This window comes from Callospermophilus lateralis, unplaced genomic scaffold (assembly GCF_048772815.1).
Source record: "Callospermophilus lateralis isolate mCalLat2 unplaced genomic scaffold, mCalLat2.hap1 Scaffold_190, whole genome shotgun sequence".
NCBI lineage: Eukaryota > Metazoa > Chordata > Mammalia > Rodentia > Sciuridae > Callospermophilus > Callospermophilus lateralis.
Window position 1 is genome coordinate 537633 of NW_027512918.1, and position 288358 is coordinate 825990.

At 38.6% G+C, this 288358-nt stretch overlaps 1 non-coding gene and 4 pseudogenes across 1 annotated transcript; 2 read left to right on the top strand and 3 right to left on the bottom strand.

Annotated features, from left to right (window-relative positions):
- Nucleotides 1–25946: 25946 nt before the first annotated feature.
- On the top strand, nt 25947–171664 carry LOC143390013 (F-BAR and double SH3 domains protein 2-like; annotated as a pseudogene).
- On the top strand, nt 44575–45397 carry LOC143390026 (S-formylglutathione hydrolase pseudogene; annotated as a pseudogene).
- Nucleotides 133034–133414, bottom strand: LOC143390027 (transcription initiation factor TFIID subunit 13 pseudogene; annotated as a pseudogene).
- Nucleotides 171665–178713: 7049 nt separating the features above from the next.
- On the bottom strand, nt 178714–190672 carry LOC143390012 (protein Atg16l2-like; annotated as a pseudogene).
- A 10195-nt stretch (nt 190673–200867) lies between these two features.
- On the bottom strand, nt 200868–200971 carry LOC143390037 (U6 spliceosomal RNA). Its single transcript, XR_013090202.1, has one exon. It is a non-coding gene; the product is annotated as a U6 spliceosomal RNA (small nuclear RNA).
- Nucleotides 200972–288358: the final 87387 nt, after the last annotated feature.

Consider the following 288358-nt stretch of genomic DNA (forward strand, 5'->3'; position numbering starts at 1 on the left):
AGGAGCATGTATCCAAAAGTTGTTTTTACTAATGAATTATATAGTCACAAGGATTTGGAGATCTATATTCTAAACTGTATTAGTACTGTTTTGAAAAGTTTCATGCCAACTTAACTGAGTTATTTCAATGTTGTATCTTTTCTTTCCCTTTTACATTTATGTAGATATATGTTACCTTCCCTTCCTTTAGTGAAAGACTCATTCATCTTTCTAACTAAGAACAGGCCTTCTGCCTTTGTGATTTTGACCCTAACACTTTCCAGTTTTGTTGACTTTGTTTTTATTACTCTCACCCATTTTCTTCTGGATTTCAGTCCCTCTTTTGCCACTAGCTTCTCCTCAGCCTATAAGTTTTTCTTCCATTTTTTAAATTAACCAATAAATGCTTTCCTTAAACATATATCTTTTAAATCTTCTGCCTTCCCTTATTTTATTTCCACTTGAAAATTTATACACAGGGCTCAGTGGTAACGCACTTGTCTGGCATGTGTGAGGCACTGGGTTCGATTCTCAGCACCGTGTATAAATAAATAAAATAAAGGTCTATCAACAACTAAAAAAAAATTCTATACTCACTGAACTTTTTGAGGGCTGACAATACACAAGAATCACCTCTGTTCTTTCCAGAGTTCAGTAGGTTCTGTGGTATGGGGTAAATATTTTCTAAATGTTTACCTAATGATGAATATTACATTATGAGTAACTCACAGTTCTAGTCACAAAGTCTCAGACCTGGCCCTGCAGAAAGTTAGGTTCCATTAGGGAGGTAAGACCTGCTTATGAGGAATCAGCAGGAGACCAAGTCCAAGTAAAGGAGTTATTTCTTCCCAGTGAGCCAGCTGCAAACTAGATTGTGAGAAATAGATAGGATTTGGAGAAGAATGGTATTACAGCTTGAAAGTGATTGTGGATAAAAATAAAGTGTTTCTGAAATTATTATGAGGACAGATAACATTGGAAAGAAGTAAGAAGATCCATTTGGGATATGTCAAGTTGATATAACTTGATAGAGGTAATGAGGTGAGTGTTATTTTTGGTACTGGGAATTGAACCCAGGACGACTTAACCACTGAGCCATATCCCCAGCCCTTTTTTGTATTTTATTAGAGATAGAGTCTCTCTGAGTTGCTTTGGGCCTTGCTAAGTTGTTGAGGCTGGCTTTGAACTCATGATCCTCCTGTCTCAGCCTCCCCAGCCACTGGGTTTACAGGTATGCACCACCATGCCCTGCAAGCCAAAAAAATTATGTGTTGGAAAAAGAACTTTGAAGTAGAAGTCATTGTCATAATGTATACGAGTGCTGTCCCTCTTCCTTAGTAGTGGTCTTGTGTAAGTAATTTGTTTCCTTAGTCCAAGAAAGTTCAACTGGATAAATTCTAAGTCCCTTTTAGAATCAGCCATCAAAATTTCTTTGTGATACATGGTATTGTATATGATGTTTCACCTGGAAAGGTGACTGTCACTATTTCTGAGGGTCTGCACTGTGCATAACAAGTTTTGTAAAGCTAGAAGGAAATTAGGACTCATATTCAGAATATAAATTCTAATTGATAAGATAGATATACATAATAGTTAAAAATTATATAATGTCATTAGAGCTAATCAGATTTATATAACTAAATGCCACATTCACGACATAATGTGTAAGGGCCCTAAATTTGTAGGAAGATATGAAATGTGGAATTAGAATAGGTAGAAAACATAGGTATATTGAATAGATATGGAGTAGGAGTACATTCTTTTTGACCAGTGAAAGGGTTTTATCAAAAATGCAGAGTTAAAAATTATAGCCAAAACTATGGAATAATTACAAAGTCAGTGGTTGCCAGGGGATAGGAGAAGAAGGAACAAGTGCATAGAGCATAGATGACTTTTTTTTAGGGCATTGGTAATACTCTGTATGATAATACATCTGTTTCCAGTTGTGTTAATGTTTACCTTTAAAGCCTGCCCGTACTCAGTTCCAGGAAGCTTGGAAGACCCTTGTTTTGATCCCAGTTGTGCTCTTGGCTCACTTTCTTCCCTCTCCAAGCTGGTTCACTGTTAGCCTTTGGTTTCTTCATCTAACTCAGCAACACTGAAGTAGATACTATTGTTGCCTTTATTTTTGTGATAAAGAAATGCAAGATAAAGGCAAGCAAATTAACTTACTAAGGTCCAGGAATTAAACTCAAGTATGTGTTCTTCACCACTGTACCAGTGATTTCTCAATAATGCTTGCCCATCAAAATCACTTGTGAAGTATGTTAAAATAATAATGTCTTAACCCTATTTCTGGAGTCTCATTCAGCAGGTGACATTTATTCTTAGCGGCCCTGTGAGTTATTTTTTAAATTTTGCTTCAAAAGTTCTTGTAGTACTTTGTACCCAAAGGATTTTCATTGGTATTTGTGTTGTCGACAGATCAGAAGTCTTGCTTGTTCTGATTTTCAGTCCTAGTGTATAGGTATTCTCTTTTGTTACTTAGAAGTTCTGTGTCAAAGTTTACCTGATCTTTGATAAATGAATTAAAATACTTAATTTTACTTGAAAATTTGCAAATAATTCATTTTTTTGCAAATCACTTTATTGAAGTTGAAAAGAAAGGAAAAACTTTGGCACTGTAAGGAATGTAGTATCAAAATAGTTGAAACTTACTTTGACCTTTTCATTGAGTGCAATTTATCCACCAATAGAGATTTTGTTTTTCTCCCCCTTTGTACTGGGATTGAACCCAGGGACTTGCATACAATAGCAGGTGTTCTACCACTGAACTACATCCACAGCCATTTTAAAATTTATATTTTAAGACAGGCTCTCACTGTGTTGTCCAGGGTGATTCTCCTAGGTGTCCTTGTGATTCTCCTGCCTCAGCCTCCTGACTGTAGGATGCTATGTTTTGTTGATGTAGTCCTAAATTGAGATTTTTTTTTAAGAGTTGGGAACTGAAAGCCTGTATCTTATTAATACAAGCTTAGCCTCTGGTACCTAATTTTAAGATTGGTAGTAGTTTTTGGAGGATACTCATTTATGCTATAAGCTTAGATAGCTGGAAATTACTTTAGGAAGAGTAATATTTGAATCTTTGGTGCCGTTAAAGTCACCTTAGCTACTTGACAAATTTTAGCTTTGTGTTTTGAAGTAGGTACAGGCAGTTCTTAAAAGGCTTTAAAATTTTTTAGATTTAACTTATCTGTAAGTGTAGTTAAAGAAAACTTTAAAAGGAAGCAATAACTCTTTAAAAAGGCAAGATATTTGCTAATAATGATCAATTGTGTTTTTTTGAAAAAATGTTTATTTTTTGGTTATAAATGGACACAATACCTTAAATAGAGTATTTTATGTGGTGCTGAGGATTGAATCCAGGGCCTCAGACGTGCTAGGCAAGTGCTCTCCAACTGAGTCACAACCCCAGCCCCTGATAATTGCTTTTTTAATTTCAGTCATTTCTATTTTTTTGCAATAGTTATATGCAGGAGCATCACAAGTTTGCAACCAGCTTCAGCAAATTAATGAGACAGTGTCTCAAGATAAGAAGTAAAAAAGGGCTGGAGATATAGCACCCTGAATGGGAGAGCATCCCTCAGTTTAATTCCCAGTACTATAAAAATAAAAAAAATTAAATGACTAACAGTGCTGAATGTTCATGTCATAAGCAGTGCTCAACATTCTGTGTAAACCTGTGTACGCTTTTTTCAGTCTGATCACTAAAGACTCCTTCACCTTAATTAATGAGATATGTTTAAAAAAAAAGATGTAAAATGAAAACTTCTGCCAAGAGGAAGATACTGTTTAAGTATGAAAAAAGCCCACAGACGGAGAAAATATTTGCAAATATGTATCTGATAAATTTATATCACCAAAACATAAAGAAGTCTTAAAAATCACCAGTGACAAAACAAACAACCCAATTTAAAAGTGGGTAAAGACCTGAACAAACAGCAAAGATACACAGATGACAAAAAAGCATTTGAAAGATGCTGGGTATCATCTTACGAAATTGACGGTGAGATACCAGTACATACCTGTTTGAATGGCTAGATTTCAAAATAATGACACCACCAATATAAGCTAGAATATTGAACAACAAGATGTCTTCATTGCTAGTAGAAATGCAAAATGACACAGCCATTTTTGGAAGCTAAACACATTCTTATCATATGATCAAGCAGTTGTGTTCCTGGACATTTTCCCAAATGTGTTAAAAACTTATGTTCACACAAAAATCTGCCCACAAATGTTTGTAAGCCACTTTATTTCTAATTACCAAAACATGGACACAACCAAAATGTCCTTTAGTAGGGTGAATGGCAGATAATGTATCAAGCCACTAAAAAGAAATAAAGGGACCTTAAAATGCATATTACCAAGTGAGAAAAGCCAATATGAAAAGACTATATAGTGTATGATTCCAAATATGTGCGGGAAAAAGCAGAACTATAGAGATAGTGAAAATATCAGTGATTATCAGAGATTGTGGGGAGGAGGTAGAGAAGGAAAGGTTGAGTATATGGAATATTGGAGAATTTCAGTACAGTGATATGTTATAATAACTCAATGGTGAGATGTGACATTGAGCATTTGTCAAAACTTATAAAACAGGGATGGGGTTGTAGCTCAGTGGTAGAGGACTTGCCTAGCATATGTGAGGCAATGGGTTCAATTCTCAGCACTGCAAATAAATAAATAAATAAATAAATAAATAGATGTCCATCAATAACTAAAAAAAATATATATTAGAAAAACCTTATAGAACAGCACAGAATGAATCTTAATGTGCCAATTAACAATGTGCCAATATTTTTTCATCAATTGTAACAAACATATCACACTAATTATAATAAATGTATCATACTAGTAAAAAATATTAGTATTTAGGGAAACTGGTAGGAGGGACTAGTCAATTGTATTGTGTAATTGTTACATACGATAGTGTATTGTATGATTGTTCACCGAAATGGAAAATGGGTCAGCTCAGCAATTATTTACTAAATACTGAAATGGGAAATGGGTCAGTTTAGAAATTATTTACTAAACAAAGACTGTGAACGACTAGGTTTTTATAGCCCCATTCTTTAAAGAACTTATAGACAGCTTTTTAAAAAAGTTTTTTTTTTAGTTGTAGATTAACATAATACCCTTATTTTATTTTAATGTAGTGCTGAGGATTGAACCCAATGCCTTACATGTGCTAACTGGGGTTGTGGCTCAGTGGTAGAGTGCTTATACACAGCTCTTAGTCAAAACAAATAGTGATTTGAGATAGCATATAATTATATCTGAGTAAGTTGAGTGGTCTGAAATTATTTTAATCTTTGAAAGACCTGGGATTTAGATGTAGGCTTAACTAGTTAGGTGATCTTATTCCAGTTACTTAACCTTTCAAAATTTCCTGTGTATCTGCTATATAACGTGGTAGTCATAAAAAGTTCATTAAGAAATGTGAACCATCTGATACAAAGTAAGCACTCAAATATTATTTTCAATGATTAGTTATATATTTTTTTCATCTGAATGTTTACCTTGAATGTTCAATCCCATTTTGGCTATTTTTTTCCTGGATTTCCACCTCCACTTCCAGATCACTACAGTCAAGCATGTGGGATTATTATTTGCTTGCTGATTTAATGCATTCTAGTTTCTACATTGGAGAAGGAATTGCTTTTACAGCTGTCTTCAGACCAAGCAGGCAGCCCAATTATGATAATATAACACTTTTTAAAAAAATAATTTTAAAACAACAGAAACCAGCTCATGTCTATAAAAATGTACATGTCAGGGACCTGAAGAATAGGTCTCAGATAATCTTTTCCTTGAAATATAAGTTTAATGAAAAAACTTTTTTCAAAAATTACAATTTTAAGGATGTTTTCTGACTCATTAATGTTCTAAATAAACCAAAACTATGGACATTTTACTCTAAAAATCCAGAAGTTATTTTTCTGTTTTCTAATGTTGTAATAGACTCCCCTAAATTCAGTCTTTAACACCTAATAATTTGATTATTTATAGAAAGATGACTGTAACTGTGTATCTTTTTCTTTTTCCCAAAATATAGGGAGAAGGAAACAAGAAATAGTTACAAAAGTGTAACTATCACTTTTAGGTTAGACAATCTACAGAAAAATAGAAAACAAATTTAAAATTATTGAAATTATAGAATGAGCCTAAGTCAGTACATTCTATTTTGTCTCTAACGGGAAATTGCTTTAAGAATAAATGGAGGAACTCTACAGGACAAAAAAAAATTTTTTTTCCCTGGGGGAGATGGTTTAAAAACTTTAAAATAAACCAAGTATTTATTATTTAACATTGGGTAGATTTGGCCTTGCTCCTCCTTAAAAGGAGAATACCTTTTTTAAAAATATTTATTTTATAGTTGTAGTTGTCAATACCATTATTTTATTTATTTATTTATTTTTGAGGTGCTGAGGATCGAACCCAGGGCCTTGCACATGCTAAGCAAGCTCTCTACTGCTGAGCCACAACCCCAGCCCCCACCCCAGGAGGACACCTTTTATTAAATAAATTTCCAAGTTCTATACTCATATTGATAACAGCATTATGTAAACAGGACAGTTAACATGTTCTCAGACTGATGCCAATGTAACCCGTTTATGTATGTATGTATGTATGTATGTATGTGGTGCTGGGGATTGAACCCAACATTTTGTGCATGTGAGGCAAGCACTCTACCAACTGAGCTATATCCCCAGTCCTAACACATACTTTCATGAAGTTGTCAGAATGATACCAGCATTCGGTAAAGCTGAGCATATGTTAGACAGATGACTTCTGTGTCTTTTCTGTATATTAAAGGCAATGCTATGAGTTTTGCGTAAACAGAGTAAGTTGAGATGATACATCTGAGTTATTATTAGAACTGTAACTTTCTGAGGAAATGTCTTCTAAAATTTTTTTATGATTCTACTTTAAAAATGATAATAGTAATGTTGCTGTTAATCTGAATTCAATAAAAGAAATACATTAGGCTTTTTAAAATTTAAAAAAAAAACAATTTTTATGGAAAACTACTTTAAGGACAGAGATTTCCTGGGCACTAAAGAAGAATTCATTATGTAAGTAAAAAAAGCTTCAAAGAACAAATTGGATGTGTACAAGTTAAAATTTGTTCCAATAACTCAATCCCACTTTCTCCTATTTTTTTATATCACCATTTTTTTCAGTTATGCCAAATTATTACTCAAATAAGTACTTGATTCTTTTTTTAAGAAAAATCTTTTTATTTTTATAGATGGACACAATATATTTATTTTGTTTTATTTTTATGTGGTGCTGAGGATCAAACCCAGTGCCTCACATGTGCGAGATAAACACTCTGCCACTGAGCCACAACCCCAACCCATGCACTTGTTTCTGAACATCCTAATCTTGAATGTCCAGCTCCCAAAAGGAGCAAAAACTAAAGAGAGAAAAAGGGAACTGGTCCATTGAGCACCTTGGAAATGACTCCAGCCTGAGCCTGATGTGCTTGAAACAGTTGGGGGAGAGGTGCAACAATGGCTTCCTACTTTATGTCTGTGCCTTCATGATCATAATGAGTAATCAGTGATTGTAGCACAACATAGGATACTATTTGCTCACTCTGGTTCTCCCTAACTGTATGGAAACGTTACAAGAGCGTATGTATGACTACTTGCTACTGGGCTGGGGATAGAAAATGAATAGCCACTCCTAAGCTAAGACTGCAGTTGACCAAAATTGTCCACCATTTACTGTTCAGATCTTCTGTGGAAGTTGGAAACTGTGTTAGTCAGCTTTTCATTGCTGTGACCAAAGTACCTGGCAAGCACAAACTAGAGGAGGAAAAGTTTATTTTGGCTCACAGTTTCAGACCATGGTTGGCCAACTTCATTGCTCTGGGCCAGAGGTGAGGCTGACTATCTTGGTGGGAGGGCATGGCAAAGGAAAACTACTCAGCTCATTTGGCAGTCAGGAAAGAGTGGGGAGAAAGGGCTTTGAGAAGTTAAACCCTTCCAGGACATGCCCCCAGTGATCTGTTTCCTCAAACTAGATCCCACCTCCGAGCAAATTAATCAATGGATTAATTCACTAATGAAATCAGAATCCTCATCCTTAAAAGCCCCACCTCTGAATTTTGCTGCATTGGGGACCATGCTTTTAATACTTGACCTTTTGAGGGGACATTCATATCCAAACCCTGACAGAAGCCTTCAGTAGTCTTCAAAGTTCCAAAATAATTGCATCTGACACATTCTGCCAGTGTCTGTATTGGGAGACCTACTGTGTCTTCTATTCTGCTTGTTTCCCCAAATCCTCTCCTGTGATGTTCTAAGTGGTTTCTATAATTTTTGCTTAATCCCAATTTTTATTTCCACTTAACTATGAAAATGATGTTTCAAAAATACAAATTGAAGGGGCTAGGGATATAGATAAAGTAGATAAAAGTGCATGCCTTGCAATGCACAAGGCCCGGCACCATACACACAAACAAAAACTGATTTCTAGCCTCTTATATACATACCTGTAATCCTAATAGTTCTTGAGGCTGAGGCAGGAGGATTATGAATTCAGAGCCATCCTCAGCAACTTAATGAGGCTCTATCTCAAAATATAAAAAGGGCTGGGATGTGGCTCAGTGATTAAGCACCCCTGTGTTCAATCCTAGCAATCAGAGAAATGCAAATCAAAACTACTCTAAGATATCATCTCACTCCATTCAGAATGGCAGCTACTATGAAGACAAACAGCAATAAGTGTTGGCAAGGATGTGATGAGTCCCACTCATACATTGCTGATGAGGCTGCAAATTGGTACAGCCAATTTGGAAAGCTGTATAGAGATTCCTTGGAAAAGTGGGAATGGAACCACCATTTGATCCAGCTATTCCTCTCCTCAGACTATACCCAAAGGACTTAAAAGCAGCATTCTACAGGAACACAGCCACATCAATGTTCATAGCAGCACAATTCACAATAGCTATACTGTGGAGCCAACCTAGATATCCTTCAGTGGATGAATGGATAAAAAAAAAAATGTGACATATATACACAATGGAATTACTCAGCATTAAAAAAGAACAAAATCATTGTATTTGCAGGTAAATGGATGGCATTGGAGAAGATAATGCTAAATGAAGTCAGCCAATCCCCCAAAAAACAAATGCTGAATGTTTTCTCTGATATAAGGAGGTTGACTCATAGTGGGGTAGGGAGGGAGAGCATGGGATAGATGAATTCTAGATAGGGAAGAGGGGTGGAAAGAAAAGGGAGGGGACAGGGGATTAGCAAGGATGGCAGAATGTGATGGACATCATTATACAAAGTACAAGTATGAAGACTTGAATTGGGTGTCAGCATACTTTATATACAAACAGAGATACAAAAATTGTGGTATATATGTGTATTGAGAATTGTAATGCAAAAAAAAACCCAAAACAAAAACAACAAAGTACATATATAAAGGCATAAAAAATAATTAGCATGATGAGTTACTCTATAAATAATGTAATAATTTGTGCCAAAAAATTAAATAATGGTTTCTATGGAAATAAAAATAAATTATCTCTAGATTACTCAAAAACAAAAACAAACCCAAACAAACAAAAGACCTTTTAATAGCATTCTGTTGTTTTTAGTATATCCTCTTATACTTGAGGTGTCTGTTATAATTTAGACATGAGGTGTCCTCCAAAACCTCATGTGTGAGACAATGCAAGAAAGTTTAGAGGTGAAATGATTGGGTTATGAGAGCCTTAACCTAGTAAGTGCATTAATCCACTGATATGGATTAACTGAGTACTAACTGTAGGCAGATAGTGTGTGGTTGGAGGAAGAAGGCCGCTGGGGGCTTGTCTATATTATTTTGTCTCTGGTGAGAGCAACTCTTCTCTCTTCCTGTCTCCTGTTCCCTCCCCCTTCCTTCTTGGTAGCTTTGTTATGAGCTGCTTTCCTCCATCACATTCTACCAGGAAGTTCTGCCTTCACCTTGGGCCCAGAGCACTGGAGCCAGCCATCTGTGGACTGAGACTTCTGAAACCATGAGCCCCAATAAACTTTTCCTCTTTTTCGTTGCTGTTGTTGGTTGTTTGGGTACAGTGTTCTTCCTGGTGTTCCTAGTGTATCCCTTGACTGACTCTCTACTTTTATTGCTGCATGCCCTGCTTCTCTTAGCCAGTTAACTCTGATCTGTCTTTTTGAACTTTAATTATGTACACATTTGTCAACTAAGTCTCTCTGGATATGCAACCCATTTCCCCTTACTCATAGGTCCTTTTTCCATTCTTTCTTAGAGCACTGCATATCTACTTTTCATATGACTCTGCACTATTATTGTATTTATCTATTTAATTTTTTTTTTACTGAGAACACAGCTTGTAGAATGATTTTGAGACAGCTGAAGATTGTTACTCAATTGGTATATCATTTAGCAGAACACATTTAGATGTGGTCTGGGACTATTTAGCTTTTTAAAAAATTCTTAATCGTAAGGATATACTGATAGAGATAAACTTTAATCACAATAAAAATTATAATTCTGTAAACTAATTCCAGATGATCTGTGTTTGATTCTTAAGTATTATTTATTGAAATTATTATCTAAACAAAACCAAATATGTTGCCAGGTGCAGTAGTGCATGCTTGTAATCCCAGAGACTCAGGAGGCTGAGGCCGGAGGATTGCCAGTTCAAAGCCAGCCTCAAGCAATGTTGAGGCCCTAATCAACTCAGACCCTGTCTCCAAATAAAATACAAAATAGTGTTGGGGATGTGGCTCAGTGGCCGAGTGTCACTGAGTTCAATCCCTGATACCCCCCAATGCTCCCCAAAACAACCAAAAACTAAATATGTTACCTTGTTAACCATTGCCTCCAGGCACTGCACATGTAAATATTTATTTTTCTTTCTTTAAATTTTTATACATTTAAATTTTTTTTATTAGAAAAGGGGGCAAAAATCCTGCTTAGCCTATCAAAGTGTCTTAAAGTACATTTAAAAAATATGGTAGCTATTAAATTCAGTTTGCCTTTTTACTTAGTAGCAGTAAATCTGCACGTATCCATATGTTTTGAAGTTTTCTCATATTGTTTAAAGTCAACAAAAATTACAAAATATTTTCCTAAGTGTTAAATTAGAAAATTCTAAAATAAGATTCAAAAACTGTTTTATTTCCATTTTTTAAGAATAGCTTTTAATTTACAGACAAATTTCAAAGATAATACAGGGTTTCCATATGTCCCTCTCCTGATTTCCCTTATTACTATTACTATATTAACATCATTTTAGTGCATTTCTCACAACCAAGGTATTAACATTGGTACATTTCTATTAATGAACATGTGTACTTTTCTTACTTGGATTTCACTAGTTTTCCCCTCTGTCTTCCCTTTCTCCTTCCCTGATTATCTATTATACCACATTATATTTAGTTCTTGGTCTCCTTAGGTTCTACTAGTCTGTGATTATCTTTTTTTTTTTTTTTTTTTGGACCAGAGTTTAAACCCGAGAGCACTTAACCACTGAATGACGTCCCCAGCCCTTTTTATTTTTTTATTTTGAGATAGGGTCTTGCTAAGTTGCTGACACTGGCTTTGAACTTGTAATCCTCCTGCCTCTGTCTCCTGAGCCACTGGGATTACAGCCTGCACCACCACACCTGGCTGTCTGTGATCATCTTGTTTTTGATGATCATGATAATTTTGAGGGGGTATCAGTCAGGTTTTTTTTTTTGTACAGTGTTCCTCAACTTGCATCTTTCTTAGGTTTTTCTCATGATTACATTATAATTATAGGTTTTAGGGAAGAACACCTCAGAGGTGAAGTACAATTTTCAACATATTACTTGAAGGGTACATGCTGTTATGGAGATTACTCAGAAAACTTGGAATGGAACCACCATTTGACCCAGCTATCCCATACCTTGGTTTATACATCAAAATCAGCATACTACAGTGATGCAGCTACATTGATGTTTATGAAAGCTCAATTCACAACAACTAAACTATGGAACCAATCTAGATTCTTTCAACAGATGAATAGATAAAGAAAATGTGGCACACACACACAATAAATATTACTCAGCCTTAAAGAACAATGAAATTATGGCATTTGCAGGTAAATGGATGGAACTAGAGAATATCAGGCTAAGCAAAATAAGCCACTGCTAAAAAAACAAAAGCCAAATGCTTTCTCTGATACAAGGAGCTGTGGTGATGCGAAGGATGGTAGAATGAGACAGACATTATTACCCTATATACATGTATGATTTTACTAGTGGAATGACTCTGAATCATGTACAACCAGAAGAATGAGAAGTTATGCTCCATTTGTGTACAAAGTGTCAAAGAGCATTCTACTGACATGTATAATTAATTAGAACAAATTTAAAACTTTTTTTTAGAAAGGGTACATGTTGTCAGTATGATTTATTACTGATGATTTATTATTATTTATAACTTTTATCACTTGGCCAAAGTAGTATTTGACAAGTTTCTAAGTTACTTTCTTTCCTCCTTATTAATGTACTCAGTGAAGCCATCTTCAGGGGGTGGGGATTTAAGCTCTATTTCTTTGAGTGGCAAATGTCTATTCAAGTTATTTGGAATTCTATATGGGAGATTTGTCTCTTTTCCCCTTTTATTTACTCAATCATTTTTTAATATGAGAATGAACTTGTGAGTATTCATTTCATACTTTTTAAATATTTTTTTAGTTGTAGATGAACACAATATCTTTATTTTTATTTATTTGTTTTTATGTGGTGCTGAGGATCGAACCCAGGTCCTTGTGCATGCAAGGCAAGCGCTCTACCACTGAGCCATAACCCCAGCCCTCATTTCATACTTTAGGTTGATCATAATCCTATACTACTTTATTTTGTGGTTTAAATTGTTCCATTCTTGGCCTTTGGGAGATCTTTTAGGTTGATTCCTTGATCCCTTTGACAGGGTCCCCATTTGCAGGGAGGGTACACTTTCTTACCTTCTGGCATATTCCCTACCCTAGCCCTTGAATCAGACTTTTCTGTAAGGAATCTTGCTTCCTTTTAGTAGAGAATGGAATTTGACACCAAGATCTGGGCACTACTTTGGGTAGTGCAGTTTTGTGGGATTTTGACAAATGCAGTCATGTATCGTCAACTGCAATACCATATAAATAAAAAAATTGGAAACAACTGACAGTAATATGAAGTCTTCCAGCCCGTTAACATCATATCTCTCTGTTCATTTTTGATTTCTTAACTGTATTTTGGAGTTTTCCACATACAGATCATGTTCATATTTGTCAAATTATACCTGAAATATAATGATCATAATTTTTAAAAAATACCAATTTCTCACTGAAATTATATAGGAGAACAGTTAATTTTGGTATAATGACTTTGTATCTTGCAATCTTGCAAATAACTCAGTTATTAGTACCAGGAGTTTTTTTAAGATAAAAAATCATGCTATGTGAAAAATTATAGCTTTATAGCTTTATTTCTTCCTTTTAAATCTGTAAGTCTTTTATTTCTTTTTCTTGCCTTATCATACTAGGTAAATAGGACTTCCGGGAAAATGTCAAAAAGAATTAGTAAGAGAGGACATCTATACCTTATTCCGAAAGTATGTTAGCAGCAGAGTTTTGGTGGATTTTTAAATTTAGATTAAGGAGGTTTCCATCCACTTGAAGTTTTTTGAGTTTTTATTATAAATTAGAGTTAAATTTCATACATTTCTTATTCTATATTTGATCTTTAAATCAAGACAAGTTATTTAAAATGTCTATAGCTCTTATTTTTTACATAATTAAATAAAATTAATCTTTATTTTTCATGAAAGCAAAAAAACTAAAATATATATTTAGTGTTTAAGCAAATAACAACATTAGATTAATATTTCATTTCATCCTGAAATTAATAGAAAAGTAATTAAAGGTAATTTATTATGTTATTTAAAAGATATACTGCTTAACTTTTTTTCCCAATTATGTATTATACAAAACCATGAAAGATATTTCATAACTTAAGGAATAAAGTTCTTAATCTTTTACTGTAAATGTGATTTAAGAATATAGCAAAGACAATTATTTGATCATTCCATCAGTTTGAAAGTATTTAGCTTATGTAGTGAACCTAATTTTTAAATGATACTTTGCCTGATGTTGGGAAATTCATGATTAAAAAAGTGTAGTATGGGGCTGGGGATGTGGCTCAAGCAGTAACACGCTTGCCTGGCATGTGCGGGGCGCTGGGTTCGATCCTCAGCACACATAAAAAAAAATAAAATAAGATGTTGTGTCCACCAAAAACTAAAAAATAAATATTAAAAAAAATTCTCTCTCTCTCTCTCTCTCTCTCTCTCTCTCTCTCTCTCTCTCTCTTAAAAAATAAAAGTGTAGTATGTCAAGACTATGGTTCCTAATATTCCTAAACATAGTATTAAAGAATATGGTTTCCTAATATTTTAAAGAGTCATATGATGGTAAACCTTTATTTTAAGTTTTATTTAAAACATTAAGTTTCAGTATATGCTGGGTCAAGAACAGTATACAAAATAACCTGTGCCAGAGCCATGGAGGATCCTCCTGCTTAGCTTGCTTTCGTGAATGGGCCAAAGGTTAAACCATCAGTACATTTCCCAGTGTCTACTCAACAGTGGCTTTCTTTGTATTTCTTCATTTGTTAAAGCAATACAGCAAGAGTTATTGAGAGGTAAAACAAAGCAAGTCTCACATCAGACACTAATGGCTTTTTAAAAAGTTGGAATGGGATGTCACTGAATGTTCTAAAGGGCATATTGATAGAACTACATCTTTATGGAAGTCACTGCTCCAGAATGAACTATAGTAGAAATCAACATTATGCATCAGTGATACTCCTGTCAATATAAATAAACGTATGTCACGTCTAGTGGACAAATTTCAGAGAGTAATGCTATAGGCTGGGAGAGTGAATTTTATTTTTTATTGTAAGCCATAGTTTATTTTCCTTAGCAAATTAATTAGGGTAGATAATTTTCTATATAAATAAACCTTTCATTCATCACATGTAACTTTAAGCATGATGTAAGAGAAAAACTATTTAATTTAAGTGTAGAATGCTACTAGAGGCATGAAATATTGTTTAGGGCCTTTCCTATAGTGGCCCCAGTGTATTTCTTAGCTTCCATGCAGATTAGGTTTTGAACAGCTGCGCAGAGCACACAGAAATTGTGATTCCTGCCTCTGTGAACTAACTTGAATAAAGTCTTTCATCTAGAGATCGCACTGTTTTTGTCTGATTCATGAATCCCTCATCTTATCTTTGAAGGGCCCATTCAGTTTAATACAGTTCAACTTTGTGGTTTAGAGTTCTAGAAACTGATGTTGTAATTTATAATGCACAAAAAATTTTAACATAATTTCATGCTTTCTTGAAAATTAGATAAAATCCACTTTAAAATTATGTCTTTTGTAAAGATTTTTTGATAACTTGCAATTCTAGCTTAAACTTAACTAGGCGCCATCTTTATGACTTTAAGAATCTTAGCAAATGTCCTATTTTTCTGTATTTATAAGAAGGTAAAAGAAATGTATGTGTGAAAGGACTTGGTAATTTAGTTCATTTGTTCTGTATGGCGAGTACTGTCACTATGCACAGTGTTCTGGTCCTGCTCATGAGTGAGAAGAGGTCCATGTCACATCTATGTTCTGTGTGAAGTGTTCTGCAAATACCTAAAGAGCCATTTGATAGTTGTTCAAGACCTAATCTGCTAAATAATTTGTTAGCAGCAATCAAACAGAAAATGTAACTTATATGTAATTTGTAAAGAAAATGCCACCTGATCTTTTCCTTATTTGGGTACTTTACCACATTGTACCACTTATGTGGTAGTAACCAAGCCTAACATTTTATTTTGTATACTTATTCCTCTCTAACAGATGAGTTCTTGTAATGAATTCTTGTTATTCAGGGAGCTTGACTTATTTCAGCTTTCATAAAAATTAACATGCGATACCTTCTCGGCATACGTGTGGAACATACTGTGGATATTCCATTTCAATAGTGATAATGGTCAAATTTGATTATAATTTTATTGATCAATTTATTTATTATATTAAAGCACCTACTCATAATTTCAAAAATCTAGTGCAGCATGTTTTTTCCTTTGAGTATACAGAAATTAGGAATCAGAGAAGTTTTTTGTTTTTTGTTTTGGCAGTACAGGGGATTTCACCCAGGGGTACACAACCACTGAGCTACATCCTCAGTCATTTTTATTTTTTGTTTTGAGACAGGGTCTCATTAAGTTGCTACAGCTGGTCTTGAACTTGCAATCCTCTGGCCTTAGTCTCCCGAGTCCCTGGAATTACAGACAGGCACCACTGTATCCAGCAGGAACCAGAAAAGTTTTAATCAAGTATTTCTAACTCACAATGTCAAAAATGCAAAAGGAGATTACTGTTATATATTAGAAACAGTAATGTAGGAGGCATTAATTTATACAATCAGTGAATGTTATTAGTAATTAAATGCTAGTCTCTGTACCATAACCTACGGCTATAGTGATTTAAATAAATAAGAGAAAATCTTTACCCGATGGAGCTTGTAATCAACCAGACAACTATAATTTAATCAGAAACTAACCATCTATAAGAATTATGAATGAGTAGTGTTGTATGAGAGAAAATAACTGGATAGAGGGTGAACTATTTTATGTAGGGTGGTTAGAAAAGTCATTTTAGAGAAAGATACAAAAACCTGAAGTATGAAAGTGTGCCTGGATTGTGTGCTCTAAATATGGTTTCTTACTGAAAGGAGTCAGGTATTACAGAGAGAAGCAGGTCTGTGAAAGGATCTGTTAGAGAAAACAAAGAAGCAAACAAATTCTTGGGGTACAATATAGAAGCCAACTTGAAAGGCACAATTTGAGGACAATTTGAGCATCTAAAGAAAAATAACTGCAATTAATTGGAACATATCATTGTTTAAAATACATGAGTTTACATGAGTTTAAAATGTTACTTTTAAAATTCATTACTCATCTGTGGAACAAAATTGAACAATCAAATATTTATCCCATCTTTTCTCGCATCTTTTCTCTTAAGAACTGCACCTCAAAGCAATAAAATAGTTCAGGGATGGATATTCTTTGTAGAATTATAGCTAATAAATGCAGGAAGAATGATAAATTGTTACGCTGGATTGAAATGAAATTAAATACCTATGCAATGAAACTTTTCACATTTTACTGTATGTACTTTTGAGTGTTTTGTGTTAGGAAATATATGTATCAGTTTAAAAAGCAGTGAGACAGAGTTCAGCAAGTAGGAATGGGAGTGATGAGAAGATATTTCATGCCATGGGAATTGTAGGAATAAGGTACAGAAGTGACAAAATACTGCATATATTCAGGGAAACCTTAGTAATTGGGTTTCCCAAAGTATGAGATAGGTTAAGTGAAAGTATTATATATTGTAGAATACAATTCCTGGAAATAGTGGAACCAAACTATTGCCAAGTTCAGGAGGAACTTGAGATTCTAAGATGCATCAGTTCCTGCTACACTTTGGAATAAAATGATGCTATTTCAACAAAGGCTCTCAATAATGAATTTAATTAAGCCAAATTGATTTGCCAGCAGATCTTATTAGAAAGTTACCTTGTATAGAGTGAAACATTGATTTTTTAGTCAAACAACGTTTGCTTAAAGTAGATGGTCTATGAATTTCTGTGATTGTTCTTCATTTCAGCATAGTATTCTTCTTATTATTTTTTTTTACACCTACAGGGTAGAAGTCAATATCCCAAAATTAATGATTTCTTTAAAAATCCAATTATGTTGGCCCTGCTATAATATTAGAGGACCATGGCTGTTATTATCTAAAAGTAATATGTTACATAATTGGAATGAGTATTTTAACTTCATTTCCCAACAAAAAAATCTTCAAGAGTCCCATAGCTCCTCCATATTATAGATATTGTTTTGTCCAGATTTATATTACATAGATAATAGTAAGTGGGTTTATTTTTTGGTAGAACTAATTTATTTGATTTGAAATGATTTGTGTTATTATTTTTTGTTTTGTTTTTTGTTTTTTAAAGAAAAAAAAATCTCGAATCTGTCTGGAGAATTACTAGTATGATACACCACCAAAGTCTGCTCATTAATCCTTAAGCCATTGTTTGTCTGTTTGCTCCAAATTAAATGCAGTCTTCCTTCTCTTGAATGTGAGAATTTGTTGCTAGCACTTAGAAATGTGCCCACACCTCAGCTAAGGAATGGTGGGAAACTGAGATGTCAAACTGTGTGATCCAAGCTCTGGAGTTGGACAACTGTGTTCCCTGTTTCATACCAGAGATAGTTTGTTCTATGGTTAGTCAAATGGTATGGTGAAGTGAAATGCATATCACTTAAGTTTCAGTGTCTTCATCCTCAGGCTCATCTTTTTCCTAAAAATGGAGACGAGAGGACTGAACAATAACAAGAGAAGTTTGTGATGTTATGTCATTGGCTCTTTACTTCTGAATTAAATTTTCATTTGGAACAATGGGATTTTCTAACTAATATGTTTTAATGGAAAGAGCTTCCTTTATGACACAATACTTATTTTAGAAAAAAAAATATATATTTTTTTTAACAGGGTATCCAGAAGTTGGCTAGTCAGTACCTGAAGAGAGATTGGCCTGGAATAAAAGCTGATGATCAGAATGATTACAGGTAACTTAACTAAGTGGTTTTTTCTTGTTTTCTTTAAAAATGGTTTTACTCAGAGCCTTATTACATACAGCTAACATAACAGTCTAATTTTTGAAAGAATTGTTTCTTTGCTATGTTTTTAGACACAATTTCAGAATTATAAATTTTTTTATTTTCATTTTTTACATTTTTAACATATGTAGATACTCTGTATAAATTAGGTCATTTTCCTATGTCTTACACTGAGGTTGCATATAATTTTTTTAATATTCACATATGAGATATAAAGAATCTAGATGGCAGTGGAACACAAATTTGTTTTCTTGCTGACCTATGATAAAACATATTATTGCAACAATAATGAGGCAGATTGTACTATACTGTGATGATCATGGATTGTTTATTTCTGAAGTAAATTCTGAATTTGGAAAGATGAGATTTTGGGGTACTAGGGGGAAAAATTTCTAATATGTTTTAAGGGAAAGAGCTTCCTTTGTATAACACAATATTTATTTTAGAAATGTGTGTATGTGTATATAAACAGGGTATCCAGAACCTGGCTTGGTAATATCCTATATAATTAATAATAATATTAATTAATAATTTTAAAGAAGATATGTTGTGATGAGATATAAATTGTCCTTAGTAACCTATCAATATTGAATGTGTAATTTTGTTTAGAATTCGATGTCTTTTGGGGGGTTAATTTGGTAGTATGTGTTGCTTTTTGTGCTCAAGGCTGTTCTTAATATTGGAGGACCCAGAAGTCAAAGATCTTAGAACTGGCTATATGGTTGGAATTAAGAAACAATAATAGAGAACCCGTGGTAATGAAGAACTCAGTATTGAAGTGTATGGTTTAGAGTCTGAATGTGAAATCAAGCTTTTGAATTGTCAGTAAAGACTGGCAACTATCAGAATTTCTGAAGTATGTGATAATGGGGCTAGAAAGCTCAAGCATATACAAGAAACCCTAATAGTTCCTCCCAGTGACTAACTTAAAAAGTAGCATGATAGCTTTAAATAATAGAATGGTATAATTCCAACTTAGAGTATTAAAACAGAAAATAAAATTCTAGGCAAAAAAGACAATTAGAACAAAATCTTGATGTGAGGCTGAGCATGCTTAGAATTACTGATATGAAGAATTCATCCTGACCCAGAAAAGGATTGCTTGTTAGGGAATAAAGGAGTCCAACTTACAGATGAGCTATATTCCAACTTAGTTTGAAATTCAGTATTAAAGTTACCAAAGAAATAGGGAATTAAGGTGGTAACTCAGTGGTAGAGCACTTTTCCTCGTATGTGTGAGGCCCTTGATTTGATCTCCAAACCACACAAACACACACACACACACACACACACACACACACACACACCAAGAGAGAGAGAGAGAGAGAGAGAGAGAGAGAGAGAGAGAGAGAGAGAGAAAAGCTGTACTTAAGGCAAGCTTAAGCAAACATTTATTAAATATTCAGTATACATCAGACACTGCTAGGACCTTTCACTTGTGTCCCATGATTATTAAAATAACCTTGAGGCAGATTTAATTATTCTTGTTTTATACACTAGGACCCTGGGTCTTGGGTTATATACCTTACTCAAGGTCTATTAAAACGGACTCTTTATACACTCATGCATTCATTCTTTTTTTTTCTTTAATTCAAGATGTACATATGTAATACCTACTAATGTCAGCTACTAAAGGAGATTTCAGGATTAGAGACACTAAAAGATATGATGTTTGTCCTTTAAGAGCTTACAGGAGTTAGCCACTATAAATGGTTGTCCTATCAGGTCGCAGTAGTAGAGGTGTATTGAGACCATCAAGGAAAACTTAAGCTTGAATAGTTTAGTCTTGAGCTCTGGAAAGAGTTTACCAGTTTGGTAAATGAAATTCTAAGTAGAAGTAACATCTTTAAGGCATAGAATATGGGAAAATATGAATATTAGGTAGCAGTGAGCAGTTCAGTATGTGAAGTATACAGCTTGGGGGATAGACAGAGTGGTGGATATGGAGAACATCTAAGGTGGCATCATAAAGGACTTTGTGTATTATATTATGGAGTGTCTCTTTTTATTCAAAAGATAATGATGACACTGAAAAATTTCTACAACAGGAATGATATGATCAACTTCCGTTAATCACAGTATGAAGGTGGATTAGAGGGGTGTGTAAGGAATTCAGGGAGCATAGACTCAAATGAATTTAATCCCTTCTCATCTCTTATTTAAACTATGGAAATAATAGTAAAAATTAGAATGTGGGGGGGGATTTCAGAGTTATTTTAGGAGACTAACGCTAGAGGACTTGCAGTTGATTTGGCAGTTTTGTTTTTTTTAAGTTCGTTAAATTTGTTCTGGGTCAAACTATAAACAGTTGTCTTTGTATCTAAAATAACTCTTGGCATATAAAAGGCACTTGATAAATATTTGCTGACTGGATGACTGAAAAGAAGTAAGTGGAGGGGAGGAAGGGATTGTACAATGACTCCCAGGTTTTTTTATTGTAATCATTACATATTTAGGCATCTGGGTTCTGAAATAGAAATAGAAAGATCAATAGAAAGACAATAGAAAGATCAGTACTGAGTGTGAGCATGGGAAGTGTGGTGTTCTTCATAGTTTTTTGGGGGATGTGGTGCTCTTCATAGTTTACATGGTTTTAGTCATTTTAAATTGTTGAATTTTTAAGTTTATATTTGTGTTGGCAGTTTAAAAATTCTTATCCAAGTTATTCATGCTTTTCATTAAGGAGGTAAATAGTACAAAACGGTTGTGTGGCATCTCCTTTCCCAAGCCTCTCTATTCTCATTCCTACTCCATGGAGTTATTGCTATAAAAAGCCTATGGTATTTTCTTTCCCTTAATTATTTTCTGTGTGATTTATTCATGAACATACACAGTTTTGCCCTTTTTGACAGAACTGGAATTATTGTGTGCATATGTTTCTGTAAACAGTGTTTCAGAGAAACACCCTTTCATAGCAGTACGTTTTGGTGTCACGATATGGATGAGTTATAGTTTCGTATCCATTTCCCTATTTGGTAGTTACTTAGTTTATGACTATTACAAATAATGCTGCAGTGAATAATTTCCTTTTGCACATATCTTCATACACTGTGAAAGTATATTCTTAGGGTAAATTCTTAGAGAGGACACTTTAGGTGAAGGGTTTATATGTTCAAAATCTTGATTGTAGAAATTGTCCTGAATTTTAATATATTTTACATTTCTTCTAATACTATTTAAAAATCATCCAATTTATTTACTTACCAACAGTACATGTGATCAGTCTTTTATATTGTTTGCAAATCTGTTGATACATGTATTATTTAATGCCATGAAATCCCATTTTCCTGGAAACTAGACTTTAATGACACTAGTTTCTCTCCCCCTTGCTTTTTCCTTAAATGTTTGAGAAAATATTTTCAGACTTTTCTCTGTAAATGTTTCTAAAAGTTCCCTTAGCTCTCTAGTGACTCTTCTCAGTAATCTTATCTATATTCCTGGCTTTAACTATTGTCTATAAACTGACAATGATCATATACTTTTATTGACTTTCAGCTTAGAGAATAAAAAATCAAGTGCCTGCAACTTGACCTTCTTTCTAGATCTCATCTTCTCCTATCTGGAATGCTAAGTAGCTGTTGCTCTGTCTGGGATCTTTCCTTTTCACATTTTTGTTGTTGTTATTGTTTGTTTGTTTGCTACAAGGTAATAAACTGTCTTTGCCTTTTATCATAATTGTCTGTATGTGTTTGTAAAATTGGCCTCCTCCCACTCCCCTGGTTGAAAATCTTGTTTCTTCTTGCCAATCGGGTGAAGTTTAAATTTCTTTTTGTGATTTTCAAATCCATGAAAAATCTGTCTCTCCTTATCTCTGGGCATTTCTTCTCCTTGATCCTCAGTCCTCCTGCCTTTGGCAATAGTTTACAGGTATAAGTGGGTGAATGTATTTATATTTTACTAGTTATAACTTAATTATGGCAAGTATTGTTTTTCAGTTGTAAAAAGTGATATAAAAGTGTAACGTATATATTTTAGTTTAAAAGGTAAAGTCAGTTACAAAAAAGATGAGTAATTATGTAGAAGGTATGCACCCAAAATAGTGTAGGACATATGCAAAAGATTTCAGACACATAGATCTCAGTATAGCTTCATTGGAATGAAAAGGTCCTCTTTAATATTAGCCTTGTTACTAAGATTAAAGAGTCTTATGTCAGCAGAATAGTGAGGTTTGGGAGTCAGACAAATGTGGGTTTTAATCTAGGACCCTTCATTCCCTCCTCTCCTCCTCCAGTGACTGCAACACCATACCCATTTTAGGTGCTGAGAATATAAAGGTGACTTAAACAACCCTTCTGCCAGCTGGAGCCCATGTTCTAGTGAGGGAAGACAGTAAAACAAGTGTATAATTAAATACATATATCAGTTGGTGATAAGGACGTACGTTTAGTGAGGTGGATAGAGTGCCAGGGAGCTGTGGCTCTGCAGTCACTGCACTGTGTAGAACACTGGTGGTTAGGGGAAGGGGCAGAGGCAGAAACTGCTGCAGTAATCCATGCACAAAATGATGGTGACTTGAGGATGGTCACAGTGGAAGAGATAAACTGTAATTAATTTCTATTATGTTTTGTGAGTCTAAGCAAACAAAATTTCTTGATGGAAGCAGATGTGCAATGTGAGAGAAAAGTGAAGAATCATTGACAATTCTGTGGATTGAGTTTGAGCAACTAAGTCTGAGTAGCTGTCAATGAGATGAAGTATTTTGCTACAATAGAGTCTAGGGACATTAATAATTTGGTTTTGGACATGTTAGTATTAATATATAATAAATGTGGGTATGTTAAATAGGCAATTGAAGGTTAGGGAAGATGGGTGGGCAGGAATTAAAAGTTCAGGACAGGTCAGCATGGTGATAGTATGTAAAGCCATGAGCTAGATGAGCTCATCCAAGAGTCTGTGAGAAGACGAGAAGCTGGAGACTGACTCTGGAGCACTCCAGCATTATAGGGCCAGGAGATGAAGAAGAACCCCCAGAACATACCAATAACCAGTGAGTTAAAAGTAGACTGAGAGAGAAAAATGTCCTGGAACTCAAGCATTTTTTTTCCTCATTTGCATTTTAAGGAAATGAAAGTATAGTGAGGTGAGCTACATATGATTGTATTGGTTAAACTAAAACTTGATTTCAGGTCTTATGCCTGGTAACTGAATTCCATGCTTTTCATGGTACTGCATTGTTACAGATATGTTTACTTGCTAGTAATCTGCTAATCTCTAGAGGTCTTTTTTTAAACTCCCTTTATGATGAAAGGATTTCTCTTATTATTGTATAATCTTCATGATTCAGACATTCATCTCTTCATTCCTTTATTCATTCAACACATTATTGTAATCATTCCATATTTACTGGGCCCTAGAAATACCATAGTCAGCAAAACATACACTTGGCCTTCATGGAGTTTTCACTTTAGTGAGAGGGAAGGACATTAACTGAACATTTACATAACAAATTTTTATAATTATAGGAAAAGTGCTTCTACCTATGAGCACTTTGCTTTGAGTCTGGGGGGTGGCCTGGTGGTGATTATGAAAGACTTCTCAGAGGAAGGTATAATTAAACTAAGATTTGAAGAGTGAACAGCAGTTTCCCAAGTGAAAGGGTGAAGGGAAGAAGGTGCTACACTGAGGGAAGAATTCCTTCCCTTTGCCAAGACCTCCCTTCCTCTGTTAGAATTCATAATGTTAGCTTTTCATTTTTATTTTGATTTTAAAATGCATTACACACACACACACACACACACACACACACACTAGTTGTAGAAGGACACATACCTTTTGTTTATTTATTTTTGTGTGGTCCTGAGGCTCGAACCCAGTGCCTCACTCATGCTAGGCAAGCACTCTACCACTGAGCTATAGTCCCAGCCCCAAAAATATATTTTTAAGTATAGATTAATAGTTGCTGAACTTTTCATAGTATTGAACTTTTCTTTCACTTCACTCTCTGGGAAAAATCAATTATTTGGACTGTTTAGGAGTTCACCTCAAAAGTCATTTGCTGTGAAAGGCCAAGGAGGACACCAGTTTTGCTGTTGTTAATTCATTAATGCTTTTATACTGATGTTTTGTTTTGTTTTGCTAATGCAACATATTGAGTTTTTCCAAAGGGATGGTGATATATCTGCCAAAATAAACAAATATTTTATTCTCTATTGATTTGGTGTATTACATGCACAGATCCCTAAGACTCCTTGGTTAAAAAACTATAGTTTATCAAGTTTTTTTTAAGTTCTAACTAGTATAGGGACCAGGCAACTTTTCTTTTTCTTTTTTTACACTGTCTTCTATTGACCCATAGCTAGCATATTTTGTAGTATATGGTCCCACACATTGCTATAGTAGAAAATCCATTTGAACACTAGGAGGGAAATCTCAGGAGATGAATATTAAAATTACTAAAATTTCACTACACATAGGTGTCACATTTTAAAATACAAAGTATCATCCATTATTATGGTGAGTTATAAGATACATTATGGCTAATGGAGGAAAATAAGAGGATTGGCTAGGCATTTAACAAATTAGGAGAGAAGGTTTGAAAAGGAAATTGATAGAAAAAAGCAAAAGATGAATTAATTTTTTGACTTTACCAAGAGATTGCTGAGCACATTTATCAAGCACGGTGGTGGGACTTGCTTGGAATGACTTCAAAGCACAGTGTGATGCTGAGCACATTACATCGGAGACTGATGTAGAGCAACAATATCAGAGATTCCTTTTGTTTGACAAAATGGACTTTCTCAAGCATATAAGCAGTTAGTTGTTCATGACATTCATTTTTTCTAGCCAAATGGGTTTATGTAAGACAGTTTAGTTGAAAGAGAATGTAATTTAGAGTTAACCAATCTTCATCTTTATTTCTATACTACCATGTTGTATGACCAAGAGTTACTCTCTAAATCTGAGTCTATAAAATAGAATACCATGATGAAGTAATAAAATCTGATATTCATAATGATGACCCTGTGACAGTGAAAGTCCTGAAAAGTCTAAATTATTCACTATTTTTATAGTGTTAGCTTTGTCTCAAATTGTAATCTTTTTATTCCTTTACTCCCCATTGCTGAATAATAGTGGGGTAGAGTATATGCCATGCTTTTCTGTATGCTGAAATATTGCCTTGAAGCCAATATAAATACACATTTATGGTTCTGAAGAAGATATTTATTCTGTCAGTGTTTGACAGTGAGCAAAAGATTAGATTTTCTTGCATTTTCCTGCCTAATACTTCTCTGTCCCTCTTTGAATTTAGGAGCATGTATCCTGTTTGGAAATCCTTTCTCGAGGGAACAATGCAGGTAGCCCAGTCTCGGATCAATATATATGAAAATTATAAAAACTTCATTTCTGAGCCTGCCAGGACTGTGAGAAGCTTAAAAGAACAGCAACTAAAAAGGGTATGTTCCCACTTTTTTTGTGTCTTTTATACATTTTAATACCTCACTGCTACATTTGCAGTCTGTAAAATTATGCTAAATTGCTTTTAAAAATTTGAATGTTTTAAAAATATGGTCACAGATGTTTTTGGGTGGCATTTTACTAGAATTTCTCAACCATGTTTTATTAACTGATAAAGCTGAGTGTAATTTGAATTCATGGAAATTGGGAAAGTTCAGTAAATACTCCTTAGAAATATAACTCAAGTAAATACACCTGTATAGTTTCACAGTATGGTACAGTTGGATGTATATTAAAATAATTGTTATTAAGTCCACTATATCTTGAGAACAGTTTGTATTAATTAGCCTCAGTTTCAACTTGTGCCATTTTGCATAATTAATCTTATTTTTAAAAGTCTAGTGTACTCTAAAGTTGAATTGTGTAGGATATACATAAGTAAAGTTTTTTTTCAAAAGGACCTATTTATTTGATTATCCAGAAATTTAAAATTCATAGGAAAAATATCATTATCTTATGTGATTGTTATAGTATGCTGTTGAAAGTATATGTTTGAATTGTGTCCTTTTTGGAAAGAGACTAATAAAAATGGAGATTATCATGATACTTAATAAGAAATTAAAGTTTTTTTTAAGAAGGTCTTAAATCAATAACTTTTTTTTAAGTTATAGGTGGACAAAACATCTTTATTTTTATTTTTATGTGGTGCTGAGGATCGAACCCAATGCCTCATACATGGTAGGCAAGTGCTGCACCTCTGAGCCACAACCCCAGTCCCAGTTATTGAAGTTTTTTAATAGAGATATTAATACTTCAGAATAGTAAAGCAATTATTTAAGGAAATAATATTTCAGAATCCATCCATTGTTCCAATTCTGATTGTCATTTGTAAAAATACTAATTTTCTTGTTTGCCAAAGATGATTTCAGTTGCATAAAATAAGTGTGTTAAATGCATATATGTGTATATATAAAATTTTAACCTCTTAAAAAAGAGCACTTTTTTCATAGTTCTTTTTTTTAATTGATTTTAAAAAATAAATAAATGACAGCGGAATGCATTACAATTCTTACTACACATATATACCACAATTTTTCATATCTCTGTTTGAATATAAACTATTTGACACCCAATTCGTGTCTTCATACGTGTACTTTGGACAATGATGTCTATCACATTCCACCATCTTTCTAATCCCCTGCCCACTCCTTTTCCCTCCCACCCCTCTTCCCCATCTAGAATTCATCTATTCCTCCCATGTAGAGTACTTTTAACACATTTGTATAAAAATGTTTATGCTTATCTTTGCCCAAAATTATCTTGTTCATTGTAGACTATGTGATTAAACTATGTGACCACTCATCAATGATCTTAAGTTGGAAGAAAATGTACATTCATGTATGTGTATGTATCTGATTATGCAGAAAAAGGAATAGAAGGGAAGAACAGAGAAATAATACAATTTAACTTGCTAATCAGGCAGAAATATTGTGGTTCAAGTTGCCATTGTATTTATCAAATCTAACTGAATTACTGAAAAGTTCTACTTTTTTCAAAATCTGAATCTTTTTTTTTCCCCCTGAGGGGTGTATATTTTATTGGAAACCTTAAATATTCTTCAAACAGAACCATAATCTTCAATCAGGCTCTGTGTGGCCTACACAGAAAACTGTGGTTTTTAGGATTAAAGGCAAGGAGAGGGGAAAATACACTGGATGAGTGCTTAAATTTGGCAAGAGGATCTCTCAGGATGAATGCTCTTCAGCCAGTTTATCAGCTTTTGGCACAACTTCTTCAATGGGTCCCAATTTTTATGTGGTGCTGAGCATCCAACCCAGGGCCTCGCACTTGCTAGGAGAGCGCTCTGCCGCTGAGCCACAAACCCAGCCCCCAAAATCTGAATATCTTGAAAAAAATTTAGCTACTTCTTTGCTTTTCCACTGGTGGATAGATTCAGACCTGAATTATACAACATTCCTGGGGGGGAAAATATTTGAGATTTGATAGGAATTAACTTGTATCATGATATAGATGATAATAATGGCATTTGTGTTTACAAAGCAGTTGTTGAATGTTATACAATGGGCTTAACTATCATGAACCTGGGATTGCACATAACAAAACCTATTTCAAACTGGTTTAAGCCAAAATGAGATTGTATTATTTTATATATCTGAATACTGCAAGACTTATTCAGGCATTGGCAAATCCAAGGCGGGCTCAGATGATGGTAGTAGAACTCACTCTTTCTTTCCATTAGCTCTGCATTCTCCAATGGTTTCATCTTTTAGTAACTCCTTCCACTTGTTGGTCCCCAGAATGCCACATTTAGAAATCTTCTGGATAGCAATCCCAGATTTTCAATTTCTCCAAAAGTTGTAGTAAAACTAGTAGAATGATTCTTCATGTTGGCTACATCATTTTGCATTCCTACTAACAATGTATGACGAAGCTTCCAGTTTCTCCACAACCCTGCCGATACTTGTCTTGTTTTTTTTTTTTAGTTGTAGTTGGTCACAATACCTTTATTTTATTTACATTTTATTTTTTTAATGTGGTGCTAAGGATTGAACCCAGGACCTCACATGTGCTAGGGAAGCGCTCTACTGCTGAGCCACAAATCCAGCCCCCCACTTTTTTTTTAATCACCATCACAGTTGTGAGGTACTATTTCATTGATTATAATTTTGATAATGGTTAATGATGTTGAGTGTTCTTATATTTTTATCATAAATTTTTCCTCCACCGTTAGCTTCCTAATTTTATAATACTATAATTCTTTTAGTAATTACCTTAGAGATTTCAATATGCTAATTTATTAGATTACCTTGATTTAGTAATTTTACTGTTCCCCAAACTTAGTCCCAAATTAACTTTTATAATCTACCTTGAATTAATATTTTACTACCTCATGAACAATACAAAAATCCTCTAGCCCAGTGCAGTGGCACACACCTACAATCTCAGAGGCTTGGGAGGCTGAGGCAGGAGGATTGCAAGTTCAAAACCAGTCTCAGCAACTTAGCGAGGTGCTAAACAACAGTGAGACACTGTCTTTAAAAAAAATACAAAAAGGGCTGGGGATGTGGCTTAGAGTTCAATCCTCGGTACCAAAAAAAAAAAAAAAAAAAAAAAAAAATCTTTCAGCCTGTTGTTCTTTTTATCTTCCTATTATGACTTTTGTTTTGTTAGACCTTTTGACTCTGTCCATATTTCTTTTATACTTTTTCTACTTTGTATTTCTACCCTTTTTTCTATATATACTTCTATTGGTCTATTTGGCTATTTATTAATTCTCGGTTCTTCTATTCCTAATATTTTAAAAACTTATCTTTTGGAATCTTAATGTATTTTTTCAGTTACAGAGTTTTAATGTGACTTTTTGGAGGTTAGATTCCATTTTTCAGTTGTAATTCTCCCTGTTTTCCATGTGCTCCTAATCTGTTTCATAATTCCACTAAATGAATCACTATGTGTTTTTTTTTTATTGTATGCTGATCTTCTTGGTTTTCATTATTTGGTCTATGGCTTTAGTGTGCCTCACCATGCTGAACATTGTGGATCAAACATGTGAAGGTTCTTGAAGATGTTATTTCCAAATATGGTGATATTTAGCAGGCAGATAGAATGCTAGACCTTTGTCCTGTTAAGGTCTGGTTTTGGGGGTCTTTTTAGGGGTGATCTATTTTACTTCTTTGGTCTTAACTGAAAGTGCGGGATGCTTACTCCAAGACTTTTCTACTCTGACAAAACTTGAACTCTAGCTTTTCTTCTCAGCATCATACAGCAACTCTGATCTTCTGATCTCTGACCAGTCATTAGCTACTTTTATCTGCTGGATTTCTTGGCGTTTCATTCTCCATATACCTATTAGAAATCAACAGATGACTCAAGGGAAAATCACATGTAGTGTTTTGAACTTGCTCCTCTCTGTAATATCCTTCTTTCTAGATCTTTGCCTTACAAAGATGCCTTCCTGATGTTTTCATCATCCCCTGAACTACAGACTATCTCCACAGAACAGAGTAAGAATACTATTTTCTGTTTATATCCTATTTCTGTGCCATGATTCAACAGATGTCCTAAAAGGAGGGAAAGTCAGGTTGAGTGGAGAGTTATATAGGTGTGGTCCTCTTCTAGGTCTCAATTCTGTAAGACCTGGGTATGCTTTGTCCAATTTTCACACTTTCCAGACTATAGGAAGATAGGCTAATTCAAATTCTGTCACCATGAGAACCAGTTTCAACTTAATATTCTCCCTCTATAACATTAAAGTTAATGTTCTTTTTATAATGTTCTTTATTTTGGCAGTTTTCTTTTGTATACTTGGGAATAAACAGACACATTATAATTATGAAGGACTTAAGATTATAATGAAAATTACAATGAGAATAATACCATAATCTTTTCTGGATCATTTTTTAAAAATATTTATTTTTAGGTGTAGTTGGACACAATTGCTTTTATTTTATTTATTTTTATATGGTACTGAGGATCGAAACCAGGGCCTTGCATGTGCTAGGTGAGTGCTCTACCACTGACTTACAACCCCAGCCCCTTCTGGATCATTTTTTATATGTGAATATTTGCTTTTAAATCAGAACAAGATCCACAGTAACATAAGGCTTTTTGCCATTCTTCTGTTTACTTAGTAGTGCCTTTGTCCATATTTTTCTCATTTATACTAGAGTTTATCTACCCTCCTTGAAATAACTGTGATTTGGGGGTTTGGGTTTTAGCTCAGTGGTACAGCACATCATTAGCATCTACAAATCTCTGTTTGGCCCCCAGTGCCACAAAAATAAAAGAAAGAATTGTGGCTATTATTTGTCTAATAATTTAGAATTTGTAAACTGCCACCATATCCATTATAGTGTTATCAGATTTAAAGAGATTTAGATTTGAACCTAGAATTTCAAAAATAAATAAGTAAAAATAACAAAAAACTGTTGAAATTCAATATTTAAACAGTTTTACAGAAAAATACATATAATTCATTTACCTTAGTAGACTACTTAAGCTCTTAATCATTTTATCTTCTTAGAACTTAGAAAAAGGAGACTATTGATTATGAAGAAATAACAGAATTGGTTTATTCTTTTTTTTTCTTTATTGCCATGATATCTGCAACAGCAAGCCTTTTATGGTTGCTCTTCTTATGCCTTACCTAAATGTCAGTCATGATTGTTCGGCAAACTGTGACACTATTTGACACAGTACTTGAGATGGAGGTACCAGCTGTGCATGGAATTCTAATTTGCAATTTGAAAGTCATTAAAAGTGCTGATTTTTCTCCTGGGTTTCCATCCTGAAGGAATAATGCATGGTCCTTCAGACAAACTCATTTCTGTCAGCCTGAAAACTAAAAATTGTAATAATTGCACTTTTGTATTTTACAGTGTATGGACCAGTTGACAAAGATCCAAACTGAATTACAAGAGACAGTGAAAGATTTGGCTAAAGGCAAAAAGAAGTACTTTGAGACTGAGCAGATGGCTCATGCAGTGCGAGAGAAAGCTGACATTGAGGCAAAGTATGTATTTTAATATTTCTGAGAAAATTATTATGCAGTTAAATGTTATTTTTGCTAATTAATACTTTGTTTTTTGTTTATATAGCATATAGATTTGTTCTTAGGTTGTGTTGGTTTCATTTGTTCTACATATGTTATGTACTTTAGGTCCCATTTTCATTTTATATTGACTGGTTTTTATCTGTTAAAGTGGCAAAGTAGGAATCTCTGACCTTTAAATTGAATATTTAGACAAGATAAATGAACATTGCACTTACAGACTTGAAAACTTATGGAGAGTCTAGTAAAAGCCATGATGATATCAGAAAGTAGGGTTTAAGAGCCTCATTTTATCATGCTAGACTCTAAAATTCAGTTATAGTTGAAATCCCTATGATATCTCAAGGTGTCATTGAAGGAACAAGGGCACATCAAGTGAACAAGAGCACTGACCTCCTTTTAAAACCCTATCCCAAGCACTGTTTTTTATTGTACATGTAATTCTCATATTTCTACTTTTTAAAGTATGCTTTAACAATTTTGTCAATATTACTTTCAATATATGTGAATTATAGTCCTTTATTTTGAGACTTTTTTTTAAATTTTATTTTTATGTGGTGCTGAGGATTGAACCCAGTGCCTCATGCACACTAGGCAATTGGTCTACCTTAGAGCCACCACCCTAGCCTGAGCCTATTAAGGAAAGGAAGGAACTGGCAATTGGTAATAGGATATACCAATCAAGCGATAGAGATTTTTGCAATGACACTTTGAGGAAGTGTGATAAATATTGGTGGGGGGGGTGGGAAACCTGTGTTATAGAACTGAACTTAGGAGGCTTGTGATCAGGAGAGCTAAGACTTCTGTTCACAGTGCTGATTGTTGCAAAATCTAGGAGTCCAAACTCGTAGGCATAAAATCAGAAAGGTTTGGACAATTGTACAAATAGTCCAGCAAGGAGGGGGTTACCTCTAACATGTTGTTTTGTTGTCATTGTTGAGACAGGGTCTCTCTATGTTGCCCAGGCTGGGATCGAACTATTTATCCTCCTGACTCAGCTTCCTGAGTAGCTATTATTTATAGGTGTGTGCTAACACATCTAGCTTCCTAAAATGGCTTTTATCTGCAAGAAATTTAAGCAACTTCGTCAGCAACTTAGGAAAATTCAGGGGTTCCTGGGAAGTTTATTTAGTATGATGGGTTGATGAATGAATACTCACTGAATACTTGATATTACAGTGTAACATTTAATATTTTTCTAATTTAAGTTTATTGTTTTTATTTTATTTTTTGAGCATTCAAATATTTCCCATGCATTCATGGAGTCACTAAATCCATCTTTCCAATAAGATCTGGAGGTTAGCAGATCTCAGTTGGGATTATTGTACCATTCTGGCTTTTAGGAACTTGTCTTTTAAACTCTCTGGGATTCTAGAACAGAGAATTGACAGATTTGTAGAGCATCTACAAATGCCTAATTTAGCCATGGGTGGACTGTTCCTGAGAAGTGTGTATTTGACTAGGTCTATTTCACGGAACTGATCACGAGGAACTGCCTTCTCATGTGGCCAAATTCAAAGTGAGACATCTTACTTCAGTGTATAACTTCTCTGGAAAATTAATTCAACTACAGAGTAAAAAAATGGCTCTATGTCTTAATTCAGTTAATATTTATTTAGTCATTATATTGGGCACTATGGGTCACAGATAAGTTAGGTGCGCTTTTGTGCCTTCAAGGAATTTAGAGCATATGATTTAAAAAAGTAACTTCATCATTTGTCTATTCATAGTAAACTCAAAGAAATTATCTACCTAAAGACACTCACCTAGTCACTAATTGCTTAGAGTAGTAATCTGAAAACACTGTTTTGAAAGCATAGAAAATGGAGAGATTACTATTGCCTGTTGATAAAGGAACCTTTATAGAAGAAGTGATGCTTGGGCAGATTCTTGGAAGAAGAATGAGTATGTTTTTTTCTAAGCAGGGATAGGAAAATCAGGAAGGGGACTAAGCACTGAAGTAAATATAGTTTTGATGGATGCTATGATAGGCCCATTAGGAGAGACTACAGGAGGAAGAGGGTTAGTCTGAAGTAGATGGTAAGTTCCATTTTGGATATGTAAATTCTGAAGAGCCTGGGAGACACTGACATGGATATATTTGGGAGGTGATCAAATATCTGTTCTTATGTGAGAATCTGGCACTGAGAATTGAATTCTGAAGGTTATAGGATGTCCATCAGTTATAGGGATGCAGTCATATATACAGTGAGATATGAATTTGAATTTGGAGACCCAAGGAACATTAACATTTGAAGGATAGATGGTAAAGACTAGTACACAGTATAGTTTTTTATTTGTATAGTGTGTGATTTTTAAAAATCCTTATTTTTTTTAGATTGTCATCTTCAAGGACATTTTATGCTATTGTTAATGCCTACCTAAATACCATACAAGAAGTGTATGCAGATTAGCAAATGAAGCAGATGCCATAAATTTAAATCTATAATTTTATGTTGGACTATCCATGTGCAGGTCAGCCTATTTGGATAATGACTATTTAAAAAGGAGAAATGACAGTGCTTCAAGCACAGTCTTTCTTACCCTGACAGGTACTTTCAAATCTTAATATAGGTAATCTTAGCTTTCCTACATCAAAATGAATAGAAATATGATTAATAAAAACAAAAAATTCTCATAAAATAGGAATACAACTAGGCAGGAAATAACAGAAATATCTTAGACCCAATTTTTTTTAAAGCAGTGCGGAGGAGTTAGGAAACTGTATATTCATCCCTGAATGTTTTCTCTCTTGTTAGAAATGCAAGAGGCAACTTTTGCTGTCCTCTTCACAGTGTCTGTACACAGACTGGCTGCTTCACCTTCTAGTCCCAAATGGTCTGCAATTCTGCTTCATACTAAGAGGCATAGCTGCCAGTGCATGCATTGAACTCTCCCATGGCAATCACCATGACACTGCAGTTAAGACAAACATTTCAGCTTCAAAAAAATCATGGCTGTGGGACTGTTGCTTGTTCCTTAGCATCTGTCTGTTGATTTTGTCTATGTACTTATCTCTAGCCTTTAAGTAAAAGCAGCATACTACTGCTGACTGACAGGTTATAGTTCCACCCCCAAAAAACTTAGGCATCAAGGGAGATAAGTAAGAACACCAGAGTGGGAGAAGATTAAATAGAACAAAAGTTTACAGGACAGAGAGTCTTAAGGGCCTTCTTAGTTCAGATTACCTTTAGGAGGGAGGGGGCACACAGGCAGGCAAGAACCCAAACACAAATCATTTTTAATGAGGGGAGTAACAAAAGCAAGGACTTTCTAGAGCCTATAGATTGCATTCTGGTGTTGTACCACCTGACACACATAGCTCTGAGAACCTTGGTCTCCCCAGGTTGGTTGCAATGGGGTTTCTCTGACCTTTTGTAAAAGAACTGAAGTGTGTGGAATTATATGATACTAGGAATAACATATAGTTTGATGACTCTTTTTTATTAGAATATACTAATATATTTTTATTTTTTTCTTGGTCAAATTGTATTTTTAAGGGTATTTTAAATATGTTAATCCCAGTATTTTTATTTTCCTATAATATTAAATATATATAACTTATAAATAAAGGCAAATAAGCATCACTTTTGACCTTTGTAAATTCACTTTAGAACAGTGTCTTGGAAAAGGGTTATTAATTTTTTTTAGTAATTATAACATTTGGTAATCTTATTATGATATAATTTTATTAAACATTCTTTTCTATTTTTATATAGGTCTAAACTTAGTCTTTTTCAATCAAGAATCAGTTTACAAAAAGCAAGTGTAAAGGTGAGTTTTTGAAAGGTATATTTCACAATTGAGAAACCTTACCTTATATTTTAAAAGTTTGGGGTCTTTTGAGAATGGAAGTGGGGTTTTTCTACTTTAGAGAAGCATTTCAAAGTCAATAACCCAGTGAGGAACTTTCCTTCCCAGTGATTTGATTTTTCACCCAGGTGTGGACACTGGACATAGCTTGCTTCCCAAGACTGCTTGAGGGGTAGGTTTGGATGTGTTACAACTCATGTAGTCTGTGTATTTAACTCTTAGTCCAAGAGACAAAGTGCAGGGGCTTTCAGAAGCGCTGTAGAATCATTTCACTCAGACTTAATACCTTAAGACCAGGTCTTCTGGGCTGGTGCAAGTGAGTTTTTCTGAGGGGCCCTCAAACTGGAGTACCTGTCAAGTAAGCTTACAGACCAGAGTTTGTTGCCAGACTCCCCACCAACAGGAAGTTTTTCTGACACATTTGGATTGTTGATTTTTAAAATAATAGTATCTAAAACCTCCAGATTTACCCATGTCTTCAAAAATAAGGAACCTTTATTTAGAACCTTTATTTTCCCATCTCAATAAACTCAAAAAAATATTTTTCAGTTCTGTAGCAAACTTTGGAATTATGTTAAGTATAAATAACAAAGGTTTAAAATGTTCTCCCCATGTTTTCAGGTACTATTTCATTTCTTAATAGTGAAGTATAATTTTTACATACATGTAAATGTTTTCTCCACATTGTTATTTTTACTCTTGGTGGGGAGCCATTAATTGCTGTTTTTCCATACAGTATCAGTTTGCACTGATTTTTTGCCTTTTATTATTATGTTTTAGTTAAAAGCCCGGCGATCTGAGTGTAATTCCAAAGCTACCCACGCAAGGAATGATTATCTTCTTACACTAGCAGCAGCAAATGCACATCAGGATCGCTACTATCAAACAGATTTAGTTAACATTATGAAGGTAATACAGTTTTAATATCTGTGATAATTTTGTTTCATTAAAAACAAACAACCCATGAGCTGGGTGTTGTGTACATAGGATTGAGTATAGAATACTAACAAGGCTACTTTCTATTTCATTAGAATGTGCTCAATATTGGTGACCGACCTTTGTTTTCAAGTAATTTGGAATTAATTTTTAATGTTTAAAGCCAATTCACAGTAAAGGATTGCATTATTCCTTAGACATAGAAGATATTTGCTAAATAGTGATTATTGATATATAAAAGATAAGATTGATATATAAAGTGTGACATAATTCTTAAGCTGGGAAACTGCTTCTGAGCTATTTCCTGAGATATTGAAGCTAGATAGAATCTTCAAGTACCTTCTGAATTATCAGAGAAAGGCTGGTATTTCAGCATAGTTTTATTTTTTGTTAGGTTGTACTGTTATTTGTTATTTTCTGCAAAATATTTTTTTAAAACAGGTTTTACAAAAAAAGTATATAGTATGAAAATATTTTTATAAAAAGGTGTGTTTTTTATATTTTTATAGTGTATTGCTTAAGAAAGTCTGAATTACTTATTAACCAGAATTTTGGCTATTTTTTGTTTTTAAAAAAACTTGGATTTTTTCCAAGTGCCATGATTTTATCTTTAGTAGGTGAAATTATGCATTAATATTTGATGATTTTTGAGTTGAACAAACAAAAAACGCTGGTGGTTATATGAAGATGTCATCTACTCTGGGTTTTACTCTGAAATACTGAAGATTGCATTACAATTTGTATATCCTGGTCTTTCCTCATCTATACTACCTGTATTTATTTTGAACTTTCACAGAAGTAAAGGAAAGGGGGAAGGGGAGAGGAAGAAAACCATTTTAACCCACTGCCAGGCTGCCTCTACTTGCAGGCAGACAGACTCCACTTTGAATTGCATCTCCTTCTTTCCTGTTTTCTTAAGAACCCAAACATTGGATTATTCTATCTTTCTCTTATATTTTCAACACAGCACTCTCAAATGGGTAGTTCTTAATGACTCTTCAACACATATATTGCTATAGTTAAATTGCTTGTTTTAGGAAATCAGCAATTAAAAATGGGGTTACAACTGGCGCAGGCAGTCTTTTTACTGAGGCTCTGGGAAAAGAGATCAGCTTTATCCAGAAATTACAAGTTCCTTGTTTGAAAGTAAAGATGGAACATTTCCTGAGACCTCTAGCAAAAGGCAGGAATGTTGGAGGATGTCAAACTGGACTAAGAAGTAATTTATTGCAAAATTTCTTCTTTCTGGGCCTGAGGTTGTAGTTCAGTGGTAGAGTGCTTGCCAAATACTTGTGAGGCACTGGGTTCGATAAAAATAAATAAACAAAGTAAAGGTATTATATCCATCTCAAACAAACAAACAAAATATATATATATATATATATATATATATATATATATATATATATATATATATATATATATATATTTTTTTTTTTAAATTTCTTCTTTCCTTTTTGTTTATTGCCTGAAATCCCCTTTTCTGCCATTTGTCCTGTTGCAACTTCTGCTGGTTAGAACATAGGTTAGAATAATGAGACAGGAAATTATTTTATATCCAGATGAGAACTCTATGTGCCTTTCCCCAAAGAGTATTTGACATAGAGGTTAAATGTTTTAGCATCTTATTATAGTGCTTCAGACTTACCTGAGAATTGGCCTTTCATTCATTCTAGCATGACTGCTTTAGGAAAATGTATTGTTTCAAACAATACATTTACTGAAGATGATTTTTTGCACAGCATTTGATTCCTTATATCCTGTATATGTCTACCATTAGATCAAAGCTGATAATCTACAAATTAAGTATCCCTTATCTGAAATGCTTGGGACCAGAAGTGTTTCAGATTTTAGATTTTTGGATTAGAGATGCTCAGTCCGTATAATGATTTTTTTGTCCCTGTGAATATTTATTTTTAGAGCAGCAAGGGCTATATTCAAAGAACAAAATGGGCCCCTGTAACATTTTTCTTCTGTCAATTTCTACTTTCCATTTCTGTGGAAAAAAATGGACAAGATATCTCCAACTGCTTCTTTCTGAGAGAGAAAGAAGTTGGTGGGGAGTGACCTGAAATCTTTATTCTCTATCAGGTGGGGCATGGACAGTTAAGGGTATTCAGCATCAGGGTAGTCCAGAGGTCCGTGGTTGCCATTGGTGGGTAACTGGACAAGGTACACATAGGGTAGGATCATGCTAGGATAATAGTAAACAAGATAGCAAAGCATTACTTTTTTGTAAACAATTAGCACAAAAGCAGTTAGTATTTCTGCCAATCTCTGAAAACCATGAAGACAGTAACTCATTAAACCTTAAGGTGTATTGAGGTGTCTTACACCCAGACAAAGCAGGTTCCTGCTCAGGAGATGTGAGCCACCTGGGAAAATAAAATGTCTGAAATAATCAGTAAGAAATACAGAGCTAAAGGTTAGAGTTTAAAAAGTGGATTGTCTGATGGGTCTTCCAGTCTTGATAGGAGCTGGAACTGGACAACTGAAAAAGGGGGAATATATCAAGGACAGGGATAAGGTTTTAATGGGAGGAGTCTTATTTGGTGCTTCTTTCTTGGTGTGGTAGGTCTTGCAGTAAACAGATTGATTGGTATTTGACAATCTGCACCTATCTTCCAGAGGCTGTCTGGTTCCAGCAAGTCACTCCCCTCTCCAGAGCTGAGTTAGAACTTGAGCAGTAGGTTAGGCAGGGGGCCATGTAATCAAGCATTCTCAAAACAGTGTATTCCTATTGGGAGTTCCTGATACCAGGCTTCCCTGCCTAATGGCTCCACCACTGCTCAGTTTACCCATGGCTCATAGATGGCTCTTGGCAAAGATGGGATCTAATGTTCCGTTGATTTGTAAGTGGAGGCTGTTTAAGGCTTTAGAAACATTAGCAAAGTTGTTAGAAACATAGACAGCATTTAGTTGCTAAACTCTGTCACATTTAATATGCTTAATGCCAGTTTTGATTTTTCATCCAGCAAGAAGCCATGACTTCATAAATGATAAAACAGTACAAATTTCAAACCAAGATGTAGTTACCCTTTTGAAACACCAGAAAAAGGTTCTGGCTTTCAGATATATACATTGTTAATTTATTGTAGCATTTCCTTACTTATAATATTCTTAACTGTTATTCTCCAGGGCTCAGACCGCATTTTCTCTTAACACATTTGCTTGTGACATGACCAATTCTGTATCCTTAGCTTCCTTACTTGTTTCATTAACTTCTTCCTCTTCACTCTTTTCTTGTACCAGTTGGAGTCTGTGTGTTTTCTTCAGTGTTTGAGAAAGCTTCACCTTGAACTGTGAATTTCTCAGCAGCTGCTAAATGTGCTTGCCGAGGTAAAACTTCAATCTTGGCTTTCCCAAAAACTATATAGGTATCTGGATCTGGACTCTTACAGACATCTGGTTTTGTGATGACAAAGAGGATATTCTTAGATATTTTTGGATATTCATTCTAATAACCCAGCCTATCAAAGACCCAGTTTGGACATAAATTTCTGTGCCTTCTTTTCACTTTCTGTTTTACTTTACTGACTGATTCTTCATCGATAGCATTTAGTTTTTATAATGGCACAGGTGTCCCCTACCATGCATATTTTAAAATGAGCTAATATTAGCTTAAACAGCAGCAAAACTAAAATCTTAGTCTGAGGGTAGCTTCAGTGATAAGAATGTGCACCAAGAATGTAGAAAGCCCTGGATTGAATCCTAGCACCTCTTAAGCAAACAGACAACCCATTTTGTTTTGTGGTATAGGGAATCAAACCCATGGTCGCATGCATGCTAGGTAAGTGCTTTACTACTGAGCTATATCTCTAACCCAAACCCTATGTTTTCAAAATTGAATCTACACCAAAAGATGATGTCCTTCAATAAACCAGGAAAAAATACCTTATTTGTGGGACCTGTGCTCTGCCAAAAACAAAGAGAAAATTAATGAACCTGACCAACTGTCAGATTGTTAGGTGTTCTTGAACTTCCTTTGAAGTCCCCATGCTTGTTTTTAATCAGCATTAGGTAGATTATGCTTCTAATTTTTCGTTTCATGAAACATTTTAGAATATTGATTTAATATAGAGGCAGAAGATCCTTAAAAATGTAGTGTGACTAACTTATTTCTTCCTCAGGCTAATTCTGTGGATCTGCAGTATTGGAAAACTCCCATCCATCACTCTATTGGCTTCCCTCACTGAATTGACCACAGTTTTGTACCTTATTTAGAAATGCTTATTGTTCTGAGTAGATGTTAAGGTGATAATGCCCTAGTTAGAATCTTTTTTCTTAAATTATATGGACAGTTTAGAAGCAGAGGATTTTGTATTGAAGACTTAAGTACCAGAGTTTTTTTTTCTATTGCAAAGCTGATCTTTGGTCTTGGCTTTGGAACATATTTCATCCCTTCTGCCTTCTTTGGCACCAAAACAATTGATTATTCTATTTTCTCCATATAGTTCTTAAATTCTGCTGCTATATTGACAATTGTTGGGATCTTGGTGATGATACCTCATCATGTCTGTCTTGGAGTTACACGCCACTAGTTGCCCTCTGTCTGATGCTAGCAAGTTGTCCTGAGATCTCCTTTTGCTGTCTCCTCTCTGGATCTTCAGCTTTTTGTATCATATGTCTTCTTTTTTCTTAGTACCTTCTTGAGAAAGGTATAGAAAGTAAGTTTTTTTGAGGTGCTGTATCTATGAAAATGTCATTATTCTGTGCTTATAGTTGGGTATACAGTTAAAGGTTGAAAACTGTTTTTGCAAATGTCGGAATCCATAATCCATTGTTTTCCTGTTTCCTATATGGCTTGAGAACTCAGAGCCATCCTGGTTCTTGGATTCTTGTGTCTGATTTCATTTTTTGCTTTTCGTTTTTAGAAATTATGGACTATTCTTAGTATACCCTTGGATTTCTTGGATTACTTCTTCCCTTTGTTTTTCTCTTTCTGGAACTCCTTCTATTAATGTGTTGAGTCTCCTGGTCTGGTTTTTAAAATTTATTTTCTCTCTTATTTTCCATTTTTGTTATTATGCTCTATTCCTGAGAGAATTCTTCAACTATTTTATTGAACGTTTAACTTTTCAAAAATAGTTTTATTGTCTAATTATTCCTTTTGTTCCCTAAATCTTCCTTTTTTATACAAGGTTTCTAAGGAATATGACTATATATTGACTTTTTTTAACTCCAGTGCTATCAGTAATACAGTTAACTTTCAAGTTACTTCTGCTTGTATATGCTTATATGGTATCTGTCTTAGTTTGAGGTAGGATTTGTCAAATTGGAGCTTCACTGTAGGTAATCTGGTAGAACATTTATGGGGGAAGCCCCAGTATTGATATTCTTAGCTGGTTCCTCTTGAATTTGTCAAACCCCACCCCACCCCCTCACCCCCCCTTCACCCCCCTCACCCCCCTCACCCCCCTCATTCCCCTCATCCCCCCTCCCCTCACCCCACCCCATTCCATCCCACCCCGCCCCACTCCCACTTCACCCTACCCCCCTGCCCAATATACACACCCTCCCTTTGCTGTCTTCTGAAGTCACTTCTTCAGATCTCTTTCCTTGGGTTGTTTTCTGAAGAACACTTCCCTGACCTGGTCACTCCTCCCAACCATGAAAATGGTTTATCTCATCTTTGTAGCACATAGTATAGTTGCAGTTTACTTAGATCTATGACTACGTGATGAGTACCTTGTCTCCCATTTACCTATACTTTCCATAAGGATAGTGGTTGGTTGTTTTATTAGAGATTTTATCCTTTCTACCTAGTTCAGTATATTTTTAATGCATGAGAAATGTTTGTGAACATTTGAACATACTGAACAAATGAATGAATAACCAATCTTGTTTTAATCCTCACGTGATAAATCATTTACTTGGTAAATGAAGAAATTAGATAAAGCTTGAATTCAAATCTGGCACGTCTAATAGAAGGGCTGGTATCACTAATTCTTTACATGATTCTGTTTCTTTGGACTTCTTTTTTCTTTTTTTTGTTAAATGGAGCATTGTCTTTTTCTTTTGGCTTCCATAAGGAGCCATGAGATGATGAAAGTGTTTTTGTTCATTTTGAAGCGTGGTATACAAGTTACATTATTTTTTTAAATAACAGAAGTTCTAGCTGGGCCTTGTGGCACATGCCTGAATCTCAGTGACTTAGGAGGCTGAGGCAGAAGGGTTGCCAAGTTTGAGGCCAGTCTTGGCAATTTAGACCCTGCATCAAAATAAAAGGGCTGGGGATATGGTTTAGTGGTAGAGTACCATGGGTTTGATCCCCAGTATGCAAAATAAATAAAAGAAATTCTAGTATATTGTAGATAACTCTTGTTTTGTTTATGGGAAGGAGAGTGTAAAAGAGACTTCAGTGCTTGGGAGTGAGAATGGAGCAACTATTTAGGTGCCTTGCATTATAAGATACTACAAGTGCTTTAAAAACCATTATTTATTTAGTTTTTATAATAATTTCCTAATAAATTTATTTATTAAACTTATTTAACAGATCAACCTCAGAGACTCAGTGACATCCAGTTATTATATTATAGCCAGGACTTAAGGTCTCGGTGTTCTTTCCTGGACACTCTGGTGTTTTCTTACCACCATACCATTCCTTGTTAGTAAAAAATAATATAATAAGCAGTAGTATATAGTGAATATAGTAGTATATAGTGAATATCATGAATTCTGAGAGAATTATAGTATAAAATTATTTGTTAAACATTGCACATTCTCTTCTGTTCTAATAATTCTTAAAATGATGATCATGTCTCTATCAAAATATAAATATTTGGACAGCTTCCCCAAGGCATACTTTTTATTCCTTAAGCAAGTATTGATTAGAACAAATACTAAATATATATTGCTCTGTGTCTGTATGTTGTCAGGCTAGTGGTTTTTTTTTTTTTTTTTAATCTTCAAACTAAAAATCTATTGCTAAACCGTGGACCTGAGATAACCAGTTTAATCAGATCTATAGAGAGCAACTTAACTGGCTGCTGGAAAATGAGATAGTTGTTCCTTAAATGATCTTTTGAATAACATGATCTTGTAAAATATTTTTCTTTTTAAGAGTTCATACAATATTTTCTTTGTGGTTTGGATGAAGAAAAATAAGGCACAGTACATCAGAGTAGAAAAGATAGCATTAGTCAATCTAATGAAAGACTTTAAAAGCTTAATAATATTGGGCGCTTATTTCTAGACAAATGTTTTTTGTTCTCATTGAAAGTTAAACATGTCTGGACTAGTTGATAATTGGGCAAACTAATTAAAAACTTTATCTGACATATAATATCTAGAAAATATGATAATTTGGTGTATCTTTTGCAGACTCTTTTTGGGGGGAGTAGTCAATAAAGAGAAAAATATTATTGGTGTTCAGGTCCCATTTCTGGCTCTTCTAGCTAAGCATTAATTATTCCAAAAAGTCTTCCTCATTCATATTTAGATTGTATAGCTCTCATCTTTTTTATTTTGAGTTCTGGCTTTTCTGGTATCTCTGCCATCTCTAGCTGGTATACTTCTCTTTCATGTAGTAATACTATTTCACTTAATGAATAAGCATGGAAGTCCCCAGATTTCAAACTTGACTTTCTGCTTCTCTTGTTTTACATCCTTTTTGAAAGTCCCTTTTCTTAGGGAGAATAATCATTTGCCCAGTTTCTGCTAATATTATACAGTTCTTAAATATGCCTGCAATCTTGTCCTTAACATTATCCATATTTATTATGCTTTATCCATCTGTGGCAGAAACTTTTCTAAATTAGAAGCAGTTCATTTTCTCCCCCCCTCTCCCCATGGTTTCCACCAGTAATCACCCCATCCTAGGGATCAGGTGATGATCAGGGCTTAGAAACTGTAATGTCCAATATGGCAGTCCTTAGGTACATTGTGACTATGTAAATTAGTTAAAAATGAATAAATTTTGGGCCCAAGGAGGGTGAAGCCGTGGGATTATGTTGAGGGGGCAGGCCCAAGTGAGGATGAGCCAGGTGGCTGTTTTGAGGCCCTACTGTCTCTTGGCATTTGCCTCTTCAGTCCTGCCATCTCTACAGCTATCACTACCAGAGGATCATCTGCCCTTTGCTGCAGACAGACATACAGACACACACACACACACACACACACACACACACACACACACACACAGCAAGTAGTAGTTGAATAGGAGAAGAATGGCGTTGAAACAGATTTTCAGCAACAAGTGCTTTGGGGTATTGCAGAACATTTTGAACATGACAGTGTTGATCTGAACTGCAAAATGAAATTTTCTGTCTACTTACCACCAAAGGCAGAAAGTGGAAAGTGCCCTGTACTACATTGGTTGCCTGGTTTAATTTGCACAGAACAATTTTAAATCAAAATCTAGTTATTATCAGGCTGCCTCAGAACACAGCCTTATCATTTGCTCCCAGATACCAGCCCTCATAGCTGTAATACTAAAGGAGAAGGTGGAGAGCTGGGGTGTCCGCACTGTTGCCTGGGTTTTATGTGAATATCACTGAAGATTCTTGGAAAAGTAACTACAGAATGTACTCTTAGGTAACAAAGAAGCTTCCCAACTCATAAATACGTTTTTCAGTGGACCCCCAGTGGATGTCTATTTCTGGCCACTTTATGGGAGGTCAAGGAGCTCTAATTTGTCCTTTGAAAAATCCCAGAAAATACAAAACTGTGTCAGCATTTGCTCCAGTTTGCAACCCAGTGCTGTGTCCATGGAGCACAAAACCTTTAGTAAATAATTGGGAACAGATCAAAATAAAGAAAAGGAATATGATGCAACCCATCTTGTGAAGTCCTGTCCAGGTTCTCAGTTGGACAAGGGAAAATGACCAGTTTCTTCTAGATGGACATGTACTCCCTGATAATTTCATAGCTGCCTATATAGAAAAGAAAATTTCTATTGTTTGTAGATGATAGGAGGGCTATGATCATAGCTACTACTTCATTGCAACCTTTATAATCAATCATTATGCAAAATACCTGAATGCATGAAAAACTTCTGATAAGAAAATCTCTTCAGGATTATAAAAGTTATAATAAACAGAATCGCTGAGGAAAAAATTTTGAAACATTGGATTTCATGTTGCCAAAAGAACTTCATTCTACACTTGAGTCTCCTGAATAAATATATAAAATCTGAAAAAAAGAATAAATTTTAAAATTCTTTTTATTGTCACAGTAGCCATAGTTTAAGTGTTCAGAAACCCATGTGGCTAGTGACTACCATATTGGACTGTGCAGATGTATTTTTATTGTCTCAGAGCGCTACTGGACAACAGTACTCTGGAGCTTAGTTTTTACTTGTTTTTCTTCCATTGTGACTTCTTCTGTCCACTATCAACCCTACTGACCATTTTTCTTGATAACAACAGCTATAATTACATTCTGTTATTTCAGGAGTAATTCCATTTTCACTTGTACTCTAGACCTTTATTTATACCTTATAATAGAACAGAAGTTGGAAAACATTTTCTATAGAGGGCCAGATAATATATATTTTAGGTTTCTGTGTAGTAACCACTCAACTCTGCACTTGAGTTTTTACTTGGTGATAGGCGCTTGATGATACAAAAATGAATTGGATAGGATCCATGCCATCAGTGAGCCACAAATAAGAAGGTTATGATTCTCTGGAGCAGCTCTCCAGGGGCTTATGGAATATGACACAGTAGATCCTTTTCCTGCTATATTGATCATATTATGCTTGGCTCCCTGTGACACAAAGAGAGTCTTTTGCCAGTCTTATCAAACTTCAAAAACAGTTGTTTTAAAATATTTTTAGGAGTCAAATATTTTCAGACTCCTATATGGAATCTTTATACATAAAGCAGATGAAGGGGAAAGCTATTTGGTTGTAAAACTTGAGAGCGTGTTCCTCTTTGTGTGTGTTTCCCACTCCTCTCACCTGCCTGTGCCACTTCCCTTACTTCTTTCTGTGGTTCCTGAGGTGTTGTGCTGAATACTACAGTTCCTTGAAATATAGTTTGGAAACAAATGTTCTAAAAAAGGATATTCCAACTAACAAATTTCTTGTAAATTTTAAGTTTTATCTAGATGATCTTCATTCTAGAATTTACCAATTAATCTTTCAAAAATGTAAATTAGAACCTAGTAATCTATACCCTGCAGTGGCCAGTTCATCACAACGGGCTTAGACATTGTAGCTTGACTCTGAGTTGAGTATCTTTGCTGGAGAATCAACAGTGAGTGAGGGATACTGAAGCTGAGCATTCATAGAACTATTTAAGAGAAGCATATAGAGCTGGAGTTGTAGTTCAGTGTCAGAGCACTTGACTACATGTGAGGCACTGGGTTCAATGCTTAGCATGGCATAAAAATAATTAAAGGTATTGTATCCATCAAAAAGAGTAATATATAGGGTGACAAGAGTAAGAACTTAGAAGAAATTAACTTGTTTTTAAAAAATCTGTTTTGGAGAAGTATAGTTAACATACAATAAAATGCAATGGTATGCCAAATCCATTTCATGCATTCCCACTTTGAATCTCTTACTTCCTGTGTTACTGCCAGCTAGAGAAAACGCTCTGCTCTTAAAGGGCTAGTGTGATTATGTTAAACCTACCCAGATAATCTCTTTTTTCTTGCCATTTATGATAACACAATCCCAAGAATGATATCTCATCATATTCACTGTTTTTTTGTGTGAATCTGACTACTCTAAGTATCTCATATAAGTAGAATTATGATTTATCCTTTTGTGTCTGGCTTATTTCACTTAGCGTAATGTTTTCAAGGTTCATCCATGTTGTAGTATATGTCAGAATTTCATTATTTTATAAGGCCAAATAATATTCCATTGTATTTACATACTATATGTTGTTTATTTATCCACTGATAAATGTGCGTTCCTTCTGCCTTTTAGCTATTGTGAAAAATGCTGTATGAACATGGAATACATATTTTGAGTTCCAATTTTCAGTTCTTTATACATACACACACACACACACACACACACACACACACACACACACACACGTATTTTTTGGTAATGGGAATTGAACCCAAGAGTTCATATTGTAGCATGTATTACTATTTATTCCTTTTTATGATTGAATAATGATATATCACGTTTTATTTACCCATTCATTAGTTGGTTAACATTTGGATTATTTTCACTTATTAACTATTACCTGTCTGACTCTTTATTCTCCTCTCAGATCTCTCCCTTTACTCTTTACCCTTCAATGAGTGATTCTCTTTAGTTTCTCAACCATACCAATCTCCTTCCTATACCAGTGCCTCCTCACTATCACATTCACTTTTTTTTAATTAACTTTTATTTGTTCTAATTAGTCATACATAACATTATAATGCATTTTGATGCATCATACATAAATGGAGTATAACTTCTCATTCGTCTGTTGTGCATGATGTAGAGTCACACATCTATATCAGGTCATGTAATTACATTAGGTCATGTAATCATATGTGCACATAGGGTAATAATGTCCAATTCATTCTACTGTCATTCACATTCACTTTCTTAACTTCTGCATTTTCCTGTAGTGCTAGGAATCTAACCCAGGGCCTTACATACACTAGGCACACTTTCTTAAGTCTTAGGGTTCACACATAGTTCTAACCTATTTCTGTAGGAAAGCCTTCCTCAAACTATATTACATTCCTCTATTTTATATTCTCCTAGCATCGTTTTTTAATACTCTTCTTAACTTTAATTGTATACTTGATTATATTTTTTTTGTTTTACCTCCTGCCCTTAGTATGCTACAAATTCTTAAAAACAAAATTATGTGTTTTCTGCTCACAGCTGTATTGCTTGAGCTTAGCATAGTACCAACATATGTATCTGTTAAGTATATTAATGCATGAAATCTATTTGTGGTGAAACCTATCAACAGTACAGAGTTTTCATCTAATCCAATTTCTGTTAAATCTTGTTCACAATCAAATATAACATACTGCCTAAAGAAGAAAAGTTTTAAAGCAAGGCAAGTTTTGTTTGATTCCTGATTTTATCACTTAAATAGTTTTGTGAACATAGGCAAATTATTTCCCTTCTGAAAGCCTCTGATAACTAGTATATAATATGAAGCTGCTAGTAAGTATCCTAGTTGCTTTGGGAGTATTCAGGGAGGTAAAGTATAGTAAGCATTTCTACCTTGACCCGGTATACAGTAAGCACACAATAAATGTAAAAGTTATTATTATCATATTATTATTATAAGGTGCTTAGACATTTATGAATTCAGAAAATTCGTTGAGAGTCTACTAGTACCTGGTACTCTTTTGAATATTTAAGATATACCAGTTAAACAAAGACAGACTTAATAAAAAGTACACATGGATCACTCTGTATATGTCAGTTGCTCATCTAAACTATTTACTTTCACTAACCTACCAATTTTCTGTGAATAGATACTATTATCATTATCCCTATTTTTATCAAAGAAGTAATTGAAACAAAAAAAGATAAGTATCTTGCCCAGGTTACACAGGCAGGCAGGCAGTGACACAGCTGAACCATGGATTACACCAGCCTACCTCCCATGTACTTTCTTCTAACCACTTTGCAGTACTACATTTTGTCCAGGGTCATTTCCACTAATTCCTGATGAACGAGGATATTTCATTTCTTTGGCAGATCTACAGTCTAGTAACTTTAAATATTTAAAAAATAAATGAAGTCAGGCATAGTGCACACGTTTGTCATATTAGAGACTCTGGAGGCTGAGGCTGAAGGATTGCAAGTTCAAGGCCAGCCTCAGCAACTCCATGAGACCCCCAGCAACTTAGCAAGACCCTGTCTCAAAATAAAAGTTAAAAATAATTGTGGAATTATGGATGTGGCTCAGTGGTTAAGTGCCCCTGAGTTTAGGCCCCAGCACAAAGATAGATAGATAGATAGATAGATAGATAGATAGATAGATGATAGATAGATAGGGTCCAATATGGTCTCATTTTTTTTGACTTTTATTTAATCTATGATGACTCCTGATGATTATCTCTACCTTTTTACATTGTGAAGGTATTTGTTCAATCATCTTTTCCAGAAGTTGATAGGAAGTCATGTTATCTCTGTCATTTTTATGTAAGGCACATTTTTACTAAAAAATGTAAGGGGAAAACCTTAAAGTTTATGTCCTTATTTGACAATGATTGAAGGAAGAAAATCTCAAAGTATAAATAGAGTCATCACTTAACTTATATAAAATATATTCTGTACATTTTCCCAATTTTTCATTTACTGTCAACAGCCTATACCAGTGATTATTAAGTTTTTTTTTTGTCTCAGACCTCTTTATACTCCTAAAAATCATTGAGAACCCAAGGAACTTTTATAGATGTGGGTTTGCTTAATGATACTTACTGTGTTTGACATTTAAATTGAGAAATCTTTTAGACACAAGAATGCCTAGGTACAGATTTCACTAGCTGTCAGAGTGTCTGTGTCCTCATCTATTTTCTTTTTTTTTTTTTAAAGAGAGAGTGGAGAGAGAGAGAGAGAGAGAGAGAGAGAGAGAGAGAGAGAGAATGAAATTTTTTTAATATTTATTTTTTAGTTTTTCGGCAGGCACAACATCAACATCTTTGCTTGTATGTGGTGCTGAGGATCGAACCCGGGCCGCACGCATGCCAGGCGAGCGCGCTACTACTTGAGCCACATCCCCAGCCCCCTCATCTATTTTCTAACCTCTGTAAAACTCCACTATGTGCTTGTGAGAGGATGAAAGTGGAAAATGCAGATGATGTCTTAGTATTATTATGAAAATAATTCTGATCTTGCAAATTCTCCCAGCTGCCCCTTGTTCTCACCTTGGGTAACTTCTGCCATATACTAAATAATGTTATTACTGTCTTCAGCTGGAAGAAACTACTAACACTAAAATTGAAGATCTGATTGAATGTTTCAATAATAGTACTTGTTAAGGACTACCTAAATGCTTTAGATGCTTTTAGAGATGGAACAGAATCAGCCTCTTATTGCAGAGAGTTTAGTATTTACACATTGAATTGAAATGCAGAGGACAAAGTGTTAAGTGACATGCTCTTACCTTAGTACCACTTGCAATTTATAAACTGAGTTGCATAATACCATAAGATATATTTGACTGCTTATAATTCTCTTAACATATGATTAAACAAAAACAACAGCATATTTAGAGATATCAACTTTGCATTTTGTTTAGGGTAGCTTACTTAGTAACTTGCTGGAAAGATTTGGGTAAATAGAGAGCAGAGAATATTGCTATGCTCAAGTCACTTAATATTCAGTTCTCAAAAGTGTTTATTTCTCAACTACACATACTTCCTGTACTTAAAACAGGACTAAATGCACAGTTCAAAATGACTGGAAACACCTAGATATGATATACCCATAGAGCAGCTAAGAATTGGAAAGGCAGAAGCTTTGTATTTAAACTGGACATTAAAGAAGAAAAAAAGGGTCCAAAGTTATTGTATTGAAGATGAGAAGCACCAAGTGAGCAGTGCTAAGTTACCTTCTTTATGTGTGTAGTACCTCCCCATTCCTAGGTCATCTTGTATCCACTGTGCGACCAGCCAAAAGTGCTTTAGATCAAAGGCAGGAAAAAATGATGACAGAAGTGCTTGCACCTCCCTCCCTAAGCACACTTTACTCTGCTTTGACCCCTATGTTTCTGATTGGCCTTCATATAACTTGGGAATTCTTATTATCAGAGTATATTTCAAAAGCAGGGATTCTTTATTATCCTCTTCTTTATATTATGCTCTTCTCCCACACCTACCCCAATATTATCAGGACAGAACTTTTTTGGTGGTTACAGAATGGGGGATAATATTTTTATTGGAAATCTTTGCAGCTTTAAAGGAATAGGGATGGCAAATTGATTTTAGTTTATGTGCCTGTTGTAATATGTGCTTGTTAGTATACTGGGCCAAGAATTATTCTGAGATTCCCAGGCCAGCCCCATTAGCAATCGTGGTCTTAGCTTCTGTTGATCATCATGCGATTTACATAATCTGTAGATCTCAGTTGAAACAGGGACTCACTTGGATTGCTCCTTTCAGGAAACACAGAAAGTTACTGGGAGCAGTTTCTTTGAAATGGCTATGTGCAGTTTATTGCAAGCAAGCCCATGTTTAGTGTGCCCCTGACTGTGACCATGGGAGCAAATCTAAATTAACAGTCTTGATTGTTAATCTCAGAATGTGCTGCATCTCTCTGATGTATAAAGACTGTAGAATATATGAAATGGAAGAATAACAATTAAAATAAGATTAAGATTTCAAAAATAAGTGAAGAGTAGTGATAGAATTTTACAGACTACAAGTGGCTGGAGCCTCCCATCTTCTAATAGTAGAAAGATTCACAACTCATGTACATACATGCAAAGGGTTACTATGAGCCTGCATCATATCCTATAGAAGTGCTGAAGCAGAAAAATAACTGGACTAATCAAGTCCAGTACTCTTACTTTCATAGATGGCATCCAGGCTAGTTGTTTCAGTAGGCTAGAATGTTCTTTTATAAAAATAAGATTCTGAATTGCTTTTTAAAAATCAACTAAAAAATTTATTCCTTAGGGATATTTGGTTGAAGATAGTTTTACTTAAATTTTATCACTTTTAAGTGATTATACATAAAACATGGAAGATTTAAGAGACCATTCTCTGAATGGTGGGAGTTTTGTTTTATATTGATTTTTTTTTTGGGGGGGGGCATTACTGGGGATTGAATGCCAGGCCCCTATACCACTGAAATACATCCCTAGCCCTTTTTATTTTGTATTTTGAGACAAGACAGGGTCTTGTTAAATTTCTGAAGTTGACCTTGAACTTGTGATCCTCCTGCCTCATCCTCTCAAGTCACTGGGATTACAGGCATGTGCTGTCTGAGAGCAAATTGCAGACTTGATGCCTCATCATCTCTAAATACTCTAGATGTTATCGCCTCCAAACAAGGCTATTCTACCTAACCATCCACATTAGGAAATCAGCATCATTATATAAATATCATCCAGTTTACATATCAAATCCAAATTCTACCAAATGTTCAAAAATATCTCTTTCTGGTTAATTCAATTGCATATCTCTTTAGATTCCTTCGATTTGGAAGAGGTTTTTTTTTTTTAAGTTTTTTAGTTTTTATCCTGTCTTTCATAACTTTGACAGTTTTAAAATATACAGCCTCCAATTCTGTTGGGTGCCTCTCAGGCCATGCATTCTTGGCAAAAATATCTCAGAAAAAATGCTGTGTCTTCTCAGTATACCATATCTAGAGGTGTATGAATGATATAATCACCTGTCTCATTCCTGGTGATGTTACTCTTGATCACCTAGTCAATTTGGTATCTGCTGTGTTTTCTTCCACTGTAAAATCATCTTTTTTCCTCTGTAATCATGTTATTTCTGAATGTGTTTCCCCAAAATACATATGTAATGGTATTCGAAGGTAGTCTTGGGGAGGTGAGTAAGTCATGAGGGCACAGCCTTCATGGTGGCTTTCATGCCTTTGTAAGGCCTGAGAGAGAGACCCCTTGCTCTTTCTACCATGTGAGGACACAATGAAAAGGTGTTGTCTGTGAACCTGGGAGTGGACCCTCACTAGACACTGAGTCTGCTAATGCCTCCATCTTGGACTTCCCAGCATCCAGTAAGGTGAGAAGTAAATTTCTGTTGTCTATAAATCTTCTAGTTAATGATATTGGTTACACAATCCAAACAGACCAAGAAATAATATTTTGTGAGAAAACTATGCCAATTGTATTCCTCATCAGACCTCTACCTACCAGCCCTGGAATGCTTAAGTGAAACCTCCTGAACTCAACCACTTTTATGATGGTTACCAAATAGTAATTTTCTATTTTTCATCATTCCTTCTACAATTTTTAGTTGAAACTCTACTATAAGGGAGAAGTTTCTTATTTTCCCCCTCTCATCCCTTCATGCATTCATTCATTTCTTAATCATTGTGTTCATGGATTTCTATTTTCTTTCATGGATTGAAATTTGTTGGTCTTATTATTTATATTTATGTTCATAGTGTCCCATACACAACCAACAGGAATCTCTTTAAGCTGACTCCTGTCCTTTACTGTGTTCCCTTCATTCTTTCTTTCTGGTCTAAATGTTCCAGACTTATTGTGTACATTTCTTGTACCATTTCTGGGAAATTATTTATGTACACACTGTGATGTTATGATATAAAATATATATTTGATCTCTGCACACATGCCACCCAGGTGTTTAAAACCCTTGAGACAAGGGGACTAGCACAATCTTTTATTCTTGTATTTGGTCTTTTCCCCAGTTCCTGACACAGAACTTCTAAATCTTTTTCTTAGGTAACGGGAGCATCATTTGTTCCAATGAGACCATTCTTGGTGGGCTCCTGGATGGCCTCAGAATAGGAGATGGTTGCCCAGGGAACTGACCATAATTAGAAAGTTGAAACTTCTAGCCCAACTTCCCTGGAGGGGAGAGGAGCTAAAGATGATTTGATCACCAGTGGCTAATGATGTAATAAATCTTGCCTATATAATGAAGCCTCTATAAAAATCCAAAGGAGGAATGGGGGTGTAGCTCAGTTGGTAGAGTGCTTGCCTCACATGCATGAGGCCCTGGGTTCAGTCCCCAGCAACACACACATACACACAAGAAAGAAAAAAAAGGAGAGAGTTCAGTGAGCTTCTGGATAGGTGAACACATGGATGTTCCTGGCAGGTGGTGTGCCTAGAAAGGACATGGAAGTTCTACCCCTTCTCCCACACTTCATCATATACATCTCTTTCATCTAGCTATTCATCTGTATCTTTTGTAATAACTTTTCTAATAAATGCATAAATGTATGTAAAAGTATTTCCCCAAGTTCCGTGAGCCACTATAGCAAACTAATCAAACCCAAGGAGGGTTCCACGAAACTGTTACAAATTTTTGTGTGTTTGATCAAAAATACAAGTCACAACCTGGGATTTGTGATTGGCATTTGAAAGTGGGCAGTACTCTTGTAGGACTGAGGTCTTAACATGTGACATTGATGCTGTCCAGAAGGGCAGTGTCAGAATGGAATTGAATTAGAGTATCCTCAGCAGGTGTCTGTTGGAGGATTGTCACATACATATCTAATGTCAGAAGTGTTAATAATACTGACTGGTAAGGGAGACTAGGAAAAGCACTTTGTTTTTTCCTGTCTTTTGCACACACATACAGCTGTATCTGTTTTTATATCTGTCCGTGTATGTGTATGTTTTTGTGTGCTCAATTTACATTGAGCTGTCCAGTTCAAATCCTGTACTTTTAAGATCCTTTCCTGCCTCCCTCCTTCCCTTTCTTCCCAGGGCCTTGTGCATGCTCAGCAAGTGTTCTGCCACTGAGCTACATTCCCAGCCCTTTCTTATTTTTGTTTTGAAACATGGTCTCCCTAAATTGCCCAAGTTGGCCTTGAACTTGTGATCCTCCTGCCTCAGTCTCCCAAGTAACTGGAATTTCAGGAATGTGCCTTCACACCTGTTTTACCTCCCTGCCTTTCTATTTGTATATAGATGCTATGTTGAACAGTGAGAAACTTGACTTCCACAACCTAAATACATTGACTTATTTTCTGTTTCTGTTTCAGTCCTCTCCTGACCACTGGTCACCTATTCAACCTTTGATTTTCTCTTCACAAACTTGCTCGTCTTATTCTTTTCTTAATAGAGGCAGCTATATCTTCGCAGTTGCTTAGGCTAGAAATCATCCTGCTGCCCCCCTCCAAACTCCACATTATACCATTGGTAATTCTTCTAAGTAGAACCATTTTTCCCTCACCTCTACTACCACTATTTTAATTCAAGCCACCATTATTACATCTGCAAATACTTAAAGTCTTCTCTTTGATTCTCTGCTTCCACCCCTTACTTCAATATGTATTCTTTCCACATTAGCCAAAGTGATCATTTTAAAACCTAAACTAGATTTTGTCAATCCTTTGCTCAAAACCTGCTAATAGCTTCTCTTCTCTTCAGTTTAAAATTAAAAATTTTATGGGGTCCTATGTTGTCAACCACTCTTTGTTTCAGTGTAATTCAATATTGGCTTTCTGACTATTTCACACCAAGTGCCTCTCACTTCAGGACCTTTGAACTTGCTGTTTTCTTAAGCAAGCTCTTCTTTTAGATACCACTTCTCCCTTACTCCACTCAGCTCCATTTCTCAGATGTGACTTTATTAGTAAGATCTCCCCTGACTAATCAGTATAAGATAGCATCTTATCTTCATGCTTTATCCCTTCACTGTGTTTATTACATTATGGCAACCTCTGACGTAATATGCAGAGAAGGACTTTTTGTCTTTTTCTCTCTGCACAGTATTTCTAGCACCTAGGATAATGTGACAAATAGTAGGCTCTTGACAGTCAAGTACCATATGATCTCACTGATGTGGAATCTAAGAGTTGATTTCATAGAAGTTGATAGTACAGTGGAGGTTATCAGAGGCTGGAGAAGGGGACAGGGTTGGGGAAAGTTGTTGCCTGGGCACAAAACTGTAGTTAGATAAGAGTTAAGAATTTCTGGTGCTGTTGCACGGGAGGGTGACTATAGATAACAAGACTGTACTGTACATTTCAAAAAAAATAGAAGAAAGGAATGGGCTTCCAGTGCTTTATTATGCTTCTTAATCTGTGAAACCATGTATTCATCTGTGGAAATGTGGCTAATGACATCCTTCTCATGAGTTGTAAATATGTGTAAGTGCCTCCTGCATAGTAGGGATTCTTTATTCATTTCTCTTTCTACCTTCCCTCATCTTCCACCATCTTCTTAATCAACATAACTTCATGTCTTATCTATATCAAAAAGCTCTTATGTATATTAACCAAATTTTCTTACCAAAATAGTGTAAGGTGAACAGAATTAAACAAAAAAAAAATATAGAATTATTTTTGCCCTAAAAGTGCTAAAGGCTAATATTAGATAAGTATTTTCCCTCTATTTATTTCTGGCATTAAAATAGAGAAGAGAGAGTTGCCTCATTTGAGTGACCAAGTAAAACCAGTACAAGTTGACAGTTCATGGGGAGTTTCCAGCAATAGACTCATGGATGCTCTTCCTTCCTATCTTTGTCTTCATATAGACATAATGGAAAGCTTTGGGGATTTTTTTGGTTCTTGCCTGAAATAAAAATGCTCTAAAGTGTACATATTGAGAATATCAACAACATGTGGACCCTGAAAACTTATTGTTTAAGTGAAAGAAGCCTGTGGCTTTTAGTATTCTTATCAGCTAGTGTTTTCCCTCAGCTTTATGAAAATAAGACCTTTATCTGCTGTTCTGAACTTTCACCTCATTTCCACAGCAAACATGATCAACTGCTGTAAGATATAGAATTTATATGAATCCCAATATTGTAACTATAATGCAATAATAAAAAATTTAAAACCTTTTTAAAAAGAATTTATTAGAGACTGTGAAAAGGTAGATTTCAAATCACTGGAATAATAACAGATTATGAAAGAAATGATGTCAAGACTCTATAGAAAAAGAAAAATCTTCATCTTTTTATCATACCAGGCTAAAGTAAGTGATAAGATTGTTGAAGATAAATTTAATAGAGAAAAACATGCATGAATGTTTACTTGGTCTTGGTGTGGAGATGATATTTTTAAGAATTCTAGCAAAGGGTAGATTATGTGGGAAAATGGTAATAGATTTGACATCCTGAATCATAAAAATGTGTCACAATAGTAACAACAACATCTAACATATACTGAAGTAAGGGCTAAGCATTGCAATAAGTACATCCAAGTTAAAGTTCCAAGGTTGAGAAACCTGGCCTATTGTGCCACTCTATATCCCTTTTTATTTTCCCCTGTAATCATAGACAACACTGTGACAGATGTTTTGCATTGGTATAACAAGTATTACTAGTTTCTCAATCTTTTTTGCACCTGTGTACCACTTGCTATTCTGCCGCTTAGCAGATGTCTTCTATGTTAGTTTTTTGTTACAGCAACATCCTACTGCAAGATACTACTTCTCTTTTAATTAGGATCAGCTAAAACATGGAGATGCAAACTGCAGTGGCTCACACACCATAGATATTCATTATTTTTCATGCAGTAGCTTAGGTGATTAGCAGTTCATATGATTAGGTTCTTCCTCCTGAAGCTATTCAAGAACCCAGATAGCAGAGTGGCTCTTCCACTTTCCCTCATCACTACCCTGACTAAATATTGGTCACTGACTTATTTGGGTTCTAGCCAGTTGACAGAGGAAAAGATAAACAAATATCTATTCTCTGAAGATCTAGTCTGGAAAGTGGCATATATTACTCTGCTCACATTGTATTGGAGAACTTAGAATGCTGTACCTGACAGCAAGGGAGGCTAGGAAATGCAGTCCCACCATGTACCAGGAAGAAAGAAAGAACAGATTTTGGTGGACAACAACAAAGAGATTCTGTACATCCACTATGTATGTTCTCAATCTGATAAACCACATGATAATATGGGAATTAAAATATTCCTATAAATCAATAAGAAAAATTAAAATATTCTAAAACAAAGAAAAGCTACAAATTCAGGTTTAAAAACAAATTCAAAAGACTAATGATTATATATCAATGGTGGGTTGATTTTTAACAGAGGCATTTAATGAGGGAAAGGATATTCTTTCAACAGAAATTAGACCTTTATCTCATACCATACATAAAAATTAATTCAAGATGAAAGACTTAAATATAATGTTAAAACTATAAAATTCAATAAAGTGTAAGTCCATGTGATCTTAGAATGTACTTTCTCAGATATCACCAAAAGCTCAATCAAACAAAGAAGAAATAAACAGTTTATAGAATTAAAAACTTTGGTGCATCAAAGCTCTGTAAAGAAAGGGAAAAGAAAATCCACAGAACAGAAAAAAACTATTAGAAAATTACTCTTATCTGATAAGAGTCTAATGTCAGAATATATAACAGAGCCTTACAACTAAACAATGAAAGGATGACCCAGTTGTTAAAATGGACAAAGAATTTCAATAGATTTTTTTCCCAAAAAAGATATGAAAAGATGTTTAACAACATTAGTCATTAGGAAAAGGCAAACCCAACTATAATGAAATACCACTTCACTCTCACTAGAATGGATAGAATTAAAATAGAACAACAATGTTGATAACAAGATGAAGATGGCACACACCTGTAATCTCAGGAGGTTGAGATAGGAGAATTGCAAGTTTGAGGCCAGCCTCAGCAACTTAGCAAGACCCTGTCTCAAAAATAAAAAGGGCCAGGGATGAAGTTCAGTGGTAAAGCGCCCTTGGGTTCAATCCCTAATACCACACCTCCAAAAAAGTAGAAACAACCAAAATATTCATTAACTGATAAATGTGTTATATAACTGATAAACAAAATGTGTTACATCCATATAATTTGATATTACTTAGCCATAAAATGGAATGCAGTACTGATTTATTCTGAAAGATAGATGACATTAAAATCACAAGGTTAAATAAAAGCAACCAGGTACAAAAGGTCACATGTTGCCTCATTTTATGTATATGAAATGTTCAGAGTGGGCTAATTTATAAAGTGAGAAAGTAGATTAGTGATTGCCAGGAGCTTCGGGGAAGGGGAAATAACAGTCACTACCTAATGGGTGTGAGTTTTCTTTTGGGGATGATAGAACATTCTGAAATTAGATACTGGCAGTAGTTGTACAACTTAAGATACTAAAATGAAGAAGTGATAAATGGGACATCTCAATAAAAAACAATTTTTAAAAACTAATGACTGAAAATCTTCTATCCCAAGAATCAAAGAAATGGAAATTATGATAATGTTAGTATCAATTCTATTAAAAAGCTAAGTTAAAAATTTGTTAATACCATCTCACTCCAGTAAGATTGGCAGCTATTATGAAGTCAAACAACAACAAGTGCTGGCGAGTATGTGGGAAAAAGGGTACTCTTTTTTTTTTTTTTTTTTTTACTTGTTGTGCACAATTTATTTTTTTTTTAATTTTTTTAAATTAATTTTTATTGTAGGTTGTTCAAAACATTACATAGTTCTTGATATATCATATTTCACACTTTGATTCAAGTGGGATATGAACTCCCATTTTTACCCCATATACAGATTGCAGAATCACATCAGTTGCACAACCATTGATTTACATATTGCCATTCTGGTGTCTGTTGTATTCTGCTGCCTTTCCTATCCTCTACTATCACCCCTTCCCCCTCCCCTCCCCTCTTCTCTCTCTACCCCCTCTACTGTAATTCAATTCTCCCCCTTAAATTTTACCTCCTTTCCCCTCACTTCCTCTTGTATGTAATTTTGTATACCCCTGAGGGTCTCCTTCCATTTACATGCAATTTCCCTTCTCTCTCTCTTTTCCTCCCACCTCTCATCCCTGTTTAATGTTAATCTTCTTCTCATGCTCTTCGTCCCTACTCTGTTCTTAGTTACTCTCCTTATTATCAAAGAAGACATTTGGCATTTGTTTTTAAGGGATTGGCTAGCTTCACTTAGCATAATCTGCTCTAATGCCATCCATTTAAAAGGGTACTCTTGTACATTGCTGGTGGGACTGCAAATTGGTGCGGCCAATATGGAAAGCAGTATGGAGATTCCTGGGAAAGCTGGGAATGGAACCACCATTTGACCCAGCTATTGCCCTTCTCAGACTATTCCCTGAAGACCTTAAAAGAGCGTACTACAGGGATACTGCCACGTCGATGTTCATAGCAGCACAGTTCACAATAGCTAGACTGTGGAACCAATCCTGATGCCCCTCAATAGATGAATGGATAAAAAAATGTGGCATTTATACACAATGGAGTACTACGCAGCACTAAGAAATGACAAAATCATGGAATTTGCAGGGAAATGGATGGCATTAGAGCAGATTATGCTAAGTGAAGCTAGCCAATCCCTAAAAAACAAATGCCAAATGTCTTCTTTGATATAATGAGAGCAACTAAGAACAGAGCAGGGAGGAAGAACAGGAGGAAAAGATTAACATTAAACAGAGTCATGAGGTCGGAGGGAAAGGGAGAGAAAAAGGAAATTGCATGGAAATGGAAGGAGACCCTCATTGTTATACAAAATTACATATAAGAGGTTGTGAGGGGAATGGGAAAAAAATAAGGAGAGAAATGAATTACAGTAGATGGGGTAGAGAGAGAAGTTGGGAGGGGAGGGGAGGGGGGATAGTAGAGGATAGGAAAGGTAGCAGAATACAACAGTTACTATTATGGCATGATGTAAAAATGTGGATGTGTAACCGATGTGATTCTGCAATCTTTGTAATGTTTTGAATAACCAATAAAAAAAAAGCTGGATTAAAGATTAAAAAAAAAATTTGTTAATATGGGGCTGGGGATGTGACTCAAGTGGTAGCGCGCTCGCCTGGCATGCGTGCAACCTGGGTTCAATTCTCAGCACCACATGCAAACAAAGATGTTGTATCCACTGATAACTAAAAAATAAATATCAAAAAAAATTCTCTCTCTCTCTCTCTCTCTCTCTCTCTCTCTCTCTCTCTCTCTCTCCCTCTCTCCCTCTCCCTCTCCCTCCCTCTCCCTCCCTCCCTCCCTCCCCCCATCACTCTCTCTTTAAAAAAAATTTGTTAAAACATTCATATTCTGTTGTTGAGAGTATAAATTGATACAGCATTTCGGGGGCGCTGTTGGTACTGTATGTCACATGCCTTAAAATGGATCCTATTTTTCTGAGGGGAACAGAGGAAATGGAACGGGGAGTGGTTTGGTCAACAGATATTGTGTTATCATTAGATAGGAAGAAGTTTTGGTGTGCTCTTGCATAGTAGGATGACCATTTCAAAAAGCTAGAAGAAAGGATTTTGAAAGTTTTCACCATGAAGAAGTGATAAATGTTTTAGGAGATAGATATTTTTACCTTGATTTTAAAAATTACATAATGTATACATTTAGTAAAACATCACAGGGTATCCCATAAATATGTACAATTTTTGTTTTTACATATCAGTTAAAACATTAAACAAAAATAAACCATATTCTTTGCTTCAGTAATTATATCTCAGGAATTTATTTGAAGGATATAAATAAATGTATGTGAAACTATTTGTCTACATGTATAATCAAGATGGGATCACTGAAAGCAACTGAAATGTTAAGAAATAAAACATTCAAAGGCCTGGGAGTGGCTCAGTGGTAGAGCACTTGCCTAGCATGTGTAAGGCACTGAGTTTCATTCTCAGCACCACATAAAAATAAATAAATAAAGGTCCATTGACAACTAAAAAAACATATATTAAAAAAAGAAAACATTCAATAATTAGAAGTAATTGAAATACTTTATAAGAAGCAGTAGTTAATTTACGATATTATCCATAATGATACCATACAATTGTATTGAGCAAATTTAATTTAATTTAATTTAGCTTTAGGTCTAGTCATACCACTTAAGTACAGGTCAAAGTTTGGGTGGCATGAAATGGGAACCTGTAAAGAAATTTCTACAGCTCAATCATAGCTCTGGAAAACCTCTTAAATCTGCTTTTCTTGGCTGAACTGGTGCCTGTGTATATGTCTGGAAGAGAAGAGTTCAAGTCTCTCTTATGATACATCGAATTTCTTACCTAGGAAAAGTTTAAATAAATTTAAACATAGAATTTAGGTCCTCTACTAAGTTTAAAGCTCTTGATTGAGGCATAAGATACATTGGAAAATGCTCAGGCTTTATAATCATGGAAACCTGAATGTAAGTTTCTTACTAGTTGTGTAGTGTTGACCAAGTAATATGAGTAAAGGTTTAAAAAAACCTTTTCCCTTCTGCCTGGTAATTTGGCTATTTGTTAATGTTTTAAATCTGTTATCCAAGCATATTATTGCTCCCTAAAGAGCTTAAGAACTTTTCCCCTAATTATCATCACCCCATTTGAAATGTTGGTACCACAGATAGATCATGTATCTGCTTATGAACCATGACCCTTTGGAGGACCACAGATCTTTGTTACATATAAGGTTCTTTTGCCCCTCCATTTTTTGACCCATTGCCCGTGTTGAAAATGTTTGCTGAAAAGGCTTTGTATATGTTCTATGTCAAAAATGTTATTAGGCAACATTGCTTGATAAAAATCATGCCTGTTGAGTAAACTGTATCTAATGGGAAAACTGTAAATATTTAAAAGACCATATCATTGAGTTTGCCTGAGGACATTGACTCTGGTAACAGTGTGTCCCTTGCAGAGACCTGCAATCTATACCTATAGCATTGTTATAAGAGATTTTGGGCCCTGTGGGAGAGGAGGCTATTAAACTAGAATGACTTCCAAACCCACTAATGTGAGTCTCATTTTCTTGGACCTGAACCTCACCTGGGGCAGGGGAAATGGGGCTGGGGTGCAAAAAATAACTCTAGGTAGCTGTGTGAGCTACTGCGTAGACTGCTGCAGAGACTGTTCCTACAAAAAATAGTGAGTAATGACTAAAGCCTGAATATTTACCTTCATATGTACTTAATGTGGCAGTTTACAATATTTTACGTGCCTTAGAACAAATATATCAATTACAGATATCAATTTTTATTAACTTCTTTATTCTCTGAGTATGGATAACAGTTTACTGTTTCTTGGCATAGCTCTTATTTAAAAAAAGGGGGGGGTATTTGAGATAATTTTATTTTAATTTTTTGATACTAGGGATTTAACCCTGGGGTGCTTAACCACTGAGCCACTGAATATCTATATTTCCCACCCCTTCCTGAGGTTGTTTTTGTTTAGTTGGTTACTATTAGCCTTTTCAGTTTTTTCTTTGAGACTAAGTTGTTTAGGGTTTTGCTTTGTTGTTGAGGCTGGCCTCAAACTTTTGATCTTCTTGCCTCAGCCTCCCAGGTCACTAGTATTACAGGCATGCATCACCATGCCAGGCTGAGATAACATGTTTTAGAATATCTGTATTTCCCACCCCTTCCTGAGGTTGTTTTTGTTTAGTTGGTTACTTTATTGCTTATCCAGGCTAATTTTTCAGAGTCTCTTTATCCTGCAGTGTGCAGCCACTAGTATCTTTGCTCTTTTTTATTGTTTTTATTTTGGAGCTTTGTATTCATTCCCATGGTTTCCCCTATGATTCATTACTTGGCAGTCAGCCAGAGACTGGTCCCAAACTGTACTTTTAACACTCACAAACAGTGCACTAGGCCTTTGCCCTCTTTCACTCATGGGTCCATTTATTAGTTGAGGACTGCATTCCAAGTTTAGGTAGTTTTATTTTTACTGCCTTCACTTTGTGCTGTGTTCCCTCATTTCTCCCTTGCAGGTACAAGTGGCCTTCCTGTCAGTTAGGGTCTTGTGGAAATCATGGCTTTTATTTCCCTGGATTTGTGTTAAATCCAGCTGTTGGTCAGATGTTCACCCCAACTGGGACCACAGCCCTAGTCCAGTAGAGCCACTGCCTTTTCTGGTGTACTCCTCATTATTTCACTTGAAATGAGTTTTCACCCTCTGCTTCAAATCAAGTCAGTCCCTCTTGGCAATGAACCTGCTAGTTCTTTGCCAGCTTTATTCTGGTAGGACTGTTTCCATATAGAACAGACAGGAGAACTGCCCTAGGCAGGAATACCACAGATTATCTCTGTTCTTACACAAAGTTCAGCAGTTTTCAGTTTTGGGTTGATTTCCAGAGCCTGTAATGGCAGATTTTGATAATTTTATCCAGTTTTATAGGGTTTCATTTTGGGGGGCAGGGTATGCCAACCTACTCACTCTGCCAAGCCAGAAATCCCACCTCAGTAGATTTATTTTAAAATACAATCTTTGTTGAATTTGTCTAGTTCTAATGGATATTTAGATTCTGTTTAATTTTTCTATGCATATAGTTATCAGTTGATTATAATGTATTGTTGTTTTTGAGTTTGGGAGCCTTGGGTGAGTCGTTTGTTTTTTGCATTTTTAAGGAAGAGCATGTGATTTTTATTTTTCATAATATATCAGAATATTTCATTCTAGAATAAATCTTACTAAACAATGATGTACTTGTAAAATTCATTCTTCAGCCAGGCATAGTGGCATACACCTGTAATCCCAGCAACTTGGGAGGCTGAGACAGGAAGATCACAAGTTCAAGGCCAGCCTTAGCAACTTAGTGAGACCCTTTCTCTAAACAAACAAACAAATAAATAAAAAGGATTGGGGCAGTGGGGTTGTGTGCTTTCTAATGTGTGAGACACTGGGTTTGACCCTCAGCACCACATATAAATAAATAAAATAAAGGTCCAACAACAACTAAAAAGAAAAAGAAAAAAATGGAATGGGGATGTGGCTTAGTAGTAAAGTGCCTCTGAATTAGGTATCAGTACTGAAAAATAAATAAGTAAAATAAAATTCACTTTTCAGGGACTGGGGTTATAGTTCAGTGGTAGAGCACTTACCTGGCACAAGTGAGGCTCTGAGTTCAATCCCCAGTACCACAAAAATTAATTAATTAATTAATTTGAGCCACTTTTTTATTTTTATATCTACCTTCATAAGTAGAATTCATCTTTAATTTTCCTTGCCTACTTTATATTGTTCCAAAATCATGCAAATCCCCCAAATGAGTGGAGTCACTTTCTGTTTTCTGGAATCATTTTTTATAAGCTTAGGATGATCTGCTTGGTTCATGAACTTTTGGTTGAACATCTCCAAAAGTATCTTGAGCTCAGTGTCTTGGGAAGTGTGACTACAATGATGTGTGTTATTTAAGATTCTGTCTTCTGATTCACTTTCTTCTCAGCTAAGCTTTTTTTAAATATATTTTTTTAGTTGTGTATGGACTCAATGCCATTATTTGTTTTTTTTTTAATGTTTTTAGTTGTAAATGGACATAATACCCACCTTCCTTCCTTCCTTCCTTTTGTGTTGAGAATCGAACCCAGGGCCTCACATGTGCTAAGCAAGTGCTCTACCACAAGCCACAACCCTAGCCCACCTTTATTTGTTTTTATGTGGTGCTGGGATCAAACCCAGTGCCTCACTCTTGCAAGGCAAGTGCTCTACCACTGAGCCAGCCCCTTAGCTAGGCTTTATGAAGTTGGTTGTAATTGCTTTAATAATCTGGCTTCCACTCCCAGTGTACCAATAAAACTGTTCTCACGGTGTCAGTAATAATGGCATTATTACCTTTTACAGTTATTATTCTTCACAGCAGCATTTGGTAATTAGCCACTCTCTTTTTCTCAAACCTTACCATTTCTTGGGTTTGATAAAACTTAACTGGCTGCTTCCATTTTAACTATTCTTTCTCACTTACTAGGATAACTACAATAAAAATAAAGCAAATAGCATATCATATAGCATACTATTGTATAGCAAAAATAATAATAAAGTATCATTTGATTTTCTTTAATTTTTTAAAAAGGTGTATTTTTCATTTGATATATTTTTCACTTGGTTACTAAAGTAACAAAAGAAAATTTGCAGAGTACAGAAAATAACCCCACTGCACAGTAGTAAATGATTCTATCACCTTGGCATGTTCTTTCTTGTCTTTTGTTCAGTCCCTAGGATTAAAAAAAAAAAAAAAAAACAAGTGTGTGTGTGACAATTTGTGAATGAACATGGGCTATTATTAACATTTTAAAGATTTAATTTTTGCTTATTTATAAGTTAAACATTTTTATTTAGTAATGATACTAAGCAAACTGACATTTAAAGTCATTTTTAAGTTGTTGGGTTTTGTGTGTGTGTGTGTATGTGTGTGTTTGTGTGTGTGTGTGGTGCTGGGGATTGAACCCAGGGTGTTGTGCACACAAGGAACGCACTCTACCAACTGAGCTATATCCGCAGCCCTCTAAAGTCATTTTTAAATACTTATATTCTCTTAGATACTATTTTAGACATGGATGATACAGTGACTATTAGCAAATAAAATGATATTTTGTATAACTGCATTTTATAAACAACATGTTTCTGATCAAAGTGGTTTATCAACAGGAATATCAATATGCTTTATGAAAGATCTTTTTAGTATTAACAGTGTGGTGCATTTTCTTATAAGCATAAACAAACACAAAGGACCATTTAAATATTATTGGAGTGGTTGGAGATGTGGCTTAGTATTAAAGTGCTTGCCTAGCATGTATGAGGCCCTGGGTTCGATCCCCTGTACCATGAATAAATAAATATTGTTCCAAGATTTCAGTCTTTGAAATCTTAAATAGTAAAGAGTTAAAAAGGCTAATACTTGGGCTGGGGATATAGCTCAAGCTGTAGCGTGCTCGCCTGGCCTGCACGGGGCGCTGGGTTTGATCCTCAGCACCACATAAAAATAAAATAAAGATATTGTGTCCACCGAAAAACTAAAAAAATATATATTAAAAATTTCTCTCTCATTCTCTCTCTCTCTCTCTCTCTCTCCCTCTCTCTCTCTTGAAAAAAAAAGGCTAATACTAATGGCAAAGCAGTTTCCTACTTAGTTAGGGCTGAAACTTATTTCCCTTGCTTTTGTGAAATTCGAGCCCAAGAATCATCTACGTGAGGCCATAAATGCCTTTTCACTTTCTACATGAGGCTGTTATGTTGTCACACTAGGAGCTCCTGCCAGAGGGGCTGTGTAAGCAGGGCACAGATGTGCTCAGAGAAGCCTCCTGGAACTTTACTACTTGCTTATAGAAAGAACCACCAGCCTACTTCATAGATTTCCTAAAGGTCAGGGAAATTTCTCTAAGAGATCAAAATCTAACAGAGAAACTGAAAAGATTTTTACCAATTAGGCAATTTTTAACATCTAAATAAACTTCCATAATTCTTTTAGCAAAATTAAGTTAGAATTGTAGATACCTTAAACTTTGGAATAAGGAATTGAACTTTTTTTGTTTTAGAATTTTAAGCCCATTCCTTAGAAAGTATTGAGACACACAGTCTATGGCAGCATCAGTCTTACTAATTGGAAAAATAAAATGTTTAGTTGTGATTTTCTTTTTTTTTTTAGGGAGGAATTACTGTCATTGGTGCTGAGAAATGGATCCTGTGTTTCTTGACCTTCTTTCATAAATGTCCTTAGCTAATGATTTTTTCTGTGATCCAAATACTGTTTCGCAAGCAGAGTTTTTTTACTGGAATTGACTTTAGTATAGACATGTTAACGTTTATAATAAAGAAAACCAAATTCTTTTTTTTAATAGATTCTGAACTTGAAATATTTGGTATTCTAAATAACTAAATATCAAAAAAGTAAAATTTAAAATTTAAAATACCCTACATTACATATTTAGTAACTCAGACACCACTCCTCCCCTCCCTACCCCGCATAACCAAGGATTGAATCCAGGCTCACTTAACCATTGATCCACATCCCCAGCCTTTTTTTTTTATATTTTAGAGATAGGGTCTCACTGAGCTGCTTAGGGCCTTGCTAAGTTGCTGAGGATGGCTTTGAACTAACTATCCTGCCTCAGCTTCCTGAGCCATGGGGATTACAGGCATGTGCCATTGCGCATAGCCTATATTATTCTTTAATTGTTTCACATGTTTTATGTTTTGTATTTCCCATAGTGCCTTGCAAGACACAAATTGAGAAGCCCTATCTGAAATGCTTGGGACTATTTTAGATTTTGCAGTTTTTCAGATTTGGGGAATATTTGCATAGATTTTCCCAATTGAGCATCCCTAATCTGGAAATCTGAATTGTTCCCCCAAATCCACAATTTTTTAGTAGCGTGGCATTAAAAACATTTCAGATTTCATAGTATTTTGGATTTGGGAGTTTTAGATTAGGGATGCTCAACCTGTATTGAGTGCACTCAGGGATCATTTTCTCCAGAAAATCTTCCTTAAATATTAATATTTGTCCAGATGCCTCTCTTCTGTCACTGCTGGTAGTTAAAATTATCCTATTACATGCTTGTTTTTAATACTTGGAGCATTTCTCATGGTTATTTATTTAAAAACAAATACAAATTCAGTTTCAACATAGTTATTGACACACAGTTAAGATCTCAAGAAATATTTTATTGAATTGAATTGCTGGGTATAATTACTTAAATATTGTGTTTATCACAGGTTCTTTTATATCATAGTATCCCAAAATTGCACAGATTTGGCAGATGCAAAGAAATTTAGCTGTCACGTGTACACCATCTGGCTAATATTTTTTCTGTTAGATGGAGGCTGTTGTGGGTCTAAAAAGAATCAGACCACCAACCAGCAATTGTTGTTTCATAAGAGAACAGTTGAAGCATATAAGAGGATAGGTTTGTTTCCTTTAATGGTTCCATATATCCAAGAAACGTATATTAACTCTTCTCTAGAATTTCAATGTGAAGAACATTTAGAGGGATGGGGATGTGGCTCAGTGGTAGAGCACTCGCCTAGCACTTACGAAGCCCTGGGTTCAATCCTCAGCACCACATAAAAATAAATAAAGGTATTGTGTCCAACTATAATTAAATAATAAATTTTTTTTTAAAGGAACATTTAGATCAGCATCAGTGATATTGCCTCATGAACAAGACTTGATATTCTTCATGCTAAGTACTTTCTGGAGTTTCAGTACTTCATCATCAAAAATACACAGAAAGGATGCCATGTAAATAATACAGTCAAAAGATAGATATGAGAAAATTCTATGACTAAATTGGAATGTCAAGAATAGTTCTGTTTGCATCAGTTCTACCTATTGTCTTATCTATACATTTCTCTGGTTCAGACACCTGAAGACCTGAACTTATGTCAGTTTCTCTGTATGAGGTCTTTTTGCCCTCCAAGTCTGTTTGCTCCAGCTCCACATATGTGCACATATCCTCACTACCTATGGGTCATCAGGACCACTGCTAAAGAAGTGCATTTCTTTGCTGCTGGGGTGGTGCAGTTGATGAGCTGCCATTTTAATGTTTCATTTTTAACAACAACAAAAAAAAGATATATGAGACATGTAGAGAAACAGGATGTATGGCCCATACGGAGGATAAAAAAGGAGTCAACAGAAACTGTCCCTGCGGAAGTTACGGGGGACTTATTAGTTTAAAGATTTAAAAGCACCTATTTTTATTATAGCCAAATAGCTAATGGAAACCATGTCTAAAGAAGTAAAGGAAATTATAAAAATGAATCTCACCAAACATAAAATGTCAACAGAGATACAAATTTTAAAAGGGAACCAAATAGAAATTCTGAAGTTAAAAAGTACAATCATTGAGATGGGGGTGTAGCTTATTGGTAGTGCTTGCCTAGCATTTGTAAGGCCCGGAGTTTGACTCCCAGCATCACACACTCACATACAAAAGTATAATAACTGAAATAAAATATTCTGAATGTTTTTGACAACAAAATTGAGCTGGCAGAAGAAAGAATCTGCGAACTTAAAGGCAAGAATAATGAGGTTATCTAGACCAAGAAAGAGTGGATAATGTAATGTCTGCTTTAAAAGAAAATGCATGAGTTAGGCGCAGTGGCACACGCCTGTTATCCCAGTGGCTCAGAAGTCTGAGGCAAGAGGATTTTGAGTTCAAAGCCAGCCTCAGCAACTTGGCAAGGCCCTAAGCAACTCAGCGAGACCCTGCTTCTACATAAAATATAAAAAGGGCTGGGGATGTGGTTCAGTGGTTGAGTGCCCCTAGGCTCAGTCCCCAGGACAATGCATGAAACAATAATTATTAAACATTTTTGATGGGCTTATAATGTATAAAGATATATTTCTATGACAATAAATAGCACAGAGAAGGGAGGGAATAGAGTCGTATGGGAGCAGAGTTGTTGTATGGGATTTAAATTAAGTGTGTATTAATCCAAACCAGATTGTTTTAAGTGAAGATGTTAATTATAATCCCTGTCAACCACTACAAATACAGCTCCAAAATTATAGTAAAAGAAATAAGAGAATTAAAATACAGCATAGAAAATACCTATTTAAGAGACTTAATTAGAAGATACTGTTATTATCTCTTTATTTTATAGATAAGGAAATAAACTTAGAAATTATACTATTCAAGTACACAGTAGACTCAAACCAAACCTGTCACCAAAATTCCTCACAGTCTTCTTTTTTTTTTTCTTTTAGTCATCAATAGACCTTTACTTTATTTATTTTTATGTGGTACTGAGAATTGAACCCAATGTCTCATACATGCTAGGAAAGCACTCTACCACTGAGCCACAACCCCAGCCCCCAATCTTACATAGTTTTATAGGAAAATTGGTAAAATTCTCTGTTAGAAATGGTTAAGTTTTATTATTCCATCGGTTCAGGTGTGTAATGCTCAAGGTTAAGAGTCTTTGTAGAGGGGCTGGAGTTGTGGCTCAGGGGTAGAGTGTTCGCCTAGCACGTGTGAGGCCCTGGGTTCGGTCCTCAGCACCATATAAAAATAAAATAAAGGTCCTTGGCCCATTTTTTTAAAGAGTCTTTGTAGAGTGATACTGCTAGTAGGAGCTGGACTGGGATTTGAATGCAGGTGTGCGTGGTTCAGGTTTCCTCTTGGATGTGCCGCACTGGGGTTGCTGCCTCAGCATCATGTGGTTGTAGCACATTCAGACTGCCTGGCCATGAGCAGTACAGTGGATCTTTTGGCATCTGACTTCACTTGTGTGCCAGTAGACAACACAGACTTTAGAAAAGCAGTTTTGAATTTTTTCTTTGTTGACTTTGTAAGTCACAGACAGAGACTTTTCTATTTCCTTCCTCTTTCACAGAACTCTTATGTAGCTCAGAGATCTAAAACAAAACAACCAAGTATAAAATTAGGTGATGTGTTTTTAATTTTACTTTATATCAATTGACAAATTCAGCCACATGTTCAGATATTTACAGTAATGCAAAGCAGCCGTACTTGCTTTGATTTTTTTTGTTGTTGTTATTATTGTTGTTTTAATCTGTAAGAAGCTACTTTCTCTGCAGGTACAGCTTGGGATCTTCTGAGAAAGATAAACAAAAGCATACAGGCAATCAGTGTTTGCTTCCAACATCAGCAAAGGATGACTGTAGAATTTCAAGACAGCTCACATTTATCATTTTGATATTTATTTCCTTGACTTTTACCAAAGACTATTTTAGAAATACTCATGGCTCTCAGAAAAGAAGTTTGTTTTTCTAGGCTGCATTAAGGAAATTCAGGAGATTTTAGCACAATGCTGACTAAAGACTTTATGACCTTTCTGAATTGAAAATAAGGAGGCCACTGTTCTCACATTAGGGGAAATTGCATCAAATGCTTAGAAAAAAATTTCTCCAAATTTCTAACTCGTCATATTTTTTCTCTTCAAATAAGTTCCAGGGAATTTATACTTTCCTGTAAATTAAATGTTCAGTGAAACATCTTAGAATTCTAAGTTTTTCATTTGTCTTTAGACTATTTCCAATTTTTCTTACTATTTTGCATATTTACCATTATGGGTTTTGGTTCTAAACTCAACTGATTTTAGAAATAAAGCAGATAGAATGAGTAGAGGGTAGAGTTAAGGTGAATGGATAACAGGTGATGTGCAGCTAGCTAACTGAAAAGAGCATGGCTACTGATGGCATTCAAATTCAGGTGTTTTGTTTTTCAAAAACACCATTGGACCATTAAAATATATTGCTGTTTACGGGTCCCATTGTTTCTCAGCCTAAATATTACAGAATTCTCCTTTTTTAAGAATTTGTATTAGGTAGTCAGTCACAAGTTTGGCGGGTTTTGTTTGTTTGTTTTGTACTAGGGATTGAACCCAGGGATGCTTAACCACTGTGCCACATCTCTGGTCCTTTTTAAAAAAAAAATATTTATTTATGTTTTGAAACAAGGTCTTACTAAGTTACTGAGTAGCTTACTAAGTTGCTGAGGCTGGCTTTGAAGTTGTGGCCCTCTAGCCTTAGCCTCTTGAGCCAATGGAATTACAGATGTGCACCACTGTACCCAGTTTGACTGTTTTTTAAAATGTACATTTGGTTAAGTTACCTACCAAATTTTTCATATGGAAAACAACCAAGGAACTGATATTGTCAGGTTAGTTCAGTATTTGTATAAACCTTGAAAGAATGCTTTCAATTTCTGAGCATTTTTAAAAAGTTTTACGACTCTTTACACAGGTCTCTTTGAACTAAAATTTGTGCACATCTGCTCAATTTGAAATTGAACAAGTGTACTTTGAGAACATTCTTATGTCTTAGTTAAATGTTTAAATGCTAGACAAGACACAGATGCATCTTTACTATGCATGTCCTTATCAAACTTTTATAGTTGTGATACTTTTACAATTAGCATAAGCTTTAAATAGTTCTTCCTTCAAATTTATAAGAATAGATGCAGCTTTTGGATTACATTTTATTCATCTCTGACATAAAAAATTGTTGCCTTAAGGTATTAGATCCACTTAGATAAAGGAATATTGAAAAGCAAACTATTAATTTTATTTGCAATTATCTATGTGAATCAAGGGTTGTTGATTTTTTTTTCCTTTTAATACAACCAAAACATACAATTTAGATATGGTTGATATAAGCTACAGTTGTCATTCATTCATCTTTAGTGAGGATTCTTTTGATTGCAGGTAACAAAGACTCAACTCAAAGTAGCTTTAAAAATGGGAATGTGTTGGCTACTGTAAACAAATCACAGAAGAGCTTGCTTTAGGAACTACCCTATTCCAGGACACTGCCCAGATCTCTCTCTCTAGTCCCCCTTGCCATCTTTACTCTCAGATTTCTCATCACAGCTTTTCTTTATGAGTTGTTTTAATTCTCTCCTACACAAATATGAATAAATATCTACAAGGTGAGAATAGTCATGTGGTGTGAAAGATAGGCCATTTTGGACTTGTTGCGGCTTCTATCCCAGGATGCTCTAATTTAGATCAAGTGCCTGCCTGTGCCCAGTAACTCAGGCAGAGAGCAGGGATATTAAGTTCTGCCTTGCATTACCAGCTTGGTCTTAGGAGCTTGCCCCTATGCTCAGGGAAGCAGAATCTGTTCTGGGAAGAAGGAAGCATGCAAAGTCATGTATCATGCCATGGGATTCTACATCAGATGCTATATTATAAAGTTTTGAAAACACTACATTAGACAGAATTTTGTGAGGTCAGTTACTTATGTGTCTTTTCCAAAATTTTGCTAATTATAACATCATTAGGCTTAAATTTTTAGTTATGAGGTTCTGTGTGGGTGCATTCTTCTTCAATCCTGTGAATTTTGATCCATGTGTTATTTGTAAAACAAATATTTATTGAGCACTACTAATATGTCAATCTCCATAATTAGCACAGAAGATGTAGTGATGAACAGACAGGCATGATCTCTCTTCCATGTAGATCCCAAGGAAAGACAGACAAATATTATAAGCATGAGGTAACATGTTATGAAGCAGAAAGAGAAATACCTTCAGGAAAAAAAAAAGCTAAGAAAGAGAAGAGAGATATCCAGAGTAGATAATGATCAAGTGAAGTTCTTCAAGATGAATAAGAGTGAGCCAGAAAGGGAGGGCTGAGGGTAATCAAGGCAGAGGAAAGCTTGTGTGAAAGCTCAGGGAGTATTGGTGGAGCTGAAAGATGTGTGTTGTACAGAAAGTGTAATGAGGAAAAGAATTAGAGAGTAATTAAGTGAGGAAGCAAAAGACATAAACCAAGTCAAATCATGTAGTCCATGATAAAGAATTTTTTAAAAGCATCCTAAATGTGATAGGTGGCGAGTGGACAGTGTTGAGCAGTCAAGTAAAATAAGTAGTTTTAAAACATCCTCCTGATTTTAGTGTGCAAATGGGTTAGTGAGAAGGGACAGCTGTGTGCAGGGCCACAGGAGATTGTTACAGTGGTATAAATGAGAAGTAAGAAAAGGACTTTGAGGACTGCGGGGTTAGATCAGTAGTAGAGTACAGGCTTTGGAAAGTATGAAATCCTATGTTTGATTTCTAGGCACTGCAGGAAAAAACAAAAAACTTTTTATTTTTAATTTCCAGTTTTTTATCACTTGGACCCATAGAGCTAGCACAAGACCTAGGCATAGTTGGTACTCAGTATTAAGGTCACAAGAACTATGTGTGTGTGTGTGTGTGTGTGTGTGTGTGTGTGTGTTTCACCTTAAAATGCATGTCACTCTTTTAAAAACTCATAATGCTTGTTTTATCATTTGCTGTATGTTAAAAAAAAAAAAAAAAGACTTCAGTGGTTCCTGCAAACACTTTATCGCTACCCACTACCAGCATTTCTAAGCCAAAACCTTTATGTCAGAAGTTAAATGTTTCTATTTTTTTAAAAAAAAAGTTTATAAAAAGCATGTCTTAAGGTAGGGATTTTATTCCAACTTAACACCAGCAGTTTCTGGTCATATTACATAACAACATGGATATTGTATTAAAGATATCTGTGCTGCTTGTATTTCAAGTGCTTGATGGTGCCATCTAGTGGTCTGATCACTTCAAAAGGTGAATATTTGCTATTTGGGGACAGAATTTTTTTTAAAAAATCAATTTTATAAAAAAAAGGTTAATGCAATAGACAAACATAAGATACCAATGGAATTTAATATAAAACCTTTGTTGAGTATTCTTATATGTATCACCAAAATACCTTCAGGAAAAAAAAATAGCTAAGCAAGAATGTATCAAAATTTAAAGCCTTCATTTATCAAAAGTCACCAATCAAGAAAGTGAAAAGACAGCTTACAGAATGGGAGAAAATATTTGAAAATTACATATCTTGCAAGAGTCTAGTATCCAAAATATGTAAAGAATGCTTAAAATTCAACATCAAAAAGACAACTCAATTAAAAAATGAGTCAAGGACTTGAATAGACATTTCTCCAAAAGACATATATATGGCCAATAAGCACATCATTGCATTAGAGAAATACAAACCAAAGCCATAGTGAGATACCATTTCCCAACCACTAGAGTGGTTTTCATAATTTTAAAAAACAAAATACCAAAACCAAAAAATAACAACTGTTGGCAAGAATTTGGAGAAATGGGAATCCTCATGGACTGGTGGACAGGTGTAGCCACTGTGAAAAATTGTTTTAACAGTTTCTCAAACAGAAAAATAGAGGATTACCCTGTAACCCAGCAATTCCATTCCTAGGTATATTCCTGGGAGAAATGGTGTCAGAGTTAAATGGAGAGACGAATCTCCAAAAGAAAAAAATAAGGTTTTATTTAGGAGTAATAAAAAAATAAGATTGCAGTCCAGGATACCTGTACACAGGCCAGGATGGCCTTTGATATGTCCAGAAAACAAAGGAAAGGTTAGTGGTTTCATTGGACAGAGGAAATCAATGAAAATGCAGACTTAATGGAGGCGATTTCGCTGGATTAGCCTGCCAGGGAAGTTCCTGGAACAGTCATTAGAAACCTAAGTGTTTGCCATGACCTCTAGACTCTGTTTTAGATATGAATGACAAGAACATTTTCATTTGTGTGCTCAATCTCCATACAGGTGCTCAAACAAATGTTCATAGCAGCATTATTCATAATAGTGGAAAGGGAATGAATTTTTATCAACTGAAGAAATGGATAAACAAAAGAGTACATCCATATGGTGGAGTATTATTTAGCTGTAAAAAGGAATGAAATATTATTACATTGATGGACCTTGAAACATTATGCCAAGTAACAGGATCCAGGCCAAATATTATATGATTTCATTTATGTGAACTGTCCAAAAAAGTCATAGAGATAGAAAACAAAACAGAATCTGAGTCATTTTTTAAAAATATTTTTATTGTTTTTTCTCTGACCTTCCTTTGGAAAGTATATGCTAACTAAAATGGAGGAGATTTTTTATTGAGTAACTGTTCCAAGAGTTGTGCCTGGATTCTTTGCTTTTATTATTGTATTAAATGTCTGTGCCTCCTCTGACATAAAGTATCTAGAGAAATTGTAACAAGCAGATGAGTAAAGATCAGAAACCAGAAGTTTTTGTCTCCATGTCATGTTCTGTTTCACTTTCAGCTTTACCAGTGTTGAAATTTACCTTTTTAAAAATATCTTTTTTTAGTTGCAGATGGACACAATACATTTATTTATTTATTTATTTATTTGTTTATTTATTTATTTATTTATTTATTTATTTATTTATTTATTTATTTAATGTGGTGCTGAGGAGCCACAAAACTAGCCCCTGGATTTTACCTTTTGTAGTTGCTTTTTTATTAGAGAGATTCAGCATTTCTCAAGTGATTGTTAACTGTTTATATTATTCTTACTCAACAGTCTATATCCTGTGCATTTATTATTAATAGATTTCAAACTGAACTTTCATACTTTTCTTGTAGACATAGAGGTATTATGTGTCAACTTTATCACAACTTTTTTTTTTTTTTTGCTTTTATTTGCACCTCTATTCTAGGCTCTCGATGGCAATGTGTATGATCACCTCAAGGATTATTTAATAGCCTTCAGCCGGACTGAGCTAGGAACATGCCAAACTGTGCAGAACACATTCCAGTTTTTGTTAGAGAACTCCAGCAAGGTAAAGTACCTTCACTGCAGTGGGTGGTGTTAACCATTTCAGAATTCAACGTGTTTTTGCTACAAACAAAACAAAGAAACTAATGTAATACTAGAAGAATGCTTAAAGGACAACTGTCTGGAGACAGCATCCTTCTAACTCATCCACAGGGGAACAGAAACATCCTCCTACTTCAGATTGAATACTACAGTATCATGGTTTTTGACATATGCTGTCATTCTTCAACACTAGTCTTTTCATTTAAAAATACTGATCTGTCAACTTTTCTCACATGTCCCAATGTGTGTAGAAAAAATATATGTAATTTCTTTTCTTTAGGTTCTAATAGAGTAAATTTTTTTGTAGTGGAACTACTCTTTTGAAAGATTAATTATTCTTGTGATTAGTAAATGTTATATTCTTCCTAATAAATGAAATACATAGTAAATGTTTCCTGACTGAGTGCATACATTTATAAAAATGTATGTGTTTTGTAGCTGCTGCTTTAAAAGATCCTGTTCAATTCTCTTTTTTTGGCAGGGGAAGTGGGAACTGACTATATCTTTTAGAAACCATTTGTAAAGGGATCAGAGTATCCATCTTTGCATGACAGTATCCAAAGACGGGAAAGAAAAGGGGCACAAACTTTTTATCCTCCTTATGTGTATATTCTTTTCAATATACCAGAGTTGTAATGATCTATTAGAAAAACATTAGAAATGCAAAGGTGATGGGGAAATATAAACATTACTACCCTGGTACTTTAAGTCTTGTCATATGTCTATTTTGTATATTCTTAACCCCCAGAATCCCCCCCCAAAAAAAAAAACAGAAGGATTCATATATAAAAAGAAGGATGGATGGATAGATAGATAAAAGTGTGTGAAAGAAAATGAAGTAAAATATTAATTGCAGAATTACAATGGGTATCTAGGTGTTCATTATCTAATTCTTTTTATTTTACTATGTGCATATTTTAAATTTTTCACAAGAAAATGTTGAAAAAAAAGTCTGTAAAAGCATCTTGGCCAGGCTGGGGATATAGCTTAGTGGGAGAATGCTTGCCTAGCATGTGTAAAGCTGTAGGGGCCAGGAAAAAAATACTTTTTGGTCTTTTTAGTTGTACATGACAGTAAACTGTATTTTGACATATTATATATACATGGAGTATAACTTTCCATTCTTTTGATGTGGAGTTAACACTGGTCGCATATTCATGTATAGACATAGGGAAATTATGTCTAATTCATTCTACTGTCTTTCCTATTCTCATGCCCCCCTCCCTTCCCTTCATTCCCCTTTATCTAATCCAATGAACAGCTATTCTCCCACCCACCCCATTGTGTGTTGCATCCACATATTAGAACATTCAGCCTTTGTTTTTTTGTGGTTGGCTTATTTCACTTAGTATGATAATCTCCAGTTCCATCCATTTACTGGCAAATGCCATAATTTTATTCTTCTTTATGACTGAGTAATATTCATTGTGTGTGTGTGTGTGTGTGTGTGTGTGTGTGTGTGTGTATAATCACATTATCTTTATCCATTCATCTGTTGAAGGCACCTAAGTTGGTTCCATATCTTAGCTAATGTGAATTGAGCTGCTATAACCATTGATGGGGCCACATCACTATAGTATGCTGATTTTAAGTCCTTTAGGGATATGCAGAGGAGTGGGATAGGTGAGTCAAATGGTTGTTGCACTCCCAAGTTTTCTGAGCAATCTCCATACTGCTTTCCAGAGTGGTTGCACCAATTTGTAGTCTATGAGTATACCGTTTGCCCCACATCTTTGCCAACATTTATTGTTACTTATATTCTTGGTAATTGCCATTCTGACTGGAATGACATGAAGTCTCAATGTAGTTTTAATTTGCATTTTCTCAATTGCTAGAGATGTCGAACATTTTTTGTTCGACATCTCTAGCAATTATATTTGTTGATTGATTGTGTTTCTTCTGTGAAGTGTCTGTTCAGTTTCTTAGCCCATTTATTGATTTGTTTGTTTTTGTTTCATTTTTCTTTTCTTTTCTTTTTTCTTTCTTTCTTTTTTTTTTTTTTTTGTTAAGTTTTTCGAGTCCTTTATATATCCTGGAGATTAATGCTCTATCTGAGGTGCAAATGGTAAAGATTTTCTCCAATTCTGTAGGCTCTCTCTTCACATTCTTTATTGTTTTCTTTGCTGTGAAGAAGCTTTTTGGTTTGATAGCATCCCATTTAGTATTGATTTTATTTTTTGGGCTTTAGGAATCTTGTTGAGGAATTCGGTTCCTAACCCAGCATGATGGAGATTTGTGCCTGTTTTTCCTTCCAGTAGGCACAGGGTCTTGCCAAGGTCTTTGATCCATTTTGAGTTGAGTTTTATGCAGGGTGAGAGGTAGGTGTTTAATTTAATTTTGCTACATATGTATTTCTAGTTTTCCCAGCACCATTTGTTTTTGTTACTATAGGTCTGAGTATAATTTAGGTTCTGGTATTGTGATGCCTCCTGCTTCACTATCTTACCAAACTAAGGATTGCTTTGGCTATTCTGGGCCTCTTATTTTTCCAAATGAATTTCATGTCTGCTTTTTCTATTTCTATGAAGAATGTCATTGGAATTGTAATAGGAATTGCATTAAAATGTGATTCTGCATCTGTATATGGGGTAAAAATGGGAGTTCATAACCCACTTGAATCAAATGTATGAAATATGGTATGTCAAGAGCTTTGTAATGTTTTGAACAACCAATAATAAAAATAAGGAATGGCATTAAATCTTATAGCACTTTTGGTATGGCTATTTTGACAGTATTTATTCTGCCTATCCAAGAACATGGGCGATCTTTCCATTTTCTAAGTCTTAAAGGAAGCATCATAACTTAATTCCTTCTATGTAGTGCTTAGTTTCTGACCATTTACCAAATACTTTTTATTCATTGGTCCATTCAGGTTTTCTGCTTCTTTTTCAATACATTTTGGTAACCTGCATTTTCTAAACAGTTGTCTATTTCAGTTGTTACCAGACTTGATGGCATAAGTTTCTCATATGCTTTTTTGCTTCTGGTTATTTATCTTTTTATTTCAAATATTGCCTTGCTTTCTTATTTTGATCTAACATACCAGTCTTTTATTCATCTTTGCCAGAACCAGCTTTTGTTCTGCTTCCCAATGCTATGTCCCTAAGTTTTACCTTTATCTACATTATTTCTTTTTTAAAGTTTATGTTCTTGTCTTTCTCAAGCTTATTTTCCTATTTAGGACCTTTATTTTCAGTCTTTCTGTTTTCAAGTAAACCCATTTAAAGCTAAAAAATTTCTCCCTCTCTGATATGTAGGGCTTTTTTTGTTATTTCTATATTAACCCATGAATTATTTAGAAGTGAATTTTACAGTTTGCATTCAGTGCAACTATATGGTAAGGTGACATTTTTCATTTCTAATTTTATTGGAAAACATTTTTTATTCAGATTTTTATTCTATCCTTTTAAACTTTTTTGAAATTTCTTTTTCCAAGAAAAAGTTAGCTTGGGTACAGTACTGGTAGTTTAGAAAACATGGTTATAACAAGTCGCTAATATGGTACACACACCTAATTTCCTAGGATTTTCTTTAGCACATCTACATCTCATACTGTGAAACCCATGTCATTGGTATTAACATGCTCATCTGATGGAGAGGAACACAGACTCAGGTAGTTTATATGACTTGCCCAGGGTCACATGCACATAGTGCTCTATGTATTTTTCTACTGTGTTATACTATGCTATATTATTCCTGTAGTTTGTTACTTTAATTTAAAATATATTAAGAATTTATGAATTAGTTTGGATACATAAAGAGATAAGCTTTCATTTTGTGCCTTCCCTAATGTGAGTGTTTTGTTCCCCAGGGATGAGCAATTAATGAGATGCTCTTACGTTTATGGTGAAAGTGGTGGGAATAAAATTTTAACAAGAATGATATATCCGGGAGAGGCTCCCTTTTGTTCCAAGTGAGAAAAGCTTACACCTACAAGTTTTATGCCTTGTGCTTTTCTTTTATAAAGAGCTTGTTACATGATTCTTGTCAAACTGCTGAAGGCAACTAGGTGATTTGATAACCTACTGGGAAGTTTGAAAGTCTTTAGGTTTTTTACTGTACATCATTATTACTCTGTCTTCTGAGGTAAAAATCTATTTTTCTAACATGTCTAAAATGTAACATATTCCCAAAGATATTTGGGGGGTAATTCATACTGACATAACACACTATAATTGTTAAGGTGCTGTCTATATCTTTCATCCTCTAAATGAAAACAGCTGGGTCTAGGAGCTTTTATTAAATTTTAATTATTTATGAAGCTTGCTTTTCTCCTTAATATTTTATGAAATGCTTTGTATGTAACTGAAGCAGATGTTATCATAGATTATTTTCTCTGGGATCATAACTCTAAAACTAGCTCTACTGGCCCTAATAGTATATGTGTGATTGTTTTCTGTCTATATAAAGAACTCCTACTGATGAATAACATAGCTCTTTGAACAAGTCATAAAATAACAATGTTATTCTGTATTTCTTTTGAAAGTTAAATTCTCTAATATTACCAATCTTAATACCTTAAAGATTAACCAAAAAAGTAAATTTAATAAAATAAGGTGAAAATCACTTGATCACTTTAGTAGACACAGAAAAAACATTTAAGAAAATTCAACCAGTTTAATGGGTTGAAAAACTCAGCAAATTAGAAATAGAAGGGAATTTCCACACCTTGATAGTTTTTGTGGAAAACCAGATTTAATATCATACTCAATGATAAAAGACTAAAAGGGTTTCCACCCTAAAATCAGGAACAAAATGAGGATGCCTGCTTTCACTCCTGCTATCCACCTTTGTACTAGAAGTCCTAGCTAGAGCAGTTAGGTAAGGAAAAGGAAAAGAAGAATTAAAATGACCTCTGCTTTCAGATGACATGATTATATGTAGAAAACTATAGAATTCGTGTAATTACTACTATAGCTAATAAAATAATTGAGCAAAGTTTGATCTTGTGGGTATAGAATCAAACACAATAACCCATTGTGTTTCTACACTCTATTAATGATAATTCTTTTCTAAAAAGAAAATTAAGAAAACAATTGCAGTTATAATAGTATCCAAAGAATAAAATACACAGGAAACAAATTTTTTTTAAAAGAGAGAGAGAGAGAGGATTTTTTTAAAAAAATATTTTAGTTTTTCGCAGACACAACATCTTTGTTTGTATGTGGTACTGAGGATCAAACCCAGGCCGCACGCATGCCAGGTGAGCGAGCTACCACTTGAGCCACATCCCAAGCCCAGGAAAAAATTTTTTGCCAAAAACATTGAAGAGTAAAAACTATAAAACACTGCAGAAAAAAAGAACTGAATAATTGGATTATAATAAATGTTTGTGGATTTGAGGCTTTCATATCGATAATTTTTAATATCTTCCAAAAATGATCTACAGATTTAATGCAATCCTGTCAAATTTCCAGTGACCTGTTTTGCAGAAATGGAAAAGGCACTCTTCAAATTTACATGGAACTGTAAGGAACTTTAAATAACCAAAGCAACATTGAAAAGGATAAACAGTTGGAGGACTCACACTTCCAAATTTCAAAACATACTACAAGTAGAGTGTGGTAGAAGCATAAAGATGGGCATATAAATTAATGAAATAAAATTGATATTCTAGAAATAAACACATGTATCTGTAGACAATTGATTTTTCCACAAGGGTATTATGACCATTCAAAGACAAAAGAATAATATCTTCAACAAAAGTTCTGGGACAAGTGCAAAAGAACAGAGTTGAAATAAGTCGAACCTCTGCTGCACAAAAATTAGCTCAAAGTGTATCAGTGATCTAACTATAGGAGAAAATATAAAAGTAAGTCTTTATTACTTTGGATTTAATAGTGTATTCTTAGATTTGAAATCAAAAGCATAATAAGACTAAAAATAGGGCTAGGAATACAGCTCAGTGATGGAGCACTTGCCTAGCATGTGCAAGGCCCTGAGTTTGATCCCCCAACATGGAAGGAAGGAAGGGAGGGAGGGAGGGAGGGAGGAAGGAAGGGGAAAGAAAGGAAAAGGAAAGAAAGAAAGATGGGCGGGCTGGAGTTATAGCTCAGTGGTAGAGCACTTGTCTAGCATGCGTGAGGCTAGACACTGGGTTTAATTATCAACCACATATAAATAAAGAAAGGTCCATCAACAGCTAAAAACATTTTAGAAGAACAAAAAAAGAGAAATTAAAAAAAGAAAAAAAAGCAGATAATTGTACTTATCAAATTAAAAACTCTTAACACATCAAAGGACACTATTCAGGAATGTTTTATTAAAAAAGACCCAAAGATGGAAGAAATGTTTACACATCTGATATTTAAATTTATCTGTTAAGGATTTTATAAACAGATTTATATAAAGGACTCTTACAACTCAACAACAAAATAACAATTCTTAAAATGGGCAAAAGAACTGGGGCTGGAGTTGTGGCTCGGTGGTAGAGCATTGCCTAGCATGTGTGAGGCCCTGGGTTCGATTCTCAGCACCGAATTTAAATAAATGAATAAAATAAAGATCCATCAACATCTAAAAAAATATTTTTAAAAAAATGGGCAAAAGACTTTAGTAGACATTTCCTCTGAGAAGATGTACAGGCAATAAGCACATGAAAAAACGTTCAGCAATTGTTGGTCATTATGAACACACAAATTAAAACCACAGTGAGATATCATTTTCTGCCCACTAGGATGGCTTTAATAATTTTTTTAAAAAGTTAAACACATAGTTACCATATGACTCAACTTCTGCTTCTAGGAATACACTTAAGAATATTGAAAACTTAAAGTATTAAAACAAAAAAAATTGTACATGAGTGTTCACAGTAGCATTATTTATAATAGTCAAACAGTGGAAACAACTCAAATGTTTATCAACTAGTAGTTGAGTAAGTAAAATATGGCATGGTATATCCATGCAGTGAAATATTCTTTGCCCATAAAAAGGAATTAACTACTAATAAAACAAACAACATGCATGTTACAGGAAAAAAAATACCATAAAAATATAAGATGATATTGTTATTGGCTGAATTGTGGCCCTCGGAAATTTCATGTTGAAATCCTAACCCCTAGTACCTCATAGTATGACCATATTTGAAGATAGACTTTTAAAGATATAATTAAAATAAGATCATTTGGGTGGGTCTAATCCAGTATGACTAATGTCCTTATAAGAAGTTGAGAATTATAGACATTAAACAGGCACAGAGAGACCATATGAAGATACCAAAAGAAGGTGGCAGCTCTAAGCCATAGAGAATGGCCCACAGTAAAAACCAACCCTGCCAGTATCTTGATCTTGAACGTCTTTCCTCTTGACCTCTAAAGAAATCTGTTTCTGATATTTAAGCTCCCCAGTCTGTTGTACTTTGTTGTGGCAGCCCTAACTACTTAATGCAGATGCTTTCCTTGTTAATAATCAAGGAAAGACTGGGATTGTGGCTCAGCGGTAGTGCACTTGCCTAGCACATTCAAGGCCCTGGGTTCAATCCTCAGCACCATATAAAAATAAACAAAATAAAAGTATTGTGTACAACTATTTTTCTTTTTTTTTCCTTTTTTTTATTGTTGGTTGTTCAAAACATTATATAGTTCTTGATATATCATTTTTCACACTTTGATTCAAGTGGGTTATGAACTCCCATTTTTACCCCGTATACAAATTGCAGAATCACATCAGTTACACTTCCATTGATTTATATATTGCCATACTAGGGTCTGTTGTATTCTGCTGCCTTTCCTATCCTTTACTATCCCCCTCCCCTCCCCTCCCCTCCCCTCCCCTCTTCTCTCTCTACCCACTCTACTGCAGTTCATATCTCCCCCTTGTATTATTTTTTCCTTTCCCCTCGCTACCTCTTGTATGTAATTTTGTATAACCCTGAGGGTCTCCTTCCATTTCCATGCAATTTCCCTTCTCCCTCCCTTTCCCTCCCACCTCTCGTCCTTGTTTAATGTTAATCTTCTTCTCATGCTCTTCGTCCCTACTCTGTTCTTAGTTACTCTCCTTATATCAAAGAAGACATTTGGCATTTGTTTTTTAGGGATTGGCTGGCTTCACTTAGCATAATCTGCTCTAATGCCATCCATTTCCCTCCAAATTCTATGATTTTGTCATTTATTAATGCAGAGTAATACACCATTGTGTATAAATGCCACATTTTTTTATCCATTCGTCTATTGAAGGGCATCTAGGTTGGTTCCACAGTCTTGCTATTGTGAATTGTGCTGCTATGAACATCGATGTAGCAGTGTCCCTGTAGCATGCTCTATTTAGGTCTTTAGGGAATAGACCGAGAAGGGGAATAGCTGGGTCAAATGGTGGTTCCATTCCCAGCTTTCCAAGAAATCTCCATACTGCTTTCCAGATTGGCTGCACCAATTTGCAGTCCCACCAACAATGAACAAGTGTACCCTTTTCCCCACATCCTCGCCAGCACTTGTTGTTGTTTGACTTCATAATGGCTGCCAATCTTACTGGAGTGAGATGGTATCTTAGGGTGGTTTTGATTTGCATTTCTCTGACTGCTAGGGATGGTGAGCATTTTTTCATGTACTTGTTGATTGATTGTATGTCCTCCTCTGAGAAGTGTCTGTTCATGTCTTTGGCCCATTTGTTGATTGGGTTATTTGTTATCTTGTTGTCTAATTTTTTGAGTTCTTTGTATACTCTGGATATTAGGGCTCTATCTGAAGTGTGAGGAGTAAAGATTTGTTCCCAGGATGTAGGCTCCCTATTAACCTCTCTTATTGTTTCTTTTGCTGAGAAAAAACTTTTTAGTTTGAGTAAGTCCCATTTGTTGATTCTAGTTATTAACTGTTGTGCTATGGGTGTCCTATTGAGGAATTTGGAGCCCGACCCCACAGTATGTAGATCGTAGCCGACTTTTTCTTCTATCAGATGCCATGTCTCTGATTTGATATCAAGCTCCTTGATCCATTTTGAATTAACTTTTGTGCATGGCGAGAGAAAGAGATTCAGTTTCATTTTGTTGCATATGGATTTCCAGTTTTCCCAGCACCATTTGTTGAAGATGCTATCCTTCCTCCATTGCATGCTTTTAGCCCCTTTATCAAATATAAGATAGTTGTAGTTTTGTGGATTGGTTTCTGTGTCCTCTATTCTGTACCATTGGTCCACCCGCCTGTTTTGGTACCAGTACCATGCTGTTTTTGTTACTATTGCTCTGTAGTATAGTTTGAAGTCTGGTATCGCTATACCGCCTGATTCACCCTTCCTGCTTAGCATTGTTTTTGCTATTCTGGGTCTTTTATTTTTCCATATGAATTTCATGATTGCTTTCTCTATTTCTATAAGAAATGCCATTGGGATTTTGATTGGCATTGCATTAAACCTATAGAGAACTTTTGGTAATATCGTCATTTTGATGATGTTAGTTCTGCCTATCCATGAACAGGGTATATTTTTCCATCTTCTAAGATCTTCTTCTATTTCTCTCTTTAGGGTTGTGTAGTTTTCATTGTATAAGTCTTTCACCTCTTTTGTTAGGTTGATTCCTAAGTATTTTATTTTTGGGGGGGATATTGTGAATGGAGTGGTTGTCCTCATTTCCCTTTCAGATGATTTGTCACTGATATACAGGAATGCCTTTGATTTATACGTTTTGATTTTATATCCTGCCACTTTGCTGAATTCATTTATTAGCTCTAATAGTTTCTTTGTAGACCCTTTTGAGTCTGCTAGGTATAGAATCATGTCATCTGCAAATAGTGATAATTTAAGTTCTTCTTTTCCTATTTTTATGCCTTTAATTTCTTTCGTCTGTCTAATTGCTCTGGCCAGTGTTTCGAGAACTATGTTGAACAGAAGTGGTGAGAGAGGGCATCCCTGTCTTGTTTCAGATTTTAGAGGGAATGCCTTCAATTTTTCTCCATTCAGAATGATGCTAGCCTGAGGCTTAGCATAGATTGCTTTTACAATGTTGAGGTAAGTTCCTGTTATCCCTAGTTTTTCTAGCGTTTTGAACATAAAGGTATGCTGTACTTTGTCGAATGCTTTTTCTGCATCTATCGAGATGATCATATGGTTCTTATTTTTAAGTCTATTGATGTGGTGAATAACATTAATTGATTTCCGTATATTGAACCAGCCTTGCATCCCAGGGATGAATCCTACTTGATCATGGTGCACAATTTTTTTGATATGTTTTTGAATCCAATTTGCCAGAATTTTATTGAGGATTTTTGCATCTAGGTTCATTAGAGATATTGGTCTGTAGTTTTCTTTCTTTGAAGTGTCTTTGTCTGGTTTAGGAATCAGGGTGATGTTGGCCTCGTAGAATGAATTTGGAAGTTCTCCCTCTTTTTCTATTTCCTGAAATAGCTTGAAAAGTATTGGTATTAGTTCCTCTTTAAAGGTTTTGTAAAACTCTGCTGTATACCCATCCGGTCCTGGGCTTTTCTTAGTTGGTAGTCTTTTGATGGTTTCTTCTATTTCCTCAATTGATATTGGTCTGTTTAGGTTGTCTATATCCTCCTGCCTTAATCTGGGCAGGTCATATGACTTAAGAAATTTATCGATGCCTTCACTGTCTTCTATTTTATTGGAGTATAAGGATTCAAAATAGTTTCTGATTATCTTCTGTATTTCTGAAGTGTCTGTTGTGATATTGCCTTTTTCATCCCGTATGCTAGTAATTTTATTTCTCTCTCTTCTTCTCTTCGTTAGCATGGCTAAGGGTCTGTCGATTTTATTTATTTTTTCAAAGAACCAACTTTTAGTTTTGTCAATCTTTTCAATTGTTTCTTTTGTTTCGATTTCATTAATTTCAGCTCTGATTTTAATAATTTCTTGTCTTCTACTTCTTTTGCTGTTGTTTTGCTCTTCTTTTTCTAGGATTTTGAGATGGAGTATGAGATCATTTATTTGTTGGTTTTTTCTTTTTTTAAGGAATGAACTCCAAGCAATGAATTTTCCTCTTAGAACTGCTTTTAATGTGTCCCATAGATTCCGATATGTTGTGTCTGTGCTTTCATTTATCTCTAAGAGTTTTTTAATTTCCTCCTTGATGTCTTCTATAACCCATTGATCATTTAGTAACCAATTGTTCATTCTACAAGTGATGCATGTTTTTTCCTTCCTTCTTTTTTCGTTGATTTTCAGTTTCATTCCATTATGATCAGATAAGATGCATGGTATTATCTCCACTCCTTTATATTGTCTAAGAGTTGCCCTGTGACATAATATATGATCTATTTTTGAGAAGGATCCATGTGCTGCTGAGAAAAAAAGTGTAACTGCTTGATGTTGGGTGGTATATCCTATATATATCAATTAAGTCTAGGTTATTAATTGTGTTATTGAGTTCTATAGTTTCCTTATTCAACTTTTGTTTGGAAGATCTGTCTAGTGGTGAGAGAGGTGTGTTGAAGTCTCCCATGATTATTGTATGTTGGTCTATTAGACTCTTAAACTTGAGAAGAGTTTGTTTGATGAACATAGCTGCACCATTGTTTGGGGCATATATATTTATGATAGTTATGTCTTGTTGGTGTATGGTTCCCTTGAGCAGTATGTAGTGTCCCTCTTTATCCCTTTTGATTAACTTTGGCTTGAAATCTATTTTATTTGATATGAGTATGGACACTCCTGCTTGTTTCCGAAGTCCATATGAGTGATATGATTTTTCCCAACCTTTCACCTTCAGTCTATGTATGTCTTTTCCTATCAAATGCGTCTCCTGTAGGCAGCATACTGTTGGGTCTTGTTTTGTGATCCATTCTACTAGCCTGTGTCTCTTGATTGGTGAGTTTAAGCCATTAATATTTAGGATTATTATTGAGATATGGGTTGTTCTTCCAGCCATATTTGTTTATTTATGTTACTAAACATGGTTTGTTTTCCTTTTTGATTATTTTTCCCCCCTTTACTGTCCTACCTCCCACTGTTGGTTTTCATTGTTATTTTCCATTTCCTCTTCCTGTAATGTTTTGCCGAGGATGTTTTGAAGACATGGTTTTCTAGCTGCAAATTCTTTTAACTTTTGTTTATCGTGGAAGGTTTTAATTTTATCTTCCATCCTGAAGCTTAATTTCGCTGGATACATGATTCTTGGTTGGAACCCCTTTTCTTTCAGTGTTTGAAATATGTTATTCCAGGATCTTCTAGCTTTCAGAGTCTGTGTTGAAAGATCAGCTGTTATCCTGATTGGTTTACCCCTAAATGTAATCTGCTTCCTTTCTCTTGTAGCTTTTAAAATTCTCTCCTTAATCTGTATGTTGGGCATCTTCATTATAATGTGTCTAGGTGTGGATCTCTTAAGGTTTTGAACATTCGGCATCCTGTATGCTTCTAGGATTTGGGATTCTGTCTCATTCTTCAAGTCTGGGAAGTTTTCTCGTATTATTTCATTGAATAGGTGGCTCATTCCTTTGGTTTGGACCTCTATACCTTCCTGTATCCCAATGACTCTTAAGTTTGGTCTCTTTATATTATCCCATATTTCTTGGATGTTCTGCTCATGGTTTCTTAACAGTTTTGCTGAGCTGTCTATGTTCTTTTCAAGTTGAAATACTTTGTCTTTATTGTCTGATGTTCTATCTTCTAAGTGTTCTACTCTGCTGGTAGTATTCTCAATTGAGTTTTTAAGTTGGTTTATTGCTTCCTGCATTTCTAGGATTTCTGTTTGTTTGTTTTTTATTACCTCTATCTCCCTGTATAGTTGATCTTTTGCTTCTTGGATTTGTTTATGTAATACATTGTCGAAGTGGTCGAAGTGATCTTTCATTGTCTGATTTTGCTGTCTAATGTCTTCCTTGAGACTCCAGATCATCTGCAGCATGTATATCCTGAATTCTTTATCTGACATTCCATCTGCTGCAGCTATTATCTCTTCTAAAGTTGAGTTGACCTGCATTGCTTGTGGTCCTTTCTTTCCTTGTCTTTTCATATTGCTCGTGTTTCTTTCTGCTTAGTGAAACTGTTGTGTTTTTGAAATTTTCCCCCTATATATTTATATTGCTCTTGCATAGTTGAAAAGTCTCCCTTGCAGGGGCGGGTGGCAGCTCTGCTCCTCCTCCAATTGGGGTGATCTGTCTACCACACTGGTGGGCCGCTGGGACTGTTCTGCCGGTCGGTCGCAGGTCTGCCTACCTTGGAGGCGTGGGCAGCGGCTCTGCTCTGCCCTTCCTCCAATTGGTGTGACGTGTCTACCACGTCCGTGAACCCCTGGGCCTGTTCTGTCAGTTAGTCACGGATCTGACTACCTTGCAGGTGCGGGCAGCGGCTCTGCTCTGCCCCTTCTCCAATTGGGTTGTCGTGACTAGCACGCCGGCAGGTCGCTGGGCCTGTTCTGGGCGTGGGCTGCGGCTCTGCTCTGCCCCTCCCCCAAGTGGTGTGACGTGTCTACCATGCCGGTAGGCCACTGGGCCTGTTCCGCCCGTCTGTCACAGGCCTGCCTATCATGCGGGCTCGGGTGGAGGATCTGCTCTGCCCCTACTCCAATTGGGGTGTCTTGACTACTACACCGGCAGGTCGCTGGACCTGTTCTGGGCACGGGTGGCGGCTCTGCTCTGTCCCTGCTCCAATTGGGTTGACGGGTGACGTGTCTACCACACCAGCAGGCCGCTGGGCCTGATCCGCTGGTCGGACGTGGGTCCGCCTACCTTGCGGACTTGGGAGACAGCTCTGCTCTGCCCCTCCTCCAATTTGTGTGACATGTCTACCACACCAGTAGACCGCTGGGCCTGTTCCGCCGGTCGCAAGTCTGTCTACCTTGCAGGCTCGGGCGGCAGCTCTGCTCTGCCCCTACTCCAAATGGAGTGATGTGACTGCCACGCTGGCGGGCCGCTGGGCCTGATCCGGGCTACAACTATTTTTAAAAAATAATAATAATCAAGGAAATGAAAATTAAAATCATCATGAGATTCCATTTAACCTGTCAAAAATAAATGTAGACAAGAATGAATCTTAGCAAGACTATGTATTAACAGAAACATGCTGCAATTTGGAAGACCCAATTTGAAGATATTTGGGCACAAGGGAGTCTTGTGGTGATGGTTCAGTTTAGCATCTGGACTATGGTTTGTGGTTATATGAAGCTACACATGTGCATAGAGCCATATAAATGAACATACCCAAAGGAGTAAGTGTATAATTGGTGGAATCTAATAACCTTTATGGTGTATACCAATGTCAATTTTCTAGCTTTTTATTGTGTGATAGCTATGCAGGATGCTGACATTAAGAAGTACACAGGAGGGCTGGGGATGTGGCTCAAGTGGTAATTCGCTCGCCTGGCATGCTCGGGGTGCTGGGTTCGATCCTCAGCACCACATAAAATAAAATAAAGATGTTGTGTCCACTGAAAACTGAAAAATAAATAAAAAGAGAGAGAAAGAGAAAGATCTTAAGAAGTGCACAGGACTCCTTTGCAACTTTTTTCCATTTCCTTGACTAGAAATCTGAAATCTTAAGTGTCAGCAAGCTGTACTTCCTCCAAAAGCTTTAAGGGAAAAACAATTCCTTACCTCATTGGGTGTCTGTGGCCACCTCACTCCACTCTCTGCCTCAGTGGTCACATTGCCCTCTCCTTTTGTCTGTGTAATTTTCTTAATATCTTTTGTTTTTTGAGAGAGAGAGAATTTTTTAATATTTATTTTTTTAGTTTTCAATGGACACAGCATCTTTATTTTATTTTTATATGGTGCTGAGGATCAAACCCAGCACCCCGCGCATGCCAGGCGAGCGTGCTACCGCTTGAGCCACATCCCCAGCCCTCTTAATGTCTTATCATTGGATTTAGGGCCCACCTAGGTAATCCAGCATGTTTTTATCTCAGAATCCTTAATTACATCTGCCAAAACACTTTTTCAAAAGGAGGTAACATCCACAGATTTCAGGGATTAAGACATGGGCATATCTTTTGGTAAGTTACCTTCAGCCCACTATAAATGTTAATATCATAAAAAGAGGCAAGTCAGGGCAAACCTTCTCATGAAAGTAAAGCCTACCTTGCCAAAACAAACAGAAACAAAGCAGATCCAAACAAACACAAACCTGAATCTAATTAAGCCTCTAGATTCAAAAGCCAATTTAAGGAAAAACAGGAAGTAAAACATTCCCAGGATGCAGTCAACAAAATTCAGACTCAGAAACTCAACAAAAAAAACCTGGGCTTCTTCAACAATTGAATTGATTGCAAGAGAGGAAAAAGGAGGAAGAAAGAAATTTACAGTGTATGTAAAGAATATCATCTTAAGCAACATCAGCTTTCCCTCACCAGATTCTCCCCACCACTCCTCACCCCATCTCACCTCTTCAGTCAGGATTCAGTATCATCTTCTTTGCTCTCCCTGTATCCTCTATGTGCTTCCATAGTGTGCTTTAGCTGTGTAACCTATTTAGTTCTCCCAGCTTCCACATTATAAGCAACATCCAGTTGCGCTCTGGGGACTGACTTTATTTGGATCCTAATTCGAAAAACTTTTAAAGAATAGGGAAATTTGAACACTAATTGATATGTTAGTCTTGTAAATTTTAAACTGAATGTGTTTTCTTAAGACCCCTATTCTTTTAGATAGGATATTGAAATGTTTATAGATGAGATTGAAGTAAGTTTGGGACTTACTTCAATATAATTAGTGACAGAAGAAGTAGATGAATTTATAGATGAAACAAGATTGTCCATGAGGGGATGTTTTTGAAAACTGAGCCATGAGCACATGGAGATACATATTACTATTATCTCTACTTTTATGTGTGTTTTGAAATTATCTATAACAAAAAGTTTAAAGTCTGTAAGAATTGACCTGTCCAGTCTGCCCTTGCCCCACCCATCATAGTGCTTGAGGATTTGTTTGGCTAGTGATCCCCCCAGCTTTTCTTCATGGTAATGAGTGAGGCTTTGAGGGCTGGATCATTAGCTTTCAATTATTCTAGCTTAAAATTAGAACCCAAGAAAAGAACAAAATACATTTCCCTTTGAGAATACGTTTTTTCAGTGAGTATTCCTTGACCAGAACCTCCCCATAATCCTCACCCCATCTCACCTCTTCCATCTGAATTCAGTATCACCCCTTTTGCTCTCCCTGTACCTTCTGCGTACTTCCACAGTGTATTTGAACTGTGTAATCTATTTGGTTCTTCCAGTTTTCACATTCTAAATTACTGGAAGATACTAACCCTATTTGCTGTTTTGTTCATCTGTGGATTCCCTTGTCACTCCTATACTTAACGTTGGACCTGGTAAGCTCTATAAATGGATGATTGAATGGGGGGGAGGCAAGCAGTGGAAAACTGGGATTGCACTTGTAAATAAAATATAAAACACTACATTATCCTCTCAAGTAGTCCATCCTTTTCCCAGATTTCCAAGGTAAAACTACAGAACTTTTTTGAACTTTTTTTCTTCTGCCCATCCTCAGGCAGAGCTGCTAATGAGGTGTAATGCATTGCACATGAAAGATGAGTAACCAGTGCAGAAAAATGCAATTTGGGTTTCTGCATAATAAAATGTTGCTTATTTCCATTTTTTCCCAGAGCATATAATTCATTTTCAGAGACCATCTTTCTATGCTGTTTATTTTGCTGTTCTATGTATATTCCTTTTCAGTCTGTCTTCTGAATTATTTGTTTTAATTAGTTATACATGACAGTAGAATACATTTTGATATACATAAATGGAGTATAACTTTTCATTCATCTGGTTGTACATGATGTTATGATTACAGATGATGTAATCATATATGCACATAGGGTAATAATGTCCAATTCATTCTAATGTTATTCCTATACCCATGCCCCCTGCCCTCCTTTCACTCCCCTCTTTCTAGTTCAAAATACCTCTATTCTTCCCCCTCCCCCATTGTGAATTATTATCCATATATCAGAGAAAACATTTGGCCTTTGGTTCTTTGGGATTGGCTTATTTCACTTAGCATGATGTTCTCCAGTTTCATCCATGTACTGGCAAATACCACAATTTTTTTATTCTTTAAGGCTTGGTAATATTCCATTAGGTATATATACCAGTTTCTTTATCCATTCATCTGTTGAAGGGCATCTAGGTTGATTCCATAATTTAGCTGTTTTGAATTGAGCTTCTATAAACATTGATGTGGCTGTATCACTGTAATATGCTGATTTTAAGTCATTTGGGTATAAACCTAGGAGTCGGATAACTGGGTCAAATGGTTGTTCCACTCTCCACACTGCTTTCCATAGTGGTTGCACCAATTTACAGCCCCACCAACAATGTATGAAGTATACCTTTTTTTCCCACATCCTCACCAACATTTATTGTTGCTTATATTCTTGATGATTGCCATTCTGATTACTCCAGTAAGATGGAATCTCAGTGTAGTTTTGCATTTCTCTTGATTACTAGAGATGTTGAACATTTTTTCATATATCTGTTGATTGACTGTGTTTCTTTTTCTGTGAATTGTCAGACCATTTATTGATTGTGGTGTGTGTGTGTGTGTGTGTGTGTGTGTGTGTGTGTGTGTGTGTTAAGTTTTTTGAGTTCTTTATATATCCTGGAGATTAATGTTCTATCTGAGGAGGTGTGTTTGATAAATCTTTTTTCCATTCTGTAAGCTCTCTCTTCACATGCTTGAATGCGAAGAAACTTTTTAGTTTGATTCCATCCCATTTATTGATTCTTGATTTTACTTCTTGTACTTTAGGAGTCTTGTTAAGGAAGTCAGGTCCTAAGCATATGTAGCAGATATTTGGGCCTACTTTTTCTTCTATTAGGCACAGGGTTTCTGAGTGTATTTTAAGATCATGATTAGAATGCAACCTACTGGGAAAAAGTACAAGAAATTTTCTGGCAATATCATTTTGTGCTATAGATAGGATTATCTTGCAGTTTCCTAGTGAATGGCAGTTTGTAAAACAGACTTCTAAAAGCCCATCAAACTTCAGAGTTTGGAGAAACTAAGAAACCAATGCTCCCTTCCCTGTTCACACACATACACACCAATTACACAGGATAGCTTTTCATGACATTTTGCTCTCTTAAAATAGTGCATATTGTTTAGTCTTTAAATCTGGACTAGTTGCTAAACTAGTACTTTCAAATTTAAACTCTTGAGAAAATAGGACATAGAAGTAATAACTCTTATCTTAAAAAAGGCATAACATTATCATTTCCTTTTGATCACATAGTGTTGGATGATTTCTCATTTGTATAGAAACCAGCTGAGTAAATCTTAGACTTTAGAATGTAATTACTGGACATTTTAACCTTATTCAAGACTTAAAGATATCTTATTTTCTCTGTAGGTGGTACGGGACTATAATCTTCAGCTGTTTTTACAAGAGAATGCTGTATTTCACAAACCTCAACCCTTCCAGTTCCAGCCCTGTGACAGTGATACTGTAAGGGGAATTCAGATTCTCTTATCATTTTTTTAAATTATATTTGTGCTTACATAGTTATCATCCTTGGAATAGACAGGGAGAGCTGAGTGTATCTCATTAATTTTGTAACAACACTATGAAGATGTAGAGAAACCATGACATTTCTTCTGTCTACCATGTAAGGAACACACCCAGTGTCTTTATACTAACAACTTCCTACTGAATAAGATGAAGTTATGAAACAAAAGTAATGAAAATCTGAAAACTGAGGGAAGAAGAAAAATTATTCAACAGATTTATTAATATGTACATTATGCTTTCTGTACATGAAATTCTTTTATGTTATACCTCTCAAAGAACCCAGTGGTTAAATTTTAACCAGAGTAGAATGAATAATGTAATAATATATATGGGCATAGAGATATTTTAATTGGCTTTAGAAAGCAATTATAGGCCTTTGATAATTCATTTAAGATTTTAGAATGTTAACATAAACCTCAAATTGGCAACTTTTAGAGAACTTACATTAATTATACATTTTTCTTAAGTTTAAGGGAAATGTTTGCCATTATTTGAATTTTTAAAATGATGAACAAAAATATGAATTTTTTGACACAAAATAATGAAATTTAGCTTCTACAAAATGAGAAGTAATATTGGCATTCTAATACATTCTCTAAAAGTAGGCAAACCAAGAGGGAAGTCAAATTATATTCAAAAACTCTTTTAGTAAATTTAGAATCTGAAAGGAGTATATGATATATTTTCAGAGTTTAATGATATCACTTTAATAGAAATGTATTTGTTGGTGACATCCTCATTATTTTTCTTATATTTTGAATAGCCCTGTTAATAGCTATATAAGGAAATACAGGACTGGGGATTGTAGCTCAGTGGTAGAGCACTTGCCTGGCATGTATAAGAGCCTGGATTCAGTCCCTAGTACTGCAAAAAGGATAGAATAAAATAAGAGAAATATTTAGGAAAAAAAGAAATATAGGAAATTAGTATTTGCTTCTTAGATAATGGCTTTTGCCATTTATATTAGTGACCTTTTGAACAAATCAGATTTTTCTTAACGACTCAATGATATTGTCCTATAATGTGACTTCTTTGAAGCTTGGGATGAATGAAGTAGAGCCTTAGAAGAAACAGAGCACGGACAAGTTTATCAAACTTGACTTAAAATTGTGACTAACTAGAGAATATTTTATTTTTGCCTATTTGTCACATAAAAATCAATCATCTCACTTTCAAAGGCCAATTGTAGCCCTAAGTCCTTCTATCTTTGTTTCTAAACACTGCTAAATGTTCTTAGCTGTTGTGTTCCTGATTGCCTTATAATTCTAACTCTGTGCTGTGTTTTCTATCCTTGTGCAATCTTTACTGGGTAGAGTTTAAGAGCTGCCCAACTGGTGGATATTGAGCTCTCCCCTGTCAGTGCTTTGAGAATGACCATAGCTGAGGTATATCGGGGTATGGGTCAAGGGTGGGAGGGATGGAATGTCTGGGGTTGCATGTTAATGAAGGGTGGGACCTGGTGTGTGACTGAGTCATAATTGTCTATATACAGGGCCCCTGAATGCATCAGCAGTAGCTTTCTGATTTTCCCTTATAACCTAGGAATTTCCTTTACTTTGTATAGTAAATTGATTGAGCTTCTCATTTTTCCTTTTGTCTGAAACACCTTAGTTTTCCCAACAGGAGTGTGGGAAGAACCCAAGAGCTAATCTTGGCTGTAATAAAGAAGGAACTGTATCCTAAGAAGGAAAAGAGATTTGCCCAGAGTCATGTGGGAAATGAATGACACATAGCTGTTTTGATTGCAGTTCTAATGCTCTTTCTGTTATGCTGTTGTTTCCTGAAAAAAATGTTGGAAACTTAGAAGCCATTAATTTTTTTTCATAATAGAAAACAATAAATACCTGTGGTTTTATAAAAATCCTTATAATGATTTTGAAAACGTTAACTATAAAATATTTTATGTATAATTTTTGTTGTTATAAATTAAGCATTCTTATTGCTTACAAAAAACAAATTTACAAGGTTGGGGATATAGCTAAGTGGTAAAGTGCTTGCCTTGCATGTCAATTCCCAGTGCCAATAAATAAGTAAACAAACAATCAAATTCCCAAGCAAGTATTTTTACTCAGTATGGACCAGTATTTTTCCTTATGGGAATGGAGCCATTGTTTACTTGCTTCTCAGGTTTTACTTCTTGGAGCTGGTAGCACAAAGCTTGGCATGAAGTGAAGAGAATACAAGTCAGTGTCCATTAACTCATTTTTTCTGCCAGCTGAATCTTGGACATGTAGGAAGTACCACTCACCTCTATCTTCAGTGTGTTTCTGAAATTGCTCTTGTTGGTTTTGTTTTGAAACATATCTCAGTTCAACAAACACTGAACCCCTACTGTATGTTCCAGTCACTCAACTAAATGCTAAGGATAGCTATGACATGCTGAACTATAGACCTCAGGCTAGATGAGCTTTCTGTCTTTTCATAAGTTTATTGAGGCATATTTACATATCCTATAATTCACCCATTTCAAGTGTGTTCAATGATTTTTAATGAATTTACCAAATTATGTTTCATCATCATAAATAAGTTCTAGAATATTTTCATGATCCTGATATGATCCTGCATGTCTATTTATTGTTAATCCACATCACCCCTCCCAGATACAGGCAACCACTCTTTCTAGTTTTATTCTTTTTAGATTTGCTTTTTCTAAATTAAATCATACAATATGTGTAGTCTCTTATGCTTTGCTGCTGTCATTTAACATAATGTTTTCGAGATTCATCCATGTTGTAGAATGCAGCAGTATGTTTTGTTCCTTTTTATTGCTGAATAGTATTCCATCATATGAGTATACCACATTTTGTTTATCTGTTTATCTATTCATCAGTTTGAATATTTAGGTTGTTTCTCACTTTTGCTCTTATGAATAGTGCTACTATGTTAATTGCTATGCCAGTCTTTGTATGAATGTGTTTTCATTTCTCTTGGGTTACTGGGTCATAGTAAATTCCTGATTAAGTGTTTAGCAAACTGCCAAACCATTTGCAAGAGTAACTGCAGAATTTCATATTTCCATCAGTATTGGGTAAGGGTTCTCATTTCTCCACATCTCCACCAATATTGATTGTTATTTGTAGTTTGTTTTTTTTTTCCCATTTAACACTCCACTATTGAGCTTCTTCCCCCCACCAGCCCTGTCTCTTTGGTTATAGCCTTGTTCGTGGTTGTGAAATATCTCATGGTAGTTTTTATTTGCATTTGCCTATGACTAATATTGTTGAATGTTTCATGAGCTGATTAGCCATTTATATATCTACTTTGGGAAATGTCTATTCAAAACTTTTTTGTTCATTTTTTTTATTGGATTGTTTGGATTAGATTTTTGAAGATGAATTGAGATTTATCTTATAGAAATTGAGGAATAATATGTCAGGAAGTTAAGACAGCAATTGAAAACAAACAAACAAAAAAAAATAGGTGGCATTCATTGAACATTTATTTTATGCTAGACATTTTTCTAATTACATGACCTATATTAAATCATATAATCCTCATGACAGCCCTATGTCTTAGGTGCTGTTTTTCATCTCCCCTAATCAGGGTCCCTCAACTAGAAATTTTATAGCTAAAACATTTGTAAGTATACGACCTATTCCTGAGATGGCAAATAGTCTTGGGATGAAAGAGAAACTGAAAATCCCATAGGCATATGTTGCAACCAGATTTTATGTTTGGTAATTCTATATACATTGTTAGATGGAGAACTATGGAATATTTTCAAGTAGGACAAAATATGATGAGATCCATTGCAGAAGTAGGACAGTATTGTTCTTTATCAAAATTTGAATTAAGACTATGTAGTTGCTAATATTTTCTCTAAATTTTGGTAAGATACATGTAGGAAAGTCATAGGATGTTTAACGTTACTACTGTAATAAAATATAACTTATTATCATATACTGTGTTAAAACTTAAAGAGAAAAAGTTTTCAGATAATCCACTTCAAATTGCAGTGTTCTACAAAAGTTCAAAACATCCAACTAAAAACATATAGTCACAGTATTAGCATAGGAATTTATTTAAGGCTTGGAATTATTATGCCTTTTATTTCCGACTGATAGAATTCCCTTTCATGTTATCTTAATATATGATTAATCATAAGATGATTACAAGTAACAGTGACCAAAGGAAAGTGTTGTTTGATGTGACCTAGTAGCTATCTTGTGGTTAATATTGAAAGGAACTAGCCAGGCATGGTGGCACATACCTATAATCCCAGTGGTTTAGGAGGCTGAGGCAGGAGGATCAAGAGTTCAAAGCCAGCCTCAGCAACTTAGCAAGGGCCTAAGCAACTCAGGTAGACCTGTCTCTAAATAAAATACAAAAAAACCCCACCAAAACCTGGAGATATGGTTCAGTGGTTAAGCACCGCTGGGTTCAATGGAGATATGGTTCAGTGGTTAAGCACCGCTGGGTTCAATCCTTGGTCCCCTCAGTCAACCCCCCCCCCCAAAAAAAATAATAATATTGAAAGGAGGTTTTCTTGTCTATTGTCTATATTTCCATATTGTGTTATTGATTTCTAAAGTATCCTTTCTTTATACCTCATTACCATTTATCAGATGATAGTAACAAGTCAAAAATTCTTTAAAAAAAATGAGCAGAGTACATCTTTCTTTGCAGAAATGAGTTTTTAATGCAAAATTATTCTGAGGAGGATATGAAATGTATCCTAAAACACCTCCCTAAATAACAGGTATTCTGTTTAGAATTGACAAGTACATTGATTAGAATATCAGTGTTGAAGAGTCCTTCAGCTGTCACACAGGTCATACTGGTGTTAGATATTCATACAGGTATTATACAAGAACAAGTCCTAGGTCTTAGTATCTAAAACTAGCTGTTTATATTATATATTTTAAAATTTTTTGATTTATTCTCCTTGTATATAAAATGACTATTTTATTGGGTATGAAATTAAACTTTTGACTCAATGCCTGGCACATAGTGGTAGGTAAAGAGCTAGATGGATCTTTATGTTTTTCCTTTTTGTTTTAGGTTTTGCCCCTCATTGCTTCAGGAAATATCAAAATATCAAATATAGATGATACTACAAAGATTACAAAATCTTGCAGTACTTAACTTCCTTTTTAAACTGATTACTGCAAGTCCCGTGGGACTTCTGTTCTCTTATTGTATTACCCAAAGTAAATCTTATTAACCTCTTTCTTAGCATTTTATAAGCCTGAAAGGCAATAGCTGACAGTTACCTCCCTATGACCTGCACTTTTCAGCATCTCTGTCCTGCATACGTGCCCACCTTCTGTTTGCAAAACCAGTAACATAAGTCCTTCAAAGTGTTTCTCACATCCTATGAAAAAGCACAAGGTCAACCAGGGATAGGAAAAAATATGGGAAACACACGTCTATAAAACTTGGATAAGTATGATCTATAGAGGCAGCAAAACAATGAAATGTTCTCTCAAGATTCCTGGTGGGAATGAGAAAACCCTTTCCTCTTTTCTTTCCTTGAATTGTAATTAACAAGATCTTCAGAGATAATGGTAGCAAAAGGGCTGACATAAAATTTCTGATACATGGTATTTTCCTGTTATTCTGGCCACCATTTCAGATATTTAACTCTGCCTTCCTCTAGATTAACAGTTACATTAAGTAAAAAGTCCACTTGCTTGAGGACATCTGCATATTTAAGGTTTGCTTAAGTGGAGCTTTTTTGTTTTGTTTTGTTTTGTTTAGTGATGCTGAAGATTGAACCCAGGGCTTTTAAATGTAAGGCAAGCACTCTACCAACTGAGCTATATCCCTAAACCTTAAGTGGAGCTTTTTATGCATTTATTAAAATTAAATATTTAACAAGAATTTCCCTTGTCTATAAAGGACCATATTGGGCTAATGTATCCTGTAGCAAATTTACCTGGAAATTCTGTTACGTAAGCCAGGTGTACTGGTGAACACCTATAATCCTTGCCAGGCTAAGGAGGCAGGAGGTTCGCAAGTTGAAGGCCAGCCTGGGCAACTTAAAGAGACCCTGTCTCAAAATAAAATTTTAAAAAAGGGTTTTAGGTATAGCTCAGAAATAGAATGCTCCTGGGTTCAATTCCCAGTACCAAAAGGGGAAAAAAATCTCAAGTTATGGGTAGCTCTTTCCACTGGTGGTAATTTTGTATTTATATAGCAATGTCTCATAAACAGGAAAGATGATGATAGAGATTCTGTGGAAAATCTCCCCATTCAGGAATTAGGTGCCAGGTATATGTGGCAGGTGGCATCCAAAACTGAAAAGCTGCAGCTAAAGACATGAGCACTACTTTGTAGAATCAGCAGTGTTGACAGGTAGGCATTCAGTAGGGGTTGTTCTCATTTCTTCAGCCTTCCAGAAAGGGTTTATTTGATTCTCATAGAAAGCCTACCATCTATGTGATAGGCCCTCTGCTGGATTAGTCACCTTCACCTTTCTCCTGAATTAGTTCCTTCTCTAAGCATCCAGAGAGCTTTCAATAGATGCCTTGGTGATGTATTGACGTACAGGGTTTGGGGATTTTGTGTGTGCGTCTCTGTGTGTGTATTGGTTTATATTGAGTATTGAACCCTAAGGCACTTCGCCATTGAACTATACCCTCAGCTCTCCTTTTTTATTTTTTATTTTGAGATAGGGTCTCACTAAGTTGCTTGAACTTATAATCCTCCTGCCTCAGCCTCTCGAGTCACTGAGATTTCAGGGATATAATTTTTGCTTAGATTTGCCCTTGCTATTCTAGCTGCTCTGACCTAAGAGAATGGTACTCCTTTATCAGAGTTCTCATCAGCCTTAATGGAATTGTACTGTACATCCTTTTAACCAGTTGTCCAGTCTTCCAGAATTGCCTCAAGACTCAGACCACAACATTAATTCTCTAGTTTATTCACCTGAAAGACTAGGCACACAATCCAATTATGCAGTTGAACTGCCACTTTTCTCTGCAGTGAAGGTGCTACTGTCCCAGCTTGATCAGAATAAGCTTAAGACATGTCTTTGACAGTACACTGCTCCACCTCCTCTCCAAGGTGTGTGTAAGGTTTAAAATATGTGACTTTAGGTTTTACAGACTCTTACCAAAAAAGGCTTTGGGCCAAATCTGTTTCAAAATTCAAAAATTTTCAGAAGCAATCCCTGTACCATCATTACACACTGAATAGGACATGAGGAAGCACCTGATGATCAAACAACACAGTATTTTTTGCAGTAAAACATTTCAATATTCATACCAAGTTAAATGAATAAAAGCCTATAAATAACATCTCCTTAGTTCAAGACTAACTCACTTTGCTTCAAATGAGTTCTAAACTTAAAAAAAAAGAAGATCTTTGTGATTTTCAGAGCATTTTGAATTCCAGAATTATAGATTCTGAACCTATTATTGCATTCCAAGCACAAACCTACAGAGATCCAGGTCTTTTTACTTTTTTTCCCCTTTTTCTTGAGATGGGCATTTCACTCTGTTCCCTATGTTGCCCTGGCTGGTCCAGGACTCATAGAGTCATGCTGTCCTCCTGCCTCAACTTCCTGAGTAGCAGGGACTACAGGAGTGTACCAGCATTCCTGACAAAAGGGACCTCTTGAGAATAAATAAAAATTAACTTAAATAAAAATTAACTTAATTGAATATATTAGAAAACATCAAAAAGAATTAGTGGATTGGGCTGTAATGCCAGCAATTCAGGAAGCTGAAACAGGAAGATTGAAAGTTCAAGTTCAGCTTCAACAACATAATAAGACTGTCTCAAAATAAAAATAAAAAGGACTGGGGATGTATCTCAGTGGTAGCATCCCTGGGTTCAATCCCTAGTACTAAAAACAAAAACAAAAAAAAATTTAAAATAAGAATAAGACGGATTGATATTAACTTGATAATATCCACCAATGAACTGAAAAATACAATTAGTACACACACTTTGAGTGAAGGTTAATGAGGGCTGGGGATGTAACTCAGTGGTAAAGTACTTGCCTTAAATGAGGATAAATGAGATTGTTCCTGGTACAACAACCCTAATTTTATCTTTTTTCGAAATTTGGTTCGAAAAATAGTATTTTACTGTGCTAGTGGTTTTCATTCGTCACTTTTTCTCTTTCAAATGAACACATTTTGGGTACAGATTTGAAAAGTAAGGACTCTGTTTCCTCTGTGAAATCAGCATTCTCTCCCAGCTCACTTTGTCATCCTATACAGGTACTCAGATATCTGTCTGAACCTTCTGTGCCCTTATAGTAACTTTAAAATGAATTTAAATTAAGCTGGTACAATGGCAAATGCCTATAATCCCACCTACTCAGGAGATTGAGGCAGGAGAACCACAAGTTCAAGGCCAATTTAGCAAGACCTTGTCTCAAAAAATAAAAAGAAATAAGGATATAGCTCAATGGTAGAACAACCCTGGGTTCAGTCCCAAATAAAAGGAATGGAGGGAGAGGATGGGAATGAATCTTGAGAGGTGTCTGAGGACAAAATAGTTGAGATGTGTTAAAATTGATTTTTCATAAGTACTAGAATGTTAATTTCCTTTATTTAGTTCTTTAAAATTATTTAATTTATAATTTTTAAAGATCTTAATATTTTATTCTAAATAGACTGGAAATTTTTAAAAACTTAACATTGCTAGTTTTTAAAGCCTTCTCAAACTTATTTGAACCAGTTCGGGTTTTTTTGTTTTGTTTTGTTTTCCTCAAGGAAAATTAAATCAGTTAAATGTCTTATCTCTAATTAAAAACCTTTCCAAAGTTTCATTCAAAGGAAACTCATATTTTAGCAGCGTCTTTTTAATATTATTGTCTCTGTGTTATTAATATTAGTACTAACCAAATAGTACAATCAGTGACAAAGTATAAGCATATATGGACAGCATGGAATCTGAGCCAGCAGGGTCTCAATACAGGCTCTAGACCCACTGCTTAGTGGTTGAGTGGCTTTAGGGAAAAAACAACCCTTTCTTCTCTTCCTTCTTTCCCCTCTCCTCTTCCCCCCTCCCCACTCACTGTTTTGAGACAGGGTCTTACTAAATTGCCCACACTGGCCTCTAACTTGTGATCCTCCTACCTTAGCTTCCCAAGTAGCTGGGATTACAGACATGTACCATCATGCCCAACGGATACATAACCTTTTCTGAGCTTAGATTTCTATACTGATAAGTTGAAAATAATAATTTCTGTGTATTAGGATTGTTTTGAGAACTAAATGAAATTATGTAGGGGCTGGGGATGTGGCTCAAGTGGTAGCACGCTCGTCTGGCATGCGTGCGGCCCGGGATAGATCCTCAGCACCACATACCAACAAAGATGTTGTGTCGCCGATAACTAAAAAATAAATAAATAAATATTTTTTTTAAAAAAGAAATATGTAAAGTTTCACAGAGATTAAAGAATCAGTAAATGGTAACCTTGTTTTCAAAGTTATCATAACTTTATAGTGTTCTGATTATAAAACATGAAAAGAAAGTTTTTACCCAAAGTATACAAGAGTCAAAACATTATATTGTTTCCCTCATTGCTAGATTTTAAGGTTTTCTTTCTACTGCAATATGAACTTCCACTTTAACTTAAAGTAGGAATAAACATGCATACATTCTCTTTTTAAAATATCATATCATATGCCATAAAGTTTAAAATGAAAAAACAATGTTTCCACCCAAATTCTCAACATTCAAAGTAATCATTGGTAAAATTATATAGATATGGATACACAAGTTCATATAAATAGATTTATACTAACCAAACTTGAATTTAATCTCTAGCACTCATTAAATTCCAAATAAATTTATATTTCAGGAATATTATTAAATTTTTATTGGGACCCTTTTGCTCTTTGATTAGGCTAAACTCCCAGATAATGCTAGGAAGATATCTGGAGCTCAGAGCAATAGCATTATTTTTTTTTATTCTTTATTTTTTGGTACTAGGAATTGAACTCAGGGGCACTTAACCACTGAGCCATATCCCCAGATTTTTTTTTTTTTGTATTTTATTTAGAGACAGTGTCTCACTGAGTTGTTTAGGGCCTTGCTAAATTGCTGAGGCTGGCTTTGAACTCGCTATCCTACTGTCTCAGCCTCCCAAGCTGCTGGGATTATAGGCTGCACCACTGCACCCTCCTACAGTAGCATTATGAACATAATTTTTTTATTACATGCTTTTTGAGACTGTTATCCAGAGAACATTATTCTCTCTGGCCAAAAATGATCCTACTTATTCTAAAATTTATTGCTGGGTTGCTGACAACCTGAGATTCCATCTCCGGACATGTTGATTTATAAGTAAGGAAACTAAGGCCTGGAGAGGCGGGCTTAAGTTAGCCAGGGTGACACATAAATGTATTTTAGATTTCAATGACTGCTTCTTTTTTTTTTTCTTTTTTTTTTTAATTAATTTTTATTGTAGGTTGTTCAAAACATTACATAGTTCTTGATATATCATATTTCACACTTTGATTCAAGTGGGATATGAACTCCCATTTTTACCCCATATACAGATTGCAGAATCACATCAGTTGCACAACCATTGATTTACATATTGCCTTTCTGGAATCTGTTGTATTCTGCTGCCTTTCCTATCCTCTACTATCCCCCCTCCCCCCTCCCCTCCCCTCTTCTCTCTCTACCCCCTCTACTGTAATTCATTTCTCCCCCTTATATTTTCCCTCCTTTCCCCTCACTTCCTCTTGTATGTAATTTTGTATACCCCTGAGGGTCTCCTTCCATTTACATGCAATTTCCCTTCTCTCTCCCTTTCCCTCCCACCTCTCATCCCTGTTTAATGTTAATCTTCTTCTCATGCTCTCCTTCCCTACTCTGTTCTTAGTTACTCTCCTTATATCAAAGAAGACATTTGGCATTTGTTTTTAAGGGATTGGCTAGCTTCACTTAGCATAATCTGCTCTAATGCCATCCATTTCCCTCCAAATTCTATGATTTTGTCATTTCTTAATGCAGAGTAATACTCCATTGTGTATAAATGCCACATTTTTTTTATCCATTCGTCTATTGAAGGGCATCTAGGTTGGTTCCACAGTCTTGCTATTGTGAATTGTGCTGCTATGAACATGGATGTAGCAGTGTCCCTATAGTGTGCTCTTTTTAGGTCTTTAGGGAATAGACCGAGTAGTGGAATAGCTGGATCAAATGGTGGTTCCATTCCGAGCTTTCCAAGAAATCTCCATACTGCTTTCCAAATTGGCCGCACCAATTTGCAGTCCCACCAGCAATGTACAAGAGTACCCTTTTCCCCACATCCTCGCCAGCACTTGTTGCTGTTTGACTTCCTAATGGCTGCCAATCTTACTGGAGTGAGATGGTATCTTAGGGTGGTTTTGATTTGCATTTCTCTGACTGCTAGGGATGGTGAGCATTTTTTCATATACTTGTTGATTGATTGTATGTCCTCCTCTGAGAAATTTCTGTTCAGGTCCTTGGCCCATTTGTTGATTGGGTTATTCGTTATCTCATTGTCTAATTTTTTTAGTTCTTTGTATATTCTGGATATTAGGGCTCTGTCTGAAGTGTGAGGAGTAAAGATTTGTTCCCAGGATGTAGGCTCCCTATTAACCTCTCTTATTGTTTCTTTTGCTGAGAAAAAACTTTTTAGTTTGAGTAAGTCCCATTTGTTGATTCTAGTTATTAACTGTTGTGCTATGGGTGTCCTATTGAGGAATTTGGAGCCCAACCCCACAGTATGTAGATCATAGCCAACTTTTTCTTCTATCAGACGCCATGTCTCTGATTTGATATCAAGTTCCTTGATCCACTTTGAGTTAACTTTTGTGCATGGCGAGAGAAAGGGATTCAGTTTCATTTTGTTGCATATGGATTTCCAGTTTTCCCAACACCATTTGTTGAAGATGCTATCCTTCTTCCATTTCATGCTTTTAGCCCCTTTATCAAATATAAGATAGTTGTAGTTTTGTGGATTGGTTTCTGTGTCCTCTATTCTGTACCATTGGTCCACCTGCCTGTTTTGGTACCAGTACCATGCTGTTTTTGTTACTATTGCTCTGTAGTATAGTTTGAAGTCTGGTATAGCTATACCGCCTGATTCACATTTCCTGCTTAGAATTGTTTTTGCTATTCTGGGTCTTTTATTTTTCCATATGAATTTCATGATTGCTTTCTCTATTTCTACAAGAAATGCCGTTGGGATTTTGATTGGCATTGCATTAAACCTATAGAGAACTTTTGGTAATATCGCCATTTTGATGATGTTACTTCTACCTATCCATGAACAGGGTATATTTTTCCATCTTCTAAGATCTTCTTCTATTTCTCTCTTTAGGGTTCTGTAGTTTTCATTGTATAAGTCTTTCACCTCTTTTGTTAGGTTGATTCCCAAGTATTTTATTTTCTTTGAGGATATTGTGAATGGGGTGGTTGTCCTCATTTACATTTCAGAGGATTTGTTGCTGATATACAGGAATGCCTTTGATTTATGCGTGTTGATTTTATAGCCTGCCACTTTGCTGAATTCATTTATTAGCTCTAATAGTTTCTTTGTAGACCCTTTTGGGTCTTCTAGGTATAGAATCATGTCATCTGCAAATAGTGATAATTTGAGTTCTTCTTTTCCTATTTTTATGCCTTTAATTTCTTTCGTCTGTCTAATTGCTCTGGCCAGTGATTCGAGAACTATGTTGAACAGAAGTGGTGAGAGAGGGCATCCCTGTCTTGTTCCAGATTTTAGAGGGAATGCCTTCAGTTTTTCTCCATTCAGAATGATGCTAGCCTGAGGCTTAGCATAGATTGCTTTTACACTGTTGAGGTATGTTCCTGTTATCCCTAGTTTTTCTAGAGTTTTGAACATAAAGGGATGTTGTACTTTGTCGAATGCTTTTTCCGCATCTATCGAGATGACCATATGGTTCTTATTTTTAAGCCTGTTGATGTGGTGAATAACATTTATTGATTTCCGTATATTGAACCAACCTTGCATCCCAGGGATAAATCCTACCTGATCATGATGCACAATTTTTTTGATATGTTTTTGTATCCGGTTCGCCAGAAGTTTATTGAGGATTTTTGCATCTAGGTTCATTAGAGATATTGGTCTGTAGTTTTCTTTCTTTGAAGTGTCTTTGTCTGGTTTAGGAATCAGGGTGATGTTGGCCTCATAGAATGAATTTGGAAGTTCTCCCTCTTTTTCTATTTCCTGAAATTGCTTGAAAAGTATTGGTGTTAATTCCTCTTTAAAGGTTTTGAAAAACTCTGCTGTATACCCATCCGGTCCTAGGCTTTTCTTAGTTGGTAGTCTTTTGATGGTATCTTCTATTTCCTCAATTGATATTGGTCTGTTTAGGTTGTCAATATCCTCCTGACTCAATCTGGGCAAATCATATGACTTAAGAAATTTATCGATGCCTTCACTATCTTCTATTTTATTGGAGTATAAGGATTCAAAATAATTTCTGATAATCTTCTGTATTTCTGAAGTGTCTGTTGTGATATTGCCTTTTTCATCCCGTATGCTGGTAATTTGAGTTCTCTCTCTTCTTCTCTTTGTTAGCATGGCTAAGGGTCTGTCGATTTTATTTATTTTTTCAAAGAACCAACTTTTAGTTTTGTCAATTTTTTCAATTGTTTCTTTCGTTTCGATTTCATTAATTTCAGCTCTGATTTTAATTATTTCTTGTCTTCTACTTCTTTTGCTGTTGTTTTGCTCTTCTTTTTCTAGGATTTTGAGTTGAAGTATTAGATCATTTATTTGTTGGTTTTTTCTTTTTTTAAGGAATGAACTCCAAGCAATAAATTTTCCTCTTAGAACTGCTTTCAATGTGTCCCATAGATTCCGATATGTTGTGTCTGTGTTTTCATTTATCTCTAATAATTTTTTAATTTCCTCCTTGATGTCCTCTATAACCCATTGATCATTCAGTAACCTATTGTTCATTCTCCAAGTGATGCATGATTTTTCCTTACTTCTTTTATCGTTGATTTTCAATTTCATTCCATTATGATCAGATAATATGCATGGTATTATCTCTACTCCTTTATATTGTCTAAAAGTTGCCCTGTGACATAATATATGATCTATTTTTGAGAAGGATCCATGTGCTGCTGAGAAAAAAGTGTAACTGCTTGATGTTGGGTGGTATATTCTATATATGTCAATTAAGTCTAGGTTATTAATTGTGTTATTGAGCTCTATAGTTTCCTTATTCAACTTTTGTTTGGAAGATCTGTCCAGTGGTGAGAGAGGTGTGTTGAAGTCTCCCATGATTATTGTATGGTGGTCTATTAGACTCTTGAACTTGAGAAGAGTTTGTTTGATGAACATAGCTGCACCATTGTTTTGGGCATATATATTTATGATTGTTATGTCTTGTTGGCGTATGGTTCCCTTGAGAAGTATGTAGTGTCCCTCTTCATCCCTTTTGATTAACTTTGGCTTGAAATCTATTTTATTTGAAATGAGTATGGACACTCCTGCTTGTTTCCGAAGTCCATATGAGTGATATGATTTTTCCCAACCTTTCACCTTCAGTCTATGTATGTCTTTTCCTATCAAATGCGTCTCCTGAAGGCAGCATATTGTTGGGTCTTGTTTAGTGATCCATTCTGCTAGCCTGTGTCTCTTAATTGGTGAGTTTAAGCCATTAACATTTAGAGTTATTATTGAGATATGGGTTGTTCTTCCAGCCATATTTGTTTATTTATGTTACTAAACATGGTTTGTTTTCCTCTTTGATTATTCCCCCCCACCTTTACTGTACTACCTCCCGCTGTTGGTTTTCATTGATATTTTCCATTTCCTCTTCCTGTAATATTTTGCCGAGGATGTTTTGAAGAGATGGTTTTCTAGCTGCAAATTCTTTTAACTTTTGTTTATCATGGAAGGTTTTAATTTCATCTTCCATCCTGAAGCTTAATTTCACGGGATACTCAATTCTTGGTTGGAACCCCTTTTCTTTCAGTGTTTGAAATATGTTATTCCAGGATCTTCTAGCTTTCAGAGTCTGTGTTGAAAGATCAGCTGTTATCCTGATTGGTTTACCCCTAAATGTAATCTGCTTCCTTTCTCTTGTAGCTTTTAAAATTCTCTCCTTATTCTGTATGTTGGGCATCTTCATTATAATGTGTCTAGGTGTGGATCTCTTATGATTTTGCACATTCGGCGTCCTGTAGGCTTCTAGGATTTGGGATTCTGTCTCATTCTTCAAGTCTGAGAAGTTTTCTCGTATTATTTCGTTGAATAGATTGCTCATTCCTTTGGTTTGGACCTCAATACCTTCCTGTATCCCCATGATCCTTAAGTTGGGTCTCTTTATGTTATCCCATATTTCTTGAATGTTCTGCTCATGGTTTCTTAACAGCTTTGCTGAGCTGTCTATGTTCTTCTCCAGTTGAAATACTTTGTCTTCATTGTCTGATGTTCTATCTTCTAAGTGTTCTACTCTGCTGGTAGTATTCTCAATTGAGTTTTTAAGTTGGTTTATTGTTTCCTGCATTTCCAGGATTTCTGTTTGTTTTTTATAACCTCTATCTCCCTGTATAATTGATCTTTTGCTTCTTGGATTTGTTTATGTAATTTATTGTCGAAGTGGTCGAAGTGGTCTTTCATTGTCTGATTTTGCTGTCTAATGTCTTCCTTGAGACTCCAGATCATCTGAAGCATGTATATCCTGAATTCTTTATCTGACATTCCATCTGCTGCAGATATTACCTCTTCTAAAGTTGAGTTGACCTGCATTGCTTGTGGTCCTTTCTTTCCTTGTCTTTTCATACTGATCGCGTTTCTTTCTGCTTGGTGAAATTGTTGTGTTATTGATTTTTCCCCCTATATATTTATATTTCTCTTGTATAGCTGCAAAGTCTCCCTTGCAGGCTTTGGCGGTGGCTCTGCCCCTCCTCCAATTGAGGCAATGTGCCTTCCACGCCAGGAGGCCGCTGTACCTGTACTTTCGATGGGCCTGTTCTTTCGGTGGTCACAGGTCCGCCTACCTTGCAGGCGTGAGCAGCGGCTTTGCCCCTCCGCTGGCCACTAGGCCTGTTCTGTCTGTCGGTTGCAGATCTGTCTACCTAAAAGGCGCTGGTGGCGGCTCTGCCCCTCCCCCGACCGGGGCGATGTATCTGGCGGGCCACAGGGCCTGTTTTGTCAGTGGTCACGGTTCCGCCTGCCTTGCACACGCGTGGAGCAGCTGTTTCATTAGTGCCTGGGCACACTCTCCTTGTTTGCCTCCCTCAGGCCCTAAGTTTGTAGAGCTTGGGGCTGAGAACCCCCAGCAAATTTGCTTACCTTCTGGTAGCCACGCCCCCGTATCTGGTGCAAGAGACCTCAGTTGTCAGCACTGGTGGGAGCTGTAGCTGGGAGACCCGCGCCGCGCGGCTCCCGCCGGCTCCTGCGTCAGCGCCGCCTCAGCTCCCGCCGGTTCCCGTGCCGCTGCCGCGGTTCCCGCCAGCTCCGGCCGGCTCCCTCGCCGCTCCTTCTAATTTAGAATCCGCTGGGAAGGAATCTCTTTGGCCGATCTTTGGTGACTTCCCCTCTCTGCTATGGCGGGCCCCTGGCTCCTTGCAGGAGTGACCGAAGGGAGAGGTGGAACTGGCTTGTCTCTGGTCTGACACAATCTCTGGTTTTAGATCCCTGTTCGCTAATTCATAGAGGCTTGGTTAGATTTCCTTTCCACCCTCTCAAGGGGGGAGCCCTTTCCCGGGTGGGCAGGGCCGTTAGCAGAGCCGGAAGGGCACGTGCCTTTTGTCGGGCCAGGCGGGGACCCTTCTGGCTGCGCTGGGCCGCCGGGGGCACCCACAGAGCCAGGCAGATGGCGCCCGCGTGGCTAAGAGCCGGGCGGGGTGACCCTTCGCAGAGCGGGCGGGCCGCCAGGAGTGCCGGGATGGTGGGAGCTGTCTGCCGGCCGGGCAGGGACCCTTCTCGACGAGCAGGGCCGCTGGGGGCGGTTGTAAAGCCGGGCGGCTGCAGCCTCGTGGCTAAGAACCAGGCGGGCGGGGTGGCTGTTTGCAGAGCAAGAGCGGAATGGCGGGAGCTGTCTGCCGGCAGGGCGGGGACCCTTCTCGCCGAGCAGGGCCGCCGGGGTCGCTTGTAAAGCCAGGTGGCTGCAGCCGAGTGGCTAAGACCCAGGCGGACGGGGTGGCTGTTTGCAGGGCAAGAGCGGGACCGCCAGGGTAGCCGGGATGGCGGAAACTGTCTGTTGGCCGGGCAGGGACCCTTCTCAATGAGCAGGGCCGCTGGGGGCGCTTGTAAAGCCGGGCGGCTGCAGCCTCGTGGTTAAGAACCAGGCGGGCGGGGTGGCTGTTTGCAGAGCAAGAGCGGAATGGCGGGAGCTGTCTGCCGGCAGGGCGGGGACCCTTCTCGCCGAGCAGGGCCGCCGGGGGCGCTTGTAAAGCCAGGTGGCTGCAGCCACGTGGCTAAGACCCAGGCGGGCGGGGTGGCTGTTTGCAGGGCAAGAGCGGGGCCGCCAAGGTAGCCGGGATGGTGGAAACTGTCTGTCGGCCAGGCAGGGACCCTTCTCGATGAGCAGGGCCGCCGGGGGCGCTTGTAAAGCTGGGCGGCTGCAGCCTCGTGGCTAAGAACCAGGCGGGCGGGGTGGCTGTTTGCAGAGCAAGAGCAGGATGGCTGGAGCTGTCTGCCAGCCTGGCGGGGACCCTTCTCGCCGAGCAGGGCCGCCGGGGGCGCTTGTAAAGCCGGGTGGCTGCAGCCGCGTGGCTAAGACCCAGGCGGGCGGGGTGGCTGTTTGCAGGGCAAGAGCGGGACCGCCAGGGTAGCCGGGATGGCGGAAGCTGTCTGTCGGCCGGGCAGGGACCCTTCTCGCCGAGCAGGGTCGCCGGGGGCGCTTGTAAAGCCGGGCGGCTGCAGCCTCGTGGCTAAGAACCAGGCAGGCGGGGTGGCTGTTTGCAGAACAAGAGCGGAATGGCGGGAGCTGTCTGCCGGCAGGGCGGGGACCCTTCTCGCCGAGCAGGGCCGCCGGGGGTGCTTGTAAAGCCGGGTGGCTGCAGCCGCGTGGCTAAGAACCAGGCGGGCGGGGTGGCTGTTTGCAGAACAAGAGTGGAATGGCGGGAGCTGTCTGCCGGTCGGGCGGGGACCCTTCTCTCTGAGCAGGGCCGCTGGGGGCCGCTTGTAAAGCCGGGTGACTGCAGCCGCGTGGCTAAGAACCAGCCGGGTGGGGTGGCTGTTCGCCGAGCGAGAGCAGGGCCGCCAGGGTAGCCGGGATGGCGGGAGCTGTCTGCTGGCCGGGCTGGGACCCTTCTGCCGCGCTGCTCTGGGCCGCCTGCCGCTTGCAGAAGCGGCGGGTGGCCGCGGGATTGGACTCTGAGCCCGCACTGCCGGTCAAGTTTCACTTGTCTGGGGCAAACTGTCACGTCTAATAAACTTACTAATTCTCAGCAGGTCTCCTTTCAACGGAATTTTGCTAGAAGATCCTCAGTAGGTAGAATGTAGCTGTTTTAATTGGTGTTTCTGATCCCGTTAATGTGGAGATATTGAAAGTGCAGCTTCCTCGCCGGCCACCATGTTGGATCCTCCTTCCAATGACTGCTTCTTAAAATATCTAATAAGTTCCATAAAGTAAGAGTTTGCAGAAGTCACTAAATTTGGAGATTCAGATTTATTCCTTCTTTATTCATGTTTGAATGGATTTTAGAATGCAAATTTAAACATACAGCAGATTATATTAGATGACCTTTAATTGGATGAGTGGAGAAAAGATGTCAATTCTAAAGTCAGCTCTGAGAACCTGTGCTAAAATTCGTGGCACTCAATAAATTAGTTCTCTTTCTCCCCTCTTCATTCTGTTCTTACCCACATAGAATAATTTTGTCTCTCATCAGTCAGAAACTCATTCTAATAAAGTAAGTTTGTTCTTTTGTCTCTAAAGGCACAGTCCTAATAATCTAGTACCCTGGCCCTCACTTTGGAATCAGGGCATTCAGTTATATATGCATAACTAGCATTTACTAAGGACATTCCTGTGTTTGTGTTAGGTCCCAAACTAGGTGAAACACTGCTCAGGCCCTCAGATTGCCTAAGAGCAAACTGAAGCCAGTGCAGCACTGGCATGGCTTGATGTTGGCCTGATAGTGGAGACTCAGTGACTTCTAACAAACTAAAATCAATTAATATAATGGGTATAGTCAAAGTAAAAGAGCCCCTTAGTCATCTAGAGAAGTCAGGGAAGATTTCCTGAAAAGGTAGCACTTGAAATGAGACTAGGAGTTTGTTTATGAACAACACAATAAATAAATAAATAGGAAAACTATTCCAGCCAAAGGAAATAGAACTCAAAAGCACAGGCTTGTATTTAGATTGACATTTATTTTGCAGCAAAAGAACAACGTGCTTCTGAAACGTTTTTACTAATATCTCATGATTTCTAAAATTATTCTATTTCTGAACATCTCAAGAATCAAATTTAGTTGACCCTCCTTTACGTTAATAGAATTTGTAAACTGACACCTAACCTTTTATAGCATCCCTCTTCAAGTTCTAATTTGTTTGTGTGTGTCTGTGCATGTGCTACTGTTATTCTGAGATTATATGTATGCTTCTTTACAAATAAGCAAATTGAGTAAGTGAGCTTTTCCAGAGCTAGGCTATAGTGCTATCTGTTATTTAATTATTTAATTCTCATATTCTGCTTCAAAAAGATACCAATGTTCTTTAAATTAGGTGATTCATGTCTCTTATATGTTACCATTCTTTTATATATTTCAAATACATTTTTAAAAGAATAAAGGGAAAATATTTAAAAAATGAACTAAAAATTAAATTAGTCATCATTTAAAAAGAAGCAGTCACCTGCAGCTCCTTCACTATAATCAACCACTGTAAATATGACCACTCTAAAAGATAGTGATAGGGCTGAGGTTATAGCTCAGTGGTAGAGTGTTTGCTTCTCACTTGTGAGGCACTGGGTTTGATCCTCAGCACCACATAAAAATAAATAAAGATATTATGTCCATCTTTAAAAAAAATAGTGATCTACATTATAGCCTGACTGATAGGATTTGGGGGATGATTGGGGGAGTTCCGGGGATTGAACTCAGGAGCACTTGACCACTGAGCCACATCCCCAGCCCTATATCGTATTTTATTTAGAGACAGCATCTCTCTGAGTTGGTTCGTACCTCACTGTTGCTGAGGTTGGCTTTGAACTTGGAATCCTCCTTTCAAAGCCGTCTGATTCTCTGGGATTACCATGTGCCTGGATGGTAGGATTTTTGATAGTGACGATGGCTGAGAATATTGCTCTGTGTGTTGTTTAGCACCCTGGACTGTGTTTGCTTTGTATAATATTTTTATTTTATTAAGATATACGTTATAAAGAGCTTTCACATGTCTTCTGTGACCTGACTTCAGAATTTATGAAAAGATTAAATTGCAAGTGAGTCTCTAAAATTCTTTCCATTTCATTATATCTCTTTTTATTCTAAAAATCCTCTTTGGACAATTCATATTTAGGAACTTATTTTCTTAGCTAGACACAGTGAAACATGCCTGTAATCCCAGTGGCTCGGGAGGCTTGGGGCAGGAGGACTGTGAATTGAAAGCCAGCCTCAGTAATTTAGCAAGGCCCTAAGCAACTAAGTGAGACCCTGTCTCAAAATAAAAAGGACTGGGGATGTGGCTTAGTGGTTAAATACCCCTGTGTTCAATACTCAGTATCAAAAAATAATTTTTTTTTCTTGCCAAAAACAGTAACACACACCTTTAATCCCAGCTACTCAGAAGGCTGAGGCTGACCTCAAACTTGGGATCCTCCTGCCTCAGCTTCCACAGTTGCTGGCATTATAGGTGTGTGCCACTATACTCAGTATGTCTTGTTTTTTAAGTGCTAAATGAAGGCCCTTTGGTCTAACTACTGAGTATAATAGTTGCAATCAGAATAACAATATTTTTCTCTCTGTTCTCTCTTGTGTTGTAGAGTCGACAATTAGAATCAGAAACTGGGACCACAGAGGAGCACAGTCTAAATAAAGAGGCTAGGAAATGGGCCACACGTGTGGCACGTGAGCACAAAAATATTGTTCATCAACAATGGGTAAGTGTAGTAGAATCCTGGCCACATTCAGCTTAAGCCAAGTGTCAGACCCATTTAAGGAGCTAAATTTTATTAATGTGAAAAGCACCCATATATGTTTTTTTTGTTCTTTCTCAAACTCAACAATATAGTCTTATCTATTTATCTTAAAAATTCTGTAAACCTTGTAGCAGCAACACATTAATTCACCTGTTTGCCATAAAAGTGCCTAAGAAAGACTAGTGATGGTGTATTACAGTTTGTTGGCCGGGGGAAGAGGCATACATATGATAAATTAAAGTAGACTTTCATCTCTCAAGACAAGTTTTTTTGAAGACACAGTTGTAAATTCCATGAAAATATATTTTCAAGACTAAACTCCAAGTGCAAAGAAATTATTTTAAATATGGTATTTTTTTTAGTTTGATTTTTAGTATCTAGATCCTCTTTCTTTGACTTCACGTCCAACTTCTTAAAAGAATTGTCCACACTTACACATCCTGACCTCCCTCCTACTTTTCAGCTCATTGTGTTTAAGCTTTGCCTTGCTTACCTTCTGATCATTCCTTTCCTTCTAAATTTATCATAATCACCAGTGATGTCTGTTGCAAGATCCAAAGTGGACACTTGATCTCTCGTTTTTCTTAACCAATCAAGTTTCATCATAACTAACAACACCCTTCTTCTTAAAACACTCTTCAGCCCTCTGTAACTCAGCATTGTTCCAGTTTTCCCTCTTCCTCTTCAGCCTGTCTAGATTCTTTCATGGGTTGCTCTTTCTCTATCCAATGGTTAAATATTTAAATTCCTTAGATTCCTGAACTAGGCTGTCTTTTTTTTTTTTAACTCTTTACTCTCCCTATGGTCCATCTCATACACTGCTATTTTTTCACTTTCAAACTAATCATAAACTAATATTTTCAACATTGGGCCTTGCTTGCTGCTGTATCCCATGTATTTTTTTTGCCTACTTTGACATCTTATTTCACTTGTCTCACAGGAGACAATGTTTTGGGTTTTTGGGGTTTGTTGTTGTTGTTTGCTTTTTGTGGGTTTTTCTTGTTGTTGTTGTTTTGGTTTTGGTTTTTTGATTATTAAACTGGGAATTGGACCCAAGAGTGCTTTACCACTGAATTGCATTCCCAAACCTTATTTTATTTTATTTATTTATTGGGTACCTGGGATTGAACCCAGGAGCACTTAATCACTGAGCCACATCCCCAACCCTCTTTTTTATATTTTATTTAGAGACAGGGTTTTGCTCAGTTGCTGAGGCCAATGTTGAACTCACCATCCTCCTTATTTTAGCCTCCTGAGCCACTGGGATTACAGGTGTGTGCCACCACACCCAGCTTTGTGTCTTATTTTAAAATAGGTTCTCACTGTGTTGCTGACAGTCTTGTTAAGTTGCCGAGACTGGCCTCAAACTTGGATCTTCCTGCCTTAGCCTCCTGAGTCACAGGATTACAGTCATCCGCCACCATACCCAGCTTAAAAAAATTTAAAAAGCATTTTTTTAATAATGTCTTTCAGGGGCTGGGGATGTGGCCCAAGCGGTAGCGCGCTCGCCTGGCATGCGTGCGTCCCGGGTTTGGTCCTCAGCACCACATACAAAGATGTTGTGTATGCCAAAAACTGAAAAATAAATATTGAAATTCTTTCTCCCTCCCTCTCTCTCTCTCTAAAAAAAAAATAAAAAGGATTTATTAAAAAAAAAATAATGTCTTTCAGTGTTCTGGGTATTGGTAGTCTCAACTTGGCAGTTATCACTTTATAATAATCAGATAATGGCCAGTGCTGGTGTCATCTCATGTGAAATAACTGGTTCTTTTTTTTTAAAGAGAAAGAGAGAGAGAATTTTTAATATTTATTTTCTTTTTAGTTTTCGGCGGACACAACGTCTTAATTTGTACGTGGTGCTGAGGATCGAACTCAGTGTCGCGCGTATGCCAGGCGAGCGTGGTACTGCTTGAGCCCCATCCCCAGCCCCCAAAATAACTGGTTCTTAGGCTGGGAAGATCTAAACAGTTGGGAACCAGAATGCTAGGGCTTCTTACACACTTCTGTCTCTGTGTGGTCTCTCCACATGATCTCTCCAACATGGTGGCTTCAGGTTGGCTATACTGCTTACATGGTAGCACAAAGCCCCAAAGATATAAGTTCCAAGAGTGAGAAAATAAAACCTGTGTATTCTTTTGACCTAGCCTCAGAAACATCATTGGGATTGTTGAATCATATTTTATTGAGACAATCACAAAGGCCTGTCCATAGTTCAAGGAGGTAGGACATACACTCTACTTCTTGGTGGAGAAGTAACGAAGTTGGAAAAACATGCAGAATGAGAAATGTAGTAACAACTTTTTGAAAAACATAGTCTTCCACAGTATACCTTATGGTTAAAAGTTATAATTAAAACTTCACATACCTCTGACATGCAAAATACACTCACTTCTTATCCCCCAAAGCCTGGGATTTTGGGTTTTTTTTTTTTTTTTTTTTTGCTAAAATCTGTCCACAATTAATAAAAATTGTAAGCCAAGAGCTAAAGCTCAGTAAGCCTGAGGCAGGTAAAACACAAAGAAAATCACACCACAGTGCATCATAGTCAGCTTTAAAATACAAAAAATGTTTAACAGTTGTCAGGCGTGGTTATATACACCTATAATCCCAACTACTCAGGAGGCTGGGGAGGAGGCAATCACAAGTTCAAGACCTGCCTGGACAACTTATTGAGACTATTTAACAAAAAAAAGGTTGGGGATGTAGCTCTGTAGTAGTAGTCCCCAGGTTCCATCCTAGTATGAGATATTGGGATGGGGGGTGGTGGTAATTGATTGTCCATAATGAAAAATCAAAAATGTTTCCTTCAAGATCAAGAACAAGCTAAGAATGTTCACTTTCACCATGTTTACTCAACATAGGAGTTCTAGAGCAGTTATAGCAAAGTTGCCATAGCAGTTATAGCAAAGTTGCAGGATGCAAAATAAAAGCAAAAAAATCAGTTGCATTTCTAAATAACAATGAGCACTGCAAAAAGGAAATTAATACATCTCCAGTACCACAGCAACAATAAAAAAAGGAAATTAAGAAAGCAATTTCATTTCTAGTAACACCAAAAAGAAAATATCAAGAAGGTAAAAGACTTGTACACTGGGAACTACAAAAACATTGATGATAGATTAAAGAGGGCATAAGTAAATGGAAAGACAGTTCATGTTCATTAAGTGAAGGTATTGATAAGATGACAGTTACTCCCAGAATGATGTCCAGATTCCATGTAATTCCTATCAAAATCCCATTGGGAATATATCCAGTATTCATGGAACTGAAGGCAGATATTGTTTGGGGTTTGTTTTATGGGGGCTTCTTTTCATGTGTTTGTTTTGTTTTGTTTTGTTTGTTACTGGAGATTGAACCCAAAGGCATTTTGCCTCTGAGACACATCCACAGCCCTTTTTCTTTATTTCGAGACAGGGTCTCATTAAGTTGCTGAGGCTGGATTTGAACTTGTAATACTCATGCCTCAACCTCCCAGATAGCTGCAGATATTGTTAAATGGCACTTAATACCAAAATGTTCTTCAAATTCAATGTAGTTCCCTTCAAAATCTGAACAGTGTTATTTACAATAAAAGACAAAGCCATTCTAAAATTCATATGAGATCTCAAGAGACCCCAAATAGCCAAAATAGTCATGAAAAATAATAAGGTTAGAGAACTCCTACTTCCTGATTTCAAAGCTTATAAAACTGCAGAGATTGAGGTAGTGCAGTACTGGCATAAGGACACATATATAGACTTTAACTACATATGAAATCTATTTTTATTTATTTTGGAGGGATGGGTACTAGGGATTGAACTCAGGGGCATTCTGCCACTGAGCCACATCTTCAGCCCTGTTTTGTATTTTATTTAGAGTCGGGGTCTCAACTGAGTTGCTTAGCACCTCACTTCTGCAGAGGCTGACTTTGAACTTGAGATCCTCCTGCCTCAGCCTCCCAAGCTGCTAGGATTATAGGCTTGCACCACTACGCCCAGTATATGAAGACTATTTTTAAAATACCAGTTTTCTCCATATATTCAATGCAATACAGGTTAAATACCCAGAATTTTTTTTTTTTTTTAATTAACAAGCTAATTCTCAAAGATATGTGAAAATGCAAATCATCTAAGATAGCCAAAACAATTTTGAAAAAGAAGGATGAGATTTGAGGGCTTTCTCCACCTGGTTTCAAGACATAAAAATATACTAATCAAGATGTTTTAGCATTGGTATGAGGATATACTTACAGATGAATGGAACAAAATGAAGAGTCTAGAAGTAGGCCCACGCATATATGGTCTGTTGATTTTAGACAAAGGTATAACAAACTTGTAAAAATGATAAATATATATATAATAACATGCCTTGCACATGTGAGATACTGGGTTTGATCCTTAGCACCACATAAAAATAAATAAAATAAAGGTACTGTGTCCATCTACAACTAAAGAGAAGAAAACAAGATTGAATTCCCTGTCTCCTTCCCAGCTATTAGCTAGAGGCTGTCTTTAGCCCCTAGAAGCTACTCTTCCTGGTCCTTGCACTTGTGCTTCCGGTCTCAGAATCAGCAATGGCACACTGAATTCTTCTTCTTAGAATCTCTAATTTCCTTTCTACCCATCTCTTATCTTACTCTAGCCAGAGAAAATTCTTTGCTTGAAAGATATCACATGATTATATTGAACTCACTTAGGGGTAATCAAGGATGATCTCATTATTTTAAGGTTCCTAACTCTAATACTTCTGCAAATTACATCATACATACCCACAGTTTCAAACACCAGGGTATTTACATCTTCAAAGCCATGCTGCTTATTACAATGATAAAACAAGAAAACAACATCTATCATCACCACTACTTTTCAGTGTCATATAGGATTAGTCAATGTATTAATTAAAGAAAACCAGTTAAGAGATTTAAATATTAGAAAAAGGCACATCCATCATTATTTATTAATAATATATGTACCCAAAATACCAAGACCCAATTGTCAATGATGGTTTAGTAAAGTGAACAAATACAAGAATATATTTTTAGAAATCATTAATTTTCCAAGGTTAGGAATCTGGCTCAGTGGCAGAGCATTTGCCTAGCATGAGTGAGGCCTGGGTTCAGTCTTCAAAACTGAAGGGAAAAAGGAAAACTTTAGTTTTCTCATTAATCAGAAATAATAAATTGCAAATACAGTGGAAAAAAGTTATTCATCACAGCAGTAAAATACTGATAAGGTAAAGGAATATAAAATTTTAATGAAACTTAGAAAATATATTTGGAGAAGCTTGACATTCTGGCTCTAAAATTTACCTGGAATTCTTTTTATAAACACACAAGAATGAGACTTACCACATACTAAATCATAAAATAATGGCCACAGAAATTAACTGTGATCTAATACAAAAAAATAGCAAATCTATTAAAGAACATATGATAATTTAGAATAATGATCTTATCAAGATACCATTTTTGGCATACACAATTGCTAAATCCATTTACTAAAGGATTTACTAATTCTTTTCCCCAAAGATTTGAAATGTCAATCAAGATGCCATATTTCAGGTAGGAGGGAAATATAATGATGAACAGTGTATTAAAAGCTGCCAAGAAATTATTGTTAGGTTTGATAATGGTATTATGGTTGTATAAAACAATTCACATTTAGAGATATTTATTATAACACGTAGGAATAAAATGACTTAATATCGATTTTTTTCTTCAAATGCTGTAGCAAAGAACAAAAAGGATAGGTAAAGCAAATTTTAACATTTTTTTGAATCTCAGTTATTAATATATGGGATTTATTGTAATAGATGCTCTAAAACCTTCAAGTATATTTGAATTTTTTTATAATAGAAAACATGTTAGCCTGGGGGTATGGCTGAGTGATAGAACATGTATATGCTTAGCATGCATGAAGCCCTAGGTTCAATTCCAAGCACTACCAAAAAAAAAAAGTTAATGGTGTTGGGGTTTGAGTGTGCAGAGTTTAGCTCCCTCAGGCCTGACAGTGTGCAAGAGCTGTGGCTGTGATTTAGGTCAGCTGAGGCAAACCTCAGTTAGGAGGAGGAAACGTTGTCTTCCCCTTATCGCAAGTCACAAGTTCTGCATGGTTTGGCCAAGAGGAAGAAGCTTCCTGCATACTTGTCCTAGGAACAGTACATTCTAAAGAAACAAATGCCTGCTCAGGGGAGTAGACAATGTCTACAAAGAACTTTAGGAGGGTACTTATCAAATAAGCAGGAACGATCTGAAGTTAGCTCTGTGTATCCGCTGAGGCATGTTATCTGGGCAATGTGGGCAAAGTGTTATTGAAGAATTGCTTGCTTTGTTAGAAGAAGAATATAAAAGGAACTTGCAAATAAACCTCAGCATGCAGTTGCAATTGCTGCCTTCGCTCTGCATCCCCTGTGTCCCGGTTATTTCGTGACCCTTACCCAGGGACCCGAACGCACTAGACGTTCACATAATGGCATTTCAAATCTTTGGGGAAAAAAGTTAGTAAAAATCCTTTAGTAAATGGATTTAGCAATTTTGTATGTTTAGGGAAAAATACACCATTAGGTTTCTTTCTTCCACTATATACAAAATAAATTTTAGAAAACTAAAGAGCTAAGTGCTAAGCGCTAAACATATGACTATTAAAAAACTAGAAGAACCTAGAATATTTATATATATATATATATATATATATATATATATATATATATATATTTATATATATATTTAGTTATCAGTGGGCCTTTATTTTATTCATTTATATGTGGTACTGAGAATTGAATTCAGTCCCTCACACATGCTAAGCAAACCCTCTACCACTGAGCCACAACCTCAGCCCCATATTTTTGGTATATTACAGATACCCTTTTTTTTGGACGGGGGGTGGGGATACCAGGGGTTGAACTCAGGGGTACTCAACTACTGAGCCACATCCCTAGCCCCATGCCTTTTTTTTAATTTTACTTAGAGACAGGGTCTCACTGAGTTGCTTAGCTCCTTTCCATTGCTGAGGCTGGCTTTGAACTTGCCATCTGCCTGCCTCAGCCTCCAGAGCTGCTGGGACTACAGGCATTTGTCACTGCGCCCAGCCATATACCTTTTTAAACAAAACAAAACTCAGGAGCTATAAAGGAAAAGACTGATAAAATGTGACCACATAAAAATTAAAAATTTCCGCAAAACAAAAGAGCATTAAAAAAGGAAAGGGGATAGAGTAGAAGGAAATGTTTATAACAAATAATAGGAAAAAAAAGGAGTAAATATCTTGAAAGAAATATATCTTAATAATAATTTAAAGATTAAAAAAGTGAATTGAAATAGAAGTACAAATTGCTAGCAACATATAAAATGATTCTCCATTAATTAGAGACCTGAAAATATGGTGAATTACATTTATGGATTTCTGGATGTTGAGTCAGTGTTCCTGGGATGAAACCCACTTGATCATGGTGCACTGTCTTTTTAATATGTTTCTATGTGATTTGCCAGCATTTTACTAAGAATTTTTGCATTTATGTTCATCAGGGATATTGGCCTGAAGTTTTCTTTCCTTGGTGTATCTTTGTCTGGTCATAGGTTGAGTTTAGAAGGGTTCCCTCCTTTTCTATTTCATAGAATAGTTTGAAGTGGATTGGTGTTCTTCTTTGAAGGAAGGTCTGGTAGAACTCAGCTGAGAATCCTTCAAGTCCTGGGCTTTTCTTTGTTGATAGGCTTTTCATGGCATCTTCAGTTTCATCTCTTGAAATTTACCTGTTTAAATTTTGTATATCTTCCTGATTCAATTTGGGTAGGTCATATTTCTCTAGAAATTTGTTGATGTCTTCAAGATTTTCTGTTTAATTGGAGTATAAGTTTTTAAAATAGTTTCTGATCATCCTCTGTATTTCAGTGGTGTCTGTGGTGATATATCCTTTGAGTTTTTTCCCTTTTTCTCTTGGTTAGCATGGCTAAAGTTTTCTCGATTTTATTGATTTTTTTTTTTTTGAAAAACCAACTCAACAGTGAGATCATTTTTTAAAAAATACATTGGCATAATTCTAAAGATTGGCAAAATTCAGTGTGGGTAAGATACAAGGAAGAGTAGGTACAACTTTGTGTAGATAATCTGGTAATGTCTATTAAAATTAAAATGTGCAATTTCTGCTTTTATATTTTTTATCTTAAATATTCCTATATGTGTTCAAAAAGTCATTGACTTTTGTACAAAACGTCATTGTACAAAGGGTTCTTTGTACAGAGTCACGTATAATGTTGAGAAACTTGAAAATTCAAAAGGCAAATAGAGTAAGAATAAATGAAACATGGTACAGTTAAATTCTTGGATCTATAGATTAATTAAAGAGAATGAGGTCAGTCTATTTATACAGACATGAAAAGCTTTCTTAGAAAGATTGAGAAGATAGTATATCTAATTTTATTTTTTTAAACAAAATTTTCTGTTTGTTTTTATATAGAGAGAAATGCTCAAAAGTGGTTTAGAAAAAATAAAAATTAATTGATGGTATGACAGTTTTACCCCATAATGGATTATACAATGTAATAAAAAACTTTTGCCATTTTGCATTAATTGTTTTGTAACACTATTTTATATTCATGTAAATTTTAAAAACTAAAGGTATGCATGTCAAAACTTGTACAATCCAAGTAGGATCTGTAGATTGAGCCAATGTCAATTTTTGTACTCTATTGCAGTAGCCCCTACTTATCTGCAGTTCACTATCCATGGTTTCAGTTACCTGAAGTCAACCACAGCCCAGAAATGTTAAATGTAAAAGTTCAGAAATAAACATTTTAGATGTTTTAAATTGCACACCATTCTGAATAACATGGAAGTCTCATTCTTTCCCACCCAAGATCCAAAACACTTTAACCATAATTTTTACGCTACGTACCCTATCCACCTGTTACTTACTGAGTAGCCAGTTAGATTATCAAATCTGCTGTTATAATATCAGAGTGTTTTGCTTAACCTTTTATTTTACTTAATAACGACAAAATACAAGACTAGTAATGCAAAGAAGGCACCATGACATAAAACAGATTAATTCTTCCACTGGGAAGCATTGTTGCAGGGCTTATAGAAAAATACATAGTAATTTTAGAATTCAGTATTACCAGCATTTTTAGCATCCATTGAGGGTCTAGGAAAGAATCCCCTGAGGATAAAGGGAAACTACTAATGTAAAGTTATATAAATTTTTACCACTGGGGGAAGTTGGGTGAAGGGAGTGTGTACTAGTTTTGCAACTTACAGAGTCTATAATCCAAATTTTTAGAATTAAATAAATAAATGAAACAAAATTACAAGTTAAGGAAAGGATAATAATTTGTTAAAAAAGGAATCATGGTTTTAGTTACTAAAATCTTTCAAATAATCATTCAAGGAACAAAGATGAGAAGGAGGATTATTTTCTGTACCTGTTTTCTCTTTAGGTTCTAAACAAACTTGAATGCCATGGAGTTGCTGTATCAGAACAAAGCCGAGCAGAACTGGAACAGAAAATAGATGAAGCTAGAGAAAATATTCGTAAAGCAGAGGTAAGGGGGCAGCTAACTATGGCATTTTGCCCAACTCCAGTCAATGTCACAGCTGTGATGTACACCTTTGAAGCTGAGTTCCTACACTTATTAAGTTGAAGGGGAATCACCATTTAATTTATGTCCACAGTAGTATTATTGAGTGCCTGCTTTGTAGAAAGTATACATATAGCAGACTTTGAACCTGCTGTGAAGAGTTCATAATCATGAAAATTACATAACAAAAGAATTAAATCACAATAAAGATATCAAAGTTTAACAAAGTAAAATTATAATCAAGTTAATGGTAGAGATATTTATGTTTATATATAAAATGATAACTTATATATTATAGAATATATAATAACATTTATATATAATTTATATATTATATAATAATACATAGTAATATATTTATATAAGATTATATATGTTTATATTTAGAACCTAAAAAATCTCCCTTATATGGGTGGTTTCTGAATCCAGGGGCATGAACTGGGTCTTCAGCAATAGAGATTTGGTTGAGAAGCGATAGGGCATTATAAAAGTAATTTTTTTTTTGACTCATGAGATCTTTTGAAAGTTGTATAAAAACTATGAAACCTCTCCCACAAAAAAAGAAATGTACATGTTGTGTACAGCATCAGAGTTCATCAACCCCAGGCTAATACTCCTTGCCCTAGAGGGGGAGAGGTCAAAATGAGAGAACAAGAAAGTATTAGCAAAAGGGGGCAGGCACAGGGTAGAGTTTGGCAGTTGAAAGTGATTAGAATAACAGATTTTTGTAAGGAAATGTGATAGAAAGTAAGTAAACTAGGTCCAGTTCACAGAGGACACACATGTGTATTCATCTACTCTGCTACAGCATGATGAAGGGATATGGAGGTAGACATTTAAAAAAAAAAGACCAAGACTTTACAACTCTCAAGAGATATGTTCTTATTAGAAAAGCCTAAAGAATGCCAAAGATAACCAAGACTGTGAAGCACAAGTGCCAAAGAGTGGCCATACAAGTATGCTTCAGGAAGTGGAGGACACGAGGAGCATTGGGGAAGGGGTTTTCAGAGCAGAGGTAGGACTTAGGATGGTGTTGGCCAGTGAATAGTATTTAATTAGTCAGGGAAAAGGGAATAACATAGATCTGTGGCTTGCAACCTCAAGAAACAGAACTTGAACCAAAATATGAAGGTAGGAAGGAGGCAGGTTTTAGTTTGATGTTGAGAAATATTTTCTAAGAGTCAGATCTTCTGAGTGGCAGAATAAGTACATAATGCAACACTGTAAGGGCTCAGGATTCTGGACAAGCATCTGTCAGGGACTCTGTACAAGGAATTCTGGCATTGGTTGAAGGTAATCTAAACTAGTGATTTTCATACACCCCTTTATTGCTCTAGAGGTTTTGAAAAAGTGCTTCCGTGGTTGTGGGGTAAGGGTGAGGTGACAGAGGCAAACACAGGGTATATGAGCGTGTTTTTGACATAGCCCCATGGAAGTGATTTGAACCAGAATGGGTTTGCCATCTTCATGGTCTAAAGAAGCTCTGGTAACCTCTCCTCTGCTTCTTTCCTGGCATAGTCTGACCCACAGCCTCCATAGTGAGAAGGGCAGGGTGTGCAGTGAGCAGACATTTTCCTCTCTGAATTCAGAGTCACAGCTAAACCACTACCCTCTGGTGCTGGCCAAGTACTGCTGGCGGGCCCTTGCCAGTTTGGAAAACACTGGCTTGTGGTAGAAGAGATTATTATTCTATTGTTTTGTTTCTCTTCACTCTGGATGAAGCCAGTATTACCGCCTTAGTGGAACAGAAGTGATTACCTTAGAACAAGTCTCAGAAGTTTTCTGAAGGGATTGTACTTATATTTTCCATTTACAGACTCCATCCATGGTATCACTATCTAGTACCTTAACTCCACTAGTGCCTCTACTACCACATCTTTTATAGTAGTAGTACTAACAGCTGTCAGTCTAAATAAAGGCCTAAATAAAGGCCAGTTGACCTTTTATTTCCCTGAGTATGAGTATGCTAAACTACACTGTTAGCTTAAAACTAAAAATATAAAGTGAGATTCCCACAACAGAATATTTCACCTCTCCTAATACATTTAAGTCTGCATTCTCAAAGATCATTTTCGTTCCAAAATATGGAATATGCTAAAATTATAATGTCAGATTATCTCAGTTTTGAATGTCTGTAAAATGTAATTAATTCTATTTTCTTAAAATGATCTCTCAGTTTCCTCATATTAGAGAATTTTTAAAAAATTCCCAGCTAAAATTAACTGGCAAATAGGAGGGCATGTGTATTTGGGCAGTGCTTACAAGATTATCATAATGAAATTTTTTGATAGACTAGAAAACAAGAGAGATTGACATTAATTGTTTTGTACATACCCTTTTTCTTTTCTCTGCCTGTATATCTTTTGCATTGGTTTTTCTGAATTGCATAGTTACTCAATAGCTTTTTACCTAATTATAAATACCTGTTACAAGAGAGAGAAAGGTGGTTAAAATTGCATTATAGCTTTCAAGTTTGGTTTTTAATTCCTGCTAACAAGAGCCTTATTAAGAATCTGCTTTATCCAGTCTTTCCTATATTATGTCTCCATTCAGTGTTGCTAATTAGAATAAAAGTCATTTGTGGTCTTTTGTAATAGATTAAAGAATCTTCCAACTAGAAGAAATTCAAAATATAAAAAATGCTTTTCCAAAGACTAGAGATCTTTAATTCTTGTCTGGTTAATTTGGGGCAGATTTACTAACTGATTAATTCAACCACTGCATCAGCTATGTTCCAGATACAGATGAAAATACTATACTCACTGGGCATGGTGGCACACACCAGTAATCCCAGTGACTCAGGAAGCTGAAGCAAGAGGATCACAAGTTCAAAGCCAGCCTCAGCAACTTAGTGAAGTCCTAAGCAACTTAGCGAAACCCTGTCTCAAAATTAAAAAAAAAATAAAATAAAAAGGGCTTAGGATGTGACTCAGTTAAGTTCTCTGGGTTCAGTCCCAGATACAACAACAACAAAAAATAATACCAATAGTGATGGACAAACTCTTGTTTTACTGTCATGATCTTTGGATTGTCTCAGGAGTATTTGTAGGAGCTATATCATGTCTTCAGCCTCTAATTCAGGAATTTGAAATAAGACAACTGTTTAAATGAAATGTTAATTTTTTAAATTTTATTTTTATTTTTTGATACCAGAGATTGAACCTAGTGGCACTTAACCACTAAGCCACATCCCCAGCCCTTTTTAATTTTTTATTTTGAAACAGATGGTTAGGGCCTCACTGAGTTGGTGAGTCTGACCTTAAACTTGCTTTGATCTTCCCGCCTCGGCCTCCCAAGCCACTGGTATTATAGGCATGCACCACTATGCCCAGCTAATAATAATGTTCTTAGTATGGTATTTAGGAATTCAAATTTTTTGAAATGCCTTTTGTCAAATACACACACATTCATCATTTATGTTATTTTTTACATAACTATTTAAAAAGTAATAGCTTAGAGTGTTACAACATAATGATGTTAAATGTAATTCCCATGTTACTACAATGAAAATGGCTATACAATATACAAAAAGAAATGAGAAGGGAACTAAAACATGACACTGAAAAATCAACTAAACACAAAATACAATAATACAGGAGGAAGTAGGGACTAAAAAGCTATAAAGCATATATAAAACAAACAGGAAGACAGAAGTCCTTCCTTATCAGTAATTACTTTAATTGTAAATGTATTAAATTGTCCAGTCAAAACTTAGAAATTGGCAGAAATTTGCTTTCTATAGGAGACTCAACTTTAGATCCAAAGACACAGACAGATTGAAATAAATGGGTGGAAGAAGATATTCCATGCAAATAAGAACCAGAAGAGATCAGGGTTGCAGAAAGACAAATACTGTGTGATTTCACCTGGATGAGGCACCTAAAGTAATCAGATTCATAGACAAAAAGTAGAATGGAGGTTACCAAGGGCTGGGAGAGGGAGAATGGCAAATTGTTGTTTTTTGTTTTAGTACTGGGGATTGAACCCAGGAGTGCTCAGCCACTGAGCCATATCCCCAGCTCTCATTATATATATATATATATATATATATATATATATATATATATATATATATATATATATATATATATATTAGAGACAGCATCTTACTGAGTTGCTTTAGGGCCTCTCTATGTTGCTGAGGCTGGCTTTGAACTCACAGTCCTCCTACCTCAGACTCCCGAAAAATTATTGTTTAATGTATAGGGTTTCCGTTTTGCAAAATGAAAGAGAGATGGAAGATAGTGGTAATGGCTGCACATCAGTATGAATGTACTTAATGCCACTGAACAATACACTTCAAATGGTTAGTTAGCATGGAAAATTTATGTTACATACACTTTACTACAATAAAAAAGAAGGTGAGCCAGGCGCAGTGGCACATACCTGTAATCCCAGCCACTCAGGAGGCTGAGACGGAGGATCGCGAGTTCAAAGCCAACCTCAGCAATGGTGAGGCGCTAAGAAACTTAGTGAGACCCTGTGTCTAAATAAAATACAAAATAGGACTGGGGATGTGGCTCAGTGGTTGAGTGCTCCTGAGTTCAATCCCTAGTACCCCCACAAAAAATAAATAAATAAATAAAAAGAAGATGAGGGCTGGGGTTGTGGCTCAATGGTAGAGCACTTCCCTAGCACATGTGAGGCACTGGGTTTGATTCTCACCACCACACAAATAAATAAATAAAGCTATTCTGTCCATCTACAACTAAAAATATTTTAAAAAATAAAGAAGAAATAAATAGATAGATGGATAAATTTAAATAAAAATAAAGGTATTGTGTCCATCTGCAACTAAAAAAAATATTTTTAAAAAAGGTGTGTGTGTGTTCTTTAAAGTAGCTTGTAAAGAAGTCAAAAGTTTTAAGTAGTAGTCTAGTCTGTTCATGACTTATGTTGTTTCAGAATGTTTTTTAGTTTACATTATACCTTTTTTCTGGGTTGGTCGAGTTCTGTTTTTTTGAACAATGAAATGATTAACACAATAAGGAAAAAATAATGTGAGAAATCAAATATAGGACATTTTTAGTAACCTCCTTTGGTGTAAGATCTGTAAGAGGAACTATAGACTACATTATCCTTTGTCCAAGATGTTCACTAGATTCTATGATCTAAATTAAATGTGTATTTGAAAACCAAAGTCCAACCAGGCACAGTGATGCACACCTGTAATCCCAACAACTTTGGACATGAAGGCAGGAGGATCATGAGTTCAAAGCCAACCTCAGCAAAAGCTAGGCACTAAGCAACTCAGTGAGATCCTGTCTCTAGATAAAAATACAAAATAGGGCTGGGGATGTGGCTCAATGGTTAAGTGCCTTTGAGTTCAATCCCCAGTACCAAAAACAAACAAACAAAAAAATCCAGAGTTCCGTTATATAGTATCAGTGAATTAACAAAAGAAAAATATCAAATTATTCTTTATATAAGCACACTTTTATAGATACAAGTTTCCCCCACAACTGGTACTAGGGGTAGAGTGATTGAACCCAGGGGTACACTACCACTGAGCCATGCTCCCAGCCTTTTTATATTTATGTTGAGATAGGGTCTTGCTAAGTTGCTGAAATTGGCCTCAAACTCACAATCCTCTTCCCTCAGTCTCCTGGGTTGCTGGGATTACAGGTGTGTGTCACTATGCCGAGCCCTGTTTTATCTTAAATTGTCACCTCATAAAGTGCTATCATACATGAGTAATTTAAAATTACTGTGCTACTCTTGTCCCTCAGTGACTCAAAAATAATTAAGACCCTTGTTGTAATGTTATAAAAAAAAAATCCAGTTATGTAAAAAGGTAAGGCCTCATTATTACAAGGATAATGAAATGACAAGTTTGAACCTACTATAAAAACAATTTTCAATCATATTGTGTCCAAACTTACATTATGTTAGAGCCTGTTATTGTGCAGTTTTACTGTACTCTTAATGTTAGCAGACCTCTTGACTAATCACTTTTTTTTTTTTTTTTGGTATGGGGAATTGAACTCGGGGCATTCGACTACTAATACCTACTAAAATAGGCCACATCCCCAGCCCTATTTTGTATTTTATTTAGAGATCAGCCTCCCAAGATGCTGGGGATAATTATAGGCGTGTGCCACCACACCAGGCAACTAATCATTTTTTAAATTATTTGTTGCAAAAATTTTCAAGCATACAGAAAAGAGAAGAATAAACATGGACTTACTGACATCTATATTTAACATCTATATTATGTTTTGCAATATTGGCTTTATACGTTTATTAGACTGACACATTATTTCTGTTCTATAAGGTGCAAGTTAGGTCTACCAGCCTAGTTAGAGGCAGGTTAGATTTTAGGCTGGAATGCTTCAGTGGTGATGCCATGTTTTCCATAACATCAGGAATCATATAGAATAAAGTTGTCTGCAGTTAATGATATGAGTGGTCATTTTTTTAAGCTAAGGGCAATAATTTAATGCAGTAAGCTAAATTCACACAAAACCTGTATACTGTGAACTACAAAAGTGGTTTTTGTAGTTACAGTTTTAGTCAACTACACATTTCCACAAGTACTTACAAATATGTTAAAAAAACACTACCCCAAATGCTTATCCTACCATTAGCTCATTAAATATTGCCATTCCTGCTCCTGAAAGTAGATGATTGGGAAAATGAGTTCTAAAACTTAAAAAGTAACCTAGGTCCAAAAGGTTTTAAATCAAAAAAGTCTTTCAACATAGAAGCATCAACATGAAACTTTTAAGTTTCTAAAAAAATAAAAATTAAAAAATCACTCTTTAGAAAATATTAAAACAAATTATCATTTAAAACACATAAACATTCTTACAAAAACTTGTAGTTTCAAATATCATCTCCTTAAAAGAAAACCAGTTCACTATGTTTAATAACATCTCAGACCACTGTTGTCTAAAAACTTCAGAATATGTAAGGCATATGTCTCAGCTGTCATAGTCAAAATGACACTTAGATTTCACATATTAAACAGCTATAGTATAGCTTATAATGGCACAAATATACCTAACACATAAATACTACTTCATCCTTTAGATAGTCAAAAGTCAGAAGGAACTGCATAATTTGTAAGGTACTTTAACTTACGTGTAGTCATTAAACTCAGTAAGTAATTCAAGTATAGTCATGTAAAGGCAGGTAATTAAAGGCTCAAGGACCACTCTAAAATCAAAGACATGAAAATAAAGGCTGAAAACTTTGTTTCTCCATCTTTCATTTACATGCCTAGATATTAGGACATTACTGAACAAAATACACAATTATTATATATGATTTCCACAGAATATAATGAAATTTCATGAAGTACAAAAATTATCCATATCCGTAGTTTGCTTCATCAAATGCTTTTCTAGCTCGTTTCAATTCTTCATTCATGGTAAGCAAGTCTTTAACCCTAGCAAACTTCCTTGGGTCCTTTCGAATCAAGAAGACCATATCTTCAACTTGTACTCAACCTTGTCTTCCAATTGACATTGCCTTGTGAGTCATTTCAGTGATGAACTCAATGACAAGATCTTCAAGAATATCCACTGACTCAGTGTAAGGATTCTGGTCATCCCCAAACCCATACATCATACATCGTAATTCTTTAGAAAAAAGTCTCTTTCTTTTACCCTGTCCACCTTCTGCACCTCCTCCAATTTCTTCATTTTCCTCCTCAAAGGTCGGGTCTTCTTCCTCATCTGCCACCATGAGTGGTCACTTAATTAAGGTAGTGCTACTGGGTCTTTCTCCTGTAAAGGTTCTTTTTTACCCCATTGTGTTTGTCGAAGTATTCATTATTTCTGGTGGGGTGAATAGGTATTTTCTATCTTGAGTATTGTTCTGACCTGATAGGTTTTTTAAAATCAACTTTATCAAAATATACTATATATACAGTAAAATATAACCATATTAAATGTATAATTCAATGAACTTTGACAAATATATAGCCTAAATCACCACCACAATCAAAATATAAAATATTTCTGTCATCTCAGAAAGTTCTCTTGTGACCAGGTAACAACGGAAGTGTTTTCTATCTTATGGATTAACTTTACTTATTCTGTATTTTCTTTAAATGAAAGAGAGTATGTACTCTTGTATCCAGTCTCTCCCTTTCGATACATATATTTGCTTACCCATTTACCTGTTCATATATATTTGGGTTATTTCCAGATTTTTACTCTTTATTTATAAGAATATACAAGTAATATACAAGATTGGACATGTTTTGATTTCTCTAAAAGTGGAATTGCTAAATCATATTGTAAATGTGTGTTTATAAGAAACTGCCAACGTGTATTCCAAAGTGACTGTACCATATTATACTCCCAAGATATGGGAGTTCCAGGGGCTGGGATTGTAGCTCAGAGGTAGAGCGCTCGCCTAGCATGGGCGGGACCTGGGTTCAGTCCTCAGCACCACATAAAAATAAAGGCATTGTGTTGTGTCCATCCATCTACACCTAAAAAATAAATGAATAAATGTTAAAAAAAAAGGATATGGGAGTTCCAGTTCCTTCACCAGCATTTAGTATCATTGGTTTTTATATATTTGGCCATTTGAGTGGATATACGATATATTTCATTGTGGTTCTGATTTGCATTTGATTGCTAAAATGCTGAGTCTTATAATTTTTTGGCCAAACATATATCCTTTTTAGTATTTTACCCATTTTTAAAATTTGGGTCAGTCTTAATTCTATGTATTAATCATTTTTCAAATATATGTATTGTGAATGTTTTCGTCAGATTTTGGCTTGCTTTTCATTTTCTATATTGTAAATTTTTAATTTTGGTGAGATCTGATTTATCAATATTATCTTATGGTTAAATCTTAAGACATTTTTGGCCCACACTAAAGTTGTGATATATTCTCTTATGTTTTCTAAAAAGTGTTGTAATTTTAGTGTTCTGTTTGGGCTATGATCCTAAGAATTATTTCAGTTGTTGAGGTCCAGTTTGAGTTAACAGTCATGGTTTTTCTTTTCAACATAGAGATGCAGTTTTCCCAGCAGTTTTCCTCATTACCTTTGCAACTCTACTGAATACAACTGACTATGTATGTGTGAATCTTCCTTTGATTGTGTTCAGTTCCATTGATCTATATGTCTATCCTTATGCCAGTGTCCAGTCTTAATGACTTTAGAATAATAAGTCCTGGGATCAGTTACTGTAAGTCCTCAAATTGTTTGGACTATTCTCATTTTCATCAGCTTATCAGTTTCTACAAAAAAAAAAAAAAAAAAAAAAAAAAAAAGATGGCTGGGATTTTGATTGGAATTATACTGAATGTATAAATCAATTTGATGAAAATTGACCCCTCAATAATATTGAGGAGTCTTACCCTATGTATTTTCAGCTTATGAATTTTTGTTCATTTTTTGTTAGATTAATTCAGTTGTCATTTTCTAAATCCCATATTATCTAAATTTGGCCCCATATTATCTAAAGTTGGAGTCCATTCAGAGTGTCTTCTGTATCCCTTTGATGTTACCCCCAATAGTTTGAATACTTTCTTTTAAGCACAACAAGCTTTCATAGGCTCACCTTATATTTTCCCTGCCCAGACTTAGAATTAGCTCCAAGGAGATCAGATTTATTTATTTGTTTGTTTGTTTGTTTCCTTTCTTTCTTTCTTTCTTTCTTTTATTTTTCATTTTCTTTTCTTTAGTTGTTATTGGACACAACACCTCCATCTCATTCATTCATTTCTGTGTGGTGCTGAGGATCAAACCCAGCACCTCGAATGTGCTAGGCAAGCACTCCACTATTAAGCCATAATCCCAGCCCTCAGATTTCTTTTAATAGAGAATGAAATTTAGGCACTAATGTCTGAGCTATGAAGGTCTGGGCTTATTACTGTGAGTGTCATTTATTTTTTATTCTTTCTTAGATTTATTTTTTTTAATATTTATTTTTTAGATGTAGATGTACACAACACAATGTCTTTATTTTTATGTGGTGCTGAGGATTGAACCCGGGTCCTGCCCATGCTAAGCAAGCGCTCTACCGCTGAGCCACAATCCCAGCCCCTCTTTCTTAGATTTAGTGCTATGCATTTATTATTGTTTTATGATCATGAGTTAATTTTGGTATATCCAATTAAATTTAAAGTTAGAGGGATTTTATTAAATTTCTTTGATTTTTTCCCACTTTTACATTGAAAATCTCAGTACTTTTTTCCTCTCCTTTTTAAAAAATATCTTTATTTATTTTTGTGTGGTGCTTCACACATGTGAAGCAGGTGTCTTCCACTGAGCTACAGCCCCAGCCCCTTTCTTTCTTTTTATGGAACTTCTTTATCCTTTTATACATATTAAGCAGTATCAGAACTACAAAATTTTTAGATTTCTTTGCAACTCTTTTTGAATGTAGAATATATCTCAATAGCAGTTCCTGCCTTTTTAAAAGTATTTTTTAGTTGTAAATGGACACAATACCTTTATTTATTTATCTTTTAATATTTATTTTTTAGTTGTAGTTGGACACAATACCTTTGCTTTACTTATTTATATGTGGTGCTGAGGATCTAACCCAGTCCCTCACCCCCATGCTAGGTGAGTGCTCTACCATTAAGCCACAGCCACAGCCCCCAGTTTTTGCTTTTTGTAATGGGAGTATATTAGACAGTTTTCTGTTACTGTAACAAATACCAGAGATAATCTCCTTATAAAGAGAAAAGGTTGGGGGCTGGCATTGTAATTCAATGACAGATCACTCACTTAGCATTTTTGAGGCCCAGGGTTTGATTCCCAGCACTGGTGGGGTGGGGTGGGGGCCCAGATAAAGTTAAAGAGAAAAGCTTTATTTCTGCTCCTAGTTTTGAGGTTTAAGTTCATTTGTCCCATCCCACTGCCTTTGGGCCTGTGGTGAGGAAACACTTCATGATGGGGAACACATTATGGAGCAAAGCTGCTTACCTCATAACCAAGCCACAAACAAGACAGCAAGAAAAAGGGGTAGGGTCCCATTATCCCCTTCAAAGTCATACCTCCTGTGACTGGAAGACCTCCCACTGGGTCCTACAAGTTTCCACCACCTCCCAATCATACCAGGCTGGGAACTAAACCTATAACACATGGGCCTTTAGGGAGCATTTTAGATTTAAACTATAGTAGAGGGATTAGCTTATAAAAGGCTCACTGTTTTGTATAACAGTTATTAATCTGGAATAAAAACATTAAAACAAAAATCATTTGACAGAGATGGAAAATGACCCAAAGCATGTTAAAACCAAAGAGGAATCGCCATTTCAAAGAATGGGCCTGTACTGGTGACATTTGCATTAAGCAGCTCTTAAACTGTGAAGGGCAGCACACTAGAGCACAAGCAGAGATCCTTGTTCTTAATGACTTGAGGATGGACATCAGGCAGCCCAAAAATTTGCATGTAAATTACCATCCAATCCTTGGCCAAAACCTGAGTCCTTATGTGAAACATACTCTAAGAAGCTTGCCAGGAAATAACTGGCTGAAAGGCAAAAAAAAAAAAAAAAAGGAAAGAAAGAAAAAAACTAAGCAGAAATTTTAGCTATTGCTTACTGCAGGCAAACAAACACTGATCATTAGAAACCAGTAATGAGTATATTAATGTCAGACAAAATGGATTTCAGGCCAAGAAAAAGATGATTCATAATGATGAAAGGGTCAGTTCATCAAGATACAATAATCTTGGATATTTGTGTAACTAACAATACAGCTACAAAATGCATGAATCACACCCTGACAGAACTAAAAGAAGAAAAAGACAAATCTACAATTGTAGTTAGGAAAGTTAATAACCACTTTTCAGCAAATAATAGAACAAGGAGATGGAAAATCAGTAAGACTATGGAAAGACTTCATCCTATATGCTACTATACGACTTTACCTAATTGGCATTCACAGACTATTCTGCTGCACAAGAGTAGAATGTATGTCTTTTAAAATACACATGTACCATTCAGCTGCATTATATACTGGATTGTTAATCAGTCTCACTAAATTTATAAAGATTCACATACAGGGCTGTGTGTGAGGCACTGGGTTCAATCCTTAGCACCACATAAAAATAACCATAAATATTTTTTATTTAATTCATAGAACAATTCTGGGGGTGGACACATTTAACTCCATCTCACAGATGAGAAATATGATTTAACTGAGATCATACTGATTTTGGTATGATTTTGGTATGATTTTGGTAAATTGTTTTACCAATGGTTCCTAATAAAACATGTTGCCTTATCTAAGCAGTCCCCTCCCACACTGACTCTGGGCATTCTGTCCTTCTACAACTAGAAAAAAAAAAAAGATTCAAAGTAAGTTCTGTGACCCATCAGAACTAAATTAAAAATCAGTAACAGAATGATACCTGGAAAATGTCCAAACATACCAAAATTAAATTATTCAAACAATAATTTGTTGTTGCCTTTAAAAACTATCCCTAACTTTATAGCAAACGCAGCAGTGTTTTATTGATTTTTACTATGCTGGATGTTAACTGCATTTCTTTTACTGGTTTTTCCTGATATTACTTAAGCACTACATTCAGCCATAGAGTTGCCTGGAGGGCTGGGTCTTTCCTGTGTCTTCTTTCATCCTCACATAGGTAAAATTGGCCTCCCTAACAAAGTTGAATGGCCCTTATCAGTGAGCTTCGGCTTCTAGCAAATGGATTTGGCCAAACCAAATCACAAGGACAAGCCCAGAATCAGTATGGGAGGGGACAACTTGGACAAGAAGGCATGATTCATTAGGAACCATTGGTAAAAAAATTTACCAAAATCAGTATGATCGCAGTTAAATCATTTTTCTCATCTGTTAAATGGAGTTTAATGTACCCACCTCAGAATTTTTGGTTAAGTAAATTTTTATGAAATTTACAGAAAGGTATATTCCAAAGCTTTTAATCAGTTTGCATATCATCAAAATTGATTTGAAAACACTGGAAAATTCTGTTTATAAGCAATTGTTAAAATATAAGCAATTGGAGCTGGGTGTGGTGGCACACGCCTGTTATCCCAATGGCTGGGGAGACTGAGCAAAAGCAAGGTGCTAATCAACTCAGTGAGACCCTGTCTTTAAATAAAATGCAAAATAGGACTAGGGATGTGGCTCAGTGGTTGAGTGCCCCTACTCTCAATCCCTGGTATCAAATATATAAATAAATAAACAATTGGAATCTCTTGAGGATTTTGAGGAAACAAACCAAACTAATTCCCCCTGCTCTATGCTCACAACACAGATCACTTTCATGATCCCAAAATAAACAAGAATTTTTTTTTCCCACCAGCCAGCAAGCATTCAGTTCTTCAATAGACACCTGGCAGTGATTTAGTTCGGCTCTGACATTATCAACCTGGAAATGGCATCAGATCCCACAGATTGGCCCCAGATTGCCCCCACTTTAGATACAAGTCACAAGCCCAGGTTTCCAGAACTTCTGCCAACTGCCTAAAAATTGGGATTCCCACAATCCCCTTGCTTTTAGGCCAAATTAACTGGCTAGAGCCATTCACAGAACTCAGAGAAACACATTTACCAATTATAATGGGTATTTTAAAGGATATGAATAAACAGCTAGATGAAGACATATATAGGGCAAGATCTAGAAGAATCCTGAGTCCAGAAACTTCCATTCCCATGGAGTTGTATACCACCATCCTAACATGAAAATGAGCTTTTGTTCACCTTCCTGCAAGCCTCCATGCATGCAACTGTCCATAAGCTCTCCAAACCTTCTCATTTTATGGAGACTTCATTGCATAGACATGATTGAAGTATGGACAACCACGTAGAAATTTATTGGACAAAGGAGTATGTTCTAGTGCTAATAGACTGAGTGGGGAAACCAAGCAAGGCCTGTCCAGATTCTTCTTGGCCTCTCTATGCATCATTCATTCTTACTGGCATGTGATAGGACCCCTCCTGAAATGATGTCTTATGATCTTCTCTCATATAGGTACACTGATGATTTGGGGGATGGGATACTGAGGGTTTAACTCAGGGACACTCAACCACTGAGCCATATCCCTAGCCCTTTTTTGTATTTTTATTTAGAGAAAGGGTCTCACTGAGTTACTTAGAGCCTCGATGTTGAGGTTAGCTTTGAACAGTGATCCTCCTGTCTTGCCTCCCGAGCCACTGGGTTTAAGCATGTGCTTGGAGGATTTGTAGGATGAACCAGAAAGCAAAAAAAGAAAATATTTGATTGGTTAATGTGGAGCAGTAGCCTTATTTAGATCCTTTCCTGTTAGAAGGTAGTTGGCAGTTTTTGACTGATGAAGCTTTTTTCATTTTACCCTTTACACTGAGTTGGGTTCCTATTTATTTACATAGGAATCCAGGATACTGGAGCCACCTTAGTCTCATGGCCTACCAATTAATTATTTTAAAAATTAACATCAGATCAAAAATTAATTCCAAAGTAATCTAAATGTAACAGGTAAAATTATGAAACTCTGAAAAGAAACCATGAAGTAAGTCTTTATGACCTTGGATTAGTTTCTTATATTTGACACCAAAAGCCCAAGCAAAAAATGTGGGGGGAAAACTACATAAATTGAACTTCATCAGAATTAAAAACTTTCATACTTTAAAGGATGCGATCAAGCCAAGTGTAGTAGCAACACGCCTGTAATCCCAGCATCTCATGGAGACCCTCAGCAACTTAGTGAGACCCTGTCTAAAAAAAAACAGAGAGCTATGGATGTGGCTCAGTGGTTAAGTACTCCTGGGTTCAATCCAGAAAAAATAAAAATAAAGGATGCAGTCAAAAAGGTGAACAACATCTCAGAATGGGAAAAAATGTTGCAAATCATGTACTTGATAAGGGACTTGTTTCGAGAATACATGAAAACTCATCTTAAAAAGACAAAAATAACAAGACAATCAGCCCAATTTTAAAATGGGCAAAGACTCTGAATAGATAATTCTCCAATGATGTACAGATGGCTAATAAGCACTTGAAAAGATGCTTAACACCATTAGTCATCAAGGAAATGCAAACAAAGCCATGAGTTTCACACCTACTAGAATGACTGGAATCAAAAAGGCAGACTTTAATAGTTGTTTGCCATGATATGGAGAAACCATATGCTGCTGGTGGGATCAACAGTGATTCTGCAAGTGAGTTGTTGCTTTATAACCCAACAATGTACTCCTATCTATACACCCTAGAGAAATGAAAACATGCACACAGAAAAAGTTGTATATGAATGTTATAACTACATTATAATAGTCAAAAAATAGAAACAACCCAAGTGTCCATTAGTTGACAAATACAGAATATTATTTGGCCATTAAAAAGATGGAAGTACTGATACATGTTACAACAGAGATTAATCTTAAAAACATGCTAAGTGAGGGGCTGGGTTGTGGCTCAGCGGTAGAGCACTCGCCTCACACATGTGAGACCCTGGGTTTGATCCTCAGCACCACATAAAAATAAACAAAATAAAGATACTGTGTCCATGTATAACTAAAAAAAAAATTTTTTTAAAAACATGCTAAGTGAAAGAAGCTAATCACAAAAAATCCACATATTTTATGATTTAATTTATATTAAATATCCAGAAGAGGCAAATCTACAGACAGAAAGCAGACTAGTGGCTGCTCAGGGCAGCAGGGAATGAGCAATAGCTCAATCATACTGAGCTGTTTCAGGGATGATTAAATGTTCTAAAATTGACAGAAATGATTGCGTGCACTGTGAATGTACTATAAACCATTGAATTGTAGTCTTTAAATGAGTGAATTTATGGTATATGAATTATATGTCCATAAAACTATTACCAAAAAAGGGAGGGAGGGAAGACAAAAGAAAGATAAAGATTCTTTTTTTTCTGTCTTTTAATTACATATTAAATTTATTTTTTCATGAGAGATCAAAAAAGCTAATTTTTCAAGAATATTTACCAAATGATGTCCCTTTAAGCCAAAACTCTAATTACTTTACATAACAATCTATATGATACCCCAAACCATTCAATTTTGAACTTTAAAATGGTTAGGATGGTGAATTTTGCCTCCATTTAAAAAAAATTATATGCTTTAAAATCTCTTAAGATAACAACATTAATTCAGCCATAAAACCCCACTTGAACAAATCAGAGATCAGGTTGTTTTTGACACCAACTTCCCAAGAAGAGGTCGACTAAAATTGTATTATGAGTGGAATCTGTGAGAGTCGAACAGAAAGCCACCAAGAGAGGGTCATCAGAATTCTCTCATTGGGGGTGCTGGGATTGTGGCTCAGTGGTAGAGCACTTGCTTAGCATGTATGAGTTACTGGGTTTGTTCCTCACTACCACATACATATATACATACATACATACATACATAAAATTTAAAAAAAAAGAATTCTCTCATTGGAAATTTCAAAGTTAAAAGAAAGAGACCACCATTCTAATATGTGAAACAATTAAGCTGAATTTATTACTTGCTAAATAACAGAATGATCTTTTTTGTTTTTTAATTTATTCTAATTTGTTATATATGACAGCAGAATGCATTTCAATTCATATTACATATATATAGCACAATTTTTCATATCTCTGGTTGTACACAATGTAGAGTCATGCCATTCATGTCTTCATATATGTAGTTAGAGTAATGATGTCCATTTCATTCCATTTCCTTTCTTATCCCCATGCCCCCTCCCTTCCCATACCTTCCCTTTGCCTTATCTAGAGTTTGTCTATTCCTCCCATGTTCCCGTCCTCATCCCCATTATGAATCAGCATTCTTATATGAGAAAACATTTGGCATTTGGTTTTTTGGGATTGGCTTACTTTACTTAGCATTATATTTTCCAACTCCATCCATTTACCTGCAAATACCATGATTTTATTCTCTTTTAATGCTGAGTAATATTCCATTGTGTGTGTATGTGTGGTGTGTGTATGTATATGTATGTATGTATACACACACACACACACACACACACACACACACACACACACACACACATATACAGTTTAAATATCCAATCATCTACTAAAGGACATCTAGGTTGGTTCCACAGTTAGGTATTGTGAATTGTGCTGCTATAAACATTGATGTGGCTGTGTTCCTGTAGTATGCTGTTTGTAAGTCCTTTGGGTATAGACTGAGGAGTAGGATAGCTGGGTCAAATGGTGATTCCATTCTCAGTTTTCTAAGGAATCTCCATACTGCTTTCCAGATGGCTGCACCAATTTGCAGTCCCACCAGCAATGTATGGGTGTGCCTTTTTCCCCACATCCTCTCCAACACTTATTGAAGAGAGAGAGAGAAAGAGATTTTTAATGTTTATTTTTTAGTTTTCGGCGGACACAACATCTTTGTTTATGGTGCTGAGGATCAAACCCGGGCCGCATGCATGCCAGGCGAGCGCACTACCGCTTGAGCCACATCCCCAGCCCTGTTTATATTCTTAATAGCTGCCATTCTGACTAGAGTGAGATAAAATCTTAAGAGTTAGTTTTGATTTTCATTTCTCTAATTGCTAGAGATGTTGAACATTTTTACATATATTTGTTCATTGATTGTATATCATCTGTTCAGTTCCTTGGCCCATTTACTGATTGGGTTATTTGGTTTTTTTGGTGTCAGGGTTTTTGAGTTCTTTATATAACCTAGAGATTAGTGCTCTGATGAGCATGTGGTAAAAATTTGCTCTCATTCTTTAGGCTCTCTATTCCCCTCACTGATGTTTCTTTTGCTGAAAAGAAGATTTTTAGTTTGAATCAATAACATTTGTTGATTCTTTTAATTCTTGCACTATCGAGACTTACAGGACCTAATCCAACATGATGGAGATTAGGGCCTACTTTTTCTTCTTTTAGGTGCAGGGTCTCTGGTTTAATTCCTGGTCCTTGATCAACTTTGAGTTGAATTTTGTGCATGGTGAAAGATAGGGATTTAATTTCATTTTGTTGCATCTGGATTTCCAGTTTTTCCAGCACCATTTGTTAAAGAGGCTATCTTTTCTCCAATATATGTTTTTGGCACCTTTGTCTAATATAACTGTAATTATATGGGTTAGTTTCTGTGTCCTCTATGCTGTACCATTGATCTACCAGTCTATTTTGGTAACAATATCATACTGTTTTTGTTACTATTGCTCTGTAGTATAGTTTAAAGTCTGGTATAGTGATGTCACCTGCTTCACTCTTCTTGGCTAAGGATTGCTTTAGCTATTCTGGGTCTCTTATTTTTCTAGATGAATTTCATGACTGCTTTTTCTATTTCTATGAGGAATGTCATTGGGATTTTGATTGGAATTGCATTAAATCTGTATAGTACTTTTGGTAGTATGGTCATTTTGACAATTTTAATTCTGCCTATCCAAGAACAAGGGAGATCTTTCCATCTTCTAAGGTCTTCTTTAATTTCTTTCATTAGTGTTCTGTAGTTTTCATTATAGAGGTCTTTCACCTCTTTAGTTGATTCCCAAGGTTTTTTTTTTCAGGCTATTGTAAATGGGGTAGTTTTTCTTTCAGAGGATTTGTCACTGATATACAGAAATGCCTTTGATTTATGAGTGTTGATTTTATATTCTCATACTTTGCTGAATTCAAACATTAGTTCTAGATGTTTTCTGGTGGAAATTTTTGGGTCTTCTCGGTATAGCATCATATCGTTGGCAAATAGTGCTAATTTGAGTTCTTCTTTTCCTATCCATATCCCTTTAATTTGTTTCTTCTGTCTAATTGCTCTAGCCAGTGTTTCAAGAACTATTTTAAATAGAAGTGGTGAAAGAGGGCATCCCTGTCTTGTTCCTATTTTTAGAGGGAATGTTTTCAATTTGTCTTCATTTAGAATGATGTTGGCCTGGGGCTTAGCATAGATAGCTTTTAGAATGTTGAGATATGTTCCTGTTATACCTAGTTTTTCTAGTGTGTTGAACATGAAAGGGTGCTGTATTTTGTTGAATGCTTTTTCTGCATCTATTGAGATGATCATATGATTCTTATCTTTAAGTCTATTGATGTGTGATGAATTACATTTATTGAACAGAATGATCTTTACAAAACATTCTCTCTAAACAAAGCAAGAGCTGATATGTAGGATTTAGGAAAGCATGAATTTTAGGGATTGGCAGACTGGGAATGTTTTAGGGATTGACTCACTCCTAGCATGGGTGGAGGCTTTGTTTGGGGTTTGTTTGTTTGTTTGGTCAGTTATTTGGTTGGGTTGGAGGGAGCAGTATTTTCGCTGCTGGAGATGGAACCCAGAACTTGATTATAAGCAAGTGTTCTACACTGAGCTGCACACCTCACCCCCTGCTCCCAGCCATGGTTTTTGGAGATGGCAGACTACCCAAAGCAGAAGTAAAGGCATGAATACTGGATGAGGCTGGAGATGATTGTCAATCAGACAAGCATGGAGCTGTCACTGGAGGATGACTCTCAGAGGCATGCCTGTTGTAGCAGAGCAGTCACTGTTTCAGACAGATTTAAAATTGGTTTTATAGTCACTTGTTTAGTAAGTTTTTTTGTAATAAGGACTAAAGACGAGGCAGTCATTCCCTTTCTTGAATTTGTAGAAGAGGAACTTTTTTCCAGTCCCCACTATTTCTGACAGCTGCATCATAACTTAAAAGCAAAAAGACTATTAATCAACAAACAATCACCAAAGGCAGCCAAATCAAAAGGGAAGTTATTGGGGCTGGGGATGTGGCTCAAGCGGTAGCGCTCTCACCTGGCATGCATGGGACGCTGGGTTCGATCCTCAGCACCACATAAAAATAAAACAAAGATGTTGTGTCCACCAAAAAATTAAAAATAAATATTAAAAAAAGAAGTTATTTAAGCTTGTGCTGAAAATATTAGAATTATTAAAAAGAGATCATTTATTATTAAAAAGTGGTTATTGAAAGGAAACAGTAGTTTTTAACTCAGTGGCACTGAATGCATCTTAAGATTAATATCAACTGAAGTAGTATACCTCTTCAAAGTAAAATCTTTTCTTAGAAGAGCAAATAGAAGTTACTTTATATAGGATACTCATTCAAAACAATTATCAAACACTTAGAAGAATAGCACCGAATGTCAGTGCTCCAGTCATTAAGGAGCCTAGTTATATTTAAAAGGTCAGCAGTTGCACAGATGAGTATAAAGTAATGTGTATGCTACCACATTTTGAGTGGGTCTGTATAACCTGCCTTGGGAGCAGAGAAAGGGGTATGGAGTAAGGAGGCGGGGTGGTCATGAAGATCTTCAGAGAAAGGATAATATTTGAACTGACTCTTGAAAGGTAGGAACTCACCAGACATCAAAAGGAAATAAAAAGATATTATGCACAGAGGGACCCTCATAAACAGAGGCATGAGAGCACATGATATATTAGAGGAACAGCACATAGTAGTGTGGGAGTGCAGGGTGTGTGGAAAGTAGTGGAGGAAATAAGTTGAATTTGAAAGATGGCTTGTTCCATGTTAAAATTTAGTTAATTCTATATTCAGTAGGCACTCCAGAGTTTTTGTAGAAGATTTTAGCAGGGAAGTGACATGATGAGACCATGCACAGCCTGTAAAAGATGGATTATAGAGGAAAAGAAAAAGACCAAGAGTTGGATTATAAGGCTGAAAATACTGGATTTTAGGATGTTCTGAGGGGTAGCCTTGTTAACGGGGGGGGGGGGAGTAGGCTTTATGGCATACTTCCTTTTCCTATTCATAAGTTATGTATTTTTAAATTTTTATACCTTTATTATATTTATTTTTATGTGGTGTTGAGGATCAAACCCAGGGCCTTGCATGTGCTAGGTGAGCGCTCTACAGCTGACCACAACCCCAGCCCCTCATAAGTTATATTTGATGTGTCATCAGTACTATGCTCTTGTGAAGATACAGTCAGTCAAGGGCTGGAGGTGTAGCTCAGTAGTAGAGCACATGCTTATCTAGCACAAGACCTTGGTTTCAATCTCCAGCACATACCCCCACCCCCAATAGATAGATAGAAGGAAGAAGTATGCTATTGCCATGTTTAGGGGGACTGCTCTTGTGTTTATGTTCTTTTCCTTTCTCCTTCTCTCTGCAAATGATAAATTACCTTTTATACCCAAGAAGAATTGCTTGTGAATATCAAGATTGTCCTAAATAAATAAATGGGAAATAATTTAATAATGAAAGGGGGGAAATGCCTTGATTTCTGATCATTTTCTTGGTTTCCTTAGATAATTAAGTTGAAAGCTGAAGCCCGGCTAGACCTGCTAAAGCAGATTGGCGTTTCTGTGGACACATGGCTAAAGAGTGCCATGAACCAAGTAATGGAAGAACTGGAAAATGAGCGATGGGCCCACACTCCTGCAGCCACCAGCAATGGCACACTACACTCGGTATGGTTTCTTTTCTTGGATATGATGGGCTTTCACTAAAGGATGAAAAAGAAGTACAGGAAAAAGAAGAGAGAAGATAAAAGCAGTTTGTTAATGTTTTTTTTAATGTGCAGAAAAAGAATACATTGTCATTAATGGGGTTATCAATGATTATCTACCAATCTCATTATTTATTCTATTCATGAAGTAAATGTACTTCTTAGCTAGAAGTAGTAGAATAGAAAACTTAACCTAGCCTTTCTGAAGTTTTCAGAAGTCATCTTTAGTGAAAATGAAAAACATTCAGAGTTGTAAAATCTTAAAGAAGTGTGAGTGAGGCGTGGTGGCACACAGCTGTAGTCTCAGTGACACAGGAGGCTGAGACAAGAGAATCGCTCAAGTCCAGGAGTTCGCACCTTGCCTGCACAACATAACCATACCTGTCTCAAAATTAAAATAAACAAATTTTCAGCAGTGTGGAGGCTCAGTGTAAAGGTAACTCCAGCTCCCACAGGCTCTCATACTTGATTGTCAAACCTGGGGCACAAGCTTAAGTTTTCTTACTTCACATCCAAAGGTCTTTCCACTTGGATGTCATCCAGTTCAACTTTGGTTTGTCATGTTAAAGATCTAAGAATCAGAAAAGTTCATTGATTTCCCTGATACTACATAGGTGGATATGTGATGCATTCTAGTCAGACCTAATTCCTACTGCCACCTTGTTACCCATTACTCTCTCTCATCTTGTTTATTTCCTTAATGGTGTTATCACAGTTTGTACTTCTCTTCTTTGTTTTCTTTTGTTTATTGTCCGTCTTCCTCTCTGAAATATAATTGCCATATCTGCCTAGTTCATTGCTCTGCACAGCTAAATGTCTGGCACATAATAGGTTCTTCATATTTGTTGAAGGAAGAAATGGAGAAAAAGATGGATACATAGGTGGGTGGGTGGAACAGTAGCAAACTAAAAGCTAAAATCTCCCAAGTTCCACTGTACTTGTAATGTTGTGTCCTTCAGAAATAAAGCGTCCTTGATAGAGAAATTAGCCAAAGTTTTAAAACATTCTTAGAAGTTTTTTCAGTTTTTTCACATAACATTCTGATTTTTTTAATGGGCATACACTTGCACATTTAAAAAGGATTGTGTGTGGGTATACATTTAAGAAGACAAGATCTATTGAAGGTTTATTTTTATTTCACTATTAATGGTAATTCAGTCCAGGGGAAAAAACCACACATCACCCAAATGACTTTGGGGTTAGAAGAGCTTGCCATGTTTTCATTATAACAGAGTTGCTTCATGTCATGGAATATTTCTTCCTATTGCATCTTTTAAAAGATGTTAATTCCAATCTGCTTTAGGTTACTTTGTTGTATAGTTTATAATGTCAGCAAATTCTGGGCACAAACTTGCTTTTGGCTTCTACAGCAGCAGCACTGTTTCCAACCAATCAAACCCATTACTATCCTTGGACTAGCACCTCTTCTGACTAAACCACCTGAGAAGGTCCGTATCACTTCACATTGTGCTTACTTCCAGGCAAATTGGAGGTAAATAAAACTTGTTTCTCTCCTCAAAGAGCTTACAAGCTGGGAGAGAAGACAAGACTTTCATAGACCTTAGTGATACGTAGCAGTGTGTGACTGGGCCACTGTGTGGCCGCTTGAAATTGCTTACCTCTATCATCAGCACACCTTGGGAAAAGTCACTTTTTTCTGGATTTATGAGAGAATGTTAAGTTAATTGATTCCAAGATCTCCAGCTCTAAAATCTCATAGTTCTGTGACATGCAGCCAGAAAAGCTCAATACTAGTTAGAAGAAGTTTGCCTCATGCAGGAAATGTCATTTGAAGGTAGTCCTTGAAGAATTTTAGCAAGAAATAAAGAGGAAGGGCTCCTGGGTATAAAGGAGGGGAATGAAGGAAATGTGCATCTAGTGGTATGTAGACATCAGCTCATCTAGAGACATGTCTCTGGTAAAGGAAGTATTTTGCAATCTCATCCCACATTTTCCTTCTATCTAGTCAGTCTTGGTAATCCTATGTCTTCCCTCCTCATTGAGGGATTATATTTTGTAGAAGATCTACTGACAATATAAATTAAAGAGAGATTCAGTCACAAAATTATTTAATGAGGTCCCAATATTTATTTAACCTGCTTTTGAATAACATCTCTAAAATTACTTAGAGAGGATTGTATCTCTTCACACTGACAGCTAGCTGGCTGACAAATATAAAGCAGAAGCACACATTCTAGTAACCAAATATTTTCTTCCATTATAGATGCCAACAAAAGCATTAGTCATCTAGAAAATATGATTGATACTACTGGTAGACATTAACAGTATAACTGAAAATTACCTTATAAAATATAAATGTTTTTTTCAATATACAGTCTATTTACCTTATAGAATAAGGAAGGAACTATACTTGAGCATTGACTCTTTGTCTTCTGCTTCATACGTGGTACAGAATATAAAACTGGGAAGAAAAAAAAAGAATCTCAGAATATGGCAACATTGTTTAAAAGGAGAACAGTCTGCTGGTGTAAATGTTCAGTTGGTGGGTAACTGAAGAGCTTCCTGTGTTTGAATTGCTGCCAGTGACTTAGTCTGTCTTCATGTCATTCATCCCTCCTTTTTTTTCTTTGTTTTCCCTTACTCAAAATCCACAACCAATTTACAACCTAACTTTTGAAATTATATTAACTCTATGATAGGAAAAGTTACATAACTATATTACAAAAAAAAATTAGAAAACAGAATGGGGAGGCAAATGACCAAAAGTTCCATAACACTACAGATAGCAATGTGGTATAATTCGTTCCTCTTTTCTTTCTTCATTTTCATGTAATTGGCAAGCACAAATTATATATATTTATGGTATGCAACATGTTTTGAAATATATTCATTACTGATATATATATTTTAAATATATTTATCATAATTAAATTAATTTTGTATTTTTCCAGCCTAACATGCCTTGTCACTAGATGGTCTTCATAATTATTCTTCCAGTGCCTGTACAGTATTCCATTAGGAAGGCATAATAAAATTCACTTAAATGTTCTCTTATATGCTCATTATTTAGACTGCCTCAAATTTTTGCTATTTTAAATAATATAAAAAATTTTTACACATATAATTGGCTTTCCATATACCTGGATTCTGCATCCATGGATTCAACCAACCACTGATCAAAAAAATTGGGAGAAAAATCACTTCAATTGTGAACATATACAGACTTTTTTTCTCTTATCAATATTCCCTGGACAAAATAGTATAGCAACTTTTTTAAAAAATATTTTTTTAGTTGTCACTGGACCTTTATTTCATTTATTTACATGTGGTTCTTAAGACTCGAACCCAGTGCCTCACACATGCTGGGCAAGCACTCCCATTGAGCTATAACCTCAGCCCCAGTAACAACTTTTTACATAGCATTTACATTGTATTAGGCAATGTAAGCAATGATTTAAAATACATGGGAGAATGTGTGTTGTTTAATATGCAAATACTATGCCATTTTATATTAGAGATTTGGACATTGATAGATTTTGGTATCCATGAGAGGTCCTGGAGCCAACCTGCCTTGGATACCAACAGGTGACTGTATTTTTCCATATTGAGAATTTTTCCTGTAGTACAGATTTTCAGAGTGGGATTAGTTGGTCAGAGATTTGCAGTCCTTGTTTAATATTGGTTTATTTTTTTTCTTAAACTTTCTAATTATAGCTAATACTATGTACTTGTCTTCCCTATCTTTAGCCACTTCCCCCAAATATTGAACAAAAGCAAACAGTCAACTTTGTCTAAGAGTATGATGATTGAATATGAGAGTTACACAGAAATTCTGACTCCAGTCATTATGAAGACCATGTTGAATAGTATGATTGAAATTCAAGGAAATTAATCTTTTTTTGTAATGGAAAACCTCTCAAATTTATTAGTAGATTAAATATTTTTAACCGTTGAGATGTAGTTTAGTTCCATCAGCCCAGGTATTGCCTAATAGTTCTTGCAGTATAGAGGTCTTTGTTTTTGAATATGAAAATCTGTTTTTGGTTTAAGCTAATCCCAGTGAAAAGAAACAGCGGATTTTTATAAATGCAAACTGTTGAAAACAGTTTGTAGAATGTGCCTACAAAAATCTTCAGTTGCTTTTGCATTTACAGTATTTCCAAATGAGCAATCGTGGTTTTTATTTAACTAAACTCCATATTCAAAAGAGCCTACTCTTTTAGTGAAACTAACAAATCCTCAGTAGGAACAGCTTACTTCAGTAAGTATGCCTTGAGCCAGTCCTTCTTATGAGACCCTTCACTAGGTACTGAGAATTACTAAATTGAATATGTCTATTAAGTTAGTGCCCACAGATCAAGAGAACCAGTCTCACTTAATGACAGCTACGGCCAAAAGGTAGGCGAAAAGATGTACAGAATTTCACTCTGAGGGGATGTATACTATGTTCCTTGACTTTCTGCATAGCCATAATAACAAGTGCCAATCTAGCAATCCCATTAATGGGTACATATTCAAAAGAAATGAAATCAGTATGTTGAAGGAGGTTATCTACTTTCCCATGTTTATCACAGTGCTATTCACAATGACTAAGATATGGAATCAACCTAAACATCCATCATCAGATTTCTGGGTTTTAAATTGTGGCATTTAGTTGGGCTCAATTGTGCATATCTGTCCAGCAACTTGGGAGGCTGAGGCAAAAGGATCACAAGTTCAAAGCCAGCCTCAGCTACTTAGTGAGACTCTAAGTAACTTAGCAAGATCCTGTTGTAAATTTAAAAATAAAAAGGTCTGGGAATATGGTTCAGTGGTTAAGTGCCCCAGTACCAAATAATTAATTAATTTAAAATATGGCATATATATATATGAATGTTGTTGAGCCATAAAAACAGTGCAGTCCTGTCATTCATGACAGCATGGATAAATCTAAAGGACATTATGTCAAGTAAAATAATCCAGGCACAAAAAGATAAATATCTTATATTCTCTCTTATATGTGAAATCTTAAAAAAAATTATCTCAGAAGTAGAGTTGAATGGTGGTTCCTAGAGATTGGGATGATTGGGTGAAGGTATATGGTTAAAGAAAATATGATCATAGTTAGAAAAGAATAAATGAGGAGATCTATTGTACAGCAAAGTAGCTATAGTTAATTATGGTATGTTATTTATGAAAAATGTAACAAAAGTAGATGTTATGCTCTTAGCACAAAAATGTGAGGATAAATAAATTATAAAAAATGTATGTACATATATGTTATTACTAGAAGAAAAGCCATCAGAAAAGATAATGAGCTGAATGCAGTGGCAAACTCCTGTAATCCCAGTTACTCCTGAGACAGAAAAGGCAAATTTGAAAGCAGCTGAGGCAACATAGTTTAAAAAAAAGTAATGCTATTTATCTCTACCTAGTGGAATACTGTGTTGTTATTATCAACTTTATTTTGTTTATGATGACTTTTTTAGGAAATTAAGTTATTAATTCAAAGTTCTTAAAACTATCTCATCAATTATGATTTCTATGAAATAAAGGAATTAACTTAATTTCTTACAAGAAAAAAATAAAGTGCCTGACACAGTTTCTTATACATAGTACATGTTAAAAATATTTATCTGAACCTCAGAAAATCCATTTACTCTAGTTCTGACAGGTGCATTACTACTCAATGGAGGGAGTTCACATTGATAGAGTGTATTATGACCCAGATATTCTGCCAAATACAATCATACGTTATATATATGTGCACAATTAATTAATGAGCACAAAAATCCTGAGTGTATTTACTTTGAGGACACACACTTGGGAGAATTAAATACCTCCTGAAGGCACACAGCATATAAATGAAGAGAAGTGACATTTGAACCAAAATATATCTCCCTCTGAAGTCCTGCTCTTTATCAATTCTTTCACCATCTCTGAGTTCCCTTTCTTCCTCTAACTTCTATGATGTTTTAATAGCTGTGCATTCTTTTATTATTTTTCATTTCTGAAGCATTTGTTGAATCATCATTGAAGGTCCCATTTCCAATGTAGTTAATGGTTTAATAGCATCAAGTACTCTATGAAAGATGACATTAAAATTCCCAAGTTTTTTTAATATTTTTAACAGCTTTACTGTGATAGAATTGACATACGATAATCTGCACATATCTAAATGTGCACAGTCTAATACATACAGACACATGTATACACCATGAAACCACCACCATTATAATGATGAATGTATCTATTACCCCCAGAGGTTTCCTCATTTCCTTTGTAATCTGCCTTTCCCATCTCTCATTAGTCAACCAGTAATCCACTAGTGTTTATTGCTCAACATTTGTTTGGTTTCATTGGTGGATCTATTTGTCTAGTTTGATGCCAGTACTCCATTGTATTAAGTCCTATAAAATTATAAAATGTTTTTTTGGGATTGGTTAACTTCTCTTAGCATTATCTTCTCCAACTGCATCCATTTACCTGCAAATGCCATAATATTCCATTGTGTATATATACCACATTTTTTAATCCATTCATCCACTGAAGGGCATCTAGGTTGGCTCCACAGTTTAGCTATTGTGAATTGTGCTGCTATAAACATTGATGTGGCTGTGTCCCTGTAGTATGCTGTTTTTAAGTCCTTTGGGTATAGTCTGAGGAGAGGGATAGCTGGGTCAAATGGTGGTTCCATTCCCAGATTTCCAAGGAATCTCCATAGTGCTTTCCATATTGACTGCCCCAATTTGCAGTCCCACCAGCAATGTATGGGTGTGCCTTTTTCCCCACATCCTCACCAACACTTATTATTGTTTGTCTTCATAATATCTGCCATTCTGACTGGAGTCAGATGGTATCTTAGAGTAGTTTTGATTTGCATTTCTCTAATTGCTAGAGATGATGAATATTTTTTCATATATTTGTTGATTGATTGAATATCCTGTTCTGAGAAGTGTCTATTCATGTCCTTGGCCCATTTATTGATTGGGTTGTGGGTTTTTGTTTGTTTGTTTGTTTGTTTTGTTTTGTGTTTTTTTTTTTTTGGTGTTTAGCTTTTTGAGTTCTTTATATACCTTAGAAATTAGTGTGTGATCTGATATATGAGGGGTAAAAACTTGCTCCCAAGATGTAACAATGGGTGCCCATCTAATGATGGTCCCATAAGAATTATGTCATCTAAAATATAGAAAGAAAAAAATTGTCATGTAGTAACATAGGCCTCTTAATTTGGTAAGCATTCTCTGCGATGTTCACACCATGATAAAAACCCCTAACAATCTAACAATGCATTCTCAGAAGTAGTCCCCATCTCTAAGCAATGCATGACTGTGATTGGAATCAACCTATACTATCTGTGAAGATAGGATTTGAAGAGGGAGACTGTTTAGGAGTCTTAAGGTGTTCCAAGTAACAGGTTGGATTTTGTTGAGTAGAAATAAACACCATCGCCCCCAAAATTATAAAATGTTGAAGTCAGGGAGGATAAGTCCTCCAACTTTTTTTTTGTACCAAGGATTGAACCCAGAGGCACTTAACCACTGAGCCACATCCCAGCCCTTTTTATTTTTTATTTTGAGACAGGGTTTCACTAAGTTGCTGAGACCGACTTCGAATTCACAATCTTTCTGTCTCGGCCTCCTGAATGCTGCATTTATAGGCGTGTGCCGTCACACCTGGCTCCCCCAACTTCTTAAAGATGTTCTCAAAGTTGTTCTGGGTTTTCTAAATCATTTTTACATAATTTTTTTGTCAGTACTGGAGATTGAACACAGGGGCACACTACCAGCTCTTTTTATTTTATATATTAAGACGTAGTCTTACTAAGTTGCCTGAGCTAACCTTGGACTTGATCCTCCTGCCTCAGCTGCTGGAATCACTGAAATTACAGGTGTGGTGTGCCACCATGCCCAGCTCCAGATATTTTTTGTTACTGGTCTCTTTTTTTTCCCCCTTTTGTGTGTGTGTGCGCACGCGTGTGTGTGTGTGTGTGTGTGTGTGTGTGTTGTTTTACTATGTATTGAACCCAGGACCTTGTGCATGCTAGGCAAATGCTCTACCTAGCCTTTTTTTTTTAACAGGGACCACTAAGTTTTGCAGCCTGGCCTCAAATTTGTGATCCTTTTTCCTCAGCTTCCCAAGTAGTTGGGATTACAGTCTACTTGCATCATCACACACAGCTGTTAGTGATTCCTAATTTGTTTCTGTTGTAGTCCGACATACTTGACATACTTGAATCCTACTAAATTGTTTTGTGACCTAGTATATGGTATATCTTGGTAAATGTTTCTCATGTACTTGCTGCTGTTAGATATTATGTTCTATAAATGTCAGTTAAGTCAAGTTGGTTCTTCTGTATCCTTACTGGTTTTCTGAGTACTCCACCTGATGCCCTGAGCCTTCTGAGGTTTTCTATTCTATTAGGAGAGAACAGGAATTATTGTCAAATCTGTGCAATATCTGTGGATCATTTTCTCTAATCCATTTGGGTGGTTCTATTCTTAACCACACATACTTTCTTCATATAACATGTACTGATCAGTACTCAGCTGAATACTTGTCCTCTGCAGATTTCCCATGATATCTGTCTATCTCTGTCTCTCTCTCCCACCCTCCTCTTCATCACTCTGCAGTCTCAACTCCAGCCACTTTGGCCTTCCTGAATTCCTAGTTCTACTTCATCAGTTCTGGGAGACCATCATCCTCTCTGCCTGGATTTCCTCTCCTTATGTCTCTGCCTAGGAACTTTTTCTGGCAGTAGGTCATTACTTAATGTCCAGTGTCTTAAAAACTATATGTATACACACACACACACACACACACACACACACACACACACATTTATAAATACATATTTATTAAACATTTTTAGTTGTAAATGGACACAATACCTTTATTTATTTATTTATTTATTTATTTATTTATTTATTTATTTATTTATTTATTTATTTATATGTGGTCCTAAGGATTGAATCCAGTGCCTCACACATGCTAAGGAAGTGCTTTACCACTGAGCTATAACCCCAGCCCTCTTCCATATATTTTGAACAGTTTTTAGTTAGTTTAGACCCTGATAGTCCATCTTGCTTGGAAGCAGGAATCCATTTTCCTGATACTTTTTCACATATTTCATAACTTTTTGTGTCATATTTGGAATAATGTTCACTGTGATCACTTCTCTGTCCACGTGGAGTTCAGAGGTTCTGTTGTTTATTTTCTATAAGCAGCTGCCTTCCCCTGTATTGAGTATTAACAGATTCTTTATCTAGATTCTCCCTACCTCATAGAAACAATAAAAGCTAATGGTTTATTAAGTGCCTTCTGTGCAGCAAGCATGCATTAATGGTTTTAAATGTATTACCTCATTTAATCCTTATGGTACCCTGTGAAGCAGTCATTAACTTCATTAGAGAGATGAGATAATTGAGTTGGAGAAGTTAAGTAGTTTGCCCAAGGTCACACAGGAGGTGACATGGTCAGCTCTCACACTCAAGTCCAACAGACTCAGAGCCCACTGCTTCCTAGAGAGTACCACAAAGCCCATGGTGCCTATCTGAGGTTATTTTGCTGAGTACAAGAAGACCACTACTAAAACCAACTCAAAAAGATTCTTCTTATCTGTCCTGGCAATAACAGTAAGCATTTTACAACATCTAAGGAAGGAAAAATACTAGTACAGCTAGAAAAAAAAATCATTTTGATTGAAGTTCTGTCAAGTGACCGGAAGAAAAAGAATTGAGTGCAGTTCTTTAGATAATAGAAGAAGAATGTAATTTTAGAAATGCTGAGTCAAGAGGGTAGAGGAGGGGGCTGGTGTGTAGCTCAGAAGTAGCATGTAGGAGACCCTGACTTCCATCTCCTCCACCACGGGACGGGGGTGTGAAGGTGAGGGGTTGGAGCCAGGGCTGTGGCTCAGTGGTAGAATACTTATCTAGCATGTGTGAGGCACTGGGTTTGATCCCTGGCACCACATACAATAAACAAATGAAATAAAGGTATTGTGTCCATCTACAACCATAAAAATATTTAGAAAAAAATTTTTCTAAATAGTTTTGTGAAGGTAGAAGAGGGGAAAAGGAAGAAATTATTCTGAGATGATAGGATTCCGGAAGGTGCTGGAGCAGTGCAGAAGCATGTGTTGCTGTCACTGAAGCCTTTCATTCCCTTCCATAAGAACCAAAAAATGAACTCAAAAATAGAGCAGGGAAAGGAATGTTTAGTGTCAACCATTGTTGCCAAGTTAAAATGTCTTGAATTGATTCCAAGTGCCATAGCACAGTACAATATTAACATTTTATATATTTTTTAGAAATTTGTTCTACCTTCATTTTTATAAATGTATGAGCATTTTTAAATTTTTTTGTAATACCCACATTTTTTAAATGTTTATAACCTTTCTTAGAGTGTGAAGGGAATGTCTTATAGTAGTTGAAATATTTTTTTTAAGTTAGTGTTATGGAAATTTCTAGAACATCATCCTTATTTTTTGTATAACACCATTCCCTGTAGGAAAAAACAATAGAATCTGAAGTCTGAGATTTGAGAAGTCAAGATCTAAACTTATTTTGCCACTGGCCTGAGGGATTACAAATGAATAACTGTAAGATCAGGCACAAGATTACCTCACTGACCTGTGGAGAATTTTCAGTAATAATTATAAATGAAACTATGTCAGGACGTTTGAAGTGGTGGCAGTAAATGTGGCAGGAAAAAAATGTAGTTTATTCTTCTAGAATTCCCTGCGGGTCTCTAGAATTTCTTAGATATTCTTAAAATTTAGGAATTCTTAGAATTTTTTAAGAGGAGTCAGTTTAAAAGTATTAGTGATCCTCCTCCCCCTCCCCCTCCCCCTCCCTCTCTCCCCCTCCTCCGTTTTTCAGTTGTAGGTGGACACAATACCTTTATTTTATTTATTTATTTTATGTGGTGCTGAGGATTGAACCCAGTGCCTTGTACGTGCCACTGAGCCACAACCCCAGTCCATCCCTCAGTTTTCTTTGTCCTGCACTCCCTTGACAGACAACTATGCTTGTGTAAATATTATTTATATTTAATATAGCACAAATGGTGCTATAGATAAATACATATACATTTTGAACATCCAATACTACTTTAATTAATATGCCTTTTAGCTATGGTGGGTAATATACCTTGAGACTCAGATTAGAAAATTATATATTTTCCTGTGTAACACTGCACAGGGGACTTTTCCTTTTGTGTCAATATACCTGTTTATCATCTAGTTATACCTGTTTATTATTTAGCATATAGTTCTATGACATTAAGTAAACTTCACAGTGTTGTGGCACTGTCCTCAGTATTCATCTCATCTTGCAGAAATGACTTCCCATTACTCACCGCAGTTCCTGACAATCACCTTTCTACTTTTTGTCTCTATGATTTTGACTCCTCTAGATATCTCATATAAGTGGAATTATGGGGTTTATTTTTTTGTGACTGGCTTATTTCACTTAGCATACTGTCCTCAAAGTTCATCCTTGTGGTAACATTGTCGGAATTTCCTTCCTTTTTAAGACTGAGTAATATTCCATTGTATGTATGTACCAATTTTGTTTGTCTTTTCATCTGTTACTGGACACTTGGGTTGCTTCCACCTTTTGGCTGTTGTAAACACTACTACTGTGAACATGGGTTTACAATTTTCTATTCTAGTCCATGCTTTTAATTCTTTGGGGTTTCTACCCAGAAATGGAATTGTTGGATTATATGTAACTCTATGTTTAATTTATTAAGTAAACACCACACTACTGTTTTTCCACACCAGCTGTACTATATACAGTAACATTAACAGTGTACAATGGTCCAATTTTCCACATCCTCATCAACATTTATGAAAATAGCTTTTTGAAAATAGCCATCCTAATGAGTATAAAATGGTATATCATGGTTTTGATTCGCACTTTCCCAATGATTAAACATGTTGGGATCTTTTCATGTGCTTCTTGTCCATTTATATATTTTCTTTAGAAAAATATCCATTCAGGTTCTTTCCCTTTTGTTGTTGTGTTGTTGCTGCAGGGTTGGGAGGATCCTGGGGATTTAACTTAGGGGCACTTGACCACTGAGCCACATCCCCAGCCTTGTATTTTATTTAGAGACAGGGTCTCACTGAGTTGCTTACCACCTTGCTATTGATGAGGCTGGCTTTGAACCCACAATCCTTCTGCCTCAGCCTCCCAAACCACTGGGATTTCAGGTGTGCACCCTGAACCTGGCTGCCTATTTTTTAATTGGGTTGTTTTTTATTGTTGAGTTTTAAGCATTCTTTATATATTCTGGATGTTAATCCCACATCAGGTATATGATTTGCAAATACTTTCTCTCATTCTGTGGGATCCTGTCATTTTATTGTCCATTGATACAAAACAATTTTTAATTTCGATGGTCCAATTTATTTTATTTTAGCTTTTTAAAAAATTTTTTTGGTACCAGTGATTGAACCCAGGGCTGCTTATCCACTGAGCCATATCCCCATCCTTTTTTATTTTTTTATTTTGAGACAGAGTCTCGCTAGAACCTCAGTAAGTTGCTGAGGCTGGCTTTGAATTCAGGATCCTCCTTCCTCAGCCTCCCAAACCATTGGGATTACAGGCATGCACCACCATGCAAAGCTATTTTATTCTTTTGTTGCCTATTGTCAGTCAGTATTTAAGAATAAAAAGTGAAAGATACTAATAAATATTTCTTCTCTATTTGAAACATATTTTACTTTTGATTGTAAAAATGATCTCTATCCTCTATTAACATGCATGCATGAACAGACAGTCCTATCTATGTATAATCGAATAAGTAAATTAACATTTTGGAACAGTTCAATTTTAGGTGCTTTTCCTGTTTCCAGACATTTTCTTGAAGCAAGCAAACTAGCTAATGGTTTTTAATTTTTTCTAGCTAAATGCAGATAATGAAAGAGAAGAAGAAGAAGAGTTTGAAGACAATATGGATGTTTTTGATGACAGCAGTTCCAGTCCTTCTGGTACCTTAAGAAATTATCCACTCACCTGCAAAGTTGTTTATTCCTACAAGGTTTGTATTAAGATATTGCTGATATTAAATTGTGACAAACCTAAAGATACATGTGACTGTGTCTACCCAGCTTCTCACAGGACACCTAGCATAATGTTAGTATTCAGTTAATATCTAAAGGAACGAAACATAATGATGAAGAGTTTAAGCTCTGATATTAGATTTCTTGAGTTAAATCCTGTCTCACTGCTTATGAACTACATGAGGTTACTCTAGTCAGCCTCTTAATTTCTATGAGCCTCAGTTTCCTTATCTACATGATGGGGATAATATTGTAAAATAAATGTGAAGATTAAATGAGAGATTACCTTTTTAGCAAAGCACTTGGCATAGTACCTAGTTCAGTAAATACAGTATATTCAGTAAATACAGCTCTTACCCTTACTCTCTATTGCCTGCTTGGCATAAACCCTCCATTAGAATGAACCTCAAAATTCATATCAAAATAAAATTGTTTCCCAAAGCAGTTTTTAATACTTTGCCTTTACTCAACCTAATATAATTCCCTCTTGTCCATATTGAGCAGGAAATCTGGATTAACAGATGCCAGAATTTCCAAACTTGGTTTGGTATAATAGTTCTTACTCTCTCTCATCCTTTCCTGCTTATCCAATTACTTTATATTCAACACAAAGTAAATGGTGTTTCAATTTTCCAGTTCCTTTCTTTCCCTCACTCCCACATTCAGTCTGTCAGCCAGTCCTGTTGTGCCCACCTCCACAACATATCCTGAATCTATTCACTTTTCACCATATTTACTGCTCTCATCTTTATCTAGGCCGTTTCTTTGATTGTTATAAGATGGGGATGAGCCCTCATAATTAGGCTTCTTTGACACTAGCTTCCCAACGATCCATTTTCCAGCTACAATTATTTTTTACACATAAAGGAGTTAATTCCATCCCCTTTTCTAAAAAAAACCCTTTTTAAGCTTTAAATGTTAATTCCATTCCTTTTCCTAAAAAACCGTTCCCAGCCCGAACTCTTCACTGGAATCCGTAATGTCTAGCCTGATCGGACTCCACTCATTCTCCCCAGCTTTATGTCAGGCCATTCCTCCACTTCACACACTCAGTACACTGGCCACTCTGGCTGCCTTTCTGGCTTCAAAAGTACCAGGTTCCTTCCTGAGTACACATCTTTGCACTTGTTGTTCCCTCTGATTAGAACTGTGTCTCCCCATATATCTGTTGACTGCCCTTATCTTCATTGTAGTTCAACTCAAATAGCCTCCAAAGGTCACCTCAGCCACCTAAACACATAGCTAGCTCTTTACTACTCTATCCCATAACACTGTTTTGTTCACCATACTGTCATCTCTCACTCAACTACGGGAATAAGATCTGAGAAATGCAGCATTTGGTGACTTTATCGTCATTCAAACATTGTAGAGTGAGCTTATACGAATCTAGATGGTATAGCCTAATAGACACCTAGCCTGTGTGGTAGAGATATATTATTTCTGTTCATCAGACCATGACGAACAAAACAACATGAGATTAAATCAAGCACAAGATAAACTCATGCAATCCAAAGATGCAATAAACGTGACATGCACAAGGCTACTGTTGGCCAGCATAAATTGTTTTACAGTAAACTTGTTTTTTTAGTAAGTAGAGATTACACACCAAAATAATGATTAAAAGTATATTAAATATAAACTAATACCTAGTTGTTTATTATCATTATCAAATACTATATACTATACATAATTATGTGTGCTGTACATATATATGATTGGCAGAATGGTGGATTTGTTTACACTAATGATGCCACAGACATATGAATAATATGTTATACTGTGACATCATGATGGCTACAATGCTGTTTTTTAATTTTTCATCTCCATTATAATTTTATGGGACCACTATATATGTGTGATCCAGTGTTGACCAAAATGTCATTATGTGGTACATGACTGTATAGCTCTTAGTGCCAGCCAGATTAAGTCTTACTTGTCTTCATATTTCTTTGCCTGGTTCCCCATTAAAGGCTTATGAAAGTATAAACTTTGTGTTTGTACCTTTTCTCTGTCATGAGCTCCTGGGACAATGCCTGGCACAAAGTGGGTCTTGGATTAATAATTGTGAAATTAATAAGTGAATGATGTAAGGAAGGCATGAGCAAATGAATCCTTTTCTGGCCCCTATACTGATAGAGAAAGCAAGAGGAAAAGGTTAATGCTAAGGAATAACAACAGAGGGACTGTTCTGAGAGACTCTTTAACTGTCATACACTGGGCACTCTCACTCCACTCCCCAGTCCTGTGTTGCCAAAAGCTGGCATTATATACTTTTCAGTATCAGCTATTCCTGGGTTTTTTGAGTTTAACATCATTTCATTATATTTAAATTCATAATACTTGCTGTTTTCTTTAAAAAGTTAGGGTTTTTTCCTAGTGTACATTGTTTTGATAATGTTTTGAAATTTTGAAATCATCTTCTAAGAAATTTGGGGATATTTTACAGGACATTTTTAAACTAGGGTTCAGAATGTTTTCTGATATCACCTCTCCTTGTTATATTTACATGAAAGTTTCAAAACTAATTAAGATCCTTAGATGGAGAGAGTTCTAAGTGTCTAAATTGTTTTAAACAGCTCACATTCAGGCTGGGGTTGTGGCTCAGTGGCAGAACGCTCACCTAGCACGTGCAAGACCTGGGTTTAATCCTTAGCACCACATAAAAAAAAATAAATAAAATAAAGATATTGTGTCCAACTACAATTAAAAAATAAATATTAAAAAAAAAACAGCTCACATTCACCCATTGATCTATCACAGTACCTCCATTGATCTATTCCAGATACGTCTCTGTGAAACCAGACTATCAGAATCTATTTAGGGCTGAGTGCAGTGGTGCATGCCTGTAATCCCAGCAGTTCAGGAGACTGAGGCAGGAGGATCATGAGTTCAAAGCCATCCTCAGTAATTAGCAAGGCCCTAAGCAACTCAGTGAGACCCTATCTCTAAACAAAATATAAAAAGGGGCTGGGGCTGTGGCTTAGTAGTGAAGCGCCCCTGGGTTCAATCCTCAATACAAAAAAAAAAAAAAAAAACAGAATCTATTTAGTCAGTTAATCATGAGCTAAAACTGAGTGCACAATATGTGATAACTTTTGTGATATAAGAATTAATATGACACTATCCCTGCCATCCAGGAATAGACAGACTACGCAGTAGTTAAATAAATTTTACAGACAAGATGGCATTTAAATTAAATCATAATCTAGACTTTTCTAGGTAGAGAGAGAAGATAGGGAAAGGAAGGATCCTTCTAAGCAAAGGGAACAGCAGATATGGAAACTGGGATGAGAGGATAGGGTGTTGAGAACAGTTTACTTTTGGATGTGTAGGAGTGCTGAGAGGTGGGGAGTAACAGAAGATCTAAAGGCATTTGCTGTCAGATAATAAAGGGCCTTGTATACTAGGCTCAGGAGTTCGGTTTTTATTCTGGACTTTAAGGAGATAACTTTGGTATTTGTGTAGAAACTCAGGAGGATAAATTAGAATAGAGAGATCAGCTGGGCACAGTGGCCCAGGCCCATAGTCCCAACTACTTGGAATGCTGAAGCAGGAGGAAGATGGCTTGAAACCGGGGTATTCAAGGCCATCCTCATAGCAAAACTCCATTGCAATGAATGAATGAATGGAAAAAAGAGAAAGAGACTGACTTTGAGCCTAATCATGATTTCTGTGGCCTACACCAATAAAAAAGGACTAGATGAACCTGGTGAGAACACAGAAAAGCTATATTTAATATTCAGATTCAAAAGCTTTAAAAGTATTCATAACTTTTAACCTTATTAATATCCATCCTAAGGAAATGAGCCACAATATAGAAAATGTTTTACATACAAAATATTCTTTCAGGGTTTGGGATATAGTTCAGTGGTAGAGTGCCTACCTAGCAATGTGTGAGGCCCTAGGTTTGATCCCCAGTACTGCAACAACACAAAAGTGTTCTTTCATTATCTTCTACTTTATAATAGCTCACAGTTTGCTATGGAGTTTTGTAACAGACTGAAACATATTAGGACTTAAGGAGACATTGTGAGACCTTGCATATTTTTAATAGCCATTGACTGACCACTTGCTGCCTATAGTTGGAATAAGTGAGAAATACAGTCCCCGCCTTAAGTCATTCTAATAGGGAACTCATAAGGACTAGCAGTGAGCTAGAGCACCATGGTAGTCAGTGTGTGATGGACTCATGGAGTCTTAATGAAAGGAAGAAGCAACTGGCTCATTGCCAGTGGTCTGAGAAAGAGAGCTGGGCCATAAGTCATGAGAAGCTACTGCTTCTTTGTTCATTTCAATCTCTTCAATAACCCTACAAAGAAGATATTATCAGAAAACACCATTTATTCAACAAACAATTACTTGAGCATCTCTTTATACAAATACTTTGCTCTTTCTAGGCCCTGTGATGTAGCACTGATCAAAACAGACAAAAATCTGTCTTTATGGCACTTATGTTCTGGTAGAAAAAAAGAAAAAAAAAATTGAGACTCAGATGGTCTCTTGCCCATAGAAACAAGACTGAAACTAGACTTTTATACCTATAATAATCTAATCCATTCATCAGATAGGAAAGCTGGAACAGAGCAGGACAGACAAAAGGAGCAGCCGGGTATAAGCATAGAAGCAAGAGAGACATGGTGCACCTAGACCACAGGGAAGAGTGTGCTGGTCCAGGGTACCCCGAGGCTCACAGGGCCCAGACTCTAGGTCTTGATTGCCATGTAGAGGAAAACCTTGTACAAAAGTTGTCATTGGTGTGTGGTGTCAGCACAGTCATGCTAGTGTCTGCTTCTGCTAGAAGACTCCTGCTGCACTGGGCCTCAATGGCTGTTGCACAAGGACAGCAACATATCCTGCTTTGCTCTCACACAGGGTAGAGACTGGTATGGTTGTATTGAGACTTTTTAAGTCTTGGCATGTAATTTAGGAAAACGGCTTTACTACAGAAGTACCTTTTACTGGTATATTCAGGACACAATGTGGTTTCAGAGTAGCAAAGAAATTCCATTGGAAAAGCTATCAAGAGTAAATGTGGACCAACACTAATTATCTCATTCAACAATTTATCCAATGCTTAAATCCTGAAATTGCCCATATTTACCTCCTGTTGACTAATGATCTTGGCAGTGTCACATGGCCCTCTCGTATGCTGTCTTTTTTGTAGGATGATGTTTTTGTATATGTTGAATTAATTATATAAAAAATATCCTCCAAGCTATTTGGCTTTTTTTATTTCAAGAACAGTAATAACTTACCTATCACTCTTCAGACTAAATGTTATAAAACATCTTCTTTTTTAATAGAGAATCTTTATCATATAGACTTAACTCATTTAATTCCAAATTTTAAGATGCATTAAGCCTGATTTTTCTTTTTTACAAAGAGTGCTGCACGTCCACATCCCAATAAATAATAAAGAACTAAATTATTTTCCTCAAAAAAGAATAATTGAGGCCAAAATTGACTCTACTGCTGTGTATAACTATGAAGAACAAATTTTTAAAAAGAGTAAATGAGACAATTTCTATCAGGTCCCCTCTCATCCTGCAGGAGTTCTGTCTCTTTTCTTTTCAATTAAATAAATTCTCTTTTACACTTAAAAAAAAAAGTAAATAAGTGGGTTTCATATATTGACATAAGAGGTAATTTACTTAAAATCTGGTCCTGGAGTGGCTGGGGATATAGCTCAGTGGTAGGGTATTTGCCTAGCATGTGTGAGGTTTTGGGTTCAAACCCTAATACTGAGGGGAGAAAATCTAGTCTTATAGTATTCTCTGGTTTATCACCCATTTTCAAGACTGTTTTTGTCTTAAGGAGCTATGGTAGCTTCAGAATCTGGGTTTTGATGAAATGCTTAAAGCTTGCAAAATGTGGAGTGAATCATAGAAACTGACTAACTTTCTTGCCCAATTTTTGCTTGTGTAACTTGGAGATATTTTACACTTTGAAATTGTGAGATTTGAAAAACTATATGGTCTCAGTTGACAATTTTAACTGATCTTGGGACTTGGGGGAAGCTTTTAAGGCTTTTACCAGAGAGCCAGAAGATACTCACAAGCCCACCTGTTAATATGACATACAAGGCTCTTTAGGAAGCAAAGCCAAACAGACTCTCCAACCCCTCTGTGGAGCCTCTGAGAGTCTCCTCTCAGGTTTTGTTGTCGTAAGGGAAAATCTGGTGACTGGTGCTATCAGGGACAATAAAGCCATCACAGATTGTGTAGAACCTCTAAGGATCAACCCAGTCTTCATACTAATATTGGAGCATAATCCAAATTTTGCCTGATCTCAATCATGGCCTTTCCCACAATTTTCCTCTTTGGGCCACTATTTTATAGCAATTCCAGATCAACCCTCGGCATTGCTTAACCTCCATCCAATCCATGTACATAGCCCTTTGCATTTTCCATGCACCTCCATGGTAGCCTTTGGTAGCACTTCCGTTTCAGGCCTTCTCCTCTGCCTGTGCTTCCCAAGTCGTCATGGTTCTGTGCTTATTCATCCTACATTAACACCCCAATCCTCAAGAGAATGGCAGGACTGTCATTTTGAAGAAATGGAGGCTGAGTAACTTACCACTAGGTACCTGAGCTGAAGCTGGAACCCACATCCTTCACTTCCAGCCCAGTGCTGATCACTGATCTGATTGCCTCCTGAGGATCCAGTTTTAGTTGCAGTTTTATTTTGTTTCATTTTTTTAGAGTAAAACTTCACCTCATTATGATAGTTTTACAGCATTGAAATTTTTATGTTTCTCAAAATCATTTCAATATTTTGATCCCCAGTTTTTGTTCTGACCAGCTCACATCTGCTCTTTATCTAACCTTTTTAATTTTGTCCATGACCATCCTCCATTGCAGGCTTCTCAACCAGATGAGTTGACCATTGAGGAACATGAGGTGTTAGAAGTGATTGAAGATGGAGATATGGAAGACTGGGTAAAGGTATATTCCTTTGCTCATATCGCCCCTCTTGTGACATTTTTAGGAGTTTGTTTTGGTTCTTATTATGTCCGGTCCAAACCTTTGTGTGTGCAAACCTGTTTTGTAACCATGTCTTTTACCCAGGCTCGAAATAAAGTTGGCCAAGTGGGTTATGTGCCAGAAAAGTACCTACAGTTTCCCACCTCGAACAGCCTACTGAGCATGCTGCAGTCCTTGGCCGCTTTGGACAGTCGGTCACACACATCCAGCAATTCCACGGAAGCAGAACTCGTTTCAGGCAGCCTCAACGGAGATGCCAGTGGTAAAGACTGAAACAAGGCACACTTTATTTGGTCACATTTGACCTAAACTGTATTACCCTAGGAGTAAGCCTTCAGTAGGTTAAAAAGCACTTTCTTCCTGTTTTTTGTTTCCCTGTTTTGATCACAGTGAGTAAAAAAATTACAACTTTGAGTGGTGCTCTCTAAGTTGTCATGTGAGCATAGGGGTGGTTGCAAAAGCAGCCTTGACTGTCTTTGTTCTTAACCAGATTTGTCTCTCTCTTGCTTTCTAGTCTGTTTTGTGAAAGCACTTTATGATTATGAGGGCCAAACAGATGATGAGCTATCTTTTCCTGAGGGAGCAATCATTCGTATCTTGAACAAAGAGAACCAAGATGACGATGGCTTTTGGGAAGGGGAATTCAATGGGCGGATTGGAGTGTTTTCATCGGTGCTAGTAGAAGAACTTTCAGCCTCAGAAAATGGTGATACTCCATGGATGAAAGAGATTCAGGTACCAGAGTGGGGAGAGCTGAATTTTATAATGTTTAAAGGGATGGAGGTGTGGCTCAGTGGTGGAATGTTTACCTAGTACGTTCAAGGTTTGATCCCTAGCACTGCTGAAAAGAAGAAAAGAACAGCTGCTTTAAAACATGATTAAAGAAAATAACTCCCTAGGGTCTCTTGAACCAGGCAAAAGTGGGTTGCAGTCTCTCTGCCTCACCCTCCCTGTTCCAGTCCTCAATTGCCAGATGTCTATATAGCTGAATTTCAGAAACCAGAGACTTGACGGTCAGACCCTTGTGGGATATGACCCTATTATGCCTTCATTCTTCTGCATTCTGTGAATCTATTAACCAAAATACTAAATCGTATATAGCATATCAAAGGTTGGTTTGGTGGAGAGAGAAAAAACAAATCAGAGAGAGAATGTGTTATGTCCATGGTTAGTTTATGTGGTACAACTCTGAGGTAGCTCTTCGTTCTATCACACTCAGAGCCCTACCACATAACCCAGGGCCTGCCAGAGCCCCTGTCCCACAATAAAGGGGCTGTAAGGTTTTGCTCATCAGTAGGAAACTTGCATTTACAGGAAGTCCTAATTTATTCAGTTCAGTTTTTCTCTGGGGATCTGTTACAGCAGCCTGGCAGATAGAAGAATAAAGTGTTTGCCAATCTTGTTTGCGTGATAATAACTTAGCCTCACATACAAGAAGCTCAGCCAGTTATTGTATCTTCATATGTAAAAACAGTACAATTTGTCCCCTTTTTTGTTCTTCCTTAGCTTTGTTGAATTGACTAATTTATCATATTTTCAATTAAAAAAGAAAAGTTTAGAGAATGGTTTGACTTGGTAACTGTTTGAAGATAAACTAAAATCAGTAATATAATGAGATCTATGATAGGAAACTGTTAAATGCATCATGAAACAGTTTGGGGTAGTTATTTTAGGTCCATTTGCTGACGAGCAAAAGGCTGACAAGCTTTAACAGTCATAATTTAGTCCCAGAGAAAAGGAATGTGTGTTCAGCAGCAGAGAAGAAGCCAGCTCTCTTTCCTGAGGCCAAGAGCACCTGGTAACCTTGCCTCCTTCCATGCAGATCTCTCCTTCCCCCAAGCCGCAAACATCCCTGCCTCCGCTACCGCTGTATGACCAGCCTCCCAGCAGTCCTTACCCCAGCCCGGATAAGAGGAGTGCCCAGCTCTTCCCCCGTCTCCTTCAACAAATGGTAAGGGTCCTCTGGGCAGGGTCTGAGTGCATTTTATTGCACAACACCACATAAATTGAGCTTTTTAATTCTCTCCCTTAGAAAATAGCCTCCATGCTGAGTCACCAGGATTCTCACAGGCATCAAGGCATACTCCTGAGACCTCATATGGCAAACTCCTGCCTGTAAGTCTCCTAGCTGGCAGGGTTATAGAATGCATAGTTCTTCCAAATCCAAATCAGCCCCTGTGTGTTGCCAAACAAGGATGAAATGAATTTGGGAAGGTAAAAAGATTGATTGAGGGGCTGGGGTTGTGGCTCAGAGGTAGAACGCTCGCCTAGCATGCATGAGTCACTGGGTTCAATCCTCAGCACAAAATAAAAATAAAATATTGTGTCCACCTATAACTAAAAAATAAATTTAAAAAAAGAGCGATTAAAAAGGCTAAGTGGGTTATGTGCCAGAAAAGTATCTACAGTTTCCCACCTCAAACAGCCTCGACAGCTCTAAAGTCAATTCATCTTGGATCATTTAGTTTATACTGGAACACTTCTCACTGACATGGTAAGATCACAAGATAACCACTGTGCAGGTGTATTTCAATTGTATTTCAAGCTCTAGGAACATTGAAGTAGTATAATTGTAACATAAAAACAATTGTTTTAGCAAGTGTTTATTAAGAATCTATTTTCCAGGCCGTATTTGCCTCTTTGAGGAGCATTGAAATACACTAAATGACCTCAAAGAACTCCTGTTCTCAGGGATATATTCTGACAAATAGTTACCTATGCTCACCCTTCACTTTACTGCCATCTTAGTTCCACTACCACTCCTCTTCAAGGTCATGGCTTTCATACTGGTAATCCAGTGGACCCTTTGCAATTCTGTTTTCCTTGACCTTTATCACCATTTCTTGAACCACTAGGTTGATTCATTAAGCAGATGTGCTTTGAGTTCCTTATTAATGACTTGGGTCTTAATATTTTTTTTTATACTGGGGAATAAATCCAGGGGCACTATACCACTGAGTTATAGCCCCAGCCCTTTTTATTTATTTATTTTTTCAGACAGAGTCTTACTAAATTGCTCAGGCTGGCCTCAACTTGTGATACTCATGCCTCAACCTCCTGGGTAGTTGGGATTACAGGCTGGGCCACCACACCTGGCAGGGACTTGGGTCTTGATTCTAAATGTGATTGAAAGCCATTGTGAGGTATGAAGCAGGGCAGTGTTGTGATTAGTTTTGTATTTTAAACACATAATTATGGCTACCAAGTGGAGACCAATAAAAGGTGGCAGAACTGATACAGGAGCCATTAGGAGGATGTAGCAGTTGTCCAAGCAAGAGGCATTAGTAACATGGGCTGGTGGGTAAGAGTAGAAATGGAGAAATCGGGGCTAATTTTCTTGTCCACCACACTTTGCTGGCTGGCTCTATACTATACCTCCAGCTCTTCCTTTTCATTGACCTTAGCAGGTTTCTCCTCCTCTCTCCATCTCTGCTGATACTTTTCATGATCCTGTCCCTAGACTGCTTCTCTTGAAGTCATTCAACATATTCTCCCCAAGTTACCTATTCCCATGACTGTGAGAACCAAATCCCAGAATCATGTCTCTCAGTGAGTTTCAGACTTGTGGTAATCTCAACTTATATGTCTGAGACCAACCCCCAAAACTCAGCAAAAATTAGTGAATTACCTTCCCTCCAAGACATGTTCCTTCTTCCATTTTGCCTGTCTTGGTGAATGGATCCTCTATCCTACCAGTGCTCTGGAGGCATTCCTCAGACCTTTCTGGCCTACCTGCAGTCATCACCAGGTCTTGCCAGGTTTACCTTGGATACAGGTCTCAAAACTCTTCACTGTTCTGCTTCCACCATTCCTGGTATCTAGTTCAGCTCACATCAGCCTTCATTCTGAAAAGTCTGGAAAGTCTCCTATGTTGTCAGCTCACTTGTCCTGTTGCCCACTTCCAATCTCTTCTCCAAACTGTTATCTGAGACATCTTTTCATGGATCTGATATGCCTTACAATCCATCAAAGACTCCCCTGCCTACAGAATAAAGCCCAGATTTCTTTTTTTTAAATATAGGGTTTTTTTAATATTTATATTTTAGGTGTAGATGGACACAACACAATGCCTTCATTTTTATGTGGTGCTGAAAATCAAACCCGGGTCCCACCCATGCTAGGCAAGCGCTCTACGCTGAGCTACAATCCCAGCCCAAGCCCAGATTTCTTATAACATGTCTCAACAAGGCCCTTCATTTCTTGCCCCAGCCTGCCTCTCCAGCCTTCTCTCTTAGAACTGACTCCCAAGACATGCTGAAATGTCTTATTTCCCTAAGTATTGCGCTCTTGCCTTCCAGGCTTTAGCTTTGGAGAAGGATTTTAGGGCTTTAGTAACTGTTGTGCCCAGGGCTTTTAGCCCAGGCAGCAGTCTCATTTGTAGACTTGACATTTCATCCAGAACAGTACCTGCTTTTCGGGGTGGGAAATTTACACTGAAAGTATGTGCCCATGTCATTGGATAGAGGACTGGTTGGACTTTGCAGATGCTCCAGACTGAGTCTGGAAGCTGACTTACAAACCAAGACTTTGTTCTTTACTCAGGTCCGAGCGGCTCCCCCTCCACCCACACAGAACCACCGAAGGCCAGCAGAGAAGATGGAGGATGTGGAGATCAAAATGGTGTGACTATGGGCTTGCCCTTTGTTACCGCTACAATCAAGGCCAGGCTTGGAGTTTGGCCCATCCTGTTGTTTAGGCACCTTTGCATGATGGTGACTCTTTAACAGAGCAAAACCAAGGCAGATTCTCTGTGACTGGGTGGCCTGGTGAACTCCTCCCATGTTTTGAATATTTTGTGCCTTTTTTTGTTGTTGTCATTTTCTATGTCATCTGTCCTACCATAGCACAAATCCTAGTGGGCCCTAGAAGCAGAGGGGAGTAGCCCTCATGCCTAACAATGGTCCGTTTTTATAGGAGATTCCAGACCAGGCCTCATTCCAGGGAATAGTCACAGAATTCTGATCATGTGTGCTCGTACAGTATATTACTGTGGCCACAAGGATGTGGCAAAAATCTCATCATTCTTCAAGTGGCTTTTGCTCATCTGATTAAGTATTAATCAGATTCTGTTGGCTCCAAAAGGAAACAGAAGGAGGGATTCAGGAGAGGCTGGCTCCTCCCCGAAGTTCGTCCCCAGATGAAGAGTGAAACCATACCGGGAAAAAGTGGACTGCCCATTGCATTAGCGCCAGTTGCATTAACGCACATCTCTTCCACAACTATCAGATTTAAAATAATAACAGTGTCCTTTGTATTAATATTTATGCCATTCATTTAGTATTAGTGGGGCTAACCTGGAGGGGGCTAAACTAGTAGCCTCATCTTGCCCATCACATAGACTAATAGAAAGGAGGCTACGGCCACAGCAGAGATGGAGCTTCCAGATCTGAAATGAGCCGGTTTAATGTTCTTCTTGTCTTTGGACATTTTTCAACTCAGTTTTTACAGCATATACTCTTCTGACCAATATCTTTAGAACCTGAGTGTCTAATAAATTAAGGACACATGCCTGCTTGTTGAGCTTCTCTATCGGGGAGGTCCCTAGCACTATTTTGTTCAAAAGCTAGTGCACTGACCCAGACAGCCTGGTCGCTGTTGGTATAGACAAGCTGTCACTCATGAATAATGCAGCTCCAGGTCCTCCCTGATGCTTCCTAGGAAGGAAGAACATGTGGGGCTGTGGAGGAAACTAGCTTCCTGAGCAAGAAAAGACTCTGACTGCACATCCCACACAAGTGCAGACTGATGAGGAAGAGGAGCCTTCTGAGAGTCCCAGGAGAGCTGGGGGTGGGAGGGGTGCTCAGCAGTCTTCAGCACTGGGAACAGCGTGGGGCTCTGCTTTCCACCCATGGAAGGTAGGGAGTGTGTTACCTAGGGACTGAGGGAGGCTTGCCTGTTGCTTTTCTGTTTTGGCTAAGAAATCACATTTTTTAGAATTTAATCCAAAAGTTGTATTATGCTTTGAAAATCCCATCTCTCTTAAGAATCTTTAGAAACTTGAAATGCTCACCAAACATCCCTGTGGGATTTTTGACAAAATGTAGGGTCTGAACCGAAGAAGTTTTCAGTTATTCATTTGATCACTTCAGTAACAATACCCCTTGACTGTTGGCTATGGTTTTGGTTTTTCGCATTTTGTAAACTGTTGATCTATTTGAGGTCTTCTTATGTTTATCAAACTTATTCTTAAGTTTAAAAGAGCAATTAAAAGGGTGGTTTTCTAAAGATTTTACAATTTGTGGAAATGTGACAAATCTAAAAAGTGCTTATTAAATAGAGCAGTTCAACTTGCCACCCAGTCTTCTACTCTTTCTTTAGCTAGCCAAATTATCCTTGAATTTGGATTTTTCACAACTTCAGAAAGTTGTTGAAGTCTTTTGTTAGATCTTAAAATGTTTCTTGGAAGAGCTGCTAATTTTATTTTTAAAAACAAAGTTGTAAAAATATGCCTCCTTTTTAAAAAAATAATCCCTCCCTCCAGGACATGTAACCCAGCATCACCATGCACAGGGCAGGGCTCAGAAGGAGTCTCTGTGCAGATGCGCTTTCTTTACAGTGGCTGTAAAAAATTTGTATTTATTATGTATAAAATATTGAATAATAAAAAAATGGAATTAAGTTTTCCAAGTTTCCTTTTAAAAAGGTTTGGTTCAACAGGCTTTTCCCAAAATACCATGTTTCTTTCAAAGATACTCTTGGGCCCTCCTTTACAGCATTTAACAAATTCGGAGAGCAAGTAAATACACCATGGGACACAGACCCTGAGACCACTTTTGTGCCAGGTATGATATCCTGGGTCCTAAAGATGGAAAGAAATAACTAATGGTCTTTGCTTTCAAGGTTCTTTCCCAGTGGGGAAAAAAGACGGCTACATAACAATGAGGACAATATTATGAGACATGCTGGAAAGAAAGTGCAGCAGCATGCTGGTGAGCTAAGGAGGGAGCCTGGAGGATGTGACCACTGGCTTCCTGGATGTGGTCATTCTGGATGCTTCTCCCCTTTCCCACAGCTACATCCTACTAAGTAATGAACTGAGTGTGTATAAGGACATTTTATTGGTCCCAAGAAGGATATATCAAGTATGCAGCACAGGGTGGTCTCCACATACTCCTCACATCATTTCTCCCACCTCCTGGGTCCTCACCTTAATAACTGAGATCATCGATAGTCTCCTGCTGTACAGGAACACACAGGTCCCTCAAGAGGCCTGTGTGAAGGGATGTGTGTGAGGTGTCCAGCCATAAATCTGGGACACAGAATATTTCCATCTTCTGCTTTCCCTGCAGTGCAGGCTGCTCACATTTGAGATGGCTGTTAGCACTGGAGGCTTAGTCTGTGACCAGGGGCAAAGTTCAGCTAATTGCCCCATCCCAGTGTCGCAGCTAACCGTAGGCCTCCTTCATCTTAGGAACAAGCTTGATGCGGGCAAGCCAGACTCCCAGCATATGGCTTGCAGCACTTCCTCTCTGACCCCACCACCCAGCCCACGTCCACAAGCCACACAGAAACCATGTGATGTCATCTGGCTTCAGCCCTGATGCTGTTAAATGAGTGATCCTCCCTCCAACCTGCTGCAACCCCAACTTTAAAAGAAATGGAATGAGTGATTTCGAAGAGTTTATCCAACTCTTATTCTGGATCAGTTCAGTTATTCTAAGATACAAGTAAAAATATCAGACAGCAGGTCACCGTAACTGAGAACAGACCATGTATATAGGCTTCTTGGAAGGCAAGCATGCTCACCACTCCACCACCAACACTGTTCAGCCATGGCTGAAGATTTCTTAGAATAACAAGAAAATGAAAAGAAAATTCCAGCAATTGGACTCATCCACTGGCACAAACTGTCATGCTCCAAGTTGTAATGACATCTCAGGCTGTACTAGTCACTGCCGAGGGAACCCAGCCACAGTTTTTGGTTTTGGTTCCAGTTACTGCCCAGCCCTCTTCAAGTAGCTTTATGACAAAATCTGGCAGCTCTGAAACCTTTGCATTTGTTTTGTTCATTGTAAAGTTTTTCCTGACAGAAATATAACCAAATAATAGAAATTTTAGATTAAAAGGAAGAGAGTTAAAGTTTGTCTTGAAACCCCACCACTTGACACAACCAATTGAGTTTTCACCTAGGTTCTTCCTATGTTTGCTTTGTTCCTGACTGATCTGCCAAGAACCATATGAATGCCAAAGAGCATCTTGTTCCTGGACTATTTTCCCTTGGTCCCAGTGGCCAAAAAAAAAACACACATAGTCCTTCTGCCATGTCTGTTTCTGAGAACTCTGATCTGGGAATATCTTCCTGAAGTGTTTTATCCTGAAGCATTGCAGAAATGAACCCATGAGTAGGGTCCACACCCCTTCCACACTGTACCAAACACTTGCCACAGCTGGCTGCTGGGAGGGGAAGGAAGAAATGGGGGGAAGAGACTGTGTGCAAGCCCTGAGCTATCTCAGATTTGCCCTGAGGGGCTGAGGCTCAGCCCTTCACCTTTCTAGGCCTCATTTTCCTCATCTTTGAAGGTAGGAGTGAGAAGGTAATGCAAACTTCCTAAAGTCCAAAAGGATCAAATAAGATAATGTACAGATGAGCTGAAGATATTATTTCAGAGAAAGCCTAAAACCAGAGGTGGTGTGTCTGAAGATAGCAATATTCACACATTTTCACAAGTGGGTCCATACCTTGTGTCAAGATTCCTTCAGAAACCAACTCTGTTACTCTGTCCATTCAGCAAACTACTGTACCAGGCTATGTTCTGGGCACAGGAGTTCAGCCCCTGCACAAACAGGCTCACATAAGGTGGGGGAGTCTCAAGAAAACAGAGGAGCCAGGGCTAGGAGATGACCAAGGGGTAGTAGGTACCAGAACAAGGGTGTCTGTCATTTAAGGCCTCAGATTAGGCAGGGCAGTTGGAGGTACTTAGGCCTACAGAAGAGCTATGTCACCTGGCTGATGGGGTGGGGAGAGCCTTGGAACAGGAAGTTTGACAGATGGCAATATAGAGCCTGGAAGCCACTGTGATTTGCCTCAGTTCTGCTGTGTGACCCAGAACAAGCTCCTGCCCTCTCTTGGGGCATCAGTTCATGTACGTGGCAAGTGTACAGGTCATTCCAGTTTGACTAGGGACCTAAACTCAGGCAGACAGCACCCAAATGCCTGAGTACTAGAACCCCAAACACTAGGGTTGGGGATGTGGCTCAGTGATAGAGTACTTGCCTGGCCTGCATGAGGCTCTAGGTTCCATCCCAGCACTACCAATAAAAAGAAAAGGGCTGGGGTTGTGACTCGGTGGTAGAGCACTTGCCTAGCATGTGTGAGGCAATGGGTTCGATTCTCAGCACCACAAATAAAGTCCATTGACAACTAAGAAAATATTAAAAAAAAAACAAAAACAAACTTGAGCACTGACTTCTGAAAGGCCTAGAGAGGTCTTTATCATTAGCCCCTTTGAGCACCTGCCCTGGGCATCTGTGGCCTCTCCCTCCAGTCTGCCTCTCCTTTCAGATCTGCTCCTCCAGGAAGCACAGAAATTTAAGGTGGAAATGTACTCCATGAGGCCACACCATCCCACAGTGTATGATCAGGCCTGCCCCCATAAGTGGAAGGAAGGCCTTCAGGGAAGCTGGGGTCAGGGAGGCTGCCATCCCAGAGAGCGAGTCCCGTCATCTCCTGGGCTGTCTGAGCAGTCTGTGATCTGCTGAGCTGTGCCTTCCAGTGAGGCACTTAATCTGAACGGCAAGTTTCCTTCTCTCCGTTGTTCCTGCCTCCCCCTCACTTTGAAGGACACTAACCCTCCTGGCTTTAAGGGTCAGAATTGAAGAGAGAAGATGCAGGGAGGAAGCCCAGTTAGACACAAAGCTGGAATCACCCCCACTCTGGTAGTGGTGGTAGTTGTGGTGGCTGAAGTGGGGGGCACGGTGCATCACTGCCCAGGGAGCCTAAAGTCTGACATTTGTATGATGAATGCAGTCACAATGCAGGTGTGTGCAAGTGTGATCTTGACTCAACCTCTGAGCCTCATCTTTTCTCATCTGTAAAATAGGTGATAACCATATCACAAGTTGGTTGAGAGGAACAAATGAAATTACCGGAAGTACACTGGAGGCTGACACGTTAAGTACTTAGTAATGGTGGCCACTTGGACATCATTGGTTTTTTCAGCCATCAGTCTCTGGGGGGAGGCTGGTGAAAGGACTCCTCAGAGACCAGACAGCTGGTGACCCCTGCTGGCCACTAGGGACCAGAGCAGTAGGGCTGGGGCAGGGGTGAAGGGAGCTAGATTATTGAACTCACAGAGTGCCTGCATAGGAGAACTTAATGACTTCATAAACATTCCCTGAGGTTTCTCTGAGCCAGACCTGATCCCAGGGAACATTCTGTTCCCATCCTGGCCTATTTCAAGAGCTCCATGGCTTATAATGGAGGGAGGCTGATAACAAACAAGAAAGGGTAGGACCAAGCCTGGTAGATGAGGAAAGGGCTGTCAGTAGGGGAATCCTGAAGGACGAATTTTACTTGTGGGCTGGGAGGGACAAGAACATTCTGGATAGAGAAAAGCACATGCAAGTCACATTCAGAATAGCAAGGGAATGAAGATGCAGGCCAACAGGGTGACTTCCAAAGGCTAGATTTCAAGCTGAGGGGTTCTTCTGAAGGCAGCAGGGAAAATTCAAAGAGTTGGCAACTTAGAAAGTCACTGGCTCTGGCAAGTACGGGACTGGGAGGAGACAGTGAGTCTAGAAGGTGGCCTGTAGTGGCAGCAGGGACGGAGAGAAGCATGAGGCACAGCAGCCTCAGGATCTGGTACTATGAGGGGCAGAGGTCACATGCACAGATGACAGGAGGCAGCTGGGTATGGCATCCAGAGTTCAGGACTGCCGTGCCAGGAGAAGTAGGCAATCTGGGAGCAATGAGTAGATTTTGCCATTTGGCCAACACCTTTCTGTCTTCACTGACCTGTGCCAAGCCCTAGGCTACAGAAAGAAATGGGGTGCTGGGTTCTGCCCTGTGAGTTCAGCCTGGACTGGGGCATATTGTGGGGGTGAAATTTGATGCCAAGGTAAATGAAGGCCCAGGCTTAAGCTGCCCTCCTCTACCTGGGCCCTGCCTCTGGAGGAGGAAAGGGGGCCAGTGTACCAAATACTTTGATATCACTCTTGTTTGTTAGGACCCTTTCCACCAGGACCCCTTGGGCTGCTTGCTCCCTTTTCAGCCCACTGTGTTGGTTTGGCCTCAGGGCCAGGTTGGACCCAAGGCTACATTTCCATGGCTCTGAAAGGCACTGGTTTGGGCTGTCCTGAGCCGTTCTTCATGTTGTTTGCATGATTAAGCTGGGCAACCTGCGTCCCTGGGCTGGCTCTGCCAAAACAGCTCTATGCAGGAGGAGGAAGGAGACCAAACCAGATTTCCCTGAGCCCCCAGCCCAGGTCTCCCTGTACCCCACAAATGCTGCAAAGACGCAAACAGACAATTTTGTTAGTCACCCTCCCTAAGTAAGTGAGGAGATACATATTTTAAAAAGACTTTTTAAACAAGAACACTGTTTTTAAACAAACAGACCAAGTCCTTCTGGGCCTTCTTCCCCATTAAATTTGGAGGCCACCCCCATCCTGTGGGCTCTGGAGCTCTGTGAAGCGGAGGGAAGCTGTTCTCCAGCCCAGGCTGTGGGGGTGTAGTCCTAGCGCCAGAGCACAACCTTCCTGCCCTGGTCCACGCTCACCACGTGGCTCCCGGAGCAGCACCAGGCCACAGCGTTGATAGCAGCACTGAGGAGAGGGAGAGTAGGGTTCAAGGGGCAGCAGGACCCAGGTCTGCAGCCTGGCTCTGCCCCCCAGTATTGGACCTAGATAGTTTGAGGCCCTCTGTGAGCCCATTTCCTCATCTGTAAAGTGGGTATCTATAAAACACACATGGAAGGATACCTGGGTGCTGTGAAGGGCTGTGGGGGTGAAGGTTTGGAGACAGGGGCTGGGAGATGTTAGAACCTGGTGTCAGGCAGGACTAGTAGGAGGGTAGTGTCTGCTCACCAGTGGGGGCCCTGAAGGCTGCTCTCCAGTTTCCCAGTGTCAACATCCCAGATGTAAAGGGCTCCATTTGAGGAGCCTGCCAGTGCATAGCTTCTGTCAGGGCTGCAGTGGCCACAGCAGAACAAGAGAAAGGGACTCAGGTAAGGACACACACAAGGACCAGGTGGGGTGTACTCGAGGATGGGAAAGCTCTCACAGACACACCTGAACACAGCTTTGGTCCAGTCAGAACCACATTTGAAGCCATCATCCCTAAAGACAAACAGGGCTGGGGTCAGAATGGAGATCACTGCCGGTCCTGTCCCCAACCAGGGGCTTTGAGAGCCCCATCTCTCTAAGGTGTCAGGTACCTCAGCAGGTTCTGGTCAAGAAAGGCAGAGAACTTTTACAGGAAAAGAGAAACACAGCTGCCCCAATAAAGGCCACAGGATCAACAGGCAGTGGCTAGTACCTGAACACCTGGCGGATATTGCTGACCCGGAGGTCGATGACCTTGAGTGTGTTATCTCTGGAGCAGATGAGCAGGTGCAGCTGGTCATGGCTGAGGCTCAGGGAGGTGACCCGGCCCTGCACAGGAATGACCTGGGTGCAGCGGGGACCCCTGAGGAGAGAGGGCTAAGGAACAGTCCCCCAAGCCATTCCTGAAAAGAAGGGACTAGGTGTGGTACCCTTCCTAACCAACAAAGTCCAGAGGCAGGTCTCTGCCAGTAACTAATCTCCCTTATCCCTCCACCCAGCTCCCTCCACTGAAGAACGTGGTCAGACTTTGATTTGAGAAGGAGCCCTTGAAACCCTTGCATCACTAAAATAAACACTGGAAGAAAAACAATGAAAAGTCTGTCTTGAAAAACTTGAGAGAAGGAAGGGCTTCAAAGGGCAGTCCCTGCACACCAGCAAGACCAGCCTACATGGGCCCTGCACTGGCTCCAGCTCTGCATTTGTAAACCATTCACCCAATGCTGGGCTCTTCTGTTCAAAAAACAACTAAAAACATTTCTTGGTTTTTTAATTGAAGCGTGGTAGCCAGGCATGAAGGCACATACCTATAACTGCAGCTACACAGGAGCCTGTGGCAGGAAGATCCCAGCCTGGGCAACTTAGCAACACTCAGTCTCAAAATAAAAAGTAAGAAGGGTTGGGGATGTAGCTCAGTGGTAGTGAACCACTGGGTCCAATCTCTGGCACCAGAAAAAAAGTAGAAATAAAATGGAAAAAGTTGTTTGTCCATCTTGGTTGTAAAGCCCAGGCAGTCAATACTGGACTGAGAAGTCACAAGGAAAGTGGCACAGCTTCCCAGGGGCGCTATGCCCCATGAAGCTGTGCCCAACAGAGGATACCAGCTGGTAGTGCCAGCCCCATAGCTTTACTCCCCCAAGGAATCACCATGACCCTTCCTGCCAAGGAGCAAGAACTCCAACACTCTGACCCCAGGTCCACCAGCCACCCACAGTCTGCCTGTCACCTGCTATCCCAGAACCGGATCTTCTGGTCATTGTGGCCACTAATGATGATGTGGTCCCCGCACACCACGTCGTTACAATAGGAAAGGACATTGATAGTTCTGGAACCTAGGGACCAAGGGGTAGAGCGCAGGGTCTCAGAGGGTTGTCAGGAGCTAGCACAGTAGACACGTAGAGATGCTGAGGTCCAAAAGGGGCAGTGTTCTCCCAAGACTAGAACCCAGATCTTCCCAGCCCAGGGCTCAGTCCACCTCTTCTTCATCTACCCAAAGCTTAAAGTCATGATGAAATCAGATAGGGAACACCAATGGGGCACAGAGAAGGATGACCTTGGAGGATTTCACCCAAAATGTCTTTGAATCCCAGAGCCACTCCCAGAAAGCAGGGTAGGTTCCCTTGTATCTGAGGGAAGGGGGGGATGGGAGGTGGAGTTGGAGCTGAGCCTCACAGTAGGCACGGCCAAGGTCCCACTCCTTCACTGTCCGGTCTCTGCTCCCAGTCACCGCCTGGTGTCTTGTTAGCTTGAATTTGGCAGCTGTCACCTTGTCCTTGTGTCCAGACAGTGTTTCCTGCCCCATCCCAAGTCTGGATCAATGGCATGGCCAAAACCCCATAATAGCACCTCCCTCATCCTAAAAAGGACCCTTGACCCTTAGGCTGCCTTCCCAGTCAGGTCTCACCTTGGACCGTGCCTCTCCCACCTTCCAGAGCTGGGTAGCCTGATTGTAAGTAGCTGCCAAAACCTGGGAGCCCTGGAGAGATGGGGAGTGTTAGAGGTCTGAGTCTAGGCCTGGCCAAAGGCAGCATCTTTCAGTCCAGAGAACTATGGTAGGGGTGGCCTTAAAGGTTCCCATGGCCCAAGTCATCAAGGAAGACAAATGAGCCTCAGGCCAGCAGGAGTGATATATGCAAGAGCCCAAGGACCCAGCTTTTGGATACTGTTACTGATGGGAGCCTCTGCCCACTGGTATAGAGACTGGGGTGTGGGGAGATAATCCCATGCTACTGGGGCAAAGTCCCCTCACCGAGGGGTCGAAGTCCACACTGGTGATGCTGCCACCAGCTCCCTCAAGGGTCTGGTTGGCCTCCAGACGACCTGGCAGGGCAGGGGGAGAGCAGGGAAAGGAACAGGTGAAATGAGGTCACTCACAAAATAGAGGAACTGGAACCCAGAGTGGGAACAGGAGTCTCTCTTAAGTTAGAGCACAGAATCATGGAGTAAAGTTACAGCCTGGGCTGCAGGGGCCTCAGGGGGAAGCTAGGCATTTCCCAGATAGGGCTAGAGAAAACCAGAGAGAAGGGAATGTCCATAGGTCACACAGCAAGCCAGGCCAGACCAGCTGGAGATCTGCCTCCTCTAGGAAGCCTCCAGGGGTTGGCTCTGAGTCCCTAACCCAGTTGTAGAGCAGAGCTTAGCACAAGATGGACAGTCAATGTTTGTCTCCTGACTTCTGGCAGGTGGAGTGATACCAAAAGAGGTGATGGCCTGGTGAACCCAAGGACTTGTTCCTCTAAGGTCTGTCTCTGTAAGACTGATAAGGGACCTCCCCCTCCCCCAACAGAGGCCCATCTGCACTCAGCCCTCCCCATCTTGCAGGCCTAGGGGTTCTACCCTTCCTCGGAGAGGCATCCTCAGAGTGCTGCTCCTGCAGGGGGGTTCTGTAGCTATTGCTCACAGGAATGTTCCAGGTAGAGGCAAACACAAAGAGGCCCACCCAGGAGCAAGCTGAGAGTAGATCTTTAGAGAAAGTACTGGGTTGGGCTGCAGGGAGGGGTCCTTACCTCCTACCACATTCCAGAGGTGGATAAGACAGTCAGCCCCACCAGTGGCCAGGAGACTGCTGTTAGGGCCAAAACATACAGCATTGACTTCAGAAAGGTGGGCATCCTGTGGGGAAAGGGAAGGTTGGTGACCCGGGCCTTCCCCACATATGCTTGTTTGTGCCCCCTCACAGGCTCACTCTCAATGTGCCTGTGCACACATACAGCCTGCTGCTGGCTTGGTATCCACACCCCAGGTCTCTTCCCAAATCCTGAGTTTCAAACTTAGCCCCAGCAAATATCTTCATTTCTGCCTGGTCCCCTGAAGCAGCCTCCCAACTCTGCCTCCCAGCACTCTCATTGGGCCACCTACTCTCTCAGCCTCCCATCTCCCTTTCCAGTCTATGCCCCCATTGTAAAGAGCCTGAGCAGTTCCCACCGTGGCCTGTGGAGACAAACTCCTGCTGGTCCTGGGGGTCTTGCTTGCCTGGCCTGCTCGGGACACCCCTAGTGCCTGCACTCCCATATTGGCCCCCACACATGTGGCCCAGTTCCTCCCTTACCAGGACATCTTGAGCCCAAGTAGGAAGTCGGGCAGCCACACACACAGGGATGCTCTGGTATCGCTGCTCAGGGGCACCCCCAATTGAGTGACCTCTCCTCTTCTTGAAACTGCAGGGGTAGAGTCAGGAGGATGTTCACCAAGGCCTTCTGATGTGGGGGCTTCAAGCTCCCCAAAGGTAGCAGCAACAGGAAACAGACATGGCAGTAGCAGAATATGGCCCCAGGATCCAACCAGCCCGTTCCCCAACCCAATTTACCCGGGATGGAGTGGAGAATACACAGAAAAGCACAGAAGAAGGGCAGGATTGGTGGTTGCAGGAAAACTTCAGGGCTAATGGTTAGTATTGGCCTTGCCACTGCTTGGCTTTGTGACTGAATGAGTTCTTACATTCTGAGCCTTAGTTTTCCAATTGAGTGAGAGTTCCCATTTGGCCTCAGGCTGGAAATCTTGGTCCCCTGTGAGGACCTTGGATAAGGACAGATCCCTTATAAGCCTGGAAGATAGCTGAGTAGGGGTTAAAAAATGAGTTCATACACCTGGTTCCTGCCTCTGGGGCCCAAAAGAGATACACACAGACAGTGGGCACCATATGGATGAACAGACGAGGCACATACAGAGACCAAGCCTGGGCTCCAGAAGCCTGACATGAGGCTCCAATAGGCCCAACCCCTTCACATACACAAATACACACACTTACTCTAGCAGCCCCTTCACCAGATCCACACAGTGGGACAGAGTCAGAGAGGTGGCTGAGGCAGACCTGGGGCAGAACCGAGAACCACGTGCTAAGGGACTGGCTGGTAGGTGTATAGGCAGCAATCTTTCATCCCTATACTTTGCTGGAGATCTGAAGACTCATAACCTCTAGAGCCTATGACAAGAACTTGACTCCTTGAATATCAGGAGAGTTGTAATCCAGACCAACCCAGGAAAATGCAGGCAGGGAGGGACTTGACAATGGAAGTCTCTACCATGATGATAAGAACTACCAACCCCCCCCACACCCTCAGCAAATGCTCACAAACAAAAGCTCCTGGGAGGCTGAGCTAGGGCATATGGGAGTGGGCAGATGAAGTGGCCTCAGGCTGGGACAAGGCTGGGGGCAGTGAAACCTAAGCTGGTTGAGTAATCTCAGAAATGCCCAACTGTACTGGGATGTCTCAGCCCACCAGGGCTGCCAAGAACTTTGGAGACCAGTGTCTCAAGTCCCTCTCCAAGGTTCCTTCACTATCCCAGGACCTAGACACCAGGGACCTACAAGAAAAGACTGAGGAGAAAAGCCTTCAGGCTGGTAAATGGAACCAGGAGAGAGCAGCCTCAATAACAAGTAAATCAAGACTTTGGGGGACTGAGAGTGTGAGCAAACATCTACATATGTTCTTATGTTCATACACACTAAGGTATTCGCAACCAAGCTCCTGTATACATATGCCCATGTCCTCGTGTGTACCTACCCATGCACACACCTGTGTTTACATACATACATGCCTAGGACAGATGAGCCCTGGGCCTTGCCCACAGTTCCCTCCTCATGACACCCTTCACAAGCCTTATACCCCACCCCAGAGCTCTGGTCCTAGGAAGAAGAGAAAGCAGTGCATGTTCAGTGAAAATGACCCCAACTACCCCAAGCACTGTAGGTCAGACCAGTCCTGGGCTGTACCCCAGCTTCTCCCCAAACTCCTAGCCCCAACCCACCAGCTGGCCCCAAGGTCCTAGAAGAAGACAATGGCAGCCTCAGAATTCTGAGACAGCCAACTGGGTCCTCACCTGAAAGGCCTTTTCCACTTCCCACAAGCCTCACTCTCCAGGGACTCAGGCTTAATAGCCAAAGCCAGAGTCTCTGTCTGCTCTCTGATCCCATCATGTAGAGTGTGTGGAATCCTGGGAGAGAGGAATAAAGCTCAGGAAGTCCAAAGCAACAGGCCAGCCCCTCCCTGCCCAAGCACTGATTACAGTGAAGATGTGAATTCCGGGCGGGGAAGGGTCCGAGTGGGAGGGAGGATGTGCGGTGGGCACATGAACTTGCTCCTACAATCACACAGCTCTGCAAGGATCCAGTGGACCCTGGATTGCTGCTGTGTCCACCCACATGCATTCAGGGGTACCGGTGTCGGGGAGTGGGGAAGATGGAAAAATGGGCACACAGTCGGGCAACTACAGAGTACAGGAGTCAGATCCGGTCCCTCCTCACTCTTACTCGCTGATGCTCACAGTCCGTTTGGCAGCCTTCTTTAGTTCCTGGGACACCCGCGCCTGATTGGCCCTAGTGGGGGAAAAAGCATCCTAGGAGCCAGAAGATTCCAAGGTGGGGTACCAAACGCCCCTGCTTTCAGGTTCGAGCCTGATTTAGTCCATTCTCCCCAGGGGGCAGTCCCCACCGCTGACTTTCAGGCAAGGGCGAGGCCAGACTGAGGAGGCTAGTCATAGAACAGGTTGGGGCCCAGCCCTCTTACCGTTCTCGGCTGCGTTCTCGTTGCACTCGGCTGCGGCGCGCTCCTTGCGTTGCAAGAGCTGCTCCAGCCGATCGCGCGCCTCCTCCTGGAGCTTGCGCAGAGCCGCCTCTTGGTGCCCAGTGTGCACGCGCAGCACTTCGTAGGCCTTCCGCTGCACCGCATTCTGCTTCTTCTACGAGGCTGACCTGCTGCGCCCTCGCCTCCCGCAGCTGCGCCACGCGGGCCTCCACAGCCGCCAGCCTGGAGGACCCGAAGCGCAGGCAGTGCATCCCAAAACGCTTCCATCACCGCCCAGTGGGGACCCGCCTAAGACCCCAGAGAGATCTACCCATGGCCACCGGCCAGACAGGTGGTTAAGCCACGTCCCCAGCCAAGCCTTCGCCCTCAGAGCCGTGCAGTTCGCATCCCCCAAACACAAGCCAGGGTGGTCATGGGGGAAGCTGTTGGGGCCACGCAATAACCCTACCTGGGCCAGAGGAGGGCGCAATCCCTTTCACCCTACCGGTACTCACCTGCTTTGCCGCTCCTCCAGCTCCGACTGCAGGGCATCCAAGGCTGCACTCTTCTTCACCACCTGGTAGGCCATCTGTGGGGGCAGACAGGTGGTCATGGGCACCTCTGGAAGGCTCACCAGGCCTCACGCCCCTCTCAGGCAGGAGAGGCTGGAGGGACAGAGCCTGCCACCACCTTCCACGGCCCCTTCCCAACAAGGCTCAGATGAGTTTAGGATCGTGCATAAGGATACAACAGAGGCTCTAGGCTCAAAAATCTGACTCCTGAGTTTCAATTCTAGCTGTGTTGTGCCACTTATTTTCTCTATGACCCTAGGGGTGTAGAGACCCTTGGAAAGTGAATCTCCTTAGCAAGCTTCGTTTTCCTCACCTGCAAAATGGGAATGATAGTGCCTACCTCCATAGGGTTGAAGGAATGCTGACTGAGGCAGGGGTACAGATGAGATGACCCTCATCCTACCTCCATAGAGCAACCCAGAACTATTATGAAGAAAAATATTTAAAATAATAGCAGATGATTATCTAGCATTTACACGTGCCATGCTTTATTCTGAGCACTCTACACATGTTAACTCTTTTAATCCCCATAATAACACCATATAGTAAACCCACCAGCCTCGTTTTACAAATGAGAACATTGCTACAGAGAAGTTAAATGCCTTGTCCAAAGTCACACAGCTACGTGACAGTTGATATTTGAACTCAAGCTACCTAACTACATCATGCTCCAAGTAAAGTGTTGATCTACAGGGAGGGTTCAAGGGATGTGAGTTCTATTCCCTGCCTCTCCAACATTTGGCTTTCTTTACAATCCCTGACCAACTGCTGGCCTGCCCAAGCACAGATCTCAGAATACAGAAGCACACAAGGCTAAGAACAGGAATGGACTGTGAGAGTACTGAACCCAGACTGAGTCGTGGAACTGCCCTGAAAGCCCGGAAGTAGGGTGAGAATCATTACATATTTACCCCTGCCTCACTCCACATTCCTTAAACCCCAGAGCCAAGAGATGGGCCAGCCATGAAGATGAAATTTGGTTCCCTTCTTTCAATGCTGAGGGGTCAGTGAGAGAAACAGATCCAAGGCAAGGCAGTGCCCATCAGTGTGGCAAGAGAAAAATGAGGGCCAGACTCTGAGCACCTCTGGCACAGCAAATACAAGGAAGGGATGGGGGTGGGGTAGGGGGGTACTCTTATTGCTAACATCTGTTCCTGGTACTTTCTCACAAGCCCTGGTAAGGATGGATTGAGGTGCGAGACTGAGGCTGTCTACCTGCACTGATATAACTCCCTGGGTGAGGGACTGGGAAGACCCCCTGCACATGCAGACAGGGCCCCTACTTTTATAGCTGGTCCAATTTACAATGTTTATAATCCTTCTCACCACTGAGCAACCTAATCATCATCCTCGTCACCTATCACTTGCTTTCATTTCTGTTGTGTTATACCACTCAATATTTTTTTATTGGTACTTGTCAAAATTCAAATGATAGGAAAAAAATTCAAATGATAGAGGTAGAAAACAGATGAGTGGTTACTACCAGTGGTTAAGGATGTTTGGGGAAGGGTGAGTGTGACTAAAAAGGGATAGCAAGAAGGATGTCTGGTGGTGATGAAATTGTGCTGTATCCTGATGAATACATATCTACAAATGTTATGGCATAATGTCACACCATTATCAAGTTGCAACCACAGCATCAGCTCTGGGGGAGAGGCTCTCAATTTGTCTATAGCCCCCTTCCCACACTTGTGTTGGGCAGGTGACTCGGCTTACTGTAACTGGACACATGTTTACTGGCCCATCACACTCTCCTCCCTTGAAAACTCCACAGGGCCAGGTCTGTTCACAGCTGCACTCCCTGTTCCTTGGACATAGTGACTGTCAATAAATATTTGTTGAAAGAATGAAGAAATCACAAAAAGTAGATTTCTGCGGGTGGAGTTTCAAATCTAGAATCCACCTCTCTAAGCCTCAGTTTCCCGCTCTGTACCTACAATGTAGAGGATTAACTAAGTTAATGCTTGCCTAGTGCTAAGTGCTATATTATGGAAGAGATGGTGACTTCAATTATTTTATTTATTTATTTTTATTTGTGGCCCTAGGGGTTGAACCCAGGAGTACTCTACCACTGAGCTACATCCCCAGCTCTTCTTATTTATTTATTTTGAGATAGAGTCTTATAAGTTTATAAGAGTCTTATAAGTCTTATAAGTTTCACAATCCCCCTGCCTCAACCTCCTGAATCATGGGATTACAGGGTGTACCACCCACAGCTGGAGATGATTTTAGATGTGATGTCTCTGCTGAGCAAGAGTCCAGTGTGCAGAAAAGAAGGCTGGGTAGAGACAGGTCCGAGAGTCAGAAGAGAAAAAGAAAGAGAAAATCCCTGTGGCCATGGGAGCCAATGAGCACACTCAAATGAACACCCACATTTAAAGGGAGGAAGGAAAGGAGCCAGAGAAGGAACTCAGAAGTAAAATCTACAGATATAAGAAGAAAATCAGAGGAAATAAGTAGGGTAAAATAGAAGCCAAGAGATGCCATTGCAGGGGACAGGCAGGGCAGTAATGCTAGGTGGAAGTGCCAAGTCCTGCCTACAGACTACATCAAACTTGGTTGTTTGTCTGCAAATATATATTAACCATCACCTGATGCTGGGCCCTGGGGTTGCCTGGACAAGGGGTGAAGAGTAGGCTCACTCAATGCTTGCAGCACTGGACTTTAGGGGATGCAGCAAACACAGGAAGTTCTGCTCACTTCCTGGTTCCCTTGACAGTATCTCCCTGCCCCAAGTCCTTGATCCTGGCCCTGCCCCATTCTTGATCCCTTCCCAGCTTACCTCACCACAGTCCAAGCAGAGCCCCTCCTCCTCCTCCTCCTGCCAATTCACCCTCAGAGTGCCTGGTGGTGATCTTTGGTCTGAGTCAGGCCCTGACTTCTCCCTGCCAACCAACCAGAGAGAGGTGCTTATGTCCCCTCCATTCACCCCAATGCTCAAAGGCTCCCAGTGTCCCATGAAAAGCCTGAAATAAGAGCCGTTAACTTTTTCTTGAGGAAAATGGAAGCCTGAAAGCCACTCAAGGAAAAAGCAAGGACTGAAGAGCAGTCAGTGGTGGAGTGCTTGTCTAGCATAGGAGAGGCCCTAAGTTCCATCCCCAGCACCACAAAAAAAAAAGAAAAAGAAAAAAAGGAAAGAGCAAATCTCAGAAATGAGCTTTCATGAGTCCTGTGCTCTGGCCTTGTGTTTCCTTGCCAAGGACCTTCCTCAAAAAAACACCTGCTAACTCTGGCCCCAACCCATTCCTTGATCTAGTCTTCACTCTCTTTCTCTTTGGAATAGGGAGCAAGATCCTTTCTGTAGGCATCAGGTAAAGAACAGGGAGATGGAAAAAGGCTAAGGAGGAAAGACAGGAGTGCAGGGTTAGGAGGTGAAAGGGATAGGAAAATTCAGAGAAAGAAGGAGAAAGAAGATTTTAAATCAGCTGGCCTGGGAGAGGGCCTGCCTCTCCAGAACCACCCCTGAGTAGCAGCCAGGAGCCATTGAGGTGCTGGGAGAATATGACCCAGTATGGGGGCTGGTGGGCAGGAGGGACTAGAAACAGGCAGCCTTTTATGATCACTGATACATATACTTACCAGAAGCTCTGATGGGTGGCAGAAATAACATCATTTGGCTTCTTATGAAGCTTCTCTGAGAACTTGGCCAACAGCTCAGCTTTTTCTAGAAGATGATTATCTGGGGGTGCAAGAGGGTGAGTTGGGGCAGAGATAGACACTTTCCAGCCATCCCCCGGCATACAAGCTAGAAAGGCTGCAGGAGTCCAGGGATGCTGGGATTGAGGCAGCTACTGGTGGATGGGTTGTGCCCCTTGCCTGAGAGCTGTTTGTTCATCTCTACAGGACCTTTTTTAGTGCTGGCATAGACCACCATGTCACCCAGGAGAAGACCTGTTCTCCCAGGGACAGAAGGATCCCTACTTCTGGCAACAGGATGGCTGGGTCCTGCCTGATGAGGGTCCTGAAGGACGCCAGGGGCCTAAGATTGATTCACCTCTGCCCCAGACAGGGCTGGCTCCAGAGCATGATGAAACAAAAAGCTGTACTAGCCTATGACCTTCAGCAAGTCACTTCCCCTTCAAGGGCTCTAACTTCACACTAAAGTAATCCTAACTTCCCCAGAGTTGGTGCAAGTTCCCCCAGGTCAAAATAGAAAGTCCTTGAGCAATTATCCAACAGACCTTCTTAGGTTAGGTGGTTAGACCCTGGATCACACACACCCACCACCATGCAGGATAACTTCCTCTTTTCAGTTCCGGAGCAGGCTGGGGGGTGGTAAGCCCAGCCTAGCTTCTCAGCTCCCTTCCCTCACCCAGTGCCCTGCTTGTCACCTTGACTGAGGTCCCTGGATTTAGCCTAGTTCTCATACAAAACCCCACCTCAGCTGTAGTAAAGGCACAGCACTGGTCCCCAGCAAATCTTAAAAAGGTTCCATTATGCCTAATTTACATAGAATAAATCGGAGGCTTGGGGACATGAACTACCCAAGACCACAGAGATAATAGGAATTTCAGTCTTTCTGATTTCAGCCTTCTGGGTTGCTCCAGACCCTTAGATTTGGAAGTCCCAAAAAGGGATTGGGGGTGACTCTTTCCTCAAACTGGGAGGTTCCCCTGTCTATCGAAGCCCTTAAGTGAGGCTGCCTGGAGGTAGGGGAGAGCCTCAGGACCATCAAGAAAAAGGCCCAGCACCTGGAAGATTGCAGAGTGATTTCCCAGGATAAGAAACAGATTCGGTCTTGGGGACTTACCAAGATTAGCTCCAGTGAGATAGCAGCAGGGATTGTGGCCAACCCCAAACTTTTCTCACTAGTTCCAGGGCAGGCTGGAACTAGTGAAAAAAACTAAAACTTCCAACCCCAAACATACAATCTCAGGTGACCAATGGTCCTACACACAGATCCACTCTTGTTCATCCCATCCTGAACTGCCCCACCCCTACCCCCAATGCACACTCCAGCTGCCCAGAAAGCTCCAAAAGAATCTGACTTCCCAGCTCCCTTTGAAATCCTGCGGCCCCTGCTTCTCCCTCAGGCTGGGGTGTGCTGAGCACAGAGAAGCTTCGTGTGTCCCAGTCATCTATAGGCGGCAGCAGAGCCCAGATTCAGAGCTTTCTCCTTAGAGATGAAGAGTTTCACTGTTACCCTAGATCCACCAACAAGCGGCTACTCAGCCTTCCTTCATTGGGTTAGAGACTAAATGGTTTGATCTGGTCCTGGGGACCATCTGAGAGGGAGGAAAGCACAAGAGACCTGGCAAAAACAATACTCAGGGGCAAACGTTCTAGGAAACCCAGCTCGTGGGGGTTGAACCGAGCCTTGAGGGGGTATCAACAAGGATCTCTCCACCCAAGAGAGTGCTAAGAAGAGCCTGGATTGGAAGGGACGGGAATCCTGGCCATTCAGAAGTGGGGCGTGGCAGACAGGTTCAAGTCGAAAGACCTCGGAAGCCAGAAGTCGCTGAAGCACTTGGGTCACGGCTTGAACAGCCAAACCTTCTTCCCAGGCCGGGAGCCCAGCCTCCACAATGGCCATTTTCTAAGATGCTCAAGGGCACACTCACAGGCCGGCACCAGCTCCAGGAAAAGTGCCTTCTGCGTGCGGTCCCGCTGCTGTAGCTGCCGCAGAATGTGGCGCTTATAGCCGGGTCTCCAGCCAGTGCCCTGGGCGCGGCACTCGGTAGCAGGCGCTGCAGGGGCGGGGGCGGGGCCTCTCGGGGACTCCAGGACGTCGGGGTCGGGCGGTGGCGGGGAATCCCCAGCCGTACCAAGGGCTTGATAGGGATGGAGGAACTGAGCGCACTCCTCGGGGGAAGCTGCCGCAAGTCTGCGGCGCTGGGGCCCCACCAGAAAATTTTTGCCTCACAGGGTGCTCCTCTTGCTGTCAGGGGTAATAAGTTGGGACCAGAATCGAGGCCCCTGGGTCAGCTACCCCTTTGCCTGTTGGCGCGCTCCGGAGGCGGGGCCTCCAAGGCCAAGTCCAGCGTTCTTCCTTGACCCAAACGCGCCGGGACTCAATTCTAAAGTGAAGGATGCTTAGAGAACAAGAGTCTTTTTATTTTCTTCCGTCCGGAGGATGCTTTGGGCTGTAGGGATCCAGGCTGGTGTCACAGATGCCATAACTCATTGCAGGGGCAGACAAGTGTTCCTGGAAGGAACGCCGCCTCGCGACCAAGACTCTCCCTAGCTGGGTTACACCCGGTCTCTTGGGTGTACGCAGACACAGGGCACCCACAGCATGACAGAAGCACAGAGGAGGAAGAGACAGAAGGGAAGAAATCCTTCTTTCCGGAGATGATGGCTTTTGAGTTGGCCAGAGGAGAGAAAAAAAGATTCTCGGCCAGGGGCGGGACGCGGGGGGGGGGGGGCAGTCCTCAGAAGTTTGACGACATAAAAATTCCCATGGGTTGAGGGCTGCTAGGTCAGGAGTCAGAACTGCCTATGGAAGGGAACAAGGTTTAGGGGCCCAGTTGGTCACAGACAGTTTAGGTCCCTAAGATTAAAGGGATGCAAGCTGGGCGCGGTGGCACAAGACTGTAATGCCAGTGATTCTGGAGGCTGAAGCAGGAGGATTCCAAGTTCAAGGCCAGTCTCAGCAATTTAGCAAGACCGTGTCTCTCTGGGGCTAGGGCTATATTTCAGTTGGTATAGTGCTTGCCTCACATGCATAAGACCCTGGGTTCAATCCTCTGCACCATAAAAAAAAAAAAGATCCTGTCTCAAACTTAGTGAGACCCTGACTCAAAAGGATTGGGGATGTTGCTCAGCACCCTGGGTTCAATCTACAGTACCAAAAACAAAATCAAAATAAATTAGTTAATTAAATTAAAAGGGGATGCAGCTGTTTTAATCTCGGAAACCCCCTTGATCCAAAGAAACAAGAGGTTTGTTTGCCTGAGGTTTTATGGAGTAAATGGCTGAGCTGGCCAGTAGCCCAGTATCCTGAATCAGGGTCCAAGAGTTAACTTGTTTGGGCAGCCTCTGGAGGAGTAGAGACATCTCTTGTGGGTACACTTGACAGTGTATCGTGGATTTCATGGAACGTGATAAAATTGTCTCTGGCCTATCCAGAGCTCTCAGAACACAGGCTTGGGTGAGGAATCAAAAGAGCGCTTCACTGGGCCAGCCTTACCCTGGGAAATACTGGGGAAGGCCCAGAAGTTGGTCCTCTCAGTGAAACAAAAAGAGAAATTAGGCAATGTCAGGTAGCTTTCTGGGCCTTGGAGGTGACAAGTCTGTTGAAATTCTAATGGGGATGGGTCACAGAACTTGGAAAGTAGTAAAGGCTAGTGATAAACCAGCACAGTGCTTTAAAATCACAATAAACTGGGCTCCTTGGGCCCTTGTGGCCTTTGCATATGCTGTGCCTGATCTTTGGAACAACTTCCTGTCAAGCTAGTACATCTCTTCACCTCCCCAGGGAAAACTATGCTGTGGTCTATGGAATTCCTCTTGGGATAAGGCCTGAGTCCCAGGTATCTGCATCCCTCCCACCAACCCAGGCCTGGCCTGAATATTTCACATGACTATTTCTGTTGCAGGTTGGTAGTAACAATCACCAAAAGGCATGCCCAGTCAAAGGACACAGTACCTGTGGAGGCCTAGGTCAGTTAGTGAAAGTGATCAATTTATTTTAGGATTAGATAACTCTCAGATACTTAGAAAATGCACATTGGAGGGTGTATTAGCCCAGCTATGAGGTGCAACAAGCTGTTTTTATTGTTATTATTATTTTGGTACCAGGGATTGAACCCAGTGTACTTAACCACTGAGTCACATCTCCTTTTTAATTTTTTTTTTTTTTGAGTCAGGGCCTTGCTGAGTTGCTGAGGTTGGCCTCGAACTTGCAATTCTTCTACCTTGGTCTCCCAAATCACTGGGATTATAGGCAAGAGCCATCACATCTGGCTAGTTGTGTTATTTCTGAATATTATATAATAAAGAAGTGATTGGCTTCTACTGAAAATATTTTCCATCTTTAGAATATGACAGAATGTATTATAAAATTCACTTAAAATACAGAGCTGAGGTTGTGGCTCAGTGGTAGAGTGCTTGCCTAGCATGCTCAAAGCCCAGGGTTCAATCCCCACCATTGCAAAAAATAAAATTAAAAAAAAAATAGGGGCTGGGATTGTGGCTCAGTGGTAGAGTGCTCATCTAGCACATGCAAGGTGCTGGGTTTGAGCCTCAGCAGCACATAAAAATAAATAAAATAAAGGTATTGTATCCAATTACAACTAAAAAACTTTTTAAAAGATAAAAAAAATACTAAATAAAATAGAAAGAAGGAAAGAAAATCTACAAAACAGGAGAAAATATTTGCAAATATAATCGGATAAGGGCTATTATCAGGAATACATAAAGAACTCCTAAAAGTCAACACAGCAACACCCAGTTAAAAAAAATGAGGAAAAGATCTGAATAGATATTTTTCCAAACAGCATAAGCAGATGGCCAGTGAGCACATGTTGACATTACTAGTCATTTGGGAGATGCAAATAAAATACAACAAGATGCCACCTTACACCTACTAGGATGGATACAATAAGGGAAAAGAGTGTTAGCAAGTATGTAGAGAAAAATGGAACTCTCATGCACTGCTGGTAGAAATGTATGGTAATACGTTTCTGTGGAAAACAGTTTGGAAGTTTCTCAGAAGGGTGAACATACAAGAATCATATGATCTAGCAATTCCACTCCTAGGTATATATCCACAAGAATCAAAAGCAAGGATTTGAGCCAAGTATGGAATCCCATGCCTGTAATTCCACGCGATTCAGGAGGCTGAGCCAGGAGGATAACAAGTTTGAGACCAGACTCAACAATTAAGCAAGAGACCCTTTCTCAAATAAAAAGGACTGAGATAAAGAAGAATGAAATTTGCTGGTAAATGGATGGAAATGGAAAACATCATGCTAAATTAAATAGGCCAAACTCAGAAACTCAAAGGTCAAATGTTTTCTCTCATGAAGAAGCTAAAGTAAAATAAAGAAAATGAGGAGGAAAGGATTGGATATCATAAAGATAAAGGGAAGGTCAGCAGTGTATTAGATCAAAAAGCAGAGTGGAGGGATGAGAAAAGGGAGGCAATGCCGAATGAATTTTGTGCACATATAAATATACCACAGGGAACCTCACTTTTATGTAGAAGTAAAAAGAACCAATCAAACATAAATAAATAGATGAGCAAAAGGAAGTTTAGCAGAGTAGAGGAAGGGGAACAGGGAAGGGGAAGGAGGATGGGAGAAAAAAAAGGGGAGAGAAAAGGATGGGATGGTGAACTGAAATTGAATCCCATGCATGAGTTCATTGGGATGAACCCAATTACTATGTATAATTATAAAGTTCTGATTTAAAAATTAAAAAGAAAACTTTAAAACTATTTTAAAAATAAAAAGGGCTGAGCATGTGGCTCTCTGGTAAAGTGCCCCTGGGTTCCCTCCCCAGTAACAACAACAACAACAAAAAAAGGTTAATAAACCTTAAATGAAAACAGCATAGTATTGGCACCAAAATAGACTGGTAGACCAATGGTACAGAATAGAGGACACAGAGACAAACCCACATAAATACAGTTATCTCATACTAGACAAAGGTGCCAAAAACATATTAGAGAAAGGATAACCTCTTCAACAAATGGTGCTGGGAAAACTGGAAATCCATAAGCAACAAAATGAAATTAAATCCCTATCTGTCACCATACACAAAACTCAACTCAAAGTGGATCAAGGACCTAGGAGTTAAACCAGAGACCCTACATCTAATAGAGGAAGAAGTAGGCCCTAATCTCTATCATGTGGGATTAGGCCCCAATTTCCTTAATAAGACTCCTATAGTGCAAGAAATAAAATCAAGAGACAATAATTGGGATGGATTCCAACTAAAAAGCTTCTTCTCAGCAAAAGAAACAATCAGTGAGGTGAATAGAGAGCCTACAGAATGGGAACAAATTTTTACCATACGCTCACTAGATAAAGCACTAATCTCTAGGTAATATAAAGAACTCAAAAACCTTAACACCAATAATAATAATAATAATAATAATAATAATAATAATAATAACCCAATCAGTAAATGGGCCAAGGACCTGAACAGACACTTCTCAGAAGATGATATACAATCAATCAACAAATATATGAAAAAATGTTCAACATCTCTAGCAATTAGAGAAATGCAAATCAAAACTACTCTAAGATTTCATCTCACTCCAGTCAAAATGGCAGCTATTAATAATACAGACAACAGGGCTGGGGTTGTGGCTCAGCAGTAGAGCGCTTGCCTCACATGCGTGAGGCCCTGGGTTCGATCCTCAGCACCACATATAAATAAATAAATAAAAAGAAAGGTATTGTGTCCGACTACAACTAAAAAATAAATATTAAAAAAAAAAGAATACAGGGCTGGGATTGTGGCTTAGCGGTAGAGTGCTCGTCTAGCACATGCGAGGCCCTGGGTTCCATCCTCAGCACCACATAAAAATAAAATAAAGATGTTGTGTCCACCGAAAACTGAAAAATAAGTATTTAAAAAAAAAAAAAGATTTGGGGCTAGGGATGTTGCTCAAGTGGTAGCGCGCCAGGCGTGCGGCCCGGGTTCGATCCTCAGCACCACATACAAACAAAAAGATGTTATATCCGCTGAAAACTAAAAATAAATTTTAAAAAATTTAAAAAAAGGTATATTGAAAAAAAGAAAAAGAATACAGACAACAATAAGTGTTGAAGAGGATGTGGGGGAAAAAGCACACTCATACATTGCTGGTGGGACTGCTAGTTGGTGCAACCATCTGGAAAGCAGTATGGTGATTCCTTGGAAAACTTTGAATGGAACCACCATTTGACCTAGCAGCACAATTCACAATAGCTAAACTATGGAACCAACCTAGATGCCCTTCAGTAGATGAATGGATAAAGAAACTGTGGTATATATACACAATGGAATATTACTCATCATTAAAAGAGAATAAAATCATGGCATTTGCGGTAAATGGATGGAGTTGGAGAATATTACGCTAATTGAGGTTAGCCAATCCCAAAGAACCAAAGGCCAAATGTTTTCTCTGATATGTGGATGCTGATTCATAATGGGGGTGGGGTGGGGGATCAAGGGAGAAATGGAGGAACTTTAGATAGGGCAAACAGGAATTTGGGGAAGGGAGGAGGCATGGGGGTAGGAAAGATGGTGGAATGAGCTGGACATTATTACTCTAAGTACATGTATGAAGACACAAATTGTGTGACTCCTTTGTGAACAACCAGAGACATGAAAAATTGTTCTTTATATGTGTACTATGAATTTAAATGCATTCTGCTGTCATGTATAACAAATTATAATAAATAAATGAATTTAAAATTTTAAAAAAGTTAAAAATGACAATTTTACCACAATTTAAAAATCCTCACTCAGGGCCAGTATGATAACACATACCTATACTTCCAACTACTTGGGAGGCTCAGGCTATAGTATCATTGGAGACCAGCCTGGGCAAGAGAGCAAGAACCCATCTCAAGGAAAAACCAAAAACAAAAACAAAAACAAAACATCTCAGTGAGATAGTGCACATCCATAACCCCAGCAACTGAGGCTGAGGAGGCTAAGGCAGGAGGATCAGAAGTTTGAGGCCAGCCTGGGAAACTTAGCAAGACCCTGTCACAAAATAGAATATGAAAAGGGCTGGGAACTTAGCTCAGTGGGTTCAATCTTGAGTACCACAAAACAACAGCAAAAACAGCTCACTCAAAAACGAAATGCAGGCCAGGCACCATGGTACATGCCCATAACCCTAGAAGCTCAGGAGTCTGAGGCAGGAGGATCGCAAGTTCAAAGCCAGCCTCAGCAACAGTGAGACCCTGTCTCTAAATAAAATACAAAATAGGGCTGGGGATGTGGATCAGTGATCAAGTGCCCCTGAGTTCAATCCCCAGTCTCAAAAGAAAAGAAAACAAAGAAATGCACAATCAACTAAGTCAAAAAAGAGGCAATAGGGCTAGGGATGTGGCTCAACCAGTAGTGTGCTCGCCTGGCGCGCGCGGGGCGCTGGGTTCGATCCTCAGCACCACATTAAAAAAAATAAAGGTATTGACAACTACAACTAAAAATAAATAAATATTTTTTTTTTTTAAAAAGGAGGCAATAGGTGGAGAGGACTAGAGTGCAACTCAGTGAATACTTGCAGCATGTGTGAGGCTCTGGGTTGGGTTCTGAGCACTACAAAAAAAGCAAGCAAGGACAAAAAAAAATGGAGAGAAACCACTTGCAGCATACATATAAAAGTAATAAAATCCAGAACATATAAATAACCTTTGTAAATCAACTAAACAGAAACCCACTATAAAAATGAGCAGTGGAGCAGATACAATGGCATTAATCTGTAGTCAACTATTTGGAAGCTGAGGAAGGAGGAATGCAAATTCAGGGCCACTTTGGGCAACTCAAAATAAAAGTCAAAAAAGACTAGGATGTAGTTCAGTGAGCCTTGATTTGTTCTCCAGAACTGGTGTGTGTGGGGGTGAGAAACAGTGATTTTTATCAGAAGAAAAACAAGTCATCCACAGAAAATAAAATTGCACATTAACTAGTAAAGTGTAGCTTAAAATTCAAATGAAAGGTTTTGGAAGCCTTGTATCAGCTATGGATTTTGGTTGAGCCCTTAAGACAGGGAAGCTGCTTTTCTGGGAACTCCTGGGTGAAATTCCCAGGATGGCGAAAGCCCAGATCATCCTCCAGGTTCAAACAAGGCAGTCAGTTGGGAGATGGGCGGAACCTGACAAGCAACAAAAAAACTGTTTTTCCCCCACATTCTTATCCTGTTTTTCCTGAAGAAGCTCCTTACTATCCCCCTTGGTCTGTACAGCTATAAATAAAGCAAGTGCAAGTTTTTCTCTTTGTTAGGATCAGACCCATCAGGGCTATTCTCCTGTCTAGCCCTTGCTTTTTAATAGATAATTCTTGTCTTTGTCTTTAATTTCTCTTTTTTTGTAATATTTATTTTTTAAGTTGTAGTTGGACACAGTACCTTTATTGCTGAAGATCAAACCCAGGGCCTCAAACATTCTAGGCGAATGCTCTACCAATGAGCCAATATCTAAGCCCCTAATCTCTTAATATTACTTTCATAGCTTTTATTTCCCAGCCAGCCCACACACCCGATAGTTACGCACTCCATCCTCATGCAGGATGTGGGCAGAAAAGTCATCTTTTATTCTTCAGATTGGCAAATGAAGAATTTTCTTTCTTTTTCTTTTCAATTTTTTTTAGTTGCAGATGAACACAATACCTTATATTTTATTTTATTTTATTTATTTATTTATTTTTGTGGCACTGGGGATTGAATCCAGGGCCTTGTGCATGCAAGGCACTCTACCAACGAAGCTATCTCCTCAGCCACTATTTTATTTATTTTTGTGTGGTGCTGAGGAAGCACTCTACCAATGAGCTACAACCTGTTTTTCTTAAAATTAGTTGATGCAGGTATGGGAAATGGAGTCCACCATTTGTAGCTGGTGGAGTATAACCTGGTTTATTTGCTCTCTTGGGAGGGCAATTTGGCCACATCTGATAAATACACACACCCTTGGATCCAGAAGTTGCAGTCTAGTGCTGGACAGGATGAATAGTTACTTTATCACAATACATCCATAAAAAGGAATCCAGGAGCTTGGGTTGTGGCTCAGTGGTAGAGCGCTTGACTACCACTGTGTGAGGCCCTGGTTCCTCAGCACCACATTAAAAAATAAATAAATAAATAAATAAAACAAAAGAATTGTGCCCAATTATAACTAAAAAATAAATATTAAAAAAAATAAGGAAACCAGTACAATCCAAAGGAGCTAGATCTGGATGTCCCGACACTGGAAATATATGTCTGAGATACTTCATAATACTGCTTAAAACCCAGCAAGTTTATTTTTTGCTTGATATTTATGTTATGTTTCTAAATGATAACATCAAAGGTTTAGACTGCTGTTTGCAAGTAGTTTTCACAAATAATACCTTTGGGATTGGGTTGGCTTTATTCTCAGTACATGAGAACACAAATAGCATTGTAGCTGCTTTTTTATTTTCCTAGCTTTGGCTTCTCAGTCTTAGTGCCATCTGAATGTGTTCTATATGAAGTTTTATCAGACAAATTTAAATTTCTGTAAAAAAAATTGGTAACAATCTTGGGCAGGGGCTGTGACTCAGTGGTAGTACACTTGCCTGGCATGTATGAGGCACTGGGTTTGATTCTCAGCACTGCGTATAAATAAATAAGGGTCTATCAACAACTAAAATAACACTAAAAAAATTTTTGGTAACAATCTTAAGGCAAATGAACAGTTTTTATGTTGTTAACTAATTGCCCACCAAATATTATAACTAATTAATGTAGAATTAAAAATGAAATAGTTTAAAGGTGTGAAATGGTTAAAAACATCTAGGGTTAAAACATCTAGGGGTTGGGAAAAGTGAGTTCATCTCACAACACACCAAAGGACCCATGTGAGTGTTCCATCAAAGATAAAAGGAAAAGTTACTTTCCTTATTATTATTGTAGGTTTGAGAGAGGGGCATAAATTAGGTAAAGTTTTTTGTTTTTTTACAGTTTTATTTTCATTTCACCCAAAATAGGCACTCATATAAATTTACTTAGTAAAAATTTTCATACATGGGAGTCCAATAACTTGACCAAGTTTGAACTTGTGATATAAAATTCACTACCTAGTTCTTTTTTTTTTTTTTTTGTGGTGCTGGTGATTAAACCCAGGGCCTTGCCTTTGCAAGGCAAGCACTCTACCAACTGAGCTCTATCCCCAGCCCACTACCTAGTTTTTAAAGAGAGAATGTTATAGAGAATGAATCCCATTTCTCCAGTTTCTTCCTCAAGGGTAGTTTCTATAAATGAAAAAGAACAGTTTGACATGATTTTCTGATGATAATTCTACCTAAGAACTTATGAGAATATTATTTCCCTAGATTAATACAGCAGCTTCTCTTTTTTTCTTTTAATATGCACTGCTTCATATGTCATCCTTGTGCAGGGGCCATTGTCATTCTTGTGCAGGGGCCATGCTATCCTCTCTGTATCATTCCAATTTTTAATATATTTGCTGCTGAAGCAATCACAATATGGCAGTTTCTTGATTGAAGAATTGTACTTGTTATTTTCCTGGTTGCCTTCTTAGAAACAAGTATACATTTTTAGTACAGCCAACTTTTATTTTTCCATTGCCCCTAAGTTTAAAAATATTCACATTATAATAGTTCACATAGTTCTACAGTTAAATAGTTTTAGTCATTTTCTATCATAACCAAGGCAGACTCTTTTTTAAAAAGTCTTTCAGAATCCATTTAAGCTGTCAGCATCATATACACAGTAAGAACAGCTGCATAGAACCATAAATCTATTTGTCAACCCTTGGAGCTTACTAATACATACATATAGCTAGATATGTGGAAACTCCAGGGAAGTGCTCCAAAGAGGCAGCCCTCCTCCCAATTTTGAGGTGGAGCTGTCGATCATGATGAAAATCAATCATTCCCTGTCCCTTGTTTATTGTGAGTTTGTGACTTATTCTGGAAGAGGCCACAACCTATGTCACAGCCCACATTGAGAGCAGGCTGTGTCCTGTCCTACCCATTACCACTTTTGACATCATTCTGCCAAAGAACATACCCCTGGGGGTGATTTTGTGAAAAGTATAGCAGAAGTTTCTGTTCAAGGAGCATAGGCAATGGGATTGACAACTGAATTGGCTATAACAGGAGAATGGCCATGTTCATTACCCACTTGGGTTTATCCTTAGCCCAAAATGGCTGAAGAAGAGTGACACAGCTGATGGCAGTCAGCACAGAGCAAAACTCCCACAGTCAAGGTCTGTGACTTGGTAGTGTTATCTCCGGATAGACAGTGGTCCTCTAGTGGCCCATCAGCTTGGTGTGCTGGCTGAAGCTGCATGCAGGCCACCATAAAGACCTTGATTTTGATCAGCAACATTATGAGCACCGGGGGCAGGACACAGCCAAAGAAATTAAAATATTGGGACTGGGGTTGTGGCGCAGCGGTAGAGTGCTTACCTCGCACATGTGAGACCCTGGGTTCGATCCTCAGCACCACATAAGAATAAATAAGTAAAATAAAGGTTAAAAAAAGAAATTGAAATATATTATATAATTAATGAGGACCACATTCTTAAATAGCAGCAACTTTCATCTATGGTTTCATCTTGGGACTTTCTTTACTGTGGTACTGTCTTTACTGTTCCACTCTAGGAATGAAGTCAATCCAAAGCTAAAGGCAAAGACCCAGAGGACAGCAATAACCATCTTCCCCCTGCTCAGGACCTAGTGACTAAAATTATACACCCAAGTGGGACACAGATAGGTGCCTGTCAACAGCCACAGCCAGGAAACTGAAGGGGAAGCTCTGAGCATGAGCAACAAGCAGGTGAGGAAGACAGCTGCCAAAGTCAGTAAAGCTCAGGTTGATGGTGATAGCAAAGAGAATAACCTTGGCTAGAGAGGGACCAGGAAGTAGTTGGCAGGCACCTGCAGCCACTCAACATGCCCACTACTGTGCCCTCCAGCACAATGCCCACTATATATAGCCTGTCTACACTTCCAGCAGCATGACCCAGCACCTCCACCTGCCTTAGTCAACCACATCTGGACAGTAGGTGATAGACTCAAGCAAATCAGAGCCATGTATAAAGGGGTCAACATCAGGTCTGCTCTGCTAAGTGGATGCAAGGTACTGTTTCCTTGGAAACAATGAAGTTAATATGGGTAGATTTCTTTAGAATTTTATTTATTTATTTTGGCACCCCTGGGGATAGAATCCCAGGGTACTCTAACCACTGAACTATAACCCCAGCCCTTTTTATTTTTTATTTTGAGACCAGTCTCACCAAATTGCCCAGGTTGGCCTTGAACTTTGATCCTCCTGCTTCAGCCTCCCAAGTGTGTGGGATTACAGTTGTGGGCCACCCAGACTCCTTAGAGTAGAACACATGTTCAGAAACCCCTTATCTCAATCTCTGCCCCGGGTGTAAATTCTGTCCATTTAGTGAGTTAGATCCCCCAGGCAAGAGTTTCATTCTTGTTTAAACAATTCAAACAGCTGTTTCCAATAGCCTATAATTTTAGAAAACAAGGCTGCTCAGTTAAGTAAGGAAGAAGTAGTCAATTAAAGCAAAGGGTTGCTAGGACATTTTTATGGTTGTGGTATGTATTTAGGAAAAATATTTCTTGTTAATTTTACCACCTTCAGGCAGGTGGCGCACGCCTGTAATCCCAGGAGATCGGGAAGTTGAGACAGGAGGAGTTCAATCCCTGGAATAAAAATAATAATAATAATAATAAAATACCACCTTCTATGTGTCTGTTATTTCAGCCTGATGAATAGCAGGGCAGATTTTTACAGTCCAAACTAATTTTGAGGTTTCCAGGGACAAAAACTGAGGAGGGAGCTGCAAACTGATAAAAGTTAATTAAGAGGGCTGGGATTGTTTTTTGTTTGTTTGTTTGTTTGTTTGTTTTTTTAAAGAGAGAGGAGAGAGAGGGAGAGAGAATTTTAATATTTATTTTTTAGTATTTGGCGGACACAACATCTTTGTCTGTATGTGGTGCTGAGGATCGAACCCAGGCCTCACGCATGCCAGGCGAGCGTGCTAGTGCTTGCCTAAGTGGTAGAGTGCTTACCTAAAACGTGTGAGGCACTGGGTTCCATCCTCAGCACCACATTTATTTATTTTTATTTTTTATTTTTGTTTTTTGTGGTGCTAGAGATTGAACCCAGGACTTTATGTGTGCAAGGCAAGCACTCTATCGACTGAGCAATATCCCCAGCCCCTCAGCACCATATTTAAAAAAAAAAAATACAATAAAGGTATTGTGTCCATCTACAACTAAAAAAAAATACATTAATTTCAAAATGAATTCGATTAAGTACAAATTTGAATTCATGCATGGCATTTATCCACATGTCAAGTGTTCAGTAATCACAGATTAATGGCTATAGTATTGAATAATACAGATAAAGAACATTTCCATTATTGCAGTAAGATGATAATTGAGAGTGCAGTCTCCGAGGAGTGATGGGGAGGGGGCCCTGTGGGAGTTGCAAACTAATGGGTTGTATTCTAAGACACATCCTTTCCAATGCTTGTGCGCTCCTACGCTAGCTACGCGATTCCGCCACTCCAGGTTCAGAGCCTGAGGTTCGCTTGCAGAACCCCAGTAAGGTCCCCAAACTCTAAACTCCCAACAGGCGGCGGGTCCTTCTGCGACTCTGACTCTTGGACTTCTGGGAAACGTAGTCTTTACAGCGTTCCAGCCCCAGGAAGGTCTTAACCGCGAACTACAGCTCCATGCGGGGGTGCTTTGAGGTTCCGGTGGGATTGACTACGGTCTCGTGTCTGCGGCGGTGGATGCTAGGATCGACGCCTGAGGTTCAGTGGAACGACGACTGAGATGCTGAAAATAGGGTGAGGAGGAGATAGTGATCACTCTGTGCCTCCCGTCGCTCCTAACATCTCCGCCGCTCTGGGGCTGTGGAGACGCCCCAACCTACGCGGAGCCGACTGAGTCCCCAGGGAGTCGTGGTGACAGAACGGCCACAACCGCTAGGGGGACTGGAGCGCGCAGGCTCTAATCTGAGGAGGAAGAGCCGCCGGAGGGTTCTGGCTTGGCCGGGAGGCGGGAGGCTGGAAGCGCACGCGCAAATGCAGGGCCTCAGGCGTCTGTAAACACTGAAGGGCGCCTGCGTAGTCGGAGCGTCTAGGGATCGACACGCGGGGGCGCTTCAGCCAAGAGAAGAGCAATTAAGTAGTAATGTAGCGGTCCAGTCATCTTTCTGCAGCCTTTTATGGTTTCCCAAACACAGTCCCCCTCATTGCCTCTCCTAATTAGATCCTCACACTGTCCTTTTACAAATGGAACAAATCAAAGAAAGCCACACAGCAAGAGTCCCAGCATCACAGAAAGTTAAGGACCAGGGAAGGACCAAGATTTCAGGGCTCTAATCCAGGCTTTGCCTTTGATTTGCTGTGTGACTTGGGTATTTTTGTTCCCTTGGGAACCTAAGCTTTCTCATTTATAAGTGGATTAGCTTGTTGGGAGAATCAAACGAGATCCAGGGATGAAAATGAAATTCCCAAGCAGTCTATAAAGGCAAAAGATTATTATAGTTGGGTGATTGCAGACTGAGGGACCCATTTCCTCTTTCTACAATTTGCAAAACTGAGAGTGCCAAAAGGGGTAGGGGCTTGCCTCAGGTCTCAGCAGCCTGTGAGCAAGAGTGAAACCCAACCCTCCTACTTTTGGGCCTGGAGTCCTTCCTTGAATCCAAAGGAGCAGTGTGTCTTTGTTGGATATAGGTGTAGAGAAATAAACTGTTTCCCTGAGGGCCTGGGCTTCTGCACATTGGCCTGTTGGAGGAGTGTCCTGCTCTGTTGAGGTGACCACCAGAAGCAGGAAACTGAGGAGTATCAGGAGAATCCTGGGGGAAAAGAACAGTGTTGCTGGAGATGCTTCTTGGGACTTGACAAAGGTGAGTGCAGGAGCCCAGTTGTGACAGATGATGTGTCACTATTAAGGGGACAGAGTAAATAGAAAGGAATGGTAGGACTTGGACTCTGTTTTTGAGCTTGAGAGGCACAGATGACTCCAGTTGGGCCAGTGGCAGCTGGAGGTGATACACCAGCTGGTCTGGGTGGTGAGGAGAGGAAGTGATGCACATTGAGGTGAGGCTGTGGGAGCCACTAGTACAGATGGAAGAGAGGTGGTAACTTGCCACCTGCAGGATCATGCAGCTGCTCAACAGGGAAGTGAACTTTTCTCTGTATCTTGTAACAGAGCTGGGCTATACACAGCTGTTTCCCTCTGGAGAGCTCTTAGAGGTTCTAGGGGTAGGTTGTGGTAAGAACTGGGAGATCCTGAGGTTTGATTGCTGTTTGGACCTCCTCAGGCAAGTAAGGCAATTTGGCTATTTATAGAAATAGGAAATCCAAGATCCTCCCCTCTTTCAAGTATCTAATTCTCTGGGCCTTCACTTGCTTCTGTTTTTCAGCCAGGGAAACTGAGACTAAAGAAGAAAAAGGACTCTCTTAAGGATGCATAGGAGTTGGGGGACAAGTAGACTAGAATAGGGATTTTTTTATCACATAGCAGTAATAATGACATCAAACATTTATTAGGTATCTAATGTGTACTCTGAGAAGAGCTTCCTTGGGGTAGCAAATGGAAACCAGGATTGCAGTCAGACCTGCCTGGTTTTTCACCAGCCCTCCCAGTGATTCTGGGTGAGTCACTGCCCCTCTCTGAGCCTCCAGTTGTTCTGTAAAGTGGAGGTGGTAAGCCTTATCCAGGGCTGTCTTGAGGTTTAACTATAAATTAAGTTAAAACCTGTTTAGTGCACAGAACAGCACCAGGCACATAATAAGCACTTAATAAACACTGGCCACTGTTGTTCCTCGGGAAGACAGGTTGAGACAGTCAGGTTGCAAATGGGTTCTCTTCCAGCAGACATGCAGCATCCCCTGGTCTGCCCATGTCCCTGATTCCTCTATACCATGCCCCTCATACTTCTGGAAGCCAAGGGAAGACCCAGGTCCCCATATTCTCCTCTGGCCTCAGAGCCTGGCAAAGAAAGAGATGTCTCCAGTGTTAACACCTCCACATGCATTCCCCACACCTGAGGCCCAGAGTTGAGACAATTCTTTCCTGAAGTTGTATGTTACATGCCTGGACAGACCAGAACTGACCCTGGGATCTCTCCAGCCCCTTCAGGGTAGGGGGTTGTACCTGACTTCTCTTCCCTGTAGGGCAGAAGTCCAAGAAGACTGACAGCAGGTTCTTAGCCTGTGTTTCCCCTGAGTGGAGCAGGGATTGGGGGCAAGGAGGAATTTGGGTGGAAAACAGGCCTGCCAGACACCCCACCCCCAGACCGCCCTGCTTGATGATGGAAGCCTGACACAGTGGTCATTTCAACTTTGATCCATGATTGACTAATAAAATTCTGGTTGAACCCCTTATTTATAGAAGAGGAAACAAAAATCTAGCACTGCCAAGAACTCACTGAGAGCCTCAGAGAGGAGGGAGGATTCTGGTTCAGTATATAGCTTTCTGACTTCAGGTGAGGGCTCTGCCCAGCAGATGAATTGGAGTGGGCAGGGCTTTACTTCACCTCTCCTTCCCCTAGTTCTGCTTTGAGCCAGACCTCAATGTGGCCACCCCACCCAGGCACATGAGCTCTAGTTGGGGTTGAGGGAGTTGGGAATGTGGAAACATCAGGGAAGGCGGGGTATAGACAAAAAGAAGGCCAGAGCTGACCTGGGGCAAGTGGGAGCAGGGAGCTCTTGGTGTGTGGCTCTTGTGGGATGCTGGGGCCTTATTAATCAGTCTGAGGTAGCAGAAGATAAAAATACTGTGGGAGCACACTCCTGGAGGAGGCTAGCAAAGCAGATTCAGGAATGAGTCATAGATCCCTGGCCCTAAATTTAGAAGGTGCTGAAGGAGGCAGCCTTCCCCTGGGGAAGACTTGGAGATGCCTGCTGACCCAGGGCACCAGGGATTCAGGGCAGGAAGGAGTGGTTGGCAGGAGTTCCCTGAACTGTAGCACTCCATCCTATAGCTGAGCCTGCTAGAGGCCTGTTCCAGGGGTAGATCAAACCCAGAATGAACCTTAATACAGGACAGAGCCTTCAGTCCCATTCTTAGAGTCCCTGGGAACCCACCCACTCAATCCCTTCACACAGTCCTGAGAACCAGCCTCTGCAGTGAGGACATTTCAGAACCGTGCTGCCCACTGGGTGGGCATGGCCAGGCTTCCTGTGCCACTCGCGCTGCCATTCTGATATCTATTTATCAGACACCAAGGAGAGGAGTATGGATGTAAGAAGCTAATGCCATTGAGTGAAGGTCTCTCAAAGGAGACCCAGCCAGACCTTTTGCAAGCTCCTCTGAGAAATGAGGATGAGGGAGAGGGACAACATGTCATCGTATCCACTTTTGCCTTATTCTCAACCCTCCAGGCTCCAGATTAACACAGGTCAGGAGAAGGGAGAGGAATCAAGGAGGACATGCTTTGGGGACAGATGCCAGACCTGGGGGTAAGGAAGCTCAGGAGATAAGATAGACAGTTGCTGTGGCATTCATTGAGCACTCAAAGAGCCTCCTCTTCCATCCTCCCTTGCCCATCCTCCAGAACCTAAAACCGGACCCCTGCACTGAGAAAAGTGCTCTGTCCTCATTCTGATGATGGAAATCCTCATAGTCCACCCATCTTAGAAGTCAGAGAGCTGGCCGGGCACAGTGGCACCTTATAATCCTAGTGACTCAAGAGGCTGAGGCAGGAGGATTCCCAAGTTTGAGGCCAGGCTTAGCAACTTAGTGAGACACTGTCTCAAAATAAAAAAAGATTGGAGGCAGGTCATGGTGGTGCACACCTGTAATCCCAGCGGCTAGGGAGGCTGATACAGGAGGATTACAAGTTCAAAGCCAGCCTCAGCAATGGCGAGGCACTAAGCAACTCAGTGAGACCCTGTCTCTAAATAAAATACAAAATTGGACTGGGGATGTGGCTCAGTGGTCGAGGGCCCCTGAGTTATATCCCTGGTACCCCTGCCAAAAAAAAAAAAAAAGATTGGGGATGTAGCTCACTGGTGAAGTGCCCCTGGGTTTAAAAAAAAAAGTGGGACAGCTGAGACACAGAGAGGTTGAGTAATGTTCTAGATCACACACTGAGTAAGGTGTTTTAACCAGACAGTCTGGCTCCCTGGCCCAAGTCATTTTCCTAGACTGCTGAGCTAGGTACTTTACCCCATCTGTCAGGCCTCTTCTTCCATCCTTCCAGGCCCATCCTCCAGTCCCTGCACCCAGAACCTTGGAAGCAGATCTTTGGGGCTATGCAGGATCCTGCTGCCCAGGTTACCCATAGGCTTCAGGAAAGGACAAGTTTAACTGGCCCCCAACACCGCCATGCAAGACTTCACAATTGATGGCATCCTCCTTAACTCTGTGGGGGAGGCCTCTTGAGCCCCACCATTCTGACAGGAGTACATCCTAAAGAGTTGCAGTAGGAAGGACTGCAGCAGAACCACAGGGGCTCCCCACCAGGGAAGGCCCCAGGCTTGTGCTAAGGACTCCTTCTAACAATATCTGTTGGGACCTGCTGTCTGCAAGAACCGAGTTGGATCTCTGCCTTCTAGAAGCCCTAGAATTTCCTTTCAGAGGTGCCTGATCCATCTGCTGACCTTGAGCCTTCCCCTGGATTTGTGCTCAGGCTAAGAGGGTGGAGGTATCTTGAGTATTTTCAGGAAGGACAGGTTGTTCAGTCCTTCTTCAGGGTGGATAGAAACTCTAGTCCTGAGACTACAGCCCCTTTCTGACAGCCCACATGACTTCCTTCTTTTGGTTCCTTTTTAATCTAAAACCTGGGCCCCCAGTGCTCTGACTCAGTACAGTTTCACCTCTTGGAACTAGAGGGGCTTCCAGGAAGAAGTCAGAATCACATTTTGGGTAATAAAGAGAGATCAGGAGTCCACACCTAAGACCCCCCAGGCTATTATCTTTTCAGAAAAAAGAGGCTCCTCTGGGACACATTGCTGGCCTGAGTGCTGCTGGTGAGTCTGGGAAACTCAGATACACCAGGGGACATAGCCTGGCCCAGGTATAGTTTGATTTCCCATAGCTAGGGGAAAACACACTGGAGCACCTAGGATAGCTTCTGTTTCTTGCTGGGCCTTTTTTTCCCCCTCAGCTGTCAAATGGAGCTAATGGTCCCTGCCTGACATTTCACTTAAGGTGTGAAGGTGAGACAAAATGAGCATGAAAGACATCCCCTGGTCTAGTGGCATGTCACAGAAAGAAGGTGCAGAGGTTTTTTTTTTTTTTTTTTTTTTTTTTTTTTTTTTTTGTGTGTGTGTGTGTACATGACAACTTATACACCACTATGACTTGGGTGCAATGTGCATATTCCCCTGACACAGCAGGCATCTGAGGTCTGTTTGGGAACTGACATGTGACTGCATAATGCTTCAAGGTTTTGTGACGTGGGTGTGGCAGTGCCTCAAATGTAAGGTTGCCAGATTTAGCAAATTTTGGAGATTTAGTAAAGTTAATCATTGCTTGTCTGAAATTTAAATTTTTAAATTTCACTAGGTGTCCCATACTGTGTGTGTGTGTGCCTGGCACATGCTAGGCAAACACTCTACCACTGAGCTACCTTCCCAGCACATTGTTGTTGTTGTTGTTGTTGTTTTTAAAACTGGCAACTTCACTCTGATATTGTGTGTGACCATGTATGTGTATGTACCTGTGCTGCACTGGCCATGTTTGAGAATGAGATGGTGTATATTTGTGTATGATTCTGATAAGACATTGAGATGATGTATGTGACTGTGACAGTGTCACCAGGAGGAGTAAGGATATGGGTAACTCTGGGTGATGAATGAAGTGGCTGTAGCTCCCAGAGGTTGTAAAAGCGCCCTCAGGGAAGTGTGGGCTATTTGCTCAGTGAGGCCCATCAGGGACAGGAGACCGCCTTGGGTAAACATTTAGATCCGTATGGGACTGAGATGTAGCTCCTATTGCCACTGTAAAGAACACGTCCCTCTCCAGGCTAAGCCAGCCTTGGTGGCCTCAAAGTGCTTTGTCCTGGACCTTTCTTGAGGGCCTGTGGAACTGAGGCTCTGCTGCTTCCTAGTGACATCACACAAGTCACTGTCTAATCTTCTAGAATAGTGCCCCTAGGATATTGCTTTTTTGCCCTAGAAAACTTGGGAATTTTCTCCACCCGAACTAACAGGTAGCATACCCCTGAGGAGGAGGTGGGGGCAGAAGGCACCAGTGGTGGGCCTTCTTACCTCCCAGAGGGGAAATTGAAGTAGTCATCTGTCTGTCTGGCTAAATGGTGAGTAGAAATGTGTACCTAGGAGCAAGTCAAGTCTTGCAGGACCCCTATTGTACAGGACATGGTCAGGGTGGGAGGCACTGGTGGTGAGGATGGAAACTAAATCTTGAGGATTAGAGAAGGTGGTGACAATGCCAAGGACCCCACAGGCAAATGGAAAGAGTAGTATGTAATGGGGGTTAGCAGTCAGGAGTCCTGGGATTTTTATTTCTGCTTGACTCTGCTAGCTGGGCCTTCTGTTTCTTTTTTTTGGGAGGCTGAAGCCAGATGACATTAGTCTGAGGGGTTTAGATGTAGTGTGGGGAGTTGGCCAAGGGGTGACTCTAGGCAGATGCCCTCACCGCTACTCCAATAGTTGTCAGGGCCTATGAGCAAAGTCTAGTGTAAATGTCTAAACAACTCACTGACTCCCCCAGTCCTGGGGTCACAGTCTAGGGGCTGGACCCAGAGGGATTCTGCTTTGTGTATGATTTGGGCCCTCCTGGAGCCTCAGCTGCTCTCTCTAGGAGGGGCATAATAAGACTCAGTCTTGCTCAGAGCCCAGGGTAATAAGTCCTCTCACTCCCATGAGGAGGCTTCTCAGTTTGCTAAGCACCTTCTTGTACACACTTTCACCTTCTACACCTACCCGGCTCCACTTAGTGCTGTTCTTTCTGGGGCCCAGAACAGTCAGACATGGGCTCTGCCCTGGGCTCACAGAGGCACCTCCATCCACCTCCTGTGGGACTTGGGTCTGGGGCAGGGGGCTGAATGGGCAGAGAGCAGGGGTCATACTTTGCCAGCCCTTTTCACTGCTTAATCTTTCATGAGAATCATACCTAACATGTCAAGGTGTTACTTTAATGCTTTTTGTTGGAGCCATACATTTTTGGACCAGTGCATTCCTCCATGCCCTACCCTGTCCCCGAGTTATATTTTTGAGTGACACTGGCATATGTACAGCTCTTCATTTCAGTAATTCTCAGAAGGTATTATTATTCCAGATGAGGAAATAGGCTTGGAGAGAATGTGTCACCTGCTTCTGGTTACACAGCTAGAAAAGGTTTTGAATCTAGGTCTACTGACAGACTGTGGGAAGCAGGGATGGCCTAGGCCTGGGACTCCTGTCCAGATTCTGTCCCCAGGCTCCTTCCCATTCCTTACTCTTCCACTTTTGAATATCAGGCCCTTAGCTATGCTGCTCAGTGGTGTTGTGAGACTTGGTATGTTCTGTCATGTTCAAGGAGATGTAAAGAGCCTTAGAATCAAGGACACTCCTTTGCAAGGGCAAATTAATGAGTAGAATGGAGTGATGCCCTTCTGCCTACCTGCTGGCCAGCCAATCTCATCTGAAATCAAGACCCATTGATGAGCCCAGGGCATAGCCACCTGAGCCCAAGAGTGCCAGATCACCCACCTTTACTGACCTAAGACCCAAAAGACCCAAAAGATTTATTCTTGTCTTAATCTGTGTTTAGATGTGAGGGATGTTTTGGTTTTTGCCATCTTGCCATCTGTATCTTCCTGGGTTTCTGTCTCCTCCTCAGATTGGCAGCCTTCTGGGGTAGGGAGTTCCTTCTGTCAGTTTGCTCTCACTGCCTCCTCCTGCTGTCACTCCAATCTTATCTTACTGTCTGTTGAGATGTGCTGGGTGGGGGGATGCTAAAAATACAGAAGCCACCAGACCAGTGCTGCCATCTCTTCCTCATGGCTGATCCCACAGGTTATAGTCCAATTCCACAAACCGGACTTGGGTCTGCTGGGGTCCCCTGTGGCTCTCCTACCAGCCTGGAAGCAAAAGTGTCTTCCTCAAGGCCTGGGGAAGACAGTAACATGGCTAGAATTGGGCCAAGGGCAGGGGAGGTAGATTAGAAGTCAGAACCTGGTTCCTCCCCAGCTGAGAGCTAGCCGCCCTAACACCTAATCATTCCAGACTTTTTCTTTTTTCTTTCTTTCTTTATTTTTTTTGTAGTTGTGGATAGACAACATGCCTTTATTTTAGTTGTTTATTTTTATGCGGTGCTAAGGATTGAAACTAGTGCCTCACAAGAGCTCTGCCATTGAGCTAAAGCCCCAGCCCCAAACTCTTTCTTTTTTTCCAGTACTGGGGTTTGAACCCATGGGATCCATACCACTGAGCTGTATCCCCAGCCCTTTTTATTTTTTATTTTGAGGGAGGGTCTCACTAAGTTTCTGAGTCTTGCCTTGAACTTTTGATCCTCCTGCCTTGGCCTCTACTCAGGGGGCCTCTCAGGGGGTTGAAGCAGGAGGATTGAAAGTTCAGGGCCAGTCTCAACAATTTAGCAAGACCCTGTCTCAAAAATAAAAAGGAGTGGGCTGGGGATATTGCTCAGTTGGAAGAGTGCTTGCCTTGCATGCACAAGCCCCTGGGTTCAATTCCCAGCACACACACACACACACACACACACACACACACACACACAAATAAATAAATAAAATAAAAAGGAGTGACTCCTGGGTTCAATCCCCAGTTGGGGGGGGGGAGAGGAGTGTGAATCTGGAGGTTGGAGGTGATTAATAGAGATCTAGAATCATCACATGGGCCTCATAAGGACCTGCAGCTCATTGTACAGGCTTCAATTTGCTGAATGTCTTGCTGTTGTCTTGCTGTCATGGCTCCCGGTTCACCCCCACTCATTTTTAAAATTGGGCCTGATTTACAAACATCTCAGAGCCTTGAGCACTTCAGGAAGAGACACCTCTATTTGTGAACACACCATGCTGACTCCTTATATTTACTCTTAGTGCCTGTTAGCAAAGCTGTTCTATCCCAGGGCTCTGGATGGTGAAGCCAGGATATGCCTTCTGATTCCCTCCTTGTATAGGAGGAACCAAGGCCCAGAGATAAGCAAGTAGAGCAAGGAGCCCTGGGTAGGAAGAGGCTGAGTGGGCTTGTGTCAGATAGCTATAGACTCACTTTGATACTGGGCCAGTGGTAAGCATTTGTTGGACCTTGTTAGGTGCCCATCCAAAGGAGCTCAGCAGAGGCCCTTCCTGCTCCTGTTTAGTCCAGGGCCAGTCATGGGACAGGTTGCCACACTCATCCTGACCTGACCTCAGAGAAGTTGATCTGTTAGCCTTAGTTCACACAGAGTAGCTGCATACAGAGATGGCACTAGGACCCAGGGAGCAAGGGGGCAGCCTCCAGGCTGGAAGGGGTGACTGGAATGCTGGTGGACATATCTCCCCAGAGGCCATGAAGCTCTGATCAGTTAAGCCTGGGAAGGGACCAGGAAAACCTCAGAGGTCTGGGGCCTGATGCTATTTATTGAGAATCTAGTCTAATACAAGGGAGATGTGTGCTGAGAAATGGTGACTTTGGACAACAGCCTGAGGAAGGGGCTGGAGGAGTCCTGGTAAAAGTCCCAGGTGAGAGTGAGACTAGAGAGGAGAGTTTGCCCAAGTCTGCCTAGCCTGTGAACCTTGAGCCAAGTGAGAGCAACTTCCGGCTGGGTTGGCACACTCCAAAGGGAATTGGGTTGGGTGTGTATAGGCTTGGTGTGACTCTTGGTTGTTGGGGTTGCAAGTTTTGGGAATCCCTGAGTTGCTGTGAGGCTGTCATCCCTGCGAGTTAATCTCTTGATTATCGTTTGTGTGTGTGCCCATCTTTGGATCTCGGGTGTTCTGGTGACAGAGTGCCTGTGTGTAAATAGGTTGTTGCAGAGGTGTGTACCTGTGAGGGTGGGAGGGGGACAGCAAGAGGGGATTCATAATTAACTTCCAGAATCCCTCTCTTAACACCTCGCCTTCCTTCCTCTGAGCGTCCACTCTATCTTGGCCACTCCTCACCCAGCCCCCAAGCCCTGCCTGAGGACTGCACCCCCGCCCCCGCGCGCAACGGGTCCTCTCCCGGGGCGTGTAAGGGCGGGCACTAGGACCCTGCGGGGCGGGGCGGGGCTCGGAGCTCCATCTGCTTTACCTCCGCAGCCTGGAAAATACCGAGGGAGGCAAGCCGAGCCCGGGAGCCCTCAGCCTAGCCCGGAGGGAGGAGCGCGGGAGGGGGCGCGCAGGGCGGGGGTGCGGGGCGGGGCCGGGCGGTGGGACCCACTGCTCCTCCCCCCAGGGCCCCCGCGCGGCCCCTGGTCGCCCGGGCAGCGGCAGCAGCGGAGGCACTCGCACCCCGGCCCGGCGGGCCCCGGCGGAGCAGCTGACACAGGTGAGTGGCCCTGCTGGCCGGCGCCCCACCCCGCCCCCGAGCTCACCTGCGCGCATCCCGCGCCCGCGCCGCTGCCGAGTTAGTTGAGGCGGTCCGGTCACCACTGCGGCGGGGGCCCCCTGCCAGACCGTCCGTCACCTCGGATTCCCCTGTCCCGACAGGCTTCCGCGGGTCACCCGCACCCCATACGCAGCCCCCGCGCTGGACCGGGAGAGGTCTGGGGTCGCTCATGGCGGGTAGCCCCCATGACTGTCCTGTGCCCGTCCGCCCTGCCCCAGGGGCCAGCCCCTGTCTAATCACAGCAGTTCAGGACCCCAGCAGCTCCACCCGCGCACCCAGCACTCTGACTCCGGTCCCCAAACCGGTCTTGCAGGTCCCAGGAAGGTGGCGTCAGCATCAGCATCGACAACGTTGTCGGAGCCTCCGCGAAGGATCCAGGAGAACCGGACTAGGACCAAGGTGCTGGGCCTCCCCTCTTTCCCAATGGAGAAGTCAGCGGCCTCAACAGAGCCTCAAGGACCACGGCCAGTCCTGGGCCGTGAAAGTGTCCAGGTTCCGGACGACCAGGACTTCCGCAGCTTCCGGTCAGAGTGTGAGGCTGAGGTGGGCTGGAATCTGACTTACAGCAAGGCTGGCGTGTCTGTGTGGTTGCAATCTATGGAGATGGATCGGACTCTACACAAGATCAAGGTAGGGGTGCACTACTGCACCTGCAGCCTCCACCACACTTTACTGCCTCATCCCAGGGTCTCCTGTTCTTGCTGCAGGGCCACAGACCCCTGGGGGTGCATCTTGGCCCAGAAGGAGTCTCCTGCCAGGAACTAGGAGGAGGCATGGTCTACTGGGCCAAGTCTCCATTATACAGATGGGCCAACTGAGGCCTGGAAAGGGGATGTGACCCACTCTGGCTCTATCAGTCGAAACTAGACATGCCCCTTTTTGCTGAGGAGGGGGACTGCTGCTAGGCCTATCCAGGAGAGTGGTCTCCCCCAGGGACCCCTCTGTCCAGCAAGCCTCCACTTGGCCCCTGAGTTGAGTCACCCTAGGCCAGAGACTGATCCCCTTTTCTTCCTAATCCTTGGTTCTCAGCCTGAGCTGGGTCTCCTGTTCTCTGCCTGATCTTTCCAGCCTGATCCCTTTCTCTCTCCCTTCCCTCCGTGGCAGCTCCCTGAGTCTCCAGCAGGGGCTCAGCATTGTGGCTGGCAGATTGTGATTGTCAGATCATGAAGGCAGGGCTTTGATGTCCCTGCTTTGCACTGGGACAGGCTGGGGTGGGCTGGGGAAGCAGGGAACCTGTGGTCAGGTCAGAAGCCAGCTCAGAGGACAGTTGTAGACACAGCAGCCCCTCACAGGTACCCTCTCACTCCCCTGCAGCTTTATGGTTCTCTGTCAGTCATGAGGTAGACTTGGGGTATGATGGGTAGATGGGACAGAGGCTGAAGACCCTGGTGTAGGGCCACAGTAACTTTCCTGATACCTCTGGTGTTGCTTTGAGTAACACATTTTGAGGGTGTGTAGATTTCCCTTCAGAGGGTTTCTTGCTTCCTTTCCCTTGCCCTCTTCTCCCTTTGACCTGGAGCATGTGGAGAAATACATTCCTGTTGCCAGGGGCCAGGACGATGGTCTTTTTAGATAGGACCTCTCCTGCCTGGGACCTAATCTTTGACTTCATTTGGGTATACTGCCTCACACCAAACTTGAGCTGTCTGACCTTTCCCTTCTGATCCTGTGCTTTTCTGCCTCATTTTGCCTTAATCATTTACTGCTTTGTCCATCTTGTCCCGACATGATGTGGCTTGCTCTTTCTGCCTTCTCTTTTCTCCTCCACAGCTCTCTGCTTACATCCTGGCCATCTGACTCTTTCTCTTTGTGTTTCCATGTGTGAGGGTGGGAGGGGGGCAGCAAGAGGGGGTTCTGTCTGTTCCCAGGCTGGAGGACCCTGGGCTGGGATTTCTCAAATCCATATCTGAACTGAGGAGCAGGGAAGGATAGGGCAGCTAAGAGGTTCTAGCTTGATACTGCCTGAGGCAGGAGGGACAGATTCTATCTTCCCCACCAACAGGGGAGGGATGTTTGTTGAAGGAAGGTGGAAGGAAGAGACTAAGGAACAAAGCTAATGAAAATTGAGTAAGGTGACTACAAGGGAGCCTGATTGTGACCCGAGAAGGGCTTTTGGCTGGTAGTGCTCAGGGAGGTGGGAAAGTGTAGTTTCTTCACCAAGGTTGGTTCTGGGAGGTGGGTACTCCCACCCTCTGTCAATAGGGTGGAGCTGTCTCCTCCATCTGGCTTGGTTAATCAGTAAACCCAACTCAGCCCAGAGTTGGCAGGTCTGGGGGCCAAGTTGCCACAGTAGACCCCATGTGACCAGGTCAGACTTGTCAGGTGGCCTTCCTTGGGGGTGGAAGTCTTAGAAAAACTGGGATGTTCTGGGCAGGGGGTATATACCCTGGCTCTACTTCCCTCTCAGATTGAGCAGAGGCTGGAGGTGCCAGAGGGGTCTTTGAAAGCCCTGTTTCATACTACCCTTCCCCCCACACTGGTGTACAGGTAGTGAGGCCCAGAGGAGTCAGGAGCCAGCCCAGGGTCACACAGCTAAGTTCTAGCAGGGCTGGCTTAGAGTCCAGATGTGCTAGCCTCCCAGTCCTACCCTCTCCCTTACTTTTATTCTCATTCTTCCCCCAGCTCTTTTCCCTGCAGTAGAGGAGGTGAGCAGAGCCTAGACCTATGGAGGAGACTAACACCTTGGTCATAAGCATCCCCAGGGCCAGCCCCCCTTCCTTTCCTTCCAGCATAGCAGATGGAACTCTGGGAGCTAGGCAAAGGCCTCTTTGAGCTACCCATCCCCAAGATTCTAGTACTCTCAGGTGCCATGCAGCTAATCCTATTTCTGATAAGAGCTCCTTCTCTGAGCCAAGCATGTTTCTCCTTCAACTAATTCACCCTCAGGCAAGTCCTGGGCAGTAGTAGACTTGTTGCCTTGTTACAAAGAAACTGAGGCTGAAAGAGAAGATGTCCTTTCCCTAAGGTCATGCAGCAGTTGAAGCAACTGGCTCCACAGCCTCTGCCCCTCTGTGCATAGGCTCACATCATTAGGCAACATCTGGCCTTTAACCCCATCAATAACTCTTTGAAGAATCAAGAACACAATGTTCTCATCATCCCTTTCTTGTTTGATAGATGACAAAGCTGAAGCCTGCAAAGGGGAGTGACTTGTCAAGGTCAGACAGCAGGTTGAAGCCAGAGTTCCAGGGATGACTGGGTCACCCCTAATTTGATGAGATTGACACCCATTGGGGAGAGCAACTGCTTAAAATCATGTACTGATGGAAAGAGTAATCAGTACCAAACACACTCACCTGACACAACTGGACTAATATCTGACCAAGTGTTTGGGTGTCTTGTAGCCCAGTTAAATTTAGAGATAAAATTAAAAATGTACCATGCAATTGATAATAATGGCTTGGATGATGTGGTTGTTGTTGACTCTAAAATTGGTAAAGTGGGCAAATGGTATTGAAATCATGAGGATACATAAAAGCATTTATAAAGAATTCAAGTGAGAAAAAATTAGACCCAGGACAAGCCAATGACAGTTTTTGATAATCTTATGTTGGAAAGTGGAGTATAGATCACAACAAAGATTTCCATGGAAGAAAAAAACAAAGAAAATATCAGATAAGAGAGTTCAAGTAAAACTATAAAAGATAAAAAGGTCAATGGTATCAATTTTTTGTGGAGTTCAAGGAAAGTAGTATTAAAATATTTCATTTGGATTTAGCTTTAAAGAAGTCATTATGAAAGAAAGTATTGATGCCTGGCATGGGGGTACATGCCTCTAATTCCAGCTCCTCAGAATGCTGAGGCAGGAGCATTACAAGTTCAAGACCAGCCTCAACAATTTAGCAAGATCCTGGTTTCAAAATAAAATAAAAAGTGCTGAAGATGTAGCTCAGAGGTAAACCACCCCTCTGTTCAATTCTTAGTACTACAAAAAAATTAAAAAAAAATGTATTGGTAAAGTGATAAAGACAGAATTATCTTGAACTGTGAGAAGATATGATAATAGGTAAAACAAAGCAAAATAAATAACAAAAATTCCCCAACATCAAAACAGAAACTGTGAACAAGCTGTTTATGAACTTTAGTAATGAGGTGAAGATGAGACAGTAAACTTCAAGACAAGTAAGGCACAAGACAAAAGGAAAGTTAAATGTTATGAAACATTCAAGGAAAGAGATGCTAGTTTATCACTCTTGAATTGTTCAAAGGAAATCTATTATCAATTATCTGGATTAAAAATGAAAGCTCTGTAGTTCAAATGGATAGATATACAATTGAATTTAAAAATTGGTTCATATACATTACCCACACAATTTAATATTTTATATTGCTAGACATCAAACCCAGATAGTACTTAAATAGAGACAAAATGTTAATAAGTTTGTGTTCAATATCATTTCTTTCATATCATTACTGATTTTCTATAATCTAAACACATGATGATTATTTAGTTTCTATAGCCTTATGAGCCCCATCATTCACTAAATATTTTTTTTTCCAACATGTTCCCTCTACCAGAAAGAGTTTCAAGAACTCTACATACCTCTGTTATGTCTCTTTAAGTAACTAATGCTTGCTATTTTTCAGATCTTAGATTGTATTAATTAGTTTTATATTACTATTAAAAAATCCCTGATGCAGACTAACTATATAAAGGAAAGTTGTTTATTTAGCTCGTAGTTCTAGAGAATCAAGCATTTGGCACCAAGCATCTGCTCTGTCCTGTTGAAAGCCTCTGGTGGATTGCATCAGAATGGTGGAAGTACCTTCTTAAAAAGGAAACAAGAAGGAGACTCAGGGGTCAGGATTGCATTTATAATATTTCTTTCTTGCAAGAATTCATAGGTTCCACAAAAGCTCCTCCAATGATGCAAGCACTCCTACTAGGATCCATCTCTTTAAGGGATCCACAACATCTCCTAGTACCACAACCCTGGGGACCAACTTCCAACACATCCAGAAAATAGCACATGTCAATCATACTTTACTTTGAGAAGATTCTATTGATCTTCCTAAAGAAAACTTCCTCTAGTAAATGTTATTACTGGATTAAGTGCTTCTTCTCTTGGAAATTTCTTCTTCTTTTCTTTTTTACTAGACTCTTCCTTGATTAATAACTGTTTAGATCACTAGAACATAAACTTTATTGAAATATGGTAGATTATTTTTCTTCTTTTAGTGCTTCCACAGCACTAACCAGTCTCTCACAAAAAACAGATTCTCTGTAAGTATGTGTAAAATGAGTGAATATACAAAATTAACCAGAATGCGTTTAGCTAAAAATTGGAAATGTACATGCTAAATGAGGTAACATAGTCCACAAGAGTTCTGACCTATAGCAACTATTGATACTCTATTTAAAAGATGATAATTATTTTTCTAGACTAGAACATGAAATTTGATCATCTTTATTATCATATCAAACTTATAAAATATCTAATTGATACTTATTTGGGGGGTTAATAATTCAAACAAGATTTTATTCCTTACAAGCTTTTCTAAAACACTTTAGAGTTGTTCGATTTTTATAAAGGAAAATGAAAGAATCTCAGAGAAAATATATCATGTAACCTATAATGCCTAATTTTTGTTTCAAGAATTTTAAATACCTAAAGTCAGTTGCAGCATAGAGGATTTGAATAGGAAAAATATTTTACTCAGAATGATGACTGTATGTCTTATAAACCACTAGTGAATGATATATTTGTAATTTTTCCTGGAATCAAGCAACAAATGTATAAACACAGAGCCATAAACTTACATAATTTTAAGAAACCTTATGCCCTTAATGAAATTTCCTTTAGAGTAGGAACCTTGTCTATAGTGTCCACAGCAGATCTTCATATATATTTTTGTCTGCAAAAATCTTCAGTGTTTTATAAAGAAGCCAAATGGATAAAATCTCTCATTGTCAATAAGGGCTTTTCTTACACTGATGCTGAATTTCTGACATTCAAATTCCTCTATTTTTATTCCATCTTGCCATACAGGGCAACATTACAAATGTTTGAACTTTTTTTTCATTATCCTCTTCACTTTTGCAAACCTTTCAGTCTTTCTTCTGGTTATGTATGCATTTGTTCCACAGAAATCATGGTTTTCCAACAGCCTCTACTAAAGGCACTGTTGTCATGTCTAATTTATTTTGCACTTGACAATTTCATTCATGTTAAGTTTTATCTTGTTCCCATCTTTATTTCACTGATTTTTTTATGCCATATTAGCTATTTCTCATAGCCTTGATTATTCTAAAATGTTCTTGGCAAATCTCCATTTATACAAGAGTATTAAGAAAATATAAACAATCTAAAGCGAAGAGTTCTGTGAAACACTGATGGACATCTTTTGCATTTTCAGCAAATATTCACATTATATTACATGAAAATATTCTTCTACAAATACCTTAAGCATACTGGATAACTTTTGACAATTGCTGGTCTTATGCAGAGCTTAGCTTTTGAGAAAAACAAGTTGAGAAACCAAATTGGAAAGGTGCCTAAAAAAGCAAAAGTGGGAAGAACAAGCTAACAACTATTTTGCTAATTGGTGGAATGGACAAGTGTTTGGTTATTCCAGTAGCCAAGAGACGGAAGTTCTAAAGGTAACATAACAAGTTGAAATCAAGGACAAATTCATGAAGTGGGGAATTGGTACCTTACACAAAGGAGTCCTGAAAAAGAAAGAAAAAGAAAGAAAGAAACCTGGCTAATTTAACAGACTATTGCTAAGTGAAAATCTGAATTTAGGGAAAATATATTCAGAGGCAAAAGATGATGAAAAACACAATTGAGCATCTTTTTCTAGGTTATAGGAGAACAACAGGTAGGAAAAATCACTTTAATAATTGATAATCATAGATTTCCCTTGATGTCTACTTGAGCTTAATTAACATTATTTGCATTCAGACCAAGAAATCAATATTAAATGGTTCTAGACTGTGAACAACACTTGCGTGCCTAATGATACAAAATTCAAAATATTTCTTTTGAAAAGAAATGTACTTTAAAATAAAAAGTGTGAACTATCCTGAATGATAACATTCCGCTGAACAGGATCTTGCATTTTACAATGACAAAAATACATCAAAAGAAATATATATCTGTCAGCAGATATAGCAAACAGCAGAATTCAACTGCCAGCAAAGTTAGATGGTGGAAACCAAATAAGAATTCAAGTTATTACGAGATATAAGAAAACTGTAAGTTACTACTCTATTTAAATGAGTACATTTAAAAAGCATAGATTCTAAAACCCCAAAATGTATTCATTAGATGAATAACAATAAAAACGCTTGTGGAATAGGGCAAATAAAATGTCAATATAACTGAAAAGAGCACTTGAAATCTACTTGTTGGCAATAACTAAGTTATCTTGAATAAAGGACAGATAGATAAGGGATGATATCCATGAGAATAATTAGTAGTTATAAAATGTATTTGAGAAAATCTAATTTTCATCTCATCATGATTCTAATAAATGAGAATATTAGAGAATGCCGAACAAAGGCAAAAATAAGTTCTTGAAAATCAAAACAAAGATTAAAAAGGTAACTCATAAAGAAATGGGAAAATCAAACTGACACAGATACTTTACAGCAATAAAAACAGAAGCCAGTGGAAAATGGATAAATTCTTCTGAGTGCCAAGAGAAATGATATCAAACTAGAATTAGTGATCAGCTGATCTATGATTTAAAATGATATAAATTTTAAAACGAAGATTTTTTCATAAAAGAGAACGTTACCAACCCTCAACTCTACAACAAGTGAATTTTGAACTTGAATTATAGAAAGAATAAAATTAAGCCCCCAGAAAATATGTTTTCTCACAGAAAGAATGAAGGTGTAATGAAAATAAACAAATGTGTTGGACAAATAAAAATTTTCATATAAAGCAATAATCATGAGATGTTCAGGGGGAGGGAAAATAAAAGAAAATGGCACTATAATAGAAGATAATAATTACATGTGCAATTGGAGAAAATTATTGGAGGAAAATTATTGCAAGGTGCTTTTATCCTCTAACAAATAATAGAGCTATTTCCGGCTTACGTGTGAAGTCAGGTATATAAAAACCTACAATGTAGGAACATTCAACAAAAAGAAGAAACAGGCATTTAACTTCTAAATACAAGATTGCTAGAATAAGCAATAAAAAGATGAATAAAAAAATGATAATAGCATAGTAAATCTCCAGTGTTGAAATGACAGCAAGACAATACAAATGTGGAATTATTGGAAAATTCCAAACTATTTATTCTTACTTGTATACTGCAGTTTACAAAGGAAAGTCATCTATATTTTCTCATTTAATCCTTATGAAACTTTGATTATATTAAAGAGGCCATGTGATTATATTTGCTTGTTTCACAGATAAGTAACTGAGTTATTTTTTGTTTTGTTTTGTTTTCTTTGATTTTTAATGTGTTTGTATCATTGATTTCTAAAATTAAAAAGACCAGAGGGAAATATTCAAGTCCATGTCGGCTAGGTTAAGTATGTTTGCCATTCCAACTGAGTGCATCAGCCATTCAAAAAATTGTGAGTATGTGGATCATGAGAAAACTGAATTTATGACATTGTAGGACCCAGTGGACCTGGAGTTGTACAATGATTTTGCCATTCTCTAGAAAAGCAGATGAGTCCAAGTGCAATCAACTACTATCTGTAGTTTACTCTTCTTGCTGTAATTACTGTGTTCTTATCATGTAATCATGACATTAAGTTACTATGTCATTTCAGAATTTGTAAAAAATTCAGCAACAAATTTGCTACCATGTCTTGTCAGAATCCATTCTTGCTTCATGCACCCCTTGTTTGAATAAGGAAAGAGCTGCCTTCTTTCCCATCATTTAAAGTCTAAAAATTTCATATTTTAGTAATCACTAAGTGTATATGTTAAGAAACGTCTCAAATTACAAAAAAATTAATTGTAATAACTAATTATAAAAATGTTTTTCATTGTGATATTTCCCTGTATCATACCTGATGCATTGATCATGCCCATGTGTCCTTTTATCCTTGTCCCCCACCCACATGGTCTCCTCTCCACTTTACTGCCCCCAGCATCCTTCCTAGTTCTCAGTGGTTTCTAGCAGTGCCTCTTCTACTTCCAGGTTGTGTGTGTGTGTTTGTTTATTTTAAGTTTCCACGTGTAAGTGATAACATGTGGTTGAGGGCTTAACTTTCTTTGTCTGACAACTTTTATTTAAGTAGATATTTTTGAGTTCTGTCCACTTTCCTGAAAATGTCAGAATTTAATTCTCCTTTATGACTGAATAATATCCCATTGTGTACACATATACTATATTCTTCATCCATTCCTTTGTCCACGGGAACCTAGGCTGATACCCTATCTTAGCTATTGTGAATAATGCTGCAACAAACATGAGTACACAGACTTTTCTTTTGCATGCTACCTTCATTTCCTTTAGTTATAAACCCAGGAGGGAGGAAGAGAGAGAAGGAGAGAGAAAGAGAGAAAGGAAATGGGCTGAAGAGGAACCCCTCTAGGGCATCCTCCAGTGACCCACCTCCTCCAGACATGCCCACCTGTCTGCAGTTTCTACTTAGTCTTTCCAATTAACTGGATGGACTGATTAGGGGGTTAAGGCTCTCATGATCTAAACCTTTCACCTCTGAACATGACTTCAGTAACTAGTTGGGGGCTATCTCACATCCAAGCCATAATACCATTTTTCTTTTTTTGAGCAGTGTCTATTAAGATCATTTTTCATTTAAAAAGAAATAAATTACTTGTTTTTATGTTGTTAAGTTTTGTGGGTTCTTTATATATTTTGGATATTAATTCCCTATCAGAATAACTGGCATGAATTTTCTCCCCTTCTGTCTTGTCTTTTCACTTTGTTAATTGTTTTTCTGTAAAACCTTTTGAAATTACAGACTTAAAAATTCACTAATAGTAATTAGATGTTCTCTTGATTTTTTCTGTTTTACACTTATCAATTTGCAACTTCTCCTCTGAAGTTCAGAAAAAATCAAACAAAAATTTCTTTTTTTCTTACTTTGCTTTTCACCTTTCTTCCTTGTGCCTTTGGCCCAAAATTGATATTATTTTTTCTATCATCTTTTTATTTGCCTATAAGTACAATAAACATTCATAAGACAACACAAAACAAAATTTATCGGCTGCCTTTGGAAGTTTTTACTATATTACCTTCAATTTTGGCTCTGCATCCCTTCTGTTTATTTTATATGTTAGGTTCTGCTTTACTTACGTATACAACGATTTTTTCTTTGTACACTTAATCTTAAAAAAAACATTTATTGTGAAAATTTCTTTGTTTCTCCTAATAGAAAAGACTTTATAATGTTGTTATTTTTTTAAGAGAGAGAGAATTTTTTAATTTTTTTTTTTTTTTTTTTTTTAGTTTTCAGCAGACACAACTTCTTTGTTTTTATGTGGTGCTGAGGATCAAACCTGGGCCGCACTCATGCCAGGTGAGTGCACTACGGCTTGAGCCACAACCCCAGCCCCATACATAATGTTGTTATAATAAACTAAATGATTTTTGTACATTGTAAATGAAACAGAGATGTTTAATTAAAAAAAATGTTCTAATAGTTGGTTACATATTCAAAGTGACTGTATAAAAGTCTCTAATGTGACACTGCCTAGGTTAAAGTCCTGCTTTAATTTGTCTATGGCTAATCAGCTTTATTATCTTGAAACTTACGTAAATATTGGTGAATCTGTATATTGTTGTTGTTGTTGTTGTTGCTTTTGTTGCTGGTACAATGGAAACAGTATGTTTCTCATTTGTGGTAAAAATCTGAAACTCTTTCTTGAATTTGTGATATATATATATATATATATATATATATATATATATATATATATATATATAGAGAGAGAGAGAGAGAGAGAGAGAGAGAGATACACATATATATGGCAATTAATTATATGATGGAAGGCTGCTACTGTTAACACTTTTATGACTTCTGAGTCCATATTCATAACTTATAAGTAACATTTTATTAAGTAGTTATGTTCAAAACATTTACTGCCCTCTATACTTTACATATATTAAATTATTTTATACTCACAAGGATCCCGTCATCTCAAAATTTTATTATTATTATTGTTTATAAATGATGAAATTAGAAAAAATACTATGTGACATGTATTATGGTAGACTAGGTATTGCAGTAGCAACAGATGACTCCTTGATTAAAATAAACTGAATGTTCCTGAAATAATCTCTCCCTCATGGCCAGGTATATGATGAGCTCTATTCCAATCAGTACTCAGTGATCCTGGTTGATAGAAGCTCTTGTCTCTTGTAGCTGCATCTTCTGCAACACAGAGTATCTCAGATCCCGCAGCTTGCTGATATGTCAAAATGGCTCCCCTGTCCACAGTCATTGGCCAGAATAGACCATGTATATGGTCACAGAATCTGCTAACTATGAAGAATTTGCTGAATAGTTAGGTAAGCACCACTGTGTCTACACCAGGTAAGAAGCATCAGAATTTGAACCCCAGCTGTCTGGTTTTTGAGTTGCTTAGCCGCACTGTAGAACACATTCCTAAAATAATTTGACCAATATAGTATGTGTGTTGCATATGCCTGTGTGATTTCTCACTGTTGTCAAAAATATATTCATTCTTTTTTATGGTCATAAAATGAGGACCTAAGTTCTCAACAGTGAAATGTGAGACAAGTCATTCACCATTTCTGGGACAGAGCTTACAAAGGCAAGGAAGCTTCTCCATGCTTTCTTTTGGCTTCTGGGCATTGGATACACTTTATGACAAATCCTTAGGGCAAGACACAGGAATAGAGTAAAACACCTGTGCTCCCGCGTTCTAGGAGAGCTCCCTGGAGATCAGGGACACCTAATTTGAACTCTGTGTCATCGTGATTTCCACCCAACACAATATTGTTGTTATGTATCTGATATTTGTCTCTTCTGTTAAACTCTTATGCTAATGTTTATTACTGCTATTCTTACAGTCACCTAAAGACACATACCATATTATTATTTTCCTTGTGAATTATTAGGGAGTTTTAATTATTGACAACTTTAACCAATAGTTTTTGATAGAAATCTGTTCCTTTTGTTATACCCTAATTTATGATTCCTTCTCTGGGGTAAGGGCATTTGGGCATTCTCCCACTCAGGTTCACCTTAAAATTCTCATGATTTGAATGTAGATTGCAAGGCCCCCCGAAAAGCAAGTTAAATTTATTCTGTAGAACTTGCAGTAGGCCTGGGTGTGTATGCAGAACCTGTCTGTGGCTGTAAAATACATAGCTATCAGTTCATCTCCCTTACTTTTTTAAAATAAGACTTCACTAGAAGAAAAGAGAAAAACTCGTCTTGAGCCCTCTGGTACTTCATTGTCATTACTAGATTGAATAAAACAATTCTCTTTCCTAAACAAACATACAACCCTTTAGATAGAATTTAATTTAATTATTCTTAAATGCATAATTCTTACTCTAAAAGAATCTTTGTTGGAAAGAACATTCACTATGATCTCTTCTATTATTTTACTGTAATTACGCTTCATAGAAAAATTGTAAGGCATTAGAAAATAGAAAGTATCTGTAATTCAATTCATTATGTAATTTTGTGTCCTTGTTTATTAAGCTTCCATTATATTAAGTAAAATGAAAATTCTCAGAAACTTGGTCCATGAAACCAGCTCACCAGGGAGGGAAACTTACCACAGGGAGACATCTAGATGTTCTTCCACAGGTGGCACACATGGCCACCATTACCCTTAATCAACCACGTCTGTGGAAGAACATTCTCAAAATGGATGAACAGATCTAACTTATCAAGAACATTTCTGAAATAAACTTGCCAAGCTGAACAATTTTTCCCTCTATGAAATCAATTTTTATATCCATCCACACCATCTATTCCTCATGAAAATGGAAAATTAAGCTTCATGTTGACCTGGCATCAGTTAGTTCCATTATCTCCAACTGGTTCATTAAAAAATTCAGGGGTTTCCTTTACTCAAATATACCAATTTAATTTATTAATACAAAATTTATATACTCATCCATGTATGCTTTACCACATCATTTCTTCTCTTCAACATTTTAAGAAATTAACTTACTCAATTCTATGGTCTTATTTAATACCTGTTCTATTGGTGATATTACATACATTATTTTCTGCTTCTTGGGAATGATGGACTCAATTTCTCTCAAGCCAATGGATTCATTGAAAACCAATATATTCTTTTTAGATTTGAATTAAGTAATGGCCTACTTGGAAAGTGTGATATTTTTAAACACTTTGTATTTGAAAATGGTTTATAATTTTTTTCCATAAAATTAACTTAGAAAAAGCTATCCAAGGAACATAACAGATTGTAACAAAATAGCTAACATTTCTGAATGAATTACATTAATTTAATTTAATTTATTTTAGTTTATCTAATCTCTTAAAGCCAAGACTTTTAATAACCAGTCATACTAGAATGGGGAAATTTGACATAAACATACATATTTCTATGAACACATTAATAACTCAGTGAACATACAGAAGGATTACTAGCACTTTAATTGCAATTCCTGGTAAATTACTTTTAATGACTTTTTCAATAATATATGTAAAATTATTAGTTTCAGATGAAATATACCTGTACTACTCATTAAGTTTCAATAAATAATTATTAATTATGTGGCAATTTAAAATAAATTTCTAAATTACATTAGGATAATGATGAAACATACATGATGTGTATTAAAATAGTCATCTCCTAAGAGTGAAAAAAATTGTTGCTATGCAAAAAGTAAGGGGAAAGATGGGAGTTCACAATACATCCATTTGTGATGATGAGATTCATACTGACGGATGTTTAGTCAGCAAGTAAAGAAAATATGAACCTAGATAGGCAATCTCCATGCATGTCTAACAAAATTGTCATCACAGCTTTGGGAATAAACAACATGTCCCAAAAGGGGCAGGCTTGATGGCAGGAGGCCTGGACCAGCTTCCTAGATATCCAGGCATAGGGGGATACTTAGCATGGAGTGCACCCTGGAGGTGGGAAGGCTACCAAGGCTGTCTACTAGGCAGGTGGATTATGTCTCAGGAGCCTTCTTGTCAGAACAACTGTACTAAGATTATAATTGGGACTGGAGTGGGAAAATTTCAAAGTTTTACTTGGAAAGCAGAAAGGAGAACATCCTTCTTCTAAGTCATTCCATCTGTAGTGAATGATTGTTGATTTCATTTAACACCTTTTTAAGATTTATTTCTTCCTGCCTAGTTTATCACAATTATCTGCAGTCCCCTGATTTTAGTGATTTTGTTCCCTAATCACAAAAGTAACATATCTTCAATTTAGAAAACTTAAGATGATTCAAGAACGAATACATAAGTTTCACTATTTTTAAGCAATGACTATTTCCAGAACAAGCACATCCTCTTTTACAACAGTTTATTTATACCTTTTTTTTTCCTGTTCTCTGCTTATGCTTCAGCCACATAAAAATGACATTCTAGATAGTCTATTTGTCTGGTTTGACATGTGTATCACTTTCAGTTCACAAAGCATGTGTCTGGAAGAACAATCCCATCTTCTTTTAATTGGCCTTTTCTCTTCCAGATAATATATTTTACGGATTATTGTGAAAGTGGTGATTTCTAAATATAAATACGTTAAACGTGTATTTTGGGAGCACTTTGTACATGATACTATTCATGTGTTACATTGTTATTATAAGATATGCCCTGTTTATGGACATATTGTTGGTATTTCTTTGATGAGCTGACATCATTAAATATTTCAAGTGTTAAACATTCTCTTTATGGAGCTAAAATCATGAACTCAAAGTAAATTTTAAGTCCGTCCACTTCTAATTATCTCTCAAAGGCATGACAACCTTTGCCACCTTGAATCCCAGACATGCTTGTCCAGTCTGAGATTATATTAGCATCCAAGTTAAATGTTTACCTTCCCAGAAATGAGGAGGTGAACATCATACATCATGTCAGACTAAACCTAATCTTTATGGTTGTTAACAACATGCATTAGTCATCTATTGCTGCTTAATTAATTATTACAAATTAAGTAGCTCACTATTACAAATATAGTAAATACTGACTTACTGTCTTATGGTAGTGAAGACAGAATTCTAAAATCAAGTTGTCGATAGAGTCATATTCCATTTGGAAATTTCATAGGATTAGAGATGTCCTTACTTTTTCCAGTTACCAGAGGCCATCTGCAATTGCCTTGTGTCTTCTTCCGCCATCTTCAGAGTATATTACTTCAGCATCTTCCACTGTCATAGCATCTCTTACGTTTTTTTCTTTTTTTGTGTGTGTATGGGCTGCCACTGGGGATAGAATTCTGGGGAACTTGACTACTGAGCCACATAACCAGCCCTATTTTGTATTTTATTTAGAGACAGGGTCCCACTGAGTTACTTAGTGCCTCATTTTTCGGAAGCTGGCTTTGAACTCACAATCCTCCTGCTTGGCCTCCTGAGCCACTGGGATTATAAGCATGTGCCACCGCACCTGGCCATAGCACCTCTTTCTAATCTCTGCTACTAACTTTACCACTCACTTTGTATAAGGACCCTGTGATTACATTGAACTCATCTGGTTGATCTAGAATAATTTTCCTACTTTAATACTTAACAAAATCACATCTATAAAATCCTTTTGGATATAAGATCATCTGTTCACAGATTTCATAGATTTAGATGGGTACATCGTTGGGTTTTTAGTTATTTTACTACAACATAGAATGTGCAACTTTATCATCAGGTCTATTTTAAACACAAATTAAATTCATTAAAGAGAATAAAACTCAAAATGAAAAATAACACAAACAAAAGCCTTAACTTCTAGTAATTTAATTTTTTTTACTTTAATGTTGGTTTTAAAAATATTTATAGTCCAAATAACAACAACTGAAGCCACCTTATTATAGACTAAATAAATTCTATTTTCCTTATGATTAAAAACAACTTTTCATAGATCTATAAATCTTGAAGAAACTAACATAAATATTAAGTGTATCATTATTAATTGGTCACTAAATGAAAAAAAATGCAAAATTATTTTAGATTGAGTCACTTTAATAAGAAGCATTTTATTATCATTTCAATCACACATAAAAATAATAATCATAAATAAACTGAATATGTTCCCCATGTCACACAAAAATGTGTTAATGGAAGATTACATGCAGAAACCCAAAAAGACTTAGAAGACATTTCAGTGTCCAAAGGAAAACAACTTATTTCCTATAAGAATTGGAAATAGTAGAAATGAAAGATAAAGGATGGTTTCTAAACAGTCCTATGAAGAAAGAGGAGGGGTTTTAGATGAAAAGAAATTTGATGGACACTGTTGAGAGTCACAGCGGAAGGGGCCCCAGCAAACTTCCAGCTGCCACCTCATGATTGGCTCACAGAGGACCCAGCAAACTTCTATCTGTCATCTGATTGATGAAGCTCATTGGGCTGTTTCCCCGCCCTTTCAGACCACGGAGCTGCTCATTGGGGTACTTTTTTTGGGTCTGCCCATGCAACCTAGCCAATGGGCCTCAAGAGCAGGAGGAGTGGGGGAGGTTGAGAGGCTTATGGGAAGCCGGTGGTGCCAGTTGGGCTCTGAGGGTTTTTCCTGAGGAGCTGTGTGGAGTGGTGTGTGTGTGTTCTAAAAATAAAGTTCATTTCTTTTGACAAGTGGCTCCTGAATTGTGCTCAGCCAGACTGCGGCATTTGGTGGCTCACAGGGGGAAAGACTGAGGGTAAGTGATAAGGTAAACTGCTCGCCCCTGAGGGCAGAGCAAGAGGATGGGTAGCAATTTTAAGATTCTTCTTTTGTTTTGCTTCATTTTTGTTTTAAATTGCCTGTCCCTGGAGATGTGTAAGATGGAAGAAACACCACTCACATCTGAGGAACAGATAGGGAGAAAGGACGGATGGACATTTTAGGAGGCTATTATAATGATTTTTTGTTGTTCCAATTTTGTTTCACTCTGTTTCAGTTTTGTTAGGCGTTACCTTGTTGGGTTGTATTATAGTTATAGTAGAAAAATTCAAGTAAAAGAGAAGGTCTCTCGAGCTAGTAAGACAGAGAAAAAAATTCAAGTAAAAAAAAAAAAGGTCTCTCGAGCTAGTCAGACAGAGGAAAAAATTCAAGTAAAAGAGAAGATCTCTCAAGCTAGTCAGAGGAAGAAAGTTTAGAGCAGAAAAAGGCATCAGGGGAAAAGTTACAACAGGAGACTGCTACTAACACCTTTCTATCACCAGAGGGTGTAAGTGTCCAACCAACAGTGCCACCTCTACAGGAGACTGCTACTAACACCTTTCTATCACCAGAGGACATAAGTGTCCAACCAACAAGGCCACCTCCATATGCTGGGAGGTCCCCAACCCCGCAGTTGATAGATGGGATCCTGAGACAGGATATCAAATATTAACATGCCCTGTATTTGAGGCAGTAGGGCAGCGAATTCACAATGCTTTAAATTTCAAAACAGTGAAACAGCTAAAAGAGGCTGTAACAACCTATGGTCCTCAAGTACCCTTCACTGTAAGCATGGTCGAATCCATTAACAACTTGAAACATGATGCCAGCAGATTGGGCTAATATGTGTAAAGCTGTGCTAAATGGAGGGCAATACCTGTTATGGAAGGTTGCCAATGAGGAATTTTGCAAGGAGACTGCTAGGCGAAATGCAGCAGCTGGTTATCCTCAGAGAAATCTAGATATGTTGTTAGGAAAGGGACCTTATGAGGATCAGCAGCAACAAATTGCATATGATCCTGGCATATACGCACAAATTGCTGCAGATGCTGTTAGCGCATGGAAGGCTGTACAAGGACAAGGAGGTTTACAAGATCAATTATCTAAGGTAATACAAGGAGCTAATGAATCTTATGCTGAATTTGTAGATAGGCTTATTCAAACAGCTACCAGAGTTTTTGGGAATACAGAAAAAGCAATGCCATTAATAAAACAACTGGCTTATGAGCAAGTGAATCGTGGGTACAGAGAAGTCATTAGACCATGGAAACATGAAGATTTAAACACATATATTAAATTATGTAGAGACATTAATGAACACGGGCAAGTTGTGGCAGCTGCAGTAAAACAGGCTTTAGATGCCAGGCCAAGAGCATGCTATAATTGTAAACAAACAGGACATTTTAAAAGGAATTGCCCCGTAGGAGGAGGGTTTAACAAAACTAGGTATCAAAGGAGTAGAATACCGGGTATTTGCCCATGATGCTGTAGAGGGAGACATTGGGCTAATGAATGCCATTCTCAAACCACCATAGAGGGTACTCAATTATCAAAAAATGAACAAGGACCAGGTGTTTATCCATAATATCATGGAGAAAGGCATCGGGCTCCATTGCCAAAAAATGGACATGGGGGCCCAATGCTCTGGGGCCCAAGACCACAAATATACAGAGCACTGGAGGAACCCAGCAACCCCATCAGGGTAGTGCACAGGACACATTGTCCATTAGATCCCTCATCAGACAAACCAGAGGGAGCGCAGGGTTGGACATCTGCGCCTCCGCCAGAATAATACTAACTCCAGAGATGGGAGTTCAAATCATTCCCACAGGGGTAAAAGGACCTCTTCCCAAAGGAACAATAGGCTTATTATTGGGACGCAGCTCTTCTACTCTAAAAGGACTTATGGTACATCCTGGGGTAATTGATCCCGCTTATGAAGGTGAAATAAAAATTATAGCCAGTTCTCCAAAGGGTATATCAGTAATTTTACCTGGAGATAGAATAGCACAGTTACTAATAATACCCAGCCTACATGATAAATTTTCCAGTCGTACTGCAGAACGAGGTTCCAAGGGATTAGGCTCCACAGGTCTAGATTGGGCTATGCTGTCTTTAAATTTAGATTCTCGCCCCATGCTAAAACTAAATATTCAATACATGAATTTAATGGGCTACTGGATACAGGTGCAGACCTTAGCATCATATCTCGTCAGAATGGCCAAAACATTGGCCATTACAACAAGCCACTCAAACGCTTTGAGGCCTAGGAGTGACAACTAATGCCCATAGAAGTGCAATGGCATTAGATTGGAAGGATCCTGAAGGATGTGAAGGAACTATACAGACATATGTATTGGATCATCTTCCTGTAAATTTATGGGGATGAGATGTCCTAGATCAATTAGGTTTGACATTAACAAATAACATCAATCAAAATGCACCAACTATTATGACTAGACAAGGTTTTAGGAAAGGAAAAAGATTAGGAGAACAAGAACAAAATATAGCAGAACAAATACAAATAGATCAAGGAACGGACAGACATGGGTTGGATTTTCAAAAGGGGCCACTGAGTCAATCAAAATTACTTGCAAATCAGAAAGACCAGTATGGTTTCCCCAGTGGCCCCTGACTAAAGAAAAGATACAAAAAGCCCATGACCTGGTCAAACAACAATTAGCGGAAGGACATATACAACCTTCTGAATCTCCCCATAATACTCCCATTTTTGTCATCAAAAGAAATCTGGTAAATGGAGATTATTGAAAGATTAAAGAGCCATTAATAATGAGATGGCTATTATGGGACTTGCTCAATCGGGGATCCATTAATTGTCTGCTTTGCCAAAAACCTGGTATGTTTTAGTTATAGATATTAAAGATTGTTTTTTTTTTCAATTCCAATTCATCCTGAGGATAGTCCATGTTTTGCATTTACTATCCCTGCAGTGAATCATGAAGGTCCTGATCAGAGATATGAATGGAAAGTACTCCCTCAGGGGATGGCTAATAGCCCAACTATGTGTCAAATTTATGTTAACAAAGTAATCCAGCCACTTAGAAATCAAAATTTTGAACTAAAAATATTTTACTATGTTGATGATGTATTATTAGCACACAAAGATAAAAACACATTGCTAGAATGTTATGCCACATTTACAAACTTATTAAAAAATTATAATCTAGAGATAGCAATAGATAAAGTACAATTAAATTTTCTAATTAATTATTTAAGAGTTCTATTATGCTCAACCATGGTCCGTCCACCAAAAATTCAAATACAAGTAGATCAACTCAAATCACTTAATGACTTTCAAAAGTTATTGGGAGACATAAATTGGATAAGGCCTTATCTAGGTATACCAACAGGAGAGTTGGGACCTTTATTTGCTATCCTAAAAGGTTCATCAGATCCAAATTCACCCCGAATGTTAATGCCTGAAGCAAGAAAGGCATTAAAACTCATTGAAACATATATGGAAAATATGCATTTGGATAGAATTGATATAAGTTTGCCTTTATTATTTATTGTACTACCAACAAAAAATATTCCTACAGGAGTATTTTGGCAAGAAGGTCCATTATTATGGATAGATTTATTTTATTCTCCTAACACTATTCTTACTAGGTATCCTGAGGCTGTAGGACAATTAATACTCAAGGGAATAAAAGTAGCAAAGGGAGTGTTTAGAATTTTTCCCAATAAAATTATTACTCCATATACTATGGATCAAATTGATGAGTTAGCTTATGAGTTAAATACTTGGGCAATAGTCATGTGCAAATATAATGTTTCCTTTGATAACCACTTACCATCTAATCCTTTATTGTCTTTTGGGTCATCGCATCCTGTAATTTTTCCAAAAATGACAAGAAAAACACCTATCGTAAATGCTCCAAATATATTCATTGATGGGTCAAATAATGGTACAGCAGCAATAGTTAGACCTGATCAAACTTTTACATTTTTAGTACCCAAACAATCAGCTCAAAAGGTAGAGCTTAATGCAGTATTACAGGCTTTTGTGATGTTTAAAGATTCTGTATTTAATTTATTTTCCAATAGTCAGTATATAGTTAATGCTATAGTATCCCTTGAAGATGCTGGTAGGATTTCCCCTTCCTCTACTGTTTTCTCTTTGCTTTCCACTATACAAAGTCTAATCTGGGACAGAAAAGATCCGTTCTTTATAGGACATATCAGAGAACATACAGGATTGCCTGGAGCCCTTAATTTGGGCAATGATTTAGCAGATAAAACTACACATGACATACATATTTTCTCTACACTAGAAGAAGCTACATATTTTCATAAAAAGTTTCATGTCAATGCTAATATTTATAAAAGCATTTTAAAATAACTAAGGAACAAGCTAGACAAATGATAAGACAATGTCAAAATTGTGTGACCTTTTTACCACAAGTTAATCTTGGAGTCAATCCTAGAGGACTGATACCTAACCATATTTGGCAGATGGAAGTAACACACTTGCCAGAATTTGGAAAATTAAAGTATTTGCATGTTACAGTTGATACTTCTTCTGGATTTTTGATGGACTCCCTTCATGCCGGAGAAAAAACTAAAGATATTATAGCTCATTGCTTACAAAATTTTGCCACTGTGGGCGTTCCAAAACAGTTAAAAACAGATAATGCCCCTGGTTATACTTCTACCTCTTTTAAACAATTTTGCTTATCATTTGGCATTATTCATATAACAGGAATCCCATACGATCCACAGGGAAAAGGCATAGTTGAAAGAGTTCATCAAACTATTAAAATGTACTTATTAAAGCAAAAAGAGGGAATTGGGAAGGGGTATATATTCCCCAAAGACAAACTTAAAATAACCCTTTTTACTCTAAACTTTTTAAATTTGGATTCATCAGGACTTTGTGCTGCGGAAAGGCATATGTGTCCAAAAAATGTACATAAGCCCAAGGTACTTTGGAAGGATATTCTAACAGGACAATGGAAAGGTCCTGACCTAGTGATTGTCTGGAGTTGGGGGTCTGTTTGTGTGTTTCCACAGGGAGAACAGCAGCCAATTTGGATTCCAGAGAGATTAACTAAAGCGATTTCTACAGACCAAAAAGACGATAATTTGGCTCAAATCCATAATAGCTGATACCCAAAACTCCAGTTTGGGTATCCTTACATCTGTGACAGAACCAGGATGCTTTTTTCGATATCTATTTTATTATTACCCTTTCCCACATCATGAAGTTTTCTTTTGTTTTTTGAGCTCATACAGACCTAGGTTAATGTTTTGCTGATCAGTTCTATTTTTTGACTATAGAGTTTTTAAACATTGCAATGGAGATTTCACCTGTAAAAAGTTATAAGGCTTTTACTATTATGTTATGTGTTGTATGTATTATATTATGTGTGCACACTTGTGTTTTATATTGTATGTTTGTATGTACGTATGTCCATATACCATATATGATGAGCGCTCATGAAAAAATGGATCCAAATATTTTTTTTTTTAATTCATGTGATATAAATGGTTTAAGTTAAATTGGGTAAACAGCTGTTGAGGTTTGTTTTAATATGTGAACAAAAAACGAGGCTAACATATCTGTTTGTTTACTTTCACCTTTCCTTTTCATTATATTTAATAATTCTGTTCAAGATAATGTAAATCGTTAAGTAAATTGTTTTCTTTTAGTGCCTTCTGGAATGTTACATAATTTTTTTCTTTAGCCATTATTACCAGAATTCCTATCTTCATCCCAGTGCCAGTGAAGACAAAGATAAAACCAATCTACAGCTTCTGCAATAGCCATCACTGAACTGCTTGCAGAATTGCCTGGACTATGTATCACTTGTATGCATTGTGAACTCACTTGTATGCATTATGAACTATCTGTTGGTGCAGCGTCTTGTGGTAGTGTTGAGGTATTTTTGCTGATGATCTTCCTCCCTTCTGCTTTCAGCTAAAATTTGCGGGCCAACAGAGGTGAGGCAAAGAACCTCACCCCCCCACTGGTACAAAGACCTATCCACAGGTGTGGCTGTATGCTGGACTGGTAGTCAATTATGGGAAAGATCCAATTGTAATGGTACCAACCTAAGTCAGGAGGCTGATGCCTTGTGGTCAGTTCATCAGATGATGGGTAAGAACCATATGTACTATAGGACAACCTAAGGCAGGCAGGGTCCCTAAGCTACATGCTTGTTGTTTAAACAGAGAGAGGGAGATGTTGAGAGCCACAGCCAAAGGGGCCCCAGCAAACTTCCAGCTGCCAGCAAACTTTCAGCTGCCAGCATACTTCTAGCTGCCAGCAAACTTCCAGCTGCCAGCTGATGATTGGCTCACAGCGGCCCCAGCAAACTTCTAGCTGCCAACTGATTGGCTCCTCTGCAGTGATGCTCATTGGGCTGTTTCCCCGCCCTTTCAGACCACGGAGCTGCTCATTGGGGGACATTTTTTGGCTCTGCCCACCCAACCCAGCCAGTCAGCCTCAAGAGCAGGAGGAGTGGGGGAGGTTGAGAGGCTTGTGGGAAGCCGGTAGTGGCAGTTGGGCTCTGAGGGTCTTTCCTGAGGAGCTGTGTGGTGTGGTGTGTGTGTTCTAAAAATAAAGTTCATTTCTTTTGACAAGTGGCTCCTGAATTGTGCCCATCCAGACTGCAGCAGCTCACAATTTTGTGTTATGTTTTTCTGGTGATTGAATTACCCATGCAACCTGCTAGCTGATGTGAACTATCCCCAGTAGGCCTCCTAGCTTGCCCCTTTGTACCCATACACTTCCATTCAGAAGCTGAATAAACTAAAATCGCTTTTGTAGAATTCACTATTTCTACCATTTTTACACAGATTCAGCACCTTGGCATAGATGCTCTTATACATGTGGAGTTAAGATGTGAACTGGTGTGGAGCCCATTTTTTAACTGATGGGCACTGGTTCTTCTCAAGATCAGTTCTGAAGACATTGGGTTTTTCTACAGCTATCCAATTCCTAGATCCCCTGTGTCAACAGGAGAGGGAGCAAGTGAAGGCAAACTATTGACCTGTTTATTAGAACCAGGTGTTCCAAACAATTCCTGTCAAGGCTTCTGGTTGTGATGTTGAGTTTGCCTCAGCAGTCCTACCAGAAGTTTTAAAAAGCATCTGGTAACTATGTTAAATCTGGTTCTGTCTTAATATTTAGAATGATATTAATTCCTATAAATGTCCCAAAGTGTGATGTTTGGATAGCATTTAGCTCCATAAATCTGCATGTTGAAGGTAATAATGGAACCAAAGACACATTATCAGAACATCATTGATGTATAAAGATCAGTGATGGACATGGTTTTGAAGGCAGTCATCCAGTAAATTTTTTAGGCACAGAAACACTGGAGAACATGACTATCAGAAGCTAACACAGTAAGAGAAGCCTATCAGAGAAGGTGGTAGTGGAAGAGAATATATAATACCATCTTAAAGAAAGTTTCAAATCTTTTGAACATTTCCTTTCCACTGCTTTATTAAGTTTCCTTTTTATTGTCCCTGTGTATTTTCCAAATACTCATTATTTCTTTACATTGTAACCCCAACTTGCAGTTTCACATGCCTATGGTGTGGCCAATGGTGAACCAATTCATTCATACTATGTAACCAAGCAATTATTTTTTATGCATTGCTTACTATCATTTCTTATCAAATTTAAACCAGAGCTTATTCAAAATTTTATTTCTTCATTCTTAATTTTAAACAGCTGAGCAAATATATGTAAATTTGCAAAATCAAACTTATTCAACTGTCTACAAATTCATATTACCAAATTTGTATGTTCACTTTCATATTTGTGCACACATATGTATACACACACACACACACATACACACACACACTAATTTTTATTCTTTTGTCTTTACCTCTGGAAATAATGTTTATTATTCCCTTTATTTATTTAATATGTCTCTTTTTATTGATACAAGATTCATTAATTCATTCAAAATTTTTAGAAACTACATGTGGAACAATAAATTATGGGCTATGATATAATAACAAATTAAATATAGAGTTCCTGCTACCAGAATTCTTAGAACTTGTAGAGAACATAAAAATAATGAAAAGCAGCTGGTGAAGGAGATAGTGAGGGTGATATTTTCTGTGAGGCTGTCAGAGAGAACCCATTTGGAATAAACATTTATGCAGAGATCTGGAAGAAACCTCTCACTCTGCTTTCTGCTGGTCCCCTTATATTGCTTTGCATTAGCTTTTGATATATTTAAGATTCACATTTATTTCTCATGTGTACTATAGTATTTTACCTAGATCACATTTTATCTTTTAATTTGGCTTATGTTATGTGTAATATATATGAATCTTTCCACAGTGTAGCCTAATTTTCAAACTTTCTTTTATGATTTCTGAACCTTGTAATCATTAAAAATAACTTTCCAATCAACATTTTTGAAATAATATTTTATTTAATATTTTTACTATTTATTTACTTCTTACATTAACACATGGATTCACTTGGACTTTATCTTGACATAAGTTATAAAATACTGATAAATAGATAAACAAACCTGTTCCTTTCTACAGCATGATTTGAATAATCAAAACTTTCTATGTGAGATGTTATCTTAATTAGAAGCTAAACTGTTACGTATGTTTCAGTACATTCTGTACTTATTCATTGGTTCCATTTAACTGTAGATTCATTATTACTAAGTGTAAGGTAAATAACTTAAATTTTATAAACCATTTTAGGAAAAGATTATCAATTCAGGACAAATATAAAATAATATAATCTATATCCAACTCAGTTGTGCAAGTCATATTCATATAGATACATGTCACAATGTATCCTTGACTCACCATTCACAGGAAGATGATTTTACTAAATATTTGTTTTAATCAATAAGGATCAAAAGCCCTTTCTCATGACAGATTATTCTTTTTGTAATTGCTAGTTCTTTATCCTAGCAGAGTTCCCATAACCTTTACAAGTATAATAATGCCTAGCCAACACAGTGTGAACAATTCATTGCATTTTTTTTAAAGTAACATTTATACATAAAACTTTTGTTCTGTTTCAGTAAGTCATTCTAACATATGCTGGTTAAATTCTGTCTTCTTGTTACAGCCTAAATCTGTTTTCATTCAGGTTTTTTACTTTATTTCTTTAAGCTAAAAAAGGATATTTAAAATCTTGAGAGAAATGATTCACACTCTCTTTGGCAGCTAAAGTTACAATGTTTGCCTTTTGCTCACTCTTTGGAATTTGATGAACTAAAAGATTAAGACAGCTATACCACATGTATAAACCAAATGCTTTTAGTTCTCATTCTGACAACACAATTGCTTGTGGCTTCTCAGCTAGTGTGCTGCTCCTAATGGAGTAACTATACACTTATAAATCACTTATAAATCACAATTTTAAACAAAAGGACAGAAAAACAGGCAGAAGTATCAAATTAAAGAATAGGATAGAGTTTTTAAGTCATAACAGAAGACTTGACAATCCTTACCAAAGGGGTGAAGATGTACAGAAATTTTCCTTTATGAAGGTCATTTGTGGAAGGAGTGAGTTTTTCGTTCCTGAAGAAAATTTTGGCAGAAAGTATAGAATAAGAGAAGGAATAGCAAAAGCACAAAGGTCACAGAAGGAAGCTAGAGTCTAGTAACATGTTCAGTTAAAGGGTTGGGGATATAACTCAGTTGGTAGAGTGCTGGCCTCACATTCACAAGGCCCTGGGTTTAAGCCCCAGTACCAAAAAGAAGTTCAGTTACAAATGTTTATTGTGTTTATCATGATGTCATTTAGAACTATTATTAGTATTATTATTTAAATCAGGAATTGAACCCACAGGTGCTAAACTACTGAGCCAAACCCCAGCTCTTTCTTTCTTTTTTCTTTCTTTCTTTTTTTTTTGAGACTTAATCTTGCAGAATTTCTGAGACTGGCTTTGAGCTGGCAATTCTCATGCCTTAGTCTCTACAGCCAACCAAGATTACAGGCATTCACCACCATGCCCAGCTTGGAATTTTTTAAAGTTATTTTATTTTTATATGTCAGGACTTCATCTGACAATGATTGTATTTTCTTTTGCTAATGTTTTGAATAGAATCTGTACCTTATACCACAAATAACCAAAAAACTCACTCTTTATGTAAATATGATATTGTCTTAGCGTGAGTGGAATGACTCTACAGTTCTTTAAGTGACTCCCTAAGTATCATCAAGCATAATGTCAAATCTTTGATATTGTTCCATAAGAAATTTGGAAAAGAATGTGGCACATTAAATGTATATTCTAATAAAATTAAAAAGCCTTGAAAAATATGTCCCAGATACTTGTGCTTTAATCCATTATGAGTAATGTTTTAGACTGTATAGTTGAGAAAATAAATGTTGTTTAGAACCCCACATCTCAGTGATTTATTTAATCAATGTTTATTTCCCACTCTAAAAGGTCTAAAGTGAACAAAATCTAATGGTCAGGCAGGTATACTGTGTGACTTACATCTGAGATAGTTTTCAGTACTCTGGGGTTCCTGCATTTCATGGGTTTTAAGAATCATTTTTCCTCTACAATTTGATAGTATCACAAGAGTACGTGTTTCCATCAAAAATATCAACATTAGTCTCCCAGACTTTAGAAATCTTCACTTTGTGATGGTGTGCTTTGGGAGAGGCATTAGCTTTCAGAATCAGTTTCAGCCTTCAGCACACTTGTTCGTGCTACTTGCCATCTTGAAGTATTTTTTCCAGCAAAAAGTATGCTTAGAGAGTTATTTTGTGTATGGAGACAAACTTGAATTTTTATTTAACTTGCCTCTTGGCTGATTCATGTCTCTTAACCAGTGATGAATTTCTATTAATCATTTTACATGAATAATAAATGTAAAGGCATATTTAATAGAATAAAATTATAAGTAAAAAGAGAATGAGCCATTTTGCCTTCATTAGGATTGCCAAATGAGAAAGAAATTTAATGTATTTTAAATATTTGTAATTTAAAATTATTGTACTTAAAATATTATAGCAATACCTTTAAAACTGTTTCTTTATCTTAAAATATATGATTGAAACTTTATAACTTAAAGATTATTTTTTTAAACCTGAACTCAATGAATCACATCTCACCAGGTGCAAAACTCAAAAATGAAGGCAGAGAACTTGTATATTAAGAACAAGATTATTTTTTTTAAAAAAATAGATGGCTATTTTAAAATCTGAAAGATAATGTTGAAAAGATCCTTCAGAATGAAAACAGAAGATTAGACAAGGAGATTAAATTTTCCTAAGATGATTCTAAAATGAGAGAAATGAGATATGGAAAAGGGGAGACAGAACATGAAAAAATAAAATTCCCTACTGCTGAGTGGGAATGTGAATCTTGAAAGAGTTTTAAGTCTTTCCACAAAGTAAAAAGTGATCATGAATAAAGGTGCCAAACCCACAGTTGTCCCTGTGTTACCACCAGTCTCTCTGTCTAAAGACACAGGAGAAGTTGTTTCATGTTTTTTCAGATAAGATTTAAAACTAAACATACAAGCCAGTCAACCTTTCTTTAAACTATGAGCTAAACATAAAGACCATGGTGTCAATACAGACTTTATATCCTGTGATATTACTGTGTCTGTGATTTAAACAATTTCATCTGTTGCTTTATGAATTTTTAAAAATGACTGAATTTTGTAATGGAGTCCTTTGTAAATTACCTGATAAATTTTGAATAAGAAAAAGTTATCTACCATATCTAGGAAGGCATTAAAATTAATTAATCTATAGAACTAGAAGTAAAAGTGTCCCAGAAATGAATGTAAATTTGCTAGTTTACATTTAACTTCTGGATTCTTACCATGTATCCATTTAATTATAAGATTTGAAGAAAAATATTTTAAGACAGTTTGTACTAGTAATTTGTCTTGGCTAAGGGAAGTCAGACCTCTTAAGACCAACTCCATTCCTCTTTGATATACCCCTAAATGCTGTGTGGTCCTGCACTGGCTTTGGCCTTGTTTTTCAGTTCCTACTCTTCTGTAGCACTTTTTGTTCTGACATTATTTAAATAGTGCTCTCATTCTGGGTGGTTCTACACATTCTGTATTATCAGTAACAAGCACAGGGTAATCATTAATTATTGAAGAAATACGAAGGAAAATTACTTCTAAAAAATAGATAAAGAGAGCTAATTATTTTCTTTAACTTTTTTAAGACCTAAATATAATTACTCAAAAACTTGTTCTTCATTTTTTTTTTATGTCACACTGGAAAGACATGAGAGAGACACATGGACAGACACAGGGGATGTATAAAATTTTCTGAGGTTAAACCTTGTTGTGCACACCCATTTCTCATGTATTTGCTTAAAATTCTGACTTCTTTTCTCTAATATATAAAATCATTAAGATTTGGTAAATTAGAATGCTTATTAGTTTTGACTTTACATCAAAATTGATTGATATTTTCTTGCCAAGAATTTATTTATTTCATGATCCTCAGATTTTTGAGGCTTACTTAATATTCTTATCATCTTTCTCTTATGCTTGCATTACTCAGAGACAGAATTGCTGTATTCTTTCATATGTATTTCTTAAGAGCAAAAACTTCAGAGTATTTGTTTGGGTATCAAAGGTATTTTAAATTAATCTCATGGTAAAACAACTCTAAATACTCCTTTCTATGTTTTACATTTTCAAATTGAGGTTTTTTTCAGAGCATATTTTACTGAATATTTGTGTTTCACAATAACAGACTCAGAAATTTCAGTCACTAAAAGCCATTTATTTACTGATATACGTGCAATTTGGATTTTTAATTTTGTGCAGCTACAATCATATTTGATAATAATAGTTTTGATGCTTTCATGAACAAAAGTATTTTACAAAAATAGATGTATTTCACTATACCTTAATAAAAATGGACATGTATATGTATCATTATTTAAATGTTTATTTTCACCTCTGGGTATATTTTACCAATATTATTATAAAATAAATCATATAGCATTTATTAATTTATGTTTATTTGGTTGTACCATATTTATTTATTATGTTATTGTTGTATACATATTACTGGTTAACACATTCTTTATTTTTAAAGAGAAAGAGAGAGAATTTTAATATTTATTTTTTAGTTTTCAGCAGACACACATCTTTGTTTGTATGTGGTGCTGAGGTTTGAACCTGGGCTGCATGCATGCCAGGCAAGTGTGCTACAGCTTGAGCCACATCCCCATCCCCAGGTTAATACATTCGTAAAAAGAAAATGCTATTTGATAACCATAGTAATGGAATATTAAAGAGCTTATTAAACTACTCTTTTAATACATATTTTCTTTTATCTTTCTAAAACCTTCTAAAATGTGTAAATGTATAAATATACACATTAAGGAACAAGAGATCCTATGGCAATAAGTAATATATCAAAGAATCAAAACCTGATAAATTCAGTGCTAGAATTAACAGTTTTCCTGAATTGCAGGTCAACGATGTCTCTAATGCAGATAGTAAGCAAAACATTAAAATAACTAAATAACTGTAATTGAAATGATTCAGTAAACTATTTGGCATGACCATATATGGCCTCAATTTTAATCAAATATATATTAGATTTATTTATAATATTTAGGTTAATTTATTCCTTTATTTCCTCTATCTCTTCTTTGAGAAATGACCTCTAGTAAACAGCCTCATTTGGCCTCAGGATATGTGTACAGTAAGAAAAAAAGTCTCAAGAGTTCTATTATATTCATAATATATTCACATATTCCCAAGGCCTTTCACATACTAGTCAGTCACACACAGCAAGCAATTTGAAAGTTCATGAAGTTTTGCAATATAACATTGTTATCCTTCCAAGCCATTTCTAAGAATTCTGTGTGATTTATTGAAAACATCAAGGAAAATGAATATGTCTTTTTAAACCCAGAACTTGAAATGACACTGGACTCAAGAGATAGAGTTTATGAAGACAGGAGTTATGTGTTATGGCTTCTGTTTATCTGCAGAAGAGCTGTCAAGGTGAAAGGGGTTGTGTGAGAATGGCCTTAGGCCTGAACCTAAGCAACTCCTGTAATGCCAGATTCATGAGACCCCAATAGACCTCCAGGAGCTGAATCTGATGTAGTCAGACAAGAGTGTTTATTGTAAGCTCAAGCCTGGACTCACAACCATTTCAGATTTAGTGGTCCCAAAGAGTGAGTCTTGACCCTTAATTCATTGTTAACAATTCATAGTTACAAATTGGCTCCATGGTAACAGCTGGCAGAGGGAGGAAGAAAGGGAAGAAGAAGTTCTCCTCTTTTCAAGTGTTGTCATTGAAGTGTTAACTTGCCCAGAACAGTGTAAGAAAAAGCTGCTTTTATGTGAACTTCTGCAGACTGTAAACTTCTGAGCCCCTCTACTTACATGCTGGGTATAAAACTCTGAAACTCCCTGAACTTGGAGGGATTGATTGATAACAGCAAAAGCTGTGCGTTCTGAACCTGGATGCAGCCAAATGAAACTGTTTCTTTCTATCTTCAGTGCCTTGCTTCATTTGTCCCTACAACAAACTGGGACACAGCACTGGAAGGACTACTGTCACATGTGATGAGTCAGGTTTTGCAAGAGAAAACACCAACTGGGCTGCTATCCCATACATCTTTCCCACTTAAAGTAGCAATCTGACTCTGATTATCACCCCCAAACCTCTCCCCACAACAAGAGGCCTTTACATATAAGGGTTTGCTGACTGTCCCATGTCAGTCACATGTTATTTGGAAGCCAATGACAGATCCACATGGCTCCACCACAGATGTTTTATCAGACACCTGCACTCCACTGCTCCAAGGCCAGTTCCCAGGAGGCTCCAACTCAATTGCATCTCTGTTCTACACCATTTTCATGAATTCCAGTCAATAAAGAAACTATCTGGTTCAGTCATGATGAGCAACAGGAGATCGGATGGATCTCCAGTTCAGAAATTCCTGGTCATGAGAATTTCAAATATTTCACTGTATTGGTCTAGACATCATTCAAGGATGAAGTAGGTGGCACTGTGGGTCTCAATTCTTTCAGGAACCATTAGGTGTGAAAAAACTCCATTCAAAGAATAATATATATGAGAGAAAGAGAGAGAGAGAGAGAGAGAGAGAGAGAGAGAGAGAGAGAGATTAAAGACATGTAAAAGGAGCAATAGATATGCAAATTCAAATTCTTAATGGAATATATATCATTCAAAGATCACGAAAATATTTATTTGACTTTACATAGGGTTATGTATAAACTTGTTCAAATATGGAGCTCACCATTGGTTGAACTTTCAGTTCCCCTGGGGTTTTGTGGAAGTGATCTGTTCATGGAATTTGTATTTGCCAAAGTCAGAATACTCACATGAATGTACCTGTGATAGCAGGAAGGGCAATCTATATGTATATAACAATACATGTTCTTACCCAACCTACAGAGAAAGGGAATCCATAAGTTATATATTTGTTAAATTTGACGATACATGGAGAAGCATTAGAATGAAAATGTGACTTGTGATATAACACATACCCTTGATAAAGCAAAAGGAAAATCAAAATACACAATTCCTCCTATGAACTTTCTGCATTTCTCTATTTTAGGTTTGCTTTTATGCATATGTTAGGATTAGTACTCAGAGTCTAGTAGGGTATGGGTTAGGGTCAGAGATTCAATACTTCAAAGGGAAAATATTAAAATCAATCCAATGTGTATATGAACATGTGCTACACAAGATCACCTCCCACTGTCATCCAGAAAAATGCCTTGACATTACCATCACCCCAAGTTATACACAATTAGAGGGAGAAGAAGAAGAATATCTGTGAATACATACTGGAATGGAAAATGCTCAGCAGTTCACAACCTTGTAGGTGGCAGAGGAGATTACAGTGACTGAGCCTTTAATCTCTCCTACTCTTGGTTGTGCCCTTCCAAAACCTGATCTCAGGTAGTATTTTACTGAGTCTCTGGAAACAAAGAATTGAGAAACAGAATGCATTAGTGGAAAGCTTTCCAGCACTCATCCTGGTGAATATATGAATAGACTGCTGCTTGCTTTGCAGATGGGAAAGACCTACTATGTTCCTAAGTTCCTGTATTTTTCCTGAATTTTGGCCACTCTCCAGAATGGGCTTGTGGTTTTGTGTCCAAGATATGTACCAGCTCCAAGCTCTGTGAAATGGCCATTTCCTGGATTGTTGAAAGGAATTTCAAGCATCTTAGAAAACTCAGAAATCAGTGTGACCGGTAAGGGTCTCAGTAGAGAAACCCTGCTTGGCTAGATAGCAACTCAAGTAGCATCATCAGGAGCTGTCAGTGCCATAGTGTACATCTTGTGCAGAAGTCTGTCCCCCAGCTGTGTTCTTACCTATTGTTCAATTCCCCTGCAAGTAAGGAAGGTCTTTGCCTCAGGCCACACCTTTGTGAAGCCTCAAGAAAACAGTTTCAAAATGGAAATTAAGGGGCCTCACCTGTGGTTTTTTGGTAAAGTGCTTTGTGAAGGGATGTGTCTGAATCAACCTCTTGGCACTGGGTTAGGCTGTGGCTTAGATTCTCAGCACCCCATGAAACTAAATAAAGATCCCATATGTCCATCCAAAACTAAAATTACAGAAAAGAACAGTAATTTTGGATTAAGTCTTTCACCTATTTCTGGTAAGGCTCCTGACCTCCATTTAGTTTGAAAAGGGATTTATTCATCAAATGAGGTGTTCCAAGCCCTGAAGTAGCTAGCATATAAGTGGTTGTGTTTTCTGCCTTGGACTTTGAATAGCTGGGATAACAGGTATACACCATATCATTACACATAAAGAATCTACCCCCAGCAGTCAGTAGGCTTCTAATTTGAGAAGTAGGGCAGAATTAAACAAATTCTTCTACTTAATCTCATCTAAAATTAGTCAAGTTCCCAATGAAGCTACAGAAACAAAATTTCTATCAATATTCTCTATTGATAGAAATTTTTATTTGCCAAACTCAGTTGTAGTCATATCCTATGGAGTGATAGTCATATTCTATCACTAACTTTAGCATTCCAGATCTGGTCTCTTTATTTGTCAAAGCCAGCTCCCCAGTTCCTTCTCTGCCTCAAGGCGTCCCATTCCCATGGGTGAGCCCACTGCCCCTTATTTAAGGCAGTGTACTCTCACTTCAGTAACTCCTCATGCTCTGTCTAGTGAGTGTCTCCTTCAATTATCTGTTCACAAAAAGAACCTTGAACTACAAACCTTGTCATTGCATCCATCTTGCAAGAAAATCTTTCATGATTAGAAGTTGAAAACAACTAGAAATAGAAGAAATAAAAACAGCTGGATGATATAGTGTATACCTGTGATCCCAGCTATTCAAAGTCCAAGTCAGAAAACACATAAGTTCTAAACCACCCTGAACCCCTTGACCAGATTCTGTCTCAACATTTTTAAAAGGGTCAGGATTTAATTCTGTTGCTGGGAGTATGCATGTCTAGTATATGTGAGACCATGAATGCAATTCTTGATACTGAAAAAAATGAAAAATGCAAACAACAACAAAATAAAGATCACACATGAGAAATTACCTTCTAATACATTAACTAATCAAAAAAACAAAATATTTTCTTCCCAAAATGGAAAGAAGACAATTTTACATGCTTTCACTTGTTCTTTTTAACATATTAGAAATCCTGGTCAGATCAATCTGAAAGAAGTACAGGCAGAGGGCATGCCAAATGGAAAGGTAGAAGTATAAAAACCTCTGTTTATCAGTGAGATAAAGTTATATCTGGAGAATCTCAAGATTCCAAGAAAATAATCACCACAATGAATAAATTCAGCAAAGGTGCCAATACAAAAACCCCACGCACACAAACTGTGTTTCTATACACTAATAATAAATATTTATATATATGAAAAGAAAATCAAGAAAACAATTTCATCTGACAAGTAAAATAAAATGTAATACTACACCCAATGTATTACTACCCAATCAAGTAGATCAAACGTGAAGACTTTAAAACAAGCAATGAAACTTAGAATAACAACAAAAAGTGAAAGATATCAAATGATCATGGGCAGGAACACTTAAACTTGTTAACATATCAACACTATCCAAAGAAATCTACAGTTTCTGTTCCATCCCTAAAAATTCCCTAACTTCTTTTTTTCATGAATACCATTTTTATTTCATGTTTTTATTTACTCATATTCGTTTTACATGAGAGTAGAGAATATTTTGATTTTTTCATAAAAACATGGAATGGATCTTATTCTAATTAAGATCCCAGTCTTGTTGTATGTGATGCAGAAATTATTCATTGCAAAAATTTAAAATTCCATCCTAAAATGATAGGGAATGTGAAAACAACCAACTTCAGGAACATTTTGAACAAGAACAAAATTGGTGGTCTAACCTGTCATAATTTCAAGACTCCATGCTATAAATTTACCAGTCATACAAATACAAAATATAGAAATGTTGATTAATAAAACAGGGTAAGAAATTCAGAAATGAAAGAAAATAAGTTCTCAAGTGATTTCTGTCAATAGCATTCCACGGAAATTGACAGTATTTTCCACAAATACTGTTGAGAAGACTGAAATGATAGCAACACATGAAACAAGGAAGTTGGGCCCTTATCTGACACCATGGACTTAAATTAACTCAACATAAATAGGGGACCTAAATGTAAGATCTGAAATATAAAACTCATAACACACAATAGAAAAAGCCCATGACAAGGGATTTTGACAGAGACTTTTTGAACAGCACATCAAAAGCACAGGCACAAAAAGGAAGAAACAAACTGAACTACATCAACCCGAAAACTTTGATTCATCAATGGACACATTCATTAGTGAAAAGATGACTCACTAAATGCAAGAAAGCATTTGAAAATTATATTTGTGATTAGAATTTAAGATCTATGATATAAAGAGCCCTTATACCTCAATAAGAAGAAAACAGCAAATCAATATTAAAATGGGAAAAGGACTTGCACAGATATTTCTCCAAAGAAGATATGCAAATGGCTGAGAAGCACATCAGAAGATGTTCAATATCAATACTAAGTGGAGAAATCAAAATCAAAATCAAAATCAAAATGAGATCCAGCTTCAAACACAAGATGAAACAGAAAGAAACAGAAAACAGAAAAATCCCTGATCGGCTCCCATTCTCCAGTCCAGGAACAAAGAGGCACATCCACCCACAACCACAACTAAAACAGAAAACACCAGTGCTGCTGAGAATGTGATGGAGCCAGAACCCTAGTGGGTTAGAATGCAAAGTAGTGCAGGCTCTATGGGAAACTGATTGTTGGTTCCCCAAATTATCAAAAGGATCATTCAAATGACCCTTCAATTCTACTTCTTTTGAAGAGATATTTATATGCTTGTAATTACTACAGGGTTATTTATTATACTCAAGGGTACATTGAGGAAGAATCTTTTTATTTTTAGCTGTGCATTATAGTTATACAAAAGCATGGAATATAGTTTGTTCCAAGTCAGTCTCAAGAACTTGCCCTTTCCCTCCCTTCCTCCCTGACCCAGTTTCCTTTCTTCTTCTATACTGGTCTTCCATCCATGTATTTATAATTTTCTTAACTCGTGCTTTACAGATATACATAAAGATAAAACTCACTGTGGTCTCTTCATATATGTATATAGGATAGTATGGTCAATTTCATTCTACAATTTTGCCCTTTTCCTATCCCAAGGAAGAATTTTATTTTTACATGTAGCACATGATGAAGCATTATTTGGTCTAAAAAACAAAGAAAATCCTGACTGATAGTAGAGTAGGGATGGACCTTGAGAATACATACTGTATGATCCTACTTATATGAAGTACAGTACACAGAATAATTAAAATAATACAGAAAGGAGAATGGTGACTTCTTGGAGCATGAGGGAAATTGATGATTACTGTCTAACAAATGAGCTTCAATTTTGCAAGATGAGAAAAGTTTTGTGGCTGCATGCTGGTTTCCAAAAATGGAAAAAATAAGTGTAATGAACACCACTGATGTGCCTTCCCAAATAGCTGACATGGCAAAACTTTGCTGTGAATATTTGAAAATGTATATAAAATTAAACTCATTCGGCTTATTTCCACACAAACAAAAACCAAGTAAATTCTCCACTAGTAGAAACTTATTAAAAGGAAGTTCTCTATGAGTAGAAATGTGAAAGGATCATTCAGGTTGAAAGGATGAATCACTCACTTGGTCATGCAAAGAAAAAAAGAATACAATGAGGGTAGCTCCACAGGAAAATTTAAAATAAGTATTATTGTACAATCAATTCTTAACTCCTCTCCTAATCTGACTGAGGTGCAGTGGTGTAATAATTATAGAGCTTGTGATGTTGCCAGAGATGCACACCATGAGGCCAGTCATGTGCACATATGGGCCTAGGACACCACCAAGCTGGGAGGGCCAGTGGAGACTTGGTCTTAGGGTCTCTGTCTTTGTCTTGGCAGAGGGAAAAATGCAAGGGAGGATGCAACATGTGGGCAAACAAACAACTCTCTCAACAATTGTCCTTGAATCTGTGAAACTCCTGGCAGTTTTCTTCCAGAGTCAGTCCCTTTGAATCACAATGGCCATACCTTACATCTTGGAGAAAAAGGTCCCCCCACCACTCCTGAGGACCATCCCTAATCAGCTCCCATCGACCAGCCCAGGATCCAAGAGGCACATCCACTCACCACCACAAGTAATGTAGACAGATGTCAGATAAGAATGAGAACGCAGAAATCACTGTTGGAGCTCCAGATCAACAGGAACAAGCATTAGTGCTCTTGGGAAAGGCTTGCCATAACCAATGTGTTTCTGCCATCCCTTACGGCCACAGATGCACACATGCCACCCAGCCACAGAGACCTGTGAACACCTCTTGCTGAGGCACATACATGGAAAGATGCACACTCATTAAAACCCCTTCCACCACAGATATCATTAAAACACCTCACATTTAGAAACAGGTGCATGACCCACAACTCACTGCCATCCCAACAAAAACTCAGATGCATAAATCACCTTTATCCCTGCTTTCCCCGAATACACACACCACCACTTCCTTTCTAAAAAACTATACTCATACCCACAAATACACATGCCTGTCATCACCCAGGTACGGACGGACATGCAATTATAATGTATACTTTTCCAATGCAGGCTTATACATTCCTATATACTCTACACTTCCTGAAGGCATGCACATGATATAACCAAACACTGAGTATTCATGCACCCAGAAATACAACATACAACCCCCCTACACACACACACACACACACACACACACACACACACACACACACACACAATAAACCCTATTTGTTACCAGAAGTCACATAAACAAAACCCTAAGTACTCTGGAAAATCTCACAGACTTGATCCTCTCATCAGAAATACAATATACATAAAAATCTCTTTGAACTTCCCCAAGATTGAGTGGAACCAGAAATACCCTGATTACAAAAATGTAACATTCTTAACCCTAAATGACACAGGTACAACCACCCACATACACACATAAACATGAGTCCATATTCCCAGAATCACTTGATACGCAAACACCAACTCTGAAAAACACATAAATTTTCACAACCCTCTCCAAATGTACACAACAATGATGTCACCTACAATCTACTCATTGTCATTTCCCAAATACATACATAACACATGTGTGGCCTTAATACACATATTTTACCCTGCACTCTAATCTCACATCCTTCCCTAAATAAAAAATTAAATTAAATTAAAAAATCAATATTTTGTGAATATCAAAATGTATTCACCAAAATACTCCATTCAAACACTCTTCTTAATAATTATTCACAAGTCCCACCATGACATAATAACCTATATACACTGTCAGTACCCAATCCTCCTAACTTGTATTCCCATATAAATATAACTTCTATATTATCTCAGTGGAAACACACACTACCCATCTACTGTTTGAGAATGAATACTCAGCCATCACACTTCCTAAATACATTCACAGTCCTAGATTATACAAGTCTGGGAACACACGTGTCCATCTGAATCTACAAATCCACAGTACTCCCAAAGACCCAAAGTACATGCAGTCAGTCTCTCACTATTAAAGGGCACAGAACTCACTATTAATATACAAAACTGCTCATTCTTTCTGATATACTCAGTTAACAGCACACAACACTGTGGAGCTCTGAAAATCCTCAATAGCATAAACTTCCTATCTTCCAGCTGCCTGAATGTAAACCCAGAGTTCCTCATGCCCAATTAAAACAAATGCACAGCAAAACCCAAACAATTCCAATCAAAAACCTTACTTACAAACTCTCACACATATTCCAGTCGCCTCCATGAAACACTTAAAATAGACATGAAGTAGGACTGAAGAGGCTGGATACCACAGGAATTTTCAGAAAGCAGGTTTATTGGCTGTTGCCAACCAGTCCAGAGTGTGGCTCATGCCTGAAACATTCTAGAGACAGATAATTTCAAAATATTTTGAATTTATGTCCCATGGGGGAAAAGGGCTTGAAGATTCACTTGACAAGTGTTTTTCATTCCATTCTCTAGGCCAGACAGAGGTTTCACACGTATTTACCAAAAAAAAAAAAAAAAAAAAAAAAAAAAAAAAAAATTGGCATTTACAAGAAATAGGAAGCTACCAACCACAGTAATCTTTGCATACTTGCTGCTGATCTGACAAGAGAAGAAGCTTAATTATGGCAAGGGTCTTTTGGTTGAGAGTATCTGGTGTGCTTCAGATACACATATCTTCAGACCACACATCAATCAGTATCACCCAAAAAGCAATCACACAAACACTCCCTAAGTAACTGAATGGAGCAAACAAATTACTTATTAACATGACAACAATTTGTATTCTCAAAAGAAAACATTTACAATCACCTCTATGTTGCAAACATGCACATACACAGAATGCCTCAGAATATGAAGTTCAACAACAAATCTCAGATGTACAGACACTGCTAACTCCTCCTACATACTCATAAAAGACACCCCTCCAATCCCAAGAATTACATGATCATCTCAAAGCCCTAAACAAGAAAATACACAGCAGTCCACTTGAGACATTATCAACAGAATCTATACACATCTATGTGCCACATATACATAATTCCAAACACCCCAACATACCCCATGATTCCATTCTCTCCAAATCTCTGAACACCAAAGATTATGTCCCTAAATTCTGACCTAGACATCATGAACATACACATACATTCTAAAATCTGAAAATGCACAGATCCAACACATAATAGTAAGACAACATCCTAACTCCTCTCAAATGCATTCACAATAGTCCACAATGCAAACAACACCTACAGATGCACCACTAAAACCCTAAACACATGTCCTGCCAGAAAGGTACTCAGCCAACAATAACCAAAGAAATCACTCAGAAAATATTTACACAGGACAACCAAACAGTCCCACAGAGGAGAAATTATTGTGTCTTGTTTCATATGCTTTCCATACTTATACACATGAAACACATGAAAGCACAAAGTCCTGGTGCTAGAGGGACAAGTTCTTGTGTTCTCTCTCTCTCTCTCTCTCTCTCTCTCTCTCTCTCTCTCTCTCTCTCTCTGTCACACACACACACACACACACACACACACACACACACAAACAAACACGCACACACATATACAGAACATTACATACATAATCTGAACACTGAAACACCCAGTTCAAGGATTTATCTTGTGGGCCCTGCACACAGAGGTAGAGGGGTGAAGATGCAGATTTCAGGCACATACCTTGCTGTTGAAAATGTAAGAAAATATAAAAGTGCAATGGAGAGAGCACATTCTCTCCTATAAAACTGAAAGGTACTTGCCAGACACTCAATAACTCCTCAATATAGAGAAAACTCTTCAAATAATAAGAGAGTACTCTCAGATAATGCTTCTGGAGATGAAGGTACTCTGGGACATTTAAGGGGTTTCTAAAAGAAAGAATCACCCCAAATAGATTCTTTTGAGTATCTACCATCAGCCCAGATGGATGTCTTCTAGCTAGAGAGCAAGACCATTGTGCAATGTGTGTTCCAATGCCAGGGCTAGGCTTGTTCACCTGGGCTCCCCCCTAAGCCACATCAGCTCCAATTTCTGAATGGGGTCTGCAGTGTTCTCACACAAGAGACCTTTGGCATCATTACATGCCCAAATTCTAACCTGAAGATATTACTGGCATGTTTGTTGGTCAAAAAATTAGTGAGTAAATTGTCAGCTTTTCTGTGTTACCTTCAGACAGAAGAGGTGAATCTGGTTAGAGGAAGGTCTGGGGCCTCTTATATTTTGGACAGCAGCTCTCCTAATCACTTTCCAAACCAATGATAATATACCTGAGATCACCACATTCAAAGGTGCAGAGATTTATTTTGGCTCATGGTTTCAGAGATTAGAGTCCATGGTCACTTGGCCCTCTTACCTCTGGACCTGTAGCAAAGCAGAACATCTGGCCAAGAGTGTATGGCACTGACCACCTCATGGCTGCTGGGAGGCAGAGAGAGACAGAGACAGAAGTGCATTAGGGTCCCAGTACCCCATCAGTGGCACATCCTCAATGAGGTAATTTTCATCAAATGGGCCCCAGTTTCCACAAGCTTCCAACACCTCCCAATAATGACTTCAGCTTGGAACCATATATTTAAGAGTGAGCTTTTGAGGAACACCAAATGTTAATGCTAGAACATCTACCCCTTGTCCCCAAAAGCTCATGTCTGTCTCACAGCAATAAATAATTAGAAATAAATAAATAAACAAGCATTTGGACTCCAAGAGTCCACAAATATCAACAGTGCATTCTCAATAGTTTTTGCCCAAAGTCTCTTCTGAGACTCAAGGGAACACAGTGACGCTGAACCCTGAATTGAACGTTTTTTTTTTCTGCCATTCTCTTCTTTTTAATTCATGAGTATAGCTTTCTTTTCTCCCCACACCCTCAACCCTATCTTAATGACTAACCATAGAGTCAGTTAAAAGCACGAAAGTCAGTTAAAAGGGCCCTTGCACTGGGCACCTTACTATGTCACAGGAAATGTCCAAATTAAAAGGTATTGGCAGAAGTGTACAGAAGACACTGACTAGGAGGGAAACCAGACACACACACCTTCAGAATTGCAAGCATATAAAAAATCACATTATCTTAGATTCACAGGTCTGGGATGTGTCAGGGTCCACTGGACCCAGATATAACCCACAGAATCCCACCTTCTTTAAATAACAGTTTTTTAAGAGAGAGAGAGAGAGAGAGAGAGAGAGAGAGAGAGAGAGAGAGAGAGAGAGAGAGAGAATTTTCTAATATTTATTTATTAGTGTTGGGCAGACACAACATCTTTATTTTTATGTGGTGCTGAGGATCAAACCTAGCACTGCACACATGCCAGGCGAGTGCGCTACCACTTGAGCCACATCCCCAGCTCCTTAGTGACATCTATTTTTAGTTGTCTATCAATATTTATTGATTTATATATGGTTCTAAGAATTGACCCCTGTGCCTCACACATGCCAGGCAAGCTCTCTACCACTGAGCCATGACTCCAGACCCCTCTGAAGGACAGTCTGTCAACACTAGTAACCTGTGCTTGTGTCCACCTGCCCAAGACTGCGAGAACAATTCCACATTACACACTGTATACACTTTCACTCAGCAGTACTAAGCAAGATGAAACCAGGAGCTAGCCATTCATCTCTGAAATGCTGAATTGTTGCCAATGAAGCCTTTTCCTCTCCCACCTCTCTGCCTCTTCAGTTACTGACTTTCATGAGTGGAAGCAAAGCAGCAGAATCAAACCTTTTGTAGCTGCATTGGCTGCAATCCTCATTAATAATCAAAAAAAAAAGTTAACACATTTCAAAGATACATCTACGCAGGGGAAACACAACTAACCCCAAAGGGAAGAAGAGGACAGCAGTAAGGAGAAGACTGAAAAAGCACAGCAGGGCACACGTTAAGTCTAGTGCTCCATTAAGTCTAGTGCTCCAGGTGTGAAACTAGGGCACCTGATGGTGTAATATGGGTGCCCTAGAGCTTGAGCATCCTTACCCCTCCAGCTTGGTCTGATGTGGGACCACTCCCTAGAACTTCTGTGCTCACTGACTTTCACTTACCTGAGCAGGGGTTCATAGGCCTGCCACTGCTAACTTCCACCACAACACTGGCTCCACTCTCATAGTTTGATAAATCACTGTTTTGGGGGTTACTGGGTTGCACTCTGAATGTGATATGCACATCCTGTTCACCAGCGTTTCCTCTGAAGTATGAATGCAAACCTTCACAACCCCACAACTCTTCACTCTGTAAGCCTGATAACCAGCATCACATGGACAATAACAAGGTCAGCTGAGAATGAGGACAGTAGCCAGACCCACCTAGACCATGGCCTCTGTTAGCCCATATGATGTTAGTTACACAGCAAAATGAATCTGGACATAGGATTCTGAGGCTGCCTTTTGCACGCAGGGGACCCTGATAATCTCTCCACAAGTCATTGAGCCTGCTAAGGGTGGTGTCCTTCCCATTCCTGAGACGCCGAAAGGTGGCTTCTGTGTAATGGAACTAATCTCTTTACCAACCACACCATCTTTGGCCCCAACACTACAAAGTTTTCATTTCTGGAAAACCTGCAAGTATTTTAAATCTTTCTACCCTGGCTTTTGCTCCTGATCCCCATGGTATATCAGGCTGAAAGCAGAAAAATATACCCAGGCCATATCTCAAATGCTGTACTGCCTTTAATATTCCCTGCTGGATAAATTAGTCTGTGTTTTAGTTGCCTTTTACATCACTGTGACCAAAAAAATCTAACAACAACAATTAGAGCAGGACAAGTTTATGTAGCTCATAGTTTCAGGTCTCACTCCACTGACCACCAACTGCATAGCTCTGGGGCCATGTTGAGGCAGAACATAGTGGGGGAAGTGTAGGGAGTGGGAAAGCAGCTCAGCATATGGCAATGAAGAAGCAGAGAGAGAACTCTGCTCACCAGGGACAAACTATGAACCCTGGATCCGTTTCCTCCACTTGATCCTCCTCTTTGTCCTCAGCCTGGGCGGGCTTATCTATCTGCCTGTGGTTGACTGGGAAGGCGAGAACAGGCCCATGGTGTGGCTTAACCTTTGTATTAGACTGCCTTGGGCCAGCTTGGGTTGACTCTGTGCCTAAGGCTAATGAGCGGAGCTCAGAGTCAAGGCATCTTAATTCTTTTAAAAGTTGGATCTGTTCCCGTCTATGTTGGAGAGACTTACGCAAGGGAGCCAGGTTAGGCAAGGTAAGTGGAGAAAAAATATCTGATGGGGCAGTTGGCCCCTGAAGGGCCAGAGCACAAAAGGCAGGAGGGATATAGGAGGGAGGTGGATGGGTAAGTCCTATAGGCTGTGGCAGGGTCCTGAGGGTGGCGGGTCTTCTGAATGGTAGCGAGCTGCTTCCTTCTCCAAGGTAGCCTCTTCCCCAGGTGTCAATGTGTCTCTGGGATTTAAAACTGGATAAAGGTGGTTGGTAGCTGTTGGAGCCTTATTCATTAGGGTGGGATTTTGAGTGAGTCCAGGAAGGTTCCCAGGGTCCTGGGGAAACTGAGAAGGATCTATGTCTATACTAACTGAAGGGCATGCCTAGGGGGGACGAGAGGGATGAGAGGTCTTTTCCATAGCCTCTTCCCCAATCCTGACAAGTTTTAAGGTACCATTGTCAAAGGGTGAATTTTTAAGAATTTCATTTTGTTCCAGTAAGAAAAGGTGGGAACAGGCACCTTTTCTTGGCCAAAGGATTCATAATAATCTTTTAAACAGTCTCCTACTCTAAGCCATCTTTTACCATCAATGGTCCCTTCAAGGGGAAACCACGGACACAATTCTCCTATGTATGAAAAGAATAATTTTAAGTCCTTTTTCTTAACACGTGCCACTCGGGTCTTGAGGGCCTCCTTGAGGCCTGACAAAAACAAATCATGTGACGAAACTGCTTGTCCCATGGTGGGTCATTCACTGTGCGTCGTCCCCACTCTCCTCCTGGATCTGTTTCTCCGTCGTGTCTTCCAAGGCGATCGCGAGTTCCGCTTGGCCAAGTCTCCCTGGAGGACGGCGTTCCTTCTCAGTCAAAGGCTCGAGCCCCAATTTTTGGGCGCCAAATGTTCTGACCCGCAGGACACATCAACGTGGGCGGTGAACCTAGGTGGGGAGGAATGAAGGGACAAGAGACATGAAGGATGACAGCAAGACAGGAGTTCTGATCAAGCTGCAAACTTTTATTTTTCACACAGGGGTATTTATATGCTGGGGATGGGGAAGCTCTCTAAACAGCAATTGCTGGATGTGGGTGGTAAAACTGCCAGCTGCAAGATTTCTGATGATCCTGATAACCACAGGATGTTCCAGGGAGATAGGTAGCTGCAGGATGTCTCCCAGGCAGGATGTCTCCCAGGAGGCTGTTTCTTGTAAATGTCATTCTATTCTTTGAAGGAGAATTTCCTTCTAGCCCCTGACACCATACCTCCCACAAAAAAGAAAATGCATTAACAGAAAAGAGTTCACACTGATCCTTCCTGAATTCCCCACCCCACTCCACCCACAACATCCAAAAATGGCCTTAATAGTCATTGCAGCCACGTTGATGCAGCACCTCCTATGTGCTAGGGACTGCTCTGCATAAATAAACCCCAGGAGACACACCAGTGTCTCCATTTAAGAAAGAAACTGAGGCAAAGAGAGATTTATTAACTTACCAATGATCACACAGCTCAAAAGAGTCCCATAGGGGTTTTAAACCCGGGCCATTTGGTTTTACTCCAGACCCCTCAGACCAAAGATGCAGTAAGTGGGAGGAGAACATCAGACATATGATCCACCTATGGCAGGAGGAGACTTGGGTGAGTGGAGCCTTCTGTGACACAGACAGTGTCCCCTCTCGGGGGATGCCTCACCTGGTCCTGAGAGGCCCACTCAGCCTGGGGGAGAAGAGAGCCCCCTGCAAGCCTTTTGGTTTAAGAGAATGTTCACTTACCTGAGCTGCAATGTCTCCACTGCTCTGAGGAGTTGGGGCAACGTCCTGTCAGAGATCCTCATTTTAAGGAAACAAGCCTGTGGCCAATTGTCCGAGATTTACTAAGTCAGGGGCCAGCACAGGCAGCCAGCAGAGGGGACACCATTGAAGAGATGAGTCGGAGCAGGGTCCAGGGGCCTGGAGCACGGCCTGGGCATGGCCCAGTGGCTCCCAGCTGACATCCTCCCTGTCCGGGAGATCCTGGAAACTGCCTTCATGGTGATTTTCAGGGGCATGCATGGGAGGCCCTACTTGCTCCAGCTTCAGGGTAGGACAGGGAAGATTTCAGGCCTCATCAGATTATGGGCATGAGCAGGATGGTGGCCAGCAGGGGAAGACATCAAGGGCCTCCATCTCACAGCAGTTTATGCATTGTTTGTTGAGCCCCTACCATGCATCATATGGATGTAGCTGGAAAGTGGATTTTTAGCATGTGTAAAGGGCCTGAGGCAGCAGTGGGCTTGGTACATTTGAGGCTGTGTGGGGAGTTGAGGATGGCCTGAGCCAGGATGTGCCTGGGGATAGCTGCACCAGATGAGGCAGTTTGGGAACTGATTGACTTCTTTCCCTTGTGCTCCACCTGTCGAACAAGCAAGGCACAGAGATGAAGATCTTTCACATGACAGATGAAGAGTCTGAAGGTCAGAGTGGTAAAGGCATTTTCAGGTCCCGAAGGTTACACATGGCGGAGTTGGAATTCTCACCCAGATCTGCCTCTAGAGCAGTTTATGTGTCCCTTCTAGCATGACTTTCTGACAAGTCCAGATGCACCCAAACTCAACCTCCTGTATCTGGTTTGAAGAGTCTCAGGTACATGAGTCATATAAGGCCTTGATAAGTCCTTCTGCAAAGGAAGTTTCTAATATTTCTTTAACCCAGCACTTGCAACGTTCATTTGAACATAAGATCCTTATAAATGTGACTAGAATGAAGACATTTCAGAAGTGACCTTGGGATACACTGGTCTTGGTAACCCACAGAAGTTTCAAGTGGTCTTCCTGATCTTGGGGAAGAGAATTCTGGGTATATTTTGGAGACTCAATAAGATGGTGAAGGGATGGAGAGAGATTCAAAGGACTAATGGGGGTATTTCAGAGCGGGAAGGGATCCCTAGAAGGACCCTAAGTGGGACTCTCGAGAGATTTCCTCCCTCTCTTCACAGAACAGTACCAGGGCCCGTGAGGGTAGGATAGGAGTTGGAGACTGTACCTGAGGTGGACCATCTTGGTCGGGAGTGAGCTCCCCACCACCAGCAGTCTGCAATTAGAAACTGTTGCATTACACTGCTGAAGGTCACTTCCTCTAGGATTCTGGGCTTCGGGGTAAAGAAAGCCACCCCACCTGGGCCATGCTCAGTCCCCCCTTCTCTCCAGAGTGGGCACAAACAAGCCAGACATGGCACATTCATGACATTAGGAAAATCCTGATAAATAAAATAGTTACTATGAAAGCTGATGAGCTCTCCACAGTCCATCTCCTCTCAACAGGAATAATGCCAAGCCCGTGACTCCAGTGTCACCTCCCGCCATCGACTAGAGGAAACCCTCATTTTAAGAAGTATAACAAGAAAAGTGAGTGACAGTCTATTGACATTTTAAAAAGTGTGTGAGCAGTGGGGGCATGACTGGCTGGAGAGACGCAGAGACAGGAGGAGAGAGGAGCCACACCAGTCCCTTCCATCTCCGCTCAACCTGGAGGGCTCAGGCACCTCTGTCGCCCAAGGGCTGAAGCTCGGTGTTTTCTTCACCAAGAAGGAGGTCGAGGTGGGAAGGGGTGGGTGCGGGCCAGGGCCATGAGCCTGCTGTGCCCCAACTCCTAGGTCAGGGTCCCCCCTGAAGGGGCTCTGGTGGCTCTGGGGGACTGTCCTGGAAGGGCAGGCAGGGAATCTGGCCATTGGAGACCAGGAATCAGGTCCCCTCAGCTTTCCAGCCAGGCTGCGGCTCAGGGACACACACGGACCTGCCTTGTGCCGGCACCACTGCCACCTCCCCCCACCGACACCTGCACCTCTGGAGTGAGTGCAGCCCGGGGTGGGTTGCAGAGGCACGGGACGGATGTCCACGGAGACCATTCTAGGGAGGACATGGGGATACCTCTACGCCCTTTCCAAGGTGAGGGGCGAAGGTGATGGGCCTGGGGACTCGCTGGGCACCGACAGGGACAATGCCCTGGGGATTCGTGGGCTCCAGGACTAAAGCCAGCCTCGGGCCTACACCGTGTCGGCCTGTCACACTGCGCTCCTAGTTCAGCACGCATACACACATGCATGCGTGTGGGCCAGAGCACGCTCACTAGCGTGGATGTCACACCCCTGCACCAGCATCACTGCCCGAGCAGAAGGGACTGGCAGGGTCGGTCCACCTGCACATGCGCAGACCATGATGCATGCACCGACCCCCCACGCCCCTTCTGTCTTACTCATGAGCCCACTTACGTGCACACAGGGGGACAGACCCTCGTTCTGCCCTGCGTCCCACACTCCCAGCAGGTGCCCATCCAGCACAGGCCAAACACACAGGGCATAGCGCACCCAGGCACGGTGGCCTCCCTACCTCCCAGCACCCAACCTCGTGGTGCCCCACTCCCTGATCAGTGTTTGAACAGCTTTCCTGTGTCTCCTGAGTGCTGGGGGAGCAGGCCACGGATGGCCTCGAGGGAGAATGTCACCCTCTCCAGCCTCTCCTGCCCCCAGCCCGCCTTTGTCCACCAGGACAGCGCTCGGGGGGACCCTGCTGTGCTGCCCTCTTAGCTGGCTTCCCCGCCAGGGCCCTGGGCAATGAATGAGCCTCGGGCATCCCTCCTGACCCCATTGTCCTTGCCCACGCCTTATCAGTGGGCACAGGTAGAGAGGACAGGGGCTGCCACTCGGGGAGGCCTGTTCTAGAAGCATCCACCCATCCCTCCCCTTCCTCTCCACCCGCCCAGCCCCTCACATCCGCTGGTGGCCCCACCTCTCAGCCATTGTCCAGGCTGTTCCCCGCCCCCAACTCGCCCCTTAGCAAGGACCCCTAACCTCCCTCTCCAGGAAGCCCTCTGGGTTCCCTTCCCTCTTGGCCTCGAGGCGCCTGCACCTCACCCCTCCCACACCAAGATGTCCATTTCTTGCTCCCTGTACATGACCATGGGATGGGGAAGCGTGGAGTTGTGGGGAAGGTGGACAGCTGGGTTCCCATCATCCTGGCACCCCCAGAAGTGGGGGGGAGCCCTGGCCAAGGGCAAGACCTCTGCAGGAGGAGGGTGGACGGGAGGGAGAGACCCAGGGAGTGCGGTGCCTCTATTCTCGGGCCTCCAGGAGTGAATCAGGTCCCTGGCCTTTATTCAAGAGTAAAGGATGCCACCACACACATGAGGAAGTTAGTAAATTCCCTCCCCTCCTCTCCCCACCCAGAAGGCTGCCAACTTCTAGATGGTAATGGTGTGTGGGATAGTGAAATCAGCATATCCATCAACACACTCCCTGCTCATCATGTACAGGGAAGGGCCAGTGGCTCCAGTTCCACATCATCATCCTCTGGAGGCTCCCTGGGCACCGGCTCCCAAATACCCAGAGGGAGGGACATCCCCCCAGTCCCCTCCTAGCCGCCACCCGGCAGCCCCCAGGAGCTCTGAGGGACCATCATGAAGGGGACTCCTTACTACACAGACTGCCTTTGATTTGGGGGACAGTGAGTGGGACCTGTTGGTTGAACTTGGTGTGACAATGGTGGGCATCCTGGGTCCACCCCCATAGCCGGAGGCCTGCTTAGGAGCCTCCCCAGTGTTCCTCCCACTTGTCAAGTGAGCATGTCCAGACATGGGGAAGTAGGATGTGCTCCTAAAAGCATGTCTGAGGAGGTGAGGCTAAATTGCAGGACCCTCTGCTCATAGGAAGGGACAGACAGCACATGGCTTAAGAACTGGGGATTAGACTCAGGGGCACTCAATCATTGAGCCACATTCCTAGCTCTTCTTATATTTAATTTAGAGATAGGGTCTGGCTAAGTTGCTTAGCATCTTGCTAAGTTGCTGAGGCTGGCTTTGAACTTGCAATCGTGCTGCCTTAGCCTCCAAAGCTGCTGGGATTATAGGCCTGAAGGACATAGCCTTTTTGTTGGGAAAACATGGGTTCTATTCCCTGCCCTGCCACTTGCTACCTAGGAGATCCTGGACATGTGGCTTGGCTCTTCTGAGTCTCACTCTACCTATCTGCAAAATGGGGGTGATATCTGTAGCCCCTCTTTCAAGACTCTGTAAAGATTCACATGGATTTTATGTGGTGACTATATCCCACATAGCAAGCACTGGACTAATGCAGGCCTTTTCATAAAAGTATTTCTGATTCAAAAAAACACATTCCTGGTAATCCCAGTGAATCAGGAGGCTGAGGTAGGAGGATCAAAAGATTCAGGTGAGCTTGGGCAACTTAGTGAGATCCTCAAAATAAAAAATAAAAATAAAAATGTAAAAAGGGCCAGGGTTATAAGGCTCAGTGATAAAGACACCTGTGGGTTTGATCCCCAATTCCACAAAATAAAAAAAAATGATTTCATGAAATGCCAGGCATATTGTAGAGATGCAGTAAATATTCTTTAGATTGATGCTTTGCTTTCAGCAAGAGTCAAGTTGCAGCTGCCTTTAGTGTGAATATTTTGTAGGTGCTCCATGGTAGACTAAGGTTTACCTTGTTTCCTGGGTCCTGGCAGCCTGGACACCCTTTGCCTCTTCACTGGAGGGCCAACAGGGGTTTTTGAAATGACCCTGTGTATGGGGTAAAGGGAGCAGGTTCTGTCCAGGGTGAGGTCCCTGGGAAGCTTTTAGCACGGGTGTGTTAATGCAGGCTGGGAGGTCAGGAGCCCCGTGTCAGCCAATGAGACCTGAAAGCTTAGTCCCAGCCTGGAAGAAGGTTAAGGGCAATGTGCCAACATGAGGCTGACCTGAGCTTAGTTCAGATGTTGCCATTTACTGGCTGCGTGGCTACAGGCTTCTCTCTGGTCTGTGAAATCAGGCTCATGTTGTCTTCTGTGCTCATCAACCAGGTTGGGGTTGAGGATGCAATGATATAGAAAGAATGCATAGATACAATGGAGTGTGGGACACAAGTGTCCTGGGAAATCAAATGAGAACTTTGAACATCTTTTACAGAAGTCAGCAGAGTAAAGAGGAAACCTTGAACAGGGGCTCAAATCTTGGTTCTGTAACTTTGGGGCTGTGTGACCTTAGGTAAGTTACAGAACATCTCTGAATCTGGTTCCTCATGTGAATGCGTACTCTATTATCATGAAGGCATAATACTCTTTCCCACGATATTGCCCACCTGGCACTCGCTGTGCTCCAGGAGAAAACATCTCTGGCCAGAGCCTGCCACCACAGAACATGGTCTGTCCTTCTCTGACCCCAATCCACAATGCCACTTGAAGCAGATGGAATGAGAGGGGCAAGCTAGGGAAGAGCTGTGGAAGCTTGGTTGGATGCCAGGGAGCAGTGACAGTAAAGTGAGGTCCTGCCTGGCCTCCTGGTGGTCGTGCTCTGGCAGAGGGGTGCATGTTGGAACATACGCTACAAAGAGCAATAAGGCACGGGAGGGGATAGGTGTGGCAGGAGGCTGTTCTGGTTTGGATGTGAGGGGTCCCCAAAAAACTTAGCTGTGAGACAATGCAAGAGGGTTTGAAGGACAAGTGATGGGGTTGTAAGAGTCTTAACCCTTCAGTGAATTAATCCCCTGATAGTGATTGACTGAGTGGTGACTGAAGTGGTGGGGTGTGGCTGGAGAGGAGGGTCATGGGCCAATTATTTGGGATATATATTTGTATTTGGCAAGTGGAGCCTCCCTCTGCTTTCTGATCATCATGTGAGCCCCTTCCCTCTACCACACTCTTCCGCCATGAGGTTCAGCTCACCTCAAACGTTGAGGAATGGAGCCTGCTGTCTGTGCATTGAGACCTCTAAAACCCTGAGCCCCCAAGGCAACTTTTCCCTCTCTACAATTGTTCTGGTTGGGTCCTTCCATAGTGCAGCAAAAAAGCTGACTAAAACAGAGACTATTTTCAATCAGGTGGCAAGGAAATCTTCCCATTTGGTGGCACAGGATACAGAGGAACAGATTGACCCAAGGTCAGCCAGCAAGGTTCTGAAATATTCCAGAGGTCTGGCCCTCCTCTCTGCACCACGCTGTGTCCAGGGTCCACTCACACTTTCTGCATGGCCTTGTCCTACTGGTGCCCACACCTCTGCAGGGACAGCCCAGCTGGCTAGCCCTTTCTTCTCTCAGGCAGCCGAAGCTGCTGGGAGGATCTGAACTCCAGCCAGCCACGGCGCTCTCGGGTCCGTCCCTGCCCAGTCGTGGGGAGAAGGCTCAGGACCCTCTCCTCAGGGGGGGCATGTTGGGGGCTAGGAACTTACAAAGGCAAATAATGTCTGGGTAAACATTGGCTGCTGATAGCTCCAGCTGTGGGGGCCAATGATGTACCCTTGGTCCAGATGTTGGCCTCACCCACCTCCCTCCTGTGGCAGTACATTTGAGGAGTACATTGTAGGCCAGCGGAGAGCAACACAGAATGCGGGGTGGGGAGGGGGCTGGCAGGGCCACCCAGCACAATCCATGCACAGCTAGCCAGCATAGTCCTCCGCCTCCAGGGTTGTCCGGACAGCAGGGGTCACTCCTGGGCTGAGAGTGTACCAGGGAAGATGGGGCCACAGCCTCCCCTGTCCAATGTCCCAGATTTCCTGGCTGGGAATGAAAACTGAATCCAGAGGTGGAACCAATGCCAGGACCCTATGCTCTCCCAGGATAGAGTGAGCTCCTTGTCCCTGGAGGTATGTCAGCAGGGTCTGCACCTTCACAGCTGGCGAGAAGCAGGCTACTCAGGGCATTGGAGAGGGTTGGGACAAGAGCCTTCTCTTGGATTCTTGCCAATTGCCCCACCCCTGATCCTGAAGCCCACAGGGTGCCCAGTCCACCCTCCCCTCCAGCACCAGGAGAGTCTAGAACTTGCTTCTTCAAATCTCCCTTCCCTGAGTGGGTCAATGTCTTGATGGGACCCTCCCCTGCCCCAGGTGCACACCGACACTTCTCCTAATGCATCCTGGCTGGCCCACTGGGAGCCACAGACGACATGTCACATGAGGGGACATAAGGGGGCTCTCACATTTCCCACGCCTGGGCTCCTGGGCCCCCAGCATTCATGATGGCTGATTTCAACATGAAAGGGCCCCTTGAGAAGGAGAGTCCCCCTCCATTTCCCCCTCGCCTCTGCTAAGCCCCACTCTGCAGCTAAACACTGTCTGAGCCTCCTTCCCTCTGGAGTACCCTCTCACTCACCTGCCAAGCCTTCCCCAGACTGCTGCAGCCTCACCTCGCAGCCTCTGCCAGCCAGGATGAGAATCCCAAGGTGGGGTGGGGGGCTCAGGGCTCCATACTGCAGAGGAGAAAGGGGGGTCAGTCTGTCCTAAAGGTATAAGCCATTTGGCCAACCATAGGCCAGAATGACTGAATAAATCTTCGTGGGTGCTTTAATGCTCTGAGGAAAGGAGGTCTCCCAATCTCAAATCCAAAGACAGCCAGAGCAATGAAATTTACTATGAGGCCTTCCAGGCATCTGCCCTAAATTTTCGAAGTGGCATTTTTTTAAACCTTTTATTTTGGCCTAATTTTAGATTTACAGAAAAGTTGCCAAAAATAGAACAGATAGCTTCAGTACACCCCTCACCTAGCCTTCTCTAATATTCACATCTTACATAACCCTAGTAAATGATCAAGCCTGAGAACTTATCCTTAGTTCAGTACAATCACCTGAACTTCACATCTTATTGGATGCTGGGTACAGTGGTGCATGTCTGTAATCCCAGCAGCTCAGAAGGCTGAGACAGGAGGATAGGGAATTCGAGGCCTGCCTCAGCAAATTAACAAGGCCCTAAGCAATTTAATGAGACCCAGTCTCAAAATTAAAAAAAATGAAAATAAAAAAGGGCTGGGGATGTAGCTCAATGGTAAAGCAGTCCTGAGTTAGATCCCCAGTACATAAAACAAAACAAAACAGCTCTTATTTGAATTTCCCATTTTTCTACTAAGATCTTTTCCTGCTTCCATCACCCCATTCTGGACACCACACTGCATTTAGTTGTTATTTTTCTTTTGTGTCCCTGATCAATTGGTTGCCACAGTCCGGCTGCAGCAAAATAACCAGGGGGTGACAAACAACTTGTGTAGATTGATACAGCAGGAGTCGGAGCCATTTATTGTAGGACAGGAGGGGTATATATACATTCCACACAGCTTATCTTAATTAACATAAACTAGATACAGCAGTCAACGCATCACAGTTAATGTCTTGCTGGCACCACCTCACAAACCACTCCCTCTGGCAAAATGCCAGGCGCCATCCTGACTTGTTTACAGACCTTAACATTGGTGACATTCCCTCAGTCTATACTCATCTTTCATGATCTTGACAGCACTGAGGAACAAGTGTTTTGTAGAACTGTGGGTTACCTTGTGTTTTCTCAAGATCAGAGGGAGGCTCTTCAGTTTTGGATATACCACAGAAATGGTGCTGGCTCCTCCTCAGCTCACCATATCAAGAGGCTCATGTCTCCAACATGTTTGATTACTGGTGGTGATGACCTTGATCACTTAGTTAAGTTGATGTCTAAAGGGTCTATCCACTATAAAGTTACTATATTTTTCTTTTGAATTAATACATATCTTGGGGAAAATACTTTGATATATATGTGCAACTATTCATAACTTTGTATTTAATTTACACATATATCTTTTTTAATTTCTTTGTTTAGTTGTAGATAATTGTTATATCTTTATTTATTTTATGTGGTGCTGAGGATTGCACACAGTGCCTTACACATGCAAGGAAAGTGCTTATCACTGAGTCACCACTCCAGTCTGACATAAGTATATCTTTATCATACAATATAGTAATTTGACACATATATTGATAATAATGGTGTAATTATTATTTTGTTTTTTTTTCTATTTAAAAGCTCTTTCTTTTGCATATCAGAACATTTAAAAAAGAAAAATGAATATTTTACAAAAGCAGTTTCCTATATATTTGCATAAGAAGAGAGTGTCCCAAACAGATTTCAGTTATTTTCTTTGGAAAGTTGTGTTCTTTCTTGCACAGAAACTTCAGAGAGGCTGTCTCACCCTAGTTCTGACGTTTTCACTGTTTGTAGGAAGCCACAAAAGTGAAGTCATTAGCTTGTTGCACAGAGCTCCTGGGGGTCCTTGTGTCTATTTTGGGTCCCGCATCTGTTCAGCACATGAGGAGTGATTGAACTTCACTTTTGAAATTTAGTTTCATTGCATTTCTTGGTAGAACCACCCACTTGGGTCTGGCAAATTGCATATTACTGAATTTCTCACCATCATGTTTTCCCTACAACACATCTGGAATAAACATAGATTTAAAAATATAAATGTGAATTATATTTCTGTATTTGAGAAAAGAAAAAAAAACTTAGTATATGACTATCACTTTTCATTCCAAATTGCTCAAAAGCTCAAAATACTTCTCAAATATGGCTGCACATATTTGAAAACAATATGGTAAGCAAATGATAGTGGCCATATTCCAAAAAATTTTATTTATAAAATCAGTTGGTGGGCTACATTTGGCTCCAGGCAATAGTTTCCTGATTTGTATATTTGAGGTGATCATGTTTGTATCTTTTTGAGTTTGGGGAAAAGAACTTCAATTCTTAAATACTGTTGACCATAATTTCTTATAATCCAAATTTCAAACCAAAGCTAAAGGTTTTATTAATTCTCAAGGCTCAGCAGAATATTTAAGTCAGTGGAATGGGTAAATCAATGTGGAGGAAGAAAAAAGTGGACATTTGAAAACATTATTTTAGAAGTTCTTTTTGATTGACCATCTTACAAATCTTAGATCTAATTATCTATAGAAATAAGCTAGTATGGTATACAACTTTCTTCTGATGGGCATTACATGTCAGAATCTCTTTGGTCAGTTCTTATTTCCTTGCATCTTGGGAATTTTAAAGAGAAGTTCTTGATGACCTTACATGCTTTGTGAGGCATCTGGTACACTGTGCATAGAACTCCTTCCCCTCCCATAGCCGGACAGTTCTTGTGGTACCTGTGGCTGGGTTTCTGGATTTTTGACAGCTGCTCATCCATGTGAGGCGCTAGGTTGGAAGAGAACCTTCCCATCTAACTAAGTGTGTTGGTAGTTGGGGGACTGAGAACTGGTGCAACCGAAGAGCTTGCCCTTTACTGCGGAGTCATTAAGCCCTTAAAAGTCAGAGAGGGTCAAGACTTTAATTACCTTTTTTCCTCTGAAACATTTCTCTACGATAATCTTTGACTGTTAGTTGTGCCAGCCCAAGTTATTTTAATCTATATAGCTCTTTATTTGTATCTTTCTTATTATCTTAGGTTAATTTATTCTATCATTTGCAGTAGCTTAAAGGTAGAAAATAAGGGTTCCCCCCATTATTTCTATTCTCATTTCTTTTTTTTAATTAATTTTTATTGTAGGTTGTTCAAAACATTACATAGTTCTTGATATATCATATTTCACACTTTGATTCAAGTGGGATATGCGCTCCCATTTTTACCCCATATACAGATTGCAGAATCACATCAGTTGCACAACAATTGATTTACATATTGCCATTCTGGTGTCTGTTGTATTCTGCTGCCTTTCCTATCCTCTACTATCCCCCCTCCCCCCTCCCCTTCCTTCTTCTCTCTCTACCCCCTCTACTGTAATTCATTTCTCCCCCTTATATTTTTCCTCCTTTCCCATCACTTCCTCTTGTATGTAATTTTGTATACCCCTGAGGGTCTCCTTCCATTTACATGCAATTTCCCTTCTCTCTCCCTTTCCCTCCCACCTCTCATCCCTGTTTAATGTTAATCTTCTTCTCATGCGCTTTGTCCCTACTCTGTTCTTAGCTACTCTCCTTATATCAAAGAAGACATTTGGCATTTGTTTTTAAGGGATTGGCTGGCTTCACTTAGCATAATCTGCTCTAATGCCATCCATTTCCCTCCAAATTCTATGATTTTGTCATTTCTTAATGCAGAGTAATACTCCATTGTGTATAAATGCCACATTTTTTTTAATCCATTCGTCTATTGAAGGGCATCTAGGTTGGTTCCACAGTCTTGCTATTGTGAATTGTGCTGCTATGAACATGGATGTAGCAGTGTCCCTATAGTGTGCTCTTTTTAGGTCTTTAGGGAATAGACCGAGTAGGGGAATAGCTGGATCAAATGGTGGTTCCATTCCGAGCTTTCCAAGAAATCTCCATACTGCTTTCCAAATTGGCCGCACCAATTTGCAGTCCCACCAGCAATGTACAAGAGTACCCTTTTCCCCACATCCTCGCCAGCACTTGTTGCTGTTTGACTTCCTAATGGCTGCCAATCTTACTGGAGTGAGATGGTATCTTAGGGTGGTTTTGATTTGCATTTCTCTGACTGCTAGAGATGGTGAGCATTTTTTCATATACTTGTTGATTGATTGTATGTCCTCCTCTGAGAAATTTCTGTTCAGGTCCTTGGCCCATTTGTTGATTGGGTTATTCGTTATCTCATTGTCTAATTTTTTTAGTTCTTTGTATATTCTGGATATTAGGGCTCTGTCTGAAGTGTGAGGAGTAAAGATTTGTTCCCAGGACGTAAGCTCCCTATTTAACTCTCTTATTGTTTCTTTTGCTGAGAAAAAACTTTTTAGTTTGAGTAAGTCCCATTTGTTGATTCTAGTTATTAACTGTTGTGCTATGGGTGTCCTATTGAGGAATTTGGAGCCCGACCCCACAGTATGTAGATCATAGCCAACTTTTTCTTCTATCAGACGCCATGTCTCTGATTTGATATCAAGTTCCTTGATCCACTTTGAGTTAACTTTTGTGCATGGCGAGAGAAAGGGATTCAGTTTCATTTTGTTGCAAATGGATTTCCAGTTTTCCCAACACCATTTGTTGAAGATGCTATCCTTCTTCCATTGCTTGCTTTTAGCCCCTTTATCGAATATAAGATAGTTGTAGTTTTGTGGATTGGTTTCTGTGTCCTCTATTCTGTACCATTGGTCCACCCGCCTGTTTTGGTACCAGTACCATGCTGTTTTTGTTACTATTGCTCTGTAGTATAGTTTGAAGTCTGGTATAGCTATATCGCCTGATTCACATTTCCTGCTTAGCATTGTTTTTGCCATTCTGGGTCTTTTACTTTTCCATATGAATTTCATGATTGCTTTCTCTATTTCTACAAGAAATGCCGTTGGGATTTTGATTGGCATTGCATTAAACCTATAGAGAACTTTTGGTAATATCGCCATTTTGATGATGTTACTTCTACCTATCCATGAACAGGGTATATTTTTCCATCTTCTAAGATCTTCTTCTATTTCTCTCTTTAGGGTTCTGTAGTTTTCATTGTATAAGTCTTTCACCTCTTTTGTTAGGTTGATTCCCAAGTATTTTATTTTTTTTGAGGATATTGTGAATGGGGTGGTTGTCCTCATTTCCATTTCAGAGGATTTGTCCCTGATATACAGGAATGCCTTTGATTTATGTGTGTTGATTTTATAGCCTGCCACTTTGCTGAATTCATTTATTAGCTCTAATAGTTTCTTTGTAGACCCTTTTGGGTCTGCTAGGTATAGAATCATGTCATCTGCAAATAGTGATAATTTGAGTTCTTCTTTTCCTATTTTTATGCCTTTAATTTCTTTCGTCTGTCTAATTGCTCTGGCCAGTGATTCGAGAACTATGTTGAACAGAAGTGGTGAGAGAGGGCATCCCTGTCTTGTTCCAGACTTTAGAGGGAATGCCTTCAGTTTTTCTCCATTCAGAATGATGCTAGCCTGAGGCTTGGCATAGATTGCTTTTACAATATTGAGGTATGTTCCTGTTATCCCTATTTTTTCTAGAGTTTTGAACATAAAGGGATGCTGTACTTTGTCGAATGCTTTTTCCGCATCTATCGAGATGATCATATGGTTCTTATTTTTAAGCCTATTGATGTGGTGAATAACATTTACTGATTTCCGTATATTGAACCAGCCTTGCATCCCAGGGATAAATCCTACCTGATCATGGTGCACAATTTTTTTGATATGTTTTTGTATCCGGTTCACCAGAAGTTTATTGAGGATTTTTGCATCTAGGTTCATTAGAGATATTGGTCTGTAGTTTTCTTTCTTTGAAGTGTCTTTGTCTGGTTTAGGAATCAGGGTGATTTGGCCTCATAGAATGAATTTGGAAGTTCTCCCTCTTTTTCTATTTCCTGAAATAGCTTGAAAAGTATTGGTATTAGTTCCTCTTTAAAGGTTTTGTAAAACTCTGCTGTATACCCATCCGGTCCTGGGCTTTTCTTAGTTGGTAGTCTTTTGATGGTATCTTCTATTTCCTCAATTGATATTGGTCTGTTTAGGTTGTCAATATCCTCCTGACTCAATCTGGGCAAATCATATGACTTAAGAAATTTATCGATGCCTTCACTATCTTCTATTTTATTGGATTATAAGGATTCAAAATAGTTTCTGATAATCTTCTGTATTTCTGAAGTGTCTGTTGTGATATTGCCTTTTCATCCCGTATGCTGGTAATTTGAGTTCTCTCTCTTCTTCTCTTCGTTAGCGTGGCTAAGGGTCTGTCGATTTTATTTATTTTTTCAAAGAACCAACTTTTAGTTTTGTCAATTTTTTCAATTGTTTCTTTCGTTTCGATTTCATTAATTTCAGCTCTGATTTTAATTATTTCTTGTCTTCTACTTCTTTTGCTGTTGTTTTGCTCTTCTTCTTCTAGGATTTTGAGTTGAAGTATTAGATCATTTATTTGTTGGTTTTTTCTTTTTCTAAGGAATGAACTCCAAGCAATAAATTTTCCCCTTAGAACTGCTTTCAATGTGTCCCATAGATTCCGATATGTTGTGTCTGTGTTTTCATTTATCTCTAAGAATTTTTTAATTTCCTCCTTGATGTCTTCTATAACCCATTGATCATTCAGTAACCTATTGTTCATTCTCCAAGTGATGCATGATTTTTCCTTACTTCTTTTATCGTTAATTTTCAATTTCATTCCATTATGGTCAGATAAGATGCATGGTATTATCTCTACTCCTTTATATTGTCTAAGAGTTGCCCTGTGACATAATATATGATCTATTTTTGAGAAGGATCCATGTGCTGCTGAGAAAAAAGTGTAACTGCTTGATGTTGGGTGGTATATTCTATATATGTCAATTAAGTCTAGGTTATTAATTGTGTTATTGAGCTCTATAGTTTCCTTATTCAACTTTTGTTTGGGAGATCTGTCCAGTGGTGAGAGAGGTGTGTTGAAGTCTCCCATGATTATTGTATGGTGGTCTATTAGACTCTTGAACTTGAGAAGAGTTTGTTTGATGAACATAGCTGCACCATTGTTTGGGGCATATATATTTATAATTGTTAAGTCTTGTTGGTGTATGGTTCCCTTAAGAAGTATGTAGTGTCCCTCTTCATCCCTTTTGATTAACTTTGGCTTGAAATCTATTTTATTTGATATGAGTATGGACACTCCTGCTTGTTTCCGAAGTCCATATGAGTGATATGATTTTTCCCAACCTTTCACCTTCAGTCTATGTATGTCTTTTCCTATCAAATGCGTCTCCTGAAGGCAGCATATTGTTGGGTCTTGTTTTGTGATCCATTCTACTAGCCTGTGTCTCTTAATTGGTGAGTTTAAGCCATTAACATTTAGGGTTATTATTGAGATATGGGTTGTTCTTCCAGCCATATTTGTTTATTTATGTTACTAAACATGGTTTGTTTTCCTCTTTGATTATCCCCCCCCTTTACTGTACTACCTCCCGCTGTTGGTTTTCATTGATATTTTCCATTTCCTCTTCCTGTAATATTTTGCCAAGGATGTTTTGAAGAGATGGTTTTCTAGCTGCAAATTCTTTTAACTTTTGTTTATCATGGAAGGTTTTAATTTCATCTTCCATCCTGAAGCTTAATTTTGCGGGATACACAATTCTTGGTTGGAACCCCTTTTCTTTCAGTGTTTGAAATATGTTATTCCAGGATCTTCTAGCTTTGAGAGTCTGTGTTGAAAGATCAGCTGTTATCCTGATTGGTTTACCCCTAAATGTAATCTGCTTCCTTTCTCTTGTAGCTTTTAAAATTCTCTCCTTATTCTGTATGTTGGGCATCTTCATTATAATGTGTCTAGGTGTGGATCTCTTATGATTTTGCACATTTGGCGTCCTGTAGGCTTCTAGGATTTGGGATTCTGTCTCATTCTTCAAGTCTGGGAAGTTTACTCGTATTATTTCGTTGAATAGATTGCTCATTCCTTTGGTTTGGACCTCAGTACCTTCCTGTATCCCAATGACTCTTAAGTTTGGTCTCTTTATGTTATCCCATATTTCTTGAATGTTCTGCTCATGGTTTCTTAACAGCTTTGCTGAGCTGTCTATGTTCTTCTCCAGTTGAAATACTTTGTCTTCATTGTCTGATGTTCTATCTTCTAAGTGTTCTACTCTGCTGGTAGTATTCTCAATTGAGTTATTAAGTTGGTTTATTGTTTCCTGCATTTCCAGGATTTCTGTTTGTTTGTTTTTTATAACCTCTATCTCCCTGTATAATTGATCTTTTGCTTCTTGGATTTGTTTATGTAATTGATTGTCAAAGTGGTCGAAGTGGTCTTTCATTGACTGATTTTGCTGTCTAATGTCTTCCTTGAGACTCCAGATCATCTGAAGCACGTATATCCTGAATTCTTTATCTGACATTCCATCTGCTGCAGAAATTACCTCTTCTAAAGTTGAGTTGACCTGCATTGCTTGTGGTCCTTTCTTTCCTTGTCTTTTCATATTGATCGCGTTTCTTTCTGCTTGGTGAAACTGTTGTGTTATTGATTTTTCCCCCTATATATTTGTATTGCTCTTGTATAGCTGCAATGTCTCCCTCGCAGGCTTTGGCGGTGGTTCTGCCCCTCCTCCAATTGAGGCAATGTGCCTACCACGCCGCGAGGCCGCTGTGCCTGTACTTTCAATGGGCCTGTTCTTTCGGTGGTCACAGGTCCGCCTACCTTGCAGGCGTGAGCAGCGGCTTTGCCCCTCCGCTGGCCACTAGGCCTGTTCTGTCTGTTGGTTGCAGGTCTGTCTACCTAAAAGGCGCTGGTGGCGGCTCTGCCCCTCCCCCAACCGGGGCGATGTATCTGGCGGGCCACTGGGCCTGTTTTGTCAGTGGTCACGGTTCCGCCTACCTTGCACGTGCGTGGAGCAGCTGTGTCCCTCCGAGAGTTCCTGGGCCTAACCTGCCGGTGGGAGGCAAGTGCGCCTACCTTGCAGGCCCGGGGGTAGCTCTGCCGCTCAGCGGGTTGCTGGGCCTGATATGCTGGTGAGACGCAGGTTTGCCTACCTTGCAGGCGCCTGGCGGCTCTGCCCCTCCCCCAACCGGGGCAGGGCAATGTGTCTGGCCGTCCTCTGAGCCTGTTCTGTTTGTGGTCAGGGTACTGCCTACCTAGCAGGCTCGTGGGGCAGCTGTGCCCCTCCGCAGTTTGTTGGGCCTGACCTGCCGGTGGGTGGCAAGTGCCCCTACCTTGCAGGCCCGGGGGTGGCTCTGCCGCTCCACGGTTGCTGGGTCTGATCAGCTGGTGATTCGCAAGTCTGCGTAACTTGCAGGCGCCCGGCGGCTCTGCCCCTCCCCCCACCTGAGCGATGTGTCTGGCAGTCCACTGGGCCTGTTTTGTCGGTGGTCACAGTTCTGCCTACCTTGCACACGCGTGGAGCAGCTGTTTCATTAGTGCCTGGGCACACTCTCCTTGTTTGCCTCCCTCAGGCCCTTAGTTTGTAGAGCTTGGGGCTGAGCACCCCCAGCAAACTTGCTTACCTTCTGGTAGCCACGCCCCCGTATCTGATGCAAGAGACCTCAGTTGTCAGCACTGGTGGGAGCGGTAGCCGTGAGTCCCACGCCAAGGTGAGTCGGTGCAAGAGACCTCAGTTGTCAGCACTGGTGGGAACGGTAGCTGGGAGTCCCGCGCCACGCGGTTCCCGCCGGCTCCTGTGCCAGCACCGCCGCGGCTCCCACCGGCTCCCGTGCCGCTGCTGCGGCTCCCGCCGGTTCCGGCCGGCTCCCGTGCCACTGCCCCGGCTGCCGCCGGCTCCCTCGCCGCAGCCGCAGCTCCCGCCGTCTCCCGTGCCACCCTCGGTCTGGCTATTGCGCTCACAGGAGAGCTGGGAGGGGCCCTTAAGTTTTCCCCGCTGATCTGTAATTATTATTTTGCCTCCTAAAATACTTATCATTTCTCATTTTGTTTATCACATTTACTTTCTTCTAGTAATTTTGAATCATATCATATATTGTTGTATATATAGAATAGAACACAAGAACTAGTTAATCCTACCAGTGTTTGTGCCCATTTCAAAATTTGCCTACAACTAAAGATTCCAACTGTTCGGCACGTTTTTTTTAAATATTCATAAAATGTCAAATTATTTAAACATACTGAAAATGATGCCTGTAATCCCAGAAGCTTGGGAGGCTGAGGCAGGAGGATCATAATTTAAATCCAGCCTCAGCCACTCAGAAATGTCCTAAGAAAATTAGGAAGATTCTGTCTCAATATCAAAAAGATAAAAGGGCTAGGGATGTGGCTCAGTGATGAAGTGCCCCTGGGTTTCATTACAGGTGCAAAGAAAATAAATAAATAGAATAAATAAAATAATTAAACTGCTTATCCACAGAAAAACATGGAAGAATCAAAACACTCTTTTAAACAAAAACGTAGATATCAAAGTGTATATCATGAGAGACTGGGATTTTGCCTCAGAGGTAGAGTGAGCAACTAGCACATGTGAGGCACTGGGTTAAAACCTCAGTGTCACATATAAATTAAATAAAGATATTGTGTCCACCTACATCTAGAAAATAAACATTTAGAAAATAAATACTTTTAAAAGTGTATATCATGATTTTTTTCAGTTAAAATATTTCATTAGTGATTAAATTAATACTTTGATCAAAATCAAAATGCATATGGTCAATGCAGTTGAAAATTGTACTAGGTTTTTTTTTTTCATTAGTGAATATGACTCTCATGGTGAGGGTGTTGAATCCTGCAGAAGAGGAACAGTTACTGGTTTGGTTTGGTCTCAAATAAATTATGCGATGATCCCCTGGTTTATGTTGTAGCTAGTGGATCCATGGTTACTTTGAAGAATCCTGTGGTGAATAGATGCCTTGGAGGACCTAAAATTCTCTGTGGAGAGTGAATTTAGGTTACAATATTACGAGCTTAGTGAGTTTAAACTGAATTTATTTTCTCCCAATAATCTGAGGCAACAACTCAGTTGTTACAACCTCCATAGAAGATGTTGGTAGGCCTACCTAATATCAATTTATTGGTATTTTTTCTCACTCAGCATAGCTCCATCAGTTGACTTGTAGGTATGATGTGAAAAGCAGCATGAAGAAAAGTAAAACCTTCTGCATAGATTAAAAGATAAAAAAAGGGACTCATGGACAAGCTGAATCCTGCTTAAAATAGTATGAAGGAACTGTCATTCGTAGAAAATGGCAGGATACAGAAAGTTCTTTTCATTATCTCCACCCTAATAAATGCTTAAAAAAAAAGAAAAGATCACCCTGTCATTTCTAATGGAAGAAAATCCTTCTCTGGTACAAAGACTAAGTGAGTAAATATCCAAATATCGAAGATGTGGTGATGGAAATGCAAACATACTGACATTCATTGGAGGTCAGGAGAGTCACATTACAAGGATTTTTTTTGATCCTTCAAAAAAAAACAAATGCTATGTACTAATGTTTATGTGTGCTCTTTCTCGTCCAGCAAGGGGTTTCACGGAAAATTGTAGAAGAGACTGTGTCTGTGAAGTCACTAATCAAGACCTCTGGACATCAAGCAGGAAACAGGTCCCATTTTATTGTGAAGTTACCATGTATATATACTCAGGCAGTAGCTTAGCAGATTACAGGCAGCCACCAATGCAATTTCTGCAGTGACCAATCAAGGAGTGAGCAATGGAGCAAGAGCAGGGAATTCAACACATAGCCTCATGCCCAGGGCTGTGCCTAAGGGGTAAGTATTTTGCTCTTCACACAACCTAGCATGGGGTAGTGTGTTGCCACTCAGGCACTCTTAATGTATGCCATGAAGGCAGTATTCCATGAACTTGACTCTAAGACATCATTGTGGCCTCGCCTCTCTAAGGTTTTTTGAGGTTCAAGGTTGTGCCATACTTCTGATCTCTTTCAGATGAGATCAATGTGGTCAGGTGATGCAGGGGTGCATCCACCTCATTACAGGAGTTTTGCTACCTTTACATGGGGACACAGCACCACGTCTGCTTATAAATAATTGATTCTTGAAGTCTCCTTGGACTTGCATTCTTTAACAGAGATCATTAAGTTATCACTTTCTGGCAGTAAAATCTCATCTATCAGCAATAAGATAAATATGGTGTACTAAAGATTAAACACTTTCATTCAAAATTAAATTTAATCAAACAATGTTAAAGATAGCATTTTGTAATTATTAGTTTTATTAGATGTATTATTTGGTAATTTATGGTATATATTCCCCCCTTGCGACAGAACAGCTAGTTCAATGACCTTTTGGGCATTCTTTGCCTCAAGAGATTCCAAGTTGGGTGCAGCTGTGACTTGAGAGCATGTCAGCAGGAGGAAATCTCCTGTCTGTTCTTGAATTCTGTGAAGGGTCTTTGCCACAGCTTCAGTAGAATTTTATGTTATAATCGAGCAAAAAAGTGCTCACATTCTGTACTGTTCCCAAGTAGGTTGTTCTTTACTTCCTCAAAAAGTATTTCTGAAAATATTCTTTTAAAAAACTGTTTATCATTGAGGGGTTTATTGGCAGAAGCCATATGGAGATGTGATAATTTTAAAAAATTCAATGTCTTTTTTAGAGAAAAATCCCCACATAAATGTAGAGGGCTTTATGTTATTGTTATTGTTGTTGTTGGTGGTGGTTTGTGTCTTATTTCAGCAGCATCCCCAGCTTATAACTAAGTGGGCTTGAGTCATGTTCTACTAGGACCTTTTATGAAAACACCCCAATGTCCTAGATGTTGGAGTCTGCTGGAGCAGTGGTTTTCTAAGTGTGGTACCAATGCCAGCAGCTTCATACTCATAGGATGGCTATGAATTCCCATGCACAAGAATTATCTGGAGTGGCGCGGGTAGTGGTTTCCTGATTGGCTAGTTTCCTCATTAGCCTAGAAGGTAAGAGGGATTTCGACAAAGGACACCATAAGAGTCACTGGCCTTTACCAGAATGGGAGGGGGCCTTCCAGGGAGGTGCTTGAAATCCTGTGATTGGAAGAGGGCAGGTAAAACCTGGTGGATGCTCTAAAACAGAATTCATTAATGTAGCACCTGATAGCTGTATCCACACCACTCTATTTTATTTATTTATTCTTTTTTAACAAAAAATTTATATTGGAACACAGTTAGCAAGGTATTTGTTGAAAGGCACTAGATTTGAACTCTCAATAGGTCATATTATCCATAATATTTGCTCCTGGTGATTTATAGAACATCATCATTCAATAACTTTCGCGATTATGGAAATGTTTCATGTCTATCCTGCCTAATTCAGTAGCTTCAAGCACATGATATTTTGGCATATAGATCCTGTGACAAAAAAGCTGAGTTTGTCAATTTGATGGATTACATGGACAATGGCCACAAGATTGGGGAGCACCATTCTAGGACACCAAGGCAGAAAATGGAAGCATTTCCTCTAAAAACTGGAAAAAGACAGGGAGGCCCGTTTCCACCACTTCTATTTAACATAATTCTTGAAACACTGGCCAGACCAATTAGACAAATAAAATTAATTAAAGGCATATGGATAAGTAAGGAAGAACTCAAATTAGCACTATTTGCTGACAATTAATTAAAGGCATATGGATAAGTAAGGAAGAACTCAAATTAGCACTATTTGCTGACCAAAACAACAATAACCCAATCAATATATGAGCCAAATAACTGAACAGACAATTCTCAAAAGATGATATGCAATCAATTGACACACATATAAAAAATTGCTCAACATGTCTAGCAATTTGATAAATGCAAATCAAAACTACTCTGATTTCATCTTACTCCAGTCATTTAAGAAAAAAAACAACAATAATTGTTGGTGAGGGTGTGGTAAAAGGCACACTCATACAATGCTGGTGGGACTTCAAATTGGTGCAGCCAATCTGGAAAGCAGTATGGAGATTCCTTGAAAAAACTGGAATGGAACCATTTGACAGAGCAATCCCACTCCTTGTTCTTACACAAAAGACTTAAAAACAGCATACTACAGGGACACTGTCACATCAATACTTATAGCAGCACATTTCACAATAGCTAAACTGTGTAGTCATAATAGATGCCCTTCAGTAGATAAATGGAAAAAGATGTAGTATATGTACACAATGGAATATTACTCGCCATTAAAGGGAAAAAAAAATTATGGCTTTTGCAGAAAAAATTGATGGAGCTGAAGAATATAATGCTAAGTAAAATTTACAAATCACCCTAAAACAAACACCAAATGATTTCTCAGTAAGGATGCTAATTCATAGCATTATGTGTTAGGGAACAGAATGGAAAGATTACATTAACTTCAGATAAGGAAAAGGATAAAAGGGGAGAGAAGGGAAGGAAGGGGGCATGGAGATAAAAAGGACAGTGGAATGTAATTGTTATCAATACCCTAAGTACATGTATGAAGCCACACAAGATATAAATCTACTATGTGTAGAACCAGAGATATGAAAAATTGTGTTCAATACATGTAATAAATGAAGGAAGTTGAGTTGATATTCTACTTTTGCTAAAATTTAGAAGATGCAGAACATGAAGTGGATAATGATAGGTGCTTAGTCCATGTTGACTGGGTGACAGATGAGGTAATGGGTTTGTTTTGCTTTAGAGTTCAGCTTATTGCAATAAGAATGTATGCATGCTGAGAGGCTGGCACAGTATCATTCTGAGAATATGTGTTTTGCTAGTTTGGAAAAAAAGGGGAAAAAGAGGTTATATAGAGCATAAGGCAAGCATAAATACATGTAACATGAATTGTAATGCATTATGTTATCATATTTAAAAAATAATTTAAGAAATGAATACATAAAAAAATAATAACATAAATATTAGGTCATTAAGTGGTGTTATAAATTAAGCAATCCCCAACATCTTATTCATACATAAAGGTATACTGAAAAATTTAATAATTCATTTTAAAAGAAAATTAAAACACTACCTTCAAAGATAATAACATTTGACAGAAGTAGATTTTGGTGGTTGACCTTTTGTTTTGCATTGATAATATGACTGACTTTGAACATTCAAGTGTTGTATAGTGATAGCACTGAGCCTTTACAGGTACTTTCTGTTTGTTAAGAAGTTATTGATAGTGAGTTGGGGATAGGTAGAAACTATGGTGTTTGCAGTGACCTGGCCTTGATGGATGGCACCCCTACTATCTCAGGGCAGACTGTAATTAAAGAATGATGGAAGATTCATAAAGGGAGGTGTGATTAGTGTAGGAAAATGCACTGGCATTTATACCATAGAAGGTGTAGTATTGGTTTGCAGGTGGAGTCAAGAGAGAGCCAGTTAACTAAGGGCAATATGGAAAAGTACAGGTACCGAGGCTAGCAATTTTTAGGTGGCTTGGTCTTCTACAGAAAAACCTCCCCTCCACACAGGAACATAGGCCAATTCCCTTTGCCTAGTTCCCTACACAGAGGTCTGGTTTGTTTCCTGCTCTGAGAAACCTAACACATATACTTGCCTTGTGCTATATATAGCCTCTTTTTTTTTCCATTTCTGCAAACTAGCAAAGCACATATTCTCAGAGTGATACTAAGCCAGTCTCTCAGCACCCACATATACTTATTTCAATAAGTTGAACTCTATAGCAAACTCTACCCATTACCTCATCTGCCACCTAGTCAACATGGACCCAAGCACCTCTCATTATCCCCTTTATTTTCTGCATCTTCTAAATTATAACAAAGTGGGAAATCAACTCAACTTCACAATGGCAAACAGAAATTTGATGGTTCTCCTATAGCACATCCCTGAAAACACAGGGTGTAGAGAATCTTTTCATTCTTCCTCCTGTCAAATCCAAAGAGCATTGTATTATCTCTATACCCTCATCCCCTCCAAATAAAACCAAGGCCTACAAATCTCAAGACATAGAGGACGCTAAATAGGCTTTCTGTCAAAAATAATAAGGAAATGAATAAATTAGAAAAACCAGTATGACATGCTACCAGTTTACTGCTCACCACAACTGCTTTCAAGAGAAAACATTCTAAGGTTTTGAAGTAATGGTGAAGATGGTGTTTGTAGCTCTGCAGAGAGCAAAGGTCCATAACTGAGAAGCTCAGTGTGGCCATTGGTTTCTCATAAACACAAGGTTTGGAGTGTCCAATTTATTTTAACAGAGTTTTTGTCTTTTATTTTTTTTTAAGTTAAATCTAATGTGGATTGCTTTGCAACGTAAGAAAATGTTAAAGGGTAACTCTTACATTTGTAATGAGTAGTTGTCAACGAAGTGAAAGTTTGCTTTAATAGCTAAAATGTTCTAATAGCTTCATTTAGGTACACTTAGAATTATGCACACACATTTATCCTACATATGAGTATGTTTTGATATAAGTATACCCTATGGATCAATTTCCACATTCTCAGGAATATTTCTTCTTCTGCTGTTTTTGTACCTTAAACTCATATCATCAAGAATTTAAATGAATCAAACTACTCAATACCGTTTTTGGTGTCTAACTTATTTCATTTAGTGTAATTATTTTGATACTTACCCATGTTCTGAGTGTTTCATTAGTGTCGTTAAGTCCTCACTTGTTAGAATTCAATATTTTTTATCCAAATGCTTCAAATGAGAATATTCAAAGAGATTTAGATATAATAACTTTATTTTAAGAGTCAGAGAGACAGAAATATCTTGTGGATGGCATTGTAATTTTCAAAAATTTATAATTTTCCGATAGTTTTTATACATGGTGTGAAGGTAATTTCATAAAATAATTTAATGCACCTGTGTTTTGACTGTGACCACGTCACATAGGTCTGTTGTAGAATTTTCCACATGCAGCATCATGTCACCTCTCATACCTCTCATAATAATTCAAATTTCTGAGAATTTTTTATTTTTAGATTTGCAATGCTTATCTTTTAGAACAAGGTTTATCATTTAACTTTCATTAGCATTTGGATCATTTACAATTGATGTCTGCTCTGTAATTTACAAGTTGCTCTGCATGAAATAATGATCTAATATTTCAGTTATAAAATTTTTGTGAAATATTTCAGTCTTAATTTATGTATTCATTTAAATTTTAAAGTATATGTTCAGATGTTTTACTTGAAATGCTCCAAGATGTAATTCATGAGCTCTTTACCCTGGCCTAATATCTATGTTTATATCTAACCCTTGTTTGATGTTGTAAATCTTGACATGCTCTCCTGATAATGTTCTAGGTCTATATTGAAAATGATGTCTGGGTGCAGTGACCATCACCCAGTGCCTTAATTAATTCTTCTGTGAAAAATTGGGAAATCCACCTGAAATTGCCAATTCAGTTATTTTTTTTCATTTAAAGGCTTTTCTGAAAAACAACAACAACAACAACACAAAAACTAACTAACAAACAAACAAACAAAAAACTCTTGCAATCATAGTTGCTCATACTTAATATGTTAAAATGTGAATGAAATAATGTATTTTAACTTGGTAAATGTATTAAAATTTTAAAATAATAAAATTAATTATTATTATTCAACTATCAATAAAATTAATCACTATGCTCTAATAATAATATTAGAGCATATCAAATCAAAATTCCTAATAAAATTTAATAATAATAATTAATTTTATGGATTTGTTTAAAATGTGACTATTAGTTTTGAATGCTCATTCACCTACAGTAAAACAATTATAATTTCCACAGTAAAAATTCACAAGTCACAGATATCTGAATGGTGATATCATTGTACGGTTTTGAAATGGGGATTGCCATGATATATTTATCATTCTTTGTGACATAATCGCTGTCTCATGTCATTACATGATTAAAAGTCTAACAAAAAGAGATTTAAAAAAGTGGAGACATGTCCAGATTATTGGTTAGAAATGAAAAAACTTGGTACCTAAAATAAATGAATAAATAAATTGTCTTCAGTGAATCATTGAAATGTCTGAATTTCATGACAGTTCTTATCCTTCTGTTCAGAGAGTAGTAACCCTAATTTTTTAACAGATAAATCTTGTTCCTTACAGGACCAAATACAGCTCACCCATGACATACAATTATAAAGTGTTTCTTCCATTCAATTTGTCACTAAAATGTTATAATTTATGAAGTGGCAAAAAGAGGTATATAATATCAAGACATATATGTGTGCATATCTATGAGGCTTGCATGGAGGATATCCCTGTTATTTTTAAATTTTTTTTGGAGTTTTTTTTTTATCTAGGAAAAGTTTAGTTAAGAAGCATCCAAGTGATAGCACAAGCAGCTCAATAGAAACTGTCTAGTCTGCTGAGAAGTCTTGATCTAGTTTTGAGAGACATTTGCAAGTTTCATAACTTTAATATAAAACCTGTTTTTAGATATCTGGTTGCTTGTGTGTGGCATCTGAAAATGGAATGCATGTATTAACTAAATGATTTTTAAAAATATAAATATATTTTGTTGTTTTCATTTGCATGATAGTTAGTTTACCATTTGGAGAATTTATGGATTGAACACAGGGACACTTTACCACCGGGTCACATCCCCCAAATTTTATTTATTTATTTATTTTAATTTTCAGAAAGGGTTATCACAAAGTTGCGTGGGGTTTTGCTATGTTTCTAAGCTTGTTTTTTTTTTTTTTTTTTTTTTTAAATTCTCCTCTTCCCTTTGCCTCTCAAGCCGGTGGTATGACAGGCATGCTCCTGGGATTTTAGCAATTTTTTTTGGGGGGGGGTCATAGAGATTAAACTCAGAGTCACATTCTGAGGGCTATTTTGTATTCCATTTATGACAGTTTCAATGATTTGCACAGTGTCTTGCCATTGATGATGCTTGCTTTGAACTTGTGATCCTCCTGTTTTAGCTCCAAAGCCACTGAGATTTCAGTCATGCACCACCATGACTACCCAGTTTACCAATTTTTTAAAACAAATACTACCTTAAAATGTTTTCCAATGTAGAATTTATTATTTATATATTAATCTTGGAACAACCACCAAAAATTCATGACTCTTAAGAATAGTATATAATTACATAGTAAAAAGTTATTTTTTAAGCTAACAAAAAGTATATACACTGATTGAAAAATATCCTCTACTTTTGTAAGACAAAGAATCATAATTCTGACAGAACTCTCGAATTTTTTTTGTGCTGGTCTAAGTGTAAACCAAAACTCTCCTGAGAAGTCAGTTTTATTAAATATTCGTTAATAAATAAATAGTCTCATTTTCTTTTGATTTGTGTCATGGTGTTTTTTATAGAGAATTTTATTTATTTATATGTAGTGCAAAAAATCAAACCCATTTCCTCACATATGCTACGTGAGTGATATTCCTCTAAGCCACAAAACCAGCCCCTTCATGGAACTGTTTATAAAAGACGTAAAGTTAAAATATTATTGTCTGAGTAAAGATCAGTCAGTAATTTTTAACATTTATTATTTAGTTGTAGGTGGACAAAATACATTTATTTATTTATTTATTTATTTATTTATTTATTTTTGTATGGAGCTGAACATTAAACTGCATTCCTCATATATGCTAGGTGAGTGCTCTTTCTCTGAGCCAAAACCCCAACTCCAAGTATAGTTAAAGTAACCTTTAGCCCTCTGATTTCTGGTATAAAGAATATAAGAAATGGCAAAATCTAAATTTTGTCATTCTATAGTCAAGAAATGAGGGACTCATAGAAATAACTGTATTATTTTGAGTTGCATATCACTTTAGTGGAAGATTAAGTTCAAATACAAATAAATAATAGGACCAAAAATAAAACAGCATTCTTTATATATATTAATTATGTTCTCTTCCATATGATTCTAGCTAGAAGATGTGACTTTAATCAGCATCTTACCCTTTTTGTACATCTGAAAAAAGTACTATCTAGTCACTATGCACACAAATAATCTTTTACATTAGGATTCAATGAAAAATTATATTTTATAAGCACTTTTACAGAGGAGTATTCATCACCCTTCTTTGATTCATTCTCATGCTTTATAGGTATTACTGTCAAAGGTTTCCTTACCATGAGTTTGTTTAGATACTTGTGAGGCATCAATTTCATGGGTGTCTCTTACCCCTATAAAATTATGTGCCAGATTTAGCTGGAAAGTTCTCAAAAATCAATTTCTCAAAGTAAAAATGTATTTTTATTCTATTGTTTCTCTCATTATTTTTTTCTTATCTTTCTTGGAATATGCTTACTTTTCTCCATAAGATAGTGCTGGTGCTACCTTAATTCACAATTTATTATTTATCCAAAGATAAATGTTAGTATGTTTTAACTTTTTTTATAGATTTTTTTTTCTTCACATTTTATACCATTTATAGATATCTGTTGAACACTTTTCAAGTTCTTCATGAGCAT